Raw genomic sequence first — 245,311 nt, 5'->3', positions numbered from 1 at the left:
ATGCCTGCAATGTGGGGAATTTGCTGCAACATTTAAAATTAGTGGAAATTATGTGCTTTTATTACATTCCTGCCGCATCTGGTCCTGCATGTACTCAGAGGGGAAGTGGTTTGTTTTTCACTGACAGGCATATGACGATATTAGGAAAAACTATTTCCTGAGGAGGGTGGTGAAGTACTGAGTTGGGCTCCCTAGGGAGGGGGTGATTGGGATTGGTCCTGCTGTGGGCATGACTCGACCTCCTGAGGTTTCTGCCAGCCCTGGGATTCTATGATTCTAAGCTGGGTCATTATTAAAACGCAACTTGGTCAGACGTGTTATTAGTACAATACTGGTGGGTAGAAGTTATGATTGTTACATTAAAATGTTGGGGATAGAGTTAAGCCTTCACTAAAAGTTAAAGCCTATTTTTGAAATTCAGTGTCCGCTTTCCATGTGTGAAAGAGTTTGATGGGGAGAGGCTGCTATTTCAATGGTGCATCACCAAGTAGCAGACCCAGCCTTAGCATCTAGGGGGTGAAACAAATCAAAGGGCTGGAAATTAATGTTTCAAATAACTGATCTAATTTAATAGATGGTTTCACTTGTTAAATTGAAACTTATAAAAACCTTAGAGCTTGTCTTCAGATCATGCAGATGAGTGGAACTTCTACAAGCTCATAAACCAGTGTGTTTTAAGAAGCTATTTCCTAAATGTTTACTTTTATTACAAAAGCTTCATTGGGTAGCCAAGTTAGTCTGTAACAGGAAAAACTTAAACAACAAATAGACTAACAAAACATGTAGATAGTATCATGAGCTTTCGTGGGCACAACCCACTTTTACAGGCACTTATAAAATGAAACTGAGTTTTGATTTTAGTTGGAATGAATTAAAGCTCTTACCTGGGAGTTTTCCTTTCAGAAGGTGGCGCTGCCGGAATAAAGTGGCTTTTGAAGACCAGCTTACTGGTTATAGCCCATATATTTAATGTTGTGTTTTAGTTAAGCAAATTAATGAGTCAGATTGAAAATAGTCCTGTAGTCTGGTCACTGCCAGTGGTTATACTTGGGGTAAAAGCCTCCGAATAGACAATGAAAGGAGAGGTAGAGGGTCTCTCCTCCGTCAGAGCTGTTACCTCATGCCCTGAAGACGCTTGTCACGTACCTTACAAACCTAGCCAAGCTTGCTGTGAATGCAGATCTCTATCTAAGTACTGAAACCTTCCTTGAATCCTGCCGGGTGCTCTGTCCAATAATACCTGGTGGCAGCAAGCTCCACAGCTTAATTCCTGCGTAGTAAAGATTTCTCCAGCTGAACAGAAGGGTCACGCTCCTGCTTCAAATCCTATAAGCTTGGGAGATTAGACCCAGGGAATGAATGGAAAGATAGTGCCTGTGCTGGCACCACCGATGCTTCAGGGACAGGCCGGGATACCCACCTGAACCAACTGCAGCTGCAAGAGATGGTCTCAGAACAATTAACAGCTACACATGAATGTCTTGAAGTTGAGCGCCATGAGCCCTGCTTGTTTAGTGTATCGATCTGTTCTGCTAACTCCACCGTGCCAATTCTGATTGGTATGGCTGTGCTCACTGTACAACCGAACAAGGAGGCACTCAGGTATTCAGATATTCTCTTTCTGCCAAGCCATCATCACACTGTGGCAGCAGTGTTAGCAACACAGAATAACCCTGCTGGCTCTACATCTCCTAGGGGTCAGCAACAGCCAAGCAGTTTTCTCAAGGAGACAGACAGTACCTATGGCCCCCGGCTCCCAAGTGGCACTGCTGCTTTAAAGCATCCTCTCCTATTCCCCCTCCCCTTGCTGCCTCTTTGGCTATGTCCTGACTGCAGGCTTCTTTCGGAAGCAGCTTTTCTGGATGAGATCTTCTGAAAAACCTTTGGAAAGAGAGCGTCCACACTGCCTAAGTGTATGGAAAAAGCAATCTACTTTTTCAAAAGATAGCATCCAGTCAGTGTGTATGCTATCTCGCATGAAAGCTGTGATTACTGTGGATGGAGCGGCCACCGAGGCACCTGTGCTTTTTCCAAAGGAGCTCTCTTGGGAAAAGACTTCTTCCTTGTAGAAAGTGGTTTACCAATGTCGGAAAAACCCGTGTTCTTTCGATTTTTTTTTTCCCCCAAAAGAACGCAATTGCAGTGTGGATGTAAGTGAAGTTTTTCTGGAAAAATGGCCATTTTTCCAAAAAAGCTGCAGTGTAGATATAGCCTTTCTGATAGAGACACTGAATGTGTCTGTCATGCAGCTAATGTCTGTGATGGGAGAGCAGGGACAGTGTTCTTTAAACTTCAGCACAAGCAGACGTGTGAGCCTACTACTACCAGATACTTTTCTCCTTTGATGGGCTGAAGGGTACATACAGTATATATCTTTCTACAAACTCCTGGTCCCTAAATCTGCAGCCATTCTGTTAATCCCTAACTAGCCAATAACAGTTGTCCATCTGGCCACCCATCTCACAACCAAGCTATATCTAGTATCCCAGAACTATGGTCAACTCCTCTACCCAGCTTAGGGATGGTAAATTTTAATTACCAGTAGTCAATAGGGTGCCTCCACCTTTGAAGTGTAGCAACAGCCTAGGGCTGTTGCTACACTTCAAAGGCAAAAGTGCTGCAGGGAGCGCAGGGCCAGCAAGACAGTCCCCCACTGGCCCTGTGTTCCCTGTGGCATTTCAAAGCGGCAGCGCTACACAGAGCCCAGGGCTAGGGGGGGGGAGTCCCCAGCTCATCCCGGGCTCCATGCAGTGCTGCTGTTTTGAAATGCCACATGCAGCCTGGGGCATCCCCAGCTTGCCTGTGTTTCAAAGTGGCAGCACCAGGTGGAAGCTGGGGTCTGGCCCCTGCCTCCATGTAGTGCTGCTGCTTTCTTCTCCCCTTTCCGCCTCTTTCTGACAATGACAGCAAGTGGGGGGAGGATGACTAGTTGACTATCCGATAGGCATTTGCTTATCCGATAGTTGACTATTCATTCCCATCCCTCGCCCAGGCATGCAGTCAAACTGGTTTGATGTTGGCTGACTGACCCCTGCTAACAGACATATTCATAAAATTCTTGTCCAAAGCAGGAAATTCTTCTGCGAGGAAGATTAAATGAAGATGTATTTATTACAGGCATCTACACTGCCGATCCTTGACTGTATGTGGCTAGTGAAGCAGTATGGATTGGTATTTAACATGCTCATGGTCAACCTCACAGCAATATTTGTTAGCCACACACTGGTACAAGCACAAAGACCATTGCTCGTCTAATGGCATTGAAATGCTTTACCGTTTGCCCACAGGTGAGAGAGGTTAGGTCTCTCCATGGGAACAAGGTAGGGGGAAGGGCCTAACCAAGGTCATCCCTGAGGTGGTCTGACTTTCACCTGAACTGGTCTCAACTTGTTAGCCTCCCTGATGAGAGGCAGCAGACTCGGGATGTTGCCAGGGCTTGGCTATTACATCTTAATTTAACCCAGTCTTTCTTGCTGCTTTCTTTGTAGCCATTTCCAGTCATGCGATTGCTTTACAGAGCATCTCCAACTTGATCACACAGTACACTTCTAGCTGCTATTAGCTGACCAGTGATCCTGTCCACCAAACATCAAGCTGCTTGCTAGAAGGCCAGTTGTCTCTATCACCTCAGGTCAGTAAGGCTGCAGCTGGGTGTACCGCAATGAATTTCTGGTGAACATTATGCCCTTGACCTGGCTAAATGCCCATCTGGACAGGCACTTACTGCAACTGTTTGGCTAATAGGGCTAGCAGGCCATTCCCACCATTCAGGGAGGAATATTTGCCAGTCAACAGTAATGGGCGCCACACGGTGCCTCAGATGGCACATGACCAGGAGTCATCACCAAATTTGTTTGGCTAACTGGATCACTAGCTTTCCAGGCCTAGGCCAGGTGCTTATAGGGAGCATACCACAAAGGCTGAGCCATGCCCCATACCGCCTTTATAAGCATGAAGTAGCACTGAGCACAAAAACAGCCCTCTCCCCCCAACTCCTCCTACTATTCAGAAATGCCTCACATAGACGTGGGGGGTGCCACACTGTCCATACCATATCACAGACTTACTGTTATCCTAGGGTAAGTAATTCTTACCGCACCTACTAGCGCAATACAATGCTGCCTAATTAGCACCACATCAAAGCCTCTTGGTTGCCAAAACAAATGGCAGCAGTGGCCTAAGAGGACAAGATTGTGTGGCAATTTGAGAGGCAGCGGCTGCATCAGTGCTGGCATGAGCCATCTAGTTTAATGTACGGAATGTCAATGGCTGTGACTGCGGCAAATGGCAGCTGCTTGTGGAAACGAGCCAGTTACCAGCTGCAGGACATCTCAAGAGAATGCATAGATAAAGATTGGCTTCCAGCTGATGGGTGGAGATGGGCCATCACCTGTAGTCTGGCCATTTAATCAGGCCCCCCCAAACCACTAGCTTTACTTAGTGCCATGATTTTTAAGTGTGTTGGATTTTAAATTTGCCCTCTGGTTGTTGAGCCTTTAAGGGTCACATGCTCTATAGCTCCGGCAGGGCTTGGCACTTACCCTTTTATTTTAAATAAAAGCAACCCCTGAAGCCATATGAATACCTGGTTCTGCCCACATTGTAGAGAAAAGCATGAAACTATGAACCCGAAGCCTCAAAAACCAGAAGGCAAACAATCCAAACTTAACTTTCTTTTACATTTTGATTGAATTTGGGGTGTGTCTGTGTGAAGGAAGAGTAATGCTTAAGTAAGTGGGAACAGCACCACGGTCTATAGAAATAATATTTTATTGTACAGTGTAATGCTGCAGCCCTCATTTATGTTCAAGAACACCTCTGACCCTGAGCAACTCCTCTATGAGGTAGTGCAGTGTTAGCTGGCCTTGGACAGCCAATGGTGTACTAGTTTAGCACCAGCTACATTATATCAGTGGCCAGTGTTGCACTCTTAATACTGAGTCTCAACTTTCCTTCCAAACAGCTGCAAAGCTGATACTGTCAATAAAGATGGAATGATTGACAGCTACATCTACACAGCTTCCCTCTTCCCCAAAAGCCTATGCAAATGAAGTGCAGATTAGCATACTGCTGTGCTTCAGTTGCATAATTAATTAGGAGTTGTTTTTGCACAAAAAGGTGCTGTCTACACAGCACCTTTTAGTGCAAAACCCCCCTCTTGTGCAAGAGCCGTTCGTCCTCATTTTTTCAGGAAGAACGGCTCTTGCACCAGCGGAGGAGGGTTGCGCAAAAAAGTTGCTGTGTAGACAGCGCCTTTTTGTGCAAAAATGGCTCCTACTTAAGTATGCAAACAAAGCACAGCAATATGCTAATCTGTACTTCATTTGCATAGGTTGATAATGTGCAAGCCAGCTGCTATCCCAAGTCATACCATTTGAAGAAGAATTAAACTTGTGAATGAAGTTAAGTTCCAACCCTTCTCTGTGTATTTGGCTTGTGCAATTGGTCTGAAACAAAACAGCTACTTGGAGATCCATTAATGAATGTCCAAGCAGATAAAAGTGTTCCCCAGCAGGTTTTTGTGCGTTGCCTTTTCGGGTATCTCATTTGTGTCTTAGAAGGTAATCACAGCTGGAGCTGTTTAAGTGAGCATGTAACCAAGGTTTTAAGTTCTGTGACCTACTCAAACATTCTGTTTATGCTATGCAGCCCTTGTTTCAGAAAAGCAGTTTTACTAAGCTAACACGGACGTGATGTAGAAGTAAGGTTAAATGTTAGCTGGTGGGGTGGAGTCTGCTCACCCAATCCCTTCAGCTGTGGACAGTCTCCCACCGCACGTGTTGCTGTTGGGGAGGTTCAGAGTGAGCACTGACTAATGCAGGAAGTTCCATTTAGCAGCTCATAACCTGCAGTGCTAGACAAAGCTTTAGCATTTTGTGTGTGACAGGAGGTGCAAGGAGCCACTCTCTTTGTGATAACAAAATACAGGACTATGTAGCACTTTAAAAACTAACAAGATGGTTTATTAGATGATGAGCTTTCGTGGGCCAGACCCACTTCCTCAGATCAAATAATGGAAGAAAATAGTCACAACCATATATACCAAAGGATACAATTTAAAAAAAATGAACACACATGAAAAGGACAAATCACATTACAGAACAGAAGGGAGATGTGTGGGGGGGGGGGGGGAAGGAAGGTGAATGCCAGTGAGTTAATGATATTAGAGGTGGGGAAGGGGAAATGTCTGTGAGTTAATAGTATTAGAGGTGATAATTGGGGAAGCTATCTTTGTAATGGGTGAGATAATTGGAGTCTTTGTTAATTCCCCTGTGGAGAGTGTCGATTCTTTCTTCGCCAAAGAATCAATGCCCACAAAACAGACATTAGACAGGATCACAAAGAAAAAACAGTTGCTTGTCATTTCAACCAGAAAGGACACTGTCTGAATGACCTGCTAACCTGCATCCTACTTCAGAATAGTGATAGAAATGTAGCCGTGTTAGTCTGGGGTAGCTGAAGCAAAATGCAGGCCAATGTAGCACTTTAAAGACTAACAAGATGGTTTATTAAATGATGAGCTTTCGTGGGCCAGACCCACTTCCTCAGATCAAATAGTGGAAGAAAGTAGTCACAACCATATATACCAAAGGATACAATTAAAAAAAATGAACAAATATGAAAAGGACAAATCACATTGCAGAACAGGAGGGGATGCAGGGGGGGGAGGGAGGGAAGGAAGGAAGGTAAGTGTCTGTGAATTGATGATATTAGAGGTGGGGAGAGTGGGATGTTTGTGAGTTAATGGTATTAGAGGTGATAATTGGGGATAGTTTCCCCAATTATCACCTCTAATACCATTAACTCACAAACATCCCACTCTCCCCACCTCTAATATCATCAATTCACAGACACTTACCTTCCTTCCTCCCCCCCCCCCCCCGCATCCCCCTCCTGTTCTGCAATGTGATTTGTCCTTTTCATATTTGTTCATTTTTTTAATTGTATCCTTTGGTATATATGGTTGTGACTACTTTCTTCCACTATTTGATCTGAGGAAGTGGGTCTGGCCCACGAAAGCTCATCATCTAATAAACCATCTTGTTAGTCTTTAAAGTGCTACATTGGCCTGCATTTTGCTTCACCTACTTCAGAAGACATTCAAATCTGCACTTGAAAGGGAATCCTCTGAACTGGCATTCATGCTAAAATTCGACACTCTCTGCAGGGGAATTAACAAAGACTCCAATTATCTTACCCATTACAAAGATAGCTTCCCCAATTATCACCTCTAATACTATTAACTCAGACATCTCCCCTTCCCCACCTCTAATATCATTAACTCACTGGCATTCACCTTCCTCCCCCCCCCCCCCCTACATCCCCCTTCTGTTCTGTAATGTGATTTGTCCTTTTCATGTGTGTGCATTTTTTTTTTAAATTGTATCCTTTGGTATATATGGTTGTGACTATTTTCTTCCATTATTTGATCTGAGGAAGTGGGTCTGGCCCACGAAAGCTCATCATCTAATAAACCATCTTGTTAGTCTTTAAAGTGCTACATAGTCCTATATTTTGTTTCAGCTACACCAGACTAACACGGCTACATCTCTATCACTGTGATAACAAAGTGACAGTTGCAGTCCTGGTCAGCAGTTCTAAATGGCTGCCCATACTGAAATGGATTGAAAACCTAACAGAGGAAGACAACAGTGGCAGCCACAAGATACACAGGAGGCTGGAACCCTTTTATTGTTCACATTGCTGCTTTCTATAAAATCAAACATTTAAACAACTGTCTGTGCAACCGCAGCCCTATCTCATAAGATTATGAATCAGCTTCCTCCCATTAAATAGCACTCTAATAGTCCCTGAAAAAAAAGTTCACATCTCTCTAATAAAAACTTCCTGAAAAGTAAATAGCTTTACAATGGCCATCAGCAGCGAGACCTGGGTGCTGGTTCTAGCACTCACTGCAGAACTAGTAGCCTCTTCTATCCAGCCAAATGCTTCCAAAGTCCCATCACCCTGGCTTGCTGCAGTCAGTGTTATTCTTCATTTGGAAGGAATCCCTTTGCTCTGTCCAACTTATCCAGCACCTCACCATAAAGACCAATCATCTGGGGAATATAACCACCATCAGTCCTCTGAGTGGATAAAGAAAAACAAACCTCTCCCATTCGAATAGAGAGTTGTTCCTACACACTGCTTCACACATGGGCTACGTCTAGACTGGCATGATTTTCCAGAAATGCTTTTAATGGAAAAGTTTTCCGTTAAAAGCATTTTCAGAACAGAGCGTCTAGATTGGCACGGACACTTTTCTGCAAAAGCACTTTTTGTGGAAAAGCGTCCGTGCCAATCTAGACGCGCTTTTCCGCAAAAAAGCCCCAATCGCCATTTTCGCGATCGGGGCTTTTTTGCGGAAAACAAATCTCAGCTGTATACACTGGCCCTTTTGCGCAAAAGTTTTGCGCAAAAGGGACTTTTGCCCGAACGGGAGCAGCATCGTATTTCCGCAAAAAGCACTGATTTCTTACAGTAGGAAGTCAAAACAAAATACAGGACTAACAAGATGATTTATTAGATGATGAGCTTTCGTGGGCCAGACCCACTTCCTCAGTAGGAAGTCAGTGCTTTTGCGGAAATTCAAGTGGCCAGTGTAGACAGCTGGCAAGTTTTTCCGGAAAAGGGGTTGATTTTCCGGAAAAACTGGCCGGTCTAGACACAGCCATGGTTTTTAAAAACCAATTTAACTACACTTGTTTAAAAGTGCAGCCCACCTCCCGCAATGTGCTTGCATTCACACCAGTGGACAGGTGCTTGGAGCAGCATACTTTTCAGCTGCTGGCACACATCAATTTAACTATATCTCTTTCCAAAACTGATACAATTACATCAGTATAAAAACTCCTGACCCACTCAGAGTTAATCAGGAGACACTGGAGGCTTGGCTGTGTGTAAGACCAGTGCATGATGACTGCATACATCAGCCAGTCTATAAATTGCTGCAGTTGGGACAGGCAGCTCTAAGGGCATCTGGATGCAAACATAGCAGCAGCAGAAAGAGGCTTAGCTGGCTAAGGAAAGCTAAGGGCTAAGACAAGCTATACTGTTTTCTGTAGGTCTGACCCCCAATAGCTCGTCCTGCTTAAGCATCTAATGCAGCAGAACTCAAACTCCATTGCACCATGAACTTCTTCTGACAAAAATGACTCCAGAGCTCCAGGAGGGGAACCAATGACCATATCTGTCTGAAACCCACCACCTGAGGCTAGGGGTCCAAAACTGGCATCCAAGCGCTTCTGCCCTGGCTGGGGCATGTAACCTTAGCCATGGGCAGTGGGGCTGAGGCTTGAACTTGAGACTTGCTGGGCCCCAAGGTTGCAGCCCACCTTAGGGTCCTGACCCAGTTTAAGAACCCTGATCTGGTGACTTCTTCTGCCTTGTCCATTGTTCTTTGAAGTGGCTCTGTCGATGCTTCCCTGCCCCTCCCCCCCTGCCGTTTTCACCTGTCTGCCTTCTGCTCACACTCACCTGGCTTTCATAGCTGCTCTTCAGGGACCCGAGGTGATTCAGAAAGCGCATCCCCAGCCCACACCAGTGCTCAGCCTCCTTGTATTTACCAACAGTGTACTGAAATATTCCTGTATTCCAGGCTCTGGTCATCAGCCACAGGGTCTCCACCTCTGGGTAATCACCCTAAAGTAGCCAGCAAGGCAAAACAGCAATGCAAAAATTAGGCTTTTCACTCCTAAAGGTGCCTGGGCTACAGTGCATTGGAGTTTACTATTAAAACAGAGACCCAAAAGGGAGTTTTTCACCATGGCCATGCAAAGACCAGAATTCCTAATAGTCGTTCCATAGTTCACACTCATCTAGACCACTTCTGAACCGCTTACTGCCACCATGGGTGAGGACAAAATGGTTACTTAGCTCTCGTAACTGTTGGTCTTTGAGCTGTATTGCCCATGTCCGTTCCACGTAGGTGTGCACAGCTCATCGCAGATTTGTTTTCCCCAGTGGTACCGGTTGGGCCAGCAAGGGAGCCCTCTGGAATGGCACCCTTATATTGGCACATATATACCCCTACTCTACCCCCCAGTTCCTTCTTGCCAGAGTTCTCCGATGAAGGGGAGGTGGGTGGGATTTGGAATGGACTTGAGCCACACGACTCAAAGAACAGCAGCTATGCGAGGCAAGTAACCATTTTTTCTCCTTCCAGTGATTGCTCATGTTCATTCCATATAGGTGACGCCCAAGCAGAACCCTTTGAGGCGGGGTTGCCATATACATTGCCAAGGAGCCTCATACAGTTTCTGGCTGTGGTCATGAGGGAGGCTCATAGGCGCAGGATGGATTCCTTGATGGCTAGAAACCGGGTCCTGGCCAGAGAGGCCGTAGCTACTGTGGAGTCCAGCAGGGCACTCACAAACTCTATTGTCTGAATAGGGACCAGGGTGGACTTGGCCTTGTTCAGAAGGAGATCCAGATCGAAAAAGACTCCTGAATCAGGGATCTATGCTTCACCAACTGAGCAGGAGAGGGCCCCAGAACCAGCCAATTATCCAGGTATTGGTAGACCTGAACTCTACACTTCTGGAGGAAAGCAGCTACCAATGCCATGCATTTGGTGAAAATGCTGGGAGTCGTAGAAAGGCCAAAAGGGAGTGCAGTGAACTGATAGTGGTCCTGGGCCACCGTGAAATGGAGGAAATGTCTGTGATGGATATAAGGAAACAAGCATCTTTTAGCTCAAAGGCAGCATAGCAGTCTCTCAGATTGAGGGAAGGGATGATAAAGACCATTTTGAACCTTGTCTTGGAGCTGACAGCATTGAAATCCGAGGTCCAGAATGGGGTGAAAGCCACCCTTGGCTTTGGGAAACAAGAAATAACATGAGTAAAGCCCCTTACCCCTGAACGCCATAGAAACCACTTCCACTGCTCCTAGACTGAGAGGCTGCAGAGATGCTCATGAGAGGGGTCCCTAAAGAGGGGTGGAAAGGAGGCTGGGAGAGGAATGGGATAGAATATCCATTTTGTACCATGTCCAGGACCCAACAATCTGTTGTTACGGTCGACCAAGCACAGTGGAAAAACAGCTAAACAGTCCAGGAAGGGGAGGACCAAAATGATGACTCATACATTTAAAATATCTGATGTGGCCCCTGGGATTTGGCAAAGGGTCCCACCCCCTCGTCGGAGGAGGAACAAGAGCAATGTCTGCCATTCCTGATTCCCAAATTCCTACCCCTACGCCTAGTGAACTCAAGTCTGGGCTCTTGCTGGGGAGGGCATGACAGGCCCTTGGGGTTAAAAGAATGCCTCTGTGAGGCAGGGGTATGGATCCCAAGGAACTAGGCAGGGGCTCTTGAGTCCTTCAGACCATGCAGCTGGTTCATAGATTCATAGACTTTAAGGTCAGAAGGGACCATTATGATCATCTAGTCTGACCCCCTGCACAGTGCAGGCCACAGAATCTCAACCACCCCTCTTAGAATAATCCTCTCACCTATATCAAAGATATTGAAGCATTCAAATACTTTGAAGGCCCCAACATGCAGAGAGTCCTTCAGCTGTAATCTGTGCCCAATGCTACAGAGGAAGGCGAAAAACCTCCAGGGCCTCTGCCAATCTACCCTGGAGGAAAATTCCTTCCCGACCCCAAATATGGCGATCAGCTAAACCCTGAGCATGTGGGCGAGACTCACCAGCCAGACACCCAGAAAGTTCCCTATAGCAACTCCTATCATCCCTCCATTGACCTATTTCCAACTGATAATGAATGGTCAATTAGTTACCAAGATCATGTTATTTCCTCCAACCATCCCCTTATAGAATCATAGAACTGGAAGAGACCCCAGAAGGTCGTCAAGTCCAGCCCCCCGCTCTAGGCAGGACCAATCCCATCTAAATCAACCCGGCCAGGGCTTTGTCAAGCCGAGACTTAAATACCTCTTGGGATGGAGACTCCACTACTTCCCTAGGTAACCCATTCCAATGCTTCACTACCCTTCTAGTAAAATAGTTTTTCCTAATATCCAATCTGGACCTCTCCCACCACAACTTGAGACCATTGCTCCTTGTTCTGCCATCTGTCACTACTGAGAACAGCCTCTCTCCATCCTCTTTGGAACCTCCCTTCAGGAAGTTGAAGGCTGCTATCAAATCCCCCCTCACTCTTCGCTTCTGCAGACTAAACAGACCCAAGTCCCTCAGCCTCTCCTCGTAGGTCATATGCTCCAGCCCCCTAATCATTTTGGTTGCCCTCCGCTGGACCCTCTCCAATGCGTCCGCATCCTTTTTGTAGTGGGGGGCCCAGAACTGGACACAGTACTCCAGATGTGGCCTCACCAAAGCCGAATAAAGGGGAATAATGACATCTCTGGATCTGCTGGCAATGCTCCTCTTAATGCATCCTAATATGCCATTAGCCTTCTTGGCTACAAGGGCACACTGTTGACTCATATCCAGCTTCTCATCCACTGTAACCCCCAGGTCCTTTTCTGCAGAACTACAACTTAACTGGTTGGTCCCCAGCCTGTAACTATGCTTGGGATTCTTCCGTCCCAAGTGCAGGACTCTACACTTGTCTTTGTTGAATCTCATGAGATTTCTAGTGGCCCAATCCTCCAATTTGTCTAAGTCACTCTGGATCCTATCTCTGCCCTTAAGCGTATCTACCTCTCCCCCTAGCTTAGTGTCATCTGCAAACTTGCTGAGGGTCCAAGCTATCCCCTCATCCAGGTCATTAATAAAGATATTGAACAAAACCGGTCCTAGAACTGAACCTTGGGGCACTCTGAAAACAAGCCCACCCCTTCAAAGAGAAGGTCTTGGGTGGTAGTCAGGAGTTCAAGGGGAACACTGGCGATCTAGAGCCAGGAACAAAGGCGTAGGACCAGTCCTGTAGCCATAGTGCACACAACCAGCTCCGCTGAGTCGAGGGCTGCCTGCAGGACCGCGCACTCAAGACACAAACCTGCCCTCCTCTGACAGGGCCTTAAATGGCTGCCATAAATCTTGGGGCACAAGGTCTCTGAGTCTGTCCATGGCACCAGGCATAGGGGCTCAGGAGCACCTGCTGGTGGCAATCCTGAGCGGCAACCTGCCAGAGACACAAGCCAAAGGGTCCTTTTCCTTTGCCTCTCTGTTTTAGGTGTCAGGCCCAGCTGTCCTTGCCATTCCCTGTGATTTGCCACCTGAACAACAAGGGACCCTGGCAGGGGGTGGGAGAAGAGATGTCCATGGCCCACCTGAGGGACGTAATATCTCTGCTCCACCCACTGACCAGATGGTGGGATGGATGCCGGAATTTGCCAGTGTTTTGGTGATCTGGATCACCGTTTTGTTGAGGGCAAGCACCACTCTGGTCAGGACATCCACATTTAGGGTATCCACTGTAGGGTCCGAGTCCTTTGACACGTGCTCAGCCCGGACTCCTAAGCTCTGTGCAAGGAGCTTCGGGAGATCCCGGTGGGCCCTTGAGTCCATCGAGGGCATGGACAGAATGAAGCCCCCCAAGTGCCTCATCAGGGAAAGAGGACGAAGAATCCTTCAGCACCTGCTCCTCCTGCTGGTGGTGTTGATCCAGGTTTTAGAAGGCAACTGCGTACTACAGGCCCATGACCTGGGCTGGTTCCATTCCCCATCTCTGGAAGGTCTGGGAGATGGCTTACGGGGGGCTTGAGAATGGGCATATGAGGGGAGTGGGATAGTGGGGGGTCGCCGAGAGCAGTGCCCTAGGACCTGAGTAGGTGGAAGCCGGTTGGTAGGGACCTGGGCCCTGGGCCTGGTGGTAAACCCAGGGGGTCCAGAAAGGCCACTGCACTGCTGCCACTGAGGTGGCCATGATGGCTGAGGAGGTTGAGCTGGAACTCTGCGGTGCTGGGTACCGTGCCATGAATAGGAGTGGTGCATGATTGAGATGCACCATCCCTGGAGAAAACGGACTCGGCCTCAGAGTCAGTGGAATAATCCAAGGCCAACGTGGCTATTGACTCTGGCTTGCCCTGCTCTGGGGCAGAGGAGGCAGCATTGGGTGCTCCAAGGGCATGACCACTAACAGTGCTGGGGTTCTGTGCACTGGTGATGGCCCCGAAGTTGGCGGTGCCCTCTGGTGAGGCCTGAGTACCGGCAGGTCAGTGCGGGAATTCCCATGCAGTCTCAAATGTGTCTGGCGTGGGAGGCCAGTCCACCTCAACCAGGTTGTCATCATCTGAGCTTGGGTCCCAGTGTGGGCTCGAACACCCGAGGGAGGGTGTAGGAGCAACAGTGGATGCAGGAGCAGGGTGGAGGTAGGTGTCTGGCTAGAGGGGAGGATGCAGGAGCAAAGGAGGGTGAAGAGTGGCCAGGAGGGAGGATGTGGGTGAAAGCTGGGGGTGCAGGGTCTTGGCGGGGGTGGAGGAGAGGTGAGTGAGGGGGATTAGAGTGCAGGGGACCTGGGCACGAGGGGGGCACTTATCTGGCTTCACACCCCCATCGCTCCTAAGCACCACCTCCTACTGCTCCCATTGGCCGGCCAATGGGAGTAGTGGGGAAAGCCTCTGGACAGAACGTCCCTGCATTGCCATTCCCACAGTGGGGTGGGGAGGGAGAAGCTCAGCCCCCCTCCCGCACACAGCGGGGAGCCTGCACTGCCACTCCAGACTAGCGGTTCTGGTGTGCAGCCGCAACACTGGTGCACTAGCTCCGGCTTCCTACTTGGAGGGCACAAGGGGTGGAGTGGTGAAGAAAACACTGACCTTCCCTGCCAGACCTGGCTGGTGGAGAGAGGCAGAGCCAGCAGCTCCGTGTGCTGTCATTACACCAGAGGGGGGTAGAGGTGGCATGGTAGTGCAAGCTCCCCGCTGCGTGGGAGGAAAGGGGGGCAGGGCTGAGCTCGAGCCACAGACCACCTGTAGGACGGCCATGGACCACTAATGGTCTATGGCCCACATGCTGAGAACTACCGACCTAAGGATCCTTAATTTAATGACAAGCCTTTTGGTATCTTAATCCCTCGATCCTGCTTATAAATAAATTCCCTGTCCCAAAGGCAAAGCTGGAAGCAGCACAGAACCCAGCACATCTCACACTCCACCTATATGACACTTACGAGCTCGGTCTGGGAATAGGGCATGTGCGGTGACTGCAGACCTCAGCTATGAAACTCAGGCCAGGCCAGAGCTCTCTATGTCCCCTTCCCTCCCTGCATGTGAGAGCTTAAATATTTTACGTCTTGCTGATTGCTCACATTCTGGTGAGGACTTTGTGAGCTTGTGTAGGAGCATTTCCAGCCTTTTCTTTTTGTGCTCAACTTACTGTGGTTCCTACAATGCTCAGAGCATCTTCAAAGTAGCCCCACACCTCCTCCAGTACACAAGCATCTGTGTCTATCACTCCAGTGGGCAGAGAAAGGTGAATCAAGCTGTGCAGACATTTGCTGGGAATCAAAAAAGAGGAAAATTGTTCAGCATCGTATGGAATATGAATCTTTGGCAAAGCAACCAGGCATAGAACAATTGGCCGAGTTTTAACAGCAATTCACGAGGGCTTTGGCCTATCAAGATAGCAGGGAAAAATACTTCTTACAGCCAGAGTATGAAAATTGGCCTCCTCTCTCAGACAATGAGGTTTGGGGTAAAACACTGAATGACTTGACTGAGGTGAAAAGTCTGATGAGATCTTGGAGAGGAAACAAGGGTGGGAGCATAAAATCACCTTTTCCTAGTAGGATATCATGTCTGGGTGGGGCCAGTCATAAGCACCCTAGTTCCCCTACCCTTTTGGCTATGGTGATGGCTATAAGGAAGAAGACCTTGAAAGACAGGATTACCCCAAGACTTTACATAGGAGTCTTCCTAAGGCAATGAGAACCAAATCAAGGTCCCAGAGTAGAATGGGCTCTCTTAAAGGGGAAAAAGTTTAGAAACCCCTTAATGAATCTAACAGTGGTAGGGTGAGTGAAAACTGAACACTCTTTGACAGCTGAATAAAAAGCTATGAAGGGAGCAAGGAAAAAGAATCTCCAGAGAGCCCAGCAACAAGCCCAGGGTCTCTACATTGAGCAGATACTCAAATACATTCCAGGGGAGAAAGTCAGAAGGCGATTTGGACTGATGATCACACTAGTCTTGAAAATGCTTCCACTTCTGCATGGCAAGTTTTCCTCATAGAGAGTTTCCTGATATTTAGCAGCACTATCTGAACCTCAAGAGAACAATTCTGTTCTATGTCCAAAAGCCATCAAGTAGGCCTTGAGGCGCAAAAACAAAAGACAGAGGTGGGCTATGGTTACTGATTCCTGGGTCAGAAGGTTTGCTGTCAGAAGAAAATAAAGAGCAGAGAGATCCAAAGCAGATCTGAGAACCACATCTGCCTTGGTCATGGTTGTGCCATCAGAATGATCACTGCTATCATCTGCTTCAACTTGTTCAGAAACTTCAGGATTGATAATGTAGGTTGGATAAGCATACAAGGCTAATAGGTCTTGAGAAGGTGGGAAAACCTGTGGCCAGTCTAGACACGATTTTGCGCAAGAAAGCCCCGATCGCCATTTTAGCCATCGGGGCTTTTTTGTGCAAAACAATTCTTTCCTGTCTACACTGGCCCTTTTGCGCAAGTATTCTTGCACAAGAGGGCTTTTTCCCGAGCAGGAGCGTGAAAGTATTTGCGCAAGAAGCACTGATTTTGTACATTACAAAGTCAGTGCTCTTGCACAAATTCAAGCGGCCAGTGTAGACGCAAAATCTTGCCAGTCTAGACGCACCCCAAGAGTTTGATGCCTGCTTATCATCATAACCTTTGTGTTCAATACTTCTACCAAGTAACTAACAATCATAATAAAGAAATGTTCCAGCTCCACAGACAAAAAATAGCACAGGGAAAGGGATCTAACATGTGACCAACAATTGATTCTTTGTATGTCTTCTTTCCCCACCAGTCCCTCATTTCCCTGCCAGTTTGACACACTTCCTAGACAAACAATGGCCAGTTGATGAGATACATTATCACCTGGCTGTCTTTGCACATTCCTTCTAGCAGTAACTGGTGTGAATACTAACCTGATTCTCACAGCATCAATGGCTTCCTGTTTCCTATGAAGGATCAGAGCACTCTTGAGGGCCCTCTTGCACACAGAGGGATAATGAGCAGGAGACTCCATTGCTAATGCTTGAAAAACAAAGGAACATATTGAAGGAAAAAGAAGTGACCAAGGTCGGACCTCCTGCTCATTGGTCACTGACTGTTTCTGGATCTCCTGTGATCAATGACCCAGGATTTGTACAACAGGAATGTGATTTCATAAGCTGCCATTTTTTATCCTACAGTCGTTCAGTACTAGTGACCACAAGTGTAGAGCACAAACCGTCATGGTATGGGCGGTGCGGGAAGGCAAGCTCCACAACCTGTGGCCCTGCTTGAATTCCACCCCGGCTGTGTTTAGGACCTGCCCCTCTTCCATTGTCTCCCTCCGCTCTTTCGTTCCTCTCTGCTCACCCTTTACAACCAAACCCTGGAACCCAAATGTAGCAAATGCCATTTGAAAAACCCCCACACGCTTTTCAATTGTCTTTCTAAAGAATGTAAGAATGGCCAGACTGTGTCAGACCAAAGGTCCATCTAGTCCAGTATCCTGTCTGTCAACGGTGTCCAATGCCAGTGCTCCCAGAGAGAATGAACAGAGCACATAAACATCAAGGAGTCCATTCCCTGTCGCCCATTCCCAGCTTCTGATTAACAGCCTGGCTACACAGTCATTGATGAATCTTCTCCTCCATAAATTGATCTAGCTCTTTTTTGAACCCTGTTAAAATCCTGGCCTTCACAACGTTGTCTGACAACATGGAGCATGTTTTCCACTGCAGGAAAGATTGGGAAGACAGAACATGCAGAAAGTACCTAATTAACAACAATACATTTGGGAATAAAAGATGTCAGTCACAGGTTTTTTGTTAAATCTCAGACAAACTTCAGGGCATATCTGCAAAAAAATTGTATGAAGGGCAGGTCAGCTGTCCTGCTGAATACTGTATTAAATATTACAGGATACATGAGTCAGCTCTTCTCTATTTCACAATTTCTTCATAGGTATTTCTAAGCTGATTTCACATTTTAAATGTATGTACTCTTAATCCTTCATAAAGTAATCATTCAAAATTATTACATAATTAACTCACTAAGAAAAGACATTACTTTAAATTAATCAGTCAGAGCGGTTTAGTGTGTTCATAACAAAGTTAATTGCTTTTAGAAAAAGAGAACACTAATTTATTTTGTGTTATCTTCTTAGCAATGGACATGTTCATGAAATTTCATCATATGTTTATGTTAAAATATGTCTCCAAAGATTTTAGGCATAACAAAGGATTTCATATAGTAGTAAAGTACTGATTTTGGTGGAAGGTTCTCTTAAAACCAGTTAATCAAATAGGGTATGTCTACACTACAGCACTAATTCGAACTAACTTAGTTCGAATTACAGGCAGTCCCCGAGTTACGCGGATCCGACTTACGTCGGATCCGCAGTTACGAACGGGGCACTTCCTCTCCCTGGTCTCGAGCAGACCAGGGAGAGGAAGCAAAGCGGCGGGGGAACGCGCGGCCAGCTGACAGCCCAGACGCGTCTGGGCTGTCAGCTGGCCGCGCGCTCCCCTCTGCTCCCCTCTCCCCCCCCTCCCTCTGCAGACCAGGGGGAGGGGGAGCAGAGCGGAGCAGAGCAGAGCGGCGGAACGCGCAGCCAGCTGACAGCCCAGACGCGTCTGGGCTGTCAGCTGGCCGCGCGTTCCGCCGCTCTGCTGTGCTCCGCTCTGCTCCCCCTCCCCCTGATCTGCAGGGGGGGGGGGGAGCGGGGCGGAGCAGAGCGGAGCACGCGGCCAGCTGACAGCCCAGACGCGTCTGGGCTGTCAGCTGGCCGCGCGTTCCGCCGCTCTGCTCTACTCTGCTCCCCCTCCCCCTGGTCTGCAGACCTGGGGGACGGGGAGCAGAGCAGAGCAAAGCCGCGGAGCCCGAGGGCAGCAGGATAGCCACGGCGCGTCTGGGCTGTCCTGCTGCCCGCGTGTTCCGCCGCTTTGCTCCCCGTCCCCCTGGTCTGCAGACCAGGGGGACGGGGAGCAAAGCAGAGCAAAGCCACGGAGCCCGAGGGCAGCAGGATAGCCACGGCGCGTCTGGGCTGTCCCGCTGCCCCCGTGCTCCGCGGCTTTGCTCCGGACGCCTGTGGTACAGCAGCTGGGGCGCTGCCGGTTGGTCCTGTAGCGCCGCTCTGGGTGCCACTGGACCAACCCAGCAGCACCCCAGCTGCTCTGCCCCAGGTGTCCCCTAGTCAGCAGCTGCTGAAAATGACCAGTGGCTGACTACAGGAAGCCCCTGCCCCGGGCTTCCTGGAATCAGCCGCTGATCAGTTTCAGCAGCAGCTGACTTGGGGATGCCTGGGGTTCTTAAGTTGAATCTGTATGTAAGTCAGAACTGCCAGATTCAGCCACTGTTGAAACTGATCAGTTTCAGCAGCGACTGAATCTGGACGCCAGTTCCGACTTACATACAGATTCAACTTAAGAACAAACCTACAGTCCCTATCTTGTACGTAACCCGGGGACTGCCTGTAGTTAATTAGAACTAACGCATCCAGACTAAAAAACTAGTTTGAATTAACGTTTTGCTAATTCAAACTAGCATGTCCACACAAAGTGGACCCTGAACTGAGGTTAAGGATGGCCGGAAGCAGTGCCGGCAGGGCATCAGATGAGGACTTAGAGCATGGAGATGCTGTCTCAGGCTAGCCGAGGGCTGTGCTTAAAGGGACCCAACCCCCACCCCAGACAGACAGTTCTCAGGGGTGCCCCGCTTGCAAAGCAGTCCTGGCTTGGATTGCCCAGAGTACCCACACTGGGCACATCACAGCACTCGGCCATCAGACCGGCTGCACTTGCCGCAGGCTGCCATCTGGGGAGAGGGGGCAATTGGGGGGCTGCAGGAGGTCCCACCCCCAGAAACCCGCAGAGCCAGCCCAGTCCTCCCCATCGGGGGCTCGTACCCCATTCCTCCCTCACCTCCTTCCACTTACCCCTCCCTAGCCCCCCTTCCTGATGTACAAAATAAAGGACAATTGTGTTCAAAAATAGAATCTCTCTTTATTGAACAAAACTGGGGGAGACTGGGAAAAGGAGGTGGGAGAGGGGAAGAGAGAGGGTGGGAGAGGGGAGGGCAACTACAATGATGAGGGGTTTGGAACAGGTCCCATATGAAGAGAGGCTAAAGGGACTGGAACTTTTCAGCTTAGAAAAGAGGAGATGGAGGGGGGATATGATAGAGGTCTATAAAAGCATGAGTGGGGTGGAGAGGGTGCATACAGAAAAATTCTTCATTAGTTCCCATAGTAGAAGGACTAGAGGACACCAAAGAAAAGGAATGGGTAGCAGGCTTCAAACTAGTAACAAAAAGTTCTTCTTCACAAAGCAAATAGTCAACCTGTGGAACTCCTTGCTGCAGGAGGCTGTGAAGGCTAGAACTAGAACAGTTTAAAGAGAAGTGAGATCAATTCATGGAGGTTGGGTCCATGGAGTGCTATTAGCCAGGAGGTAGGAGTGGTGTCCCTGCCCGAAGTTTGTGGAAGGCTGGAGATGGATGGCACGAGACAAATGGCTTGGTCACTGTCTTTGGTCCATCCCCTCCAGGGTTCCTAGGGTTGGCCGCTGTCGGCAGACAGGCTACTGGGCTAGATGGACCTTTGGTCTGACCCAGTACGGCCATTCTAAGCTCAGGGCTCAGGGTCGTGGGTCTCAGTGGACCACCTTGATTTTCATACAAACCTGCTCCTGGGTGGCCAGGCTGGCATCTCTCCTGCTCTAGACGGCCGCTTTCCTGTGCCTAGTGCGGAGGTCGTGGACAAGGTCCACGATGTCTGCACTGGACCAGGCGGGTGCCCACCTCTTGCGGTCCTGGGCAAGCTCCCGGGAGCCGCCAGCCTGGTCCCGGGAAGAGGGGGAGGGCTGGGGGGCATCGGGTGGCTGGCTCAAGCCGTGCCAGGTGCAGGGTCCGTTAGTTCGAATTAACTTTGTAGTGTAGACATACCCTGAGGCTGTGTCTACACTACATGCCTCTGTCGGCAGAGGCATGTAGATTAGGGTTGTAGGCAAAGGTAAATGAAGCCGCGATTTAAATGATCGCTGCTTCATTTACATTTACATGGCTGCCGCGCTGAGCCGACAAACAGCTGATCAGCTGTTTGTCGGCTCGCAGCTAGTCTGGACGTTCCCCCTGTCGACATCAAAGTCCTTTCCGGCAGCCCCGTTATTCCTCGTGGAATGAGGTTTACCGGGGCTGCCGACAAAGGGCTTTGATGTCGACAGGGGGAACGTCCAGACTAGCGGTGAGCCGACAAACAGCTGATCAGCTGTTTGTCGGCTCAGCGCGGCAGCCATGTAAATGTAAATGAAGCCGCGATCATTTAAATTGCGGCTTCATTTACCTTTGCAGAACAAACAAATCTACATGCCACTGCCAACAGAGGCATGTAGTGTAGACGTACCCATAGTGAGAAATAAAGAATGAAAACTCGTTCGATCCAGGTATCTGGAAGAAAAGGAATGTTGTCCCTTAAGGGCTCCCTTCAACAAGGGAGTGAAAAGGAGAGTAGGGATGGACAGAAAGGACAGGACAATGTTGGAAGCAAGATTTTGTACTATAGTAATTAAAATTAAAATATGTATTTTAGATAAGAGTGGTCCTTTTGAAGAATTTATTTTAAAAACTGTCTGTCTGAAGATCCAAGCATTTAAGGCTAAGGCTGAATATGCAGATTGTGCACCTAAAAATCTATGCAAGGATTTTTAAGAAATGTGATTTTAAAATCTTCAGCAAAAAACTAATGAAATATTTAAACTAAGGTCCTGTAGACAAACTTTAAGCAAAATTTAAGCAAAAGCAAAATTTAAACTAAAGTCCTGTAGACAAACTAATGCACAACTGTTTTCAGCAGTGTTGGCTAAGGATATTAAATATTGTGTAATGTACTTGTCGAGTAGTCGATGGAATTTTCATCAGCTACTCAACTAGTTGATAGCACTTTCGCATACCTTCTGCTGGGGCTCTTGTACATTTCAAAGGAAGAATGTGGAACTCCTCATGCACCCCAGGGCCAGTGGGAAGTCCAGTGGGACTCTGGGTTGCATGTGGGCCAGCTTTGAAATATACAATAGTCCCCAGCAAGGGCTCTTGTGCATTTCAAAGTGGAAACACCCTCATGGAGCCTGGGGTCAGTGGAGGACTCAGCGTTCCCCACAGACCCCGGGCTCCATGCTGTGCTGCCACTTTGAAATGCCTCACGGAGCCTGGGTGAGCTGGGGAGTCCCCAGCTGACCCCAGGCTCCATGCGAACGCAGCAATGGCATTTCAAAGAGGCAGCGCTACACAGCTGATCCTGGGCTCAGCCATGTAGAGCTGCCTCTTTGAAACGCCGCCTCGGTGTTTCAAAGCAGTTCAGCACGGAGCTGATCCCTGGGCTCCATGCAGCACTGCCCCTTTAAAACACCATGGTTCATCTGTGTGGCGCTGCCCCTATGAAATATCCCCTCTTCCCCCCATCCCCCTTTGCTGCCTCTATCTGATAGAGGCAGCAAGGAGGTAGAGGGGGGAACAACTAGCTGACTAATCCTTAAGGGTATGTCTACACTAGCCCCCTAGTTCGAACTTGCAAATGTAGGCATTCGAACTTGCAAATGAATCCCGGGCTTTATATACATCTTCCCGTCCGGTCACCATTTTGAAATGCCACTAGTCCAGACTAACTGCCCGTGGCTACATGCGGCAGTTAAACAGTAATTGGAACTAAGTCCTTAGTTCGAATTACCTGTTACACCTCATTCCAGGAGGAGTAACAGGTAATTTGAACTAACGACTTAGTTCAAATTACCGTTAAACTGCCACGTATAGCCGCGGGCAGTTAGTCCGCATTTCAAAATGGCGACCGGACAGGAACATGCAAATAAAGCCTAGGTTATTTAAATCACGGGCTTCATTTGCAAGTTCGAATGCCTACATTAGCCTCCCTAGTTCGAACTAGGGGGCTAGTGTAGACATACCCTAACATCCTTAGTGTTGGCACATGCCTGTTAAAACTGTTTCATTACCACTTAATGGCTCTTTCACAGGTTCAATGTTATGATAATGGTTCTGGCAAGTTGGAAGGCTTTCACTTTTAAATTAATAGATCCATTTCAGGGGAGACTCGCCAGCCTGCAACAGCCTGCTGCAGAAGCCTTCAGGAACCATGAGAATAGTGATAAGAAGAGGGGAGAGGTTGAGCACTAAGACTCAAGGAAGGCATTGCCTCTCCTTGCCTCTTATACCAGACACCCATACAGCATAGCTTTATTTCTTTATTGTCATTAAATCCTAAATGACTGCTGCAGTGCTTAAGAAAATAGGTTTTGTAGTTAATGAGAGCCCCCTTTATCAGCTGGTTACATCTAATGAGGTAACACAAAAACAGAAGTGTCCTACAGGAACAATGGCTGTTTGGGTTTGTTTCACATTTCCTAGCAATGCCATGGCTGATTTAAAATAAAACAGAAATGCAGAATCAAGGTGTCATTCCCTGATGCTAATAGCTTCAAAATAAGTGAAATGTAAACAATCTATCATTTTGGCTCCAAGACTCCCTGTCACCTTCCTCCAAGTCCATTCTAAATTCTCAAGTTCCAGAAGACATGGCTAAAGCTTTGTGATGATACTACAGCAGTACAGAAAGTGCCAGCTACATGCTTCTCCACTATCTTTGGTTTTTAAAACAAGCCCGGATATTTTCTGAAGGATTTGCTCTAGCTCAACCAGAAGTTACTGGACTGGACGCAGGAACCACTAGCAAACCCTGTCTGCCCTGTGTCAGGCAGAAGGTCAGACTAGACTAGTGATACTCTGATCTCAGTCATTTGGGAGCCATATTAATGATCAATACCATGCGTAACAGCCACAATATTAAGAATTTACTGCTTAATTTAGTGCATGTCTGTGTGCCTAATCAAGTAAAAGCATCCTGATTGGTTCATGACTTAGATTAGTTTACAATTACATCACACACAGTGTTTTAATATCATGTGCTGCAAAATCCACAGGAAATACATTATGTGGCTCCCGAACCTCAGTGTGAGTACCACTGAACTAGACAATCATAATGGATCCTTCTGGCCTTAAACTCTATGAAAAGTTCTAGATTTTTTAGATGGAGGAAATCGGTAAGGCACTGGCTTACCTACAAACTATGGACATCTCTGGGTACTACCAGGATCACAAACATCTCTCCCAGTTGACAAAGCATGTTTGGGTTTTGCATAGATTTTCATTGCTGTAGAGCATAAGAGCATACTCCTATCCACTCCAAATGAAAGTGAAAGACTATCATAAGATGCAGTAATGGCCAACTTTCTTTACATAACCTTAAGAACTGGAAATGTAAATAGGGCCCTTACCAGCAATGGTTTCCAACGTCTTAGTATCTATTTGCGGAAGTTCCCACACCGACTCCAATAGGTTGTCCACTTCTGGATCACTGAGTTTGGCTCTCGCCTCAAATTCATAAAGCAACAGCAGTGTGTCAGTTGGGTCTCTGGAGAAATCTCCTGCAGAGGAGACAAATTAGTGCCTGTTATTAGTCAATCTGTTACGGTCAGTTTATGAAATGAAGCTGTAAGATGCAGTTTTACCCTTGGTTGCAGGAAAATCCTTAAACCAGGGCTGGGCAAAATATAGTCCGTGGGCTGCATCTGGTCTGCCAAGCTGCCAGATCCGGCCTGGCATTTGCTTATGGGATAGTCAACTAATTGCTTACATCTCTACCTTGGTGTAGATTACATTTGAAACTATAGCTGAGAATTGGGCCACTCGGAACATTCAGGGCATGTCTACACAGCAGGCCTAATGTCGAATTAAGCTACGCAACTTCAGCTATATCAATTGCTTAGCTGAAATCAAGTACCTTAACTTTTGGCATTGTCTACACTGCAGGCAGTCGAAAGGAGAATGCTCTTTCTTTGACTTCCCTTACTCTTCATGAAATAAGGGTTGCCATGAGTTGGAGTAAGAAGTCCTCCAGCTTGATATTATTTCGAAATAAAGGCCTGTAGTGTAGACACATTCTTTTGAATTTCAGAATAGCGTCAGTTATTCCGAAATAACACTGCTGTGTAGATGTACCCTAACAAAATAGTCAGCACAAACATAAGAGCAAATCTTACACCCCATTGCCATCAAGGGATGCAAAAAGAAATTCCCATATATAATTTCATCAAAGATCTCTGTGGGCTAAGAGGAATATTTGCCTATTTCATACCGTGTGAAAATTAGATGCTTTCACAAAAAAGACATTTTAAAAATAAAGAGAACATATGTTGAAAAATGTGTAATTTGTTCTTCTATGTCACCTTAGAAATTATTGCACAGTAATTTCTCCTCTTTGCTGATACTGCCACGTGCAACATAATTACAACTCACTACAGTCATCTGGATTTGTATTTTCACTTTTACTTGAAAAACAGGCAGTCAACATAATTGGACAAATGTATCGCCATAGTCGCTTTGCCAAATGTGGACCCACTATAACAGATTTACTGCTATTATCACCAGCATCTCAACAAAAGTTGCCCATGTCCAGTTTCACACACTCGGTATGGCAAATATGTAACTCTTGCTGACAACTATGACCAGGTCTTCTCTTGTTGTGCCAGAGATCGATCTTCTGTTGTTTGACTGAGAAGATATAAGACCCACTAAATCAACGCTGAGGATAGCTCCAACTGGCGCCAGCACTCCTGGCAGTTGTTAGGAGTAAGGGAAGCTGACGGGAGCATTTGCTCCCTTTGGCCTCCCTCTGTGAAGCAGTGCCAAGCTCAACTTAAGGTAAACTGACTCTAGCTATGTATTTTACGTAGCTGGAGTTGTGTATCTTAACCCAATCTTCCAGGTCTAGTGTAGACCTGGCCTATATATGTGCTATCCTGAGCTGTTAATTTCTCAAGTGTTGCACAAACTACAGGCTGAATCATTTCATGATACCCTATAAAGACAACTGGGTACTGTTTTGTCATGTGTGTTTCACCCTATCCTGCTGGTGCTAATGGGGTTAATTAACTGCACATTAATACAACCTGCACATTTTGCACTGCCTGTGCAAAGTGACTTATAAGAAAGGAAAATCTAGGAAGACTTGCCGCTATGTAGGTACAGACAGAAAATTGAGAGTGACTCAAATTACTCAGGTCAGGTCTACACTTGACCTGGAAGGTGGACTTACGATACATAACTCCAGCTATGTAGAATATGTAGCTGGAGTCGGCTTACCTTAAGCCGAGCTTGGCGCTGTCCCCACTGCAGGAAGCTGATGGGAGCAAACACTCCCATCAGCTTCCCTTACTCCTTGAGACGATAAGGAGTACAGATGCCAGCCGGAGCTGCCCTCAGCATTCGATTTACAGTTCTATACTAGACCTGCTAAATCAAACGCCAGAATGTTGATCTCTAGCACGGCGAGGGAAGACGTGCCCTCAGACTAACTGAAATCAGGCATATCACAACCTATGTTGTTACTGACTGGTAATAAAGAAGTACGGCTGTATCATATGAATCTACTCCTACCTACTTAGAGGAATCCAGGTGTAGGTCAGCTAAGAGCTGGGGAGAAGAGGGATTCCTTCTCAACCCTAAGAATGCTGTATACTGAGGTATACATCTGTTATAATCTTATTTGTCTCACTTTGCAACATAACTATTTTGAGCATCACCATAATGAGCCCTCAATGGCGAGAGAAACTTTACACTTACAGCTTATCCTTATTCTCAGGCCCCTACACAGGAATTTCTGGGGGGGGAGGGGGGGGGATACTTTTTTTTTTTAAACGTGGACTTCACCCCACCATGGTTCCCCAAGTAAGTGTGCTCTGGACAGCTGGGGAAAGACAGGGCTGATTTCCGCCCCTCTCTCTGCAAGAGTGAGGCCCAGCCCTGCCGCAGCTGGCTGGAGCATGGGGGAGGGAGACTCAGGCAGCGCGCCACCCCTGCCTTTCCCCAGCTGGCCAGAGCATGGTTACTTGGGGGGAACATGGGGGGTGCATTCGAACCCTTTGCACCCCTCCCTGCTTTACGGGCCTGATTCTATTATCTTCTGGTTGTCTAAAGGAAAACAACACAGCAACCCTTGAAAGTTCTTACTTCTGGAGCTCAAGAGAAGAAAAGGCATCAGTTCTGTTGCTTTTAGTATAGTACCGAATCCCTGCAGTTGAGTCCTAATGTGCTACTTTACTTAAACTGGGAAATCCAGGCATTTTTTCTCCTGTTAAACTGCAAGTGCAATGAAGCAGGTTTGGCCAAGTAAACTTTTTTTAAAGAACCTGGGTATTTTTGTACAGACTGGTCTACCACCGTTAGCAAGCCCATAAAATTAATCTGAAATCTTTAGTTCCAAACATGCTGAATCAGACAGCATCTAGACAATGAGAAAGCCAACAAGGGTACAGAAAAAGCATTGTGTTGCCAGCCTCTCCAATTCTTACATCAAATTATTTTGTAATACAGGTGTGTCAAGACTTTTGAATTGAAAAGAACAGTTCTCTGATTCCCAGATCATCATCTTCGAAGCAATGAGTCTTGGAAATACTTGTTCTAGGTATCGTGATTCTACATAATCAACAGCATTTGGTTATAGAATGTCTAGCTTGCCTGTTAGCTTCAGAGCATTCCAGATCTCCCTGCATGCCTGGATGTGTTGAAGAGCCTGAGACAGAAGCTCAATCTATTTTGTGAAAAAAATACATTATTTTTAAACTATGCTTTTAAAATGAAATATGAATATAACTCTCACAGGAAACCTCAGACGAGAAGCCTTCAGAATACCTGGCTACATAATAAATGAAAAACCAAGCATACTCTAATCAATCATCTGAACCTAATCATCTTTTTCTTCTTAAGAGCAGTCTCAGCACCCCATGCAAATCAGCAAGGATCCTTTACACTTGAGGTGCCACCGGACCAGGTATATAGCTCTAGGACAGCAATAAGGGACATGGCTTACATGAACCATCAGCCAGAAAGAGTTTATTCACCTGTGCAGTAACTGACATTCTTAGAGATGATTGTCCCAGTGGGTGCTTCATATCAGGTTGGTGCACCACTGCCGAGCCTGCAATCTGGAGTCTTCAGTGCTGTGACTCTGGGGCCATGTATATGCATGCCTGTAGCCACATGCTATTAGGATGCGTCTAGACTGGCAAGATTTTGTGAAAAAACAGTCGCTTTTGCACAAAAACTTGACAGCTGTCTACACTGGCCACTTGAATTTGCGCAAGAGCATTGACTTTGTAATGTACAAAATCAGTGCTTCATGCGCAAATACTTTCACACTCCCGCTCAGGAAAAAGCCCTCTTGTGCAAGAATACTTGCGCAAGAGGGCCAGTGTAGACAGGGAAGAACTGTTTTGTGCAAAAAAGCCCCAATGGCTAAAACGGCGATCGGGGCTTTCTTGCGCGAATCGCATCTAGACTGGCCACGGATGCTTTTGTGCAAAAGCACTTTTTGCACAAAAGCATCCGTGCCAATCTAGACGTGCTTTTGCGGAAATACTTTTAACGGAAAAACTTTTCCATTAAAAGTATTTCTGCAAAATCATGCCAGTCTAGACACAGCCCTAGTGTGCAGGCACTATGCATATGCGAGCCCTCACACCCCTCAGTTCCTTCTCTACCCTGGAATCATATAGCCTAAAGAAGGACAGAATTATAAAGTAGAGGGGAGGAGGGAGGGTAGTGGAGCACCCACAGGGCACTTATTTTGAAGAACATCAGTAACTGCATAGGTGAGTAACCTCCTCTTCGAGATAGAGATATCCCTGTGGGTGATCCACATCAGGTGACTTCAAAGCTGTATCTCTTTAAGGAGGTAGGGACTTTGGATCTGGCATGAATGCAGTAGATAGAACAGCCTTAGATAATTTGAGGCTAGAGAAAGGTCCTTGAATAAGTGCATAGTGCTTTGCAAATGTGTGTTCTGATGACCAGGTAGCAGCTGTACAAATGTCTGCTATAGGGACCTTTTGTAGAAATGCTACAGAGGTAGACATGGCTCTAGTTGAGTGTGCTCTTATTCAGTCAGGAGGATTAACACCTGATAAGGAGTAGCAAAGTCTTATACAGTCTGAAATCCAGTGGGAGAGTCGCTGAGCTGAGATGGCTTGACCTTTATTGTGATTTGCTATGGAGACAAACAATCTAGGGGTATGTCTACACTACCCTCCTAGTTCGAACTAGGAGGGTAATGTATGCATACCGCACTTGCTAATGAAGCCCGGGATTTGAATTTCCCGGGCTTCATTAGCATAAGCGGGGAGCCGCCATTTTTAAATCCCCGCTGTTTCGAACCCCATGCAGCGCGGCTACACGGGGCTTGAACTAGGTAGTTCGGACTAGGGTGCCTATTCCGAACTACCGGTACACCTCGTTTCACGAGGAGTAACGGTAGTTCGGAATAGGCGCCTAGTCCGAACTACCTAGTTCGAGCCCCGTGTAGCCGCGCTGCATGGGGTTCAAAGCAGCGGGGATTTAAAAATGGCGGCTCCCCGCTTATGCTAATGAAGCCCGGAAAATTCAAATCCCGGGCTTCATTAGCAAGTGCGGTATGCATACATTACCCCGCTAGTTCGAACTAGCGGGGTAGTGTAGACATACCCTAGGAGAGGACCTGAATGGTCTTGTGCATTGTAAATAGAAAGAACGTGCCCTGCGCATATCAAGTGTGTGCATATTTGATTTAAGCGAGTTACCGTAGGGTTTGGGGAAGAAGGTAGGGAGGTGTAGTCTGATTCAGGTGAAAGAATGATAGTACTTTGGGTAAAAACTTGGGGTGGGTCCGTAAAGTCACCTTGTCTTTGGAAAAAGAGATGTAAGGGGGATCTGCCATAAGTGCTGCCATTTCCCCTACTTGTCTGGCCCATGTAATGGCTACAAGAAAGCCTGTTTTGTTTTCATAGAAAGATGCAAAAGGGAGCAGGTGGCCACTGGCTCTGTGATGGATAGGAAGAGTACTAGCCAGCACCCGTTGACTAATGGGTTAAAATTAGGTAGCTAGCAAGGGTGTTGGCACGGATACGGTAATGAAATTTAAATTGGATATAGATACCCAGTCTGTTCTTCCTTTGTGGGGATTTCTAAGAAAAAGGCTGGAGAGAGCAGATGCAGGGATCAGAATTACCATGCCTATAAGAAATATTGGACATGGGAATGAACTGGACCTTGAAGTACAGATAAGCATGTATCATGAGTAGAAGGAAAAGAGTATCTAGTCACAATCGGGGTATTTTTCTTTATTTAGGTTGTTTAGTTTAAACTCCTCTTTGTGAATCCATGCCTCCCCCATTCACTATCTGAAAGATGTTCCCAGAGATTTTCTGTGTTTTAATTAGTTTTATTTAATTGCTCTGTACACCTATCAACCAAGTATGCTTTATCAAGTATATTTTTTGTTTGTTAATAAAAATCACTTTTTTTAAGGTGATGATTTGATTCTTGTGTCCTGGAAAGTAACAGGGAGTCTCTGTGTGTATTTGCTTGCGTAAGACTGGGCACTCAGCCACCAGAGACTGCAGCTTGTTTTTCTCTTTTCTTTTTTCAAACTCTTTTGGGGCAAAAGAGCTTTGGGTACCCCTAGAGAAGGAATTCAAGTTGTTCCCTCCTGTTTTTTAGGGTGAAATCACTTGATGGTGGCAGCTTTTTGGGTTTTCTTTTCTCAGAGCCACTGCATCTGTGACTCTGGGGAGTTTTTATTTGTAAGCAGAGCCTATAGAGGCAATATATTTAAGGTCTTTGCAGGCCTCCACCTTTGGTGCTCCGAGTGCCAGAGTGAAGAATAGCCCTGACAGGCTCAAATAGGGTTTTGGTGAGAGTATTTAAAACTAAGTAAAGGTCTCAAGCTTGCACTGGTGGAACCACATATGGATAAAGTGCCTGGAGGCCTTTGATGAACCTCTTACTAAGAGAATGTGCAAATATAGAGGTAACATCTATTTTAAGATGAAAAGTCATTATAGAGCAAGGTGTACCTTGATGGAACTCAGTGCAGGACCAGCTTGTTTAAGGTTCAACAAACAGTCCAAAATTAAAGGTAATGGAGATGTGGATGGGTTAGCCTGTCAATGTGAGCTCCATATTGAGAATGTTTTCCACTTCTGAAGGTATGCTTTATGAGTGCTCTGCACTTTACTGTGCAGCAGGACACGCTGGACCTGCTGCGAGCACCCTAGCTTCTGTGTGGAAAACTACTGAGGAGCCATGCATGTGGCGATTTGGAAGATAGGTCCGACTTCCGGGCTGAAAGAAGAGATCCAGGTAGCAGGGCAGGGGAATTGGTGATATGTGCACATTTTGAGCAGAAAGGGGAACCAGGGTTGCCATGGCAAAAAGGTGCTATCATAATTAAGTGTGCTTTGTCCCTTTGTGCCTCGATAACAACCCTGTTGCTGAGAGGTGGGGGGGGGGAAGGCATATAGATCAGGAAGGCATCTCCCAGGGAACCCTTCCCTATGCCACCTCTGGAACAAAAGCAAAGACTTTTTGTTGTTCTGGGTGGCAAAAAGGTCTATGGTGGGATGACCCCACTGTTGGAAGACCCACGAAAGGATATCTGGGCAGCGCCCTGCTTAGAGCATTGATCATGGTATTGAGGTTGCCCGGAAGGTGTACAGTAGTGATAGTTACACCATGTTTTAGGCACTGATTCCAAAGTGCAATTGCTTCTGTACATAGGGTGTGTGATCAAGCTCCACCCTGACGGTTTCCTTAAAACACTGCAGCAACTTTGTCTACATATAGCCTCTCATGATTGTTGTTGATTATAGGAAGGAGTATCTCACACACATATCTTACTGCTCGCAATTCTAGCACATTTATGTGGACATCGCTGCCTATTCTGGACCACAGCTCCTGAGCTGTGTGATGCTGCAGGGCTCCCATGAGGGAGCATCCATCATCATGGAAACAGACGGTTCTTCAGTAAGGAATGGAACACCGGAACACAGATTTTTTTGTATCAATCACGAGAAAAGAGTCCGCTTTATTGAAGATGGGATGATAAGGGACTTGGATAATGGGTGAATATTGGGCTTGTAAGATTGTCCTGAGCCTCCCCTGCAGGCACCTCATATGTATGCAAGCATTTTTTACCATAAAGTTGCAAGCTGCCATATGGCCCAGGAGCTGGAAACAGTCATGGGACATCATTTTGGGAGAGGACTGCAACTTCCTGACCAATGGCACTATCTTGTGAAAACGCTGTGTAGGAAGGGAAGCGAGTGCACATGGGGAATCAAGGTAAGTGCCTATGAACTGAATCTTTTGAGTAGGGATCAAATTTGATCTGTTTTCATTTATCTGCAGCCATAGATATTAGAAGACGTGTCTTGTGATCAAGAGGAAGCATCGAGCACCAGTTTTGGAGCGCGCTTTGAGGAGACAGTCGTCAAGGTAAGGAACTATGATAACAGTTTGTTTCTGCACGTACAGTGTAACAACTGAAATCACCTTTGAAAAAATTATTGGAGCTGTAGAAAGGCCAAATGGTAGGACCTTGTACTGATAATGTTGAGTACTTAAAACAAATCGAAGAAATCATCTATGAATAGGATGAATGGAAATATGCATCTTGCAAGTCGAGGGATGAAAACCAGCCACCTCTTTCCAACACTGGTATGATGGTGGCAAGTGTTACCATCTTAAGCTTTTGCTTTTTAACAAATTTGTTCAGTGCTCGTAAATCAAGAATGGGTCACCATTCTCCCAACTTATTCTCCATGAGGAAGTTATGGGATTAAAAACCTTTCCCACTATACTGAGCGGGGAGAAACTCAATTGCCCCTTATTGTAAAAGATGGTCAACCTCCTGTTGGAGAAGATCCTCATGAGAGTGGTCCCTGAAGAGGGACTGGATAAGGGAATGGGAAGGAGGTGCTGACAAGAAGGTAATCGTATATCCAACCTTGATTAACTCGCTTATCAGATGTTATCCTTCTCTAGTTGTTAAAAAATGGTAGAAGATGGTGCTAGAACAGTTTAGATGTCACAGATGGCATTGGAATGGGTGAAAGGTTTTCATGACCCTTGATATATGTCTCAAATTTGCTTAGTGGATTGTTGTGACTGTAGTGAATTATTAGAAGACTGATGTTGGCCCCTGCCTCTAGAATGGCTCTGTTGAAGTTGATCCAGCCTGTTGTATTGTTGAGTATAGTAAGAATATCTTGGTCTAGGGTATGGTTGACACCTGTATTGTTTTCTTCTTGTATTTGCAGGATTATGAATGCCAAGAGACCAGAGGGAGGCTTTTATGGAATGTTGCACTTCATTGGTGTTAGCTGTGGATAGCTTTTGCCTGTAGAATGGAAGGTCCTCTACAGTGGACTGGATTTCTCTGCAGAAGACTCCAGAGTTGAACCACAAGGCTTTTCTCATGACAACAGCTGTTGCCAGAGAACGAGCTGCTTTATCGGCTGTATCTAACACAGTGGCCTGAAGGGCCATTCTTGAGATTGCATGATCCTCTGTGACCCTAGCTTTAAATTGCTGCTTCTTGGCCTCAGGAATATCTGAAATAAAATCATTTAATTTTATGTAATTCCTGTAGTCATATTTGCTAAGTAGTGCTGCATAATTTGCAACTTGGAATTGTAGTGTGTAATTTTTTTGATTACCTGTTGTGTTCCCTCCCTCTGGGGCATCTCGTATTGGCTACTGTTGACAGACAGGATACAAGACTAAATGGATGTCTGATCTTAGCCAGTATGGCCGTTCTTATGTTTTGACAGAACAGATCAAGTCTTTTGCTGCCACATCAAATGGGGGTCGATCTAAAGTGATGCTGCTTACTCTTTTAGTGGGCTGCTTCCACTACCAGGGAGTTAGGTGCTGAGTAGGTAAAAAGAAACTCTGACCCTTTTGGGGGAAACATAATATTTTTTATCAGCCCATTTACATGTTGGGGTGGCTGCTGCTATGGTTTCCCAAATTGTCTGTGGGTTCCATGATGGCTGGGTTAATTGATAGACCAGTGGTCCCCAACCTTTTGGGGCTGCTGCTCGCCCAGGGGTGGGGCTGCTCACGCGCTGCGTGCCTGGGAGTAGGGGTCGCCCATGCTCCAGGTGCTTGGGGCTGGCACCATGCTTGTGCCACGCGCCCAGGGGCGGGACCGGCCCAGATTGTTTGGCGGGCACACACCAATGGTCTGGCGGGCGCCGTGGCGCCCGTGGGCACCGCACTGGGGACAACTGTGATAGACCTATCTTGGAAGTCGTGTGAGTTAATAAAATGTCTGTCAATTCATGTTAGTTTGTGGACACTTCCTGGATGGAAATATTGAATTTAGCCCATAGACGTTTTAAAAGGTCCTAAAAATGTGAGAAATCGTCTGCTGTAGTTGGTGGAGAAGGCAACACTGCTTCAATCGGGAAGGATGATTCATTGGTGTCAGGTGAGGTATCCGATGATGGGTCAGACTGGTCCCCTTGTACAGTACATTATCATTGAGGGGATGGAGATTGTGGTAGTAGAGATTGTTGTGGTACAGTATGACATTTACAGGATTAATAGTGTTTATGATGAGACTGCCATGGGCTCCAATACTACCACTGCAGTTAAGGCATGCGTGGTGGCATCCCTGGGTTACTGTACCAAGCTGCCATATTTCGGTGTCTGGAGTGTGCAGGATGAGTCCTAGCCAAATAGACAGAGTAATCAGTGGGTGGTGAGTTTTTGGGAGAAAACATGACATATATTTCCTGGTCAGAGTCACTAGAAAACCACTCTGGCAATATATCTGGTCTTGGTGCCAGAGTACCAGGAGAAATGCCAGTGCCAAGAAAAGACAAATTGAAATACTGGAATAAATTGCCCAGGGAGGTTGTGGAATCCCCATCTCTGGAGATATTTAAGAGTAGGTTAGATAAATGTCTATCAGGGATGGTCTAGACAGTATTTGGTGCTGCCATGGGGGCAGGGGACTGGACTCGATGACCTCTCGAGGTCCCTTCCAGTCCTAGTATTCTATGATTCTATGAAAGTTGAGGAGACCAGGAGGTCTCTGTGTTGTGTATACTGCTACGATGGCGTCGACAGTGCTGTAGATGGCTGCACCAATGCCACTTGTAGTGCCATATGATGTCTTGGCACCGAGTGGCCAGGCAATACAGTCGGTGCCATGGTGGTGCTGGAAGTTGTGCTTGGCACTGGAGTCCGCTGCAGTGCCAGTAAAGTAGTGTTGGTGCTGGTAGGTGCCAGCAAAGTAACATCAGTGCTGTGATGTTTGAAGCAAGCAATGTGAAGCCTGAGGCCTCAGAGTGGGATTTTGCAGGACCCGCTTTCATGGCAATGCTGACAGAGTTGTCGTAAGTACGTAGATGTGGCGCTGGAGTTGTTCTCTGCACCATATTTCTTGGATATCAGCATTCAGATGCTGGGGCCCTCTGAGGTAGCAAGGAGGTGCAGGGGTTTTTTGAGGATTTTTTCTCCTTTTGCACCCAAGGTGTATCTGGCTACATGTTATCTTACTGTACATTGCAATGTAAATTTCTTGGGGCAGGGACACTGATCCAGATCCTCTGGTGGTATAACTCCATTCAGCTACACTGAATTCCACAAAATCAATTTAAAGCAGCTGAGAATTTGATCCAATAGCTTGTATTGTTTGTAAAGCAACATGTACGTTTACTCTCTATTGTGAAAGACTTATATTTTCTAGCATGTATTCTAGGTGAAATAACTAGGCCTGTCAAGCGATTAAATAAATTAATTGCAATTAATCATGTGATTAAAAATTTAATCACGATTAATTGTGTGTGCTGTCCCTTTGAAATGCTGCAGTGGTATTTCAAAGGGGCAGCGCTGCGGAAGCCCAGGATCAGCTGGAGTCCTCAGCTGAACGCAGGCTCAGTGCAGCTGCCTCTCTGAAACGCAGCAGTGGTGTTTCAAAGGGACAGCACCACAGGAGCTTGGGATCAGCTGGAGTCCCCAGCTGACCCCGGAATTTCCAAGGACCAGTACCACAGGAGCCACAGCTGACCCTGGGCTCCATGTAGCACTGCCCCTTTGAAGAGCCAGAGCAGCACCTCAAAGGGGCAGCGGAACACAGAGCTGGGTATCACACAGAGTGCCCAGCTGATCCCCAGCTCTGCGTTGCACTGCCCTTTTGAAGTGCCACTCAGGCACATCAAAGGGGCTCCACGTTGCTGCCCCTTTGAAGTGCCGCTCCAGTGCCTCAAAGGGGCAGCACAACGTGGAGCCGGGGATCAGCTGGAGTGCCCAGCTGATCCCTGGCTCCGTGTTCCACTGCCCTTTTGAAATGCCGCTCCGGCACTTCAAAGGGGCAGTGCTGCATGGAGCCCGGGGTCAGCTGGGGACGCCAGCTGATCCCAGGCTCCTAATGTGCTGCCCCTTTGAAGCGCCGAAGCAGCACTTTAAAGAGGCAGCGCAGCATTAATGCCTGCAATTAACATGTTAATTTTTTTAACGCATTAATCCTGCCCTGCATTAATCACAGGGGTTAACACAGATAAATTTACAGCCCTAGAAATAACAGAATTATAAAAACACCCAAAGAAGCTGTATTTGGGGTACATTAAAAGCCAGATGCAGACCAAGGATTATGATGGATTCTCCATCACTGACAAATTTTTAATTTAGATTGGATATTTTTCTAAAAGATTTGCTTTAGGAATTACTTTGGGGAAGTTCTTTAGCCTGTGTTATACAGAAGGTCAAAATAGATGATTGCAATGGTCTCTTCTGGCCTTGGGAATCTTAGGGTGCATCTGTATTGCACCATTATTTCAAGATAACTAGTGTTATTTCAAAATAATGTCAGCATCTCCACAACCATTCCATTATTTCCAAATAATTTTGAAATAATGGATGTCTTATTCCATAATCTGTAAGCCTCATTCTAGAAGGAATAATGCCTATTCTGAAATAGCTGTTTCGAAATAAGGCATGTGTAAATGCTCCATTGCTGTTATTTCAAAATATCCCCTCATCAGGGCCATTCTAAGTTATTCCTCCCCAGTTTCTCCTGGGGCTCTAAATCGAGATAGCACATCTACATTAGGGAAGTCTGCCTTGGACTAATGTTGAGGTTTCCCTGCAGTGTAGATGTGCTATTTGGAATAACTATTCGGGAATAGCTTATTTCGAAATAAGCATGCAGTGTAGACATACCCTTAGTCTGTGTATGTATAGGGCCAGTTAACAAAATAGCACCATACCTGTTCGGTAAGTGTTAAACTGCATCGCCCCATTTCCAGATCAATTGCAGCAGCCAACAGCAAGCATGTCTTCTGGGCAATCAAAACAGCCTTATCAGAAGGACAAAACTGGGACAACTAAAACAGAAATGTGAATGAATAGCAAGAATACTGTCAGGTCAGCAAACAACAAAGAAAGGAACATTTTCTACTACAGTGAGGGAAAAGAGCAGTTCACTTATAGTTTTCATTTTTCCTTTATCTCCCACTCTTGTGACACTTTTCAGAGGCTCAAGTACCATTTCCTTCCTTCCTACTGATCTTTTTCCACCTAGAGGGCAAGGATTAGCACACTTTTGTTGAAGCTGACCTTTTTGAGACCATTTTGTCTTGGGTTTATACAACAGCAGCAGTAATGACAGCATAATTAGGTAACAAGTACTAAAAGGACACTAGGCAGCAGAGGATAGGTCTTATACTGGACCAACCTCTGCTGGTCGGAGAGACAAGATTTCATACTTTCCAGAAGTTCTTCAAGTTCATTAAGCTTAAAAGCTTGCTTCTCTTACCAATGGAAGTCAGTTAAAGATATTTCTTCATCCACCTTGTCTCTCTAGTATCCTGGAACCACCATGGCTACAGAACCACCACACACATTAATAAAGGGACACTCTCAATCATGCTTTTATATTTTTCCTGTATTGCTAGTGCTCAAAAAGCTCAAAATCACTTTCTGCTTTTCTTATGGGCAAATATTGTTTGTTCCAATGTTCTGTACGTAACTGAAATTAACAAAGACATTTCTTCTTTAGATGGGCATTGTACAACCTCCAAATATGCCTTCCCATTCCAAAAATGGCAACACTTACTTTAAATGGGTCTCTAGTATGCAAACAAGGACTCTATGTGCAGATCTGTCAAGTCTCACTATCTACAGGAGTAACTCCCTGATTTCAAATTTATTTTAAGGCAGATTTTAAAGTCTTTAGGATATATTCTAATTGTTGCAACAGTGAAACACTGGAATAACTCTACTGATTTCAATAAAATCACACCAGATTTACAAGTGTACATAAGATTAAACCAAACTCTCTCTCTCTTGTGTTGACGGATATTTATTCAATCTCTTTTTAAGACACTTAGTCCCCACAATACCTTAGACAGCATATATACTTCTGAGAAGATCGATGCTGCAGAGGTCAATCCTCTGGTATTTGATTTAATGGGTATTGTATAGACCCGTAAATTGAACACTGAGGGCAGCCCTGGTACTCCTCCTGTAATGAGTAACGGAAGCCAACCAGAGTGTTTGCTCTCATTGTCTCCCATTGTGTGGACATCGCCACTGCTTGGTTTAAGGTAAACCAATCCTAGATATGCATTTTGCATTCATCCCAGCAGGGGCTGGACATTACACCAACTATGGGAATTCATACCATTTCAAACCCGCACCAAATAGCAGCTCTTTATTATTTAAATTATTCAGTGAAGTCAAAAATCTGTGGAAATATCCATTCCCTCATCTATTCTGGGAATAGATGAGCCTAAATTACTAGTTTGTTTTCTTTTCATTGACAACTTTTCCTAGCTTTACAGGCAGAACAAAACAGATAATGCTGCACTTGCTCTGAAATCAGGATTGACAGATGGTTGTGCTGTTTTGAAGATTAAGCAGTATTCTAGAACCCTACTTTTAATTTCAGACTCGGGTGACTAGTATTCAGGTAGCTGTTTGGGATGAACTTGCCCAGTATAGAATCCAATTCTATAGAAACTAGCTGTGTACAGACAGACTTTATGTAATTATAATACAGCACATTTCTGGTATACTTTATACATAACGGCTGTATCTACATTGGCACCCTTTTCCAGAAAAGGGATGCTAATGAGGCCAGTCGGAATTGCAAAGTCCAGAATGAAGACAACACAGCATTTCCATCAGCAGCATACTATCTAGAAGATGAAATCCCTGCATAATGCTTGAAGAAGGTGTGAATGTAAGACCAATTAACATTAAAAATGTCCAGAATAAGGGACATTCGTGAGTAATATCATAGAAGTAGATAATAATCTTGTGGAATAGGCCAACACCCTCGGAGGAAGCTGTATATCTGTGTTATAAATCTTCAATATGATACAGTAAGAGATCCACCTACAGTCTCTGGGTGGAAATCACCAAACCTTTGATCTATCTGCAATAGCCAGTCTGGGGCACATCTAAACTACAAAGATTTTTCAAAAGAGAATATGCAAATTCCATGGAATTTGCATATCTTCTTCTGATTGCATTTTCAAAAGAGGATCTTTCGAAATGGAAGTAGTCTGGATGCATTTTTTTCGGGAAAAAACCCAGTTTTGAAAAAAAACACAAACCTTTTTTTAGGTAGAGTGGGGTTTTTTTGAAAAAGGGTTTTAAAAGAAAACAAAAATGCGTCCATGGGAATTTGCATATCCTCTTTCGAAAAATCTTTGTAGTTTAGACATAGCCTAGGTAATTTCCTAAATGATTTAGTGTTGTCTACATAAAAGACCATCACATTCCAATCTTCAAAGTATGCAAAATTGCCTCCTCTCTCAATTGGTGAGGCTTGGGAAAGAAACAGAAGGTGGATAAACCGGTTGATACAAAAATTATATGACACACTGAGTAAAAATTTAGGGTGTGAACATAATGAAACTTTATCCTTGGAAAATGCAATCAGTGGAGAATCTACCGTAGAAAACCTGTTTTATTCACCATAAAAGCTGAGGGAAAAACAAACAAAAATGTCGTCTTGTGAGTTAAACTAATGAAGAAAAAAGTAGCCATTGGCTCAAAGGAAGACTTTATATGACATTTAAGTGCTAAATTCAAATCCCAGATAGCTGTGGGTTCCTTACCTTGCTGATAAATGTTCCCTAATCATCTCAAAAACCTTACAGTTTTAAGATGGAAAAAGAATGAGAATCCTTCAGCAAATGAATGAAACCCTCTGTATAACTGCTACTATAGACACTGATTGAACGGTAGTGCCAGATGTATACAAAGAGACATGTAGCAATGTTCTAGCTAACAGACGCTTATCAATAATAACCTGAAATGGGTCATGCTCATCACCTGACAAATGCTCAATTGGTGATGAATTTGAAATAATCTGAATGATTTATTTAGGCATAAAACTTAATAGTTCACACATCTAAATCAAAGAGTCATGGATGAGTTAGTCTTTCTGCAAAACTGATAAAGAAATTTGTGGTCTTTATCATATAGTGTGGCCTTTAAAGTGTTATCTGGCACATTTGTTGACTGTTGCATAACGAGGGATGTAAGAGAGTAGTCAATTAGTCGACTACCTGATAAGCTTAAGTTTATCAGGTAGTTGAGCTGACTACTCACATTCTCCCCCTCTTGCTGCCTCTATATCAGAAGCAGCGGGGGGCTGGGGAGAAAGCAGGAGTCAGTTCCGGGGAGGGGGACTTAAAAGCCAGTTCCCCCGAGCCCTGTCTCTGCTCCCCCCCCCCAACTGGTGCCTCTGTCAAAGGCAGCAAGAGGAGGGAAGCAGGGGATGGTCTTTCCCACGCCATCCCACCCCAGCAGCCCAAGCCCCACCCACTCTGAGAGCCACCAGACAGCCAACACAGGATACAGGACCCACCAAAGGTAGGGCAGTGGGGTGGATTCTGGAGTGGCCTAGAGTATAGGGCATTCACCTGGAGAACACAGGGTGGTGGGTTCAAGTTCTGGGAGCAACTGGACAGCCAACACAGACTGCCCCAGGCACCTCCATTAGGAAAGCAGGATAAGGGACCCCCTGAAGGCACAGGGGGGCATGAGTGTCTGCACTCTCCTACCCCCCGCCATTGGTACCTCCATTAAAGGCAGCAAAAGGAAGGGAGCAGGGGACACACACCCCCACAGACAGCAACTGCTACTGTCTGGCAAGCAGCCCTGCTCAGTCCTGGTTTATGCTGGGACCAAACCCGGCTGTGGCTCTGCAATTTAAAACACGGTAGGAGGCAAGGGACAGACTGCCCAGCTCTTATTGCCTTTTAAATTGCAGAGCCGCAGCAGGGTTTGGTCTCAGCCCAAGACAGGACTATGCAGGGCTGCTTCCCCTACTCAATTACTACAATAATCCAAATTTAACATCCCTGTGCATAATCAGGGAATTCAATATTAGATGGGTGAAGAGAAATTCACAATCTTTTCTTGGGACATAATATTTCTTATTGGCCCATTTACATATCAGCAGAATTGTCACAGGGGTTCGCCAGAGAGATCAGAGAGGCTAGCAGCATGAGAATTACAGAGGATGTGTCATCCAAGGATCCCAAAATGGACACTGGAGAGGTTCAATAGGTATTGTTGATGGCATCAACTTATGCTTGAATTGGGTCAGGGGTACAAAGGCCTGTCTTTGGTGCAAGTACCGTGTCTTCTCAAAAGTGTCAGAATAGAAATCCCTTCTCTAAAGTGTCGGGGATCAAAATGTTTAAATTGGAGGAAAATTCCTTCTATTCAAGAATGTTCCAGCATACTCTGAAAGTGAGAATCAAGTGGGACTGGGCAAATGTCCCACACTGGTGACTGGGCTTGGATCAGTACAAATAATCTCTGTACCAACTGACAAGAGAAAATTCTAGTTCCTCCAAAACAAATAGATCTCACAAAAATCTAAACTCCTGAGGTACTATGTGGGTTTGGTGTGTGGGAACCTATTCTATTGTCAGTACCGAGGGTATGTGCTCCTCTGGCACGTCTAATCCTGTCAATATGGACAGTACTAATGAAAATGCCAAGACCATGAGTGGCATGGCATGTCATCTTACTAGCATCTCAGTAATCAACTTAAATGTAGACAGTACTGAAGGACTTGTGGTTACCATTCTCTTAGAGGTGAAATGCATTGATAAGTCAGTGTCCTGCTCGTTCAGCACCAAAACTACCAACGCATTTACTGCCCCTCTTCTCAGCTGAGTCTGGAAGGCACAAGTTCCATAGCAAGAGTGTCTGGAGCCATAGCCAGGATGGGACATGAGGTGTCCGCAGCAGTCTTGCTCTGCAGGGGCCAAGGCCTTTTTTGAGGTGTACTCCTTCTGTGGAGAATGACTCTGTTTTCTATCAGTCTTCTCTGTGAATTTATCTAGGGTAGACCCAGATGAACATGGCACTGTCTCCACTCAGCAGCTCACAGCAGGGTAAAGGAGGCTCCGTGTCTAGATTGGATGGTTGGTGAAGGGAATGATCCATCATTAAGAGTCTCACTTTTAGCTCTTGATTTTTTTTCTTGCTCCTGCTCTTAAAAACAGTGTAGATGGAATACTTTTGGAGGATATGAGACTCTCCCACACAGGAGATGCCACAGGAATGCTCATTGCTGACAAGAATGGCCTCATGGCAAGAAAGGCACCACTTGATACCTTGAGAGTTTGGCATATCCCAGAACAATAGTATGTAACATGGAAATGTCCCTCTCCCAGAAGGGGAAAGGAATCAAGAGAAAGTCACCTACACCCCTAAACAAAAAATAAATGAAATAACTAAAGATAAACAATAAGCTAAAGAAAGGTAGCTAGGCTAGGAAACTTCAAAAGTCAGTTGCAAAAGTTATTGCTCCATCTCAGGCAGAGATGACTGAGAAGAAATCAAGAGTGGTTCATCCAAGCAACTCTATATAAGCCTCAGAACAGGGCACAAGTAAGCACAGGGTGCATGTGTGCCCAAACAAGCACCATCACCAAAAATCTCATCCACAAAGACACTACTTGAAGTACTGATTATTAAAAGTTTATTTAGTGAGGTATAATGAGTATGCAATTGATAAGTACATGAACAGGCTACTGAATGGAGGATGGCTGAACCTTAACAATTAGATTATTAGTAATTAGTCAGGTGTAGATAATGTGTGTTAATTAAACTGAAGGATTATTTACAACCTCAGAGGTCTAACAACTTTGGGGTTTCCTCTCACTTAACATGGATATAGAACATAATGTTAATGGGAGATATGCATGCAAAGGAGATGGAGAAAAGTAGTCTATGTAATAGACATGCATCAGTGGCACAGAAGCCAAATTTCAGTAATCACCTAGCATTTGAAATGTCCTTTTAATTTAAATAATTTGAATTCCATTTTTAAATCACATAATGTAAAACATGACTATAATTCTGAAATCTGAGACAGATTTTCCTCTTCATGACCAAAGCATTTAACACCAACAGTGCCAAAGTAAAGCTCTCTAGAGAAACATTTGATAAATTTGTTTGGAGCTTGTAGCAAAACCAGCTTCACTACATCATCTGTCACATCACAGACAATTCTAGCTAGAGCACATACCTTGAATGATAGTACAAAGAAATCTCTCATTGTTCCAGGGCAGTTCTCAAACTGTACAGCCAAGTTCCAAGCTAATAAAATCAATAAGATAGGAGACCAGAATAAAAATTGTTTGCTGGTATAGTCTGTTCCTATAAAATCTTTGTAACAAGCATTTCAGGAGGAGTATTAAATTTTAAACAAGAAGCTCATTCAATAACAGCAGGAAATACTGTCAATAGTTGCAATTAATATAAATTATTCATTATTTTAAATCTATTTCAATAACTAATCATTCTGCCATTAAATCCATTCACACCAAGTTGAATGAGGATGATCCAAATTCTGAACCAAATGACTCCAGTATGGAATCAGAATAGTTCCTTTAACTTTAATTGATTTTCTCTAGATTTAGATGGAATCTGGCTGAAAGTATACAATGTCATCCCCAGAGCCACAAAAGGCAATAATTGCTGACTGCTTTGCATATAGTTTCTATCCTGACAAGTACATTCAGAAAAGAATTAGGCAAATCAGTAATCTATCCCTTAGATAGTTGTCATTCTCAAAGATGAACGGAAGCCTGTGTACCCAGCTTCACCCCCCCACAACCCAACCCCTTGCCCTGACTTCTGCACCCTCAGCATCCCCAAGGCCTGCCCTGAGCTCCCCACACCTACAGCCACCTGCCCTGACCAGAACCCTGCCACGCCAACCTACACTTAAATTTCTTACAGGTATTGTCCTATCATAACCCTATACCCTAAACTCCCCAGGGGGTGGTGGGAAGGAGTTTGCAATACCACAAGACCTATAAGAAATTAAAGTTACTTTCACCTTAGATTCCCATTACTGAATAATCCAGGTATGTAACTGGCCCTATCAGGTGCTCAGATCCTACAGCGATTTGCATATTACAACCTGCACATAACCCTCTTCCCTAGGCTATGCTTTCCCTAAACAAGAAGAGATAGTTACCTGTTCCATAGCTGATATTCTTCGAGATGTATTGCTCATGTCCATTCAGCATAGGGGTGTGCACCTGCCACATGCACCAGTGCCAGACGTTTTTTCCTAAGAAGTACCCGTAGGGGCTGGGGTCCACAGTGCCCCCTGGAGTGGTGTGCATATGCAATGCTATATAGGACACTCCCTGGCCCCTTCCGCCTCAGTTCCTACTTGCCATAACTCTGACAGAGGGGAGAAGGGTGGGAAATTGAATGGACATGAGCAATGACATCTTGAAGAACACCAATTACAGAAAAGGTAACTATCCTTTCTTCTTCGAGTGCTTGCTCATGTCCATTCAACATAGATGAATATCTGCAGAAGTGGATAAGAGTTAAGGACATATAGACTGCAGTATAGCTCTGCCAAATGCAGTGTCTTCCTTAGCTTGCTGCATGATGGCATAGTGGGACGTGAAAGTGTGCTCGACAGATATTCTAGATTGGAACATGTGTCAGCTAGGCATGCAACAAAGCTTGATCAGGATCAGCTCTACCAGAGCTCAACACTAGCGGCTGGGCCCTGCCAACTTGTAGCACATACAGCTACAGGAGGTGATCCACTTTGAGAGCCACTGGGAGGATATTGGGGAACCCTGCCCCTGCTCCGCATAGGCCACAAAGAATTGAGTGGACTTGCAGAAGGGCCTCGTCCTTTCTAAGTAGAATGCCAATGCTCTCAGAACATCCAGTGTCCTCTCCTCGCTAGTCGTGTGAAGCTTGGGATAAAAGACTGGCAGAAAAATTTCCTGGTCCAAGTGAAAGGCCGAGACCACTTTGGGAATGAAGGCTGGATGAGGCCACAGCTGGACCTTGTCCTTGAAGAACCAGGTGTACCAAGGTACTGATGTCACAGCTCAGAGCTCGGACATGCTTCTAGGTGACATAATCACAACTAAGATGACAACCTTGAAAGAAAAAAACAAAAAGGGGCATGTGGCGAAGGGTTCAAACAGCGGTCCCATGACCTGTACCAAGACCAGCCTCAAATCCCACTGTGGTAGAAGATCTCAAGTCAGAGTAGAGCCATTCCAGACCCTTCATGAACCACGATGTGATGTCGTGCAAGAAGACAACACACCCTAATAGGGGCAGATGAAATGCAGAAATGGGAGCTAGGTGAACTCTAACTGTGGCTAGGACCAGCCCCTGATGTTTCAGGTGGAACAGGTAGTCCAGGATCTCTGAAGGGAAGCTTTGGACAGGGCGACCTGCCACTGCTGCACCCACTTCGCTATGTAGGTAGACTGTCATGGGCTTTCTACTCTCAAGAAGAACCCTCTGAACCTTGCCAGAACATACCAGCTCCTGGGGGTTCAGCCATGGAGGAACCATGAAGTCAGACAGAGGAACCATGAAGTCAGTGAGCTGAGGTTTGAGTGCAGGAGACGTCCATGGTCCTGGGAAAGCAAGTCAAGTCCCAGGGGCAACCGCTTGGACACACGGGATACTAGGCTGATGAGCATCCCAAACCATTGCTGGCAGGATCAGGCAGGCACGATAAGAATCATTGTCACCGTGTCCCTCTTGACTTTCTGCAAACACTGAAAGAGGAATATATCCAGTGAGGAGCCCCGCTCGAGACTGAACCAAGAGTAGAATCTGCTGTATCTTGCATTCTCTTTTGTCGCAAAGAGGTCCACTCAGGGAGAACTCCCTCATGGAAGAAGGAGTCAGCCACCTTGGGGTGAAGAGCCCATTCATAGTGAGAGGAGAACTATCTGCTGAGACAGTCCTCAGCTGTGTTCTGCACTCCCAGAAGATGAAGCACCCCTAACACAATGTTGGGAAGCAGGCAGAACTTCCAAAGCCGTATGGCTTCCCTGCAGAGCTCCTTGCCTGTTTATGTAGCACATGCTGGCAGTATTGTCAGTGAGGGCACACACCACCCTGCCCTCTAGGTGAGGAAGAAACATCCCGTGTGCATTTTTGATCGCTCTGAACTCCTTTATGTTTACGTGGAGTGATCTCTGCCATGGACCACACTCATTTAGTACAAAGGGTCCCCATGTGGGCCCCCCAGCCACAGTCTGCAGCGTTGGGTACTAGCTACCTTGAATGCAGTTGTGAATGAAAGTGAATGCTGGACGTGACATGATCTGTCTTGGTTTACCACTCTAGGGCCCTCAGGATACAAGGTGCAAAAGCTGCCACTCATTCTAGGGAGTACTTGGCTGACACATATGTGGACATTAGCCATAGCTGGAAAAGTTTCATCCTGAGCCTGGCGAGGGGCATGACATATGCGCAGGTGGCCATGTGGCCCAGAACCAGCAGACACACCCCCATTGTAGTTATGGGTGTGCTGGTGAACTATTGCAGAAGGGTCAGCAAGGCCTTGAACCTCTCTTGAGGGAGTGATGCTTTGGCCTGGGTGGAATCCAGGATAGCACTGATGAACTCTAGAAACTGGGTCACCTCTAACAACTTCTTTTCGTTTGTTAGGAGGTGAAGGTGACAGCACATACCCAGAAGGAGCTCCACGGTACACTGGACCTTGAGCTTTGATGGATCTTTAATGAGCCAATCGTCCAAGTAAGGCTCTACTTGCACCCCTTTGCACCTCAGGTATGCTGCTACCATTGACATGCATTTGGTGAAGACCCTAGGGGGGGAGGTCATAGACAGGCCGAAGGGCAGGAGAGCAAATTGATAGTGATTCATTCTCACTGTTCCAAATTGACAGTGATACATTCCTCAGGAAGCATCTATGACCCTCAAAGATCACGATATAAAAGTATGAGTCCTTGATGTCAAGGGAGACATACCAGTCCCCGGGATCCAGATCAGAAATGATGGAGGCAAGAGAGACCATGTGGAACTTGAGGCGGACCAGGTACTTGTTGAGGCCACACAAATCCAATATAGGTCACAGACCCCCTTTGGCCTTCGGAACCAGGAAATAACGAGAGTAGAAGCCCTTGTTCTTGAAACCCAGCAAAACCCACTGCTCCCACCTGGAGCAACTGGGATAACTCCTGTTCAAGGAAGTGTTCATGAGAAGAGTCCCTGAAGAGGGACAGGGAATGTGGGTAGGAATGTGGTATGGAAGAGAGCTGGAGGGTGCAGCCATGCTGAATGGTGGCTAGGACCCAATGGTCCAATGTAATGTTCCTCCATGCCAGGAGGAAAGGGTGGAGTCTGGAGAAAAACAGGTGGGGAAGATCTTGAGAGTCTGGTATGTCATCCTTGGCACATCCTCAATAGGTGCACTTGGCCTGTGGCTTAGACTAGATTGTTGGCCATATTGAGGATGGTGGCCCAGCTTCCTCCTAGAGGACTTGTGGCGAATATGGGCTGTATCCTGTCAAGGATAGTGGCCCTTCAAATGAGAGATGTGAGGCTTAAACTTCTTCCTCTCCATCTCAGGGACATACAAGCCCAGGGTCTTTAATGTGGTATGGGAGTCCTAAGCCCATGTAGCATAGTGTGTGTCTGCTCTGCAAACAGGGCACCCATGTCAAAGCGCAGGTCCTGAATGGAGTTCTGTGCCTCTGAAGAAAGGCCCGAAAGGAGGAGCCATGCTGCCTGGAGATGGATGATGCCATGGATCGAGCCACTGAATCTGCCGCATTCGAAGCTGCTTGCAAGGCCACCAAAGCTACCAAAGACTCTTCCTCCACCAGGACCTTAAAATCCCCATGCAACCTGTCTGGAAGGAAGGACTCGAATTTAGCCAACACCCGCCACGTGTTGTCCTCATAGCAGGTGAACAGTGCTTGGTGGTTTGCCACCCTCAGCTGGAAATTGAACGAAGAATAAACAAGTCCAAACATTGGGAGTCTTTATTCATAGGGATAGGGACATGTTGACCTTGGTGCTCTCTGTGGCTAACAGATTCCACCATGAGGAAGTATGAAGGAGGTAGGGAGTACAGGAATTCATGGTCCTCAACAGGGACAAAATATTTCCTCTCCGCCCTCTTTACAACTGGTGAAATAGAGGAGGGGGTTTTGCCACAATGCCCTGGCAATCTTGGTGACCACTTTGTGTAGAGGTAAGGCCACTCTGATGGGGCCTACCTGCCCCAGGACTTCTAATAGTGAATCCGAGGTCTCCTGCACCTCTTCAGCCTGAAGGCCCAAACCATTAGCCACCCTCCTTAAGAGGTCCTGGTGGGCTCTATAGTCTGGGGGCACCACCAGGAGAGAAGCCACTATTGCCTCATCCAGCAAGGAGGAAGAGGAGGCTGGGGATGGTTGGCTTACCTCTTGGGGTTGGGGGGGGAGTCGGTTGCTCACCATCTCCTAGCTCTGAAGAAACCGGTGCCACAGCCTTGCCTGGTTGCCCACGAGGAGTTGGGGACACCGAGGGAGCTTGCGATGATCTGGCAACCAAGCAGATAAGCTGGGTTGTATTGAGAAACCCCAGGAAGTCTTGGAGCACGACTGAGCCTGCCACTACAGCTACATAATACTCTGTGACGGCATCAGTGGTCCCGAATGCAATAGTGCGGAGAGCTGCGTGAAAGTCTGCACTGGAGGGATGGAAGCCAAGTCTGAGGCAACACTGCAGGACAGAATGTTTCCCAAAACCCAGGACAAGGACCTTGTAGGGCGACTTTCCCGGTACCGGGACTTCACGACTGACAGACCTCTGTGAGTGGGAGAGCCTTGCCTTCCTTCATGGACTACAGTGCTCAGAAAATCTATCCCTAGTGCTCAGGAACCAGCATCAAAGAGGAGAGCCTTGGTGCCATGAAGGGGATTGGGACTGGCGGGACAAGGCACAATGGCTACAGTAGCTCAGTGCCAGTGAGTATCTTCGGCACAGCGAGTGATGCCTCAAGTATGGAGAAACGTCCCTAGATTGGTGCAGCAAGTAAGGGACTTGCTGTCCCTCCAGTGTTACTGGTGCTGGGGAGGTGCATGCCTCCACAGGTCTGCACACCAATTCCAACAACGTGAGAAACCTCGCATCATGCCCAGGTCTCTCTCTCACAGACCTTTGGGGACCTTGGGGAACTTTCCTCTCAGACTGAGAAGGAAAGCGGGACCTGACTGTGCTTGGTGACTGAGGGCCAAATAGTGGATTCCCTCTATGTTGAGGTGCAGGCAGTGCTGGGGGTGGCAGTACCAGCATGGCCCATATGTCCTGGGTAGCCTAGAAGGCTCTGGCATGGAGGTGAGATAGACCTCCAGCACCGGGGACAGAGACCAAGTAGGGGAGCTCAGTGCTGCCTGAGCCTTCTCTTGTTGCCTATCAGCTGTCTGGTCAACCTTCTTCCCCTTATCTTTACAACGGCACTTGTCTCTGTCTGACTTCTTGTGCTTTTCTGGGGCCGTAGGTGGCAAACAGTGCTGAGCCGCCAATGCCAGTGGTGTGCTGTGTACCAGTGCACCGGTGTTTGGTGCTGAGTCCGACTTCTGATCTTGCGGAGCAAGCATGAACTGCATTTGTAACGCCTGGAGTTGAATACCCCTTTCTTTAATCATTCAGGGATGGAAGGACCTGCAAACATGATACCTGTCCAAAATGTGTCCTTCCCCCAAGCAATGAAGACAGTCAGCATCCAGATTGCTGACTGGCATAGGCCTCTGGCATGCGGTGCAGGCTTTGAAGCCAGGGGAGCAAGGCATGCCCTATCCTCTAAGCAAGTCTCTAAGAAGAAGATAAAAGTCCATAAACCTATTAACAGATAGAAGATAACTATCTACAACACAATGGAAAAGCAGGAATGTTGGCTACCGCCTAAGGATGAAGCACACTATTCCAAGCACCGTCACTGGCATAAGAAGGGATGGAGGAGGGAGGGACTGGAGAGTGTCCTACATAGCATGGCATATGCGTGCCACTCCAGAGGGCGCTGTGACCCCAGTCCTATGGATATTGCTTAGGGAAAAACTTCTGGAACTGATGCAGTACAGGGGGCAGGCACACACCTATGATGAATGGACATGAGCAAGCACTTGAAGAAGAATTTAGACATCTATTTTATAAAACAAAACTTAGCTGCAGAATGAATCAAAGACCACCAAGTGTTAGCTCTTCACACACAAGTTTTTATTTCCAACTCTTTGCCCTTTCTTCCTTCTATATACACGCTGGCAATGCTACTCACCTATTTTTCTAAACCAGTGAGCCTCATTGGACCTCATATCCAGTGTCATGCTCCCTTCAGTGAAAGGCTCAGCAAGTCTCTGATGTGCTGCAGAAACATGTCATTTGACAGATAAGAAACCTTCCCTGAGCAAATGTGGAAGACTCAGTGTGCAGCGGCAGTCAAAAAAGCAAACAGAATGTTAGGAGTCATTAAAAAAGGGATAGAGAAAAAAGACAGAGAATATCTTACTGCCTCCATATAAAACCATGGTACACCCACATCTTGAATATTGTGTACAGATGTGGTCACCTTATCTCAAAAAAAGATATATTGGCATTGGAAAAGGTTCAGAAAAGGACAACAAAAATGATTAGGGATTTGGAATGGTGCCATATGAAGAGAGATTAAAAAGACTTGGGACTTTTCAGCTTAGAAAAAAGGAGACTTGGGGGATATGATAGAGGTCTATACAATCATGACTGGTATAGAGAAAGTGAATAAGGAAAAATAATGTACTTGTTCCCATAATATAAGAACTAGGGTCACCAAATGAAATTAATAGGTAGCAGGTTTAAAACAAACAAAAGGAAGTTTTTCGTCATGAGGCGCACAGTCAACCTGTAGAACTCCCTGCAAGAGGATGTTGTGAAGGCCAGGACTTTAACAGCGTTCAGAAAAGAACTAGATAAATTCATGGAGGATCAGTACATCACTGGGTATTAGCCAGGAGGGGCAGGGATGTGTCTCTAGCCTCTGTTTCTAAGAGGCTGGAAATGGATAACAGAAAAGGGATCACTTGATGATTACCTGTTCTACTCACTCCCTCTAGGACAGTGGTCTCCAACCTTTTTACACTGAAGATCACTTTTTAAATCTCAGAACAGGCGAAGATCTACTGCCCCACCCCTTCCTTGAAGCCTCTCTATTCTCCTCCTGTCCACCACATGCTATCCCCACTTTACTTACACACTCTCATAAACACTTTATTTTTAAATTATGCAATATATAAAATTAAAATCACGTGTTTATAGTTATGAAATAAATGGTCTGTTTTTTATTCATGCTATTTAAATCTAAAATGAAGCATTTATAATTATACATTTTGTGGGGACAGAGTACTGCGGCTGGGATCAGGGGAAAGGGAACAGGGTGCTGGGAGGGCAGAGGACAGGGTTCTGCAGCAGGGGACAGGGTGCCAGTGGGGACAGAGTTTGCGGAGTGGGGACGGAAATGGGGACAGAGTTCGGGGAGTGGGGACAGAGGAGTGGGGACAGGGGGCAGGGTGCCAATGGCAGCAGAGAGTCCCCTGCATCTGCCTCCTCCCAGGATTCCCCGCCCCCAGAGGGAAGCCAGCACATGCCTCCTCTGGGCCGACTCCCTCACCCCCCCCCCCCCCCGCGGGGCAGGGAAACCCTGTGCGTGCCTGCCCTGGGGACAACCCCTCCCCTCCCGCGGGAGCCTGCCCCAGGGACAACCCCCCGCTCCCGTGGCAGAGCCAAACCCCCACAGGCTCCTGCCCCAGGGCCAAACCCCCCTTCCACAGCCCGGCCCGGCCTATCCCCTCTCCTCCTGCAGTGCGGCCAACCCCCGCAGGCACCTGCCCCGGGGACAAACCCCCCCTCCTGCAGCGCAGCGCAGCTAACCCCTCCTGCATCATGGCCAACCCCCACTGGCGCCTCCCCCGGAGCCAAACCCCCTTTCCATGGCACAGCCTGGCCCGGCCCGGCCAACCTCCACCAGCCAACCCCCGCCCTCCCCTCCCGCAGCACGGCCAACCCCCGCGGGCACCTGTCCCAGGGCCAAACCCCAGGGCCAACCCCTGCGCTCAACTCACCCCTGCGGCGCTGGTGGCGCAGGAAAGCCGACGCACTCCTCCTCCAGGGCTGATGCCCCCTCTCCCAGCACTGAACAGAGCTGTGGGAGAGGAGCAGCCCGCGCACTTCCGGAACTCCCTGAAATGACGCGGGCTTCAGGAAGGACTTCCGTCCACTTCAAGGGAAGCCGGCACTACACTAGAGGTAGGTAGTGGGGCTTCTCGAGGGTGGGGGAAAAATGGGGGGGTGGGGTTGCCCGAATGCCTTGCGATCGACCAGTTGATCGCAATCAACGGGTTGGTGACCACGGCTCTAGGGCATCTGGCACTGGCCACTGCTGGAAGACAGGATCTGGGCTAGATCAGTGTTTCTCAAACTTTTTTTTATAAAGTACTCCTTTTTTTAAAACAAATTGTAAGTAGCCCCAGTACCTACAATTTTCAGACAAACAAAATTTTTTGTACCATTGCAAAACATTTGTTTAAACAACTTAATCATAACTGATTGGTTGGAAGAACTTGCCTATAGGCAATAAACTTGGCATCATACTTATGATCGTGCAAAAAGGATAATAAAATCAGTCCAATTTTTGTATTCATATATATTCATACACACATATGTATTTTAATGCAAATATCAACAGTGATCAATAAATTTACAAAAAAATGATAATTAATTTAATGTGAAATTTGAGTTTGTTTGGATGAAATTAAATTTTCAAACCTAGGTTTCAAACTGCTGAGTGCCACAATTAAATCATTTGCTGGACACATACGATATCTTAATTTAGTTTTTAATTCAGTCATAGCCAAAAACTTTTCTCACATAAATAGGTTGATGTGAATGGGAGGAGTTCTGTGTTACTCAGTTCATAGAATCAGAATACTAGGACTGGAAAGGACCTCAAGAGATCGAGTCCAGTCCCCTGCCCTCATGGCAGGACCAAATACTGTCTAGACCATCCCTGATAGACATTTATCTAACCTACTCTTAACTGTCTCCAGAGATGGAGATTCCACAACCTCCCTGGGCAATTTATTCCAGTGTTTGACTACCCTGACAGTTAGGAAATGTTTCCTAATGTCCAACCTAAACCTCCCTTGCTGAAGTTTAAGCCCATTGCTTCTTGTTCTATCCTCAGAGGCCTTCTGCATGTGTTGTTTACATTCACCTTTCATTTTCTGCCAGAACACAAGAATGTTGCCATTTTTAGTACACTATCAGTAGAAAGCTCAAAAAGTTGCTCCTTCATTTCTTCTGAAATCCCTGCTTTCTCAATAGCATTGTCATCAAACGGATTCAAAATCTAAAGCTTCTGCATGTGTTCAGCTTCATCAAAGCTTGGAAAATATTGTTCAAAATTTAATTCCAAATTTGTCAAATGTTCCTTTATTGATGTTTTGATATGTTCATCCAAAATAATTTCATTTTCCACACAAAATTCTGAAAGATATTGAAATGACCCAAAATTTCTAGATAAAGCATTATTTTTCCAGAAAGCTAAGTTTTTTGAATGCTTGTACTTTATCATGCAAGATTAAGATATTTGTATTAAACCCTTGTAACTGTAGGTTCAAGTTATTGATTTTATCAAATATGTCACAAAGGTCGGCTAATCTGCAAATCCATAATTCGTCTTGAAAATATTGTACTAATTCGGATTTAATGTCTGTACGAAAAACTTCAACTTCAGCCTTCAAATAGATGGTTGAACAATCTTCCACATGACAACCATCGAATATCGGAATAAAGTAATACAGTAATATGTTCAGATCCCATATCATGGCATAGCGATCGAGAAGGACGTGAAGTTAGAGCCCACAATTTTATAAGGTTAGCTGTCTTCACTGCAATCTCTAACACAGAGTTTAAATATTCATTTAGCTGTTTTGAAGCCAATGCTTCTCTATGAATGATACAATGAGTACACTTTATTGAAGTTTATAGTTTTTAATTGAGCACTAAGACCATTTTGTTAACCTACCGTTGCTGCTGCTCTGTCTGTACACACAGGTATGCACCACTCCCATGATGATCGATATTTCAAATCTGTTCATTTAACAAGTTAAAAATTTCTTCCCCCGTTGTTTTAATGTCAACTTCTTTACAGCAGAATATTTGCTCACTTCTTTTTCATCTTCATCATCAATGTATCTGACAAACACCATTAATTGTGTGCAATTGGAAATATCTGTTGATTCATTAGGTTGTAAAGTGAACTGTTTCTTCTGAATAATTTTTACAGTAATTTGTTTTCTTATGTCTTCCATCATCTCATCAATTCTTCTTATTGTATCATTTGAATGTGGGATATTTTTAATTTTGACTTCTTTTTCACTAAACATAATTACAGCGATTCTGATAGAAGCCGGAATAACAAGCTTTTCAGCAATGGTATGTGGTTTCTTTGTTTTTGCTATCATTTGTGCGATTTCATAAGACGTTTGTAAAGCTTGTTGAGAGCTTTTTGCATACACTTTCATAGCAGCACAGGATATATTGATACCTTCACCTTTTCTTGTAAAATATTCAATTGATTTATCTTTTAATGTAGGATGCTTTGTACAGTAATTCCTCATTTAACACTATAGATATGTTTCAGAAAATGATCTTGTTAAGTGAAAACGTGTTATGCGGGGTCAATTTTCCCACTGAAAATAATGGAAAAGGTGGGGGTTGCGTTTCAAGCGGTGGTGTCTGTTGGGACCCGGACATAACCTTGGGAGAGAAAGGGGACTGGGTTACAGCAGGGAAGGGAGGTGTTTGGCTTTGGGGAAGGGAAGGGGAGGAGAAGAGAGGGGAGGGGGATTGAGTTGGGAGTATGCCCCTGTGACGGGTCTTCCGGGACTCGCACTGCGTTCGGCAAGGGGGGGTTTCCGGGGAATGGCGCGGCGAGTGGCAAACCCTCCACCATTTTGCAGGGAGGCGGGAGAAGCCCCATGCAGCTGCTGGTGACGGGCTGGCTGGGGAAATCGTGTTATTCCGGGGATACCGCCGGCCTGCAGGCGGGGGTGGAGGAGCGGGGGCAAGGTGTCAAGCAACGGGGAGTCAGTGGGGAATGGCGTGGTGAGCGGTGAATCCTCTGCCGCTTTGCAGGGAAGCAGGGGAAGCCCTGCTGGGGAAATGGTGTTATTCTGGGGACGGTCATGGAATTCAAAAAACATTCCCCAAAAGAAGCATGCTATCGTGAAAACGTGTTAAGCGGGCACATGTTAAATGAGGAATTACTGTATTAAGGTGACAACAGAGAAGGTTTCATACAGTGGTTGGATAAAGTCTCACAGCAAATCACACGAAGTGGCAAAGGGGGTATACTTCCATTTGTAGTAAACCCAAATTTTAAGATATTTGGAATTGTAACTGTGTGTTTTGCTTATCTCAGAAGAATTTCCACTTCCACTACTGGTGCGTGGTTTTTTCACTACAGGTTTTCCCACCTCAAATGCTTCCGACATGGTTTCCTGTGTACTACCTTCTTCCAAATTTTCAGTTTTATTCTTTGTTTTCACAAGAAATTGGTCCATTTTAAACCCTTCAGTTGCAATTATAATAAACTAAACTTGTACTAATAGCAATTTTATCACTTACTTCAGATAGCAACAAGCGTGATATTCGACTGTTTACATCCATCCGCTATGAAAACTGGCAGTTTTAAGCTACCAAGTAGTGAGGCATGCCAAAGATGAACAAAGTTTGCCAATAACTTACCACTCATCACCACTCAGTAATATTTCCATATCTCCATCTAATGTAATACAGCCGAGCAATTGAAGGAGTTCACGGATTCGACTGAGGTTTGCCGATTGATAACTAACAAATAGCCAGACGGGCAATGAATTTTTTTGGGTGTAAAGTACAAAAATAATAAAGCGCTGTAAAACTTAAAACAAAAATTCAGTTTTCTCCAAATTTCAGTTGTGTTGACATACCCCCAGATTTCCCTAAGGGTATGCATACCACCGGTTGAGAAACACTGATCTACTACTAAAGGAATCATGGAGCACTGCTGGGTTCCAACCAAGCCTGAAGCAGTTGAGAAGGAACTGAGGGACGGTTAATGGTGTGTGCGCATTGGCATGTTCACTACAGCACAGCCAGCACAATGCATACACACTGGCTCCCACAGGTACTGCTGCTAAAAAGTTTCAATTATAAGCTCAGGGGCACTGAGACACCAACCGTGGTGTGCCCACAGGGACACTCTTTGAAGAAGAAGAATTTTTTTCATTAATTTTAAATCGACTGCCTATAAATTTCATTATACGAGCTTCTTGTGTTATATTAGTGAAGGAATAAATAATATTTTCTTATTAGTAGGGGGCGGTGCCCCCTGCTCGCTCCACTCACCAACCCCCCTCTTTGGGGATAGGCATCCCCAGTTCCCCCCTTCCCCCAGCTGCCGGGGAGGGCCAGGCCAAGGAGTGGCAGCCCTGGCCCTCTCCCACTGGCTGCAAGGCCTCCCTGAAGCCAGGCCAGCCCCAGCTCTCCCTCCCGGCCACCTTCCCACCCCTGCTCTTGCCACTTCAGTGCCTTTCACTCCCACTCATCCTGGCTCTTTCCTACCCCCAGCCTCCAGGGAGGGAGACTGAGGCAAGGTTGGCCCAGCTCTTCCCTTGACCTAGGAGTTGTGTGAGGGAGCTGAGGTGCAGGGAGGAGGCAAGGCTCCACCCCTCCCTCCCCCTCGGATCACCAGAGAGTGGGAGGCCTGCTGGAGCACCGGGGTGGGGGGAAGCAGAGAGGCCACATTGCTCATCTCCCAAGCACCAGGAAGATGGGGAGGGGAGGCCACGTGGCATGCAGCTTCTGTTCCTCCTGAGCACCAGGGAAGGAGGGAGGAGAAAGGCCACGCAGCTCACAGCTTCCACCCTCCCAAGCACCGAGGAGGGGGGAAAAGAGAAGGGCCACATGGCTCCCAGGGCCATACGGCTTGCAGATTTGCCTTACCACTGGAGATCCAGGAAGGGAGCAGAGAAAAGCCACACAGCTCCCAGCTTCAGCCCCTCTCCTTCCCCTGGAGCACCAGGAAGAAAGGGAGAGGAAAGGCCGCATGACTCTCACGGGCCGGATGAGAGGGCCTCGCGGGCCGCATCCGGCCCGCGGGCCGTAGTTTGGAGACCCCTGATCTAGAGTATGCAGGAGAGCATGATGACCTATGGTAGTGCTGAGAAGGAGAGTATGGTGGAGACCGCTTGTGGTAAGAGGTAGGGAGATTCCCACAGTGAGAAGGAACCGAAAATACTGAAGCTGGCAATGATGGTTGTAGAGAGAAGGCAACTGGTTCTGGGTTGGGAGAGAGGGTGATTACTCTCCTAGACTTATGCGTGGCCTTGCATGATGCAGAGGACGAACGCACATGGCTCCTAGATGATCAGTGCTCTGATGACAGAACTGTATGTGTTGAAGGCATTGAGTGCAACGGTGTTCCACTCATATTTGGTGCCACTTGAGTCAATGCCGATCAGTGCAATGCCGCCGTGACAGGCGATGTCGAAGAATTCAGTGCCGAAGGTACTGGTGCTGAGAGTGCCGGTGCCACACCAATCGATGCCAAGTCGGCTGGTGCCCAGTCAATCGGTCGATAGCTGGGTGGTGCTCTTGCGGCTGGTGATCTTGTAGCCAGTGCTGGAGGACTCAGTGCTGGGGGTGACAGTGCTGCAGGACTCTGTGGCGTTGGGCTGTGCGCCAAGACTAAAGAAAGAGATGAACTCAAGGGCAGTGCCTGAGTCTGGGGTCTTGGCACTGGTACTGGTGCCATCGGGCGCTCCCTCAGTGCCGATGTGCTCGGTGCCGACAGTCTTGTTTTCATCAGCGCAGGCGCTGAGTCAGCCCTTGGTAGTACTGCAGATGCCGGTGCGTAGGGACAGGCTCGGCTCTGAGGCACTACGGCTCGTCTTTTGCTTTCGAGCCTGGTTAGTAGAAGATGAGCCAGATGTACCTGGCTTATCACCTATGCTCACTCTCTGAGTCAATGATGGCTTACCCGAGGCTTTAGAGATGACAGATGACAGCCTCAGCAGGTTGCAGCACTTTGTTGAAGAGGAGCATTTTCAGGCGCATTTCGTGATCCCGTCTGGCGCGCACTGTGAGCTTAGAGCTGTGCTGGCATTTCTGAGGAATGTGGCTCTCTCCCAAGCACTTGATACAAGTATCATGGCCTTCCAAGGCTGGCATTGCCTCGCGGCATGAAGAACATTTCTTAAATCCAGGAGACCCGGGCATCGAAAGGCACATGATGCCCCCGCACATGTGCGGTCCAGCTAAACCACAGCTAACGAATCTCCGACCTGTGGCACCGGGATGAGCCCGTCATCTAGGGTACATCTAAACTACATGCCTCTGTCGCCAGAGGCATGTAGATTAGGCTACCAGACATAGGAAAATGAAGCGGCGATTTAAATAATCGCCGCTTCATTTAAATTTACATGGCTGCCGCGCTGTGCCGATCAGCTGTTTGTCGGCACAGCATGGTAGTCTGGACGCGCGGGGGTCGACATCAAAGGCATTTGTCAACCTCCCAGGTATGCCTGCTGGGATGAGGTTTACCTGGGTGGTCGACAAATGCCTTTGATGTCGACCCCCACGCGTCCAGACTACCGTGCTGTGCCGACAAACAGCTGATCGGCACAGCACGGCAGCCATGTAAATTTAAATGAAGCGGCGATTATTTAAATCGCCGCTTCATTTTCCTATGTCTGGTAGTCTAATCTACATGCCTCTGACGACAGAGGCATGTAGTCTAGACATACCCCTACAGTGAAGCACCCACGGGGACACTACCAAAGAAGAATATATTTTTCCATGTGCATTACTTTGCATTTGTCAACACTGAATTCCATGTGCCTTTGTGTTGCCCAATCACTCAGTTTGGTTATTCCTGCTCTTTCACCTATCATTTAAATGGAATACATGGCAATGTTTTCATAGTGATCTAATGATCCTTCAATATATGCACATGGACTGAGGTTGAGATGGACAAAGCAGACAGACTTGTTGAGAGTCTCTAGGTTACATTAAAAGGAGTAAAAAACAAGGGTGATGTCATGGTAGGGGTCTACTACAGACTGCCTACCCAGAAAGAAATGAGGGGTGCACGTTCCCGCTGCCAATTCTTCCTCCTCAACACTGGAAAGAGGAGGGACTGATGTTGCAGGTATATTAGTCAGATTCATTTCTGGTCTTGCTGGGTACTGTTGGGCGGGATGAGAGGTGTGCCTGGAGTGAGTGATGAAGAAGTCTGCCTGACTGACAAACTGCTGCAGCACAAGGAAGCTTAGTGCTGGCAGAGGAGGCACTCTTAGGCTGGAGAGCATTGTCTGTGCTTCCAGAGCAGTAGGCTTGCTGCAGTGTATCAGTGCAGCAGGTGGTGCCATTGTATTGCTTGGTGCCAAGGGGTTATTCCACTCTCTCAAGGCAGAGATAGTGGGCTTGTGAGCCTGCCTTAGAGCTAGGCTGCACCAGGGCTTTTGCTCTTTCAGTTGTCCCGGTGCCAGACAGATCCGGTGCCTCGCAGTCCAATGCTCTTGGTGCCAGTGGTACCAGTGCAAATTCTGTAATTGGAAATTACTTTTTAGGAGGCAATTCTCTGTGAGGGGAAGGAATTAAACTGCTTTTTTGAAGTTTTTGGAGTGAAAGGGTCCGTTGGAGCTGTCTTTGAGGAGGATTCCTCATCCAATGTGGCAGTGGGTGAATGATGGCGAGGAGGGGTCCTGTGCTCAGGGTCAGAAGCAAGACACAGGGATTTCCCCTTTATTCAGCTCTGGTAAGGCCATACCTGGAGTATTGTGTCCACTTCTGGGCCCCCCACTATAGAAAGGATGTGGACGCATTGGAGAAGGTCCAGTGGAGGGCAAACAAAATGCTTAGGGGGCTGGAGCACGTGACCTATGAGGAGAGGCTGAGGGATTTGGGTTTATTTAGTCTGCAGAAGAGAAGAGTGAGGGGGGATTTGAGAGCAGCCTTCAACTTCCTGAAGGGAGGTTCCAGAGAGGATGGAGAGAGGCTGTTCTCAGTAGTGACGAATGGCAGAACAAGGAGCAATGGTCTCAAGTTACAGTGAGGGAGGTCTAGGTTGGAAATTAAGAAAAACTATTTCACTAGGAAGGTGGGGAAGCACTGGAATGGGCTCCCTAGGGAGGGGTGGAATCTCCATCCCTAGAGGTTTTTAAGTCTTGGTTTGACACAGTCCTGGCTCATAGACTCATAGACTCATAGACTTTAAGGTCAGAAGGGACCATTATGATCATCTAGTCTGACCCCCTGCACAGTGCAGGCCACAGAATCTCACCCACCCCTCTTAGAATAATCCTCTCACCTATGTCTCAGATATTGAAGCCTTCCAATACTTTGAAGGCCCCAACATGCAGAGAGTCCTTCAGCTGTGATCTGTGCCCAATGCTACAGAGGAAGGCGAAAAACCTCCAGGGCCTCTGCCAATCTACCCTGGAGGAAAATTCCTTCCTGACCCCAAATATGGCGATCAGCTAAACCCTGAGCATGTGGGCAAGACTCACCAGCCAGACACCCAGAAAGTTCCCTATAGCAACTCCTATCATCCCTCCATTGACCTATTTCCAACTGGAAATGAATGGTCAATTAGTTACCAAGATCATGTTATTTCATCCAACCATCCCCTTATCATAGAATCAGAACTGGAAGAGACCTCAGAAGGTCGTCAAGTCCAGCCCTCCGCTCTAGGCAGGACCAATCCCATCTAAATCAACCCGGCCAGGGCTTTGTCAAGCCGAGACTTAAACACCTCTAGGGATGGAGACTCCACTACTTCCCTAGGTAACCCATTCCAATGCTTCACTACCCTCCTAGTAAAATAGTTTTTCCTAATATCCAATCTGGACCTCTCCCACCACAACTTGAGACCATTGCTCCTTATTCTGCCATCTGTCACTACTGAGAACAGCCTCTCTCCATCCTCTTTGGAACCTCCCTTCAGGAAGTTGAAGGCTGCTATCAAGTCCCCCCTCACTCTTCGCTTCTGCAGACTAAACAGACCCAAGTCCCTCAGCCTCTCCTCGTAGGTCATATGCTCCAGACCCCTAATCATTTTGGTTGCCCTCCGCTGGACCCTCTCCAATGCGTCCGCATCCTTTTTGTAGTGGGGGAACTACACCACAACTGGCTGAGTTGATTTAGTTGGGATTGGTCCTGCTTTGGGCAGGGGGCTGGACTCAATGATCTCCCGAGGTCTCTTCCAGACCTATGAGTCTATGATTCTACTCCACGAGATGAACTCTAGCTGTAGCAAGTTTTTGCCATCAATTTTTTGCAGTGGTAACACTTGTAACGTGTGTCTCTCCTAAACAGTGAACACACTCTACATGGCCGTCTGAAGCTGGCATGGACAGTTTACAAGTTAGACAGCATCTAATGCCTGGAGAGCTAGGCATGGCAGAGAAGCTGTTTGAAAAAAGGGGATGGGAATAATCCCTTGTAAATACATATAGACTGATAGGCAATGTCTGCTTCAGGTGGGGGAGGAAGGATTTTTTTTTTAAGTAAGGAAAATAAGGGGAAAAGCCTGAAGGGAGAAAATAATGAAGAAGATAAAATTAGGAGTAAATAATAGTAGAAAAGTTTCCTGAAGATGCTGCTGCTATGCTGACTGAAGCCAACAGTGGCAGAGCAGGAAATGGGGAATGGCTGGCTGTGAACATGGGACAGCTTCTCAGAGAGGTGTGAGATAGCTGCCATGCAAGCATGGTGAACCGGAGCACTGCTATTACAAATCTCTGGCTAAAAGCACAAGGGTGCACAGGTACCTACAGTGGAACTCCCACAGGGACACTCTTCAAAGAAGAAGTGTGTATGGTTAGCCCACACATGCTGGCTAGCCTCATGATGCAGCAAAAGGAGAGACGGCACATATGCAGGCCCAACAGACATTGCTACTGAAGTTCACTGATAAGCATGGCAGGGATGCAGACACACCTGCAGTGAAGCACCCATAGGGACACTAGTCAAAGTAGAGGAGGGGTTTTGGGAAGGTAGGCAAAGGGCAAATTGAACTAAGTGTTAATATTGTCATTAGCCCATCATTTCTCTGACCAACTTTCTATTATTTTCTGCCGTTTCTAGTTTCAGAGGAAGAATAGAAGTCACTTTAATATAAACAATCCTCTTTTTGTAAATAACAAGGACAATAAAGAGCCTAGCACTTGACCTTTAACTACCAACTTTATAAATTCACACTGGAAACTCATTATAACAGAACAACCCTTTTCATTTGTCATAGCTCCTGCCTGTCTAGTAAAGGTGCTGTTCTGAGCCCTATCCATGTAAACAGAACTGTCACTTCAGGCCATCCTAGACTGAAGCCTCTAGGACTGCTAGCCATGTCACCTGATTTTTAACTGCATTTGTGAGGAGTAGGGTTTCCTCTTCCCAAGGGGAAACTGTGTAGGAAGAGGGGGCCTTTTGTCTAAGGGAAGCAGCTAACACTGTTATAGGCCCTACCAGCAATGAAGCTCTTCTAAATGTAGTCTTCCATCTTTCCAGAGCAGAAAAACACAGCATTAACTGTGCAGATAGATAAACAACCACAAAAAATGGAAATTAAACTACATACCTGAGGTCAAGTAAGCCACAAGTGTGTCCATACCGTTATTCCTAGAATGGAGGGGGAAATCGAGTTTTACAGAACACTTATTTTATATGGTATGGCAGAATACAGTAACTCTAATTACAGATAAAATAACCCATCCTTTTGTCAAAAGCATAAAGACTCAAACCCCATATTGTTCTAGGACCTGGAGTAGCAGTGCTGCAGGCATGTAGTAACAGTCGTGTAGATATGGCGATCTTTAGGAACAGAGTTGGAGCATTGTAGCAGATTTTCTATGTTTCATTTACATAGCCTTGTTTCCTTGCAATATCAAAAGTATGGCACTAACTCCAACGTGGGTACAGAGCAAAATGATATAAACCAGTCCAAACAGACCCAAGATTTACTATCAACAGTATTCCTTTTCCTGGGCTTTGGGCACTCAAAATACAAATTGAAAAATACTTGGTTTCTGGCATGGGAGATCACTGTTCTCAGAGCTCTTGACAGGCACATTTTCCAACTGTCAACTGAAGATGTCTACTTCAGAGAAACAGTCTGATCCACACTCCCCACTGAGGACTGAGTTAGTATCATGCTGGCATTCAGTTCACAGGAGAGAGGGAGTAATACAGGTACTTGGAGAAAAATTATCCAAGATGAAGAGATGACCACACTTGATGCCACTGGGCCCATTAATTGAAGTTCTTATTCATTTATGTAAATTGTTGTTTGGCTTGATTAAGGGAATAATAAGAAAATAAAAACCACATATACCTTTCTAAGGCTATGTCTACACCACAGAGTTCTTCGGAAAAACATCTGTTTTTCCAAAAAAACTTCACTTTCGTCCACACTGCAATTGTGTTCTTTCAAAAAAAACTGAAAGAACAGAGGGGCTTTCGGACATTGGTAAACCTCTTTCTATGAAGAAGAGGGAGTTCTTTTGAAAAAAGAGGAAAGAGGAAAAAGCACAGTTGCCTTGGTGGCCACTCTGTCCATAGTAATCACAACTTAAATGCGAGAAAGCATCCATTCAGTGTGGACACTATTTTTCGAGAAAGCAGATCGCTTTTTCGATGTGCTTGGGCTGTGTGGACATTCTCTTTTGGAAGAAGTTTTTTCTGAAGATCTCTTCTGGAAAAGCTTCTTCCGAAAGAAACCTGCAGATGTAGCCCAAGTGGACAATCATAGTACAGAAATAACAAGTAGTCCTGTGGCACTTTAGAGGCTAACAAAAAACATATATAATATTGTGAGCTTTCATAGGCAAAACCCACTTCATCAGATGAACTGAAAAGTGATAACGGGAACGCAGAATTCATAACAGAAAAAGAAGCAGGGTAGTACCAATCAATTATAGGACCTGTGCTAATGAGGCTAATTAGGTGGGCCGGAAGTGTCCTAAACTTAACTTGTAATCTAAAAAATAGCTGTTAAATGCAGGAAAGGCTGGCTTTATAATGCCACATCTTTGTTCAAGCCCAGTAAAATAGTGTCAAATTCACAGACGAATGTCAATTCCGCATTCTCTCTCTGTGATTGGCTGGTGAAATTCCTTTGTAGAAGAATGGCTACTTTTAAATCAATTAATGAGTACCCAGGCAGGTTAAAATGTTCCCTTACAGGTTTACGTGTATTAACATTTTTGATGTCTGACTTGTGTCCAGTCATCCTTTGTTGCAGAGACTATCTCATTTGGCCAATATACATGGCAGAGAGGCATTGTTGGCACTTAATGGCATATATCACATTAGAGGATGTGCAGCTGTATGAGTCTCTGATGTTGTGGTTTATATGATTAGGTCCTGTGATGATGATGCTTGCAGAGAGGTGTGAACAGTGTTGGCAACAGGGTTTGGTGCAGGGGTAGGGTTCCTGGGTGAGTGTACTGAGGTGTGATGTGTGGCTGCTGGAAAGGATTTGCTTCAGGTTAAGGGGTTGTCTGTAGGGCAAGGACTGGCCTGTCTCCCAAGGCCTGTGAGAGTGAGGAATCTTTTTCCAGGATCGGTTGTAGATCGTCAATGATGCGCTGAAGGGGTTCCAACTGGGGGCTGTGAGTGATGACTAGTACAGAAATGTATTTAGAAAATGGCCTCACCTATTCTCTTTGGGTTCTGCCATGACTTTTGACAACACAAGGCGAATCACACATCTATATGTAAGAAAAAAACAGAAAATAAAACTGAGAAACTATATCACTATTAATATTTTTGTGTCTTTTCAGATCTGAATAGAGAGAACCTTTTCCCAGCTCTTCTCTATGCCGTCAAGTCAATATACAGATTTTTCCCATCTTCATCCTTTATTTTGTCCTCTACTTTGCTAAGTCAATATCTGGCTGGCTTGGGGTAAACAACAGAAGCAATGTGTTTGTCTTATAATTATTATTCTTAAAATAGGGTAGAAAACTTTAACATTGTATTTTTTAAAAAATTCTTTATTAGCTACAAACCCAAGTTCTAAGGCTAGATACCAAATATCAAATCAGTCCTTTCACCTCTGGGGATTATAGACAGGAAGTCAAAACACATTTGTTGCAATTTCATTCTAGTCACCACCAGCCATTTGTCCACATCACAGAAACATTAAATTCAGAGCAGCTAGCATTCACTACTCAAAGGAAGCCTATGACAGTCATGGCTACAAGTGTGGCAGTTCAGGTATGAGGTATATTTTACAGTGCCATGGGATGGTCTGGACTTCAACAGCAGAAAAGCTGCTGGCTAGCACAGTATACATCACCTGCTCAGTTCTTCACCTTAATGAAAACTAAAAAAAAATATTCAGATGTAATAAAATAAAACAAAGAAAAGCAGCACAAATTCATTTCCTTTATGGGTATCTCTAATACTTACTTTAAAGCTGTAAACACTTGTTGGCAATCTTGTGAGTGCTGATATAAATACTCCAAAGCTTTAATAGCTACAACCTGCTGTTCATTCTGAAAACAAGTAACACACACATTTTCTAAAAGCTGTGCTAATCTTCAAATAATTCCATCCTACCCACAACTGGAAAATGTTTGCTGGATTTCATAGGCCTTTTCATGGGGGTAAGGCAAGAGGATTCTGCATAACAAACATGCCCAGATGCAAGGCAAAAAGTCTTAACAATGTGATTCCTTGTACAATCAGTCCATAGACAGAAAAAGACCACTACATCTTGGGGAAACCATTAGAACCTGGGATACTATTAGTAAAACCCAAGAGGACAGATAAAAGGACTGTGCTATACATGCCAATATAATCATTAATTCAGTATACGCACAATTCAGTTACTGCTCACATACATGCAAGGAAGACAAGGTATTTTTCATAGTAATTTGAGATTTCCCAACTCCAGAATCTGAGCTTCTTACACACATATAAGCAGCTTCCCCTTCCGAGTTCAGCAATCAAGACAGAAGACAACAGAAACTCTGTACCTTATGACAGGAGACCTTAGGAAAGCATCTGATGCAATGTCCATGTACTAACATATGTACAGGCAGTCCCCGAGTTACGCGGATCCGACTTATGTCGGATCCGCACTTACGAACGGGGCTTTCTCGCCCCGGAGCTCGCAGGCAGCGGGACCGCCCAGAGCACAGCGGTCCCGCCACCTCGACCTCCAGGGCGAGAAAAGCTGCTCCGGGTGCCCCTGGTCTGCTGGGGACCGTCTCCAGCAGACCAGGGACACCTGGAGCAAAGCTGGGGAGGTGGAGGGGTCTCGCGCCTCTGAGGCTTTGCTCTGGCAAAGCCTCAGAGGCACGGCACCGCACCGCTGCTGCGGCTTTGCTCCTGGTGCCCCTGGTCTGCTGGGGACCATCTCTGCTGCGGCTTTGCTCCCGGTGTCCCTGGTCTGCTGGAGACGGTCCCCAGCAGACCAGGGGCACCGGGAGCAAAGCCGCAGCAGTGGCGGGGAGCTGCGCCTCTGAGGCTTTGCCAGAGCAAAGCCTCAGAGGCACGGCACCCCGCTGCCGCTTTGCTCCCCATGTCCCTGGTCTGCTGGGGGGGGGCACAGCTAGTGCGCCCCCCCCAGCAGACCAGGCTTTTGTTGTGGACCCTGGGGCAGAACAGCTGGGGCGCTGCCGGTTGGTCCCGCAGCGCCGCTCTGGGCACTACTGGACCAACCTGGCAGCACCCCAGCTGCTCTGTCCCAGGCGTCCTGATTCAGCCGCTGCTGGTCAGTTTCAGCAGCGGCTGAATCAGGATGCTTGGGGCAGAGCAGCTGGGGTGCTGCTGGGTTGGTCCAGTAGCGCCGAGGAGTGGCGCTACTGGAGCAACCCAGCAGCACCCCAGCTGCTCTGCCCCAGGCGTCCCCAAGTCAGCCGCTCCTGAAACTGACCAGCGCTGACTACAGGAAGCCCGAGGCAGAGTTACTCTGCCCCGGGTTTCCTGGAATCAGCCGCTGATCAGTTTCAGCAGCAGCTGACTTGGGGACACTTGGGGTTCTTAAGTTGAATCTGTATGTAAGTCAGAACTGGCGGTCAGTTTCAGCAGCGGCTGAATCTGGACGCCAGTTCCGACTTACATACAGATTCAACTTAAGAACAAACCTACAGTCCCTATCTTGTACGTAACCCGGGGACTGCCTGTACCTGAGGAATTTTCCTTAAGAATTCTTTTAAAACTTTATTTCTTTGTATTGGAATAAGCCTCTGTTTCACCTTATTCAACACACTTGAGTTTACATAGCAAGGTCTTCTCTAGTGTAGCACATAGCAAAGAAAGTCTACAAATTAGGACAGGCTACAGCTGCTACACTTACTTGAAGATTAAACAGAAGCCCAAGAAAATATTATCAGCTCTACCTACCTCTAAAGCAATCTGGGCAGCTAAACTCAGAAGATTGGTGGCTGCACTTCCATCTGCTAACAACTTATCTTCAAGTTGAGTATGATTTGCTGCTAACTTCCCAATTGCAACAACTGCCTCCACCGCTGAAATTAACGAAGAAAGGGAAGTTACTTACCCTGTGCAATAATGACAGCTCTTTGAAATGTGTCCTCCCATGGGTGCTCCACTGTTGCTCTCGGGCTTGTCCCAGCGCCATAGATTGGAGATTTTTCAAGCAGCATCTGGTCAGGCCACGCATGCTCGCACGTGGTGCATGCAGTTTGCGCCTTTGAAGTTCACGTGTGCAGCCCAAGTCTCCTCGGTTTTCATCGTAACTACCAGCTTGTGTACAACAGATCCGAAGAAGAGGGGAAGGAAGGGTGGGTTGTGGAGCACCCATGGGGGCAAACAAACTCAAAGAACTGTTGTTACTGTACAAGGTGAGTAACCCCTTTCTTCTTCGAGTGATGTCCCCGTGGGTGCTCCACTGTTGGTGATTCTGTAGCAATATCCACAGTGTGGTAGGTGGGCTTTAAATTATGAGTTATGCAGATCTGAGGGCCACCTGGGCTACAGTGGAACTCCTCTCTGTTCGAGGGTTGATTGCATAGTGTTTTATAAAGGTGTGGTTGGACGCCTATATAGCTTCTGCACAGATATCTATAAGGGAGACCCCTTTCAGGAAGGCAGTTGACGTATCTATGGCCTGTGTCGAATGAGCTCTCAGCATTGTAGGAAGAGGGCTGTTTTGCATGGAATAACATTGAGTAACACAGGATGTAATTATTTTGGAAATACGTTGCGCGGATAATGCCATCCTCTGCAATCATTCCATAAGGGATAGGAATAATGATTGCAATTTGTGGAAGGGTCGTGTACAGTCAATATAGAATGCTAACATCCTATGGGCATCTAGCCCATAATACTGCATCCTCATGAAAAGCATGAGGCTTCAGGTGAAATGTGGGAAGAACTATAGGCTTGTTGATGCGAAATTCTGAGCACACTTTCAGTAGAAAGGAAGGATGAGGTTGGAGGACCACTCTGTCTTTGTAAAATACTGTGTAAGTGGTGCCACCACGAGAACAGCATTTTTGCTCATTGATCTTACCGATGTGATTGCTATTAGAAAGACCATCTTTGCTGTTAGTACAGGGAGCGAACATGTGGCTAGAGGCTCAAATGGAGGTCCCATCAGTGTGTTCAGCACAAGGTCTAGATCCCATGAGGGGGTTAGCAGCCTGCATGGTGGATTAAGATTATGCAGCTCTCTAAGGAATCTCTTCGAGACTGGGTGCACAAATATCGAAAATCTGTCAATCGGCAGATAGAAAGCCATCAGCACCGCAAGATGCACTCTGAGGGAGAATGGTGATAGTCCTTGGTCCTTGATCTGCAAAATGTAATCCAGCATAATATGTAGTGGAGCGGCAATCAGCAGAGTATCATTATCGGTGCACCATGCTACAAAGCAGTTCCACTTCTGGAGGTAAGTCTTATGTGTAGTCTGTCTTCTACTGTTTATTAAAACTCTTTTCACCTGTTGAGAAGAGCTCTTTTCCATCTCTGGGTATGTCTACACTACAGCACTAATTTGAACTAACTTAATTCGAATTAGTTAATTCGAACTAAGCTAATTCGAACTAGTGCATCTAGACCTAAAAACTAGTTCGAATTAGCATTTTGCTAATTCAAACTAGCATGTCCACATTGAGTGGACCCTGAACCAAAGTTAAGGCTGGCCGGAAGCAGTGCCGGCAGGGTATCAGGTTAGGACTTAGAGCGTGGAGCTGCTGTCTCAGCCTAGCCAAGGGCTGTGCTTAAAGGGACCCGACCCTCACCCCGGACAGACAGTTCTCAGGGTTCCCCGCTTGCTTGTCTACCACGACGAGGGACAGCAAAGCAGTCCTGTCTTGGAGTGCCCTGAGTGCCTACACTCGGCACATCACAGCACTCGGCCATCAGCCCAGCTGCACTTGCCGCAGGCTGCCATCCGGGAGGTCAATCGGGGGGCTGCAGGAGAGCTTCCACCCTGAGGAGCCCGCAGAGCTACCCCAGTCCTCCCCATCGGGGGCTCATACCCCATTCCTCCCTCACTTCCTTCCACTTACCCCTTCCTAGCCCCCCTTCCTGATGTACAAAATAAAGGACACGTGTGTTCAAAAATAGAAACTCTTTATTTAACAAAACTGGGGGGGGGGATTAACCTCTGGGCAGACTGGGAAAAGGAGGTGGGAGAGGGGAAGAGAGAGGGTGGGAGAGGGGAGGGGGAAACCTGGGAGGAGGGAGGTGGAAGGGGGAAGCAAGGGGAAGAAGGAGGAGGGGAAGTATCAAACTATGGTACGCCATACCTTCAGTACTGTGTACAGATGTGATCTCCTCACCCCAGAAAAGATATTTTGGCCTTGGAAAGGGTTCCGAAAAGGGCAACTAAACTGATCAGGGGTTTGGAACAGGTCCCATATGAAGAGAGGCTAAAGAGACTGGGACTTTTCAGCTTAGAAAAGAGGAGACTAAGGGGGGATATGATAGAGGTCTATAAAAGCATGACTGGTGCGGAGAGGATGCATAAAGAAAAGTTCTTCATTAGTTCCCATAATATAAGGACTAGAGGACACCAAAGGAAAGGAATGGGTAGCAGGCTTCAAACTAATAACAGAAAGTTCTTCTTTACAAAGCAAATAGTCAACCTGTGAAACTCCTTGCCGCAGTAGGCTGTGAAGGCTAGAACTAGAACAGAGTTTAAAGAGAAGTTAGATAAAGTCATGGAGGATGGGTCCATGGAGTGCTATTAGCCAGGGGGTAGGAACGGTGTCCCTGGTCTCTGTTTGTGGAAGGTTGGAGATGGATGGCATGAGACAAATAGCTTGGTCTTTGTCTTCGGTCCATCCCCTCCGGGGTAGCTGGAGTTGGCCCCTGTCAGCAGACAGGCTACTGGGCTAGATGGACCTTTGGTCTGATCCAGTACGGCCGTTCTTATGTTCTAAGGTCAGGGTCGGGGGGGCTCACTGGACCACCTTGATTTTCATGCAAACCTGCTCCTGGGTTTTCATGTGGCCTTTGGTGGTCAGGCTGGAAGCTATCCTGCTCTAGACGGCCGCTTTCCTGTGCCTAGTGCGGAGGTCGTGGACGTTGGAGGCCTCCCCCTAAACCTGGATGTCCACGATCTCCGCACTAGACCAGACGGGCGCCCACCTCTTGCGGCCTCGGGCAGGCTCCTGGGAGCCGCCAGCCTGGTCCCGGAAAGAGGCAGAGGGCTGGGTGGCAGTGGGCGGCTGGCTCGTGCCGTGCCAGGTGCAGGGTCTGCTGGCTGAGTGCTGGCAAGCTTGCACCTGGCACGGGCACCATAGCCAGACCGTGCCCCTTTAAGGGCTCCGGGGCTGGGAGGGGGGCAGATGAATTTCCCTGGTTGTGCCCAGAGTGGCCACCAGGGCAAGCTGGGAAGGGCTAGCCTCTCACTAGTTCAAATTAAGTGGCTACACAGCCCTTAATTCGAACTAGGCGTTAGTCCTCGTAGAATGAGGTTTACCTAGTTCAAATTAAGTGCTCCGCTAGTTCGAATTAAGTTCGAACTAGCAGTTTACCTGTGTAGCGCCTATGAAAGTTAATTCGAACTAACGGCTGTTAGTTCGAATTAAATTTGTAGTGTAGACATACCCTCTGAGAGCTAGATAAAAACCATGTGGTCAGGTGTAATGTTTCTGGTTGGGGATGAAGAAGCTTGCCTGAATTCTGAAATAAGAGATCTCATCAATTCAGAAGGGGGTAAGGAGGTCGACAAGACATTTGATAAAGATAGGGAAACCAAATCTGTCTGGCCCAGGCAGAGACTATAAGAATGACCCAAGTACCCTCCTGCTCGATCTTCCTGAGTACTCTGGGTATGAGAGGAATAGGATGGAACGCTTAGGAGAGGCAAGCCTACCATGATATGTGGAAGATGTCCCCAAGGGATCCCGGGCCCAAGCAATATTTGGGTTCCTTGGAATTCTGGTATGTCGCAAAAAAAACTACAGTTAGGTATCCCCACAGGTGAAACAGCAAATGCAGGATATCTATGTGAAGTTCCCATTCATGGTCTGTAATGAAGTGACAACAATCCGCAGTTGCATTTTGATCCCTGGGAGGTACGATGCAATGAGGGTGATGTTGTTGCAAATGCACCAATTCCACAGGCAAACTGCCTCCGCACAAAGCGATGGGAAGCAAGCACCTCCTTGTCGGTTGATGTAAAACATGGTGGTGGTATTGTCCGTTAGAATGCGCATACTGCAGCTGCGGATGTCTTGGACGAAGCACTTGCAAGCACTGCCCACAGGGCGCAGCTCCAAGAGATTGATATGCCAGAGGGATTGGTGAGCTGACCCTCTGCCCTGAGCAAAGCACCCCTGCATGTGTGCACCCCACCTGAGGAGGGAAGAGTCTGTAGTGATGTACACAGAAAGCTATGGCTAGTGAAAACGAACCCCCAGCAGGAGGTTTCCTGGACTGGTCCACCACTTTAGGGACTTGTGAAAATTGGCAGGAACAGATACCTGCTTGTGCAGCTGGTGTTTGGCTGGGATATAGACTAAAGAGAGCCAATGCTGAAGGCAGCAAAAGTGCAGGCGTGCATACTGGACCACTAAAGTCGTGGCAGCCATTAGAGATATGAAGGACTAGTCGACTATCTGATAAGCAAATGCTTACAAGATAGTTGACAGGATAGTCGACTAGTCGCTTCCCTCCTCCCTTGGTGCTTCTATTAGATAGAAGCAGCAAGGGGGGGGAGAAGAAGAGAGGGTACTTCAAAGTGGCAGCGCTGCTTGAAGCCTGAGGCTTTTCAAAGCAGCAGCACCACGTGGAACCTAGAATCAGCCGGGCACTCCCCAGATGTCCCCAGGCTCCGTGTGGTGCTGCTGCTTTGAAAAGCCGTGGGGAGCCCGGTGTCAGGTTCCTCGTGGCATTTAAAAGTGGCAGTGCTGCGTGGAGCCCGGGATCAGCGAGGGAAAACCCAGGTGATGCTGGGCTCCGTGCAGCGCTGCCACTTCAAAACACTGCCACAGCATTTAAAAGCAGCAGCACCACATGAAGTCCAGGGTCAGTGGGACAGTCACCAGCTGACTCCAGTCTCCAAGCGGCACTTTCACCTTTGAAGTGTAGCCCTAGGACTGTTGCTATATTTCAAAGGCAGAGGTGCCCTCTCGACTAATTGAACAGTTAATGCAATATGCATTAGGGATGTAATGGTGTAGTTGATTAACCAATTACTCGACAAGCAAAAGCTTATAGGTGAATGCTATAGACTACACGCATTTCCCCTGCCCCCCGGCCAGTAAATTTTCTAGCAGACTGGCCCGGATCAGTACGGGGTCCGGGATCTACCCCTGCTGCAGCTCTGCATCTAAAGTGTATTAGGAGCCAGGCAGGTAGGCAGCTGGGTCTGGGAGCTCAATCCACCCCCCCAGACAGGGGCTACTGCCACCCCATGCTGCTTTCTCTGTAACAAAGGCAGCAGTGCAGGGAAACAGGAAGCCAGTCTGTGAGGGGAGCTGTTTTTTAAACCGGCTCCCCTTGCGGATCAGCTTCCACCTGGCACCCTACGCTGCTGCCTCTGAATCAGAGGCAGTAGCGCAGAGGGCAGGGGGCTCCTTCGGAGTGAGGCCAGAACACACAGGCTGCCAGCCCCGCCCCCACCTCCAGGTCTATAGAATAGTCGGCTAATAGTTAAGAATTCATGAGGTTAATTGACTATTCAATTAATTGACATTTAACATCCCTAATACGCATTGACTATTTGATTAGTCAGTTACCCGATACTTAACATCTTTAGTGGACACGTGGCCCTTAAGTCGAAGACAGGATAATACCGTGACAGTAGGGCTGGATGTTATGATTCATATAAGGCTTGTTAAGGCTTCGAAGTGATGCTTGGGAAGGTATGCTCTCACCGTGCTGGAATCCAGATGAGCTCCTATGAACTCTAGCGATTATGTGACACATTGAGTGGATATCTATTAGTTTATGATGAGGCTGAGGGATTTGAACTGCCTCTTGGTAAACTGGATCCCCTGCAGAGTCACTTGTTGGGACGGGCCCTGTATGAGACAGTTGTCGAGATAAGGAAAAATCATCTACCGTCATGTTGCAGATGCACTACTACCACAGCTAGGGTTTTTGAAAGTACCCTGGGGGCAGAAGAAAGTCCAAAGGCCAGGACTTGATACTGAAAATGGTCAAACCAATCGTAAAGTGGATAAAGCATCTGTGAGCTGTGTGTATAGTTCTATGAAAGTAGGCGTCTTGCAGGTCAAGGGCTGCAAACTAGTCTCCCTCCTCTAGTGCCAGAATGATGGATACGAGTGGGATCATCTTGAATCATTGTTTGCGGAGGTATTTGTTTAGGCAGAGTAGGTCTAGGACAGGTCTCCAAACCCCAGATCATTTTTCCGTAAGGAAATAGTTTGAGTAAAAACCCCTGCCCCGATATTGCTTGGGCACCTTCTCTATGGTGCCTGTGTAAGAGGTGATCCACCTCTTGCCGTAGAAATAATTTCTGAGAGGGGTCCTAGAAGAAGATGGGTGGTGGTGTTCGGGGACTCCCTCCTAAGAGGGATGGAGTCATCCATCTGCCATCCAGACCAGGAATCTCGAGAAGTGTGCTGCTTACCAGGAACTAGAATTCAGGATGTGACTGAGAGTCTTCCAAAACTGATCAAACCTTCGGATTGCCACCCCTTCCCGCTTCTCCATGTGGGAACTAACAATACGGCCAAGAATGACCTTGAGCAGACCACTGCAAATTATGTACTGCTGGGAAAAAGGATCAAGGAATTTGAAGCGCAAGTGGTGTTCTCGTCCATCCTCCCTGTTGAAGGAAAAGGTCCAGGTAGAGATCGTCAAATCGTAGAAGCAAATGCATGGTTGCACAGGTGGTGTCGGAGAGAGGGCTTTGGTTTTTTCAACCATGGGACTCTGTTCCGGGAACAAGGATTGCTAGGAAGAGATGGGATCCACCTAACCAAGAGAGGAAAGAGCATCTTCAGAGGCAAGCTTGCAAACTTAGTGAAGAGGACTTTAAACTAGGTTCGTTGGGGGATGGAGACCTAAGCCCTGAGGTAAGGGGGGGGAAGTGGGATACTAGGAAGAAAAAACAAGGAGAAAGGAGCAACAAAGGAGGATCCTTGATTCAAATGGAGAAGGTAGGGCCATCAACTGCTTATCTACGGTGTTTGTACACAAATGCAAGAAGCCTGGGAAACAAACAGGAAGAATTACAGATCACAGGCCCCGGCCCAGTCAAAGAACTATGATTTGATTGGAATAACAGAAACTTGGTGGGATGACTCACATGACGTAAGCACTGTCATGGAAGGGTATAAACTGTTCAGGAAGAACAGGCAGTGGAGAAAAGGAGGAGGAGTTGCACTGTATGTAAGAGAGCAGTATGACTGCACAGAGCTCCAGTATATAGAGGGAGAAAAGCCTGTTGAGAGTCTATATGTTAAGTTTAGAGGCCGAAGTAACAGGGGTGATGTTGTGGATGGTGTCTGCTATAGACCACCAGATCAGGTGGATGAGGCTTTCTTCAGACAACTAAGAGAAGCTTCAAGATCGCAGGCTCTGGTTCTCATGGGGGACTTCATTCACCCTGACATCTGTTGGGAGACCAATACAGCAGTACACAGACAATCCAGGAAGTTTTTGGAGAATGGAGCAAGTAATTAAGGAAATCATCTGCAAACACTTGGAAGATAGTAAGGTGATAGGTAAGAGCCAGCATAGATTTGTAAAGAACAAATTATGTCAAACCAATCTGATAATTTTCTTTGATAGGATAACAAGTCTTGTGGATAAGGGGGAAGTGGTAGATGTGGTATACCTAGACTTTAGTAAGGAATTTGATATAGTCTTGCATGATATTCTTATCAATAAATTAGGCAAATACAACTTAGATGGGGCTACTATAAAGTGGGTGCATAACTGGCTGGATAACCGTTCTCAGAGAGTAGTTATTAACAGTTCACAATCCTGCTAGAAAGGTATAACAAGTGCGGTTCCGCAGGGGCCGGTTTTGAGACCAGTTCTGTTCAATATCTTCATCAACGATTTAGATATTGGCATAGAGAGTACGCTTATTAAGTTTGCAGATGATACCAAGCTGGAGGGGTTGCAACTGCTTTGGAGGATAGGGTCATAATTCAAAATGATCTGGACAAATTGGAGAGGTAACAGGATGAAGTTTAATAAGGGCAAATGCAAAGTGCTCCACTTAGGAAGAAACAATCAGTTTCACACATACAGAACGGGAAGCGACTGTCTAGGAAGGAGTATGGCAGAAAGGGATCTAGGGGTTATAGTGGACCACAAGGTAAATATGAGTCAACAGTGTGACGCTGTTGCAAAAAAAGCAAACATGATTCTAGGATGTATTAATAGGTGTGTTGTGAGCAAGACACGAGAAGTCATTCTTCCGCTCTACTCTGTGCTGATTAGGCCTCAGTTGGAGTATTTTGTCCAGTTCTGGGCACCACATTTCAAGAAAGATGTGGAGAAATTGGAGAAGGTCCAGCGAAGAGCAACAAGAATGATTAAAGATCTAGAGAACATGACCTATGAAGGAAGACTGAAAGAATTGGGCTTGTTTAGTTTGGAAAAGAGAAGATTGAGAGGGGACATCAGAGCAGTTTTCAGGTATCTAAAAGGGTGTCACAAGGAGGAGGGAGAAAAATTTTTCTCCCTGACCTCTGAGCATAGACCAAGAAGCAATGGGCTTAAACTGCAGCAAGGGAAATTTAGGTTAGACATTAGAAAAAAGTTCCTGTCAGGGTGGTTAAACACTGGAATAAATTGCCTAGGGAGGTTGTGGAATCTACATCTCTGGAGATATTTAAGAGTAGGTTAGATAAATGTCTATCAGGGATGATTTAGACAGTAACTGGTCCTGCCATTAGGTCATGGGACTGGACTCGATGACCTCTCGAGGTCCCTTCCAGTCCTAGTATTCTATGAGTCTATGAATATTGGGGATAACTTCCTGGTACAAGTGCTGAAGGAACCGACCAGGGGCCATGCGCAGCTTGACCTGTTACTCACAAACGTGGAGAAACTAGTAGGGGAAGTAGATGTGGGTGGCAATCCGGGCAGTAGTGATCATGAGATGGTAGATTTCAGGATCCTGACAAAAGGAAGAAAGGAGAGTAGCAAAATACATACCCTGGACTTCAGAAAACCAGACTCCCTCCGAAAGCTGATGGGCAGGATCCCCTAGGATGTTAACATGAAGGGGAGTCCAGGAGAGCTGGCAGTATTCTGAAGAAGGGGTCCTCCATTGTTGCTCCTTCACCCAGTTGCCAGGTGTCTGGTGTCATCGGTGCTGGTATGGTCAGTGCTGGGGTTGAAAAGTTTTTTGTTTTGGTTCTGCTGCAGATACGGCACAGGGTCGTTCTGTGCCAAGGGTGCCCGGTTTGTCTCCCTTACTAATTCTGGGAGGTAGAGATCGGGCTGGAGACTTTCTCTTTTTTGCAGGTGGCAAAGATGAGAGTGAGTGTCACGTTAGTGGACTTTGAAGGGAGCCGCCAGATCACTGCTGTACCCATGGAGGGGTGCCCCAAAAATGGTATAAAAGGGGGCCATGTGAGGTGTTGAATAGGAGCTTACTGTCTGCTAATCCTATGTACGCTAGTCATGTGATTGTATAATGTCTGTGTGTATAGCTAGAAGTCTGTAATCTGTGTAGATAATGAATATTTCTCTGCATGTGGTAGAGCAGTGGGCAGAGCCCAGCCTATGGACATGCTAATCAGCGAGGCCCTGTGGGACAATGGCACTCAATGGGCCAAGGACACACGTAAAGAATGAGTGGTGACTCATACCTAAGGGCTACCAGCAGAGAACACAGGAATAAGCCGTGGGCCAGGCGACCTGCTGTAGCCAAGAAGAGACCAGGAAGGAGGGATAAATAGGCCATGTGGTGGACTCCATCTTGGTCTTCAGCTCAGCACTTCATCCCAGAGGCAGCAATGCAGGGATCGAAGAGCTGGAAAGACCTGTGGACCCATCCTGATCCTAGGATGCGCAACAAGGACTTTTAAACCAGCAGCTGTAACATCTCTTCGGCTGGTTTCTTGGAACCGGACAGAACTTGTTTGGGGTAGGTGGGATTGGGTGCTAGGACCCCCCACCTGTGTATGAGGCCCAGAGCCATCTGGGGCACAGATTGCTGGGGTGTTGGAGGGGTTTTGCTCGTGAGGCTTCAGGCAGGCAGCTGAAGCGCTCTGTGGGACTGGTTTGTGGCCTGTTTGGAGAGGTCACCAGTCTGGGGGCTGTAAGGAGCCCCGGATTTGAGCAATTCGCCCTGAGCGGACGCCCTCAGCTGTGTCCAGACACGGCTCGGTCCGTCACAGTGAGCCCATCCATTTCCTTTGTTTAGTGGGAGTCTCTTGCTGAGAAACCTCCTCCTTGGCAGCCTGTGGTTCTAACGCCTTGTTGAACAGTTACATGCGGAGTCTAAGCTCCCTGTCCTTCCAAGCCCTGGCCGTAAAGCTGCTGCAGTGAACACACTTCTGAGGGACGAGTGTCTCTCCCAAGCAGCAAATGCATGACCCATGGCCATCTGATACGGGCATAAGGTCACGACATTTGTCGCATTTTTTGAAACCAGAGAGAGCCGGGCATTTTGATTGACTTTTTTCGTAGTTCTTTCTTCCTCTTTTTCTTTTTTTTGGGGGGGAGGGGAGAGAGGGAAAGGGAGGGAAGCAGGAACCAGTATGAGTGGGTCTCTGACGCAGTAACCATTTACATAAGAAACAGGGTTTTGTTTTGTTTTTTTGAACAATTCAAAGAGAAACACGATAACTATAAATTTCTAACTAGGTAAACAGTAATTTCTTATCTACGGGATCCCGAGAGAAGGATAGGACTGGACTCTGTCTGTGACTGAGGGCAGTATGAGGAAAACTGAGGAGACTCAGGCCGCATGCACACACGTCAAAGGCGCGAACCACACACGCCACATAGGAGCATGCGCGCCCGACCAGAAACCACTTGAAAAATCTCTGATCTGCGGCGCCAGGACAAGCCCAACACCAACAATGGAGTGCCCACAGGGACATCACTTGAAGAAGAACCAGCTGTTAGCACAATTTTTCATAGAAGCATATGGAACTAGTTGTACGCTGGTATTTTAACACAAATACCATACTCATTTAAGGAAAGGCTGACATCTTCAACTGATTTTCACAAACTCCCCTGGAAAACCTGTCCCAACTTAGTAAGCATGTTAACACTTCTTTACAGTTAAGCAAAGTGCTTGCTAGAAAGATAATTATATGGTTTTTCTGGCTACAGAAGAGTGTTACTAAACAAGGCAAACTTTACCTCAGTCTTGTTCAAATGCCTGGTTGTTGCAAAAAGCCAAACACTACATCTACTATATAACCCATAAACTGGGTGGGTTCCCACTTTCCCATGTCTTGGCTCATGCCAGTGTGATGCCTTTATAGAGTCACAGAATACTAGAATATGAAATTTCGAAGGGACTTCAAGAGGACATCAAGTCCAGTCTCCTGCCTTCACAGCAGGACCAAGCACCATGTAGATCATCCCTGATAGATGTTTGTCTAACCTGTTCCTAAATATCTCCAATGATGAAGATTCCAAAACCTCCCTGGGCAATCCCTTGCCCCAGGTCACAACCCAAACCCCTGCACACCCTCCCACCCCGGTTCCCTGCCCCAAGTCACAACCCCCTCCTGCGCTAGGTCACAGTTCAAACCCTTCTAACTCCTCCTGGAACCCTAGTTCCCTTCCCCAGGGACCTCTTGCCTAAGGTCACAATCCGAACTCTTGCATCTTAGTCCCCTAACCCAGGTCACAACTGCCTCCTTCGACCAAACACTCTCCCAGACCCCATGTCCTCTCCTGCACCCCAATCCCTTACTGAAAGCTCCCTTCTGCACCCAACCTCCATCCCAGACCCCACACCTCCTCCATTAATATAGAAGAGTGCAGCCCTTGACCACTTTCCGATTTCTTCAAGTGCCCCCCACATCAAAAATTATTTTCCACCCTGAGTTAGCTGGTGCAACAATACTCTAAGCCTAGCTCAGTGTTTACCTCAGTTGCCATTAAATGGATGTAACATAACAAAGGAGGGGTAGGAGGATAGGGCAGTAGCAAGAAACAAAGCTATCAGTATGATGTTAAAGATGAAGGAGACTCTGAGCCATATTTTAATTTAAGCTTTTCATGCCCAGCACTCTCAAAGACAACTGCAGTCTTGTCTGAGTGGACATATATCCCACTTATTTTAAAAAGAGCTACACTCACTTACAATAGAGGGTGCTGGTCTGTGCAATTTCCTTGTGTACATTGCAGACACAAAAATGCTCCATATATTTGTTGGGCAGGTAACAATCACTATTTGACAGAGATAAACCCTTAATCAGTTGTATGGTAGTGTGGATACAACAGACACAGCCAGTGAATTGTGATAACTGCCACTTTTAGAGTAAGAGAGTCAGTAGTAGGTGCACACAGGAAATAAGACGGTGCAGGAAACCTCTCATCCCAGTATATTTCTTCATACAACATACTGTTAACCTGTGGAACCCTTTGCCAGAGGATGCTGTGAAGGGCTAAAATATTTCTCCACTCATTTTCCACTCTTCTTCCATGAAAATGCTAAGAGGGATTAAAGGTCCCCAGATTCTGCCTTTTCTATAGCTACAGATGTCTAGAATTATTATTATATTATTATGTCTGTACGGCCCCTTGTGCATGCGCCTAGTCGGGGCGGGGCAGCTTGCATGTACTTATGATTCCAGGAGCTATGCTGGCGGGAGCTTAGTGCTCTGGTAGGTTTGACCAAGCTGGTAAGGTCAAGGGGAGAGGAGCCAGACTAAGCATGCACACCGGTCCTCCAGAATTGGGGGTTTGGCTCAGGGCTAACAACCCTGATCTAGAAAAAGCTTTTGTTATGGAAACAGCAACAAAGAATTCCCTTGCAACTGTGTCCAGAGACAGACAGAAGTGGGGGACCTTTGTTGCTGCCCTATACGCCAGTGGGCGTGAAGGACGATGATTATGTCTATAAGTATCATTATTATTATTATCTGTATTTCAGTAGCAGCCAGAGACCCCATAAGGATAAATGCTACATTGTGCTGGCCACTGCATTAATCTATAAAACAACAGTAGGTGCCTCATAGAGCTTACACCTCTAGTTAAAACTACAGGCAACAAGCGAATGTAACAAACAATGCAGACAGTAAGAAGACGGGATCACATGGCTGAAAAGAAATTATATGCACAGTTTACAGAGGAGGGTGCTGTTCTATTAAGCTATAAACAAACAATAGACATTAACAATGTCTGTAATCCTTGCTGACCATTTACCTAATTGTCAATAGGAAGTGGTGAGAGCTTAACCACAGAATGTTAAATGAGCACTAAATTCTATGTACCTATGAAGAAAAGGAAGCATTGTTCAGATACACAAGACGTAAGCAAAAAACTAAAATTGAATTCGATGACCTACAAAAGCCCCTGCTTCAGGGGAAACAAAAAGTAGCACAGACCACAAAAATTAAAAACAAGTCCAAATATAGGCAAAGAAGTGATGTCAGCATTGCCAGGCAAGAAGAAAAAGGTGTATATAAGGTTGAGCAGACAGAAAGTGGAAGAGTTGTGAATCCGAAAAGCTAGGTCTGATCAACCAAGTAGCTCTCTCCCTGTCGCTGAATCCCGTTGCCGTATGTAAGCTCCGAAAGAGGAACACCGGAAAGAAAAAGAATATCTCTTGAATCTAAACAATGTTTCTATCCGTCTTAATGTAAGTATTATACAGGTATGACAGAAAATTCCACAAACTGTCAAAAGGTAAAGTGGAGGGTATAGCTGTAGGGGGAGTTATTATATTTGCTTTAATTGTTTTATTTTTTATATTTTTATCTGTATGTTATACTGTCTGAGAAGAATTAAAGACAGTGAGTTGATTTAAGTGAGAAATTAATTAAAAAGCAAATAGAAAATAAAAATCTTTGTTTAACCCTAAAAAGGAGTATTCCTCTGTTTGTGGTTTCAAATCCTATAAAGAACCAAACACCGGTTACTAAAACTAACCATTTTCAGGTTACAGAATCAATGACAAGGAGAATAATTCAGAGGGATAGCCGAGTTAGTCTGTAACTGGAAAAACTTTAAAAAAAACAAAGAATAGTCTAGCAGCACCTTAAGTCTAACAAAACATGCAGATGGTACCATGAGCTTTAGTGGGTACAATTCACTTCTTCAGATGAATAGAATATCAAAAGTCCAATTCCAAAATAAATAAGGAGAATGATGTTGGCATCAACTATGACAGAAAAAAAATGAGCGAGATCAGCACACAAAAGGCAATCTGAGAAGCAAAACTTTCACAAAGTTATGTTTAAGGTGATAGCAAAACATTCGGGTGGAAAAGTCTGACAGAGAGAGTAAAAGGTCAGATTGGCTGGATCATGACATATTAGAGGTAGAGAGGGAGGTGAATCAGAATAAAAATTCTGAACTGAATCAAGGTGAGCAGATGAGATCACCTAAAACGGTGATTTTCAACCTTCTTTCATCTGTGGACCCCTAAAAAAAATTCAGATAGAGATACAGACCCCTTGCAAAATCTTAGATATAGTTTATGGCCCTTCAGGAGTCCATGGACCACAGGCTGCAAACAAATGCTCTATGGTAACAACATTTCACGGACCCATTAGAGATAGTCTGTGGACATCCAGAAGTCCACAGATCATTAGTAGAGAACCACTGCCCTAGAATACAATATATGAAAGAAAAGGAGGGGGTTGCAGACCTATGAGACTTCATCAGAAAGTGGGAGAGAGGAGAACTACCCTCCAAAAAGTGTAAAAGGGGAAAAGAGATAAGAGGAGACTTAGGAAAGCACAGTACCATAGAGACACCAAGTAGATAAGAAGTCAAGAAGAGAATGATCAACATTATCAAAAGCAACAGAGACCACGGAAGTTAAGGATGCAACTGAGGCACTGACATTTGGCCAGGAGGAGGTGATTAGAGACTTTGGTGCAGGCAGTTTCAGTGGAAAGGGCAGAAGCCAGACTGGAAATGGTTTAGAACAGTGTTTCTCAACCAGTGGTATGAGTACCCGAAGGGGTACTCGAGAGAAGTCTGGGAGGTATATCAACACAACTGAAATTTGAAGAAAACTGAATATTTGTTTAAGTTTTACAGCACTTTATGAGTTTTGTACTTTTACACCCAAAAGTTTCATCACCCGCCCAGCTACGATTAAGTTGTTTAAACAAATGTGTTACAATGGTAGAAAAAAACCCGTGTGTCCGAAATCTGTAGGTACTGGGGGTACTTATAAATATTTTTTGAAAAGGGGGTACTTTATAAAAAAAAAGTTGAGAAGCACTGGTCTAGGATGCAGCTGAGGAAGACAAACTTGAACTGAGAGGGAGAAGAGAATTGGGGACATAGGTGGAGAAGAAGCTATGTCAAAGGCAGGATTTTTGTTGGGAAAAGATCAAATCAATAAAACTGAAAAATAATCATATCTTCTTAGCAATATCCCTTCTGATTGTTTCTACCTTTTTCAGTGTTGCCCTCTAAGACTGCAACCTTATACACACTGAACTGAGTGAAGATGCTGCTGGGATCGCACCTCTCTGCTTCCCTCACTGCCTCTTTTGCCTGTTAACAGAAAATATTAATGGAATTTTACTGCAGTCATGACAAGGAGTGAGTCACACATATTGTAGAAGGAGTTACAAGTTGACAAGAGACTATATTAATGATTATACACGTTATTTATACAATTGCACAGCAGTATAAAGCTTGGTGCTTTATAGATAAAAAGAAAAGTCCATGCCCAGAGGACTTAAACATCTGAAGTTATCCAGAGTTGAAAAAATAAGGGGGTTGCCACAATACTAAAATAAAAATTACAAAACCAACAATAAAAAACACAAAAATAAGCTTTTGAGCATACGCTGGGAAAATGAAAGACATAAAACTGCCACAAAACATTTTTATAGGACCATTTAACTATCCTAATAGGGTGACCAGAGGCCCCATTTTCAAAGGGACAGTTCCAGATTTCAGCCTTCCTCCAGGTGTCCCGACTTTTCTTTAAAAACAGGCAAATTGTCCCAGCTCTTCTGCTGCTGGCCTGATCACCAGTAGTGAGTGGGGGGTCCGGTGGCCGACAATGGTGGGGGGGGTGCAAAGCTGAGGGTGGGACAAAGCTGCAGCGGGCAGGGCAAGCCTCTCCCCCAGCTGGGGCTCCGGTGCAGTGTCTGCGCTGTGCCAGCTGTCAGCCAACAAAACCCTGCTCCCCTGTCCCATTTCTGGCTAGCTGTGACTGAACACTGAGAGCAGCAGAGGCTGCTGAGTGTGAGCAGGTGCCAGATGGCGGCTAGTTACTTGTTGCCTCCGCTGCCCACCATTGGCACTTCACACGCTCCCTCTCTTGCTGTCTTCTCTGCTATGCCCCTTAATACCCCCCAGCCCCAATGATCCTCCATTCCGGCCCCCTCCGTGGAGCGTGTCCCTTCCCAGAGACTCTGTGTGCCCCCCATGGGCTGCCTCATGAAGACGAAGTTCCAGGTACCAGGAAAGGTGGGTCTATCCTAGGCACCCAGTCAGGCCGAGAGGATAGAGAGTGCTGGCTAGGGAGGCTCAGGTCAGTCAGTCACTCTCCGTGGGAGAGGTGTACAGGAGTATGCGTGTGTCCCTCTGCCCGTGTGAACCCTAACGCCTCACAGAGAAAAAAGTAATTAGCAAGAATCCAGCTCCACAGTATTTATGTTTAACAGAGGCTCAGTCAACTTGATGTTAATTTGAATGTTTGTACTTCACTCTTCTGATTGATTGCCACTGAACTCACGTGAATTAAGAATAATTTTATCGGGTGTCCCGTATTCAACACAGGGCAAGATGGTCACCCTAATCTTAGGAATTTATTCCACCAAAAAAAAACCTACATTAAGAGAAGTTAATGTTGCAGTTAAACATTTGAAACTAAAGAAATGCTAAAATTACTGTTAAAAACACACTCTTAATTCTGACACTTTAACAACAGTCTTTAATTTCAGGGTAAGGTCACACACTATTTCTCAACTGATACAGTGTAACATCAGACAATCTTTTCCACAGCCTTGAAAGTTTCACATTGTAACCTAAGTAGTAAAACAGAAATGCAGCCTGTGCAAAAGGCCAACACAAAGCCTAGGCTCCATTAAAGTCTCACTGGTCTGAATGTCTGGATAGGAGTAAAATTCACCTTGAATGATGTAGACGATCTGCAGAGCAGACTCTCCTGGACTCTACTTGGCATGGACTGAAGTACAAGGAAATAGAAATTGCCACATGTATCTAAAGTTAAACAGTATCATGCTTTGTCCCTGTCTAGTGGTGATTACGACACAAAGGTTGATGACGATGATGATGCATCCCTGTCTTTCAGATGTGGATCATTCAGATGTGGCAGTTCAGGCTCTTGCATACAGATGTAGAAGTCCCAAATTCAATCTCTGTTGTCAGGGCTGCATGGGGGACAAGCTTCCTCACCTAGGTGGAACATGTAACCTATACCCACTTAGAGTGATTCCCTTTCTAACTGTGGCTGGGAAATGTATAAAGATTGATGAGATGGGTAACCGATTGGGACCTTTTAATGCAGGCAGTCAAGGCTTCTGCTTTATGATCCAGAGATAAAGAATTCTGTGCTACTGTTGAGGACCCACATGGGGACACAAAATAACAAGAGCAGAAGGCTAGTAGCACATCAGTAATTAATGCTGACTGGTGCTTCCAAACACTGTTGAGTAAACGTTTTATATAGTCTCCCACGGTATTCTTGCCAGCAAGTTAAAGTAGAATGTATTGAATAAATGGACTGTAAGGTGGATAGAAAGTTGGCAAGATCATCAGGCTCAACAAGTAGTGATCAAGTTTATGGCCGGTATCAAACAGAATGCCCCAGTGGCATTTCCAATTTTTATCTTAGGGGATATTTTTGGTTTGATGCTGCTTCCCCATTTTATTAACTGTAGGACCACCAATGAGTTTGCAGAAAGGCGAATAAACAAAAACTCAGCTCCTTTAGCTGGCACATAATACTTCTTGTCTGATTGCTTACAAGAAGTTAGGACCATGGCTGGAATCTGCCATACGTTTTTGCTGGGTCCATGATGGCAGCATTAATGGATAGTGCTATCTTTGCTGATGGAGAAGCTTGTAATGTTTCTGTCAGCTTGTGTTGAGTCTGTGGTAACTCAGCCAGTGGGATGTCTTATGGCTCTGCTACTCATTTAAACAAATCCTGAAAGGATTTAAAGTCATCTCCCATGGGAGGGGAGGGGACAGCATTATTGTATTATCCGGAGATGAGTAAGTAGGTAGGAGGGTGTCACCTTCCAACCTGTCTGCAAGTTCATCAACTTCCTCCTCCAGAAATTCTAGGGAAGCCAGAGCAGATGGCAGAGGCAGTTGCTGAGTCCTGGATCTTCATGTATTGGATGGCTGGGTATTCTGGGTTCTGTATAATGCAGCGGAAAGCCATGGGAAGGAGCACCCATTGTGGGGGTTGCCAACCCACATCCTGCGGCTGAGTGGGTCCAAGCATAGGAGAAAAATAGTAAGATGAACCCACTCTTGTCTCCCTTTCCTCACTGGAGCGAGGAGGGGACAAACTACCACAATGGCCTGGTGCCGTCAATGCCAAAGTGTGGAGTTCTCAAGGCGGAAGCAATGAGGAAGTCTGCATGACTGACAAAGTGCTGCAGCATCAGTACACTCAACAATGGCACAGGCAAGTGCAAGTGGCATGATAGTGCTACTCTGTGTCTGTGGCTAACATTTCTGTTTCCTTAGTGCCAAGCTATGAGACTTCGGTTAGGTTTGCTGCTGCTGCTATGAGAGCGAGACCACAGAGGATCCTTTGCTATTCCAGACATCTTGGTTCCAGATGATTTGGCACTTCTCAATCCAGCGCTCCAGGAGCCATTAGTGCTGGGGCAGTTTTGGCAATTTGGGAGGCGAATCCCAATGTGGCAAGAAGTGAGACTGCTTTTTTGTGGTTTTGCTAGGAGCAGGGTCCTTAGCAGCCATGGTGGAGGAGGATCTCATATCTGAGACAGCTGTAGATAAGGACTGACAGGAGGGTGTCATGGGCTCAGGTTTGGAGGTGGGATGGAGGAATCGCTCCAGCAGTAAAAGTTTTAGTTGGAGGTCCCTGGCTTTTTTTGTCCATGCTGTGAGATTCTAGAAGTGGGAACACTTCTGTGTAATATGTATCTTCCCCAGGCAACAAACACAGCGCTAGTGGCCTTCTGTCATGGGTAGTGAGAGCCTGCAACTCAGACGGCGTTTGAAGCCTGGCAAGCCAAGCGTGTCGGAGATGATGTATTGAATAAGAATGTGAATAGTCCTGGTCTAATGCCTCTTCAGCAACTGCCTGCCAGAGGCAGGGACAGAAAGGCCAGGAAAAGACTCTCTGTTTGTTTTACTTAAGGGGGAAAAATGAGAGAAAAATGAAAAGAGATTAACAAGACAGGAATTTAAACTGAGAAAAGGGCAGAGGGCAAGGAAAAGAGAAAGTAGATAATGGTGCTGCTGTCATTCTGACTAAAACCAAGGGTGGTAGAGAAAGAACTGAGTGATGGCTGGCTGCACGACCAGAATAGCTTCTTGGAGTGCCATGAGACAGCTGCTGCTTTTGAGCGGCCAGTCCTCACCCACAGACAACCCGCCAGCCTGAAGCAAATTCTCACCAGCAACTATACACCACACCACAGTAACTCTAACTCAAGAACCAATCCCTGCAACAAACCTCAGGGCCAACTCTGCCCTCATCTCTACACCAGTGACACCATCACAGGACCTAACCAGATCAGCCACACCATCACTGGTTCATTCACCTGCACATCTACCAATATAATATATGCCATCATGTGCCAGCAATGCCCCTCTGCTATATACATCGGCTAAACTGGACAGTCCCTACATAAAAGAATAAATGGACACAAATCAGATATTAGGAATGGCAATATACAAAAACCTGTAGGAGAACACTTCAGTCTCCCTGGACACACAATAGCAGATTTAAAGGTAGCCACCCTGCAGCAAAAAACCTTCAAGACCAGACTTCAAAGAGAAACTGCTGAGCTACAGTTCATCTGCAAATTTGACACCATCCGTTTAGGATTAAACAAAGACTGTGAATGGCTAGCCAAGTACAAAAGCAGTTTCTCCTCTCTTGGTGTTCACACCTCCACATCAGCTGCTAGAAGTGGGTCTCACCCTCCTTGACTGAATTAACCTCATTATCTCTAGCCTTATTCTGGCCTACATATTTATACCTGCCTCAGGAAATTTCCACTACATGCATCTGACGAAGTAGGTCTTTACCCACAAAAGCTTATGCTCCAATACATCTGTTAGTCTATAAGGGTACGTCTAGACTACAGGGTTTTGTCGACAGAAGTTTTGTCGACAGATAGTTGACAAAGCTTCTGTCGACAAAGAGCGTCTAGACTACATTCAGTTCTGTCGACAAAGCAAGCTGCTTTGTCGACATAACAGTGTGGACGCAAAGGACAGTTTAGATGCAATAATGCTTTCTGTCGACAGAACTCTGTCGACAAAAGGCGTTATTCCTCGTAAAATGAGGTTTACCAGCGTCGACAAAACTGCTGAGTTCTGTCAACGTTATGTCGACAGAACTCAGCGGTAGTGTAGACACAGGTTTAGTTTTGTCGACAAAAGTCCACTTTTGTCGACAAAACCCTGTAGTCTAGACACACCCTAAGGTGCCACAGGTCTCCTTGTCAATTTTTTGACTGTGAACATTTCAGATTCTGGAGCTTTACTATATGTCTTTGTATATTAAATCAGTACAGTCTAGTTTCTGATCCAATTAAAAAAGTCCTTCAAATGTGATTTTCAAATTCTTTTGATTTAGCCATCTAACATGGAACATAAAATCATAAAATTATAGAATGGAAGGAACCTTACGAGGTCAAAGCTAATCCCCTGCACTCATGGCACGATCAAATACTAATCAAACCATCCCTGACAACTGCTTGTCTAACCTGCTCTTAAAGATCTCCAATAATGGAGATTCCACAACCTCCCTAGGCAATTTATTCTAGTGTTTAACCACCCTGAGAGGAAGTTTTTCCTAATGTCCAACCTAAACCCCCCTCTCTGCAATTTAAACCCATTGCTTCTTGTGGTATTCTGAGGTTAAGAACAATTCTTCTCCCTCCTCCTGGTAATAACCTTTTAGATATTTGAAAGCAGTTATCATGTCTTCTTCTATGGGTAGGTCTACAGTACAAAATTAGGACAAATATATTAAGGCTGACTTTTTAGCATCCAGTTTTACAAAGTTGATGGTGCATGTCCTCATTGGATGCATGAGCATCTTGGAGTGCATACCCAGTAACATGGCTATCTTCAACTTTAACAGTTATGCACTATGTGTCACCATCCCACAGTTCCTGCCACCTCTTGCATTCTGGGTTAAGCTCCTAGTTCCTAATGGAACAAAAACATTGCAGCAGGTGGTTCTGGGTACATTTCATTAGCATCCCATAATGCACTTATCTCCTCCTTCCCTCTCTGCTTGAAAGCAACAACAAACCATTTTTTCACGCAATTTTTTCCCTGGTTATCCTAGCACATGCCATAGCATTGCAAGAATGGACCTTGCTGAGTACAAATTGCTATGGCAAGTATTGCAAACACCTCGTGTGTTATGCTGCACTTTGTCCAGAGCCTAGTTACATGCCGCTACAGTAAGGAAGAAGGGGAGGAGGACATGAACACAAATATGGAGGAACTTACTGAGTGGAGCAATTGGCCTACAATGGCAGCAGTTACTCCTGTTGACACTATGGGATGCTGATTCTGGTCCCATGAGACAAGCACAGACTGGTGGACCGCACAGATATGCAGCAATGGGACGATGATCAATGGCTGCAAAACTTTTGCATGCATAAAGCCACTTCCATGGAACTTTGTTATTGCTTTCCTTCATTCTTAAGCACAGCAATACCAGAATGAGATCTGCTCAGACAGCTGAGAAGCAAGTGGCAATAACTCCGTGGAAACTTGCAACGCTAGATTGCTACAAATCAGTCGGAAATCAATTTGGAGTAGGTAAATCTACAGTGGGGTCTGCTGTGATACAAACAGACAGGGCAATCAATACCCTTCTGCTAGGAAGGAGAGCAACTCTGGGAAATGTGCTGGACACAGTGGATAGCTTTGCCGCGATGGAGTTACTACATAGTCCCCCCCACCCAACTTTTCCACCTTTATCTCTTTGTACATTGCTCCCCATCTGTCTGTTGCACTAGTGATGCAATTATGATGCTCCATCTCTCTTGAGCTGAGGCACAACACTATTGTGCACTTTGAAGAAAAAACTTCTACAATGATACCCTTAATGAATTACCTAGCTAATAATGTCCATGTCAAGTAGCAACTGAGGATAGTTTTATATTTCCGTTTTAAAACATATTAATATCAAAACATTTTATTATGAAAATGTGACAAATCTCCACATTAGGCAGTTTTTTTATCTGCTGAACCCCTTCTATTTACTCCATTATTTTTTTAGATTGTAAGCTGTTTATGGCAAAAATCAGGCTATGATGTCTGAAGTGCACCCAGAAGTGGCAGTGAGGATCTAATGAAAACAAATACATTAATAATAATTAAGTATGCACATTTTAACCCAAGTGTAATCATGCAACAACACAGAAAAACAACAGAACAACCCTCCATTACCCTTTACCCTTTCACAATTGAAATCAAATCCCATTAACATTGCAACACAACAAAAAAATACTTTTTCAAGTTGCATCAGATGAAAGTAGCAGGAAGCCATGTTCCTCTGCAACTTAGCCAAGTTCTGATCTATCTGCCAAGGTGAATAGAAGCTGAGAGAATAGTTGTACCACTGAAGGGCTTCAGAGTAGCTTTTTGCCTAGAAAATTTAAAAAAATATATAATTAAAAAATAAAAAAAAATCACTGAAGTTTAAATTTACTATATTTTCCTAAGCTAACTAAATCAGACTTCATAAAACTCAAATAGTCACATTCATAGATTCCACGGCCAGAAGGGACCACTGTGATCATCTAGGCCTCCCATATAGCACAGACCATAGAACATCCCCAAAATAGTTCCTAAAACAGATCTTTTAGAAGAACATCCAGTCTTCATTTAAAAACTGCCAGTGATAGAGAATCCAACATGACACCTTGATAAACTGTTCCAGTGATTAATTAGCTTGTTAAAATTTACACCTTATTTCTAATCTGGATTTGTCTAGCTTCAACATCTGAACATTGGATCATGCTACAGACTTTCACTTTATTATATGACAGGGTCTAACCAGCATGGTTTCTGCAAAGGAAAATCATGTCTGTAAGACTTCTTTGAACATGTCAAAGTAATAGATAAAGGAGAACCAGTTAATTTATTTAGGGCTTCAAAAAGCCTTTGGCTAGGATCCTTAAATAAACTTAGTTGTCATAGGGTGAGAGGCAAAGTATTGATATGGATTAATAATGACTTAGAAGATGAGAGATTAAACTCTGAATAAATGGTTAATATTCATCATGAATTGGGTTAACAGCAATGTGTTTAAGATATTACCAATCTAGAAAGGGATGTAAATGACCTAAAACTTTGCCAAACTTTAATTCTTTAAGCTTAAAATCTCCAAGACATATGTCTGCTTCAGAATGCTTTTGTTTTGTTTTGTTTTTTTAATTTAAGGGAAAACAACTCAGACATTTCTAAAAATAAGGCTAGGGAAACATTTGTTGTTTTGCTCACATTAAAAAATTCTGGTGACTTGTTCTTTGATCAGCATTTGGAACAGACTCAAAATTTGTCAGAGATGGCCTTTGTGTAACCACTGTGAAAATCCATCCAAATCAGGCCAAGTGTTAAGTCTTTAAAAATTACAGTTTGCATATGCTCAGTAGAGATTTAAGAGATTTTAGCTGCTAAAATCTCCGAAGATTCCATTCTTCATGAGTATACTCGAGCTGCTCACAGCTCCAAGTGCTGGACAGACTGTGCATGCACCATCCTTACACAGAAACTGAATATGCTCCACCTAATATATGTAACTAATATATGTGACCAGACTGCACATACACCATCTCCACTGAGCAAATGAGCAATCTTCCTCCAGCCCAGGACTAGGGATAAAGCTGTTAATGGCTGCCCTGACTGCTCCAGGGCCCCTGTGGGACAAGGCACTGCAACAAGGAACCGGTCTCTCCTGTGCTCTCAATGATATCCCTGCAGACTCCGGACATCATGGAGGAGAAAGCCATCTCAGATTAGAATGAAAAGGGGACAAAAGTCAGACCAGGGGGAGGGAAAGAAGTAGATTGGGATGAAGAGCCTAGTAAAACTGAAACAGACTGGCTGTGCAAAACAGTATCGAAATGAGTGTTACAAGGAGGGAGAAAAATTGTTCTCGACCTCTGATGATAGGACAAGAAATAGTGGGCTTATATTGCAGCAAGGAAGGTTTAAGTTGGACGTTAGGAAAAACTTCCTAACTGTCAGGGTGGTTAAACACTGGAATAAATTGACTAAGGAGGTTGTAGACTCTCCAGCACTGGAGATATTTAAGAGCAGGTTAAACACACACACCTGTCAGGGATGATATAGATGGTGCTTGGTCCTGCTGTCAGGGCAGGGAAGTGGACTCAATGACCTCTCAAGGTCCATTCCAGCTCTAGTATTTTATGATTCTGTGATTCTATGACAACAGGGATTGGGAGCTGAGGGTAAAGGAGGCTAAGGCCTAGTGAGAGAAAAAAGGTGGGAACTGGGAGCTAGTTATTGCTGGCTGTAGGAAGGAGCACTAAAATTACACAGAAGCTAAAGATGTGAGCAGAGTGGGATGGGCAGGACACTAACAAACCCCTAAGGGCTGAGACAAGAAGTCAGGGAGGGGGAGTCTTTGGCAACAAGTCAAGGAGTGATACTGAGGGTGCTTCTACGTTGCAGGGCTTAATTCGAAATAAGCTACATAAATTGAGCTACATCAATTGCATAACTTAATTCAAAAAAGCTTATTTTTAAATAGGGAGTGTCTACACAGCACTTAATTTCGAAATAGAGCACTCTTCCTCCAACTTTCCTTATTCCTCATACAATGAGGATTACAGGAGTCAGAGTAGGAAGTCCTCCACGTTGACAGTATTTTGACACTGTTTCAAAATAACTGCCTGCTGTGTAGACGCGGACTAAGTTATTTCAGAACAGCGCTAGTCATTTCAAAATAGTGCTGCAGTGTAAACGTACCCTGAGATTGGATGAGGAGCCCAGGAAGGAAGACTGATTGGGAGTTAATGGGGAAACAAGAAAAAGACCAACTCGATGAAGAACCAGGAGGAAGGTGGAACTGGACTTGCTGGTCAGAGAGAATGGGCCTGAAATGAGAAGCCCGAGGAGCAGAGAATCTGACTGGGGGGGCACAGACTGAATTGCACCTTGGCCAAAAAGCATCTTCATTTGGCCAAAGAGCAGGTTATAGTAGAATCCTTTCTACTTTGGTTTAAGGATCTCCTAAACAGGGACCAAGCAAGAACATTTTATTTCCATCCAATCTGAGTCTATGAGATTGAGTGAGCCCATATAGGGATTCTTGATTTTCCTACCCCAGGTTAGGAGATCCAGAAATGGATATATCCTGACTGGTGTAGGCAGACATCATTAGAACTTCTGTGAACCAGAACTGTCTGGATCAGTAAGGGCTTAAGAAAATGTTAGCTCTGTCATGTCACCTCTTCACTGTAAGTAGTGGTAATAAGGAAATGGGAAGGAAAAGTATATCTGAGGTCTTTTGTCCAAAATAGCAAAACAGCATCACCATGAGAGTTATAACCAATGGCTTCTCTGGAACAATACAGGGAGATATGACATAATGACAGGCAACAACAGCTGAGCAAGAATTCTGGTCACTGCAGCTCCAATTAAAGACTGCAGAACAGATCTGTATCCATTTGGTGAGTGAAGAAGAGCTGGAAGGCAAAGTGACCTATTAAGCAAAGGATACAAAAAGGCACATGTTCTCTCTCAGTATCCACTTAAAATCCCACCCCCAGGCATAAACTATTCAAATGCCCATATAATAATCCACAGAACCTTCATGAAAAAACTGTTTTCTCAATTCACAAAATAAACATGAAAATGTACAGAGATGTTTCAAGAGAGCTTGTGGAAGCTCCTTCTCTGAAGGTTTTCAAAAGGAGACTAGATATCCATCTTTCTTTGATGGGGTAAACAAAAAATCCTGCATCTTGGCAGAGAGTAAGACTAGATGTGGTCCCTTCTAATCCTATGATTCTAAGCTCCTCACCAATGAGTCCACCAGTACTTGATTCCCAGTTCCCTTCTGCCCTTGTTACCAGGCCACCCACTCTCCAGACCATCCACCCGAGAGTGACTAGTCTCAGGACTCTTCTGCCCACAACACAGTTCAGTGACATAGCCTTTTTCATCCTTCTGACATTGGCTCTTTAGCTCAGAAAGATAAGCAAACTAGCTGTTCCACTGCCTCCCAGCTCTCAGTCCTTTTTAGCCTCCCACTACTGGCTCTCTACCTCAGAATAATCAGGAATCTATCCCCTCTTCCAGCCCTCTATTATGACGCTCTGTAACTGAAAGCACCCTGGAATCCCCATATTCACTACTGTCACATAATTATGTTTTGTACAAAGTGTGCCTAATGAGTTATCATTTTAAAAGTCTTGGTCCTTGAACATAAATATCCCATTGAATTGTATGTGCTATCAGAGTATGTGAAGTTATGAAGTTTTCCTTTGTGTGTATTACTGAAATATACTGTGAAATTGGGAACACCCACAACCAGCCTTTCAGGTACAACAATGGAATAGCCAGACATGCTGATGGCACATGAAAGGAAGTCCACTTTCCCAATTGCTAGTCCAGAAGACTTCTCAGAGAGAGTATGTGTACAAGGGAGAATGCTTGACCAATGACCAATCACAAGCACTGATCTTTTCAGCAAGCTGGAAGAAACTATAAAGAGAAGCAGTATCATCACTAGGCCTCACTCCCCCCATAACTCAACACCTGGAAACATATCTGGAGGACAAAGACTATGTGTGACAGTGAGTCAGGGTTCCCCCTGATCCTGCAGCCCCGTAGTAGCAAGAACAGACTCCACCAGCCAGTAGAATAGAGAGGATTTATTGCTTCTCCAGGATACATCACAGCATAGACGTGATATGGTTTCAGGAGTCAGGGCCAGGATGCCTCAGATCCCTCGGGTTAGGGGGTCCATTGCCCCCCCTAGACCCTCAGCCCTCCGCTTAGGCTGTTTCCTTCATGTTTCCCAGCCAGCAACTGACCCTTCTCCCGAAACCTGGTGTTCGTCTCTGCCTCCCACCCTTTGTCTCTCCCCCTGGGAAGCGCCTTGTTATCTGGTTAGGCTGGTAGTTAGGTGTCTGGGCTAATACACATGTGGGTGAGTCAGTGGGAATCACACAGCACAGCGCAGGGGGTCACCGGGTTACAGAGCAGACAGTACCCCCACTACGTCACACTATGAACTGAGGAGGGTGGTCCCAGGCTGGAGGAGAGTTCCAGCCTGTGTATTGAAGTTCTATAACCTGTTTATACAATCTATTAAAAAGAGATACAGCTTGATTCAAATTCTATGCAGGTTATAGAACTCATTTTGTGAATTTACTTTTATTTCTTGAGTAGCCAAATTTGATCTTTAGCTTACTACTCAATCAATTAAAATCTATCTTTCAGTAGTTAATACATCTGTTTTATATTTTTACCTAAAGCAGTGTTTTTGTTGAAGTGTTTGAAAGAAAAGACAGTTACCAGTTTCTGTAATTGGATTTTTTCAAGATGTGTTGCACATAACCATTCACCACAGGTGTGTATGCTCACCACATGCATCGCTACTGGAAGATTTTCCCTTAGCATTTCCCAAAAGGAAGCCGGCTCAGGTGCCCCCAGCTCAGGTGTGCCTCCAGCTCCCTCCACCCTCAGTTCCTTCTTCCTAGAAAAACTCAGACCGTCGGGAAGGAAGGTGGGATGTTGAATGGACATGAGCAATGAATCTCAAAGAATGCCAGTTAAAGAAAGAGGTAACCATCTTTTCTTTTTTGCATGCTTGCTCATCTTGCCCATATCCAAGCAGTATCTTTGGAGGTGGGAGGTGTTCACTGACATGCTGACTGCAACACAGCTCTTGCATGCTGCAGGCATAGTGCATAGCAAAGGTGTGCACTGAGGACCAGGTCACGGCCTTGAAAATCTCCTGGATAGGAACACTGGTGAGGAATACTGCAGAGGAGACTTGCGCTGTGGCTGAGTGGCCCTGGTGAGTGGGGGCAGCTGAGCACTCATTAGCTGATAACATGTCTGAATGCATGAAATTATCCAACTGGAGAACCTTTGTGTGGACAAGAGGAGCCTTTTCTTTCTCTCAGCACATCCCGCAGGGCTGGAGCACACAAAATCTACTAGCCTGGGCCCCACTAGGCTCTGGTGTGTGGGAAGGGTCTTTCTCCTCAGTAGGGGCCACGTCAGTGAGGATTTGGGGGAGGGTTGTCTGGGAGGTTTTGTTTTTTTGCTTCTCACTTGTGTGAGGCTCTCAACTGATTTTTTTTGTGGGTCAGTGGCCCCCGACCCAAAAAAGTTTCACCACCCCGGCATAGAGAGTACGCTTTTAAAGTTTATGGATGATATCAAGCTGGGAGAGGTTGCAAGTGCTTTACAGGATAGGATTATAATTCAAAATTATCTGTACAAACTGAAGAAATGGTCTGAGGTAAATAGGATGAAGTTTAATAAAGGATAAATGTAAATTAGTTCATGTAGGGAATAAAAATCAGTTTCACACATACAAAATGGGAAATGACTGTCCAGGAAGGCATTAGTACGGAAAGGGATCTAGGGGACATAGTGGACCACAAAATATGAATCATCAGTGTAATACTGTTGCAAAAAAAAAAACAAATATCACTCTGGGATGCATTAACAGGAGTGTTGTAAGCAAGACATGAGAAGTAATTCTTCCTCTCTTCTCTGCCCTGATTAGGCCTCAATTGGAGTACAGTAATTTCTCATTTAACATAACAGATGTGTTTCTGAAAATGTTAGTGCTAAGCGAAAACGTGCTATGCGGGGTCAATTTTCCCATTAAATGGAAAATCAGAATGGACCTCCAACCTCCTGATTTTTTGGGGGTGAGGAAGTATCTTGAGTAGAAATCCTTTCCCCTGTGATGAGTATGTATGACAGGGGTCCCTGAAAAGGGATGGGGAAGGAGTTTGTGTTGGAGGGAATTTGATGAATGGTATCACCAGGCCTTTCTGTATGACTTCTAAGGCCCACTTGCCTGTAGTGATCTTGGCTCATGAATGGCAGAAGGGCTGCAGACTGTCTTGGTAACGCTCATTGGAAAACTATGTTGAACTTTTGACCACGTTTTCAAAAGGCTTGTCGGCCATTGGTAGACTGAGACATGGCTGGCTGTTCCTGAGTTTGTGTGAGTTTCTGTTGTCTTTGTCTTCTTCTCAAATCATAACGTCTTTGGGATGAGCATGATGACAATGCTCTGACCCGTGCTGTGTATTGTCTATTCAGCTTCTTCATGGATTGGGAGACATACCTGCCCAGGGTCTTTAATGTCACTCATGCGTCTTTAAGCAAGTATAATGAGACATCCGTGGTGTAGAAAAAAGTTTTCCACCTTCAAACAGAAGATCTTCAACAGTATTTTGTACATTTCTAGGAAAACCTGAGAGATGGAGCCAGGATACCTATTTCATGTCTATGGAAGTGGCTAAGGACCATGCTGCAGTGTCTGCTACAGAAGGACATTTGTAGTGCCGTCTTAATTATACAGAATCCTTCATTTATGTTGGACTGGAAGGAAGCCTTCCTGGAGACGTTCAATAAAGTTCTTCATGTTCTCAAAGTGATTATACATGTACTTTGCTAACATCATCACGTAGTTAGCTATTCTGATTTGGATGGAGGCCGATGAGTATGACTTTCTGCCCAGGATGTCAAGTCTCTTCTGCTTCTTGTCATATGGAGTGGATGTATATTGTGTCTGCCTGCCTCTGTTGCTGGCCATATCAACTACCAGTAAGTTTGGTGCTGGATGCCTAAATAAAAATTCAGCCCTCTTTGCTGAGACATAGTATTTTCTATCTGCTTTCTTTGATGTCGGGGAAACAGAAACTGGTGTCTGTCATAGTATTTTTGCAGGGTCTAATATGGCCTCATCGACTGGTAGTTCAATTTTGCGGACAGTGAGGCCTGCAAAATGTTGGTAAATTTTTGTTGTGTCTCGGGGACCTCAACCAACGAGATGTCTAGTGTGTTAACCACTCTCTTGTATAGATCCTGGAAGGACTAGAAGACATCCCCCACGGTTGGCGGAGGAGGCATTACTGTTTCATCAGGGGAAGAGGATGAGACGTGCAAGGTAGGTAACGTATCCTCTCTCTGAAAGTCGCCCAGTGTGACTTCCAATGTCGTTGGACTTGGGGGGGGTCTGCGTTCCACTGCAGGAGGCTTGGACGGAGGCATTAATTGAGCTGTCTCAACCTGAGTTTTCAATGCACCCTGCCAAGGCTGGGGAGTGGAAAGGGAGGGAGCCATGGGAAAGGTTGCCACATCTGAGGTTGGGGCATTTGTTGCTGCAGCTGTGTTTGCACTGCTGGCTTCAGTGATGAGTGTCTGGAGGAGAATGTAATCTCCTCATCATCATCGCTGTCACTGGAGAAGAGGGGTGCCGAGCTGGTGGGAGTGGCTATCCTGCTTCTTCCCCACAGTATTGGTGAAGCATTGGTACTGAATAATGATGTGCCTGGTACCGACATTACTTTCAGTTCTTGCTGGGTAGTCACTGGTCTTGGCATGGCAAATGTTCGCACCATCAGTGCCACATGCTGTGCCTGAGCTAGCGAGTACGCCAGTACCCAGGACAGACAATACCAGGGAGACTTCTGTACCCTTCGTCGGTACAAACTTGGGTGGTATGCGTATCAACAGTTTGGAGCACTTCTTATCCTCCGCACCATGAAGTTGTTTCAGCGCCAGTTTCGTTGATACCAACACCTATGGTACTGACAGTGCACAGTATTTTTTCTCAGCTTGGGTGCTGGTACCGCAGGGTGTGAATCTTTGGTAGATATTGCAGCTCAGGAATTGACCATACCTGACTTCGCCGGTGCCTGCAGATCCCCTGTAGCTTTCCCCTTTGGCGATGGAGGCTTTCTTTGTGGGGATAGCCGTCTCTTTGGTGCCCTCTCTGCCAAGGATGAAGAATGCTTTTTGACATTTTTTTGGCCAAGGACCCTTGATCTGAAGCTGCCATGGGCAAGGTCCGTACCAGGGAGGCTAGAGGTGCCAGTTCCAAGACTGGCCTATCCACTATCTCCATGGTGAGGAGCTATAGCTGGAGTTCCCACGCCTTTAAAGATCTGGAAGAGAGCTTTTTACAATGGTGGCAGCTCTTCGAGAAATGCTCCTAGCCCAAGCAACAGATACAGTCAGCATGTCCATCAGAGAAGGGTATCGACATTCTGCATGTCAGGCAGCATTTAAATCCTGGTAACCCTGGCATGCTTAACTTAACCTAAGTAAGGACTATGAACCTTTTTCTTTAAACTAACTAAAGTAACTCAGGGAAAACCGAGATGAGAACACAACTAACAAAAATTATCTAATAATAGCTACTTCACTAAATCTCTATGGTAACACATGGAATGCTACTGTGTTCCTTCCAAACCAGGAGCAGTTAAGAAGGAACTGACGGGTGGTTGACGGTGCACGCACGATGGCACGTTCGCTACAGCATGTGCGGTACAACACGTGTGCCACCACCCAGGAGGCGGAGTACTGCTACTGAAAAATTCTGGTTCCAAGCACAGGGGTGCCAAAACATCTACAGTGGAGCACCCACAGGGACACTCCTTGAAGAAGACTATGATATTTCTTAGTAACTGGTGGGTGCAACGGTGGGAAACATCTGACTAAGCGCATATGACCTCAATATTGGTGCAAAGACAAAACTCACTCTGCTCATGGATGGAAAAACTTAAAGGGAACACTGGTGGAATGGGTAATGAACTTACTCTAGTCAGGCTTCTGACCAGTGGAAGAAGATACGGTCTTGGGATGCAAAGCTGGGGAGAACTAGCTGGAGCTTTTCTATTGCTAGTTCATGAGTAGCTGGGAGAAGAAACTGTGTAACTAAGTTGGCATGTGTGCCTGTGGATATCTGTGTAAGTGTAGTATGTGCCAACAGCATCACAATGTGAGGGATACCCCAGGCTGGTGGGACAGAGGGCTCAATAGTCCCACAGTCCAAATTGCACCCTGGGAACCCCATCACACTTACCGTTTCTCCTCCTTCTCACACAGTGCCCGCTCGCAGTGTCTCTGATGACTCTCACTCATAGGCACCTGCCCCCTTTCCTGTGCTCTCAGGTTCGCCTTGACTCACTGGGTATCTTCCATTTACAGGTATCCTCATGTAAAACCCAGTTGGTGTGAGCTGATGCATCACAGATGCACTAGATCTGCTCTCAAATGACCAGTGTTACCCTATAACAGTGACCCTTCATTGATTTTTTTAAAGCAAAGAACAAAGATTCTGCTCTTCTCAAACCTCATAGCTCTTGGCAGCTCTGTCCCACAGAATGATGTGCAGCTGGTTCAGTGTTTCAGGTGACAGCTGTTTTCCTGTATAGTGACCTGAGAAGTGATTGAAGTTAAGCAATTACAAGGTCTTAAATAAAAAATAAACTATTATCTACCATACAGAAACTGCGGTTCCTCAAGATGTGTTCCACTATTTGTACACATGAGCCCAGTGCACTCCAAACAGATTACTGGACTTCAATGCCCACTCTGAGTGTCCTTACCCATTCAACTGAAGGCATAAAAGTGGGCCACTGTATCTGCAATAAATTCCACAGTGACAGAGATGCATGTGGAGAGTGGGTGGATGGCAGGTCTTGTTGGGGAGAAGGAAGGTGTATACATGTATATATTATGGCAAAGCTCCAACCTTGTCTTGGTGGGTCCCCCAAGTCCTGGCAGACTGCACATGCCTTAGAGGCTTACTACTACCCTCAATGGAGCCCCTCTGTCTCTGAGGCAAGGGTAACAGCTTACTGAGCCACTTTCATCATAGGCTAGGCAAAGGGTTGGTGGGAGAACTCCCATGGTATCTGTTGCCTTTCTTGTCCCGATATATACTTCCACTTCCAACAAGGATTACTGCTTAGGAGTAAACAACAGTAGAATATATTAAAAGAGAACTAGATAAATGCATGGAGGTTAAGCTCATAAATGGCTATTAGCCAGTGAGGGTAAGGTATGGTGTCCCTGGCCTCTGTTTGTCAGAGGGTGGAGATGGATGGCAGGAGAAAGATTGCTTGACTGTTCGATTCACTCCCTCTGGGACACCTGGCATTGGCCACTGTCGGCGAGCAGGATACTGGGCTGGATGGACCTTTGGTCTGACCCGGTATGGCCATTCTGATGTTCTTATGTATATTATATATTTTGTATGTATATTTTCTGTATGTTTTATAATTTAAACAGACTCCTGGTAGATAGGTAGATAGGTGAGTGCCTCAAGTTAGTATCCTTAATCCATATATAGGCATCTAAATAGCAAGTGGCCTAATTTTCAGCAATGCTGAGAAACCACTGAAGTCAATGGGAGCTACAGATGCTAAAAATATTTGAAAAATCGGGCCACTTTTTTAAGTCACTAGAAAAGAATTAGCACCCAATGCATTTTAACAGTGAGAGGTGGAAGTACACAGGGCTAGATTGTGTCACTTCCATTCCAGCATAGCCATGCCACAGCCAATCACAGGCTAGTCCAAAGGGCAGGGCCTGAAGGCTAACCAGCCCTAAGGCTAGATGATTATATCAATCTTTAAAGAATTCAAGAGTTAGAGTGTACAGGTCGTCCCCGCTATAAGTCGCCCTGGTTCACATCCATTCTGCCCTAAAGTAATTGACGCTTGTAGGAACTGATGTGTTATGAGTCCTCCTATTCCCCACTCTTAAGTTGTGCATAAAAAAAAAATCGTGCAAATGGAAGTCAGCTGCAGGAAAAAAATTCCCTGCTTTAAGTTGTTTTGCTATAAGTCAAAGTTTTTTCAAACGTATCTTGAACATATAGTGAGGATGGCCTGCAATGGGATATTAAACTGCTTCCAGCTCATCTGAAGAAGTGGATTTTGCCCATGAAAGCTCATGATGCTATATATATTTTTATTAGTCTCAAAGGTACCACAGGACTATTTCGTTATTATACAGTTCTACCACTAGGTGATGCTGTAACATAACTTATTTACGCTAACCCTAGCAACACCTGGCAGAACATTACAGAATCTTGCAGTTAACATATCTCTGCTTGCTTGCTTTCTCTCTTTTTCTGCGCAGGAAGCACTGTAGTCATTCTATATCTGGTACACAACCCTGACCTGCTAACAGCAACCTTAAAACCTACCATGTACCAGAAATACATGACAAGTTCAAAAGTAACTGCAACTAAGATCCTTTCTAGACTTCAGAGAAGATTGACACTGCGGTGGTCAACATTCTGGTGTTTGATTTAGATTAAGAAGGTCTAGTAAAGACCCACTAAATCAAACACTGAGAGCACGCCCCTGTCAATGCCAGAACTCCTACTCATTATGAGGAGTAAGGGAAGTCGAAAGGAGCATTTCTCCCGTCAACCTCCCACTGTGAGGACGGTGCCAGAGCTCAACTTAAGGTATGTCAACTCCATCTACGTTTCAGGTGTAGTGTAGTCCTGGCTTTAGGTTACTGACAACTGTACTAATGCCATGAAAGACTGCAGGATCTCATCAACTTGCTACTTTTCAATGCTCCAGACAACTTCAGCTCTGATGAACCATCACAATGGACAGACTGGAAACACTATTTTGCAAGACTTTTAATTTTTTTTTTTTTTTGATCTGAGGAAGTGGGTCTGGCCCACGAAAGCTCATCATCTAATAAACCATCTTGTTAGTCTTTAAAGTGCTACATTGTCCTGCATTTTGCTTTAATTACTACAGAATTCCATATAGAAATTTTAAATCCATTGACTTTACTGAAGACAGTAACTATGGGAAGGTTTTGGGTAGGCTTGATGTATACCTCGTATCTTAGAGAAATGTGGATTATGAAAGAGTATTCAAACTACCAAGCTTTCTGATCTGGAAAGACAGAATTTTGCTCCACCTTGAAGTGTGCCAGCGCTGCTGCACCTCTAATCGGAGATTTATGACAGCGGTGTTCTTGGTCAGTTGTGCACGAACTGGTTGGCAACCTTTGGAATCACTATCCCGCGTGCACAGCCAACTGCCTCTTTGGTTCTCTCGCTGACCCAGATGTAGCCAGATCCAAAGCAGAGGGGAGGAGGGTGGGAGGTGGAGCACCCACGGGGACAATCATCTTGCACTCCAGTTACTGCACTAGGTAGGTAACCTTCCCTTTCTGTTTAAGAAGTGTTCCCATGGGTGCTCCACCTTGAAGTGACTATGAAGCAGTATTCGTGCTTGGTGGTGGGCACTTGGGTGAATTTTACTTGGTAACTACCAATATCGCTCAGCCAAAATGCATATTAGTGTCCGCAGACAACTGGATGTCATAATGCTATGTGAAGGATGGGTGCTGAATCCCACAGGGCATTTTTGCAAATTTCTTCTGTTAGTACGCTCCTGAGGAATTCTGTTGATGCTGGCATTGCTCTTGTGGAGTGAGCACATATGGTCTCTGGGGGCTCCTTTTGGAATATGTCGAAAGCTAGATGTATGTAGCCCGATATCCATTTGGACAGTCTTTGTTTGGATATGGGTAACCCTTTTGATCTCTCTGTAAATGACAGAGTCATGGAGATTTGCGAAAGGGTTCTGTATGTTGTAAGTAGAAGGCAACTACCATGCGGACATTGAGGGTGTGTAGCGCTCTTCCTCTGTGGTCCTTGTGAGGTTTAGGGAAGACGATGGGTAAGTATATGGGTTCATTACAGTGGAATGAGGTAAGTACTTTTGGAAGAAAATTGGGGTGAGTATGGAGGGCCACTCTGTCCTTATGAAATACTGTGTACACAGGATCTGCCATTAGTGTGCCTAGCTCACCCCCTCTTCTTGCAGAGATAATTGCAACTAAAAAGGTGACCTTCAATGATAGGTATAGAAGGGAACAGGTGGCTAATGGTTCAAAGGGCTTGTCTATGAGTGCTCTGGGGATGAGGTCAAGGTCCTATGCTGGAAGTGGGTCTCTTCATTGGTGAAAACATACTGTGTAAGCCCCGGAGGAATCTCTTGATGGACAGGTGAGTGAAGACAGAATAACCTTGTATTGGTGGATGTAGTGCTGCTATGGCAGCAAGATGTACTTTAAATGAACTTAGTGACAGACCTGTTTTGTGTAGTTCTAACAGGCAGGTAAATATCTGTGAAACTCCCATCTCTATAGGAGTACACTTCTGTTTGGAATACCAGACCGTGAAGCAACGTCATTTTTGTTTAAATGTTTTTCTAGTTGCAGGTGTGCAGCAGTTCACAAAGATTTGCTGCACTTCCTCGGGATACTCCACTTCTGCAGGAATCAACCAGTTACCATCCAGGCATTAAGATAGAGTGTGTGGACATCTGTATGGTACATCTGCCCATTCTGCTATATGAGCAGAGATCGGACTGGAGGGAGGCAGGATGGTGGACGTACACTCCTCTGCAGCAGGTAAAGATATCAGGTTTGTCTGGTCCAACTCTGGGCTATGAGTATTACTTGGCATTGGATCAGAGGGAAAGGTGGGAATGCATACAGGAGGGCTGCTGCCCATTTTATGCTGAACGTGTCCCCCAAGGATTGGGAACCTATGCTCGCTCTCGAACAGTAATACAGGCACTTCTTGTTCTTGTGGGTGGCAAGGAGGTCTATCAGCAGAAATCCCCATTTTTTAAATAGATGGTTCAGAACTGTGGGGTTGAGCTCCCACTCGAGTTTGTGTGGGAAGTTTCTGCTGAGACTATCTTCCAGGATGTTGTCCTTGCCTGGGAGGTAGGTTGCTATAAGTGTTACGTTTCTCGGGATGCACCACTCCCACAGTTTAACCACTTCCCAATATAACTGGTAATATTGAGCTCCCCCTTGCCGATTGATAGAATACACTGTTGTGACATTGTCCATTAGTATCTGGACTGTTTTGTTCCAAATCAGGGGCAGAAAATGAACACAAGCATTACACACTACCCTGAGTTTGAGTAGATTTATGTGGATGTTTGTCACCTGCTTGTCCCATTGGTCTTGGACAATGTGTTTGCCCAATGGGCTCCCCAGCCCATTAGCGAGGCATCTGTCATAACTTCTAGTGTTGCAGATGGTTGCTGGAAGGGGACCCCTCTGCACACATTCTGGTGTAGTGTCTACCACATGAGTGTGGACTTTATTCTGCTTGGCATGGTAAGACATTTGTTGATATGGTGTGTGTGTGTGTGTGTGTGTGTGTGTGTGTGTGTGTGTGTGTGTGTGTGTGTGTGTGTGTGTGTGTGTGTGTGTGTGTGTGTGTGGTCTATACACTGTGCTTAGCCAGGCCTGCAATGGTCTCATGTGCAGCCGGGTGTATAGTACCATAAACGTGGCTGCTGCCATGTGTCCCAGTAGTTGTAGGCAGACACATGCCGTTATAGATGCACTGGCTTGTTCCAGGGATACCAGATCCTTGATAGCTGAGAGCCTGTGCTCTGATAGTGAAGCTATCGCTTACCTGCAGTCCAAGTGCACTCTTATGTATTCTATAGTCCGAGTGGAAGTAAGCACACACTCTGCCAGATTTATTTGTAGGTTCAGAATGTCGAACAATGTTCTAGTGGCTGCTGCTACCTGCTGTGTGTCGTGCACTGTGGGGCCTTTTAGCAGGCAATTATCAAGGGAATATGGGAATATGGTGATGCCCCCTTTTCTTAGGTGGACTGCCACCACCGCCAGTACCTTCAAGAATACCCTTGGGGCTGCTGAGAGCCCAAAAGACAACACTGTGTATTGGACACGAGGTCCCTTATAAAACGTAAGAACCATCTGTAGACTGGATGTATTGAGATATGAAAATATGCATCCTGAAGGTCAAGGGTGGACAGTCAAGCTCCCTTTTCCAAGGCAGGAATGATGGTGGCTAGGGTTACCATCTTGAACCATTGATAATGAACAAAGCCATTAAGTTTTCGGAGATCTAAAATCGGTCTCCAACCCCCTGACTTCTTGGTGATGAGGAAGTAGTGGAAGTAGAATCCCTTCTCCTCATGTTCTGGTGGAACCTCTTCTATAGCCCCTAATTTTAAGAGCTGCTGTGCTTCTTATATGAGCACGTGCTCATGAAAGGGTTCCTGAAATGGGATGGGGAGGGGAATTGAGGGTGGGGGATGGTAGTGAATGGGATGCAGTAACCCATTTTGATGATATCCAACACACACTTGTCTGTGGTGATGGTCCGCCATACTGGATAAAATGCAGCTACGTCTACTGCCAAATGCTGTACAAGGTTTGGATTACTGCCTTGGAAATTTCGGTGCTGTCTAACCCTTGACCAGACCTTCAAAACGCCTTACGAGATGTTGAGGGTTGTTGCACAGTTGCCTGACTGGAGACCTGTCTGCTCCTGTTCTGTCTTGGTCGGCACCTGTTGTCGCAGTTGTTGGGATATGTAAAATTAATAGGTGTTTGGGATGACTATACATCAGTAGCTAATGGGTCTAGCCAGAAGAGGCATTGCCATTGCCCTTTAAACATGTTTTTCCTTTTTGTCCTAGCAGCCTTGGAAGATGGTAGCACTGATCAGTGTCTTGTTTTGTCTTTGCACTTGTCTGTAAAAACATTTTCAAGGTTGAAGTGCTTTCCCCCTCCCTATAAACTGCTGATTAAGACAGTAGGTAATGCTGATTCAACTAAAAACCAGTAAACAACAAACAGGAGCGGGTAGAATTGTATTCATCACCTACTTATTAATAGTCATTGTGTAGGAGTTAAAACTACTAAATAAGGTTTTAGGAAAAGTAGTGATAGACGTGTGAATTAACATACTAAAACAGATAAAAGGGTTGATTGGTACCAGGTTGTTGCCACTCGGACATTATGTTGAATGTCTAAGGTAAATGTGAGTGGGCAATAAAGCAGTTCTGTTTACCCCATCTGCTCCTGGGTCGCCTGTTTCTTCTCTAACAGTAGTGTCTTGGCTGTTGGTGAAACGGGATTGGTTTATATCTGTGTGAAAGATCTTGCCTAGGGTCTTCAATGTGGCTCATGAGTCCTTCATTGTATGTAGTGGGGCGCTGGTGGATCTGGCAAAAAGTTTCGTGCCCTCGAATGGTAGATCTTCAACCATGGACTAGGACCTCCCTTGGGAAGCCGGAAAGCTGGAGCCACGAAGCACACCTCATGACAATTGCTGATGCTAAGGACCTTGAGGCAGCATCTGTTGAATCTAAGGGAGCCTGTAAGACTATTCTGGAGATCAATGCTCCTTCACCGATGTTCGCTTTGAATTGCTCTTTTTTATTATCAGGAAGATTTTTAATAAAATTTTTAAGTTGATCGAATATGTGGTGTATGCACTTTGTGAGGAGGGCCACGTGTTTGCAATTCGGAGCTGAAGGCTGGCTGATGAGGAAGCCTTCTCGCACATTAGGTTCAGGCATTTCCAGTCCTTGGCATAGGAGACTGTGCACATGACTTGCTGCTTGCCTCTCTGGTTGACAGCGTTGACCACTAGAGAGTTCAGCGTGGGGCACGAGAATAAGGCCACACCTTTCAGGGCCACATAATACTTGCAGTCAGATCTTTTGCAAGTTGGTGGGGTTGTTGCTGGTGTCTGCCATATGGCTTTGGCAGGGTCTATGAGTACTTCATGCATGGGAATTGTCAGCTTGGAATGTAGTGAAGCATGCGGGATATTCATCAGTTTGTGCTGGGTCTCAGGCATAGCTAACAGTGATATTTCCAGCATGTCTGCTACCCATTTAAACAATTCCTGGAAGGATTTAAAATTATCCCCCGCATTGGGTGGCGGGGGAATGATTGTGTCATCGGGTGACGAGGATTAAAGATGTGTAGGTGGGGGTGAGTCTATTGTTCATTCTGCCCGTGATGTCAACTTGCTCTTCATCCTCTGAAAAGCAGGAACAGTCGGGCGTATTGGGGGGGGGGCGGTTAAGGCTTGGGCATCTGTGGTAACTGCAGCTGCTGAGGTTGCCCAACTCTGTATGCCATCCACTGGTCCCAATATGGACAGACGGTTAGTATGACTGGCAGAAGCCACTGTGTTTGTTGCCACAGCTGCACTTGCTGCATTGGCTTGGACGACAAACTTCTGGGAGTATGCATCTGTTTAGGTGCTTCATCCTCATCATCACTAATTAAAGGCGGTGCCGACACTGGTTCTGAAAAAAAACTGAACCTGGAGGTATTTGGGGTGCCATCTGTCCCAAAGAGCAGTGTCCCCGGTAAGGACACTGTCAACTTTATTGTGGTGATAAACTGAGGCAATGGAGGTAGGGGGGAGAAGAATGGGCACCGGAGGCACTAGTAGTGTCAGACCCAGCATTAAGGCTGGAACCAGTGCTGGCTGCTTGTTAAGAGCGTCTGTGTGTTTCATTGGTGCCGACACTGCAGGAGCTTGTAATGGAGCACTCGGAGCCAGCACTAATTGCGGTCTTGCCGCTGCCACTTTTTGCGCTGCCAGTGCTTTCACCAGGTCCAGAGTGGAGCTGTTGTGTTTCGGCTCTGCGCTCAGCTTAAAGGATGAAGGACGGACCTTCTCCCTGGGGTTGCAGCTTTTCTCAGTGCAGGCCCTATCTGTTGACTGTTTCTCCAGTGCCGTAGGTGGAATCACCATGGAGACAGACTTTATATTCTGAGAGCATTTCCTCACTGGGGATACAGACTCCAAGGAAGACTAGGATCTCTTTTTTGGCATTTGAGCCCTTTCCTGGTCCCCGGGGGTTCGACCTGGTGGGAGCCAGTCTCTCAGATGCCACCCCAGGAGATGCATGCCTGAGTGGTGTGGCCTGCTGAGGCAGACCATGAGGTTTTCTCCATGCTAAGCATTTTTAGCTGGAGTTTCCTTGCTTTTCTTGTTCTAATTGTTAACTTCATACAGAGAGGGCAATGTTTCATGTAGTGCTCCTCACCCAAACACTGAACACGCTCCAAGTGTCTGTCCAATATAGAAATGGACAGCCTGCAGCTCTTACACATTTTAAATCCTGGTGAGCCAGGTATGTCCCAGTAAAACAGTCTCTTGTGAGCAATGGGACCGTGACTGACTATATGTGGTATAATGAACTCAACTATGCTAATAACTATCAACTTTATCTAAGAACTAATAACAAGGTAAAAGGAGGGCAATTGCTCTGCTGTGACCAAAGCCAGCAGCGGTCAGAGAGGAACTGAGGCGGTGGTTTGCCGTGCGCATAGGATAGCCGTTTCAAAGGTCTCGTGCCAGTGTTCTGCATGCACAGCCAACCGGGTCACAGCTGTGATAATCTCTGATTAGAGGAACAGTGGCGCTGGCGCTCCTCAAGGTGGAGAACCCATGGGGACACGCCTCGAAAAAGAACTGCTTGGTCTGGAAGATGGTGACCACATTAATGTCAAACTGGACAAAGAAAAAGGATAGACAATTCTAGCAGTTGCAAAGAAAAAAAATTCAACTTCAAGGCTGTGTCTAGACTGGCCAGTTTTTCCAGAAAATCAGCTGCTTTTCCGAAAAAACTTGCCAGCTGTCTACACTGGCCGCTTGAATTTCCACAAAAGTACTGACGATCTCATGTAAGATTGTCAGTGTTCTTGCGGAAATACTATGCTGCTCCCATTCGGGCAAAAGTCCTTTTGTGCAAAACTTTTGCGCAAAAGGGCCAGTGTAGACAGCTGAGATTTGTTTTGCGTAAAAAAGCCCCGATCGCGAAAATGGCGATCGGGGCTTTTTTGCAGAAAAGCGCGTCTAGATTGGCATGGACGCTTTTCCGCAAAAAGTGCTTTTGCGGAAAAGCGTCCATGCCAATCTAGACGCTCTGTTCTGAAAATGCTTTTAACGGAAAACTTTTCCGTTAAAAGCATTTCCGGAAAATCATGCCAGTCTAGACGTAGCCCAAGACTATAGTGATCAACAAAAATCACTGACAGCTATAGTTTGTTCCTCAAAAAGAAAAACCAACAAAGCAATCTCTACAGATGACAGATGAAGAACAAGATGATTTGAGGATTCCAAACCAATCACAGCCAGTCATTGCCCCTAATTGACAGCCAAATGACTATGCTTAACATCAAAAATATCATCATAGTGAATTTTGTAAATGGTAGGAATGTAGATATGTAATGAAATGCTAACCTATATTACACTTTTCAGAGAAGCGGCTGTGTTATGTGTTAGTCTGTTACAGCAAAAACAACAAGAAACAATGGCACCTCAAAAACTAACACATTTATTAGGGCTTAAGCTTTCATGAGATAAAATTCACTTTCTTGGATGCTTGAAGTGAAAGAAAGGCAAGAATACAGAGAAGGGAATGTAATATCAGTTACAATTAAAACAGGGTGGATGTAGCTCACCTCTAGCAGTGATGTGAAGGTGAAAGTACCTGAATGGAAAATCACTTATTGTAATGAGACAGCCATTCCCTGACTCTATTCAGACCCATTCTGACTGTACCAAATTTGCACTTGATTTTCAGCAGTTTTACATTGCAGTCTGGTTTTAAAGATTTTTTGCCTCAGAATGGCAACTTGCAAGTCAGATTAAGAAGAAAAAAAAGAGTCACGTTAAGGAAAGAAAAGAGGTAAATCAATTGCTTAAGTCAATTAAGCCTTGTCATCAACAAACAGCAACAGAAGCGGGACACTGACCTGCAATTATGCCTTCTATTTTTTGCTTTGCAAGAGGCTCCTTCAGCCTCTGTAACAGAAACTTGATGTGGAGCAGGACGATTTTTCCAAGGTCAGGTGAGGACTCAAACCGCTCTGAGATGAACTTCAGAAAATCAAAACCAACCAATTCCCTATTCACAGAGATGCATTTTTAAGGGAGTTGTATAGAAGGGGCTGTTGACTTCCCATTCTGGGATCCAATATATCCATCCCATAAAATCTGTTTTGCATTTAGATTGCTTGTCACACACACACAAAAATAATCTAGTGGTTTAAGCCATCTTTTTCATTCTGAGGAACCAGTTCATAGCAGAAAGATGCTCCATCTCTTCTATGAGCTGTAGCTATACTCCTAATTCTTGACTTTCAACGGCTCTGTGGATCCCTTGCGGTCCACAGATTAGTCTGAGAACTAGTTCCCTAACCAATAATTGCTCATTTGACTCTAGGACAGCCCTGTAACCTGTAAGTCCATAAATATCTACAATTAAAAACATTTAAAGTCTGATTAGTATTATCAAAGGGAAATAAATACACCTTTAAGGCTAAAATTCCATCCTCGATAGCCTGTATGATTCCCAGATCTAGATCCAACAAAAACACAGAGGGAGAAACAGCGGATGGCAGTGGGGAAATGGAACTTCCTTGCTCACACCCATATTGTTTATAAACTAACTTTTTAATGTTTGTTTCCAGAACTGCAGACACTAAGAATAGTATTTCAAGAGCTTAAGTCCCTGATTAACAGTCACGGAAATGTACTATCATCTAGGGGATAAGAATTTGGCAATATACTCAGTCCTCTGTTGGCAGGTCATAGAAGGACTAAGGGGTAACATGTTTAAACCCCACAGAAGAAAACCCTTTGCAACACCCTCAAGAGACCTGTATCTGTGGTCACTGTGCCCATGGAGTACGTAGGAAAATCCTTAAAGAGACTCCCTCAAAATATCTTTTGTTGGTCCATCTTAGCTTTCCTGCTAGCTGCCAGAAATCTCCCCGTGGTCCTTTTCTGTCATTCTCTAATCTAACTATTGAAAGATGGGCAAAATAAATGTCAACACAACTTCATAACTGGGACCCAAGAAAGTATAATCTCCTTCCTCAGAACCTTTACCATATCACATCAGTGCCTGAACTCACATGCCAGAGAAACAGTTGGTACAAGTTACTCTGAATCCATGTCTAGATCCCTGCAAATCTGTAGCTATCCACTTTCTATCCACAGGTATCTGCATCTGCAAACATGGATCATTTTTGTGGACATGGATGCAGATGCAGATACAAATTTTGTAACTGGAACCCTGAAAATTTGAGGATATCCTCTTTATATCGACATTTGCGGATATCAATGTGGATATCTGCAGCTCATTCCTGCTGATACAAATTTTGCATCCATGCAGAGCTCTACCCAGGTCTCTCACTTCAGTGCATGGTAGTGCTGCCAAAATATCTGAACTCAGCTGACCCAACAACAGGAATTTGTAATGGAAACTTGAAATAGACCTTGAACTGCAGCATCCAGTGGTGAAAGTAACTTGAAATTTCTTACAGGTACTGTCCTTTGGCAATCCAGGTCCCTGCCAGTTCTTTAAATAGATCTCTGTTGTCTTTTGCCACAGCTCAGCCAGCTCTTGCCAGAGCTGTGCACTAGGGCAAAATACCTGCTTACTTTCACCTCTAACCAGATAGAAGGTTATAGCTATAAATACAACAGCCCTGATTTAACTTTCTTCCTGAGTTATGCTTGGACAAAGTGGAGGAAACAGCTCCCCAATTCAGGTCTGCTAAGTCAAGACACAAATTAGGGCTACACAGGAACAATCTATATATGCCAATGTAGGATAAGGTGTAGCAATTCTCTCTTCCATCATAACTCACATTATATTATTCCCATGACACACTATTTCTACAACTTAACTCTCCTTTGTAAGAATACTGGGAAGACCAAACAATGTAAGTTTTCCCTCAAGTAGGGGGTGCTGAAGTTCTGTACCTCTCATATTCCAGAAGCAGCTTAGCAGTGTTCAAACAGAAATCTAGTGACACCTCATGATGCAGAAGTTCAGCAATAGCTAGAGAGAAGGAAACAATACAGATTACTGAGTCACTGAGGAAAATTATCTGCTTGCTGTAAAAGTGTGGCAGGTCTCTATGTGGTCCCTTTCAGCCTGGTGTGGTGGTGTGGGTGAGTTCCATTTTAATTTCCCCCTATTGGGGCAGCATTGGGTTTGTTTTAATATCCCAGGGCAAGGAGAAGCCAACACACATGAATAAAATAGCATGTCCCCTTTCCATAAGGTTTCAGGAGATGAGCAATTCCAATAAACAATTCATAAAGTCCTCACCTAGGGACTCTCAACACAAAGTTTCTGAGTCTATCTTGACCAGTCTCCTGGAGCCTCAGAGGAAAAAAACAGCCACAGAAGCCTGCCTAACTCCTATTCCCTTTTTCCCTGATGAACTTCCTATTCCTGTTTAAACAGCCCAGCCTTAGTCCTGGGTAGGACCTCTCTGATTACACTTCAGGCTTTCCCAGACTGTCCCATAAAGCACATTCTTTCACAATCACACTCTCAAATCCTTTGTCTACTTACGAAAAAAAAACATAATTCTAAAACTAGGAACCAGTTCTTCATATTTTCATTTTCTTTTCATGTTTTCAAAGTGAACTGGAGGGTAGGAAAATGACAAGCTGACAGCTTTGGAGGATCGAGTCCTCTGTCTCTCGTAAGAACACATACAGAAAGGAGAACAATGCAAGCTTCCTCCTCATGCTCTCCCCCTCACAATGTGACTCCACCCTACTCTGGAGGGACCACTTCAATCATGATGGGGAGTTTAGTCTCTATGAACTCTCAGTTAAATTTGCAACAAAAGAGCAAGTTAGCATGATGGTGGGTTTGGGTCGCCTGTCACTGGAGACTGGACTGAAATTCTTCAATAGCCAGAGGCAGTGGTAGCAGTCAATTTCTCCTGTCTCTAACATGTACATTTTCACATCAAAATCTATGAATGGAATACGCCCAGCCCACTTCATGACCCCCCTTACCAACCCCTCTCTCCCTGGCCAGCATTTGGGATGGTAGTCTTTCCCCCTTTGCCAGGGATTGAGCTTTCAGCTGGTTTCTGGGGTAGGGAGCCCAGCCACTCCTTCTGGGACTCCCTCCACTGCCTTCTCTAGCTCTGTATGTGTGTATCGAGAGAGAGAGAGAGAGAGAGAGAGAGTGTGAGTGTGTGTGTGTGTCTGTGTGTACATACTCACTCTCTCACACACCTTCTATCCAAGGAAACTTTTAAAGATCTCCAGCTGTGTCTGTCTGTCTGTCTCACACACCTTCTAACCAGGGAGGCTTTTAAAGACTCCAGCAGGTCAGAAGTGGAGTCAGCTGTCACTAATCTGCCTGGGCCAGCTCCCTGCCAACTGCTCCTAATTGTAGTATACCGTTTTCTGTTATTTCCACTCCAATTCATCTGATAAAGTGGATTTTAATCACAAAAGCTCATGATTCTCTATATTTTTGTTAGCCTCTAAGGTGCCACAGGACTACTCATTGTTTTTAAAGTTACAGATTATCATGGCTACTCCTCTGAGATTTTTTTAACATAAATTCTTCCTGAGCTATGAAATTATTTGAATTCAAATCCCTTCTGAAGATCCCTTCTGCTATGATATCAACAAAGAAACCAGTTGTCTTATACTGTACTGACAAGTCTGAGGAGCAAATAAAAATAAAGTATAAAGCCTACATAAAACACAGATCTGTGTTTACAAAGAAATTACTCACCCTATGTGGTAACAATAGTTCTTCAATGTGTGTGTCCTTATTGGTGCTCCACTGCAGACACTGTCTCTCCTTGTTCAACACCGGTGGTCACCAACCAATAGATCGGGATCTACCGGTAGATCTTGGAGCCTCTGACAGGTGATCCTAACTGGTTTGGCCAAGAGGCTGTCAAGTGCCAACACTTCAGCTGCCCCTCCCCCTACAGCTGCACATCTCCTGTCCTTTGCCTTGGAGCTGTCCCCTTAGGAGACTCCTGCTTGCTGTGCAGGGGAGGGAGAGGAGAGTGCTCATGTCAAGATGCATCCTCTCCCAATTTGTATCCTATCTCCACAAAGCAGAGGAGGGCACAACAGGACTTGGGAGGGAGTTTGCTGGCTGCTTTTGGGAGTGGACCAGGGCCAGGACAGGGGTAAGCCTGCCTTAGCCCCGCTACACCACCATCCAGGAGCCACCTGAGGTAAGCAGTGGCCGTGGTTATTTGTGTGGCAAGGTTATTTGGCTTTGAAGTAGATCTTGGATTTCACTTAAATTCAAAAAGTGATCTCATGCTTAAAAAGATTGGAGACCATTGTGCTACACTATAAGGTTAGTCAGTGGGTGTGGGTTAACCATCCTCATTTCTTTCTCTACTGCAGTCATATCGAGAACTCCAAAGTTGATGGGGGGGAGGTCAGATAATGAAGCACATAGGGAGATACATCTTGAAGAACCATCATTACTGAACAGGGTGAATAACTTCTTCGAGTAGTGTCCCTATGGGTGCTCCACTGTGACACCTGAGCAATATCACCTGTAGGACTTTGGGCTGGACTGGTCACATATTCAAGTATTGAGGAGCCAAAAACAGTATCACAGGCAAAATCCTCACTGATCTCATAACATTGTGTGAAGGTATGGACTGAAGCCCAAATCACCACACTGCAGAACTTCAAGATGTGGACACTCTTTAAGAAAGCAACAGATGAAGAAACCAATTGCATGGATCAAGTCCAGAAGAGTAATGTTATAAACCTGGTATCACTGTCTAACACAATTCAAGACCCACTTAAGTCCTTTGACCTTTCCAACATAAAGAGAAACAATCTAGGGGATTACCTGACAGCTTTTGTCCTTTCAAGGTAGAATGCAAGGACTCTTCTAATGTCCAAGGTGTGCAGTATGGCACTCCTATTTTCCCGGTAAGGCTTAAGGTAGAAGGAGGGTAGGTGAATGTACTAGTTCATGTGGAATGAGGAGGTCACTTTAGGGAAGAACCTTGGATGTGGCCTAAGCATGACCTTGCAGGGAAGATTACTGGGTACGGCAGATGTGCCATTAAAGCTGCCATCTCTCTAGCCATAGTAATTGTCACTAGAAAGATGTTTTCATCATCAGATCAGTTAGCAAACAGTTTACCTTGGGTTCAAAAGAGTCAGTCTTTTTAATACTAGATTTAGGTCCCAAGATGGGGAGGGAAGTCCAGTTTGAAGGAAGAGGTTTGTTATTCCTTTCTGGAACTTTATTATGGTTGGATGTGAAATTACTGAGTACCCTTCAATAGTTTGGTGTCCTCAGTCAACACATCTAAACATTTGTCTAGAAATGGATGACTGAGATGTAGATGATGTTGCATAAAGCCTCCACCCGAGCTATTACTTAATTTTACACATGGATTTTCTGGATATACACGAAACTGTAAGGTCCTGCCAACACATGACTTAGAGACTGACAAAAACCTCCTGCTGACTGCGTTGCTGTGGGGAGGGGGGCAGTTGTCTTCTAAATCACTTCATTAATTATTATTTGTAAATGATTATCTGAAGCTTTGTAATTGTTTCAGCTGCATTGCTTTTTAAACTCTGCAACTAGTTATAATCTTTGTTAAACCTTGCAACTTGGTAACTTTCATCCACTCTGCTTGTAACTTGCTCTAAACTGCATTCTCCCCTGAGATATGACAGTGTGTGTGTATGTGTGTGTGTGTGTGTGTGTAGACTATTGCGTATTTGGGATTAGAAACTACAAGTCTGAGCACATGGAGCCAGGTGATGAGTAATCAGACCAATCAAGGAGACACTGCTGCTCTGCTGGATCAAGGGAAGTCTGAGCATGCTCCCTGGTAACGAATGTAGATGAGTCACAGAAGATGTACAGAGGCAATAAAAGGAGAGAGCACATGGCAGAAGCTCTCTTTCTGAGAAGCTCCTCTTTCTGCAGCCAGAAGCTCTCTTTCTTTTCTGACCAGCTCCCCAGCCATGATCACCAGAATCCACATGCCTTGGCTCCTTCTGCAACCCATATGCCTGAGGGCAGGAATGAATGTGTGTGAATGAGTGAATGAATGAAGGAGTGTGTGTGTTTGTGTGTGAGAGTTTAACCATATAGTTCATATAGTGGAGTGTTCATTCCTCAATCAACACTAGTGTAACCCTGAGTGGTTTCCAGTGGGAATTTTTGGGTAACAGATGACTGGTTCTGCATCGGATGGCATCTATTCTGGCACTGGTTGCAGCACTGATCATAATCTCATTGAGGCTGAGTGTATGGGGCAGGACACAATCATTGGCTGAAGAACCTAATCTGTTTCTTTTTGTTTGCAAATAATAAGCATCTTTAACATCACAAGAGAGGATTTCGGAGTGTGTAATATGTCCATGCTCTCTGCAAACAATTTCTCTCCCTCTAAAAGTAAGTTCTCTACTGTTGCCTAGACCTTCCTAGGAAAGCCAGAAAGTTGGATCGCTAAAGTTCTCTGCTTGACTACAGTTGTGGCAATGAAGTAAGCCACTGTGTCAGCAAAATCCAGAGAACCATGCTGGGCAGTTCTGGGGGTGAGGAAGCCTACTGCTACATCAGTGTTATATTGTTCTCTGTCAGCTGGGACATATTCAATAAAACATTGCATCTGAGAAAAAATGTGTGTGCGCTTGGTCAGTAATGCAGAGTACCGGTTGTACCTCCCTAAACTGGGACTCTCTGATCTGGCAACATCTGTGGTCTAGTAGAGAGCCCCAGGGTAGGGCTGCTTGCAGTGCGACTGGGAGCTGGGTGACATGGCAGGGAGCACTGTGGCAGGGGGATTGGGCAGCATGGCAGAGAGCCCCATGGAAGGGGGGTCTGTTCGCATGGTGGAGAGTCCTGTAGCAAGGTGGATCAGCAGCATGGTGGAGAGCCCCACAACAGGAAGGTCCAGCGGTGCAGCGAACAGCCCTGTGGGAAATGGGTCCAGTGGTGTGACTGGGAGCCCCATGAGGCAGGATGCCAATGTCCAGCAACCCAGGCCAGGGCCAGCAAACCAACTGAGCCAGAGGCAGGGGAGCCAGCTTGTGCCAAAAGTGAAGCCAGCCATGGGAAGGGGCAGGGGACTTGGGGCAGGAAGCATTGGACCTTACCTGGTCCAGTAAATTCCCTCATTCGGGACCGGTCAGGTCCCAAGGGTGCCAGACCAGGGAAATCCATCCTTTAGTTTGCTATGCAAAACTGAAGGGTCATCGATGAATAGACTTGCTTGCAAAAGTAGACTAGGCATTTCCACTCTTTATCATAGGGGTGGTTTAAGTTTGATGTTGCTTCTCCCTTTGATTAACTGCCTTGACCACCAATGACTATGGAGGAATGAAGCAGGACTGGGGGAAAATCCTTCTTGAGGCATTCTAGTTTGGTGCCATGATCTCAGTACCGAGTTCAGAACTTCCACGATACCCAGGTTTCCAGTCTGCTGGAATTCTGTTAGCACCTAGTATCCCAGTGCTGGTGACAATGCCAGAGCGGATGCACCGTCACCATACCAACCCTCATCATACCAATTTGTCTGGTGTCAACTTTGATGATGCTGCTGATGGTATTGATAGCACTTCAAATCCTGGGAATGTTTTAGGGTGTATACCCTTATCCCTCTGTACTGGACATTCTAGGCCTATGCCCAAAGGATCTGTGGGCCTGTCAGCACCACTGGGTGCCAACAATCACCATGAGGTATGGGTGTGCCAGACGACCTTTCTGCCTGCAGTGCTAAGGATACCAAGCAAGATGGTGATCACTTTCACTCATCTCTGGGTTTGCTGAGGAGACTTCCCACTCTCTTCTTTAGCTTTTGAGAGGAGTTCCCAGTTCTTTCACAAAGTCAAAAGCCAGGGGCATAGGCACCAGCTTCCTCTGGGCCCAAAGGCTGCTCTTCCCCAGGCTCCACCTCCACTCGACACCTTCCCCCAAGTTCTCACTCTCAATAAACATCCTCCCATCCCGACCCTGCTGTGACGTAGTGTGGGTACTTTGTTGGTTGCTAGGCTTGGGTTGTGAGTGACCTCCACTGGCTACTGTCTGCAGCACGGCCCAGCAGGGCAGGGGATGAGTCATTATGCAAGGGGGCTTCGAACATGTCTGACCAGTTATCTCCCAGGGAGCGGAACAATGGGAAGAAGGGGAGTGGAGCCCTGGCTGGGGGCAGGGCTGGAAGTGAGGGAGTTAGGTTTCTGGCTAGGATCATGGAGGAAGCAGCCTAGGCAACGGGCTGGGATTTACGGGCCCAGGCTCCCCCATCTCAAGGGGGGCTGAGGCATCCTAGGCCTGCCCTGTAACCATATTACATCTGTGCTGTGTTGTATCCTGGAGAAGCAATAAACTCCCTCTATTCTACTGGCTGGTGGAGTCTGTGCGTGCCACTACGGGGGTGCAGGAGACGGGAAAACCCCAACGCGCCATTACACCTGCCTCCTCTCTCCCTCAAGCACACCCCATTCTATCTTCTCGCCCTTTCTCCCAGAGCTTCCCGCACAGCAGATTGTGGTGGGCAGAAGGCACAGGGAGGGTGGGAGAGAAATTAATCAGTGGGGCCACCGGCGGATGGGACACATTTGGTGGGGGGGGGGGGCTTGCAGCCAGTGAATATTAAGAACCAATTAATTTTTTTCCATAGGTGTTCCAATCCCAGAGCACCAATGGAGTCAGCACCTATGGCTGGGGGGAAGATTCACATTTGACTGGTGGATGTGGATGGAGATCTGCCTCCATAAAGATGATCTTCTGGTGAAGCTCTCAGTCTTTTCAAGCTCTTAGTCAAAGTTGTTGGTTGAGGGAATATTTTTGTTGAATGTGGCTCCCTCCAAAACAGCAAATATACTGAGAATGCTTGTCCATGACACGGATAGCCTTGCTGCGCGCATGACACTTTTGAAGCCCAGAGAGCCAAGCATACCCTTGTCTGGGGTGATCCCTTGGCTAAGGGGGGTTGTGGAATCTCCATCTCTGGAGATATTTAAGAGCAGGTTAGACAGACATCGATCAGGGATGGTGTAGAGGGTGCTGGGTCCTGCAGTGAGGGCCGGGGATTGGACTCGATGACCTCTCGAGGTCCCTTCCAGTTCTAGTGTTCTGTGATTCTCTCCGCCTCCTCCCCCAGGTACAATTAAAAAATAAAGCCCTTTTTTATGGCACATGGATCTGTTAATGTACAGCTCATGGCTCTGTCTCTAGCTGAAACCATAGAGTAAGAACTGAGGACCGTTAGCCCACATGCACTGATTAGCCTCGTGGCACAACATGAGGAGAGATAGCACATGTATGAGCCAACAAATACTGTTACTGAAATTCACCAATCAGCAGCACAAAGGCACAGAGATAGCTATAGTGGAGCAGCCATAGGGAAACTACTCAAAGAAAAGCTTTATATTATCAATGAATGGCCAATCATTATACTGACCACTCTTAAACTCAGCCAGACTGCACCATTACTCCTTTGAAGTAGCTTCCTTGCTTTCTGCACAGGAATTAAGTGAATACAGGCCAGTCTAAAACTATTAACTTTTTTACAAAGCTGCCTTTTAACTACCTTAGTACTAACAAGTCCTAACCCAGCAAATGCATATAACTGTCACTCAGCAGCAAAATATTATCCCCCTTTTATTCAAAGTCACACCAGGCACTCAATAGCAGCTATATTCTCAAAGATTGTTACAATAATTTTGATAGATTTCCATACTACATATATCCCAAAACCAGGCTGTGACATTTAGCAAGTAAATCCCCTTCTTCCACAGTAGATGAAAGACTGATTTCAATTCTCTCCCAAACCATTCAGTCTTACTTTATGCACCTGGAATGTAATCACATTATTCTGAGCCACATACAGAAGTGTGATACCTGTCTTGATGTCTTCATCTGAAGCTTCACTTTTCAGAAGGATTTTAATTTTCAAGTAAAAACCAGCTGGATGCATATTCTCCTGCATATTGAAAAGCAATGACAATACATAAACAGCCAAATTGGTTTTTGAAACTCAGAGAACAATTTTAGCTGAATCCTGTCAAGAGTCCAACACATTCACACACATGAAGGAATGTCAGGAAATCGTAGCAAGAACAGGCTTTCCCACGCATACATACACAATATAAATATTCTCCACAGTGTTCTCCAATCTAGTTTTAAATGTCCCAAGCTCTATAATAATGGGGGGTTTCCACAAGGGGAGACGCAATTCTCGGTTTAGTCCTGAGTGGAGCGCAGGATCAGGTCCAGGAGGTAACCGTTACAGGACCGCTTGGGAATAGTGACCATAATATAATAACATTTAACATTCCTGTGGTGGGAAGAACACCTCAGCAATCAAGAACTCTGGCATTTAATTTCAAAAAGGGAAATTACCCAAAAATGAGGAGGTTAGTTAAACAGAAATTAAAAGGCACAGTGACGAGAGCCAAATCCCTGAAAGCTGCATGGAAACTTTTTAAAGACACCATAATAGAGGCCCAACTCAAATGTATACCCCAAATTAAAAAACATAGCAAGAGACCTAAAAAAGAGTCACTGTGGCTTAACCACCATGTAAAAGAAGCAGTGAGGGACAAAAAGGCATCTTTTAAGAAGTGGAAGTCCAATCCCAGTGAAATAAATAGAAAGGAACATAAACACTGTCAAATTAAGTGTAAAACTGTAATAAGAAAAGCAAAAAAAGATTTTGAAGAACAGCTAGCCAAAAACTCAAAAAACAATAGCAAAATGTTTTTTAAGTACATTAGAAGCAGAAAGCCTGCTAATAAACCAGTTGGTCCCCTAGACAATTGAGATACAAAAGGAGCAATCAAGGACGATAAAGCCATTGAGGAGAAGCTAAATGATTTCTTTGCATCAGTCTTCACGGCTGAGGATGTTGGAGAGATTCCCAAACCTGCACCGTCCTTTGTGGGTGATGAATCTGAGGAGCTGTCCCAGATTGAAGTGTCATTAGAGGAGGTTTTGGAACAAATAGAAAAACTTAACGTGAACAAATCACCGGGACTGGATGGCATTGACCCAAGGGTTCTAAAAGAACTCAAATGGGAAATTGCAGAACTGTTAACTGTGGTTTGTAATCTATCCCCTAAATCAGCTTTTGTACCTACTGACTGGAAGATAGCTAACGTGACACCAATATTTAAAAAGGGCTCTAGAGGTGATCCTGGCAATTACAGATCGGTAAATCTAACATCAGTACCAGGCAAATTAGTCGAAACAACAGTTAAGAATAAAATTGTTAGGCACGTAGAAGAACATAATTTGTTGAGCAATTTGTTGGGACATAATTTGTTTCTGTAAAGGGAAAGAGGAAGTTACTCACTTCGTGCAGTAACGATGGTTCTTCGAGGTGTGTCCCCGTGGGTGCTCCACATCTGCTGTCGGGCTGGTCCCGGCGCTGCAAATCGGAGCTTGCCAGAGCTGTGTGTGTGTGTGGCTGGACTGCGTGCGTGCGAGCCCATTTCGCGCCTTTCATCTGCCGCGCGCTGTCCAGCGCCCGCCAGTTCGTCTCACTGCCTATCTGAAAGACGGAAAGACAAGATTCCGAAGCAGGAAGGAGGGCGGGGCGGGGCGTGGAGCACCCACGGGGACACACCTCAAAGAACCATCGTTACTGCACAAAGTGAGTAACTTCCTCTTCTTCTTCGGGTAGTCCCCGTGGGTGCTCCACGTCTGGTGACTCCGAAGCAGTAATCTCAGTTAGACGTGGGCTTCGGAATCGGGATTCTGAATGCCAGGCAGCACTGCCAAGACTACCGCTGAGTCAGAGGAGAAGTGCTGAACAATTGCATAATTCCTTGCAAAGGTGGAAGTAGAATACCAAGTCGCCACCCGGCAGATGTCCTGCAGAGGGACTCCTTTCACGAAAGCTGCAGATGCAGCAATTGCCCTTGTTGAGTGGGCACTAGGCTGCGACGTGAGTGGCTTCTTACAGATAGCATAGCAAGTCGTAATACAAGAGACAACCAGTTTGGAAATACGCTGGGCCGATAAGGGCTCGCTCCTAGCAGGCCCTGATGTCGAAATGAAGAGGCGATCCGTCTTATGGAGAGAGAGGGTTCTATCTATACAGAATGCCAAGGCTCTACGAACATCGAGCGTGTGCAGGAGAGCGTCACGCTGAGAGGTATGAGGTTTTGGATAGAAACATGGCAAAACGATTGGTTCATTTATATGAAAATCTGTGCAGACTTTAGGTAGAAAGGCTGGATGAGACCTCAGTATCACTGATTCAGCATTAAAGAGTGTATAGGGAGGTGTTGACATCAGTGCGGCTAATTTGCTCACTCTACATGAGTCTCCTAAGGGGACAGCTCCAAGGCAAAGGACAGGAGATGTGCAGCTGTAGGGGGAGGGGCAGCTGAAGTGTTGGCACTTGACAGCCTCTTGGCCAAACCAGTTAGGATCACCTGTCAGAGGCTCCAAGATCTACCGGTAGATCCTGATCTATTGGTTGGTGACCACCGGTGTTGAACAAGGAGAGACAGTGTCTGCAGTGGAGCACCAATAAGGACACACAAGGGATGGCACCAGTTGGAAAGCAGACTCCATAAGTAGTAGTTTTAAGTGGGAATCTCTCTCCAGCTTAGTGCGAGGCTTAAAACTCCTACAGGAATCAGTGACATGAGACTCTCCCAGATAGGGGCAGCCCATGAGCCTAGGCAGACTAGGTAGTTGCCTGAGGCACCGCCAGTCCAGGTGCCCGATGATGATGTCACGGGGTGCCGGGGCACCCCAAGATTATGTCATGGCCATTGATGGCTGAGCAGGTGGGGGCACCGATCGCGCCTTCCGCCTAGCACGGCAGCTCCCGCAGCCGCCCTCAGGCCGCTCCTGCTCCCAGACACTTTAGGCAAGAGTCATGGGGGTCTCCTCTCAGCATCGGCTTAACGCAGGATGCACAGGGTTTAAAGCCGTAAGGGCCTGGCATCCTCCTCCCCCAGAGGGGAGAGATAATAAACTGCAAAAAACTAGCTAACTAATTGACAAACTAAAACTGGAAGAACAAAGAAAACTGCCAACAGGTAAACAATTAACTCTCACTGGGATCTGTCACAAGAACAGAGAAGCTCCAACAACTATGACGGGCAGTAAGAAGGAACTGAGGAGGGGAAGCACCGGCAGGGGTACTTATGCTCCGCTATAGCAGTGCCACTCCAGGGGGGCCGACTTGCCGGCCCGATGGGTACCGCTGGGGGAAAAAATTCTCTGGAAACCATGCATGCGGCGCACGCACACTTCATTGGAATGCACATGAGCAATCACTCAAAGAAGAACAAGAAGTCCATGTCCCTGGCCGAGACAAAGAACTTCCTGTCAGCCCTCTTGTTGATTGGGGGAGTGCAGGCAAGGGTCTGCCAAACCTCTTCCAAAGCCTCCATTATGGCCTCTGTGACCGACCAGGCCATGTCTGGGCACAGCTGAAGGCGTCCGCTCAGGGCGAATTGCTCAAATCTGGGGCTCCTTACAGCCCCCAGACTGGTGACCTCTCCAAACAGGCCACAAACCAGTCCCACAGAGCGCTTCAGCTGCCTGCCTGAAGCCTCACGAGCAAAATCCCTCCGACACCCCAGCAATATCCGTCCCCAGATGGCCCCGGGCCTCATCCACCGGTGGGGGGGTCTTAGAACCCAATCCCACCTACCCCGAACAAGTTCTGTCCGGTTCCAAGAAACCAGCCACAGATCCTGGTCAATTTGTCCTCTGGACCTTACCCACAAATCACGCTGGGCCAATCCTTTAGCATCTAACAACTAAAGGTTTATTACCACAAGGAAGAAAAGCATGAGAGTAAGGTTGTTAAAGGAATAGTACATTACATGCATCGAATCTCCCAGTTCTCGATGCAGGCTCTAGCAGAGATATTACAGCTGCTGGCTTAAGAGTCCTTGTTGCACATCCTAGAATCAGGATGGGTCCACAGTTCTTCCTGGCTCTTCGATCCCTGCACTGCTGCCTCTGGGATGAAGTGCTGAGCTGAAGAGCAAGATGGAGTCCACCACATGGCCTATTTATCCCTCCTTCCTGGTCTCTTCTTGGCTACAGCAGGTCACCTGGCTTATTCCTGTGTTCCCTGCTGGTAGCCCTTAGGTATGAGTCACCACTCATTCTTTAGGTGTGTCCTTGGCCCATCGAGTCCCATTGTCCCACAGGGCCTCACTGATTAGCATGTCCATAGGCCGGGCTCTGCCCACTGCTCAACCACATGCAGAGAAATATTCAGTATCTACACAGATTACAGATTCCTAACTACACACACAGACATTATACAATCACATTACTAGCGTACATAGAATTAGCAGACTGTAAGCTTCTAGTCAACACCCCACATGGCCCCCTTTTATACCATTTTTGGGCCAATACCCCCACCTATGGGTGCATCAGTGATCTGGCTGCTCCCCTCAAAATCCAGTAACGTGACAGCCTCATTGATAAGTAGCATGATCTTTGCATGCAATGGAGGCTGGAGGATTTTCAGGAGTCTGAGTTGCTTCTCCTGTACTTTCTGGAGAGGAACCTCCTGGCTAGCAGCCACTCTTTTGAAGAGATCCTGAAATTTCTTTAAATCATCCACTGGAAATGGATCTCTTCCAGTGAAAAAGATGAGTTATCAACTGGAGAGGTGTCTAGACTCTGTGGATCAGGATCCTCCTCCTGGATTTGCCCCTCCTCTTCCTCTGAGTCCTCGGTGGGAGGAAGTGAGGTTGGAGGGGGTCTCTTTACCGGAGTAAGTGGGGCAGTGGAGCGTTGTCTTTAAAACATCCATGGATCCCATGGTGGCCAATGTACAGTATAGTGTGGTGGAGGATAATGCCAGTGCACATACCACAGTGGGTGATGGGCTAGTCAGGATCTGTCCCTGCGAGAGGTGGAAAGTGACTGTGTAGGAGAGGGGTATTGTGATAAGAAGACACTTTTCTGGTCATCATCTTCAAATGCGCTATACATGGGAGAGCACCAGAGATCTAGGAAAAACTGGGGAACCTCAGGATGAAGACAGTGCCAATGAGGGTTCCCTACCATGGTGCGGGGATAATGGGATTTTTCCTGCCCAGTTGGCGCCAAAGCACCGTGACCCGAATTGCTCGGTGCCAAGCATTCCAGAACCATGGTTCTGTCCGCTGGTGTCATAGGGAGAGGTGCCAGTGATGGCGGCATAGACACCGGCACCAGAGATGTCGGTTCCAGTGCCAGTGCATTGGTTGGAGTCAACCTCCCAGCTGGTGCTAGCGTCTTAGCTGATGCTTTGGTCATTGCTAGCTTTTTCTCCAGTTCCTGCACTTTGACCTGAGCCAAAGATTTTGCTGGTTCCTACGGCTCTCTGGGTGCCAACACTGCACAAACCAATGCCACAGACTGCAAGTGGCAGGACTTAGTGTAGGCATCATGGAGGCACGCAACACTGTGATACCAGAGGTGACAGGTTTGCCTCCCCTGCTGACTTGGGGAGATGGAATCACTGCTAGGGATCTCACTGGAGAAACATTTTTTCCTTGGCTGATCCTTTTGTCAATGGGAAGCCAGCCCACATCCTGGGCACCTTGGAAGACTTAGAGTGGGCTCGAGGCAGCTGTTGGGGCTCTGAGGGATGGACTACCTTACTGAAGAGGAGCATTCTGAGCTGTAACTCCATCCCTCCTTGCTCTGGCTTTGAAGCTGGAACAGTGGTCACACTTCTACGGGACATGAGTGTCCCCCCAGCATCAGATGCAGGAGGAGTGCCCACTTGAAAGCAGCATGGGATCATGATGTGTAGCATTTCTTAAACCCCAGAGATCCCAGCATGGTGCTCAAGCAAACATTTTCTAATCAGTCTTCTGCTTCTTTTTTTTTTTTTCTCTCCTTTACTTTCTTCTTTTTTTAAACAGAGAAAATAAACTTGGAGGAAGGGGTAGAAGTCCTGAGATGAGGAAGCCCACATCTTACGTCTCTGTTTTCTCCCCCTTCCCTCCACCTTTTTTTTTTTTTTTTTTTTTTTTGCAGAAACAACTGGGGAGAAGAAAAAAACCTGACTAGAAAACTAACTGGAAAATATAAACAACTATTTCTGTCCAGACTAGAACAAACACTGAGGTAAGAAGTAAGTTCCATCGGTCACCGAGATGGTAAAGGAGGAACTGAGGAGGGGTGGGACTGTGCACATGAGGTGCGAAGGCACAAATGCCATGAGGCGCCTATTGCGCATGTGTGGCCCAACCAACAGCTGCTATTTAAAACTCCGATTTGTGGCACCAGGACAATCTGTCACTAATAGTGGAGCACCCATGGGGACATCACTCAAAGAAGAACCAACCTTTTCTTAGAAAAATAATTTTAAAACACAAATGCAAAATTATTAGCATCTATTATTTAGATCATGGTTTCCTGCTTGCTGATTTAAATCATGATTAAAATTAGTGACTTAAATCAATCCACTCTGCTTAGACATCACAGTAAGTTAGAACCTCATTAGCCAGGGTTAGAGCCCTGAGAGCTTTGTCTTGGTACTGTTTGCAATCCCACTCCAGATAGACAGTGGCTAATAACCGCAGCACTTTAGCCTAGAATGAAAAGACAAAATTAATAATTAAACTCAAATGAAACGTAAGCAGGGTCTGAATGAGTTCTCCCCAATAACTAGCTATAGGAGCAAAAGGGAAGTTACTCACCTTGTACAGTACCGACGATTCTTCGGGATGTGTCCCCCCATGGGTGCTCCACTGTTGCTGTCAGGCTCGTCCCAGCACTGCAGATCGGAGTCTTTTTCTAGCAGTATCTAGTTGGGCCACATATGCGTAGAAGAGGCACCTACCTTTCGGGCCTTTGGAGTTCACGTGCGTGGCCCAATTCCCCTCAGTTTCTACATGTATGCCCTCTTGAATGAGTGTCAAACCAAAGAAGAGGTAAGGAGGGTGGGTCATGGTGCACCCATGGGAACACACATCTCAAAGAACCATTGTCACTGCACAAGGTGAGTAACTTCCCATTCTTCTTCATGTAATGTCCCCGTGGTAGATGGGTTCAGCTAGGTCTTACACGCAGATGAAAAAAAGAAGTTACTCACTTCCGTGCAGTAACGATGGTTCTTCGAGGTGTGTCCCCGTGGGTGCTCCACGTCTGGTGTCGGGCTGGTCCCGGCGCCACGAATCGGAGCTTGCCAGAGCTGTGTTCGGCCGGACCGCACATGCTCGAGCCGGTTTTGCGCCTTTCATGTGCCGCGCGCGGTCCGGCGCCCGCCAGTTTCCTCTCACCGCCCCTCTGCAAGACAGAAAGAGAGGAGATTCCGTAGCGGGGAGGAGGGCGGGTCGTGGAGCACCCACGGGAACACACCTCGAAGAACCATCGTTACTGCACGGAAGTGAGTAACTTCTTTTTCTTCTTCGGGTAGTCCCCGTGGGTGCTCCACGTCTGGTGACTCCGGAGCAGTAATCTGAGTTAGACGTGGGCTGCGGAATAACAATTTTGGTGGCTAGGGAGTACTGCTAGAGCCACCGCTGAATCGTAAGCTAGCCGCTGCGTGATTGCATAGTGCCTTGAAAATGTGGTATTGGAGGACCAAGTGGCTGCCCTGCAGATGTTGCGTAAGGGGACTCCCCTAACGAATGCTGCTGACGTTGCCACTGCTCGCGTCGAGTGGGCCCTTGGCTGCGATGGGAGCGGCTTGTCGCGAATTGTGTAACAGGTGGTAATGCAGGAGACGATGAGTTTCGAAATACGCTGGGCCGAGAGGGGTTGGCCCTTAAAGCGGCCTGACGTTGAAATAATAAGGCGATCTGTTTTCCGGATGTTGCGGGTTCTATCAATATAGAATGCCAATGCCCGACGGACGTCCAGGGTATGCAGGAGTGCGTCCTGCTGAGAGATGTGAGGCTTTGGATGGAAGCATGGCAAAACGATCGGCTCATTAATATGAAATTCTGTGCAGACCTTAGGTAGGAAAGCCGGATGAGATCTCAATGTTACAGATTCCTTACTAAATACTGTATAGGGAGGCGATGCCATTAATGCTGCCAGCTCGCTGACCCTACGCGCTGATGTTATGGCCAAGAGGAAGAGTACATTCATTGCCAGTATAGGCCAGGGTACCGTCGCCAACGGTTCAAAGGGAGGACGCGTCAGGGTGTCCAACACAAGGTCTAGGCTCCATGCGGGTGGTGGGGGCCTGCGAGGTGGATTAAGGTTAGTGAGGCCTTTGAGAAATCTTGTGACCATGGGGTGAGAAAAGACCGACCTGCCCTCCACCGGGCTGTGAAAGGCCGCAATTGCTGCTACATGGACTCTGAGTGATGATATGGAGAGCCCGGCAACCTGTAACTGAAGGATATAGTCCAAGAGGACATGCAGTAGTGAGAGAAAAGGGTTTAAGCCCTTTGGAGCACACCAACGTGTGAACCTAGACCATTTGGACAGGTAGGTCTTCCTGGTAGAGTCTTTCCTGCTATGCAGCAATACCCTTTTCACCTGGTCCGAGCAAAGACTCTCGGACGCGCTGAACCATCTATCATCCATGCAGTTAGATGCAGAGTGTTCAACTTCGGATGCAGAAGGGCACCGTTCTGCTGCGTCAGGAGGTCCGGTCGATGTGGGAAGCGGTATGGTGGTCGCGTGGACAGCTGCAGGAGAGTTGAGTACCATGGCTGTCTGGGCCAGGCCGGAGCTATGAGTAAGACTCTCGCCTTGTCCATGAGGATCTTCTCGAGCACACTCGGAATGATCACAACAGGGGGGAATGCATATAACAGTGATGTTCCCCAGTGTCGGAGAAAGGCATCTCCCAAGGAACTGGTGCCTGCTCCTGCTCTGGAACAGTATGCTGCACGTTTCCTGTTGGCCCGAGTGGCGAAGAGATCTATCATCGGACGGCCCCAGCGACGGAAGAGAGGTAGGAGGACATCCGTACTGATTTCCCACTCGTGATCGTGATGGAAGTACCTGCTCAATGCATCCGCACCGGGTAAGTATGATGCGACTATAGTGATGTCGTTTCGAATGCACCACGTCCATAAGCGGACTGCCTCCATGCAGAGGGACCGGGACCGGGCGCCTCCTTGTCTGTTCACGTAATACATCGTGACGATGTTGTCGGTGAGAATTCTGGTTGTCGTGCCTCTTATATGCGTCCTGAACTGTCTGCAGGCATGGAACACTGCCCGCAACTCGAGAAGGTTGATATGTAACATCCGCTCCGATGCGGACCAGCGGCCCTGAGCTGTTTCCGTGCCGATGTGAGCACCCCATCCCACGAGAGAAGCGTCTGTTGTTATCTCTTTTGACGGCTGTGTCACATGGAAGGGGACTCCTGACAACATGTTGTTGGGGTTGACCCACCAACGGAGGGACTTCTTTACATGTACGGGTGGAGCCACGAGTTTTCAGGTGTTGTGTCTGACGGGGTTGTACACCATGCTTAACCAATGTTGCAGGCACCGCAAATGCAACCTTGCATGCCGCACGATGATCGTAGTGGCTGCCATATGGCCTAGGAGCTGCAAATATACCCGTACTGGGAGTGTTGGAGCTTGTAAGACTGTGCCTATTAAGTCCTTTATGACTTGGAAGCGCTCGACCGGAAGATGAGCTCGCTCTGAGAGAGAGTCGAGTCGGGCTCCTATGAAGGTTAGAGTTTGTGTCGGTTGCAGACGCGATTTTTGCATGTTTACAATGAGGCCGAGGGAGTCGAATAGATCCCGCGTCGCGGCTACCATGTAATGTGTCTCCGACTGCGTGACCCTTGATGAGGCAGTCGTCGAGATACGGGAAAATTGAGACCCCTGTTTTGCGTAGATGGGTGGCCACCACCGCTACTGTCTTTGAGAACACTCTCGGGGCCGATACCAGGCCGAAAGGGAGCACCCTGTATTGGAAGTGCTTGTCTCCCACTACAAACCGAAGAAAACGTCTGTGCGCTATGTGCATTGTGATATGAAAGTATGCGTCCTGTAAATCTAGGACTGCGAACCAGTCTCCCTTGTTTAGCGCCGGTATGATCTTGGCCAGCGTGGTCATCTTGAAGCGCTGCTTTCGAATGTAGCGATTGAGGCCTCTCAAGTCGAGGATAGGCCTCCACCCTCCGGACTTCTTGGGGACTAGGAAATACTTGGAGTAGAAGCCTTTCCCCCGGAACTCCACGGGTACTCGTTCTATGGCCCCAATCTGTAGAAGGTGGTAGACCTCGTGCTGAAGAGCGACCCCGTGAGATGGGTCCCTGGAAAGGGACGGGGTGGGTGAGGTCCTCGGGGGAACTGAGGTAAAGGGAATCGTGAGTCCTGATGATATCACTTCCAGGACCCATCGGTCCGAGGTAATGCTGGCCCATTGATGACGGTATGGCCTCAGCCGATGATGGAAGAGGTTGTTTGCAGGCTTCTGTGTGATGACAACGAGAGACTTGTTCGAGTCCTTGACATGGGAGTCAAACGTGCTGCTTAGAAGCCGGTCGAGCAGATGCTCGATTCTGTTGCTGGCGCTTGCGCTGTGGGCGCTGTCTAAATCTGGACTGGTCAGGTCCGCGTTGTTGCTTTTTGAAGGATGAATAGTCGTACCTCCTTTGAAAGGGGTAGTATCGTTTACGCTTGAACGGAGGGGTGTACATGCCCAAGGTTCGGAGGGTGGTACGAGAGTCCTTTCCCGAATGTAGAATCTCATCGGTCGTGGAGGCAAACAGCTTCTGTCGATCAAACGGCAGATCTTCAACCTTGGACTGCAATTCTCGAGAGGCTCCCGCTGACAGGAGCCAGGAGGTTCTCCGCATGGCGATGCCCATTGCCATGGCTCGTGCAGCCGTATCCGCTACTTCTGTGGCGATTTGAAGTGATGTTCTACACGCGGTATACCCCTCCTGGACAACAGCCTTTAAAAGAGGTCTCTTGCTGTCGGGAAGGTGTTGCATCAGCTCCGGAAGCTTTGAATAGTTATCAAAGTTGTGGTTTGATAGGAGGGCCGCGTAGTTGGTGATTCGGAGAAGTAATGTTGTGGAAGAATATATCTTACGGCCGAATAAGTCCAATTTTTTAGAGTCCTTATCCGGGAGGGAGGTCTTAAAATGGGGCGTCTTAGCGTTGTGGCAGACAGCGTCCACTATTAAAGAATTAGGCTGTGGGTGATTGAAAAGAAAGTCTAGGCCTTTGGAGGGGACGAAATATTTTTTGTCCACCCTTTTATTCGTAGGTGGTATAGATGTTGGCGTCTGCCAAATCTCCTCAGCTACCTCCATGATAGCCTCGTCTATAGGGAGGGTGATCTTCCATTGATGTTTAGGATGTAAGTTCTTAAACAGCTTATGCTGTTTCACCTCAGCCTCCATGAGTTGTACCTCCTGAGATTGCGCCACTCGTTTAAAGAGGTCTTGGAACTCTTTAAGATCATCTGGGAGTGATGTCTCGGTCAAGGTTACCCCTTCTCCCAGCGCGAGCGTGGAAGAGCGAACACTAGGAGACATATCCGGTTCCGTTTCGGAGAGCTGGCCCTCTTCCATGTCTGATTGTGGATGAGGGGGGGAGAGTGGTGGTAACGTAGGTCGGGGTGGAGATTGATTCCGAGGTTCAGAATGCATCGAGCGCGGGCTGATTGATCGACAGGAGCAAGGTGATCTGCGGCGAGATCGGGAGCGACTGTGATGGGGTGACCCATAATAATAGGATCTATAGTAATGCATGGAATGACGATCAGAGGCTGCTGGTGATGAACATCTAGAGGATCCCACGGTGCCATGCCTGACATAGTAAGTGCCGTGTGGCGTGCGATTTGGGGAGTGGAATCGCCTTGACGGGGATCGAGATCTGGAATATCTATAATGTGAGCAGCTACGCTCCCTATAGTGATGGTGGCGAGAGGATAAGCTTTGCCTATGATGCTCCTTACGCCCCGCTGCATGGTGTGCAGACATGGAGGGGTGAGGCGATGGCTCCGGAGGGGGCACCGGGGAGGGGGAGAGGGAAATTTCACGGATGTCCATCCTTGGTGCTGCACTAGTAGAAGCTGCTTCTAGCTATGCTATCATGTGCCGAAAGTGTCCGTCTGCTATGTACATTGGACAAACATCTCAGACACTTCGCCAAAGGATTAATGCCCACAAAACAGATATCAGACAAGATCACAAAGAGAAAACAGTTTCTTGCCATTTTAACCAGAAAGGACACTCTCTCAATGACTTAACCACCTGCATTCTGCTACAAAGACCTTTTACATCTGCACTTGAAAGGGAATCCTCTGAACTGTCATTCATGTTAAAATTCGACACTTTCCAACAAGGACTTAACAAACATTTGAACTATCTCACCCATTACCAAGACAGTTTCCCCAATTATCACCTCTAATACCATTAACTCACAAACATCCCACTCTCCCTACCTCTAACATCATCAATTCACAGACACTTACCTTCCTTCCTTCCCCCCCTCCCCCCCCCGCATCCCCCTCCTGTTCTGCAATGATTTGTCCTTTTCATATTTGTTCTTTTTTTTTAATTGTATCCTTTGGTATATATGGTTGTGACTACTTTCTTCCACTATTTGATCTGAGGAAGTGGGTCTGGCCCACGAAAGCTCATCATCTAATAAACCATCTTGTTAGTCTTTAAAGTGCTACATTGTCCTGCATTTTGCTTCAACTACCCCAGACTAACACGGCTACATTTCTATCACTATTCTAGCTGCTCAGGGATTGCAGGCTGCAAGCTTGGAGGGCCAGGTGGCTGTGCTGACGGAGTCATTTGTTCAGTGCTGGGTACCGTGGGTGCCGAGGCTGCTGAAGACAGCTCCCTGTGAGGGGAGGTGTGCACTGCATTCAAAGAGGCAGGCACCGTCGGTGCGGGGCAGGCTGTCTCTTTAAGGGGCCCCCCTGCCGTCTGCGGTGCCGGGGGCAGTCCGAGCCGGGAAGTGCTGGCTGACTTCTTTGAAGTGGCTGCACGGGCTGTCTTTGAAGTTGAAGTGCCCGGCTTATCACCTGCGCTCACCCGCTGCTGCGGGGCAATCTGCAGGGAACGAGCAGGAGAGGCTTTCTTCCTCTTAGGGGAAGACATAGCCGGGGAGGGAGCCCTCCGCTTTCTTGCGGTCGGGTCCGAAGCCGAGGAGCCTGGAGCGCTGGAAGGTAGGAGAGCCTTATCAAAGAGGATCTCCTTTAGCCGTCTTTCCCGCTCCTTGCGGGCTCTCGTCGTGAGCTTGGCACAGTGACTACATTTTTGGGGGATATGTGCCTCCCCAAGGCAGCGGACACAAGCCGAATGTCCGTCAGAGACAGGCATTGAGTCCCTGCACATAGTGCACTTTTTGAAGCCGGGGGAGCCCGGAATACCGGCTGTCTGAAGGGGGTCGACTGCCCCTTCCTCTCTCCTTTAGGAATTGTAACTATGTTTGCATAAAGGGTCCGAGAACTACTGAACTTAGCTCAAGCAGAGCTAGCCGGGTAACAATGTAACTCTTCTTACTTGTATACTTTTTTTTTTTTAACTAGAAGTTGAAACAGGAAAACATCTGTAGAAGGCAACAATATAACTATATACAAATGGTAACTGTTTCTTTTGCTATCATTATGCTGCCTCTTCTCTCTTTTTTTTTTTTTTTTAAACCAGAGCCGCGGCTCTGAGAGCTGCGCAGCGGAGACAGCTGAAACCTTCAAATATAAGTATAAACAGCTGATAACTCTATAAAGGTATTAACTAAAATCAGGAACACACTAATGAACTGAAAATGTAGTGAAAACGAACAGAAGTTTAAATCATTTTGAACTTTCCCTCAGGAAACCTGAGGAGAGGAAGGAGAGCTCCGTCCGTGACCAGGGGCGGATTAGAGGAAACTGGCGGGCGCCGGACCGCGCGCGGCACATGAAAGGCGCGAAACCGGCTCGAGCATGCGCGGTCCGGCCGAACACAGCTCTGGCAAGCTCCAATTCGTGGCGCCGGGACCAGCCCGACACCAGACGTGGAGCACCCATGGGGACTACCCGAAGAAGAAGACTGCGTTGGCCACTGCTATTTATCATGCGTTTGCTCTTGCTTCTTTATGTTATAATATATAACATATAATATATAATTTTTTTTTTAAATGAAGCACAAGCCCAAGGGCCCACCGCCTGCGAAGCTGGTGGTATACTGTCCCTCTGGAGCTGTGCAGTAGCTATTTACAACAATAAAACCAGAAAAAAAAATTTAAACTATTACGAACTAAAGTGATGAAAGTTATTTTTTAAAACTAATTATAACCTAAACCCTATCTACAGAGAACTGAAGAGGAGGAGAGGTATTGAGCTCCATCTGCGACTGAGGGCAGTAACGAAGGAACTAAGAGGAGTCAGGCCGCATGCACGAACTCCAAAGGTACGAACAGCATGCGCCCCTCCCGCACATGCACAGCCCAACTAGATACAGCTAGAAAAAGACTCCAATTTCCAGCACCGAGACAAGCCCGACACCAACAGTGGAGCACCCACAGGGACATCATTCAACTGTATTTACAGGAACATATCCACTCTGCCAAGATATATTGCTGACAGAGCAGTGCTGCTCAAAGTGATTAACTCTGGCTGGTGTTGGACTAAAAATCACTTTAGTACATTTACTTTCAAAGGGGTCTGGCATTCGAGCTTGTAGGTTAACAAAATCCTTTTAGCTGAAGGGGACAACTTCATTTGGGACAGGTTAAGCACAATTCTGCTCCCCTTTATTCATGCAATTAAGACAACAACATTGATAACATTTCACTGCCCTTGCAGTCAGTAGCCCAACACCAGCCAACATAGGCGGTGAGTTATCTGGGCTTGTGGTGCCCATGCTCCAGGAATATTCAGAGCCGGGGGCCCTGCTCCACCAATATTTGGAGCTGGGTCTCTTTGGAGCTGGGTCTCTCCCATGGCCCTGCCTGGAGCGGGCCCCAGCCCCTGCCTGCTGGGCCCCCTCCCCCCCCCGCCCCAGAGCGTCCCCCCCGGCCCCGGAGCATCCCTGCCGGAATGAAAGCTGTGCATACGTGGCGAACTGAAATGCTGTGCAACAGCTGAGAAGAGAGACGCCCAGGCATGGCGTGACGTCACGGCCCGGGACTTTAAAACCGCCCAGCCCAGCTTCTGGCCCGGCAAGTGGTCTGGAGCCACGGAAGCAGCTGGGGCCCAATCACAGACTCCAGCGCTGCAAACTGGAAGGAAGAAGGTGGGGAAGGAAGAGGTGAAGTGGGGAGAGGGAAAAATAGGGGGAAGGAGTGGGAGAGGAAGGGGCTTGTGCTGAGGGGAGGGGGGCAGGTCAGGAGAAGAGGAAGGTACCAAGGGACAGGGTGGAGGAGAGACCAATGCCAGGCGGCCAAGTGGAGACTGAGGAAAAGGGCAGGAGGGGAGGTGTCAGTGGGAGGGAGGACAGGGTGGTGCTGAGAGAGGAGAGGGTAAGGGCATTGGGGGCTAGAGAGGGGAGGGGGAGGTGCTGGGAGAAGGCTTGAAAGAAGGGGTGGGCATGAAGAAGGCCAGAATGGAGCAAGTCATGTGTGAGGGCACAGGCGCAAGAGGGGAACAGGGGGCAGAGGGTGGTGAGGGGGTGGGCATTGGGGGGGGGGGAAAGGGCAAAGGGGGCAGAGGCAGTGAGGGAAGGGGGGCACCAGGAGGGTGCAGGGGTAAGGTAAGGTGCAGGTGCCAGAGGATTCTGGGGGTGAAGCAGAAGGACAGACACCTGCAGGGGAGGGACCAGCACCAGAGGAGAGAGGCAGGGCAGGTGTGCAGAGGGAGGTTTTAGGAGAGGGGATGAGGAGGAGTAGCTCACATGATCAGAGTGGGGCTACTGGAGGAGTGGGCACAGGGGGGAGAGAAGGGCTGGTGGAGGGGGGCAGGTCTCAGGAAGTCTGAGGGCAGTGAGAAGGGCAGGAGTCCGAGTCAGGACAGCAGAGGAGGATGAGGGGTTAGGGGGCAGCAGGCACCAGGGGAGCTGATGGAGCAAGGGGGAGAGACATGGCAGCAGAGGGAAAGGGTAGAGGTTTATAAGATATTTATTAATAACTTGGGTGCCACAGTGGCACATCCAAACAAGCCACATGAACTCAGTACTGGTGCACAACACAAAATTCATTCTGCTCATGGGAGGAAACTCTGAGAGGGAACACTTCCCCCAGCCTCTCCTCCCCCCCCCCCCCCCCCCGAGGTAATGTCACACACATTGGGTTAATGCAATTACAGGATAGTTGCATGAGGGGGGTTTGGTGGGGGCCAAAATAATCCCTATTGGTAGGAGGATGGTGGGAAAAGTGCTTAGAGAGGGGACTTTACTTCTGGTCATGTGTCCATCAGAGAAAACATGAAGAACATTCCCACTTTGTCACAACAGGTACAACAAAATATAATATATTTGATGCACAATGGAATCTACAATGGGTTCGTTCCATATTCAAAAGAGTATTAATAACATTGATATTCTTAGTTAAATAATTTTTTCTTACGATAGTGCTATTGTGCAATAAAGGGAAACTGTTAAATGCTTACGGTTTCCAGTCCATTTTTACATTATTTAATAAAAATATATCGTCTTACAGGGCGGGTGGGCAGGCGGAGGGCTGGGGGAACTAGACCCATTCTGGGCACCACCAAAAATTATATAAACCTGCCACCCCTGCCAGCTAAAGTTAATTATTTTGAGCAACACCGCTCTCTCTGTTGAATATCTTGGCAGAGTAGGTGTGTTCATGTAAACAGAGTTTGCTCCTGAAGTCTGACCCCATGCAACTATCTGTCAGGGGAGACTTCATTCAGATTCTGCTTACAGAAATAATCAAAAACAACACTTAAATATTGCACAAAGGAATGGAAATAAAGGAGATGGAAATATAAGCTGTGGATAATATTCACTATAAGCACACTGGGACTTGTCTTTTCTGTTACTAGAAGTATAGTAGCAAGCACAATGTGTTGTTCCTTGACTGGGACTGCAAGGCACTATCATCATAACAATTGTATTCTCATCCCATCTGAAGATTTGTCTTGACATAGTAAATCGGTTTAGTTTATGTCAGGCTTAGTAAACTTGCTAGCTAAGCCTGACAAGAGCCAGCATGATAATTTGCAGGGGCTAGTTCGAATAGGACACTGTGGTACAGGCCAACGGCAGCCACACATCAGGCCTGGGGCTCCAGCTATGCCCACATGGGGCTGTGGCAGCTGCTCCTTCAGCGGAGTGAAGAGATCCTGGGCTGGCAGCGTGGTTGGGGGCGGCAGGCCTCCCTCACCACTAGCACCCACGGCAGCCTCCTTCTCTTCTCCCATGGGCTGGGGAGCCTGTCAGGCAGGAGAGGCCACGACCTACATGTGCAGCCTGCAGCTTCAGGATGCCTCTCAGGTAGAACATGCTGTCCAGACAGTCAGTGTGATTAATAAAGTGTAGGGTCTTGGGCAAGGAAACAGACTGTACTTGCCTAACACCAGTCTTAAACAGACCTAAACTTAACATTTTTCCTTCTGTAGATGCAGGGTGACCTTTAGCACACTTTAGGTGATCAAATTTAAAATACATTTACTAAGATAAAGATCAAGTTTAGGTCAGACTTAAGAAACACATTTAGTAAAACCAACCTAACTTGACCACTTTTTTGAGTCAAGACAGAGTCTATGGGTTATAATGTAATTCTTTTGCAAATACACTAGTTTGAACAGAGCAATCATGGACTAGCTTTTTATCTCATGAAAATCTCAGTTAAAATATAACTGGAGGAGGGAATAGCTCAGTGGTTTGAGCATTGGGCTGCTAAACCCCAGGTTGTAAGTTCAATCCTTGCAGATGCCATTAAGGGATTTGGGGTAAAAATTTGTCAGGGATGGTACTTGGTCCTGCTGTGAAGGCAGGGGGCTGGACTCAATGATCTTTCAAGGTCCTTTCCAGTTCTAGGAGATAGGCAATCTCCATTAATTTAAGGACACACATAGCAATGACCTCATTCTCAGACTCTGTCTAGTATGTAGTGCAGAATTATTTGCCCTATGCTACTATCCTGCAGGACTAAAATAGCAGAAAGTGCTAAAAATCAGGATGGATAACCACTGGCACAGCTGTGAGAAGTGAAGTCCAACAGTGCCAGAGTGGCAATGGGGACCGCAGTGCAGAACTGGCACTAACAAAATCCTGCTATTAGTCTGTGAGTAATTCAAAGTTTCTGTATGCTTATTTCTTACCTGCATTTCTTGCCCAGTAGAATACTTTTTATCCATCTTCCCAATCTCATAGCTCTGGCTAAAATTTAAAAGGAAAAAATCAGAATTATATGAGCTAAAAGGCCTGAGAAAAACTCAGTCTTCTGGGCTATGCAGTAACTTCAGACTTAAATTTCCCATTTGATCAGAGTGACTGATCACATTTTTGGGCCCCGGAGATGTTCCAGTTGCAAGCAGAAATAGATGCAGTCTGATATTTTATTTGCTATAATCTTGTTTATTTACAAAGACTGTACAAAAGTCCTGCTTCTCCTAACACAGGAAAAGCCAACAACAAAAGGATAAATTTCTCAGCTTGTGCTCCAAAGTCTTTTTAGCCAATGATCCAAAAAGCTCTCTCTGGTTTTTCTCAGGTCATGCTGTACTCACAGGCTACAGCTTGGTTTTCTTGCTTTATACCTCTGCCTCTCTATGCTGTGTGTTCACAGTTTGTGTTTGCTGTGCCTTCCCTCACACACACCTTGCTGAGAAAAACCCCTCCGCCCACTTAGTCCAAGCTCCTAGATGGGTTCCCAACTCCATTATGTCTTAGATGAGGGTCTTCTAATTAACACATTCTGATACTTCTGTTAACAAGATGCACTTACACCTCAGGCACAAACGAACACCTCTCAGAATAACAGTATTATTATCCCTGCTTTACAGATAAGGGAAGTTAGGCCCGGTCTTTACTAACATGTTAGGTCAACCCAGATACATCATTCAGGAGTGTGAAAAATCAGTAACTCCGAGCAGTTAAGCTGACCTAACAACTAGGCTACGTCTAGACTGGCATGATTTTCCGCAAATGCTTTTAACGGAAAAGTTTTCCATTAAAAGCATTTGCGGAAAAGAGCGGCTAGATTGGCACAGACGCTTTTCCGCAAAAGCACTTTTTGCTGAAAAGCATCCGTGCCAATCTAGACACGCTTTTGCGCAAAAAAGCCCCGATCCCCATTTTCACGATCGGGGCTTTTTTGCACAAAACAAATCTGAGCTGTCTACACTGGCCCTTTTGCGCAAAAGCTTTTGAGCAAAAGGACTTTTGCCCGAACGGGAGCATCATAGTATTTCCACAAGAAGCACTGATTTCTTACATGAGATCGTCAGTGTTCTTGCGGAAATTCAAGCGGCCAGTGTAGACAGCTGGCAAGTTTTTCCGCAAGAGCAATTTTGCGGAAAAACTTGCCAGTCTAGACACAGCCCTAGTGTAGATATTACTAGGCTAAAGAAAGAACTGCAGCTGTGCCACTATAATGTATCATGTTTAGACAAGCCCTTAATAATACAGAAGATAAGAGACTGGCATTCAAGGCCATATCAAATCAGTAGCAGAGCCAGAAACAGGACATAGGAGTCTTGATTTACCAGTTCTAAAAATTAGACCAGAGTATAAAAGGCCTCTGAGGTAAATGCTTGTGGGTAATTCCATAAAACTGAAGCTAAAAAGCAAATGACAGGTGAGTAAAAATACAGCTTTAGGGATGTAAAAATAAATTACTTCTGTGGGCTGTGATAGATTAGCCACTTGGCCCACAGGGCCCACACCAAGGAGCACCACACAACTGGGGGAGGCCCCAGAAAAATGGGCACCTCTCACCAGCAAGTGTCAAGGGGAGGCGGGGTGAGCCTCCACCCAACCTCACTCCCCAGCAGCACCATGTGCATAGGGCAGGAGAAGCCTCCATGCCCCAACTCCGCTTCACTCTCTGGCAAAAGCATTGGGTGGGTGAGGGGAGCCCCTGCATCCTGACTCCACTCCATATTCAACAGCAGCAGAAGATGGGCAGGCTGGCGGGGTGGGCAAGGGAAGCCCCAGCACCGTAACTCCATTCCTTGGCAGAAGTCTCAGGCAGCATGGTAGCAGATATTTTAGGCTTGGGGCTACCTAAGACTACCAGGCCACACCCACACTCCACCTCCAGGCTCCTTCTTGACTGCCTTTCCCATGCCAGAGACCAGGGCAAGCGGGCTAGGGAGAATAATTTTTGAGGCATGAATAGGCTGGAAATCACATGAATAGGCTTAGCGGAAAGGCAGAGATGCTTTCTCGTGCCAGTACTATGCAGGGTTTTTGCATATATAGGGATTGTTTCCTCTTGGCCAGCACCCTGGCCTGGCCAGTCTTGGGTTTTCCTGGGGAGCTGGTCCAGTCAGAGGCAGTGGGGGAAGAGGAGGTTACTGACGTTCCTCGAGATGAATGTCCACATGGTTGCTCCATATCAGGTCAGTGTGCCACTGCTGCACTGAGAATCGAAGTCTTCAGAGCAGTGTCCCTGGGGCCGCACATACACATACCTGTAGCTGCATGCCCCTACTATGTAGGAGTCACACATGCGCAAGTCCCTCCCTCCCCTTGGTTCCTTCTCTACCTCAGAGAAAGACCCCCTGGAGAGGTCAAAGCTCCGAAGTATAGGGGAGGAAGGAAGGGTAGTGGAACACCCATGGGGACACACATCTCAAAGCAACCTCCGAGAGAGAAAGGAGGAGGGAGGGAGGGGTCTCCGTGAGTGCTCCACATCAAGAAACTACAAAGTTATATGCCACTTTGAGGTATAGCATGTGGGAAGAGGAGATCCGGGATGTGAGGCAATGGTATTGGAGTTGAGCAGAACATCCTTGTGAGGAATGGCTACCAAGGTTAGCATGGCCATAGAGCCCTTCCCCATGCCCAATATGGGACAAAAGGGTTGGTACTTTTTGTTGAATTAAGTGGTGATATGGTGGGGTGACCCCACAGGTGAAAAATCCATGATAGAAAGTCTGGATTGATGTGCCACTCGTGATCAGTGGGGACAGCCTTGCTGAGTGTGTCAGCCGTAATACTGAGTGCCTGGATGACGGAAAGCAGTAATTTTTATACCATTCCTTAGGCACCAATTCCAAAGCATCATGGACTCCATACATAGGGCATGTGGTGGGGCCCCACCCTGACGATTTATATAAAATATCGCCGCGTCATTGTCGGAATACAGCCTGACATGACTGTTGACAATAAAAGAAAGGAATCAATCACATGCATATCTTACTGCATTCTCACGGGGCAACACTGCCTCGCACTGCAGCTAAAGGCGTTCACCTGGCCCCGGGGGCGGGGCGGAGCGGACCCCGCCCCCACAGCCCTGCTGGGCATGCTCCAGAGTGAGGCCTGAGATAAAAGCCAAGGAAGGCAGGCAGTTAGGGGGCAGGAGCGCAGGGAAGAGGTCCTGGGCTGTCCCAGCTATCCCTGAAGGCAGGCCTGCCAGCACGGCCGCCTCAGAAGCTAGGCCTGCTGATACAACCACCTAGGAGCCGCAACACTAACTACCAGCCCCGGGACGTAGCCTGTCGGGGAAGAGGTAGGAAGTAGCCCAGGGCAGAGGAAGGACCTCCGAGAGGTTGGCGTGTTCTGGCAGACATCCCCGCCCACCAGGCAGTGGATACTTTCACTGTCAATAGGGCCCTGGGCTGGGACCCAGTGGAGTGGAAGGGCCCAGGTCCCCCTACCTCCCCAAAAAACCCTGTAATCCAGCCTCGCGGACTGGGAAAAAGGCTTGACTTTAGAGACCAGGCCGGATGGCTGTTTTTCCTGAGTGCTCAAAGTTCCAGAACATTCGTGTGACAATTTCTTTCTGTAGTGGACCCTGAGCCATGTGGTGTTGGTGACGTCTTCAAGCATGAGGGATGCAGCTGTTGTCATGGAAATGCACAGTTCTGGTGGGGGAAATGGGACTCACAAGCATAGGTTCTATGGAATTGTCCATCAGTGGAGAGATTGTTTTACTATCAGAGGGAGCAAAAGGGATTTTGATGGGGGTGAACGTTGGATTTGTACACATATCTGAGCCAACCTTATAGATACCTGATGTACAGGTGTGCATTGTTCACAACAGAACTGCACGTGGCCACGTGGCCCAGGAGCTGCAGGCAGTCATGAGCTGTTACTTTGCAGGCAGACTTCAAGTTTTGAATAAGCTGCTCTATCTTCTGAAAGCACTTTGTGGGGAGCAAGACAATGGCTTGCGTACAATCTAGGTAGGCTCTTACAAACTGAATTTTCTGTGTGGAGAGCAACGTTGATTTTGGTTCATTTGTAGACAAAGGGATTGGAAGACATGCCTGAGGACGAATGTTCGAGTTCAGCGTGCACTTTGAGAAGGCTGTTGGCCAGGTAAGGGAATATGATGACATTTTGTTTCCTTAGGTATGCAGTAACTATGGCTAGCACTTTCAAAAACAATCTTGGAGCAGTGGAAAGGCTAAATGGTAGGACCTTGTATTGGTAGTATTGGGAACCTAAAATGAATCAAAGAAAACCTCTATGAGCCGAGTGGACAGAAATGTGAAAATATGCATCTTGCAAGTGGAGGGACCAAAACCAGTCACCCTGTTCCAACGCTGGGATGACAGCAAGTGTCACCATCTTAAACTTCTGTTTTCTTATGAATTTGTTCAGTGCTCTTAAATCTAGAATGGGCCACTATCAGCCTGACTTCTCCCTCAGGAAGTAATGGGAATAAAAACTCTTACCCATAAAGTCCTGAGGAACTGTCTCGATTGCTCCTAAATATAGATGTTCCACTTCCTGTTGGAGAAGTGGCTTTTGAGAGTGGTCTCCGAAGAATGAGAAGGTAGTGGAATGGGAAAGGGATATAGACATGAAGAGAAAAGTTATCCATACTTATTTATTTGGAGAACCCATCTAGCCAATGTTATTTTTTGCCAATTTTTCTAGAATGGAAGATGGTGGGGCTGGAAAAACTTGTGAGATGACGGCGACGTTGGAATAGGGGAGAACTTTTCTCAGCCATCAACCTGTTCAAATTGCTTGCTGGGCTGCTATGCTTGTTTGGTGTTACTAGAAGGTGGGTGTTGTTGTTGGGACCTATTTCTATTACAACAGGGCTGGCTCGAGCCATTCCTGCGCCCCGGGCAGCAGGAATGCAATGCATGCATGGCTCCGCCCCCGGGCTCACGGCGCATGTGCAGCCCTGCCCCCGGCGCGCTGCGCACCTTACAGCTGCAATCGGGTGCGCAGTGCCCGATTGCAGCTCTAAAGGGCACCGCACGGCCCCCAGCCCCGGGGGCACAGTGCCTGATAGCAGCTCTAAGAGGCGCCGTGTGCCCAGGCGCACGGCACCCCTTGTAGCTGCTATCAGGCAACCCCCCCATAGGCTGGCACCTTGGGAAGCTGCCCGGCTAGCCCCCCCACCCTGAATCTGGCCCTGTATTACAATGTTGTTGCTGTTTTTCCTGTCTAGGGTAACTATGGGTATACTGAGGGTGTCTGGGATAAGAATGATACCTGAACTGTTGTCTTCTAAGTGCTGGATTGTGTATACAAAGTGATCTAAGGGTTGCTCTGGAATCTTTCATTCCATGCAGCGTATCATTATATATTGGCTCTAAAGAGGTTCATAGAATCATAGAACACTACAACTGGAAGGGACCTCATCATCTAATCTAGTCCCCTGCCTCACAGCAGGGCCAAGTACTGTCTAGAGCAGGGCTACTCAATTTTGGAAGCCCAAGGGGCCATAATGATACTCACAGCACATGCCGAGGGCTGCAACTTAAGTGTGGTTGCATATGCATGCAAATATATATGCAAAGATATGCAAATATTTTATTTCACATTGACAGGCATGAATACAAGGATTAGCTTTAAGCCAAGGCACCAGACCCAAACATGGCCAGTGTGAGCCAGTCAGCACCTCTCAGGTTCTGCCCAAAAGGCTAAGCAGCCAGCACTTCCAAAATGCCCCAGCACTCCTGTCACCTGTCACCTCCTTCCCGGAGGCTAGAAATGCCGACACCCTGTACTTGTCTGTTCCAGCCAGCCCATTCGCTTGTGTCTTTCAATGCTCACGTGGCGCTTGGCTGAGTGCTGTTCTGCTCAGCTGGACCGCCACGGGGGAGCAAGCGGCCATTTGGGTTCCCCACGGCGGCCCGACTAAGCACGCAGCTCTCAGCCGGCGCCATGGCGGGAGGGGAAGGGGGCGGGGCGGTGACGTACATGGCCCCTCCCCCCTTCGCTTCCCGCCGTGGCACTCAGCTGCGTTCTGCACCGCTTAGCCGGGCCGCCGCGGGGGAGCGCAAACGGCTGCTTGTTCCGCTTACTCCCCCGCGGCGGCTCAGCTAAGCGGTGCAGAACTCAGCCGAGAACCATGGCAGGAGGGGAAGAGGGTGGGGTGGTGATGTACATGGCCAGGGGGAGGGGCCCAGCTGAATGAGAGACAGGATGGGGAGGAGAAGAGAAAGGGAGAGTGAAAGGCAGAAGGGGGAGAAGAGAAACAGAAACAGAGAGAGAGGCAGGAGGTGGAGGAGAGCTGAGAGAGAGAGGGGGGAGGCAGGAGGAGGAGGGGAGGAGCAGAGAGAGAGACGGACATGGAGGAGAGTCCCGAAAAATCCCGTTGTATGACAGGTTATTGGCTAGTTTTTCAATAAAAGCTAAAAACTTTCGCTTTTTTCTAGTCGTTCAGCCGTATTTGTTTGCTATTTTCTCAGAAAAAAATACTTTCTATTTTGTTTTCCCTTTAACATTACCTGAGCCAGAAGGAGCTCTGTTCATACCTCTTCTGTTCATATGTTTCCACTCCAAAGTTATAGCAGAGGATTGATAGATAACAGGTCTGCAATTTTTTAAAAAAGTGCTTTTACTGTTAGGTTCTCGTAGCAACTTTTTGCAATCTAAAGCAGCTCAGTCTCAGACATGCTTACAATACTTTTTATATCAAAGCTACACCCATCACTATCAGAACTACTTTTATAGGAGGGGTAAATAATCTGATTAAATTTGCTGAGCTGTTTTTCTATGGGAAACTAAAGCAGCATTAATAAGAAAATCCTTCAACATCACACATAACAATAGATCTGTTCAAGAATATGTTGCAGCCCAATTCCATCAATAAATACGACAGAGTACTTAAGAGGAAGAACTAAAAATGGGGAAATTAGAATAGAGGAGGAAACACTTGGGAGCTAAACACTGAGGAGTGAATAAAAACATCACAAAGCAGGAACTATTGCACTGTACAGTTTGGAGGAAAAGGTTCTTCCAGTGTTTGATATTTCAGAATACTGCTGCTTCATCAGCTCCTCTGTATAAAAGTGTCAAAAACATGATACACCTCAGCTGAGCCTGAGGCTAGCTAGATTCGCCAACAGGCTGCAGCACTATGACCTGCCTGGCTAGTCCACCCAACTGGCTTCAAGATCTCCACAGCTCTGCATTAAAGCTCAACAGCAGCAACAAGTTGCTGGTGTGTCAACACTTGTGCCTGCAGCTGTGATCCTATACCTTTTTCCTAGACTTGCTTCACCTCTGTTCAATTCCCTACTCTGGTTCTGACTCCTGTTTCCTAGTTCCAGCTGTGAGCTGCAGTGCTGCTCCTGGCCTCTGACACTGACTCCAAGCACAAGACCTAATCATCATTAGTCAGATCACTAGGCATAACTGCCCACACACACTCTGATCTGTGACAGTTTGAACAGCCCAAAAAAGACAAGACATAGTTCAGCTACAGGAATGAACCACACAAAAGCTGATGCCTCCTTGGCAGAGTTAGTGAGGACCCTGAAGAATCTATAAATCCAAGTCAGTGCCCTTCTGACACAGAACATAATACTGCAGGTGAAAACCAGGCCTCCAGTGACACTGGCCCAGTGAGCACCAATGACCCCAATTGTCTGACAAGTGAGATGGCATCTGTGGAAAATATTGTGGGTTTTTAAACCAGTGCCACCTACTGTCAGTCCCTGCTTCTTCCACACTGATTTCTTGCCAACCAAGCCACAGTGGGATTTATTAGTGCTGCTGACTGAGAAAGCATTGGCTTCTCCACTGTTTAAGAAATTCAGTCCCTTCCTATTGAAACACATCAGGAAATTGGTCCAAGCCACTTCAATAATCTTCAGCAACCCAAATAGTAATGTACAACAGAAGACACTCATCAGGTACCGAGACACGATGCCACCCGATTGCTCACTACACAGTAGATATTCAGCACCTGGTAACAGACACAAACATGAACAAAGTCGCTCAGTGCCATCACTTCCAGTTGGGTTTAAATGATGGAATCAAGGAGAAGCTGGCAGAGATAGAACCCTGTATTGGGCTAGATACGTTTATCCAGCTATGCATGAAGATTGCCAGTAGCTTATCATAATGCCAGAAAGAACAGAGCATAGCTTCTTGACTCTCACTGGTCTTAACAGCACCAGTCAGCCAGCAACCAGTACCCACTTTACAGCATGAACTTCTGCAGTTAGACATGGCCCGGTCTCATCTCTGACATGGAGAAGGCCCGATGCTGGGTTTCAGGCCTCTGTTTCCATTGTGAGGAAAACAGACATTTCACCTTAACTAGTCCTGCAATGGCCTGTTCCACATCTCAGTTGGGAAAAGCCAGACCTTACACCTGTGTCCACCAGTAACCTGGCAGCATTCAATCAGCACCAAATGCACCTTAAGTTTCTGCTTCATTTACACCAGGGGTTCTCAAACTTTGTGATACCGTGAGTCCCCTCTAAGTTGCTCACAACCCCCCAGGGGGTTGGGACTCACAGTTTGAGAAACACAGGTATACACTATTCCACCATGTCAGAAATCATCTTGAAGGCACTGATTGACTCTGGACCTCCGGCAGCTTAATGAACATTGGGCTTCATGCAAGCGCATAGGATCCCAACACAGTAGAAAGGTCTTACACAATCTAACAGTATCCATGGACATACTACTATTCTCATGAGGTTCCATCATTAACAAATCTATACTCTGAGAAGTCACAACCGTTCAGGCCCCTAGTGAAACCCTTCTATTTCAGTTTGGTTTGTTCCCCAGCTTCCTACTCATTCTTGGAGTTATCAACTTATTACTCATGTTTAAAGCTACAATTTTGTCATGCATATTTTAATACAAGTTATGGTAAGATCATGGGCAAAAAATCATGGAAGCCATGACACAATCCTGACTTTTACTGAAAACATCCTTGAAAATGGAGAGGGAGGAGGGTCTAGCACCATCTTCCATAACAGAGCAGCTAGGAGCTGCTGGAACTGTTGCCTAGTGGGTATGAGGAGCCCCTCTACCACCCTGCAGGGCTGGAAATGTGGGGAAGGAAAGGTTCCCCATTGTCCCTAGAGGCAGAGGAGCAGCAGGGGTTGGGGTTGCAAGTAACAGAGGATGAGGAGCTGCGGAAGTGAACGGATCTGGGGTCCCTAGCCTCTGTTTGTCAGGAGCTGGATATGGATGATGATTACACCTGTTCTTTTCACTCTGGTGCATCTGGCATTGGCCAATGTCAGAAGACAGGATACTGGGCTACATGGACCTTTGGTCTGATTCAGTATGGCCGTTCATATGTTCTTAAGTTCATTCTGCCACCACCAGTAGTGGCTGGGAGCTGAGGGGGCAGTTGCTCACAGCAACTGAACATCTGCAGGGTGGTCCCAGCGAGTGCCAGCAGCTAGGGAGCTGGCTCCCCATCTGTAATTGCTGACCAACTTGGGGGACCCTCTGCTACCTCCAGTGGTAGCTGGGAGTTGTAGGGTACAGAGGCAGTTGCTTGCAGGAACTGAGCAACTGCAAGGGAGCCCTTGCCAGAGGTAGCAACTAGGAAGCTGACCCTCCACCAGCATCCGCTCCAGGGGTCCCTCAGCCGCCAACAACTGGGAGCTGCAAGGGGCACTGGCTGCTTGTGGCAGTTGAGCCGTTGCAGGGGAAAACCCTGCCAGCAGTGGCTAGGCAGCTTACGGCGCAACAGCAGCAGCAACAGCCAGTTAGCTTCAAGAGCATCCCCCACTACCCACAGAGGCTGAGATGCAGGGTCAAACATTGCCAGCAGCAGCTGGTCAGCTGCAACAGGGTCCTCCACCATCCATGGAAGCTGGGCTGTGAGGTCCCCCAATCCCAGCAGTGACTGGTCTGCTGTAGGACCCCTAATATCAAACAAGTCTCTAGAAGTCATGGATTCCATGACCTCAGCAACCCCCTGACATAATCTTGACCTCACTTGTGAGCCAAATATACTGTGGAGATCAGGCATTATTGGTTTCTGCCCATCCTATTGCCAACCAAGTGAAGGTTTCATTGAGGAAGAAGGGTTGGAGCTTGCAGGAAGAGCCTCTCAAGACCTTTCAAATATCTGGCCATCATATCCTGGGAAAAGAGTCAGTGACCTTGGACTGGCAGATGGAAGACAGATTTCAGCCAGCTGTACCCAGATAGAAGCCAGTGCAAGACCTTCATGTTTCAGATGCAGAAGGTACTCAAGGATTGTTTACAGTGGAGCCTCAATATGGCTGACCCTCTCAGAGTGGCCCAGACTGAGAATCAGGTCCATTGCCAAGGAGATGGACCTGGTGGACGGCTTTCTTCTTTCCAAAAGAACCTGCCTCACTTTTTGTGAGCAGGATTGCTCCTCCAAGTTCAACCATGGAGCAATAAGACCACGAGGTGGAGTGGCAGAAGGTATGGATGCAGGAGGTCACCATGATCCTGTGACAATAGATCTCACAGATCAGCAGAGGTCAAAGTTACAGCACCAAGAGACTCATGAGAGTACTGTACCAATGCTGGTGCAGCCATGGTGAGCATTACTCACACCACGTCCTTTCTGATCATCTGCAGGACCTTCCTGATCAGAGGAAAGAGCAGGAACACATACTTGAGACCTTTTCTCCAAGAAAGGAACCTTCTTCCAGGCCAAGTCTGGAGCAGAACCTAGGGCACTTCATGTTCTGCCTGGTCATGAATAAATCTACTTATGGAGAGCCCCACTTTCAGAAGATAGCAGAGGCAATTCCCAAAGTGAAGAGTCCACTAGCACTGAGCGAGAACGGTCTACTCAGGCGGTCTGCAATGGCATTCTTGCTTCCCAGGAGGCATCGAGCTTCCAAGGAGATATCACAAAAGTCCCAGAGCTGAATACTCTCTTGGCAGAGGGCTGCAGAACAGGCCCCTACATACCTGTTGATGCAGAATATAGTGGCCCTATTGTCTGTGAGAACTTGGACCACTCTGCCCAACAGGTGAAGTGGGAACATCTCGCACACCCTCTGAACGACCCTGAGCTCCTTTATAATTATATGGAGGCTTGTTTCTGTCCAGAAACTACTATCCCCTGCATTTGGAGTATGCCAAGATGGACGGGGGCACCCCCAATCTGAGGCATGAGATGCCGGTTCCATAGAATGTTGGTTGACCCAACCAGAAGGGTACACCCAACACAACGTTCTCAGGCACAGTCCACCACATCAGGAATTGTAGGATCTGTGACAGACTGGTAACCACCTGGTCCAGGTGCATGGTGGGTGAGTACACCAAGGCTAACCACAGCTGTAGGGGGCACATCCTAAGCTTCCCCTTTACCAATACTAACATTAACTTTTTGTTGTTTGCCAAGAGTCCCTGATGCCAGAGCCGGCCCAAGCTACGGGCTGACTGGGTGATAGCCTGGGGTGCCTGATTGTAAGGGGCACCACGCGGTGCTGCCAGGCCGGGCGCGCCCGGGGCACAAGAATGGCTCAGGCCAGCTCTGCCTGATGCTGGCTCATGCCTACCAGGAGAGCAATGTCCTCCCGAACCTTGACTTCAGAGCTGCCCATGATGAGCCAATTGTTGACACAGATATAGACCTAGATCCCTGGGCGCCTCAGTTAAGATGCCACCACTGACATGCACTTTGAGAACACCCTCAAGCCCAAGGGGAAGCACCATAAATTGGTAATGGTTCAGACCTACCATAAACTGAAAAAATCACCTGTACCCCTCAAAGATCATGATATGGAAATATGCATCGTTGCGGTCGAGGGTAGCATACCAATCCCCCAGATCCAGGTCAGGGATAATTGAAACAAGGGAGACCATGCAAAACTTGAATTTTACAAGGTAGTGGTTCAGATCTCACAGGTCCAGGATGAGACAAAGCCTCTCCCCACTGCCTCCCCCCACCCCGCCTTTGCTTTTGAGATTAAAAAATAACAGGAATAGAAACCCCGGTTTCTTGTAATGATCTGGGGTAACTCCTCCACCACTCCCATACAGAGTGATTCCTCTACCTCCTGTTCGAGAAGTTTCTCATGAGAGGGATCCCTGAAGAGATATGGGGAAGGTGGGTGGGAAGAGGTACTAGGGTACAGGATAGCTGGAGGTCATAGCCATGCTACGCCATGGTCAGGACCCAACTGTTCATTGTAATAGTTTTCCAGACTGGAGGAAGAAGTGAAGGTGGGCCAAAAACAAAACAGGGAGGATACAGTTTGAAAGGTATGTCACCATACTGCTGCGCTGGCTCATCGTCACCAAGTTTGCTGCCATACGCTTCCCCAAGTGCAGAGGGGGCTACTGACGGCACCTACATGCCCATCTGGGCCCCCGACCATCAGTCATCACATTACATCAATCGCAAGGGCTAGTTCTCCATGGTCCAGCCAGCCATCATAGACCACCGAAGCCAGTTCACTGATGTCTACATTGGCTGGTTGGGAAAAGCACCTGGTGCCCACACACTTAGGAACTCCAGCCTCTTCCACAAGCTGCATATCAACGCTGCCTAGATTTCGAATGTGCTGTGCTTTCTCAGCATGGTGCCGGAGGTGCCGGCCTTGTCAGCAGTGCTCGCACTGGAGGAGCTCGATGCCAAGGGCAGGGATTTGGCCAGAGAATACCTGGCCTTTTTTCTTTGTCCTGTCTGAGGACAAGGAGGGATGGTTCTTGTCCGACCTTGGGACGTTCTCCCTCTCTTTAGTCCGCGATGAAGCTGAGGAGTCTTCTCAAACCAGTTAAATGGACTTTTCACACAAGAAAGTCTTGAGTCAATTGGTTCGATCCCATCTTGCTCACGCAGTGAGATTGGAGCAATGAGGGCTCTTTTGGGAGAGGTGGCCTTTTCCCAGGCATATAATGCAATATGAGTGCCCATCAGAAGCAGGCATGGCATCTCTGCATGAGTCACACCTCTTTAATCCTGGTGAATCAGGTGTCTTGAAACCAGGGAGAGTGCAGGAAAAATGAACTAGGGACAAAGGTTCAAAAACTTGGAAAATGATGAAAACGGAGGAACTTTGTACTTGTTTTGATGTTTTACATCAGGGAAGGGTGACTGTAAAGGAGCTCTGTCTGCTGCTGTAATGGACTGGAGGAGTGCTGACCAGCACCCAGTGACCAAGGGGTTAAGCTCAGGCAGCTAGCAAAGGTGATGGCCAGGGGGCCTCTGAGAACCAATCGAGATAGAGGGTTGAAATTTGAATTGGATATAGGTTCCCTGGCTGCTTTCTTTGTGTGGGAGAGATAAACCAGGAATTGAGAGACACACAATGATTTAAACCCAAGCAGGACTGCCATGTCTCCAAGGCGTTCAGAGCATTAGAGCACTAAACAAAGGCTATGTCTAGACTGCAAGCCTCTTTTGAAATAGGCTTTTTCGAAAGATACTTTCGAAAAAGCCTCTTTCGAAAAAGAGCGTCTAGACTGCAAGCGGAAATTTCGAAAAAGCAAGCCACTTTTTCGAAAGAAAGCAGCGAGTGAGTCTGGATGCTCTCTTTCTAAAAAGTCCTGTTGGCATTCAAGAATGCCTTTTTTCGAAAGAGCACTTTCGAAAAAAGGCGTTTTTCCTCGTGAAATGAGGTTTACCGCCATCGAAAGAAAAGCCGCGTTCTTTCGATTTAATTTCGAAAGAATGTGGCTGTAGTCTAGACGCAGGTGAAGTTTTTTCGAAAAAAGGCTACTTTTTTCGAAAAAACCCCTGAGTCTGGACACAGCCAAAGAGAAATCAGAAATAAGTAAAAGGGAAAAGTGAATCCAGTCGTGTTCAGGGTAATTGTCTTTATTTTGTGGTTTGGATTGAACTGCTCTGTGTGAATCTATGCCTCCCCTCCTTATTTACTGCCTTGTATTGTGCCGAGATTTTTCTCTGTGTTTTAATTTGTTTTCCTTAATTGCTCTATAACATCTAGCAACCAAGTATGCACTCTCAAGTTTATCTTTTGTTTTGTAATAAAAATAACTTTTTTTTAGGGTGATGATTTGATTGTGTCCGGGAAGGTCGGTCTGTGTGTATATCTGCATGCCTCTGACTGAAGGGTCAGCTACTAGAGACTGCAGCTTGTTTTCCTCTTTTCAAGCTAATTTGGGGCAAAAGAGCATGGGGTATCCCTGGGGGTGATTTCACCCATGGTTTTTAGGGGAAAAGCACTTGATGGCGGCAGCGATTCCCCAAAATCTGTGTATTATGATTCTGGGGGGAAGTTTTTTATAACCAGTGCCTATAGAGGCAAGATTATGAAGCTCTCTTGCGGACCCTCACCTTCTGCACTCAGAGTGCCATAGTGGGAAACAGCCTTGATAGCTTCTAAGGACAATAGAGAAGAAACTGAGGCTCCACACCACATGCACAACTAATGGATAATAATGACATGAAGACACACCACTGAACATGCAGGCTACATTTACACTGGCATCCTTTTCCGGAAATGCTTAAAACGGAACAGTTTTTCCGTTATAAGTATTTCCGGAAAAGCGTGTCTACATTGGCAGGATGCTTTTCCGGAAAAGCACTTTTTCCGGAAAAGCGTCCGTGCCAAAGTAGACGCTCTTTTCCGCAAAAAAGCCCCGATCATCATTTTCGCGATTGGGGCTTTTTTGTGGAAAAAACTACTGTGCTGTCTACACTGGCCCTTTTCTGGAACAGTTTTTCCGGAAAAGGACTTTTGCCCGAACAGGAGCAGCATAGTTTTTCCAGAAAAACAATGACGATTTTACATTAGATCGTCATTGCTTTTCCGGAAAAGCAAGCGGCCAGTGTAGACAGCTGGCAAGTTATTCCGGAAAAGCGGCTGCTTTTCCGGAATAAGTGGCCAGTGTGTAGACAGCCGCAGAGTGTGGCAGGACACTCCTAGAAAATATCTCCAATTTCCAGCACAAGGACACATAGGCACATAGAGTAGAGCACTCACAAGGACATCACTCATAGAAGACTGCACTTTTATGTAGAAAAATTATGATTAAAAAGACAGTTACCTGTTCTGTAAGAGAGAGTTACTCACCTTGTGCAGTAATGGGAGTTCTTTGAGATGTGTACCCATCAGTGCTCAACTCTAGGTACTAGTGTGTCTTTGCGCCGGCAATCAGAGATCTTTTCTAGCAGTCTCCTGACATGCCGCATATGCCCAGTAGTATCTCCTCATGCCATTAGTGTTTGTTAGTTGCATGTGCTGTGTGGTGCCTCCATTCCTTCTCTGCCTTGGATATGTCCCAAAGAGGCTCCAAAGTAGGAGAGGAGGGAGGGCAGTAGAACACCCACAAGGACACACATCTTGAAGAACTCTCATTACTGCACAAGGTCAGTAACTCTCTTTTCTTCGAGTGATATCCCCGTGGGTGCTACATCCTAGGTGTTTAAAGAGCAGTGTCCGTCTCGTGGAGGCAGATTTTGAAGAATGTCCCAGAGACCGTAGAGAGAATAGAGTGGCCCGCTGATACTGTTCGGATTAGGCCAGATGCCAGAGTGTATTCCCTGGTGAATGTATGCTCGGAGGACCAGGTTGCCACTTTGCAGATGTCCTCAAATGGGATTTTGTTGAGGAAGGCTGTGGTGGAAGCCACTGCTTTGGTGGAGTAAGCTGTGATGACAGGTGGCGGTATGGATGGTGTAACAAGTATGGATGCAAAAGCAGATTCATTTAGATATTTGTGAGTAGATGACTTATCCTTTCGAGCATTCAGCAAAGAAGATTAAAAAGTCATGTTGGACTTTGAGGATGTGTAATGCTGCTTGGATCGTGTCATCATGCGGCTTTGGACAGAATGCAGATAAGTGAATTGGTTCACTAATATGGAAGGGTGGGGAGTACTTGTCCTTGCTGAAAATTGTGTAAGAGAGATGTGCCATAAAAGCTGCTATTTCACCTACATGTCTGCTGGAAGTGATGGCTACAAGAAAGGCTACTTTCATTGACAGATGTAGCCATGAACATGTGGCAAGTGGTTCAAAGGGCGGCGTGTTCAGACTCTTAAGGATGTGGTTAAAGTCCCACAAGGGAACAGGTGGTCTGACTACAAGGAACGTGTTTTGTAGGACCATTAAAAAATGTTTAGTCCTGGGATGAGAAAACAGCAAGACGCAATATCCATTGGAATATTAAACACTGCAATTGCTGCTGTGTGGACTTCTACTGAACTAAAAGAGACACCTGACTGCCGCTGTTCAAAGACATAGTCCATTATGATTGGTAGGGAAGGAGTGAGGGGTGAAATGTTATGTTTTTCCCGTATCCAAGCAGAGAATCTCTTCCATTTATAAGTGTAGGTTTTCCTGGTAGAAGAATCTCATCAACTACTGATTAGTATTTATTTTACCCAGTCAGAGCAGCAAGTTTTGGCATCATGTAGAACATAAGAACAGCCATACTGGGTCAGACCAAGGTCCATCTAGCCCAGTATCCTGTCTGCCAACAGTGGCCAATACCAGATGCCTCAGAGGGAGGGATCACAACAGGTAATCCCCATGTGATCCTCCCCTATCACTCACTCACTCCCAGAGAAACAGAGGCTAGGGATACCATTCCAACCCAACCTGGCTAATAGCCATTGATGGACCAAACCTCCATGACTCTATCGAGCTTTTTTTTGAACACTGTTAAAGTTCTAGCCTTCACTACATCCTCTGGTAAGGAGTTCTACAGGTTGACTGTGCATTGAGTGAAGAAAAACTTCCTTTTGTTTAAACTTGCTGCCTATTAATTTCATTTGGTGGCCCCTAATTCTTATATTGTGGAAATAAGTACAGCCGCTCCCCGACTTACGACCACCTCCACTTACAACCATCCGCACTTACGATCAAAGCGGTCGTAAATGCGGATCCAAGTTACGAATGGCAATCCGCACTTACGAACAGCAGCAGTCACCATGTAACTCTATGGGATCCGAGTTACGAACACTTCGAGTTACAGCCAAGTCTTTGGTCCGTAACTCATTCAAAACTCAGGAAGCGGCTGTAAATAACTTTTCCTTATATTCACTTTTTCCGACACCAGTCATGATTTTAGAGACCTCTATCATATCCCCCTTTAATCTCTCCTTTTCGAAGATGAAAAGTCCAACTCTTTTTAATCTCTCTTCATATGGGACCCGTTCCAAACCCCTAATCGTTTTTGTTGCTCTTTTCTCAACCTTTTCCAATTCCAATACATCCTTTTTCAGATGAGGTGACAACATCTGTACACAATATTCAAGATGTGGGCATACCGTGGTTTTATGTAGAGGCAATAAGATATTTTCTGTCTTATTCTCTATCCCTTTTTTAATTACTCCTAACATTCTATTTGCTTTTTTGACTGCTGCTGCACACTGAGTGGATGTTTTCAAAGAACTATTCACAATGACAGCAAGAGCTCTCTCTTGATTAGTTGTAGCCAAATTAGTCCCCATCATATTGTATGTATAGTTGGGACTATGTTTTCCAATGTGCATTACTTTATATTTAACAACATTAAATTTCATTTGCCATTTTATTGCCCAATCACTTAGTTTGATGAGATCTTTTTGAAGCGCTTCACAGTCTGCTTTGGTCTTAACTATCTTGAGCAGTTTGGTATCATCTGCAAATTTTGCCACCTCACTGTTAACCTCGTTCTCTACATCATTTATAAATAAGTTGAATAGGATGGGACCCAGGACAAACCCTTGGGGGGACCCCACTAGTTACCTCTCTTCACTTGTAAAACTTACCATTTATTCCTACCTTTTGTTTCCTATCTTTAAACCAGTTATCAATGCACAAAAGGACCTTCCCTCTTCTCCCATGACAACTTACTTTACTTATGAGCCTTTGGTGAGGGACTTTGTCAAAGGCTTTCTGAAAATCTAAGTATACTATATCCACTGGATTCCCCTTGTCCGAATGTTTGTTGACACCCTCCAAAGAACTTTAGCAGATTAGTACAGCATGATTTCTCTTTACAGAAACCACGTTGACTTTCTCCCAACAAATTATATTCATCTGTGTGTCTGACAATTGTATTCTTTACTATAGTTTCAACTAATTTGCCCGATACTGATGTTTGACTTATCGGTCTATAATTGCAAGGATCGCTTCTAGAGATATTCTGGCCTGCATATTTATACCTGCCTCTGGAAATTTCCACTACATGCATCTGACGAAGTGGGTCTTTGCCCACAAAAGCTTATGCTCCAACACTTCAGTTAGTCTATAAGGTGCCACAGGACTCCTCGTCTCTTTTGCAGATTCAGACTAACACGGCTACCCCTCTAATACCTGTTACGTAGGTTGCTGTAGGGGTACTCTGGCATCATATGCACCAGTTCCAAAGTTTCATTGCCTTGGTGCAAAGGGAATTAGACCATGCTTCTCACTGTCGATTGATGTTTAACCCTGGGAGTCATGTTTAACTCTTGGTTGTTGTACTTAACCATCTGCGAGTTGTGGTAGGCCTGGGGAAGCTGGTGGCTGCTGCCTGGGCAGGTGGGGACTAGAACCCATGACCCTAGGTTGTTAGGATAGGATGTTGTCAGTTAGGATCTGGATGGTCTTGTTTTCGATGTGTGGAAGTAAATGAAGGCATGCATACCATACTGCTCTTAACTCCAGGAGGTTAATATGGAGGGACCGCTTGTGATAGGACCATTTGCCCTGTGCTGTATGGGAATCCAGGTGTGCTTCCCAGACCACATAAGGGAAGCTTCTGTCATTATGGTAATTGTCGGGGATGGCTGTTGAAACGGAACACCCTCTATCATGTTGTGTGGTGATGTCCACCAGTGTAGTGACATTAGGACGTGGTGTGGTATGTTGACTGACTTGTGTAGAGAGTCCCTGGAAGGGATGTAAACAATGGCCAGCCATGCTTGAAGGACCCTCACATGGAGTTTGGCTAGTCTCTCACCACATACATTGTGACCACCCACGTGATCAAATATTTGGGGAAACAGCTGCATAGTGTTGTAACTGGAAAAGCCTGCACTATGTTTATGAGGGTAAAGAGGGACTTGAACCTGTGTTTGGGTAGTGTCACTCTGGTTGTGATGGAGTATAACTGAGCCCCTAAGAACTCGACAGCCTGTGTAAGCTGCAATGTGGATTTCTGATAGTCGATATGGAATCCAAGGCTGAGTGATAAGAGCTATAGTCTTGTTGACCATGTCCTTGGCATCTTGATATGACGTGCCTTTGATAAAGCAGTCATCCAAACAGGGAAAGATTATCACCCCTATATGGCAGAGATTTACTACTACTACAGCCAGTGTTTTTTAGAAGACTCTCGGTGCCATTGATAAGCCAAATGGAAGGACTCAATATTGGTAATGGTTGGTTCCTACTGTAAAACGTAGGAAACATCTGTATCCTGAGTGAACAGTTATATGCAAATAGGCATCTTGGAGGTTGAGGGCTAAGAACTAATCTCCACTGTCTAACGCTGGTATGATGGTTGCTAATGTGACCCATCTTGAACCTTTGATATGTTATGTACTTGTTGAGTTTTCTGATATCTAGTATGGTGTAGGGGAGCCTAGACTACCCTGCCTTGACAATAAATGGTGATGTCTGCCTTGTCCAAAGTGCAGATCGCTAAAAAACAAAACCCAGGCCAGTCTCAAGTCTGGTGCACATAGCACACAGGCATGGCTTGGGAGGGAGAAGCTGTGAGAGGAAGGAATGTTTTGAATACCAATGCAGATTAAGCATGGTACGCGAGACCACGTCAAGAACACACAACAAGCACCTTCTACTGGTACTTCTGTTTCTGATAAGCAAAAGTTACAGATGCAGCCATACAACTGTCAACTATGCACGTAGCAGCAACATCCTGGGTGACAGGATGTGCTCCAAATAGCACACTGGACATTTTACATATCCTACACAATACGTAATCAGTTGGTAAATATTATAAAATGGGATTAGTAAGAACAATCAATGGGAGGGAATGGGCAGGACTGACCCACAGGTCCTGCTTGATGTAACTAGAAGTAAGTAGGCCATTCACACCAGTGACCTAGTGCATGACATTCCACTGTGTGGGAAGAAAAGGAACCAGGACCTCCTGCCTGGTATTGTAGGTAGCATACAAGTAAAGTGCAAGTGAACTAGGCTTTATTATTGTATTATAGTAGTTCTTCTATTAATTGCTTTTGCATTGGTTTGCGCTGTATTAATTGCTTTAGAATTTATAGTATTTAAAGTTTAAATTGTATAGCAATTGTTTCTAAGGCTTGTAAAACTTAAACAACTGTATTAACTGCTTAAAGCTTGCAATAAATAAGAAAGTGGTTAAGTATTCCTGGAGTGTTCTGGTTTCCCTTGGATCTAAAATAAATTGAATCACACAACAATTTCAGATATGAAGTAAAGAAAAAGTAACTTTAAACTAGGCAAGTAAAAATGAACAATTCACAATAAAGTCTGGGCAACAAAGTGTTGTCAGCCTTCCAGTATTTTACCTCTGAAAACCAGGAATTAAATCTAACTCAAGTAAAGAGTGAGGTTGGGAGAAATATTCTAGTTGTCCTTTTTATGACAATACAACCCCCAAAGACACAATTTAGTGCAACTGGAAGTCTTCAAAGTAGGAATAAGATCCTCCGGAAAAGGGCGCTTTTTCCAGAGGATCGGGGCCAGTGTAGACACTCTTTTCCGGCTTTTCTAAAAGCCAGAAAAAAGCGGCGGACATTTTTATTTAAATGCCGCGGGGGATATTTAAATCCCCCGCGCATTTCCCTATTACGATCGCTGAAATTAACATGCCCCTTCCGGAAAAGGGGCCAGTGTAGACGTAGCCAGACTGTAGTAGGATGAGGTGAGGACAGAATTGAAGTGCATTGGCAGAATTGACTGTAAGAAGCTTAAATGCACAGCTTCTCTATGCTTTATGCCTGAATCAAGCCTGTACCTCACATTCACAAAAAAATTAAATTCACTATATTCAATCAAAATGTAAAAGAGCTGCTGATTGCTCATGGAAAGCACTGACATACTGTGCATTCAATTTAAAAACCTTTCTGCCTATGCTTGATTTGTCTTCCCTCATTCTTTAAGAAGAATATTATCAGGAAAGCAGAATTGTTCATCAGGTCCCACTGCTTATTCCTCACATAAATCATAATTCTTTTGGATATCACAATGGTTGCCATAAAGATAACTGTGATATCAAACAACAAGAGGCAAGAACACTAATATAGGGGTATGTCTTCACTAGCAAGTTTTATTACAAAAAACTGCCTTTTCGCAACAAAAAAGTGCGAACAGTCACACCACAATGCAACTTTTGTTAGGAAAAACACAGTTTCAGCAACAGAAAACTTCCACCTCTATGAAAGACTTTTTTCTTTTCCCCTCCCTTTATTGTTGACAAACAGCCTGTGTAGACTCTGCTGTTTGTTTTGTAGACAGAACTGGCTGATGCTAGTGTCCCACAATACCTGCCCTGATGGCTCTGCTCAGTGTTTTGATCTGTGCTGCCCTGCAAGCATGCACCCTTCTCTTTTCAAAGCTCTGGGATGTATCTGACAGCTGAGTGAGCTGTTCTGTTTGGGGAAGGAACAAAGAACAAATGATTGGACTGCTTCTGTTCTGCCGTGCACTAGAAACAGTGGCACGCACACTGCCACTGCACCGGGAAAAGGACAGACACTGTGCTGCTTTGACATTCCTTAGCACAGAGAGCTCACAGAGCTACTCATGATGCCACTCCCAGCTGTTGAGAAGGCTGAGAGAGAACTTGGCAGGAATCCTAAGAAACGCAGGGATCAGCTCTTCCTTGCCACAACACTGATCTGTGGGACACATACCCACAGTGCATTACTCACATTGTCGATGATAGGGCCCCCAGAAGAAGCAAGTGTGAACACACACTGGCAATTTTTGTTTAGTCAACTTTTGAGTGTTGACATAACCTTATTCAACAAAACTTGGTATTATAGACATACTCTAGATTTCTTCTCTTGCATACTCAGAATTGTAACTTGACAGGGGAGTTGTCATGATTATCTGTAGACTGTCTATTTTAATAAAACATTAATAGCAAGAGCAGGTGAACTCTGAAGAAACAAATGTGCTTAGTACAAAAGAACAAGCAAAATTAAGACACAGAAGAGAGAGAATTGTCTTCATGAACATTTTTTGGAATTCTCTGAGACATCAGTAGCTCCTTGAAAAGATGCTTTCTTTCTTATTAATATTAAACTTTTGGAAAGACACAAAAGGTCTGATTTCACTGACCTGTTTTGGCAGTCTTGTCAACATATCTTTGCAGCGTTGCAGACATGTCACTGCTTTCTGAAAATACCCTTGAATAACTGCCTATGAAAGCAACAGAATGTGCCAATGAATTATTAGGATAAAAGCAATTTGTCTTTAAATACCCTGCCAGCTCACAAGACAGTGTAACTCACTACACTGTAAAGGGATATATAACAAAAACATTAAGACACACCTAAAACTCTGAGGTTATAATGCCTGAACATGCAAAAACGTGATCATTTCCTTCAAATGCTAAAATTGCCATGAGGATACATGGACTATAGAGTAACTCAGTTTCCTAAAGAGTAGGTCATGTGAAGGTTATAAACAGGTCATGAGCACAATGTGGAGGAAAAGAGTATTGGAGAATGAGCCTATCCCATCAGACAGCAGGGCTGTGCCTACCTCCCCCACTTTGTCACAACTTGGTGCACATAGTTGCTATGCCACTCAGGTTTGTCACCAATACTCCTCCACTGGCCGGGTCAAACCTGACTGGCACTATGACCTCATGCACCATCTGGAGTGGGAAGCCAAGCACAGTTCCACTGAAGCCACCACTATAAAGTGAATGCAGCAGGCGTTCACTGTCCAGCAGTGTTCCCTGTAACTTGTGCCCTTGTGGGGCTGTTCAGAAGAGATTCAAATGCCATCCAGCTGATTAACAGAACGCCCACAGCTAAGGGTCTTTTTTTTTTTTTACAGGTACTGCACATTTGCACGCCTCGGTGTAAATAAAAAAAAATTATTTCACCCATGGATGGAAAAAATCTGAAATCTGCACATGGATGGAAAACAGAGGAAATATTGCTCTCCAACCCCTTTTTCTGGAGCCTCCTCCCAACATCAGGCCAGGATTAAGATTGCAGAACAAGGCAAAGGACTGCTTATGGTCGATGCCCCTCAGTGGAGCGAGAAGGAGGAGGTTGTTGACCAATGATTTTTGGGCCTCCCCTATGAATAAAGATCCTGACAGGGTCACTAAAAAAAATAAAATGCAGTTAGAGGGGCACCACTAGGGATGTGAAAATGTAATGGTTTACAATTAACCAATGAGACTGTATCAGAAACAGGCAGGAGAACTCAACTGCAAGCACTAGCTCCCACAGAGCCATCTGCCCCCCTCCTCCCACACTGCTGCTTCTGTATTAGAGGCAGCAGCGTGGGGAGGGCACAAGCGAGCCACCTTCCCCCTGACATTGCTGCCTCTGATACACAAGCAGCAGTGCAGGACAGGACAGATAGATGGGAGCCGGTGCACACAGGGGGCCAGCTCCCCACATGCACCAGGCCCCCCACATGTAACTGTGTAACCACTGAAATTTTCAGTGGCTCCCTGTGCAAGTTAGGGATTGAGGCCTTCTCCTATAAGTACCCCAATGTCTGTACCACTTTTTAGTGTTGCCAACCCCAACTATTCAAAAATCATGGGTGCCTTACAAATCATGATACATTTTAAAAAATTATAATTGTGGGGTTTTATTTTCTTTTTGATGTTTTAGCAGAGTACACTGGTGTCATTTCAAACATTTCTTCTAAAAGGTTATAAATGTTCTTTTCATTAAAATTTTTTAAATGAAGTTGAGATTCTCACCTATTTGCATGATTTGCAGGGGGAGCTTTAAGAAAAATCACCAAATTTCATGAGGCTCATCATACAAACATGAGTTGGTAACGATGACCTCCCCATTTGCATATAAAAAACACTTGTACGTAAAAAGTAGTGTGCGAGAGCGTATGTTAGTAAACCTAAAGATTATCATCTGGTGGCACATTCAATAAGAGGACGTTACTCCTTGAGGTGTTGGGCTCATCCCAGAGCCACAGGTTGGAGAGTCGTCAGCTGTGGTCCAGCCGGACCGCGCATGCGTGGGGCGCATGCTGTTTGCACTGGTTGCTAGCTTACGCACAGTCCGGCTTCCCACCAGTTCCTCCTAACCGGATCACTCCTGAAAAACATAAGGAAGAAACTCCAAAGAGGGGAGGAGGGCGGGTCATGGAGCACCCACAGGGACACACACCTCAAAGAAAGATCGTTACTGCACAGGGTAAGTAACTTTCTCTTCTTCTTCGGTGATGTCCCCGTGGGTGCTCCACTTAAGGTGAGTACAGAGCTGTAGCCTCATCTACGGAGACGGGATCGGAGCCAAGATCAGTCTGCTGTGGGCAGCACCGCAGAGGTCAGTGCTGATGGCATAATCTTTAGCAAAAGTTATGTCCAAAGACCATGTCGCCGTGCGGCGATGTCTTGGATTGAGACTCCTTTGAGAAAAGCTAGGGAAGTGGATGTTGCTCTAGTAGAATGAGCTGTAATAGGCATAGATATGGACTTATTTTGTAAAGTATAGCATGTGGTAATACATTTCATGATTATTTTAGATATACGCTGTGAAGACAATGCTTTGCCTTTGGATCTTCTGTAAGAGCATAGGAAAAGCCGCTGAGATCGTCGAAATGGGCGAGTCCATTCCAGATAAAAGGCAAACGCCCTGCGAACATCTAAGGTATGTAGATGGGCTTAGTAAGTAGTTGCATGCAGTTTGGGGTAAAATGTTGAGAGTACTATCGGTTCATTGATATGGAATTCCAAATTCACCTTCGGCAGAAATTTTGAGTGAGATCGAAGTATTACCCCTTGGTTGGTGAACAATGTATATGGAGCAGCAGCTGAAAGAGCTGCCAATTCCCCAATGTCACATGTGGCTAGAGACTCGAAGGGTGGGTATGTGAGAGTGTCCAGAACGAACTCAAGATCCCACAGAGCAGGTGGTTTCCTGTGTGGAGGGTGTCAGTGCATTAAACCCTTCAGGAAGCGCTTAGTCATCAGGTGAGACATAATTGAAAAACCCTCAATTGACTGTCTAAATGCAGAAATCGCCGAGAGATGGACCTTAATAGATGAAAGGCCTAACTTAGAACGGAGTAAGTGGAGGACATAGTCCAGAATGCAATGAATTGGAGTGGACATTGCATCAAAATCATTGGCTATGCACCACAAATGGAACCGGTACCACTTATAAAGGTAAGTCTTTCATGTGGAATCACGTCTGCTGTGAAGTAATATTTGTTTCACCTCTTGCAAACAAAGTGCTTCTGTGCTATGGAACCAGCTAGGAGCCATGCCGTGAGGTGCACTCGGTTGATTTGTGATTGTGGCATGAACATCCCCGGCTGCATGAGCAAATCTGGTCGTTTGGGTAACTGATATGGTGGTCAGCGAGACATTTGTAGTAGAAGAGGGAACCACGTCTGCCTGGGCCAGAACGGAGTTATCAGTATCACGGTGGCCCTGTCATCCATTATCTTCTCCAGCACTCTTGGAAGAAGTGGGATATGAGGAAAAGCGTAGAGAAGATGATGAGTCCAGCTTATCAGAAACGCATCCCCCAGAGACTCCGGGCCCAGAATGGCTCTGCAACAGTATTTGGGACAATTTGCATTGAGAAGTGGCAAACAAGTCTATAGTGGGGTGTCCCCAGCATTGGAATATCACTAGAGCCACTCCCAGATTGAGTTCCCACTCATGTTGAGGAAACAGGTGTCTGCTCAAGGCATCTGCAATGGAATTGTCCTTGCCAGGTAGGTATGTTGCCATAACAGTAATTCTGTGACCGATACACCAATTCCATAGCTTCATGGCTTCTGCACAAAGGGATCTGGATTGGGCTCCGCCTTGTCGGTTGATGTAGTACACCGTGGTGGTGTTGTCGGAGAAGACTTGAACCGTCTGACCACAGATCCTTGGAAGGAATGTCTTGCATGCACTGAATACCACCCTGAGTTCCAGAATAATTATTGAACCTATGGTTAGAGAGACGAACAATATAGTTCGCCATTCTTAGTATGAGTGTGGCGGAAGAATAAACCTTTCGTCTGAAAAGGTCTAACTGTTTGGATTCTTTATCAGCAGCAGCATTCCTATATTGTGGCGTCTTGGATTTTTGCTAATCTGAATCCACCACCAATGAATTCGGTTGAGGGTGCATAAACAGAAATTTCATCCCCTTCAGGGAAACGAAATATTTCTTGTCTGCCCTCTTGTGAGTGGGCTGAGAGGATGCAGGTGTTTGACATATAGCATCAGCAATTTCTAGGATTGCGTCAAAGGGTAATGCCATTTTGGATTTCTGAGATTTCTGGAGGTTCTTCAAAAGCTTATGTTGCTTTTGTTGAACCTCCACCACATGCAGGTCCTGGTATTCTGCTACTCTTAAAAAGCTCCTGGAATTGTCGAGCATTGTCTACTGGAGAAGAGTAACCAGGGAACACTGCATCATCCGGAGAGGAAGAAGCAACAGAGTGGTCCACTGGGGACTGCTCCTGTGGTTGTGCCTGTTCCGGTGCCACTACTTGTACTGGTTCTGACTGTGCTTGAGAGAGAAGCACATTTGCAGACGGTGTGGAAGATCGAGTGGAAGCGCATGGTGGGGTGGCAAGCCTGGAGCTATTGCGAGAGTGATACCGGTAACGTCGTGGAGACCAGAAGGAAGAGTGCCCAGAAGAGTATCGTCACTCCTTATGATAATCACTACGGTGGTGATGATGATCACGATAGTAACGAGACTATGAATATGCAGGTGAGTATCATCATCTGTAATCATGACAATATAGAGATAAAGATGAGCATGTAGGCGATCTAAGTGAGCGAGATCTGCATGTGGTGTACGATAGTGATCGGGAACATCTGCAGTAACGACAAGGTGACGGTGAATATTGTTGAGAATGTCTTCGCAAGAGAGTGGTAGCATGAACCTCGTGTGTGCGGCTCAGAGAAGGCAGAAGGTGATCGAGGCTGTGGAGAGAAAACGAATTGTTCAGGGCCTGGTGATGAGAGTAACCTTGTGCCCAATGTATGATTAACCCCTGCCTGCAGCACTGACTGGTTCAACTCGGAAGGGGGGGGAGAGCCCTGATGCTGCGGTTCTGTGAGCCGACGCGTGCAGAGGCTGATTCACTAGCACTTCGGCGCTTGCTATTTTCCAGCTGTGGAGTCAGTGCCGACGAAGAGGGTGATGAAGAGCTCGGCGCTGATGACGGAGAGAAGGGGTTTGAACCCCGCACCGAGGCAGCCGGTGCTGAAGGGATCTGTGCTGTAGTAGCCGGCACCGAAGCAACCGGTGCCACAAAAGCCGGCACCAAAGCGGCCGGTGCCACAGTATCCGGTGCCGAAGCAGCCGGAGCCGACATTTGCAGGGTCGATGCCGCTGGTGCCGATGTCGGCGCCTTCAGCGCTAGGGAACACACAGTCGCGGGTGTCTGAGCTTGCCTTTGTACTGGAGCTGGTGTAGATTCTGGTCTTGATGGCACAGCCATGGTCTGATCCGCCCCCCTGCTAGAGGTGGGGCTCGTCTCGGAAACACTGCGGTTCTTCCCTTGCCGCTCACCCTGCTGTGATAGCCTGGTTGGCTTATGACTCCCGCCCTTAGATGACACAGAGGGGAGAGTCGGGGTTTTTGCTGATGCCGAAGTCTTTTGAACAGACTGCCCCGGCAGCTGAGTATCTTCCAGCTGAAGTGCCTTGCTATATAGCAGCAGTTTCAGCCGCATCTTGAGGTCCCATCTAGCTCAATCGGTCAATTTCAAGCAGTGTGGGCATTTATGGGGTACATGCCCCTCGCCCAAACACTTCACACAGAGAGTGCCCATCTGATGCTGGCATCGCGTCATGGCACTGCGAGCACTTTTTGAAGCCGGAGGAACCCGGCATTATGAACTGAGGAAAAAAACAGTTTGTGTTTGTTTAGGTTTTTTTTAAACTAGAAACTGTTGAACAAACATTAACACACTAACTAACTTACTAACTATTAACTATTGGCTGACTAACTAACTATTTACACAATTCTTTCTTTAAACAGTTGAGGAGAAGCGAGTTGCTCCACCTGTTACCGTTGAACGGTAAGGAGGAACTGGCGGGAAGCCGGACTGCGCGCAAGCTAGCAACCAGCACAAACAGCACGCACCCCACACATGCATGGTCCGGCTGGACCACGTCTGACGACTCTCCGACCTGCGGCGCCGGGACGAGCCCAACACCTCAAGCGGAGCACCCATGGGGACACCACTGAAGAAAGTTGTTGTTATACACTGCACACAGCATCCTGTGTCCGGCTTTTAACACTTCTTAGATCATGGGTACTTGAGATCTAGACAGTGTTCAGTATTATTTAATCAGGTCAGTGACAGAATATCAGCACAGAGATGCGTAGTTTTGAATTTAAAAATCTCACAAAATCTCTTTCTGTTGATGTATAGACCCTGGATCCAAAGTAATATAAGAGGTGACTGAGGCCTCAAAAAGATAGTTGTTCACTTTATAAACACTCCCGGTTAGCTACATCACAGAAGGTGGCTGAACTATGTCAGCTGACTCAGGCTAGTGGGACTTGCAAGATGGAGCCTGAGTTCTGGGACACTCTCTACTCACAGGATATTAGAGGCTGGAAGTCTACACAGCACTAGCCCGCAGCCCCAGCTGCTGGCACAGACCAGATGTAAGTGTCTCATTGCTGTGTAGATATTCTCATCAAGAAACAGTCTAAACAACATTGTTGGATTATGATAACTAAGTTGAGATAAATGTCTAAAAAATAGATATTAAGAATGCTTACACAACTGCAACACTGAGAAGTCAAATCTAAGACCTTATAGTAGATCTATGAAAACATATCTTTCCAGTTTATTGACAGGAACTCTCACTTCTACAACTGGTTCAAAGTTACAGTGTGATCATTCATACATTTAATATGCCCCAATGACCTATAAAGAAAAACTGGCCAGGAGACATACTGATTCAGCCTGATAAGACAGCACTTTGAACAGGTCCTTCTCTACATCGGCTTTGTGCACCTGAATATCTGCCTCATCGCTGCTTCTCTTCATTAATTGAGCATATAGTTTTTCTAGACTCTGAAAAAGAAAACATAAGCACCCAGAGAGCTGTTACTCAACTGTAGCACTTGCTAGTAATAGTGTCTGTAGGAGACTGCACCTAACCAAAAACTTACATTTATGGCAATCACAAGAAATCCGTCAGCAAGGGCAGCTCTTCCAGCATCCACCCACCCTTTTCCAGTCTTCATAGTCATCTGAAGCAGAAAAAAAAACATGTGTTTTGTGACTATTCAACCATTTTCAAACTATTCAATGATGGATCTCATGTTGATGCATGTATCTTAGACAATAGAGAAAATTTCAAACCTTAAAATTTGTATGACAAGTGGCTCAACTATTTGAGTGCGTTCTGATGTAGTATAAGATCTGTAAGTCCTGTTGTGTTAATTTAAATGGAATATATGAGTGCAAACCATCAAATTGTTAACATAATGCTGTCACTGTCCAACAATGAGCAGTTTTAAACTAAGTTTGGAATTATGACACAGAGACCCCACTGACAAAGGTATGAGTCTGTACCAATGGTGGGCAACCTGCAGCCTGAGGGCTACATGCAGCCCATCAAGGTTCTCTATGTCACTCCCAAGACATTTCTGTTTACCATTGCCCATGCGCAGGGTTGCCAGATTCTGCTGTTTTCTGTCTATATAGTTTTTTTCCTACCAGTATTACTGAAGTGACATGCACATAAAGCAGGGCTACTCAACCTTGGAAGTCCTGGGGGCCACAATGATACTCACAGCACATGCCGAGAGCCACAACTTAAATGTGGCTGCAAATATATATGCAAATTTATGCAAATAGCTTCTTTCACACTGACAGGCATGAATACAAAGATTAAGGCAAGACTACACCACACACAGGCCCCATTTAAGTCAGTTCTGCTGATATTAATACAATGCAAGATTACCCGATTTCCACCCATATGATAGCACTGTTAATGAGCAATGACAGTCCAGGAATTTAACTACTAAAACACATATCAACAGAAGCCCATTATATTGACTACTTTTTTGTTTTGGGTTCCACCCGCAGGTTGTGTTGAGCCCCGCCTAAACCCAAACCACACCATGGGCTGCAAACAAATGGGTCGCGGGACGCATGTTGAGTAGCCCTGACATAAAGCAAGTGCACATGACGTGAGATGCATTCTAAGTGCACACAGCATTGACTATGAGAGCTCTGTACTCCCTCTGTATCAAATCAAAGCAACACTAGAATTCAATGAGCAAACCCCACAAAATCTAGGTGCGCAAGTGCAGTTAGCGAAACTATCCTGCCAAAGCCCCAGGTTGCTCAGAGCAGTTGGCTGCGAGGGTCATGTGCCTCTCTGTGCCATGTGCCCCTTGCAGGAGGAGCAGGGGAAGGCCAATGGAAGCTGTAATGATTATGGTAGGGGCAAGGGCAGCACGCAAAATCTTCCCGCCATCCCTCCTCCCCCGCAAGAGGCATGCAGCACAGAGAGGCTCATGGCCACAGCAGCTGACTGCTTTGAGTGGTTTGTGGCTACCGGCAGGCTGGGAGCCTGCCTGAGCGCTCTGGTGGCTTCCAGCCAGGAATTACCTAGGTAAACCCCTCCTCGCCAGAGGCCGTATAACCCACATATCTTCTGGATAGGGATGCAAAAGGTTAACCGGTTCCCTGGTAAACAGGTGACTTATTGGCCTGCTTACAAGGTAACCTGTTAATCGGCCCTGCTGCCTGAACCCTGCCTTCAGCCGCAGCAGACCCAGCTGGAGCAGCCCCTGTCCGCAATCGCAGCACAATCAGGACTGCTAGGGCTCTTGTGCCTCTCAAAGGGTAAGCACCCTAGAGCCAGGAGTCAGTTGGACTTCCCGCTGGCCCCAGGGCTGCATGCGGAATTCTGCATTCCTCCTTTAAAATGTACCAGAGCCCCAGCAGCCCGCAGTCACTGCCCCTGACCCAGTGGCCCCAGCAGGGGCTCTGGTACATAGCAAAGGAGGAATGCAGAAGTGCCTATAGACTAGTCAAGTAGTCAATGGAAATTCCATCAACTACTTGACTAGTAAATTAGTCGTTAGTTAACATCCTTACCTGTACTGATAGTGCTAGCCACTTAAGTTCCCTCTAAGCTGTGCAGTCATGAAGTTGCTATTAAGCCCCACCTAGGAGCTCAGGGTTGCAGGGGAAGGGATAGCTCAGTGGTTTGAGCATTGGCCTTCTAAACCCAGGGTTGTGAGGCCATTTAGGGATTTGGGGCAAAAATTTGTCAGGTATGGTACTTGGTCCTGCTATGAAGACAGGGGACTGAACTCGATGAGCTTTCAAGGTCCCTTCCAGTACTAGGAAATCTCCATTAATACATGTATTTTTTTAATCTCCAAGCCCCGAAAGCTGCTGCAGTCAGCAGGTACGCACCCATCCCACTGGCCCCAGCAGGAAGCAGCTGGAGGTAACAGGAAGGCACCCCTACCCAACTTAAAGCTGCTGCACTCATGGCTGTTCTGTGCTGGGGCCAGCGAGGGAGCGGACAGCACAGTAGGTTCAGCGCCTAGGTGGGGGACCGTGGCGAACCATTCTCTACCTTCACCATGCAGGCAAGAGCAGCACACACTTAGGGATGTTAAAGAGTGGGGGGGTTTGGAAACATGTAACCACTGAAATTTTCAGCAGTTAAACATTCACACGCAGGGGGAAAGGCAGCTCTCATGGAGATGTCTACCCCTCCCCTCGTGCTGCTCCTCAGAGGCAGCAGCACAGGAGCCACAGCTCCCTGTGAGCACCGGCTCCCCACGGAGCCATCTGCCCCTTAACCTACATGCTGCTCCCTGCACCAGCTCCCACATGCTCCCGACCCTGCTGTGCTGCTGCCTGTTATACAAAGGCAGCAAAGGGGGGCAGGCCCTTGCATGTAACAATGAAGGCTAATCAGTGAGCCCAGGCTCATCAGTTATCCATTTAACCACGTACACTATCACATCCTCAGTGCTCACAGTGTACAGCCTCATACTCCATCCCACCCCCAGGAGCTGTACCTGCTGGGTGCTTCTGGGGCACAGCACTGCTGACCAAAAGCCACCCAGGGTAAGCCAGAGCCTCAACCCTCCTCCCCACACACATCACCTTTAGCCCTCCCAACACAAAGCCACCTCTTGAACTCCAAAGCCCAGGCCATACCCCAAATATCACAGCCCCAGTCCAGAGCCTGTACCCCCTCCTGCTTTGAACTTGCAGCTCAGAATCTGTGCATCCAAACCCCAGGCCTGGGATCCTCCCCAAACCCGGAGCTACCTCTTGCATCCCAAACCCTTCATCCCTGCACACCCCAGAGTCCTCACCCTCACCCACACCCACACCCCCACCCCAACCCCTGCCTCAACTTACAGCCCCCGTCCGCATGCTGTATTCCTAGTGATCGCTGTAGTCATGGTCTGGACCGCAGAGTCCAAAGCAGCCTGTAGAGATGGTCTTGACACTGTCTTGCCTCCTCAAGGAATACTGAGAACTCTGGACTGGAGTCCAAGGAATCAATTCCTGGAATTTTGCTAACGCACTGCAGGAATTGAAGGTGCCAGCAGCTGACGACTGCAACTACAAGTGACCAACCAACAGGAAGTCCTCCTGGCACAGATTTTACATTCAAAGGGTATGTCTACACATCAAAGTTAAATTCGAAATAACAGCTGTTATTTCGAATTAACTTTAATAATGTCTACATGGGCACTTAATTTGAATTTGGTAAACCTCATTCTACAAGAAGTAACACCAAACTCGAATTAGCTAATTCGAAATAAGTGCTGTGTAGACACTTATTTCGAAATAGGGGGCCTCCAGCCTTTCCAGGGTGCCCTAGTGGCCACTCCAGCCTCAAGCAAGAACATTCCTCTCCCTCCCCCACCCTCCCCGGAACCCTTAAAGGGGTAGACTCTGGCCACAGTGCCTGTGTCAGCTCCAAGCCTGCCGGCCCAGAGCCCGCAGTCACTGCCCCTGACCCAGTGGCCCCAAAACATGAGCCAGCAAGCCACTGGCAGCCAGCCCTCCACTGCTCCCCAGGAGTAGTCTGCCAGCTCCCTGGAGCCTGCCAGGGCCCAGAGAAGGTGGGAACCTTCCTGGTCCAGGGCGGAGATCAGGGTGGATCTTACTCAGGTTTGGGGAGGGGATCCCCCAATGTCCATGATCTCCATACTAGACGGAGGAACGTGGCCATCTATGGCAGGATAGCTGCCAACCTGGCCACCAAAGGCCACATGAGATCCCAGGAGCAGGTTCACATGAAAATCAAGGTGGTCTGGCGAGACACCCAACCCTGAGCTTCCACCTCCCCCTTCTTCCCCTTGCTTCCCCCTTCCAGCTCCCTCCTCCCAGGTTTCCCCCTCCCCTCTCCCATCCTCTTTCTTCCCCTCTCCTGCCTACTTTCTCCAGTCTCACCAGAGTTTCATCCCCTCCCCCGCCACTTTAGTTAAATAAAGAGAGGTTGTGTTCATGACAATATGTGTATTTTATTTGACATCAGGAAGCGGGGCTGGGAGGAGGGGTAAGTGGAAGGACATGAGGGAGGAATGAGGCACAAGCCTCCAGTGGAGCATACCAGGGAGGCTCTGAGTGCTCCTCAGGGTGGAAGCTCTGTCGCAGGGCCTCCTGGATACTGACAGCCCCCGATGGACCTCCCGGATGGCAGCCTGCAGAAAGTGCATCCAGGCTCACAACAACATGTTCATGAGAAGCACCAGAGTGCCCAGAGGCAGCTCTGGCTCCATGTTGCAGAGTGTTATGATGCTCCGAGTGAGGGCAACCAGAGCACTCAGACACAAATGCTTTGCTGTTCTCAGCGACGCAGGCAAGCAAGTAGAGACACCTGGGAACCGGCTGCCCAGGGGAGGAAGGGGGGAGGTTGGGTGTCCCCCCCCTTTAAGCACAAGCCTCAGATAGTCTCAGGCAACAGTCACACAAAGACACTCCTGACCTGATGCCCTACCCCTGACCTGGTTCCGGCCAGCCTTAAATCTGATTCAGTGTCCACTCAGTGTGGAAGCAGTATTTAAAGTTAGCAAAACACTAATTCGAACTGCACTGTGTGTGTAGACACATTAATTAGAATTAGCTTAATTCGGATAAACTATTTCAAATTAAGATAACTCGAATTAACGCTGTAGTGTAGACATACCCAAACAGATCCCATTTCTTTGCATCTTTGGACTTGGGAGTGGGCCTGGGCTGACCTTTGCTGCTCCTTGTAATTCGCCACACTGTCTACTAGCATCCCTGATTGAAGCTGCATGAAAAGGTGTTCCTTTTTAAGAAACAAAATACTTCCTTTCTACCCCGAGCCATCCGAAATATGAAGGCTGGTGTCTATCAGAGCATCTTTGTGTTGGCCTGTATCATTTTTATGAGTGGCAGAGCCAGCCTTGAAGGACCCTCTGGGGCTGGAATTGTGTCAGTCTTCCACCACTTCATCTGCTTAAAGGTGGAAATTTTGGGCCACCCATTAAAGAACCTGGTAGGCCTTATTGTCCATAGTAGGGAATGTAGTGGTGGAGATGCCTGCCACTGCCTCATCTGGTGATGACAATGACAAAGCTCTTAGTACAAGGTCCTCCTGTCCTTCAGGCTCTCTGGACAGTAGCTCAGGCATGACCGCACTGTGAGAAGTGGATTGTGGCAAAGGTATATTCTGGGATAGTGGCTCAATAGGTGCAGTCCCTGAAGCAGACCCGGTGTCCACGACCTGTGAAGGACTATGGTAGTAATCGGGGGTCTGACATGGTACCAAGGTGGCCAAAGTGCACACAGTGCACACACCACCAATGCTGCTCTGAAGCCCTACCCTTCAGCCTGATAAGCCCAAGGGATCCAAAAGGTCAGTTGAACTAGACCCTGCTACTGTGGGGGCCAGGAAACCATTGACACTGGCATATCCTGTGACCTATGGTGCCAGGACCAAGATCTGTAACAACTGTGGAATGAGACTAAAGATTCAGCCCTGGAGACCAAAGAATACTCCATGCTAGACCACAGGGGTGTGGATCCCAACGAATGATACCACAGCAATGGAGAGCCTCATCATAGCATCATCAATTTGCCTTTGTGCTTTATCAGCGGTGGTGCCGTCTCTGATGCTGTGACGGTAAAAGGGGGCAGTGCTGGTACTGTCAGTGATGCCATCATAATTGGTGGTGCCGTCACTGGTGCCAGTGCTTGCACTGCCGCTTTGACCAGCTCCTCTCATTAGGCCAGAGACTGTGCCGTCATGGCTATAAGGACCCATGCTACCTCAAATATGTCAGTTGTCAATAGGAGGTCACCATCCTCCTCCAGCAGCTCCCTAGTATGAGAGTCTCAGAGCACTGGTTGCACCCCACTATTGTCTCTCTGTGGTGTCTTGGTAGAAGACTGACCTCCTATCTGCCTTCTTTTTCTCACATGGCACCAGAGTCTGGGAGCGGTGCCACACACTCAACCCCACCTTGTGTGTTAGGGAGAGGTGCTGGTAGAAGGAGCATCTTTGATGCCGAAGAATCCCACACTAAAACCAGAGCACTGCACACCGCTATTACCATAGCCAATTCCGATGCTAGCTATGGCCAAAGAGCAACTTCCATAAAAAGTAGGTTGAGGTGACAGTCTGGCTCCTTGGACATTAGGAAAAAATTCCTAACTGTCAGGGTGGTCAAATATTGGAATAAATTGCCAAGGGAGGTGGTGGAATCTCCCTCTCTGGAGATATTTAAGAACAGGTTAGATAGACATCTGTCAGGGATGGTGTAGACGGAGCTTGGTCCTGCCTTGAGGGCGGGGGGCTGGACTCGATGACCTCTCGAGGTCCCTTCCAGTCCTATGATTCTATGATTCCTTCTTTGTTCAAGGTCTAAAGCTCCTGCAAATGGGGCACTTGTTGGTTTGATGGCCCTCTCCCAAGCACTTATGGCACACCACAAGCAGATCACCTTTAGCCAGACATTTCCACAGCTCTCATAGGATTTAAAGCCCTGAGAGTAAGACATACCACAGTTAGGGGGAATAAGATAGGGAGGACTCCCTAAAATGAAACTTAACTACAAGCTGGACTTCCCTGATCTGGCACCCTCGGGACCTGACTAGTCCCGGATGAGAGATTTTGCCGGACCAATGGAGGTTACATCTAGTCCTCCATGTTACCAGCCCCCCCAGACCTGGACAGACCACCAGCCTTCTGGCCACCATCCCCACCCCCCGATTCCCCTGCCAGCCCCGCTGCTCTGCCAGTCCTCCCCCCACCTTCCCTGCTAAGCCAGGCAGCCCAGCTCCCTGTGCACTGGACTCCTGGATGTGCCAAGCAGCCCTACTGTGGCAGGCCAGGCCACCCCGCTGAATTGTGCCGACTCCTGGACGCGCAAGGCTCCTGGCCCCTCCGAGCAGCATCACTGCAGTATGCTGGGCTCCTGGCCCAGCCAGGTAGTCCCATTGGGTTGTACCTAGCACACCTGGCAGCCCAGCTGCAGGAAGCCCAGCCTTCAGCCTTCCACTGGAACTCTCTGGTCCTGGAATATCCCTGGTCCTGCTGGACCACAGATGTTGCTGGACCAGAGAGTCCCGGTTTACAGAGGTTCAACCTGTAAAAACTATAATTATTCATGATACTAGAGTAACGAAGAGACACTTGCAAAGCAAGAGAACAGAGTTGTTCTAATGACCATCATGAGTGATAAGAAGGAACCAAATAAGCAGCAGGTCAGCAGTGGTCTATATAGACTGCCACTGAGGCACTACTTGAAGGCGGTCCACAGCTAACTGAACAGATATCAGTAGGATAAAAACATTACAATGACTGCACACATGCAGGAGTGGCCCGAGGCCGGCTGCAGCAGCTGGCGCCCTAGGCGGGGCGGTGGAGTCGCCACCCTTGCCTGCATGGCCATCAATGGCCATGACATCATCACAGGGCGCCCCTGGCGCCCAATGACATCATCATCGGGCACCCGGGGCAGCAGCGCCCTAGGCAACTGCCTAGCTCGCCTAGGCTCACGGGCCGCCCCTGCGCACATGGCACACACACACAGCTGTTGGAAGGCACATGAACTGTAATGCGAAGAACAATAGTTCTTGTTTTGTCCATCAATTAGGCTTAGTGTCTGAAACCCCAATTTTGGTTTACTGATTTCCAGTTCCACGTTTTTCCTGTTTACCAAGCATGATCTTAACATAGTCCTTGAGTTATATCAGTAGGTCTTTTTGCTTGGACTAATTCAGTCTGTCTCATTTTTGCACTTTTCCCATCAACATTTGCTGTTACAAGTTACTGCGGCATTTTATGAACTTACTTTATTAGCTCAACTATAAAAATGAGTACAATATCCACTTATCACAACAGGATATACTCTTGTCCATTAAGTACTGAAGCTGTAATTTACTTCTTACACGATATTTTTATTGGTTGGGTAAGGCAGAGCTATTGCAGTTAATTTCTATGTGGGAAACCTCAGGAACTCATATTCTCAGCATGGACTAAGCTTTCTTTATGCAGGTTTGCTATGGAAGTCAAGGTTTATAATGCTTTTGCTGAGAAACTCCTAACTATAATAGCTTAACCAGCTGCAATTTTATTAACACAGGACCAACTTTAACGGATATATCCCTCAAATACAATTCACTCACTTTCCTGAATTACACTATCATTTGAAAGTACCTTTCCATCATTTCCCTTGGAAACCACCATACTGCATCTGCATTCTCACCATTTAGCTAGACTTACCAAAATCTGCCTTCGCACTATCTCCTCTGGAGGATCACTGCTTTCACACAGGCATGCTAGCCTGCAGGAAACATGTCGCACTGCAAGAAAACAATGCACACATACATAAGGATGGGCCACTTCCCCTATTCTTTTCAGACCTTAACTCCAACTCCAAAGTCAGATTATGAAAACAACAGAGAAGCTACTTCACTAACTGATGCAATGAGAAAAAAATCATTTCTTAGGTAAGAAGAAGTTACTCACCCTGTGCAGTAACGATGGTTCTTCGAGATGCGTATCCCATGGGTGCTTCACTGCAGGCGTCGGGCTTGTCCTGGTGCTGCAGATCGGAGAACTTTTCTAGCTGTAGTCTGCCGGACCGCGCATGCGCAAAGCACGGCTCATGCCTTTTCACGCCGTTTGTGTGCGTGCGGTCCGGCTCCTGCCAGTTCCTCCTGATCCTCTTGGTCCGAAAGACATAAATAAGAAACTCCAAAGAGGGGAGGAGGGCGGGTCGTAGAGCACCCACGGGACACGCATCTCGAAGAACCATCGTTACTGCACAGGGTGAGTAACTACTTCTTCTTCAAGCAGTGTCCCGTGAGTGCTCCACTGTATGTGAATTCGCAGCAGTAGCCCCTGTGACAGAGGAGGGTTTGGAGCTATCTTGCCGCAACCGTGGACAGCATCGCTGTCACCAGTGCCTCATCTGGTATGTGAAGGTTGAGGATGGCATAATGTCTGGTAAAAGCGAAGCGTGAGGACCATGTAGCAGCCCTGCAGATGTCTTTTAGCAGCACGCCTTTCAGAAATGCAGTTGATACGGCCATTGCAGATGTTGAATGGGCTCTCGGTTTTTGTAATAGCGGTCTATTTTGTAAGATATAGCATTTCTTTATGCAGTTCACTAGGACTGACAAAAATGCACTGTGCTGACAATGGGTGGCCCATAGAACATTCAGCCATAGACACTAAAAGCGTATTTGCCTTCTGAAAGGGTCTAGTCCTTTCTATGTAAAAGGCCAACGCACATCTGACGTCAAGAGTGTGTAGACGTGTTTGTTCTGCCGAGGTATGGGGCTTGGGATAAAAGGTGGGAAGTACTATCGGTTTGTTAATGTGGAACCACGAGTTCACTTTTGGGAGGAAAGTGGGCTGAGGGCCTAAAATGACTTCCTGATCGGTGAACACTGTGTATGGAGGAGTAGCTGATAAGGCGGCCAATTCACCAACTCTTCTCGCAAGGTTATAGCAAGTAGGAAGGTAACTTTAATCGTAAGGAAACGTAAATCACACGTGGCTAGTGACTCAAAGGGCTTACATGTCAGAGCATTAAGAACTAGCTCTGGATCCCACAGTTGTGCTGGTTGTGTGCAATGTGGAAAAAGGTTAGTCATGCCCTTCATGAATCGCTTTGTCATTGGGAGAGAAAAAACAGACTATCCATCCACAGAGTGGCGGAAAGCGGTGATTGCGGCAATTTGCACCCTAACGGAAGCACAGATGAGAGAAGAGTCTCTGAGATGCACAAAGTAATCCAGAATCCGGTGGATGGGAGCAGAGTATGGGTCTAAACATGTCAGTGAACACCACGCAGAGAACCGTGCCCATTTATGAAGGTAAGAGGATCTTGTGGATAATTTTCTACTGTGCAGTAGGATGTGTTTGACCTCTTGTGAGCAAATCATCTCTGTTTGTGGGAACCAACCAGGTACCAGGCCATCAACACCAGAAGGTGGATTTGAGGATGGAACAAGAGCTGGTTGTTCTGGGAGAGTAGGTCGTGTCTCCTGAGCAGAGGATACGGAGAACGATCCGACATTCAATAAAGGTAAGGAAGTCACGTTTGTCTTGGCCAGAAGGGAGCTATCAAGATTACAGTGGCTCTGTCCATGAGTATCTTTCCTAGAACTTTGGGAATGAGAGGTGTGGGAGGGAACACATATAGTAGATGATGGCTCCAGTAGCATAGGAAAGCGTCTCCTTTAGAACCCTGTCCGATCCCTGCTCTCAAGCACTATTGGGGACATTTGGCGCTCGTACGTGTGGCAAACAGGTCTACCGTTGGAAAGCCCCAAGAATGGAATATGGTTGAGTGCATGTCCGGGTGCAGCTCCCACTCGTGTTTCATGGAAAAAGTCTGCTCAGTGCATAGGCCATGGTGTTCTGTTGACCGGGTAAGTATTCGGCAATGAGGGAGATTTTGTGCTGGATATACCAGTTCCACAAACGTATCGCCTCAGCGCAAAGCGACTGGGATCGGGCTCTGCCCTGCCTGTTTATATAATGTACCATTGTCATATTGTCAGTAAGAATTCGAATGACTTGACCGTGAATCTTCGGAAGGAAGCCTCGACAGGTGTTGCGCACCGCCTGCACTTCTAGGAGATTGATGTGCATCAGCAACTCCGCGGAAGACCAAAGCCCCTGCGCTTGATCGTGTTTCAGGTGTGCGCCCCACCCTAGCAGCGATCCATCGGTGGTTAGTTGTATTGTCGGTTGTTGATGATGAAAGGGGATGCCCGACAACAGATTTTTGGGAACAGTCCACCAAGCTAGTGGGTCTCTGATGTAAGGAGGAATTGTCACCCTTCTGTGGACATCTCTAGCATTTGGAGTGCATACTGCTGCTATCCAGTGCTGGAGACAACGGAAGTGTAGTCTCAATTGTTCGACGACGTACGTTGTGGCCGCCATGTGTCCCATAAGCTGAAGAAATTGAAGTATAGATGGTTTGGGACTGGTGGTAATAGTTTGTATAAGATCTTGTATTGTTTGAAACCTGGTTGTCAGTAAGAGGGCACGTGTCCTGGTCGAGTCGAGATGAGCACCTGTGAACTGTACTGACTGGTGGGGCGTCATGGCCGATTTCAGAATGTTGAGGATCAAGCCCAAGGCCTCAAAAACCATTTTTGTGACATTTGTCACGTGAAGGGTCTCTGCTGCTGAAGGAGCTCTGATTAAACAATCGTCTAGGTAAGGGAATATCATTATGCCCAGACAACGCAGGTAAGCTGTAACTACTGCCAGAGTCTTGGAGAAAACCCTGGGAGCCAATGAGAGACCGAAGGGCAGGACCCTGTATTGGAAATGGTCTGCGCCTAATTGGAATCGTAGAAATCGTCTCTGGGCCGGGTATATTGCCACATGAAAATACGCATCCTGTAGATCGAGGGACGTGAACCAGTCGAGAACCAGCCACCACCCCCCACCCCCACCTCCAATTTTTTCTCCGTGAGTAAAAACCCCTGCCTCTGAACTCTTTTGGGACTGTCTCTATTGCTCCAATGGCCAGAAGGCGAATTACCTCTTGTTGTAGTAGAGGCTCATGAGATGGGTCCCTGAAAAGGGACGGGGTGGGGGTGGGGGTGGGAGGAGGTAGAGAGACGAATGGGATGGTATGTCCCAGCACCCATCTGTCGGTGGTGATGAGAGACCATCGGTGTTGGAAGGGTCTCAGACGATGATGGAACAGCGCATTTGTAGTATTGGGATGGTTGCTGAGCGGAATGGTCCATAGTCCTGTGACAGGAGTGTCAAACTTGCTGTCTGGTATTTAGACGGCCAGATGGTTTTGGCTGAGGTCTTCATCTCTGTTGGCGCTGCCGGTTACGTTGTTGGTCCTGCTGCCTGCATTAGGATGGTTGAAAGGTGAACGGTCTTTGCCTCTGATAGGAAGTATACCTCTCACGATGGAAAGGAGGTATATACAACCCTAGAGTCTTGAGTGTAGTTCTCGAGTCTTTACCCGAGTAAAGAACCTGATCAGTTTTGTCCGAGAAAAGATTCTGCCTATCGAAGGGCAGATCCTGAACTTTGGATAGGAGGTCCTTTGGAACGGCCACCTGCTACAGCCATGATGCCCTGCACATAACCACGGATGTGGCTGTGGTACGCACTGCAGTGTCCACTGTGTCCAAGGCTATATGAAAAGCTGTTCTGGAAGCTGCATAGCCTTCTTGGACTACTGCTTTAAGGACCTCACGCTTACTATCAGGTTGTCACGTTGCTGAATTGGAGGGAAGCAGCCAGATCGCTGCTGCACCCCTAGGTGGGGGTGTTGGCCCCAGAAATTGGTATGGGGGGAGCCATGTGGGGTATTGAATGGGAGCTTATTGTTTGTTAATCTTATGTACACTATTTATGTGAGTATATAATGTCTATGTGTGTAGGTAGGAATCTGTAATCTGTGTGGAAGCTGAATATTTCTGTGAATGTGGTTAAGCATGGCTATGGACAGGCTGAGTAGCAAAGCCCTGTGGAACAATGACTCTCAATAGGCTATGGACACACCCAAAGAATGGGATTTGTCACCTGAGGGCAGCCAGCAGGAAACATAGAGATTGGCCTCTGACCAGGTGACTTGCTGCATACAAGAAGAGGCCAGGAAGGGAATAAAAGAGGCCATGTGGTCGATGCCATTTTGTTCTCAGCTCAGCACTTCATCCCAGAGGCAGCACTGCAGGGATTGAAGAGCCCGGAAGACCTGTGAACCCATCCTGATCGTAGGATGTGCAATAAGAACTTTTAAACCAGCAGCTGCAACATCTCTGCTAGAGCCTGCATCGAGAACTGGGAGATTCGGTGCACGTAACGTACTGTACTTTAATAACCTTACTCTCATGCTTTTCTTTCCTGTAATAATAAACCTTTAGATATAGATTCTAAAGGATTGGCCCAGCGTGATTTGTGGGTAAGGTCCAGAGGGTAAATTGACCAGGGATCTGTGGCTGGTTTCTTGGAACCGGACAGAACTTGTTCGGGGTAGGTGGGATTGGGTGCTAGGACCCCCCACCTGTGTATAGGCCCGGGGCCATCTGGGGCACGGATATTGCTGGGGTGTCGAAGGGGTTTTGCTCGGGAGGCTTCAGGCAGGCTGCTGAAGCGCTCTGTGAGACTGGTTTGTGGCCTGTTTGGAGAGGTCGCCAGTCAGGGGGACTGTAAAGAGCCCCGGATTTGAGCAATTCGCCCTGAGCGGACGCCCTAAGCTGTGCCCAGACACGGCCCGGCCCGTCACACAGGTAGATGCTCCAACAGAGGTACTAGCTTTGAGTAGTTACCAAAGCTAAGATTACTTAATAATGCAGAATAGTTGGCCATACAGAGTAGGAGACAAGTAAATCTTTCGTCCAAAGAGGTCTAATTGCTTCATGTCTTTGTCCGGCACATTAGGTCTTTGTTGTGAGCCCTTGGTTCTTTGTTAGGCTGCATCAACAACCAGGGAATTCGGTTGGGGATGGGTGTCCGTGTTTTTGTTAGTGACTGGTGTCAAGGCTGGCAGTTGCCATATATCGTCCGCAATCTCCAGGATGGCCTCATCTAGTGGGAGAGCCACCTTGGCCTGATGTGATGGCTGTAAATTTCTGAGCAGATGGTGGGATTTCTGCTGGACTTCCGCAATCTGTACCTTTTGTGTGTCTGCCACTCTTCTGGAAAGGTCTTGGAACTGTCGAAGATCGTCGGATGGTGACCTGTCTCCTTGGAATACTGCATCATCGGGCGATGAAGAGGATTGGTCAGTGGGGGACTGGTCCTGAGGCTCATCCTGTGCCGGATGCTGCTGTTGTTCGACTTGTGATTCAGATGGCTGAGAAGGTGGGATACCGGTCGGAGTGGGTGGTCTGGTTGTTGGTGGTAAAGACTGATATTCCCTGGTGGACAATATTTGAGACCAATGTGGAGAATCCGATATTGACGTATGTCAGGTAGATGAACGGAAGTAGTATCTATAGTAACGGTGATGCTGAGGCGTCCTGTCATAGTAACGCGAGCTACGCAGCGATCTACTATGATAATGACGTCTATACAAATCATAGTACCCAGAATGACCCGAACACGATGGAGATCTGGGGGATCAGGATCATCCCCTGGATCATAGAGGAGGTGGAGGTGACCAGTGATAGAGACGTTGTGGCGAGATGTGCGAAGAGTGATAAACTCTTTGTGATTGCCTCATGGAATGTGCGGAATGCGCCTAAGAAGGAGAATGCGGTTCCGGCGAGAATGACTACAATCCAGGGTAGGAGAGGGCGTAGGGATTCTCCGGGGTCTTCAACATGTGGCAGCAGTGATTCGCTCTGGTGAAGATGTAATTGGGGTAGAGGGTCGTGCAGACGTTTTGTACTCTACCCTTGGTGCCAAGCGTAGTGCTGTAGGGTTGTGTGGAACTGATGAATGACGTGGAGGTACATCATCTGGTGCCGGTGTGTGTTCCGGCACCGTAATTTCACTCAGTGCCAGCGAGTCGCTTGGTGCCGGTGAAAGAGACAGTGCCAGGGAGTCTGCTGGTGCTGGCGATTGGGTCAGTGCCGAGACAGCAGTCGGTGCAGCGAGGGCTGTCGGTGTCGAAACTGACTCTGGTGCCACACTCAGAGATGGTGCAGGGACCAATCTTGATGCCCTTTTCAGCATCGGTACCGGGGTTGGCTTTGGCGCCGATGGTGTTTTAGGCGTCAGATGAGGCAAAGTCGAGGGATGCAGAGCTGAAGTGCTGTGACTTTGCTTAGCCTTGAACAGGCCACACATAGCAAACGTGCCAGAGGTGCCTGGTTTGTCCCCCACAGCCAGGCCGCCTCTGTACAAAGGGATAGAGAGCGTGCTCCACCCTGGCGATTGACATAATACATGGTGGCGATGTTGTCGGTAAGTATACCTATAGTCTTGCCCTGGATATGCCTCTGGAAATGCCTGTAGGCATTGAAAACCACTCTGAGCTCTAGCAAATTTATGTGGAGGGATAACTCCACTCCCGAACACTTGCCTTGTACCTGCATAGTCCCCATATGGGCTCCCCAGATGATCAGAGACGCATCTGTTGTGATATGCGTGGCAGGAAAAGAATGGTGAAACGGGATCCCGGCTAAAAGGTTGTGCGGATTGGTCCACCACAGTAGGGAGGCACATACCTTGGTAGATGGAGAAATCAGCCTGGTGACTTGATGTTTTGTGGGAACTAAAGCCAGCCAGTGTTGAAGGCAGCAGAGATGTAACCTGGTATGATGGATTAAATAGGCCGTAGATGCCATATGTCCCATTAGCTGGTGGCAGGTGAGTACTGTGACTGTGCGACTGGTATCTAGTATGGTAATGAGGTCCTGGATTGCCTGGAACCTCTGAACTGGGAAATAGGCATGTGCTGTCACTGAAACGATGCGCGTGCCTGCCAAGTCCGGGATTTGTGATGGGATAACTGTGGACTTCTGTTCATTTATCATTAAGCCTACTGTGGTGAAAATTCGCCTTGCCGTCATTGTGCTTCCACAAGGGAATGGCCTTTTATAAGGCAGTCATCCAGGTATGGGAAAATGAAGACTCCCTCCCTTCGTAAGAGTGCCGCTACCACTGCAAGAGTTTTTGAAAATACTCTGAGTGCTGCTGATAGTCCGAAAGGAAGCACCCGATATTGAAAATGCTCCTTCCCTATTGTAAAGCAGAGAAAATGCCTGATTGCCGGGTGGATAGTAATATAGAAATAGGCGTCTTGGAGGTCGAGAGCTGCAAACCAATCTCCATTATCCAGAGCAGGAATTATGGAAGGGTCACCATTTTGAAACACTGCTTCCTTAGGTACCGATTTAACTTCCGCAGGTTAAGAATGGGTTGTCATCCTCCCGTTTTCTTCACCATAAGAAAATAGCAGGAATAAAACCCTCTTCCCCAGAACTCATCCAGTACCCTCTCTACTGCTCCAATGTCTAGAAGACGCTGAACCTTTTGTTTGAGCTGAGTCTCATGACAGGAGTCCTTGAAGAGGGACGGGGTGGGTGCGGTTGTGGGGGGTATGGATGTGAATGGGATGGCGAATCTGGAGAAGACAATTTCTAAGACCAGTGGTCAGAAGTAATGGCGGCCCACTGGCGATAGAATGGCCTGAGATGATAATGAAATACGGCTGGCCCTTGATGTTTCCTGATGACCATGGAGCATGGTTCGGGGCTCTTGACAACAAAGTCAACCCTGTTGCTTGTTTGTAGGTGTGACGGGGGCATGGCTGTTTTGGGTGCGCCTCCTTTGTGGGCCCTGTTTGGCTCACAATTGATCTAATGTTCGCTGTTGGTGCTGCTGCCTATAGTGAACATCATAGCATCTCTGGAATGGCTGATACTGCCTCCTGCGGTATGGAGGGGTATACATACCCAGAGTAGTTTGCATGTCTTTCCCTGAATGAAGAACACCATCCATCTTCTCTGCACTTTTAATTTGTCAAATGGTAGGTCCTCCACTTTGGTATGTAATTCTTTGGGGATTTCCACAGAGTACAGCAATGACGATCTTCTCATAGCTATGGCGGTAGCCACCGCTCAGGCAGAGGTATCCGCCATATCTAAGGCAATTTGCAGTCCTGTTATGGCCGACGCGTAACCCTCTTGAACTATTGCTTTCAATACCAGTTTATTTGTCTCTGGAAGGTGGTCCATTAGCACAGTTTCAAATAGTTGTCGAAATCGTGATTAGATAACAATGCCATGTAATTTGCAATCCTTAACAAGAGGATGGCTGAGGAAAGCGAAGTTACTCACCTCCGGTGCAGTAAATGTCGTTCTTCGAGGTGGTGTCCCCGCGGGTGCTCCACTATGGGTGCTGGGCTTGCCCCGGCGCCACAGACGGAGACTTGTCGTTAGCAGTGTCTGGCCGGACCACGCATATGCCGCAGGCTCGCGGCTTTCGCGCTCTGTCGCGCGGTCCGGCCCCGCCGCCAGTTCCTCGAAACCGCCTCGAAGTCTGTAAGAGACAAGCAGAGAGAGAGAGAGGACTCCGAAGCGGGGAGGATGGCGGGTAGTGAAGCACCCGCGGGGACACCACCTCGAAGAACGACAGTTACTGCACCGGAGGTGAGTAACTTCGCTTTCTTCTTCAGGGATGTCCCCGCGGGTGCTCCACTATGGGTGACTGCGTAGTGGTAGTTGCCAAAAGCGGAAGGAGGGCAAGGAGACCCTATTTATCTGCCGTGGAGAGCACCGCAGTCGCCACTGCCCCATCTGAATGCGAGAGAGAGATAGAATAATGCTTAGCGAAGGTCCCATGAGAGGACCAGGTCACCATTCTGCAAATGTCCTTCAGAGATACGCCTCTGTGGAACACTGTAGATGTGGCCATGGCTCTAGTGGAATGAGCGTGTGGTTGGGACGCAACCCTCTTGTTGCGTACGATTGCACTATGCATGCGGTTACGAGATTGGAGATTCTCTGGGAAGATAGACGTTGACCCTTTGACCTGTGTGCCAGGGAGACGAATAAATGGTCCGTAAGCCTGAACGGTTTAGTACGATCTATGTAGAATGCTAAGGCCCTGCGGATGTCCAAGGAATGTAGGGCCACGTCCCGTGGCGAGGCATGGGGCTTCGGGAAAAAGGTTGGCAAGATGACTGGTTCATTAACGTGGAAATTGGAGACAATCTTGGGTAGGAACCTCGGATGTAATCGCAGGACTACCCCATCGCTACGGAAAATCGTATATGGTGGAATGGCCATCATGGCGGAAAGCTCGCTAACCCTGCGTGCAGAGGTTATTGCGAGCAGGAAAACCGTTTTCAGAGTGAGGAATTGTAAGGATACGGTCGCCAGAGGCTCGAACGGTGGCCTCATTAGGGCGTCGAGTACCACGTCCAGGCTCCACACAGGAGGGACTGGGTTGCGTGGTGGGTCCATATTGATAAGGCCCTTGAGAAATCTTTTAGTCGTAGGATGGGCAAAGATAGAAACACCATCTATAGGTGATGTGAATGCCGATATTGCTGCGAGGTGCACCCTGATGGAGGCTAACGCAAGACCCTTGTTTTTTAGGTGCAATGCATAGTCCATTACGGAGGAAATGGACGGACGTGTCGGATCGTGGTGGTTCGAGGTACACCAGGAGGAGTATCTGTGCCACTTGTGAAGGTAAGTTTTCCTCATGGTTTGTCGCCTACTTTGTACTAGGACGTTTTGGACTGCGGCAGAGCAGAGAGATTCACATGGGTTCAGCCAGTTAGGAACCATGCTGTTAGGTTCAGCATTTGTATCTGGGGATGTTTCAGGCGTCCTCGGGCTTGTGTGAGGAGGTCGTGGAGAGGCGGAAGGCGGATCGGTGTCCGCAAAGAGAGGCGATGCAGGAATGGAAACCAGTGCTGGCGAGGCCAATCTGGGGCTATGAGGATTATCGTAGCCCTGTCCGCCTTCAGCTTCTGAAGGACCTTCGGAATGAGAGGTATGGGGGGAAATGCATAAAGGAGGGGTCCGCGCCAAGTCACGAGGAAGGCACCCCTAGAGATGCGCGGCCCAGGCCCGCTCTGGTGCAGAACTTGTGGCATTTTGTGTTGGCGGGAGTTGCGAAGAGGTCAACTCGGGGACTCCCCCAACGTTGGAAGATGTCGCGTAATATGCCGTCGTGCATTTCCCATTCCTGTTTCGAGTGGAAGTGTCTGCTCAGGAAGTCTGCCATCACGTTTGTGGTGCCAGGTAAGTAGGATGCCAAAGGAGTCACCCGTGGCGAATGCACCAGTTCCAAAAGCGGATAGCTTCCGTGCATAGGGAACGGGAGCGAGCGCCGCCCTGGCGATTTACGTAGTACATGGCTACAATGTTGTCTGTAAGTATCGTCCGTGGTCTCTGCAAAGAGCTTATCCTTGTCGAAGGGTAAGTCCTCGACCTTCGTCTGTAGTTCCTTTGGAACTCCTGCCGCTTGAAGAAAAGAAGCTCTACGCATAACAATAGCCGTAGCGGCAGAGCAAGCAGCAGTATCAGCCACGTCCATGGCCATCTGGAGGGACGTTCTCACTGATGTGTAGCCCTCTTGGATGACTGATCTCAGGATCAATCTTTTTGAATCAGGGAGATGATCCATGAGAGGAGTGAGGCGTGAAATTGTGTCGAAGGAATGATTGGAAAGATGCGCCAAGTAATTGGCGATTCTGAGGAGTAAAGTCGCTGAGGTGTATACCTTTCTGCCCAGGACGTCAAGCCTCCTTACGTCTTTATCAGAGCCCTGGTGTTTGAGATAAGGGGCTCTAGATCTCTGCTGAGCTGCGCCAACTACTAAAGAGTTAGGCTGTGGATGGGCGAAGAGGAATTCCATGCCCTTTGGTGGCACAAAATATTTCTTGTCGGCTCTTTTGTTGGTGGGAAGGGCCAACGCTGGAGCATGCCACACTTCGTCAGCCAGTTCCAGGATGCCTTTGTCGAGAGGGATGGCAAGGCGTGAACTGTGTCGCGGTTGGAGATTCCTAAAAAGCTTGTGTTGCTTATCTTTGAGCTCTTGTAGGGAAATCTCCTGGGTAATCGATACCAGCTTAAATAATTCTTGGAATTGACGGAGGTCGTCTGGAGGAGAGCTGTCGTCAGGGTTCACTGCATCCTCCGGAGGAGATGAGACTGGAATGGAAGACCCCGAGGCATGGTGCACGAAGGGAGTATGTTCCAGCTCTGAAGAGTGCTGAGATGGTGATGGCGCATGATGTGGAGGAGTAAGGGGAGCCGGGGTTGGAGAGCGCCTGCGTGCAGCGTAGTCGGAGACGGATCGTGGTCAATAAGAATACCGGCTATGGGAATGTCGAGAGTCGTGGTCATCGCGATGGTAGGCACCACGCGGCGAACAGTCATAATTTAAACTGGAGCGGCTGCCGTACCGATAATGGTACGGGGAGCAGAGCGAGCAGGAGTGGAGGTGTGATGCCCTGGAGGAGGCAGGAGAGGCAGAGAGATGCCTGTACTGGTGCCTGCGATGGGGAGATGCAGCAGCCAGAAACGGGGAGGGCAGTCTCGACGAGGTGCGAGGAGAGCAGCACCGATGAAAGGACCAGCGTGGGGATCGCAGCGCCGGCAGAGGAGAGGACGGTGCTGGGGAGAAGAAGCGGGAGCAGCTGCGGAGGCGTGGAGAATAGAAAGCAGCAGCAGCAGGGCTCCGGGGTGATTGACGTGCGGCAGGCGCTGAAGCGCTAGCCGCTGAATTATTTAGCTCCTGGTGTGGCGGAGCAGGAGCGATCGGCACCGTGCCGGCCCCAGAACGGGTCGGCGCCGTGTGGTCCGGCACCGTGCGGTTACTGGAAGGCGGTGCCGGGGCAGGTGTTGCGGCCGGTGCCATGATCGGGTCCGGGGCTGCTCTCAGCGCTGGCTCAACGCTCGGCGCCGGAGGAGGAGGCAGCGGCTGAACTGAAGCCGGCTGGGGAGCTGACGTCTTTGCAGGCTCCCGTGGCCGCTTAGACTTTGAAGCCCCTGAGGTCCCCGGTGTCTGTGCCTGGCTGTCCCTGCCATTCAAGGCAGCTGGCAGGGATCTTGCTGGGGACAATGCCATTTTCTTCTGCAGTCCCACAGTAGGGGAGGAAGCCCGGCACTTAAGAGGGTGCTGATTCAAGTCAGCTTGCTGTGGCTGCAGGGCTGTATCAAAGAGCAGCATACAGAGGCGCCTCTCCCTGTCTTTCCTGGCTCTGGAGGTGAGCCTTAGGCAATGGTGACACTATTGGGGGATGTGAGACTCCCCCAGGCAACAAATACAGTCTGCATGGCCGTCAGAGGCTGGCATTGCCTCCGGGCAGGAGCCGCATTTTTTAAAGCCGGTAGCTGACATTTGTTGGGAGCTCGCTGCTTCTTATCTGTTGTTGGTTTTGAAAAGTAGGTGGTTGTTAAAGCTGATAGCTATCTTTTGTTCTTGATATCTTAACAGTCTTTTTTTTTTTTTTTTTTTTTTTTTTAAGGTGAACGGAGCTCTATACAGAGGAGCTGACAGGAGAACAGCTGAGAGGCGGGAGGTAAGAGCGGTCTCCGCTTTCACTCCCGATAGTTCTTGTTTGTCCTTCCCCTCCTGAAAGAAAAGTGGGTTTTTTTGTTGTTTTTTTTTACTTTATGGAGAGAGAGGGGAGAGGGCGGAAAAGGATATTTTATATGTAGAAAGGGAGAACTAGAAGCTATCTAGCTCTGAGGAGAGAGGAGCGCGGTTACAGGCGTCTGCAGCCTGAGGCGGTGAAGAGGAACTGGCGGAGGGGCCAGACCGCGCGACAGAAAGAGCGCGAAAGCCGCGAGCCTGCGGCACATGCGTGGTCCAGCCAGACACTGCTAACGACAAGTCTCCATCTGCGGAGAAGAATAGACTTTCCTGTCAAAGAGGTCAAGTCTCTTATTGTCCTCATCCGATGCTGTTGCTCTATACTGGGGAGCCTTCGCCCTTTGGTGTACCACATCTACTACCAATGAGTTTAGCTGAGGATGACTGAAGAGGAAGTCCAAGCCCTTGGATAGGACAAAGTACTTTTTGTCCGCCCTTTTGTTTGTTGGAGATATGGATGTGAGAGTTTGCCATATCTCCTCTGCTGCTTCCATGATAGCCTCATCAATTGGAAGCACCACTTTAGACTTCTGTGTGGGCTGCAAATTTTTCAGGAGACGATATCTCTTCTTCTGCACCTCAACCAACTGAATCTCCTGAGATGATGCCACACTTTTAAAGAGCTCCTGGAACTACTTGACGTCATCCGGTGGGGAAATTTCCTCTGGTATTACTGCTTCGTCGTGAGAGGAAGATGACCATTGCTCCAGCAAATTATTGGGGTGTTATTCTTCCACATGTGACAACTGACCCTCTTCGGGCTCTGGTTGCTGTTGCGCCTGGGGAAGGGAAGTTGAAGGTGGAGGAGACTCCATTTGTTGATCGGTGACAGATCGCGGAACTGAAGCCCAACTAGCCCATCTGCAATAACAGGGGGAGGCTCTTCTAGAGTGGCGGTAATGAGCCGTGTGATCCCTATGGTAGTAATAATATCTGCCAGGAGGGGATCGCCTGCAAGAGGCACTGTAATACCTGCCATGCTCAGGTGAACAAAAATATACTGAGCTCCTCGAGGAGGGGGGAGGTGAAATGGACATGCATCTGGAGTGATGACGATACTCCATGTACGGTAACGATCATGAGGCAATGGCGACCTGGCTCGCCTGTCATATATATATAGTGCTTGTGGTGCTGATGGCAGTGCTGCAGCTTTGGTGATCTCAGCACTGGTGGAGAGGGCAACGGTGCCAAGGAGAATGTCAGAGATGGTGACATAGGAGTAAAACTTCTCGGCCGGTGTGATTTTGCCAACACCTTCCTTGGTTCAGTGGAGTCTCTGGGTGCTACCGGTGCCGGTTCAGGCTGCAGCACCAATAGTCTGGGCTCCAGTACCAGCTGTGCCGATGTAGACATAGGCACCGGTGCAGATGGCTTTAGTGCCGGGAGGAACTGGTGCGGACGGCTTCAGTGTCTGGGGCGCTGGTGTGGACAGCTTCGGTGCCAGGGGCGGCCTCGGCATTTCACTCGGTGCTGACGGTGCTGCATCCACCGGTATCTTGTGCCTCAAAGATGGCCTATGGGAGGCAATACCGGAGGTGCCGGGTCTGCTCCCTGTGTTCACCCTGCTACCCAGGGCTGGAGGTAACAAATGTGCCGGTGACACCCTTTTCTTTCTTGCGGGGGCTGCCCCCAGGAGAGAACACCCTCTGCTTTTGAGTAGGTACAGCGTCCAAGGTGGTGGTGACTCAGCTTCTACACACTGAAGAGCCTTATCGAATAATATCATTCTGAGGTGCATTTCCGTAGCGCCACACTCTGGCCGTGAGCTTAGTGCAATGGGCACACTTTTGAGGCACGTGACCCTCACCGAGACACCTAATGCTGGAAGAATGGCCATCACAGGCCGGCATCACATCGCAACAGAGATTGCATTTCTTGAATCTGGGGGAACCTGGCATATTGAAAGCTTCTCTGCTTTTTGGCTTTTTTTTTCGGTTTAACTATAAACAGTGAGAGAAAAAAACTACTACTTTTTTTTTTTTAACTAGAACAACGACTATGACTACAACTAACAGTTAAATTAACTAACAACTAATACTACTATCTAATAACTATTTAATAACTATTTTAGGTTCTGATGAGAAGAACGCAGAGATGAGGGAAACTCCGTTTGTGACTTGAGGCAGTTGAGAGGAACTGGCAGGAGCCGGATCACGCACAAAACAAGAGGCATGAATGGTGCGAGACTGCCCTGCGCATGCACAATCCAGCTGACTTCAGCTACTCAAAATCTCCAGACTACAGTGCTGGGACGGGCCTGACACCTACAGTGGAGCACCCCCGGGGACACTACTCGAAGAAGAATATATGTTTCAATCATGGTGGACTTAACCATGTTCCCACTGAAGTCAACAGGAGTTTTCGAATTAACTTAATTAGAATAGACTCAGGCTTTCCACATCTGGGAGCAGATTCACCTACTGCTTATCTTGGTATAAACCAAGGAGGACTAAGACAGCAAACAATTCTGCAAGAGACAAGGCTATAGTGGTGCAAAGCAGTCAAAATCTTAGCTATGCCCAGGAGATCATTAAAATACAGTGCAGCCCACAAAGCAGAGTGGAACTAGCTGAGAAGGGAAAATGGCCAGGGAATGGTCTGATTCAGAACCTTCTCTCTGCAGCTTCTACAAAGTTCCAGAAGGAGTTAAAGCTTATCCTAAGCAGCAACCCCAAGGAAAGGTAGCTGCAAAAACAGTCCGCCCTCCATCAGAATGAATCTCTCTCCAGTGCATGGAGCTTAGCTGGCACAAGAAGTCTAATTTAGGTCCATGGGTAAACATTTTGTAGTGAATGGATATACAAACAAACAACAACACTGGAAATCAGGGTAAATACCCAAATACAATTTGTTTATTATTGCCTGTTAAGAATCAATAGTGTGTTGCTCTGTGATGTACAAGAGACAAATGAAAACAGTTTCTGCTGCAAGGAACTTCTAATTTAGCAACCACAATCATAGAAAACTTCAATATTTTCATCTTACCTAAAAGATGGCAACAACAACAACAAATTGCTAGTGAAAAGCTGGGACTTTGGTTCAGTACTGATTGACGCAGGAGGTACCACTTACTAGGTCACAAACATTTCCTACAGCACTTGGGTTCTCTTTCTGTCTAAATCAGGAGTGGGCAACCAGTAGCTCCAAACCAAATATGGCTCAGCACAGAACCAAATATGGTTCTTTTGTCATTCTCAAAATACATGCAACTTTTTAAATTAAAATGAAAAATTCAAAATTTAAAAAAAGACGTAATTACTCATGTCTTGTGTGTGTGTGCCTGTCTGTTTCATCTTTAACCTGAGGTGAAAGAAGGCAGTGCACCCACAAGCGCTGGCTAGGCCATTCTGTTCATTTAAAGGGCTGGCTGAGGGCGTGCTATAGGGGACGCATGCACACTCCCAGCCAGGATAACAAGAGGGGATGGCAGCAGCAGATGCCTCCATCTGGCCACGGCAGCCCAGCTCCAGACCTCATTTGACTGCCACTGTCTGTCCCCAGGCACCATGCTCCTGGGCCCAGCAGCAGTGGCACAGCCAACAAGGCCACAATTGGGGCCTGGCCCCTATCTGGCAGCAGTGTCCTGTTCCTGGCCCCAATCCTGGGACAGGTGCCACGGTCTGGCCCGTCTGGCCACAGGAAGGACTGTCAGCTGCCTCACTCCTACTTCAGCACAGGTAGGAGGGTAAGCTACGATCCAACTGCAGCGATGCTGGCCCAGCCCTTCGTCTAGCCACTGCTGCAGAGGTGCAACAACCCAGCCCCAGCTAAGGTAATCCAGCCACAGCGCCCTCCACATACTCTACTTCCCACCCCCAGTGCCCTGCCCTGCCTCCTGCACCTCCCACACACCCCAACCCCTGTCCCAAGCCACTCACACTCCAACCCTGACTCCTACACCACTACATCCACAAACTGCTCCCCCCAGCAGCAGAAGTTCCATTAAATAAAGTCTGTGAGTATGTTTCATTTATGTTTTTCTTAATCATCATGTCAATTATCAATAATATTAAGTTGTATTTTTTCAGTCATGCAAATGGGGATTCTTATACTGATTCTTTGTTGACTTGTTCTGAATTTTGATGTAGTTTGGCTCTTTGGTTTGAAAAGGTTGCAAACCCCTGGTCTAGATAGAAAGGTATTTTCCTGATAGGCCTCCCATCAAAGTACTAAGCAGACCTGACCACGCATAAGAGTGACTTAAAAAATATAATTGGGCCAATACCCTTCATTTCTTTATGATATATAAAGAAATTCTGAAAGGCTTTCTGCTTTTTTTTGTAATGGTAGAAATTCAGATCTATGCTAGAAACCTTGAGGGTGACATGAGAATAGGTAATATAACACCTCAACAGCCAAGAGATTAAAAGTGCAGCAAATGAGAGAAAATGAATTATAGCCATTGTACAAAACTACATTTTTGCTTGCTTTTGTTAATACCTATTTATCAAAGCTGTCTAGTGGACATTTGGGAGAAAGTCTTAAATAAACATGTGATACCCTAAAATTTCTATTTTACTAAGAGATCTCTTATGTCCTGAGAATAAAAATCCTGGCCTCCTTCAGTTCCTTTTAACCTTAACTCCAATGCAGAGACATAAAAGGACAGATCTCAAAGAATAATTAATATGGAAAAGGTAAGTAACCATTTTTTTTTCTTCAATGGATTTCAGCAATGCTGAGGTGCTTGAAGCCTGCATTCAGTAACTTTATTGTGAGCAAGTCAATGCCAGTGCTTTCATTAAGAAGGCTGAAAGGAATGTCACAATTTTGACAAGAGGCTGAGCCTAGACTCCTAAAAACTCCCATACAATCGGTTATGAAGCATATGAATAAAAAAAACAAAACAAAAAACTGCTTCAACTTATGAGAAGAGGGTAAACCCGATGACTCTCAAAATCCTTTAAATGCGGAGCTGCAGCGGGGGTAGCGTGAGCTGGGAGTGAGCCAGTGTGCCTGCCCTCCAGCTCTCAAAATCCTTTAAATGCAGAGCTGTAGCAGGGTAGCTGCTGGACCTGGCGTGAGATGGGATTCAGACAGCATGCCTGCCTGCCTGCCAGCTCCCAAGCTCCTTTAAATGCAAAGCCAGGGGGCAGGGAAGGCATGTAGCCGGTAATGTTAACCAATAACTAAGCCCTAGTCTACACTAGGGAGTTATTTCAAAATAACTCCCCTTATTTCAAAACAGCAAGCAGAGCATCCACAATACCAAGCCCGTTATTTCGAAATAACAGGCTGATTATTTTGAAATAATAACTCCTGCTTTTCATGAAGAATAACGCTTATTTCAAAATAGTTATTTTGAAATAGCGGTAGTGTGGATGCTCTACTGCTGCTATTTTGAAATAACTACTGCCCAGACTCATTCAAAGTAATTACTTCCCAGTGCTTTCTGGGGCTCTCAGTCGAGGAAGCCTACCTCGGACTAATTTCAAGACTTCCCTTCAGTGTGAACATGCTATTCTGAAATAGCTATTTTGTGAGTTATTATTTTGAAATAAATTATTTCAAAATAATTTCCTAATGTAGACATGCCCTTAGACTGTAAGCACCTTTCAATAAAAACTATGGACCAGATACTGGGGTCCTACAGACTTGCACAGAGAGCAGGTCAAGATGCAGAGACAAAAGTGTCTTTAAAGATCACTTCTGCACTCCGAAAATCATGATGCTTCAATTGTGCAAGACAGCGAGTTTTGCACAAGGTTAGATCAATATTTGTGTCAATACGGTTTATTTCCAAAAATTTCTGACCAAACATTAGTAAAGCACAGAAGAGTCCAGACACAGACCCTTTCCTTTGGTCATATCCCTTTTCATTGCTACCAGGCAACAGGAAAGGGGAGTAATATAACAGCTCCCACGTTGACTGTGTCACCAGAGGATCATTCTTGCACTGGAATGATCCTTCTTTAGTTGGTTATACAAAATAGCAATGTGTTACTCTCTGCTTCATTTTATCTGCAAAGATATTTTCACTGCTGGTGGTGCGCCAGAGTGCGCAACTCCAGTAAGAGCCAGTTGGGGCACTCCGCTGCAGGAAGAGGTGCAGCATACTCCCAGGGCTCTCCTGCAACAGGCTGACACACTGAGCATCAGGCAGGTAAAAAAGGCTGGCTGGGGGCTCACCCCACATCGGTCTGGGACTTCATCAGCCCTCTACCCCTCACCCAGCACCCTTTAGAGAGGGCAGCAGGAAGGCCTCCCTCTTGCCCCATTCCTACCAAGACTGCTTGTGTCTTGCTACTTCTTTTCCATCACTATCAGGGAGCAAGGGGGAAACACTCAGCATCCCTGCATTCCTCTCCCTCCTGGCTGGTCCCGCTCCCTCCGGGGAAGGCAGGGGGCAGAAGAGTGAGTGACCCATGCTGTATGCCTTCCTCCCACTCCCTGAGCATGACAAAGGGAAACAGCAAATAGCATCAGTAGGAAATGGGGGGCTTCAGCCCCCCCAACCCTCCTTAAAGAGTGCCCTTGCCTCCATGCACTCTGTAAGAAATTTAAATTACTTTCACTCCTGCACACAGCCCTATGGGACTATATAAAAACGTTAAATAAAATAATATTATCTTAAGAGGTTTTCTTTTACAGTATAAAATAATTTAATCTATGACACAAAACACATACATACATTTAGCTCTTTGCTCATCATTGATCACTGAACCTACTCGGTTAGTCACTGCCCAATTCCATAGATTTACTGCACTTTCTTCAATCTAGGAAGGCAGAAAAAAATCCATTAGACTTCACCATTTTGTCTTGATCTGCATCATACTGAACTTCTTGATGTAACAGAACCATACAGAGATAAATACGTATATGCCTGTGTAAATCAAAAAATGACAGGACCTAAAGTTGAAAACATTTAACAGGATTGATGGCACCTGTGTTGGCCAACGTTGTCTTCAGACAGAATTTGAAATTATACACAGTAGGGAACTCTGTGAAAAGCAAGATTTCAGAAACATTTGTTTTGTGTCATTAAAGCATCTTCCTGAACAGATTCACTTCACTCGATTGTCCTTACACTCATTTACAAGTCCATTCTTGAACTTATAAACATTTGATCAGGTTTACTCCATCCATCTGGAATGAAATGATCTCTCACACACAAACCTTGTGCAATAGTATATTCATTTCCATTAAGATAGAACTGACATACTGATGTCTTTCAAAGTCTAATAAGGATATTCAGAAAAAAAATTCTTTAAGAATGGCTTCAATTCTAAAAAAATCTTCTCACAGAGACAGACATAAGTAGTTCAATCTACTTAGAAAGTTAAGAGGTCACTTGATTATGGTATGTAAGTTCTGACAGAGAGAGAGAAGACTTCTGACAATAGAGGATGCTTTATTCTACCAAAAGACCCGACAGCTGCAAGTTGCATTTATACAAATTCAGACTTGAAATTGGGTACATAAAGTGAGAGTAATCAGCCATTGGAACAACAAACTAAGCGATGTGGTATATATTCTATAACTTGATGCCATTAAAAGGGCTGGTTTTGTTCAACATCTTTATTAATGACCTGGATGAGGGGATAGATTGCACCCTCAGCAAGCTAGAAGGAAAGGTAGATATGTTGGAGGGCAAGGCTAGGGTCCAGAGTGACCTAGACAGATTAGAGGATTGGGACAAAAGAAATCTGATGAGGTTCAACAAGGACAAGCACAGAGTCCTACACTTGGAACGGAAGAATCCAAGGCATTGTTACAGCCTGGGGACCATGGTAGTTTGGCAGAAAAGGACCTGGGGATTACAAAGGATGAGAAGCTGGATATGAGTCAACAGTGTGCCCTTGTAGCCAAGAAGGCTAATGGCATATTAGGATGCATTAGGAGGAGCATTGCCAGCAGATCTAGAGAAGTGATTAATCCCCTTTATTCGGCACTGGAGAGGCCACATCTGAAGTACTGCATCCAGTTCTGGGCCCCCCACTACAGAAAGGATGTGGAGAGGGTCCAGCGGAGGGCAACCAAAATGATTAAGGGGCTGGAGCACATAACCTACAAGGAGAGGCTGAGGGATTTGGGCTTATTTAGTCTGCAGAAGAGAAGAGTGAGGGGGGATTTGAGAGCAGCATTCAGTTTCCTGAAGGGAGGTTCCAAAGAGGATGGAGAGAGGCTGTTCTCAGTAGTGACGGATGGCAGAACAAGGAGCAATGGTCTCAAGTTACAGTGAGGGAGGTCTAGGTTGGATATTAGGAAAAATTATTTCACTAGGAGGGTGGTGAAGCACTGGAATGGGTTACCTAGGGAGATGGTGGAATCTCCATCCCTAGAGGTTTTTAAGTCTCGGCTTGACAAAGCCCTGGCTGGGTTGATTTAGTTGGGATTGGTCCTGCTTTGGGAAGGGGGCTGGAGATAGATAGATACATATATTATTATTATTGACCTGAAGGGCTGAATTAGGGATGTAAAAGAGACTAGTCAATTACCCAATAAGCATATACTTATCAGGCAGTCGAGTGGCGACTTGACTAGTTGCTTCCCTCCTTCTCCCCCCAGCCTTGCTGCCTCTAAAAGAGGCAGCAAGGGGGGGAGCAGGAGCCGGTGCTGTGGGGAGCTGGTTTAAAAGCCAGTTCCCCCCAGCACCATCTCAGGGGGGCAGGGGATGCAGATATGTAGCAAGGAACCAGCACGAGCTGGGAATCAGCAGCTTCCCAGCTCTCGCTCAGTCCCAGATGCTGTGCCTCTGCTTTTTACACGGATTAAAAGCCTGACAGCACAGCTGGAGGACAGAGAGCGAGCTGATTCCCGGCTCGCAACCAGTCCCTCCCAATACGCTTCTAGCTTTTAAATGTATTAAGAGCCTGTCAGCTCTTAATACATTTAAAAGGCAGAGCCACAGTGGGTTAGCTCCCAGGGCTGTTTCCCCCTTTCTTGACTAATCAAGTAATCAATGGGAATTCCATTGACTTCTTGATTAGCTGATTACACGCAATTTAAGATTCCAATGCTTAATCTCCACCAGACTTATATTATCACAGTCACCAGTTGTCAGGTACATAGGATTTTCAAAAACGTTATCCTCTTGGGTAAAATTCTGAATTTAATTTTTGTCCAAAAGAGTATGTTGGGGCAAAAGTTTGAAAAAAAATCTTTCAGTTGTTTTTGTGTTTAGTAAAGAGTTTTCCCCCATTTTAATCAACTTTTTCAAAATGGCAGAAGTTTTTAACTTAATATGTAAGTAGTTCTTAACAAGGATTGACGAAAAATACCTAAGTTATAAACATTTAAACAGTCTTTCATTCATTTTAATGAGGTATGAACTACAAGAAATAAAATATGAATGTTATTTATTTACTTTCTGAACTTTCACACTGTTGCACTCGAAAGTAAAAAGTCATAATAGCTCATTCATATAAAACAATGTTCCTTGTTTTTATCCATGGAGCACCTGCCAGAAAACCACCCAAAAACAAGTCTAAATAACAGGGGAAATCTATAAATATCAGAAAATATAAGCAAGCGAGTTGTGGGTTGTGTCATTATACTTGGCAGGGTTTGCATCATGATACCATGATGCTGGGCAGGACTTGTGTCAGAAACATTTCTCCAAGAGAAGGGAGGGATAGTTTGGATGTGGTTTTTTTTAAGCTGTCAGAAGACAAGCAGAAAAACCTATGGGCTGCGACTGCATGAAAACATCAACGCAACTGCCCCAAAAGAAGAAAAAAGTTATTTGTTTTAAGTGGACTCACTACCATTTGTGTTCCCTGCTATTAAATGGGGCTAAAAAATACAGATGGGGGCAAACTGGAATAAGAGGTAGGCCAAACGCACATATTCACATGATATCCAAGTCAATTCTATGTATTTTAAAGGCATTTAAAACACATTTACACAATTCATACTTTAAACTCTCTTGAAATACTCATTTACACAATATTCTAATCTCCTTAGAAAGTAATTACAATCCACTGTGTCTACTCTCACACAGTTCTGCAACAGATTTGTTTCTTTTATAGACACAAAAAAGCATAAGCTTGCCCAAGAATAAAAGTGTAATGTTCAATGCAGTTTGCAATCCACTCAATACAAAGAACATTTAGAAGGAATGTTACATGTCAGTAATGTTATCATGTCACATGTCTGTAATGCTAAATATATGGCATCCTCTTTCAAAATGAAAGAAAATTAATCTGGTCTGAAGAGTTGCTGGAATCCTATCATACCATATAATAAACTTTTGCCAGTTGCTAATTTGGCCCTTGGACTTTTTGTTAGTGAACATTTAAGAAGTTATACTTTAATATGACTCATGTTTTATATTGATACATCAGAAAAACCTGCATTTTCTTCAAATGTGCTAAATGACATATAAACAAGAAATGTTATACTATACCATACTTTTATAAAAATGTGAACAGAACATATTATATTCTAAGACAGTGTCTACACTTCCACTTTCTGTGCTAAAATTTTAGTCATTTAGGGGTGTGAAAAAACACACTCCTGAGACACAGACATTTTAGCACTGAAAAATATAAGAATAGACAACGAGTAGTCTTGTAGCACCTTAGAGACTAACAAAGTATAGACACTTCAAGGGGTAGCCGAGTTAGTCTGTACAAGATAAACTTAAAAAACAACAAAAGGTCTGGTAGCACTTTATAGACTAACAAAACATGTAGATGGGATCATGAGCTTTTGTGGGCACAACCCACTTCTTCACAGCACTTCATGGCTGGGAGCTGCAACTCCAAGCAATAAAGCTACCACCCCTTGTTCAGGATGGGGTTTTTTTTTTATACCACTGAGAGAGTCAGTTCTTTTGGTTATAAAGCATGACTACACTGCCCACATCACAGCTCTGTGGCAGATGTGCTGTCAAGTTGGCAGTGGAGACATATTCCAAACAAGTGTCACAACCAGGTCTTGCTCTTTACTTGCACTGGCCATTAGGTGTTGAAGTTGTCAGAAGGTCAACACAGAGCTGTTCACCATTACCTCGGCCACAAGATTGGATTGTTTTTAAATATGTGTTTTCAGCCAGTGTTTCCAGACTTCTACCTGAACCTCCTGAATCTCATTCCCAGTCTCATTATCCACATTTTCTATTTCACTGAACAGTTTGTCAATGATCTCAGGTACATTTGATGAGGTGTCTTTCTTCACCAGTTCTTGAATTAGCACTGAAAGAAAGACAAACAAGGGGCAGCAACTCTCCACACAAAAATTAAGAGTAACACATCATTTCTGAACATCTGAACAAGATAAACCAATCAGTTTACATTTTCTTCATATCCTTCTATCTACTACAGCAGTTCTCAAACTTCAGAAACTCAACAATCCCCATTTTGATTTAAAAGTTTTCAGATTCCCAAAGCCTCCTGAGATTTATTTTCATTTAAAGGTAAAAAAAAAAAACCACATTCATGAAAAGATTATTTATTTATATTGTACCACTAAAACTATTTATTTATTGAAGTATCCATTATTAGACAGATATATATAAGTATGTGTGGCTAATGAACTACCCTTTATTTTTATTGTCATTAAATCTAAACAGCTAGAAAACTTCTCTCCTTCACCCAAGGCCTTACCCCATCCACCTCTTGCCACCCCACTCCTGCCCATCTCTCTTCCCCACCTCTTTCCACCCCCTCCTTGCACCTCATATACACCACTGAACCGCAGCATACAAGAGGCACTGGAAGGAAGGGGGAGTAGTTGATCAGAAGGGCCGGCACCCTAAAATACACTCGCAGATCCAGCCTACCGACCAAGATTGTGTTTATTTAGTAGCCTAGTGTTTCTCAAAGTGAAGAAGGAACCTGATCAATTAAATAAAACAATTCAAGAAATAATTCTGAATCCTAGAAATTTTTTACTTAGGCAACAAGGTGAAATTCTTGTGACCTACACCAATTAAATCTGTTGACTTTCATGAAGTTGAATCCAGGCAATGAGACCAAATTTTGGACCAACATTTAATTTGTTAATAAAATATCTCTTTCCTGAGAGTGTCTTTTGTTTCTATTCTAAACAACTTTTACTCTTTGGCACTCTCAAATAATATAATGCTGCATGAAGCCTGCATCAATAACTTTACTGTGAGCAAGTCAATGCCAGTGCTTTCATTAAGGCTGAAAGGAATGTCACAATTCTGAGGAGAGGCTGAACCTATAACCTTAAAAACTCCCATACCATCTGTTATGAAGCGTATGAATAAAAAAACCAAAACCCTGCTATCCTGGGTCTTCTAAATTCCTGCCTCAGGTTTAAAAGGAAAACTGACAAACTCAATTAACTGCCGTATAATTAACCAGTCACTGAATTTAGAGACAATTAAGTAACTTTACTGGGTCCTCCTTCCCTCTTCAATAGGTTTTGATCATCATAACGTAGAAACTTCTCCACACATAGGTTTGAGATGCAAAAAACACTCAAAGTCTCTCTTTGTCGCTAGTTTTGTAATTATTCAAGCATTATATTAATCCATTAACCAGTTGCTTTTCAAGCGCTAGTTAGTTAAGCCCTGCCTGTTTCCAACTTTCTTTGACTGTGAAGTTCTTCTAGCACATCAAGCCCAATCAAAGTGTCTTTGTTAAGTTATTTAATATTATTTGTTTTCCTTGAGCTGAAGACAGTCATCAGCTATTTTGAACCACAAACTAGACAACATGCTTGGTATTTCCTTCTCTATTTCTCCTCTATACTTGTGTGCTCAATTTACTGGGCATGGGGCAATACAAAACCTTTATACCCCATACTAAAGTAATCTGCAAGCATTTATTCAGGGCCAGCAATATTTTTATTCTCCCTAGCTCTTAAGAACACCATCCTTCCCCAGAGCCTCTAGTCCATACTTCTCAAGTCCTCCCTGACATTCAGGTTCCAAGACAAAGCTTAATATTATCAGGAAGAGTCAGATTTTCCTGACTATAATTAGAAAAACCTGGAAATGAGGCTTTTATTCCCTGTGGCTTCATCATAACACACAAAATATACATGTGCAGCACTGAATTATTTACACAATTACGGATTAAACATTTAGTTTTTCAAAGATTACTGATTTGTACCTTTAATGTCCGGTAAGTGAGACTTCCCCTTCATTTCTAAAGCGTTGAATCAAATCCTTTAACACACACACACAGACAAAAATTCAAAAGTTTTATATGTAACTTTTCTACTACACCTTTCAACTATTCCTTACTATAGGCTTGATTCCACTCTTACGGTGTGTCTAGGATTTTTTTTTTTTAAATGGCCTTTTTTCGAAAAAACTTGCCCTGCGTCTAGACTGCTGCCATGTTCTTTGGAAAGTAAATCAAAAGAACACGGCAGATTTTTCAGCCGCAGAAAAACTCTGCACTGCCTTCCCTTATCGACTAATCGATTAGCTGATTAATAGAAAGTTAACATCCCTAGCATGGTGTCCAACCCGCTAGCTACTACATGTGGTTATTTGGCCAGGCAAGTGTGGCTAGTTGGCTTGAACAATGTAGCTATTTGGCTAGTTGAGCGTGGTTAGTTCACTATAGCAGTAGCCACTATAATGGTTACTGCTTCAGAAATGGTTGGATACAACAGCTACAGATCCTTTTTTACTACTTTCCAACCACCTACTTATTGTTTCCTCACTCCCATTACCTCAGTTGATTTACTGCAAAAATTCTAATTCAGAAACTTAAAGAAAAATTGTTTATGTTAAATGTAGGCATGTGAACGGTTAACTGGTTAACCAATAAGCATCATGCTTAATGGGTGATGCTTACTGGTTCCAGTTAGCGAGTAGGAGCGGGAACAGCTCCCCACCCGCTGTTTGCAGGAAGCTGTTCCAGCCCCAAGGAGCCACCGCAGACAGGGGCTGCTCCAGGCATCCAAAGCAGCCCCTGTCTGCACCCAGGGGAAGAAAGGACACAGATAGGGGCTTCTCCAGCTGTGCTGTCCATGCCTGTGGAGAGGGGCCTCTCCAGCCTGGCCCCCTTAATTGGTTAACTGGTTAATTTTCATATGTAACCAGTTAACCAATTAAACATAATTTTACATCTCTATTTAAATGCCCTGCCACATTTCTGACTGGCTATTTTTAACTCTCCCATTTTTAGCTCATCTCATATCTCACTCCTGGGGGAATTCTGCACCACTGCATGCATATAATTAATGAGCAATAAATATATTTAATTTTGAGTGCAGAAAAAAGCTTCTGCCAGAAAGTTGCTGCAGTACTGCCTTTTGCCCACCAAAGGGTGCTATGGCACTAGAACAGAGTAGCAGCTCTCCTTGAGGGAGGGAAGAAAAAGAGCCCACCCACCTTCACAGCATCTAGCAAGCCAGATCAGGAGACAGTGAACATGAACAGACATCAGCATGGGGCTGCTCTGAGTCACGGAAGGGTGGGAGCACATAGGGACAGGGAGCTGGCTGAGTAGGACACATAGACCCATGGGAATGAGTTACGTAGGTGCTTGAGTAGGGCTGGAAGGACATGTGTGGACAGTAGGGGCAAGGACATATGCAGGTTTAGGGTCACATGTGACAGATGTGCCTGATAGAATGGGAGAGATTAGGCATCAGCCAGGATCTGCATGGGGAAAGCTCCCAAAGACTGCTTCTAGCTCCCTCAAAAAATCTGTTCCATACTTTTCCCACTTATACCCAAGAACCCTCCATGTTCACACCATGTTCATTCCCAACAATTACTTCCCTGTCACTCCGTTCCTCTTTTAGCTTTGAATTCCTTAAGCCTTTGCACTAGTTCTCAGGCATGCCGGAAATACGATTCGTTATTGTAGTTTAAATTAATTATTACTCAGATTTCTGAATTAATATGCCTATTAATCTGTTTGTTACCTGTATTGTTACAGACATAGTTGCTGGCATGTAATTTGATGTAAATGACCAAAAATAATTGAAACTGATGTGATTATGTTGAATAATCTTGACAAATACAATATGCAGAGTTTGGAAATACCGTGCACAAAAATTATAATATTTGGAACAGAATTCCCCAGGAGTGATATCAGAAACTGATCAGGTTGGCCAGTACACAGACAGACAGACCATACATAAAATATTACAAAAGTAATCGACGCTCTTTGTGGATTTCTTGATTCTTGTGTTTAGAGCTGTGATGGGCAACCTACAGGACACATATAGTCCATTGGTGTTCCACCTGTAGCTCCCTTTCCCCTTTTTTCCCCAAACCTCTTGTGCACCAGGACACTGGAGCGCGGCACCTACCCACTCCTCCTCCTCCCTTCCAGCACTTTCAGAGCACTCTGAATTGGCTGACTTGAAGCTGTTCAAGATCTGGAAGGGAGTTGGAAAAGTGGGAATGGGGCATGAATCAGGTGATTCATTGTGCTCCAAAAGCACTGAGAGGGAGGGGGAGTAGGTAAGTGTGGGGCTCCAGTGTGGGAGAACATGGCGGAAGGGGACAGAGAGCCACAGGATGCAGCTGGAACCCCAATAAGCTGCACGTTGCCCACCACTAGATGTCAATCTTACAACCCACTGAAATGGAGGGCCACTCATGCAGACCACTCACTAGTATTGGTTGCCCATCAGAGCAGTGGTTCCTAACCATTGGTACACAGACTAGTGCCAGGCCACACCCATGCCTTGATGATTGGCTCAGCAGGAATGTCCTGGATTAGCCAATGACTGTGCTATTAGCTCTTTAAATTGGACATGGGTAACTGTGTCTAGTCACTTCCACCAAATACAATGGCTAAAAGACGGAAGTGAAGGAAGTAAAATATTTTGGGAAGCAATGTCTTATGTATGATTTTTAACAGTGGTGGAAATAAAATACTTTGGGTAGCTAACGATGTGTTATTTTTTTATTTTTTAAGGTACAAAGAATACTTTGGGGGCAAGAGAATAATAATAAAAAATCTGTTACGATGACATGTAGTTACAACAAAATTTAGTGGGGATATGCTACTTCAATTTTGTAAAATCAGGAGTAGGGATGTTAAATATCAGTTAATTGAATAGTTAAGTAACCCTTAATGAATTCTTATTGGTTAGTCGACTATTCTACAGGCCGCAGGAGGTGGAGCTGGCAGCCAGTGCACTCTGGCCTCACTCCCGAAGAGCCACCTGCCACTCCGCATTGTTGCCTCTGATACAGAGTCAGCAGCACAGGTGGTGCCAGGGAGGAGCTGGTCCATGAGGGGAGCCAGTTTAAAAAACAACTTCACACACAGATCAGCTGCCTGCCATCCTGTGCTGCTGCCTCTAACAAACAGGCAGGAGTGCCAGGTGGCTGTTGGGAAGGAGGGGGGAGAGAAGGGGTCAGACGGGCTTACTGGCAATCAAAACAGGCCCAGGAAATGGGTTGAGAATGGGCCTTCCCCTTTTGACATCACTCCTGCGTGCCCCTCCCCCTTTCTCTGTGTGCAGGGCCAGCTCTAGGTTTTTTGCCCCCCCTTTTTTTGTCTGGGGAGGGTGTGCGCACAAATGCAGCTTGTGCAGCTTCCTCGGGTTTGGGGTGCTCGCTCCAGGGGGAGCCCAAACACCAGGGCATTTTCATCTCCTAGCACAAGCTCCTTCCTCTCCCACCTCTTTCCCCTATTTTTCCCCTTTCCCCTCCCCTATCTGGCTTCTGCTTTCCAGTTTGCGGAGCTGGAGTCTAAGATCGGGCCCCAGCTGCTTCCGGGGCTCCAGACCAGACCACATGCCGGACCTGGAGCTGGGCAGCGCGGTGCAACGCTGGGCCGGGCGGTTTTAAAGTCCTGGGCCGTGACATCACATCACGCCCGGGCGTCCCCCCTCTCACCTGTTGCGCAGCGTTTGAGCACACCATGCATGCGCTCCTTCAGCCTCACAGTGCCATGTACATGGCTGGCGCGCAGTGTTGGGGAATTTAAAGTGTAGGGCTGCGGCTCCCCGTCACAAATCCCCCTCCTCCTTCAGCAGCCACCATCCGGCCCTTAGGAGGACTACCCACCAGGAAATTCCTGGTATCCTAGCCAGTCCGCCCCTGGGGTCAGAGCTCCCGGACCTGGCACAAGCCATAACTGAGCCAGGCTGCCTGCCTGCCCAGCTCCTAATACAATTTAAACGCAGAGCTACAGCAGGGGTAAGCGCAAGCCAGGACTGAGCCAAGCTACTGGCCAGCCTGCTAAAAAATTTACTGCCAAAGGGTGGGGAGAGGAAAATGAGTGTAGTCTATAGCATTCGCCTATACGTTTTTGCCATGGCGTATGTGTGCACCCGTTGCAAGGAGCTCCTGACCCTCAGAGACCAAGTTCATGCTTTAGAGGCCAGGGTGGCTGAACTGGAGGAGCTAAGGGCGGTAGCGAGCTATGTTGATGAGACTTTCCGGGACACTGTAATACTGTCCCACCTCCAGTCTGAGAGCCCCAGTGCTCTTAAAGAGGATGAAAGTCTCAAGGGAACAGAGCATTCAATGGGAACTGAGGGAAACCATCCCGTAGTTGGGACCCTCCTTCCAGAGGATGTTGCGGTATCCTCTCACACTGAGGATACCTCTGAGGGTGAGGGAACGCCGGTTGTTAGGAAGAGGCAGGTGTTAGTAGTGGGTGATTCGATCGTTAGAAACATAGATAGTTGAGTTTGTGATGACCGGGAGAACCGTATGGTCACTTGCCTGCCTGGTGCGAAGGTAGCAGATCTCTCGAGGCATCTAGATAGACTTATGTTAGTTCTGCGGAGCCGCCAGTGGTCGTGGTACATGTAGGTACCAATGACATAGGAAAAGGTAGGAGAGAAGTCCTGGAGGCCAAATTTAGGTTGCTAGGAAAGAAACTGAAATCCAGGACCTCTATGGTAGCATTCTCGGAAATGCTTCCAGTTCCACGCGCAGGGCCAGGTAGGCAGGCAGAGCTTCAGTCTCTCAAGGTGTGGATGAGACGATAGTGTAGGGAAGAGGGGGTTGGATTTATTAGGAACTGGGGACACTTTTGGGAGAGGGGGAGCCTATACAGGAAGGATGGGTTCCACCTAAACCAGGGTGGAACCAGACTGCTGGCACTAAACATTAAAAAGGCCGTAGAGCAGTTTTTAAACTAAGAGATGGGGGAAAGCCAATTGGTGTGGAGATGCACGTAAATCAGATGGAGACTTCCCTTAGAGGAGAATCCATTGATAGAGATTCTCTAAGCTGTAGTCAGAAAGAAAGGAGGAGAGAGGACAAATCATGAGCCAGAGCAGACAAACAACCTCATATAAAGGAATCCAATGCATCAGGGAAGGGCAGACAAATGTGTAAAGTGCTTCTACACAAATGCTAGGAGTCTGACTAATAAGATAGTGAACTAGAGTACCTCGTATTAAAGGAGGAGATTGATATAATAGGCATCACTGAAACCTGGTGGAATGAGAAAAATCTGTGGGACACAATCATACCAGGATATAAAATATATCAGAAGCATAGAGCAGGCCAGGTGGGTGGCGGAGTGGCACTGTATGTGAAAGAGAATGTAGAATCAAATGAAATAAAAATATTAAGTGAATCAACATGTTCAATAGAATCGCTATGGATAGTAACTCCATGCTCCAATAATAAGAAATTAGCAGTAGGGTTATATTATCGACCACCTGACCAGGACAGCGATACTGACTTGAAATGCTGAGTGAGATTAGAGAGACTACCAAAATAGAGAACTCTATAATAATGGGGGATTTTAATTATCCCCATTTTGACTGGATACATGTCACCTCAGGAAGAGAAGCAGAGATAAAATTTCCCAATGGCTTAAATGACTGCTTCTTGGAGCAGCTGGTACAGGAACCCACAGGAGGAGACGCAATTCTCGATTTAGTCCTGAGTGGAGCGCAGGATCAGGTCCAGGAGATAACAGTCACAGGACCGCTTGGGAATAGTGACCATTTAACATTCCTGTGATGGGAAGAACACCTCAGCAGTCAAGCACTCTGGCATTTAATTTCAAAAAAGGGAATTACACAAAAATGAGGAGGTGAGTTAAACAGAAATTAAAAGGCACAATGACTAGAGCCAAATCCCTGCAAGCTGCATGGAAACTTTTTAAAGACACCATAATAGAGGCCCAACTTAAATGTATACCCCAAATTAAAAAACATAGCAAGAGACCTAAAAAAGAGTCACCGTGGCTTAACGACCATGTAAAAGAATCAGTGAGGGACAAAAAGGCATCTTTTAAGAAGTGGAAGTCCAATCCTAGTGAGATAAATAGAAAGGAACATAAATACTGTCAAATCAAGTTTAAAAATGTACTAAGAAAAGCAAAAAGAGATTTTGAGGAACAGCTAGTCAAAAACTCAAAAATAAACACCAAAATGTTTTTTAAGTACATTAGAAGCAGGAAGCCTGCTAAAAAACCAGTGGGTCCCTTAGATGATCAAGATATAAAAAAAGCAATCAAGGACGATAAAGCCATTGCGGATAAACTAAATGATTTCTCTGCTTCAGTCTTCACGGTTGAGGACGTTAGGGAGATTCCCAAATCTGCACCGTCCTTTGTGGGTAATGAATCTGAGGAACTGTCCCGGATTGAAGTGTCATTAGAGGAGGTTTTGGAACAAATCGAAAAACTTAACGTGAACAAATCACCGGGACTGGATGGCATTGACCCAAGGGTTCTAAAAGAACTCAAATGGGAAATTGATGAACTATTATCTGTGGTTTGTAACCTATCCTTTAAATCAGCTTCTATACCTTATGACTGGAAGGTAGCTAACGTGACACCAATATTTAAAAAGGGCTCTAGAGGCAATCCTGGCAATTACAGACTGGTAGGTCTAACTTCAGTACCGGGCAAATTAGTCGAAATAATAGTAAAGAATAAAATTGTGAGGCATGTAGAAGAACATAATTAGTTGGACAAAAGTCAACATGGTTTCTGTAAAGGGAAATCCTGTCTTACTAATCTATTATGCTGTGTCTACATGGGCGCGATCTTGCACCAAAGCGGCTGCTTTTGCGCAAAAACATGCTGCCTGTCTACACTGGCGGGGAGTTCTTACGTAAGAACACTGACATTCTTATGTGTGCAATCAGTGCTTCTTGCACAAGAACTATGATGCTCCTGCTCAGGAATAAGCCCTCTTGCATAACTGTTCTTGCGCAAGAGGCCAGTGTAGACAGGCAACATGAATTTCTTGCGCAAGAAAGCCTGATGGTTAAAATGGCCATCGGAGCTTTCTTGTGCAAGAGAGCGTCTACACTGGCATGGACGCTCTTGCACAAAAGCACATCTCTTGCGCACAGGCACCTGCCAGTGTAGACGCTCTCTTGCGCAAATACTGTAACGCAAAAACTCTTGCGTTAAAGAGTATTTGCGCAAGATCATGCCAATGTACACATAGCCCGAGTTCTTTAAACAGTTAACAAACATGCAGACAAGGGGGATCCAGTAGATATAGTATACTTAGATTTTCAGAGAGCCTTTGACAAGGTCCCTCACCAAAGGCTCTTGTGTAAATTACATGGCCATGGGATAAGAGGAAAGGTCCTTTCTTGGATTGAGAACTGGTTAAAAGACAGGAAACAAAGGGTAGGAATGGTAAATTTTCAGAATGGAGAGGGGTAACTAGTGGTGTCCCCCAAGGGTCAGTCCTGGGACCAATCCTGTTCAACTTATTCATAAAAGATCTGGAGAAAAAGGGGTAAGCAGTGAGGTGGTAAAGTTTGGGGATGATACCAAACTGTTTAGGATAATCAAGACAGAATCAGACTGTGAGGGTCTCCAAAAAGATCTCACCAAACTGAGTGATTGGGCAACAAATGGCAAGTGAAATTTAATGTGGATAAGTGTAAAGTAATTCACAGCAGGGAAAATAACCCCAACTATACGTACAGTATGATGGGGGGATAATTTGGCTATGACAAATCAGGAAAGAGACCTTAGAGTTATCGTGGATAGTTCTCTGAAAACTTCCACAGTATGCAGTTGCGGTCAAAAAGGCAAATAGGATGCTAGGATTTATTAAGAAAGGGATAGAAAATAAGACACAGAATATCTTACTGCCCCTGTATAAAACTATGGTATGCCCACATCTTGAATACTGTGTACAGATGTGGTCTCCTCACCTCAAAAAAGATATTTTGGCCTTGGAAAGGATTCAGAAAAGGGCAACTAAAATGATTAGGGGTTTGGAACGGGTCCCATATGAAGAGAGGTTAAAACGACTGGGACTTTCAGTTTAGAAAAGAGGAGTCTGAGGGGGGAATATGATAGAGGTATATAAAATCATGAGTGGTGTGGAGAAGGCAAACTAATAAATAACTTTATTCCCATAATAGAAGAACTAGAGGACACCAAATGAAATTAAGGGGTAGTAGGTTTAAAACTAATAAAAGAAAGTTCTTCTTCACACAGCGTGTAGGTAACCTGTGGAACTCCTTGCCAAAGGAGGCTGTGAAGGCTAGGACTATAACAGAGTTTAAAGAGAAGCTAGATAATTTCATGGAGGTTAGGTCCATAAAAGGCTATTAGCCAGGGGATAGAAATGGTCTCGTTGGCCTCTTTGTCAGAGGCTGGAAAAGGATGGCAGGAGACAAATCGCTTGATCATTGTCTTCGGTCCACCCGGTTCTGGCCACTGTTGGCAGACAGACTACTGGGCTAGATGGACTTTTGGTCTGACCCAGTACAGCCGTTCTGATGTTCTTATGCTTGTCAGTTAATCAACTACACTATTATATCCCTAACCAGGAGTTAAGTCAAATTTAGTTATTTCAAAATAATTTCCTAGTGTAGACATGTTCCGTCAGAGGCAGCAACACGGGAGTGGGAGGAGCAGGCAGTTCCATGGGATCCAGTGCTCATGGAAAGCTATCTTAAAAACCAGCTCCCACCCCCCTCCCTCTGATACAGAGGCAGCAAGAGGTGGAGTCAACAGGATTACCAATAAACCCAAGTTTATCAGTTAATCATATAGTCAACTACACGTTGACATCCTTAACAAGGATCACATTCGCTCACTTGCTAGAGTACAGTGCTTGTCAAAAGAACAGCCATGCTGGGGGTCAGACCAAAGGGCCATGTACACCAGCATCCTGTCCTCTAACAATAGCCAAAGCCAGGTGCCCTAGAGGGAATGACCAGGACAGGTAATCACCACATGATCTCTCCCGTTGCCCATTCCCACATTCTGACAGACACTAGGAACACCATTCTATGCCAACTCCCGGCACATACCAACTCCTAGGGAGTAGCCTGCTGCTCTGCACTGTTGCCTCTGAGGGTACGACTAGACTGCAGAGTTTTTCCGGGATGAAAAACTCTGCCACATCCAAGGAACACGTCTGCTTTTCCAAATATTTTCAGAAGAACAGATTTTTTTTGGCATCCCTGTAAACCTTGTTTTACAAGGAAGGAGAAATGTTCCAAAAAAAGGGCTTTCCCCCAACATTTGACCCAGGTTAGATGGGCCAAATGTCAGAAAAGCCTCTGCCAGAAAAAGATACGCAAACTGTGATTTGCAATTTGCGTAGCTTTTTCCGGAAGAACTGTGTAGTCTAGACACAGCCTGACACAGAAGAAGAAACACAGGCCAGCAGGTGGGAGCTGGTATGTGCAGGGAGCTGGCTTAAAAGTTGCCTCCCAGAGAGCCACCTGCCATCCCATGTGTAACTGCTGGAAATTCCAGCAGTTATACATACATTTTAACGTCCCTACTCCAAACCTCTAATCATTTTTATTGTCCCTTTCTGAATATGTTACAACCTTGGAGAAAATGGCTGTGCTGGCGCACAGCTAAATTGATTCAGACCAGCTGTGTGCTGCTGGTTGTAGGTAGCCAGGTTTCCTGCATGGGCACATCTGACATCCAAACTCAAAGGAAAGAACAGAGCACCCTGGGAACACAACAAGGTGCATCTCCTGGCCTCTCCCCCATCCGCACTCTGTCCCCTGCCACCCAACCCAAGGGCACAGCACTTCTTCCAGTATCCCCCTCAACCCCACCCCCGCATCCAGCTTAGGTGCAAAGTGCTGCTCCAAGCCACCACTCCTCCAAGCATCCAGCCCAGGTGCCCAGTGTTTTCACCCCCAGCTCTGCCCAACCCACCCCAATTGTGGAGTGTTTCTCCTAACCACCCCACTCATCCTGGGCACCCTGCCCAGGGCCACTGCTACTCCTGACACCCCCACCCCCCCCACTCCACACCCCTCAGCACCCTGCCCAGGGCCACTGCTACTCCTGACACCCCCCCCACTCCACACCCCTCAGCGCCCTGCCCAGGGCCACTGCTACTCCTGACACCCCCCCCACTCCACACCCCTCAGCGCCCTGCCCAGGGCCACTGCTACTCCTGACACCCCCCCCACTCCACACCCCTCAGCACCCTGCCCAGGGCCACTGCTACTCCTGACACCCCCCCACTCCACACCCCTCAGCGCCCTGCCCAGGGCCACTGCTACTCCTGACACCCCCCCCCCACTCCACACCCCTCAGCACCCTGCCCAGGGCCACTGCTACTCCTGACACCCCCCCCCACTCCACACCCCTCAGCACCCTGCCCAGGGCCACTGCTACTCCTGACACCCCCCCCACTCCACACCCCTAAGCGCCCTGCCCAGGGCCACTGCTACTCCTGACATCCCCCCCCCCCACTCCACACCCCTCAGCACCCTGCCCAGGGCCACTGCTACTCCTGACACCCCCCCCCACTCCACACCCCTCAGCACCCTGCCCAGGGCCACTGCTACTCCTGACACCCCCCCCACTCCACACCCCTAAGCGCCCTGCCCAGGGCCACTGCTACTCCTGACATCCCCCCCCCCCACTCCACACCCCTCAGCACCCTGCCCAGGGCCACTGCTACTCCTGACACACACCCCCACTCCACACCCCTCAGCGCCCTGCCCAGGGCCACTGCTACTCCTGACCCCCCCCCCACTCCACACCCCTCAGCACCCTGCCCAGGGCCACTGCTACTCCTGACACCCCCCCCACTCCACACCCCTCAGCACCCTGCCCAGGGCCACTGCTACTCCTGACCCCCCCACGCCACACCCCTCAGCACCCTGCCCAGGGCCACTGCTACTCCTGACCCCCCCCACGCCACACCCCTCAGCACCCTGCCCAGGGCCACTGCTACTCCTGACCCCCCCCCCACTCCACACCCCTCAGCACCCTGCCCAGGGCCACTGCTACTCCTGACACCCCCCCCCACTCCACACCCCTCAGCGCCCTGCCCAGGGCCACTGCTACTCCTGACACCCCCCCCCCACTCCACACCCCTCAGCGCCCTGCCCAGGGCCACTGCTACTCCTGACACCCCCCCACTCCACACCCCTCAGCACCCTGCCCAGGGCCACTGCTACTCCTGACACCCTCCCCACTCCACACCCCTCAGCACCCTGCCCAGGGCCACTGCTACTCCTGACACCCCCCCACTCCACACCCCTCAGCACCCTGCCCAGGGCCACTGCTACTCCTGACACCCCCCCAACTCCACACCCCTCAGCACCCTGCCCAGGGCCACTGCTACTCCTGACACCCCCCCACTCCACACCCCTCAGCACCCTGCCCAGGGCCACTGCTACTCCTGACACCCCCCCACTCCATACCCCTCAGCACCCTGCCCAGGGCCACTGCTACTCCTGACACCCCCCCACTCCACACCCCTCAGCACCCTGCCCAGGGCCACTGCTACTCCTGACACCCCCCCCCACTCCACACCCCTCAGCACCCTGCCCAGGGCCACTGCTACTCCTGACATCCCCCCCCCCACTCCACACCCCTCAGCACCCTGCCCAGGGCCACTGCTACTCCTGACACCCCCCCCCCCACGCCACACCCCTCAGCACCCTGCCCAGGGCCACTGCTACTCCTGACCCCCCCCACGCCACACCCCTCAGCGCCCTGCCCAGGGCCACTGCTACTCCTGACCCCCCTCCACGCCACACCCCTCAGCACCCTGCCCAGGGCCACTGCTACTCCTGACCCCCCCCCACTCCACACCCCGCAGCGCCCTGCCCAGGGCCACTGCTACTCCTGACACCCCCCCCCACGCCACACCCCTCAGCACCCTGCCCAGGGGCACTGCTACTCCTGACACCCCCCCCCCCACTCCACACCCCTCAGCGCCCTGCCCAGGGCCACTGCTACTCCTGACCCCCCCCACTCCACACCCCTCAGCACCCTGCCCAGGGCCACTACTACTCCTGACACCTCCCCCCCCCACTCCACACCCCTCAGCACCCTGCCCAGGGCCACTGCTACTCCTGACACCCCCCCCACTCCACACCCCTCAGCACCCTGCCCAGGGCCACTGCTACTCCTGACATCGCCCCCCCCCCCCACTCCACACCCCTCAGCACCCTGCCCAGGGCCACTGCTACTCCTGACAGCCCCCCCCCCGCCACACCCCTCAGCACCCTGCCCAGGGCCACTGCTACTCCTGACCCCCCCCCACTCCACACCCCTCAGCGCCCTGCCCAGGGCCACTGCTACTCCTGACCCCCCCCACTCCACACCCCTCAGCACTCTGCCCAGGGCCACTGCTACTCCTGACACCCCCCACTCCACACCCCTCAGCACCCTGCCCAGGGCCACTGCTACTCCTGACACCCCCCCCCACTCCACACCCCTCAGCACCCTGCCCAGGGCCACTGCTACTCCTGACACCCCCCCCCCCACGCCACACCCCTCAGCACCCTGCCCAGGGCCACTGCTACTCCTGACATCCCCCGCCCCACTCCACACCCCTCAGCACCCTGCCCAGGGCCACTGCTACTCCTGACACCCCCCCCCCCACTCCACACCCCTCAGCACCCTGCCCAGGGCCACTGCTACTCCTGACACCCCCCCCACTCCACACCCCTCAGCACCCTGCCCAGGGCCACTGCTACTCCTGACACCCCCCCCACTCCACACCCCTAAGCGCCCTGCCCAGGGCCACTGCTACTCCTGACACCCCCCCCCCACTCCACACCCCTCAGCACCCTGCCCAGGGCCACTGCTACTCCTGACACCCCCCCCCCACTCCACACCCCTCAGCACCCTGCCCAGGGCCACTGCTACTCCTGACACCCCCCCCCCCACTCCACACCCCTCAGCGCCCTGCCCAGGGCCACTGCTACTCCTGACACCCCCCCCACTCCACACCCCTCAGCACCCTGCCCAGGGCCACTGCTACTCCTGACACCCCCCCACTCCACACCCCTAAGCGCCCTGCCCAGGGCCACTGCTACTCCTGACACCCCCCCCCACTCCACACCCCTCAGCGCTCTGCCCAGGGCCACTGCTACTCCTGACACCCCCCCCCCCACTCCACACCCCTCAGCACCCTGCCCAGGGCCACTGCTACTCCTGACACCCCCCCACTCCACACCCCTCAGCACCCTGCCCAGGGCCACTGCTACTCCTGACACACCCCCCCACTCCACACCCCTCAGCGCCCTGCCCAGGGCCACTGCTACTCCTGACACCCCCCCCCCACGCCACACCCCTCAGCACCCTGCCCAGGGCCACTGCTACTCCTGACACCCCCCCACTCCACACCCCTCAGCACCCTGCCCAGGGGCACTGCTACTCCTGACACCCCCCCCCACTCCACACCCCTCAGCGCCCTGCCCAGGGCCACTGCTACTCCTGACCCCCCCCCACTCCACACCCCTCAGCACCCTGCCCAGGGCCACTACTACTCCTGACACCTCCCCCCCCCACTCCACACCCCTCAGCACCCTGCCCAGGGCCACTGCTACTCCTGACACCCCCCCCACTCCACACCCCTCAGCACCCTGCCCAGGGCCACTGCTACTCCTGACATCGCCCCCCCCCCCCACTCCACACCCCTCAGCACCCTGCCCAGGGCCACTGCTACTCCTGACAGCCCCCCCCCCCGCCACACCCCTCAGCACCCTGCCCAGGGCCACTGCTACTCCTGACCCCCCCCCACTCCACACCCCTCAGCGCCCTGCCCAGGGCCACTGCTACTCCTGACCCCCCCCACTCCACACCCCTCAGCACTCTGCCCAGGGCCACTGCTACTCCTGACACCCCCCACTCCACACCCCTCAGCACCCTGCCCAGGGCCACTGCTACTCCTGACACCCCCCCCCCACTCCACACCCCTCAGCACCCTGCCCAGGGCCACTGCTACTCCTGACACCCCCCCCCCACGCCACACCCCTCAGCACCCTGCCCAGGGCCACTGCTACTCCTGACATCCCCCGCCCCACTCCACACCCCTCAGCACCCTGCCCAGGGCCACTGCTACTCCTGACACCCCCCCCCCCACTCCACACCCCTCAGCACCCTGCCCAGGGCCACTGCTACTCCTGACACCCCCCCCACTCCACACCCCTCAGCACCCTGCCCAGGGCCACTGCTACTCCTGACACCCCCCCCACTCCACACCCCTAAGCGCCCTGCCCAGGGCCACTGCTACTCCTGACACCCCCCCCCCACTCCACACCCCTCAGCACCCTGCCCAGGGCCACTGCTACTCCTGACACCCCCCCCCCACTCCACACCCCTCAGCACCCTGCCCAGGGCCACTGCTACTCCTGACACCCCCCCCCCCACTCCACACCCCTCAGCGCCCTGCCCAGGGCCACTGCTACTCCTGACACCCCCCCCACTCCACACCCCTCAGCACCCTGCCCAGGGCCACTGCTACTCCTGACACCCCCCCACTCCACACCCCTAAGCGCCCTGCCCAGGGCCACTGCTACTCCTGACACCCCCCCCCACTCCACACCCCTCAGCGCTCTGCCCAGGGCCACTGCTACTCCTGACACCCCCCCCCCCACTCCACACCCCTCAGCACCCTGCCCAGGGCCACTGCTACTCCTGACACCCCCCCACTCCACACCCCTCAGCACCCTGCCCAGGGCCACTGCTACTCCTGACACACCCCCCCACTCCACACCCCTCAGCGCCCTGCCCAGGGCCACTGCTACTCCTGACACCCCCCCCCCACGCCACACCCCTCAGCACCCTGCCCAGGGCCACTGCTACTCCTGACACCCCCCCACTCCACACCCCTAAGCGCCCTGCCCAGGGCCACTGCTACTCCTGACACCCCCCCCCCACTCCACACCCCTCAGCGCTCTGCCCAGGGCCACTGCTACTCCTGACACCCCCCCCCCACTCCACACCCCTCAGCACCCTGCCCAGGGCCACTGCTACTCCTGACATCGCCCCCCCCCCCACTCCACACCCCTCAGCACCCTGCCCAGGGCCACTGCTACTCCTGACACCCCCCCACTCCACACCCCTCAGCACCCTGCCCAGGGCCACTGCTACTCCTGACCCCCCCCACTCCACACCCCTCAGCACCCTGCCCAGGGCCACTGCTACTCCTGACACACACCCCCACTCCACACCCCTCAGCGCCCTGCCCAGGGCCACTGCTACTCCTGACCCCCCCCCCACTCCACACCCCTCAGCACCCTGCCCAGGGCCACTGCTACTCCTGACACCCCCCCCCCACTCCACACCCCTCAGCACCCTGCCCAGGGCCACTGCTACTCCTGACACCCCCCCACTCCACACCCCTCAGCACCCTGCCCAGGGCCACTGCTACTCCTGACACCCCCCCACTCCACACCCCTCAGCACCCTGCCCAGGGCCACTGCTACTCCTGACACACCCCCCCACTCCACACCCCTCAGCGCCCTGCCCAGGGCCACTGCTACTCCTGACACCCCCCCCCACGCCACACCCCTCAGCACCCTGCCCAGGGCCACTGCTACTCCTGACACCCCCCCACTCCACACCCCTAAGCGCCCTGCCCAGGGCCACTGCTACTCCTGACACCCCCCCCCCCCCACTCCACACCCCTCAGCGCTCTGCCCAGGGCCACTGCTACTCCTGACACCCCCCCCCCACTCCACACCCCTCAGCACCCTGCCCAGGGCCACTGCTACTCCTGACACCCCCCCACTCCACACCCCTCAGCACCCTGCCCAGGGCCACTGCTACTCCTGACACCCCCCACTCCACACCCCTCAGCGCCCTGCCCAGGGCCACTGCTACTCCTGACCCCCCCACTCCACACCCCTCAGCACCCTGCCCAGGGCCACTGCTACTCCTGACCCCCCCCACTCCACACCCCTCAGCGCCCTGCCCAGGGCCACTGCTACTCCTGACACCCCCCCCCACTCCACACCCCTCAGCACCCTGCCCAGGGCCACTGCTACTCCTGACACCCCCCCCCCCACTCCACACCCCTCAGCACCCTGCCCAGGGCCACTGCTACTCCTGACACCCCCCCCACTCCACACCCCTCAGCACCCTGCCCAGGGCCACTGCTACTCCTGACACCCCCCCACTCCACACCCCTCAGCACCCTGCCCAGGGCCACTGCTACTCCTGACACCCCCCCCACTCCACACCCCTCAGCGCTCTGCCCAGGGCCACTGCTACTCCTGACACCCCCCCCCCCACTCCACACCCCTCAGCGCCCTGCCCAGGGCCACTGCTACTCCTGACACCCCCCCCCCACTCCACACCCCTCAGCGCCCTGCCCAGGGCCACTGCTACTCCTGACACCCCCCCCCCCACTCCACACCCCTCAGCGCCCTGCCCAGGGCCACTGCTACTCCTGACACCCCCCCCCCACTCCACACCCCTCAGCGCCCTGCCCAGGGCCACTGCTACTCCTGACATGCCCCCCCACTCCACACCCCTCAGCACCGTGCCCAGGGCCACTGCTACTCCTGACACCCCCCCCCCACTCCACACCCCTCAGCACCCTGCCCAGGGCCACTGCTACTCCTGACACCCCCCCCCCACTCCACACCCCTCAGCGCCCTGCCCAGGGCCACTGCTACTCCTGACACCCCCCCCCCCACTCCACACCCCTCAGCACCCTGCCCAGGGCCACTGCTACTCCTGACACCCCCCCCCCACTCCACACCCCTCAGCGCCCTGCCCAGGGCCACTGCTACTCCTGACACCCCCCCCCCACTCCACACCCCTCAGCGCCCTGCCCAGGGCCACTGCTACTCCTGACACCCCCCCCCCCACTCCACACCCCTCAGCGCCCTGCCCAGGGCCACTGCTACTCCTGACACACCCCCCCACTCCACACCCCTCAGCACCCTGCCCAGGGGCACTGCTACTCCTGACACCCCCCCCCCACTCCACACCCCTCAGCGCCCTGCCCAGGGCCACTGCTACTCCTGACACCCCCCCCCCCACTCCACACCCCTCAGCGCCCTGCCCAGGGCCACTGCTACTCCTGACACCCCCCCCCCACTCCACACCCCTCAGCACCCTGCCCAGGGCCACTGCTACTCCTGACACCCCCCCCCACTCCACACCCCTCAGCGCCCTGCCCAGGGCCACTGCTACTCCTGACACCCCCCCCCACTCCACACCCCTCAGCGCCCTGCCCAGGGCCACTGCTACTCCTGACACCCCCCCCCCCACTCCACACCCCTCAGCACCCTGCCCAGGGCCACTGCTACTCCTGACACCCCCCCCCCCCACTCCACACCCCTCAGCGCCCTGCCCAGGGCCACTGCTACTCCTGACACACACCCCCACTCCACACCCCTCAGCGCCCTGCCCAGGGCCACTGCTACTCCTGACACACACCCCCACTCCACACCCCTCAGCACCCTGCCCAGGGCCACTGCTACTCCTGACACCCCCCCCCACTCCACACCCCTCAGCGCCCTGCCCAGGGCCACTGCTACTCCTGACACCCCCCCCCCCACTCCACACCCCTCAGCACCCTGCCCAGGGCCACTGCTACTCCTGACACCCCCCCCCCCACTCCACACCCCTCAGCACCCTGCCCAGGGCCACTGCTACTCCTGACACCCCCCCCCCCCACGCCACACCCCTCAGCACCCTGCCCAGGGCCACTGCTACTCCTGACACCCCCCCCCCCCACTCCACACCCCTCAGCGCCCTGCCCAGGGCCACTGCTACTCCTGACACACACCCCCACTCCACACCCCTCAGCGCCCTGCCCAGGGCCACTGCTACTCCTGACACCCCCCCCCCCACTCCACACCCCTCAGCGCCCTGCCCAGGGCCACTGCTACTCCTCACACCCCCCCCCCCGCCACACCCCTCAGCACCCTGCCCAGGGCCACTGCTACTCCTGACACCCCCCCCCCCACTCCACACCCCTCAGCACCCTGCCCAGGGCCACTGCTACTCCTGACACCCCCCCCCCCACTCCACACCCCTCAGCACCCTGCCCAGGGCCACTGCTACTCCTGACACCCCCCCCCCACTCCACACCCCTCAGCACCCTGTCCCTCCCAGCAGCGGGCACAGCTTCCCCTGGCCTCCCCCGAGGGCGGGTCACCCCAGAAGCGCTCCCAGGCGACGAGCGCCGAGCCCCTCACGGCCGCAGCCCGCGCTCCCGGGGGAGGCCGGCGAGGAAGGCGACCTCCGCGCATACAATGGCGGGCTACGAGCCCCGCCGGGGACGCACGGTCACCTGCCGCCGACGGGCAGGGTTCCTGTCACGGGCAGCGACACTCGCCTCGCGCCACCTCAGCCAGGCACCGTTTCCCGCCCAAGCAGGCGGCGTCTCGCGCCGCGGAGTATGCTGGGATAAATCGTGCTGCGCGCGCACCCTCCCGCGAGCCAGACAACTACAGCTCCCAGAGACCCAGCGCGAGAGGTGGGCGGTGCCTCGCCACCATTTTATTGCTAGCGGCGGCCGAGCCTAGCGCGCTGATTGGCTTGCCGTGACGTGACGCACGCATACCGCGGCCCCTCACCAATGGGGTTGTAGGCCCGGCCCCCTCGCGGTGAGTAGCAGGCGCTTAGCCAATGGGCTGCTCGGCGCTTCCCTTCCCGGCTAGGCGGCCCCGTGCTGCTTCTGGAAGGTTCCGGGTCCCGGGCCGGGATGTCGGGGGCGCTGAGCGCCACGCTGGGCGGCCTCAGCAGCGACTCCTACTGCGAGATCAGCCAGTACCGCGACCAGCACTTCCGGGTGCGCGCAGGCCGGGCCCGAGCCTGAGGGGTGGGGGCAGGTGCACTGCGCCAGGGGGCGGGGCCTGAGGGGTGGGGGCAGGGTGCACAGCGCCAGGGGGCGGGGCCTGAGGGGTGGGGGCAGGGTGCACAGCGCCAGGGGGCGGGGCCTGAGGGGTGGGGGCAGGGTGCACAGCGCCAGGGGGAGGGGCCTGAGGGGTGGGGGCAGGTACACTGCGCCAGGGGGCGGGGCCTGAGGGGTGGGGGCAGGTGCACTGCGCCAGGGGGCGGGGCCTGAGGGGTGGGGCAGGGTGCACTGCGCCAGGGGGCGGGGCCTGAGGGGTGGGGGCAGGTGCACAGCGCCAGGGGGCGGGGCCTGAGGGGTGGGGGCAGGTGCACTGCGCCAGGGGGCGGGGCCTGAGGGGTGGGGGCAGGTGCACTGCGCCAGGGGGCGGGGCCTGAGGGGTGGGGGCAGGTGCATTGCGCCAGGGGGTGGGGCCTGAGGGGTGGGGCAGGGTGCACTGCGCCAGGGGGCGGGGCCTGAGGGGTGGGGGCAGGTGCACTGCGCCCGGGGGCGGGGCCTGAGGGGTGGGGGCAGGTGCACTGCGCCGGGGGGGGGGGGGCCTGAGGGGTGGGGGCAGGGTGCACTGCGCCAGGGGGCGGGGCCTGAGGGGTGGGGGCAGGTGCACTGCGCCAGGGGGCGGGGCCTGAGGGGTGGGGGCAGGTGCACAGCGCCAGGGGGCGGGGCCTGAGGGGTGGGGGCAGGGTGCACAGCGCCAGGGGGCGGGGCCTGAGGGGTGGGGGCAGGGTGCACAGCGCCAGGGGGCGGGGCCTGAGGGGTGGGGGCAGGGTGCACAGCGCCAGGGGGCGGGGCCTGAGGGGTGGGGGCAGGGTGCACAGCGCCAGGGGGCGGGGCCTGAGGGGTGGGGGCAGGGTGCACAGCGCCAGGGGGCGGGGCCTGAGGGGTGGGGGCAGGGTGCACAGCGCCAGGGGGCGGGGCCTGAGGGGTGGGGGCAGGGTGCACAGTGCCAAGGGCTGGGGGCAGGGGTGCGTAGCGGCAGCCTGAGGGGATGAGCACAGGACCGGGGGGTGGGCACATGGGTGTACAGCACCGGCGGGGGACAGGATGCACAGCGCCAGGGGGCAGGTCCTGAGGTGCTGATGGCAGCCCAGGAGATGGCAGGGTGCAGTACCCAAACCTGAGGGAGGCAGAAGTGCCCATGCCCTTTGCCATGATTGCCATCTTGCACTTCATTGCTGGAGTAGGAGGGGGAGGTTCTCAAACAGGCAGAAGTAGCAGTTTCACAACCAGTGGGTCAGGCATTCCCTGAACAGTAGGTTGCTGTTTCCATTTACTGTTTGTTGTGCTCTCAGGGTAGCCGATACCTACAGGATAAGGCCCTGAAGCTCTCTTCCACACTGTATGTGGGCAACCTGTCCTTTTACACCACTGAGGAGCAGATCCAGGAGCTCTTCTCCAAATGCGGAGATGTTAAGAGGATTGTCATGGGGTTAGACAAGGTCAAGAAAACCCCTTGTGGCTTCTGCTTCGTGGAGTATCCTTTTCCGTTTTCTGTTGCCATAATTTTTCTGCCACTGCTTTTTGATTAATCGCATCCTGGGTGGATTATATCCCCTCAGTTCTGTTGAACATCAGCATGTTACAGAGCATATCTGGCCTCTCTGGAGGAGCTGGGAATGCTCCTGTGATATGTGAGCAAACATGAAAATTGTGAGCTTTCATTCACAGTACCAAACAGTTTCCCTCCTTCACAGGGTCTGCTATTTCTCTACCATCCTGCCTCAGTCACTGACATTGCTGTGGATATAGTCATTTCTCTCATTCCCTGTATGCAGCTGGCATTGACAAGCTGAACAACACTTTGAGTCTTCCTTATAACAAATTCCAGGTATTATACAAGAGCAGATGCTGAGCATGCAATGAGGTATATCAATGGCACCCGACTGGATGATCGGATCATCAGGACTGACTGGGATGCAGGGTTTAAGGAGGGACGACAATATGGGAGAGGAAAGTCTGGAGGACAGGTAAAGAAAATACTAGCTTCAGCACTGAGCCAGCCTTCCTTGGGACTGGGTGATGGGTGGAGCTACCTTTGGCCGATCCAGTGCAAAGTAGGGATGTTAGCTGTCGGTTAATTGAATTCTTAGCGGTTAGTTGACTATTTTATAGTCCGTGGGGGGAAGGGCCGGCAGCCATGCAATCTGGCCCCACTCTGAGGGAGCCCCCTGCCACTCTGCGCTTCTGCCTCTGTATCAGAGGCAGCAGTGCAGGGTGCCAGGAGGGAGCCAGTCTGCGAGGAGAAACTGTTTAAAAACCAGCTCCCCTTGTGGGCTGGCTGCTTGCCACCCTGCACTGCTCCCTCTGATACAGAAGCAGCAGTGCAGGATTGCAACAGTCCTGTCTGCAAGGGTCCAAGCTCCCTGTGGACAGAGGCTACTGGGAGAGTAGGAGGCAGTGGAGGCTGCCCCAGAGCAATCTCTGTCTGCAGCAACCCAGGCTGGCCAGCGACAGAGGCTGCTCCAGCAGCAGCCCCTGTCCACGGGGGGCTGGGACAGAGGCAGCAGTGTGGGGTATGGGGGGCCGAAGCAGGTGGCACCAGCTCCTGCTTCTCCCTCCCCTTGCTGCTTCAGATACAGAGGCAACGGGGACAGAATGCGAGTAGCCAACTAGATTAACCGACTATTCATTCACATCCTTAGTACAAAGGCAGTCATCCATGGCAGACCCAGTAATGAACTGAAGCCAGTCTAAAATTATTTTAAGATCACTAGAGTAGGAGCATGGTACTTAATGCCTTTTGAAACTACATTCCAAGCTCCCTATGGCCCAAAACAAACCGCTTTGCTCACTTCTCAAGATAGTGTTCTCAAAAGGGTGTAGCAATCAAGGTGGGGAGTGAGAAACAGGATCATAATGGGGATGGTGTGGTTCTAAAGCTAGTTTAATCATCAAATGATGCCTATGAGAAGATTAAAATTTCTTCCCAGATTTCCAGAGGAACAAAGCTTTAGGTTCAGGCTTTGGCGATTCATAAAGATGAACTGCAAAGCAAAACCAAACAGAATTTGGCCCTTCTCTGCTGCTTCATTATGTCTAATGATGGCCCCGCCATTAGAAAAGTCAGGTCTTCCCATCAGTCTCCTTGGTAATGGTTCCTTTGCAAGGTATTTTAAGGGCTTGCAAAGGCTTGTAATCTGAGCTTCAGCCCACCACCAATGTATGCGAAGAGGGTGCCTAGCATGTCTCTGTCTAGCCAGGTGCAGATGCTGATTTGTGTTACTGCTTTGCCCCAGGTGCGAGACGAATACCGGACAGACTATGATGTGGGAAGAGGTGGCTTTGGCAAAATCATTCAGATGCAGAAAACCAATCACCAGACCGTAATCTACTAAATGACTAATCTATCCCAGTACCTAGAGGGATGGTGAGCCTCTGCAGCTAGCTCTGGCCTCACTCTTTGGATGGGGGTGTGATTGGAGCCAGGTTCCAGCAAAAGGCAATACGAGACTGGCTGTTCAACATTTGTTCATTTCTCATCTCTCCTGGGCTGGAATGGCTGATCTATTGTGATACAGGGCAGCAAGAAAATAGAGTGGCCAGCGCTGCAGAATTTCTCACTAAGAATAAGTGAGACATGTCCCGCTCAGACTTCTGCCTCCAAGTTGTCATTGCAGCTGTGGTTGCTCTCGAGCACAGATTTCTGAGAAATACAACAGCCATCAAAGCCCGCCTTTCTGCTTGTGCAGCTCTGGGACAGAGGGAGGAGTTTAAAATATGTAATTTACAATCTTGTTTGCCTCTGTAAAGCATCATTCCTGATATAAATTAGGGAAGCAAAGCAAGATCTTACTGGCCACTTGCAAGTGCTTGTCTGAACTCTGGACCCTTTGCTCAGTAAGCCCTGCAGAGCCTTAGTCTTTGCTGTATCTGTGATGCTGCCTGCTGTTGCAGAGCGTCACTATTACAATGTGGTTTTGTTTGTGTCTGGGTTTTTTAAATAAACATTAAGTCCTGTACCTGCTGCAGTTTGCGCTTCATTGCCATTGGGCATGTGGCAGGGCTTTTGGGGGACACAACCTGTTGGCATGTCGGCTGCTCTCTGACCACAGTGGGGCAGTCGTCCTGTTTGCTGTGATCTGGGTCTTCCTTTTGGTGCTGGCCTCATTTGTCTTCCCATTGCACTCTGTGCTAGTAGCGGGTTTGTCACCTCGTGAAATCACCAGTAAAGTTACACTTTGCTGTGTGTACTAAGATGCGAAATTAGTCCTCAGTTCCCTGCATCAGTGAATGCCAGGAAGTTTCCCCATTTTCTGCCATCGTAGTGCCAAGTCCTGTAGCATAGAGCACATGAAGCATCATGGGGCCAGACCAAGAAGCAGGAGCTGCAGGGCATACTGCTCTTTCTTGAGTCCTCCAGCTGGAGAAAGGGAAATTACCCTAGCATACAGTTCCTGTAACGCATTCCTGCATAATGAGGTGCTGTAACAGTTTCTTCTTTTGCATTAAATCACATACTTTAGCAGCTCAAGGCCTCTGAACTTCAGAGGGAAAAATGTCTGCCTCTGTCCTATTCAGTGGCAGGACACAACCAGGCCTCCAAGCACACTCTGAGTTACCCAACAGCCCTGATAACTAAGGAGTAATTGCCAGAGAAGTGCTTACACAGGCACAAACAAGGAGTCCAGTGGCTCCTTGAAAGTCTAACCATTTTATCAAGTTATAAAGTTTTTGCTTGTTGCAACTCACTTCATCAGATGCATGAAGGGAAAGAATCAGATGGTAGAGAAACAGAGATGGGAGTATTACATCAGCACTAATTCGATCAGGGTGGATGTGGCCCACTTCCAACTGTGGTAAAGTGAGAATACCCAAAGGGGAAAATTATTTTTTGTAATGAGCTGTTCTGGTGGTGTCAATTTGTATATGAATTCCAGTTCAGTGGTTTCACGTTGCAGTCTGTTTTTGAAGGGGTTTGATTTGTTTGTTTGCTGAAGAATGGCAATTTTCAAATCTCTATCTGTGTCCAGGCAAATTAAAATGCTCTCCAACTGGTTTTGTATGTTATTATTTAGGGATGCAAAGGAGTAGTTGACTAGTCAACTAACTGATAAGCATATGCTTATCAGGTAGTCGAGTAGACTGCTCACTTTCACCCCCCCCCCCTTTCTGCTTCTGTGTCAGAGGCAGCGGGCTGGGAGAGCAGGAGCTGGTGCTGGGGGAGTTGACTTAAAAGCCGGTTTCCCACAGCACTGTCTCCTTAGTGCGGGGGGGAGGGGCAGACCTGGAACAAACTGGGACTTCTTAGTCCTGGCTCACACCGCACCCAGGCGATAACCCCGCAGCAGTTTAAATGTAGTAGGGCTACAGCTTCTAATACATTTAAATTGCAGAGCCGCAGTGGAGGTAGTGAACACCCCCCTTATTGAGTAATCAATGGAAATTCCATCAACTACTTGATTAGCTGATTAACTGCAATTTAACATCCGTATTACCATTCTAGATACCTGATTTGTGTTCATTTATTTTTTCATATAGACTCAGTCCGGTTTGGCCAATGTCCATGGCAGAGGGGCATTGCTGCACATGATGGCATATATCACATTGGTAGATACGCAGAGGAACAAGCCTTTGATGGTATGGCTGATGTGGTTAGGTGTCATGTTACTGGATTTTAAGGGGAGCAACCAGATCACTGCTGTACCCATGGGGGATGTTTGCCCCAAAAGTTGGTACAAAGGGGGCCATGTGAGGTGTCAAATGAAAGCTTACAGTCAACTGATTCTGTATATGCTCTTCATATACCTGTATAATGTTGGTGTGGAAGTTATAGACATGTACTCTGTATGGACACTGGACGTTTCTCTATATGTGGTTGAGCAATGGGCGAGAAAAGCTTACCCTATGGACATGCTAATTAGCAAGCCACCAGGAACAATAAGTCTCTTAAGTACCAGATACCCACCTAGGAAGGAATGTAGGTGCCTGGCCACTGACCATGTGACTGTTTCCAGCTTGGAAGAGACCAGGAAGGGATATAAATATGCCATGTGAATGACGCCATCTTGGTGCTCAGCTCAGCTCTTCATCCCAGAGGCAGCCTTGCAAGGATCAACAAGCCGGAAAGAACTGTGGACCCATCCTGACATAGGATGTACACCAAGGACTTTTAAGCCAGCACTTATAAGATCCCTGCTGCAAGCCTGCCTCAAGAACTGGGAGATTCGATGCATGTAATGTATGGTACTTTAACAACCTCATTCTCATGCTTTTCTTTCTTTCAGTAATAAACTTTTAGCTGTTAGATTCTAAAGGATTGGTTCATCGTGATTTGTGGGTAAGATCCAGAGTGTAAATTGACCTGGGATCTGTGGCTAGTTTCTTGGAACTGGAAGAACCCATTTGAGGTAGGTGAGATTGGGTTCTAAAACCCTTCACCTGTGTGTTAGGCCCAGGACTGTTTGGTGCACGGAGAGCGCTGGAGTGTCAGAGGGGTTTTGCCTGTGAGGCTTCTGGCTGGCCAGGCAGGCAGCAGAAGTGCTCTGTGCGACTGGTTTGTGGCCTATTTGGGAAGGACCGCCAGCCAGGGGCTACAAAGAGCCCCGAGTTTGAGCAATTCACCCTCAGCGGTGCCCAGACCCGGCCTTATTTTTTCATGTAGACTCAGTCCAGTTTGGCCAGTGTCCATGGCAGAGGGGCATTGCTGCACATGATGGCATATATCACATTGGTAGATACGCAGAGGAACAAGCCTTTGATGGTATGGCTGATGTGGTTAGGTTCCATGATGGTGTGGTCAGAGCTGGCAATGGGGTTTGTTACAGGGATTGGTTCCTGGGTTAGTGTTTCTCTTGTGGAGTTTGTAGTTGGTGGTATTTGGGGGGGGCTGTCTTTTAGCAAGGACTCTGTCTTCCAGGTCTGTGAGAGCAAGGGATCATAATGAAGGATAGGTTGTAGATCCTTGATTATGTGCTGGAGAGGTTTTAGCTGGGGGCTGTAGGCGATGGCCAGTGGTGTTCTGTTGCTTTATTTTTTGTCTGTCCTGTAATAGGTGACTTCAAGGTGTAACAATATGGCTTTTCTGTAGCTGTGTTGAAAGGCCTGTGGTAGGCCTGAACCAAAGCCTTCTTCTGCAGCCAGACTGAAGAGCAGCAGCCATTAGCTGTAAGGTCTAGAGTCACATACTCACATTCCATCTAAATTGTATTAAAATAGTGTCACACCAAGCTGTGAGAAGAGGATTTTGTCCTGATACCCCCCCACTTTCCCCAGATAAAGGAACAGATCTCAAGATGGGTAAAGAAAACTTAAGTCACACCATTCTGTATGGCCAGAAACTGCTTCTCCATTGAGAATGTTGTGGAGTCCGCACTCTGTAGTTAAGTATCCTTACTTTCCTATTGTTTGTCTGTGTGATCTGTGTCTGGTTTGTAACGGTTTCTGACTGCTGTGTAATTAATTTTGCTAGGTGTAAATCAATTAAGGTGGTGGAGTATGATTGGTTACATAATTTTGTTATGATTGGTTAATAAAATTATACTAAAACAATTGGTTAAGGTATAGCTAAGCAGGACTCAGCTTTCATTATAGAAAGTGGGGTCCAAGAAGGGGACCAAGAAGAATATTGGAAGTAACAGAAGCAGAAGGAAAGAAGCAAAAGGCTGGAAGACCAAAGGGAGACAAGGAACACCAAGGAGAAGGGGAAAGACCTGGAAGAACTCGCCTCCGAGACACAGCCTAAGACTAGAATCTGGATCTTAGCTGCTGCATGTCACAGAGAATGACCTTGCCTAGCCAACAGGGGAAGTCGCCTGTACCGGGAATGGTGAGCATGACACTGGGTGCTTGGCATGTGTACTCTGCTTATTTGGGAATTGTCAGTAAATGGAGGATAAGGATATTACTGTGTGAGGCTCTTTCAGTGGCTAAAGATCCTCCAAAACCTGCAGGAAGTTGTGATCTGAGCCCTAGGAATTGGGTACGGGTGGGTGTGTAAATTAACAGGGTTGCATCTTGAGCCCTAGGAACTGGGTAAAGGTGTGTCCCCCTACAGTGTGGAAGGGATAGAGAAATTTGTGCAGGTAGCAAGGGTACCCGCCTGGCTCTATCAAGCTGTTTCTTCACTTCCCCAGGTGGATAGTGTAGTTTTAAGAATGGTTGATAGAGATCCTGTGTGGGTGTCTGGCTCGCTCTGTGGGATTGGAGCAAATGTGGTTGTATCTTAGGGCTTGGCTGTAGACATTGGAATGTGTGATGTGTTCTGGAAGGTAGCAGGAGGCGTGTAGGTAAGCCGCTTAAAGGAAAACAGAAGAGTGTCAGAGAATTTCACTGGAAGAGCTGTTTGGCTGCAGGAGTGTCTCCCAGGGCGAAGAGTGGAGCTGCCCAAGATCAAAGGTACAAGAGGGAATAACCCTTTGTTATCCCCACCTCACCCATGAAGGAACTGGCTGTGACTCATGAAGTGTCTCTCCTACCCCTTATCTGTGTGATGGGAAAGAGCACCTCAGGAAATCTACACCAGTCTGCACCAGTGTTGAAATTACTTAGTATAATTTTATTAACCAATGAAAAACAAACACAATTGGTTAAGGTACAGCTAAGCAGGACTCAGCTTTCATTATAGAAAGTGGGGTCCAAGAAGGGGACCAAGAAGAATATTGGAAGTAACAGAAGCAGAAGGAAAGAAGCAAAAGGCTGGAAGACCAAAGGGAATAATTAGTGTTCCACAATTATAAGCTACTGAGAGAGGAATTGTCTTTATTTTCCTCTCTAAAATGCCACAAGCATTTACAGTACTACACCCAAGCCCCTTCATTGCTGTTGTCGGGAATGGTATGTCTCAGGGCTCCAGCTGTATCTATGTCTATACTGCAGGGCTACGTCTACACTGGCCCCTTTTCCGGAAGGGGCATGTAAATTTCACTAGTCGTCGTAGGGAAATGCGCGGGGGATTTAAATATCCCCCGCGGCATTTAAATAAAAATGTCCGCCGCTTTTTTCCGGCTTTTAAAAAAGCCGGAAAAGAGCGTCTAGACTGGCCCCGATCCTCCGGAAAAAGTGCCCTTTTCCGGAGGCTCTTATTCTTACTTCGAAGTAAGAATAAGAGCCTCCGGAAAAGGGCACTTTTTCCGGAGGATCGGGGCCAGTCTAGACGCTCTTTTCCGGCTTTTTTAAAAGCCGGAAAAAAGCGGCGGACATTTTTATTTAAATGCCGCGGGGGATATTTAAATCCCCCGCGCATTTCCCTACGACGACTAGTGAAATTTACATGCCCCTTCCGGAAAAGGGGCCAGTGTAGACGTAGCCCCAGAGGTTTTCCGGGATACCAGAGGTATCCCGGAGAATCTATGCCACATCCAAGGAATGTGTCCACTTTTTCAGAACAACTTCCAAAAAAGCAGACACATTTTCACCATCCCTGTAAGCCTCGTTCTATGAGGAAGAAGGGATGTGCCAAAAGAGGCAGTTTTTCTGAAATTTGGCGCTGTGTAGACAGACCAAATTTCAGAAAAGCCTCTTTCAAAAGAAAAGCAGAAAAAGATATGCAAATTGCTATTTGCAATTGCGTATCTTTTTCCAACTTTTCTTTGCAGTGTAGACCTAGCCTCAGCAGCTTTGCATCTTAATTAGCGGAGTCTCTGAAGATCCAGGACAAATACTTCTGGTGGCGTGATCTCAGGAAGCTGAGGCAGCATCATAGCTGTCTTGTGTCTGTGCAGTAATGCTTCTGACTCAGTTCCATCTCTGTAGGAACATCACCTCCTTTGGCAGGTTCCTAGTCCAGACATATGAGTTCCCTTTCCATGTCATGTGTGACAAGTGTGAACACAGGTTTCTCCTTTATCTACTATATATTTGAGAGCGTATGCGTCTGTCCATCTGAGTTTGTTTTTTCAAGAACTCCGAAATGGTAAGATCCAGGATCACCAAATTGGGTATGCAGCTTCCTCGTATTGCAATTTAAAGCAAGGTCAGGATTTGATTGGGCCAGGACAATGGGATGTGCCTGGAATGTGATTGTTTCTCATAAAATGGAAAGGGAGGGGTCTGATAGCTGTCCCTGCTATACCCCTGAATGACCACAGGGAGCACCCACCCCCCAACCCCCTACCCTGATTCCTGCATTCCCACCCTCTGCCCTCAGGCCCTCCTCATCCCCCAGCTCCCTGCCCTGAAGGACCTAAGCAATGCCAAGTAAATCTTCTAGTTCAGATACCTATTAGCCTAGAGCAGCATTTGTCATACTGAGGGCTATGAACAAAGGGGTCCATGAGGGTACTTCTGGGGGTCCACCAGTCCCACTGATCAACTTCTCCCCCTCCCTCCATGCCTGCTACACACCACAAAACAGTGCAGTGTAGGAGGTGCTGGAAGGGAGGGGGAGGAGTAGGGATGGGGCACGCTCAGGGTAGTGGTGGAAAAAGGGGGTACGGTGAGTGTGGAGCAGGGCCTGGGACTAAGCAGGGTAGCTTGAGGTCCACAATTTTAAAATGGGGATCCTCAGGCTGCAAAAGTTTGAGAACTGCTAGCCTCTCTCTGGGCACACACCTAGTAAAGGCTGTTCCCCACTCTGGCATTCCAAGTGCAGAAGATGGAGACCTGCAAGACTTTAAAATACCCTGCCACTAAAGGCTTCTGTTTAAAAACTCCTCAGGTCACAGATTCCCTGGCCGTAGCTTGGCATCATGACACACAAATGCAAAAAGGCCCTTTGAAAACCCAGGAGGACACATTGGGGAATTCTTCCTGTGGGTTACCCGCAAGCTCTAACCCTCTCTTTGGAGATAGCGTGAAAGAACAATCTGCAATTTCTTGTTAGCTGACTTTGCAGTTTTAGACTGTGCACATACATCCTCCAGCTTTCTAGTTATCAAATCATGGTCTTAAAAAGGTGATTTTTATTAAGACAAAACATACTAGGTTGCTACAAAGCAAGTGTAAAAATACTAAGAACACAGAATTCCTTCCCCAGGATTCAATGTAAAAGCTATAGTTTAAGGGGGAGGGGAAACGTGTTAAGCACAGAAGTCCAACAAAGACAAAAATAAAGAAAATAACCTTTTCATGTCTGATGAACCATTCCCTGTTCTACTCACATCTCTGTTGTTCCAAAGGTTTAGTCCTTCCTTAGGCATAGATGTCACTGGAGAGTCCATGCCTGTTTTCCTGGCTTAATTCATCTCTCCTGGGTTCTGTTCTGGTCACACAAAAGACTGACACAGGAAGATCACTGCTTCCTATTCAAAATCCCACATCCTGTTTTCATAGGCTCTCCTGGCTTCCTGCCGCTACTTCCTACTTCCCTAGCATTCCTGGAGACGCTCTAGGATCCACTGTCTGTGGTTTAACCCTTAAAGGCAATTTAGTGAACTGAATGGCTGAATTGCGCAGAAAAGGGTAGTACCCCTCTCATTCATCACGTGCCTCAGTGCAGAGCATTGGCAGCCACAAGAGTGCCAATTTAGTATGGTATTGTAAATACGGTATAAGCAGGGCTTGACAAACGGCGGCGAAAGCCACTCGCCAGCCCCGCACTCCACATGTGCAAGAGCCCTATAGTTTGTCGAGCCTGGTTATAAGAATTTTCATTTTACCAATCACTGTTTTCACTCAATTTTTTCATTAACCTCTCTTACGCACACTCATTGCAGGACTATTTTGAACTCCTTTATATTTAAAAAGCTCATAAGAATGGCCCTCTTGGGTCAGACCAAAGGTCCACCCAGCTGACAGTGGCCAGCACCAGGTCAGGTGCCCTAGAGAGGGTGGATTGAAGACAATGATCAAGTGATTTGTCTCCTGCCATCCTTCTCCAGCCTCTGACAAACAGAGGCCAGGGACACCATTTCTATCCCCTGGCTAATAGCCTTCTATCGACCTAACCTCCATGAAATTATCTAGCTTCTCTCTAAACTCTGTTATTGTCCTAGCCTTCACAGCCTCCTCTGGCAAGGAGTTCCACAGGTTGACTACACGCTGTGTGAAGAAGAACTTTCTTTTATTAGTTTTAAACCTACAACCCCTTAATTTCATTTGGTGTCCTCTAGTTCTTCTATTATGGGAACTAATAAATAACTTTTCTTTATCCACCCTCTCCACACCACTCATGATTTTATATACCTCTATCATATCCCCCCTCAGACTCCTCTTTTCTAAACTGAAAGTCCCAGTCGTTTTAACCTTTCTTCATATGGGACCCGTTCCAAACCCCTAATCATTTTAGTTGCCCTTTTCTGAACTCTTTCCAAGGCCAAAATATATTTTTTGAGGTGAGGAGACCACATCTGTACACAGTATTCAAGATGTGGGCGTACCATAGTTTTATACAGGGGCAGTAAGATATTCTGTGTCTTATTTTCTATCCCTTTCTTAATAAATCCTAGCATCTGATTTGCCTTTTTGATCGCCGATGCACACTGTGTGGAAGTTTTCGGAGAACTATCCACGATAACTCTAATATCTCTTTCCTGATTTGTCGTAGCCAAATTAGCCCCCATCATACTGTATGTATAGTTGGGGTTATTTTTCCCGATGTGCATTACTTTACACTTAGCCACATTAAATTTCATTTGCCATTTTGTTGCCCAATCACTCAGTTTGGTGAGATCTTTTTGGAGTCCTTCACAGTCTGCTTCTGTCTTGACTATCCTAAACAGGTATCATCCGCAAACTTTATCACCTCACTGCTTACCCCTTTCTCCAGATCACTTATGAATAAATTGAAAAGGATTGGTCCCAGGACTGACCCTTGGGGGACACCACTAGTTACCCCTCTCCATTCTGAAAATTTACCATTTATTCCTACCCTTTGTTTCCTCTCTTTTAACCAGTTCTCAGTCCCAGAAAGGACGTTCCTTCTTATCCCATGGCCATGTAATTGACACAAGAGCCTTTGGTGAGGGACCTTGCCAAAGGCTCTGAAAATCTAAGTATACTGTATCTACTGGATCCCCCTTGTCTGCATGTTTGTTAACCCCTTCAAAGAACTCTAATAGATTAGTAAGACAGGATTTCCCTTTACAGAAACCATGTTGACTTTTGTCCAACAAATTATGTTCTTCTACATTCCTGACAATTTTATTCTTTACTACTGTTTAGACTAATATGCCCGGTACTGAAGTTAGACTTACTGGTCTGTAATTGCCAGGATCGCCTCTAGAGCCCTTTTTAAATATTGGTGTCACGTTAGCTACCTTCCAGTCATTAGGTACGGAAGCTGACTTAAAGGATAGGTAACAAACCACAGGTAATAGCTCAGCAATTTCCCATTTGAGTTTTTAGAATCCTTGGATGAATGCCATCCGGTCCTGAAGATTTGTTAACATTAAGTTTTTCTATTTGTTCCAAAACCTCCTCTGACACTTTAATCCGGGACAGTTCCTCAGATTCATCATCCACAAAGGACAGTGCAAATTTGGGAATCTCCCTAACGTCCTCAGTCGTGAAGACTGAAGCAGAGAAATCATTTAGTTTATCCGCAATGGCTTTATCGTCCTTGATTTCTCCTTTTATACCTTGATCATCTAAGGGACCCACTGGTTTTTTAGCAGGCTTCCTGCTTCTAATGTACTTAAACATTTTGGTGTTTCTTTTTGAGTTTTTGACTAGCTGTTCCTCAAAATCTCTTTTTGCTTATTACATTTTTAAACTTGATTTGACAGTGTTTATGTTCCTTTCTATTTATCTCACTAGGATTGGACTTCCACTTCTTAAAAGATGCCTTTTTGTCCCTCACTGCTTCTTTTACATGGTCGTTAAGCCACGGTGACTCTTTTTTAGGTCTCTTGCTATGTTTTTTAATTTGGGGTATACATTTAAGTTGGGCCTCTATTATGGTGTCTTTAAAAAGTTTCCATGCAGCTTGCAGGGATTTGGCTCTAGTCACTGTGCCTTTTAATTTCTGTTTAACTCACCTCCTCATTTTTGTGTAATTCCCCTTTTTGAAATTAAATGCCAGAGTGCTTGACTGCTGAGGTGTTCTTCCCACCACAGGAATGTTAAATGTTATTGTATTATGGTCACTATTCCCAAGCGGTCCTGTAACGGTTACCTCCTGGACCTGATCCTGCGCTCCACTCAGGACTAAACCGAGAATTGCGTCTCCTCCTGTGGGTTCCTGTACCAGCTGCTCCAAGAAGCAGTCATTTAAGCCATGGTCCACATTTACAAAAAAAGCCTCCGCTCCTTGCCCACACACACATTCCTGGTACGGGCCTGCACCAGCTCCAGAAGCAGATTCCCTGTCAGCACTTTCTCTGAAAGCAGTTGCAGCCACTTGGGGCAGAACAGGAAGAGGCGTGGGGGCAATGGGGCCTCTGAGTGGTACTTGCTGGACACACTGCCATCCCATGCCAGGCTCCCTGCTCTCCTGGACTGGGGCATGGCCATAGACACTCCTCTACAAGGGCTCTGTTCAAACTCACACTGCCCACTGGCCTAGGGGCCTTAATGCTGCGTTTGCCACTTTCCTCTTATCAGGTTCCTTCTACCACCAAGCACCATCTTACGCAAGAGGGAACAGCACCCTGCTCCACTAATAGGATAACCAGGCTTCCCCCTCCCCAGCAAGGGGTAACACTTCCAGGCCTTTTCCTCCCCTATCAACCAGAGAGCTCCTGCTAACATACATATGCATGCACAGGTCCTCAGGCAGCCTGGCAAAACATGGGTTCAAAGGAATAGGAGAGACACGCCCAGGAAACAAAAGCAGCTCTCTTGCCTGCAGCATGCTTGGGCTCAGACAAGCAACAGAACAAAAGGGGAAGGCACCTTAGTAATACTGGCTCCATTATCCATTTTCCCTTTTGATATTCTGAGCTGCACAGTGAAGTCAGGGCATGTCCATGCCACCTGCTGGATCAGTGGGCAGCGATCGATGCAGTGGGGGCCAACAGGTGCGATACCTGGCCACCGAGCACGCTCCCAGCGACTCCAGGACAAGAAGTGGAGGCGGAGTTCATGGGAGAGCAGCGCCATCGGCTCGCCGCCGTGAAGATCCCATGGTAAGTAGATCTAAGTCCATTGACTTTAGCCACATCCCTTACATAGCTGGAGCAGCGTAACTTAGACCCACGGCCTGCAGCAGTGTAGACCAGGCCTTCCTGTGGCCCATGCAAAGAACAGACACTGCTCTAGGGCCTGCTGAGCAGCGGCAGGTGTCGTTCCTGCCAGCTCTGCAGGCAAAAGGGGACATGACAGAGCAGAGTTGAGGCTGCCTTTCACACCTGTCCCAGAGGGCAGCAAACAGCAGAGCAATAGGGCTTCTTAGGGTTCAAACAGGAGAAAGCAGTCCAGATAAAACCCACCAGGTGTTGCTGCTAAGAGAGCATGAAGGGAAATCTTGCCTAGTGGCTAAAGCACAGAACTGAGAATCGGTTGTGGGGTCAATTCCCACCCTAACACAGGCTCACTGGGTGATCTAAGACATGACATTTCTGCCCTGCATGGCTCCACTTCCCATCTGAATTATGACTCCTGCCTACCAAGGGGTGGGGATGGGTTGTGAAGGGCTCCCTGAGATAAAAAGCCCTCGCCGGAGGCAAACTGCTACAAAACTGACAATGCAAATCAACATCAACTATTCAGAAGCCCATTTTATCTAGAAAGAGAAAAAAGAGACGACTGTACATTTCATGTGTCGCACGGCAGCAGTTGCCTGCTGTCATGGATGCTGCTTCTCAGCCTGGCACAAGCAAAACACAGACTGCAAATTACAATCAGCTTTTTCCAAGAGCTACAAAAGGTTGCACTGGGTAAATTCCTGCCCCATTATGCAAACCGACGAGCCGCATCTGGCATGCTAGATCCGGCACTTGGGAAGCAAAACCCCAAGTCAGTCAAGTGTCCAGGCATGAACTGAAAGCTGGCAGGAAAACAAGAGAGGCTGACTCATAACGGCGATTCTCCCAGCACCTGCGAGGTAAAGGCTGGGGGGTGGCCAGGGGGCTGAGTATTTCACAGCACGACCTCCTCAGGCCAGGAGCCACGTGTGTCTGGATTGCCTCTTGTGCCCGCGTGCTGCTAGCTGGGTTGTACCTGCCTGGCAGGAGGTGGCAGAGACACAAGCAGGCTCTGGTGGGGCTCTCAGCAAAGCCTGTTCCTGAAGCAACAGCCATTCCCAGCCCATCGGCAGAGCCGGAGTCAGAACTCCAGAGTCGTTCCTGGCTCCCAGCCCCACACCGGCCTTCCTAGGCCACAGCACCCACTTCCTCCCAAACACTTCCTGGGTAGCACCCCATATCTGTCAGCCTTCATGGGGGGCTGTTCTTATGAGAAGCCCGTCGGTGTCAGCGGAGTGGAAGCAGCAGCCAAGGAGGCTGACAACCAGACTGAGGTCATATCTGCGAGCATTCCCTGTACCCAGATCCAGCCTCCATGCCAGGAGGTCCCCAGCGCCCTCCCCAGATGCTTGATACCTTCAGTGAGCGACATAACAGGCACCATCTGATCAGCTGACCCGAACCAGAGCCTGCCTCCAGCTGTTTGCACAGCTCCCAGCACAGCGATCTGCTCTTGGACTGTGGCAGCTGCCAGCCAAGCTGTAACTCGAGGTCTCCCTCCCCGGCCGACATCAAAGTGGCCACGCAGTGCTGGACCCAGGGACCATCTAGCCCAGCCCCCTGTTTCAGTATCAAAAGTCTCTCCCCTACAGCAGGGCTGGAAGTGCCAGCTGCCCACCGCTTCCCTCTGGGGGCCTCCCTGGCCTGGAGGCTGGATCTAATTGGTAACGTTCCCAGAAGTGACCTCAGTCTGGCCAGGCATTGCAGCGGGAATGACCAGAACGGGGCAGTTAGGGGTGGCCCAGGCCTATCCTGGGAGAGGGAAGCTACAGCAAGCTAGCCATGGTGGTGCTGGTAACGGGCCCGCTGGAGAGCAGCTCTCTGCCCAGGTGCAGACGGGAAGCCAATGAGCAGCCTGGACACCAGCACTGTCGGAAGGAGCAGGGCTGCAAGCCTGAGCACAGAGCGCCTGGCCAGAGGCAGGGCGGGTTCGGCCCCCAGCTGCGCTCAGGACACCCAGCAGCCGCTCAACCTCTGTGCTGGGGTGCAGATGGCCAGGACCCTGCTGCTGCCAGAGCCAGCCCACTGGGGAGGTGCCACAAGGTCCTGAGGGGCTCAGAGAGGCAGGCACGCAGGGGGACCCCTGGGGAGGAGGGGTTGGGAGAGCACAGGGAACCCTGTGGGGTACAGTGAGCATGCCAGGGGAGCCGCCTGCCTCTAATACAAAGGGCCAGAAGTGGGGGAGAGGATGCCAGGCGGAGAGAAGAGGAGCGAGGCGAGGCAGGCGGACGATGGGGGGTTGGGAGCAAGGGAGAGCAGAGGCAGGCGTGGAGGGAAGTGAAGGGAGCAGCCAGGAGTGGAGAGGAATAGGAGCAGAGAGAGAAAGAGGAGCAGGGTGATGAGACACATGGGCAGAAGGAGGCTAGGAGAAGTGGAGAACAAGGCAGGGAACCAGCAGCAGCCAGGGCAGGGAGCTAGAAGCAGAAGGTGATGGGGGCAGGGTCTGGGGCAGTAGGGACTTGTCTGTGGACTGGAACTCAGGATCTCCAAGTCTCACCATTGCTGTTTTCCAGGAAACAGCTGCCAAATTCCCTGGCAGTGTCTCTGTGGAGTCCAGTCCACACAGGCCAGCTGCATTAGTGCCCAGCGCAGAGGGCTGGGCGGTGGAGCTAGAAATCTCACCTCAGCTGTGATCCCTGCACCTCAGAGCACTTGGAGTTTTCAGTGTTGATGTTGGGGGAGGGAGATTGCAGTAATGTGGCCACGTGAAGATTCCCATTACGTTACACCAATCACGCCAAAGAACGAAGACAGTGCTGTCGTGGCCCTGTCCGTCCAGGCTATTAGGGTATGGCTACACTACATGGCTCCGTCGACAGAGACATGTAGATTTGTTGACACGACAAAGGGAAATGAAGCGGCGATTTAAATAATCGCCGCTTCATTTAAATGGCTGCCGCGCTGAGCTGATCAGCTGTCTGGACGCTCCACTGTTGACATCAAAGGCATTTGTCGACCTCCCTGGTAAACCTCATCCCACGAGGCATACCAGGGCGGTCGACAAATGCCTTTGATGTTGACCACAAAGTGTCCAGACTAGCGTGCTGAGCCGACAAACAGCTGATCGGCTCAGTGCGGCAGCCATTTAAATTTAAATGAAGCGGCCATTATTTAAATTGCCACTTCATTTTCCTATGCCGGGTAGCCTAATCTACATGCCTCTGTCACCAGAGGCATGTAGTCTAGATACACCCTTAGGCTGCGTCTAGACTGGCATGATTTTGCACAAAATCTTGCCACCTGTCTACACCGGCTGCGAGTATTTGCGCAAGAACACTGACTTTTTAATGTACAAAATCAGTGGTTCTTGTGCAAATACTCCGACGCTCCCACTCAGGGATAAGCCCTCTTGTGCAAGAGGGCCAGTGTAGACAGCCACGTTAATTTCTTGCGCAAGAAAGCCCGATGGCTAAAATGGCCATTGGACCTTTCTTGTGCAAGAGAGCATCTACACTGGCATGGATGCTTTTGCGCAAAAGATTTGCTTTTGCGCAAAAGCAAATCTTTTGCATAAAGGCACATGCAAGTATAGACGCTCTCTTGCGCAAATACTTTTAACGGAAAAACTTTTCCGTTAAAAGTATTTGCACAAAATCATGCCAGTCTAGACGTAGGCTCTGAGAGAAAGCAGGTGGGGGAATAACTTTTCCTGGACCAATTTTTGTTGGTGAGAGAACACCTTTTGAGTCACATGGAGCTCTTATATCTAGTGGATGGAGTATATTTAGGTTTCCAGAAAGCCTCTGACAAGGTCCCTCACCAAAGTAAGTTGTCATGGGATAAGAGGGAAGGTCCTTTCATGGATTGAGAACTGGTTAAAAAGACAGGAAACAAAGGGTAGGAATAAATGGTCAGTTTTCCGAGTGAAGAGAGGTAGCTAGTGGGGTCCCCCAACAGTCTGTCCTGGGCCCAATCCTATTCAACTTATTTATAAATGATCTGGAGAAAGGGGTAAACAGCAGAGTGGCAAAATTTGCAGCTGATACTAAACTGTTTGTGATAGTTAAGACCAAAGCAAATTGAAGAGCTTCAAAAAGATCTCACCAAACGAAGTGATTGGGCAACAAAATGGCAAATGAAATTTAATATTGATAAATGTAAAGTAATGCACATTGGAAAAAATAATCCCAACCATACGTACAATATGATGGGGGCTAATTTGGCTATACCCATTTAAGAGAGAGATCTTGGAGTCATTGTGGATAGTTCTCGGACAACATCAACTCAGTGGGCAGCGGCAATGTAAAAAGCAAATAGGATGTTAGGAGTCATTAAAAAAGGGTAGCGAATAAGAGAGGAAATATTTTAATGCCTCTACATAAAACCATGGTACGCCCACATCTTCAGTACTGCTACAGTTGTGGTCACGTCATCTCAAAAAAGATATATTGGCATTGGAAAAGGTTCAGAAAAGAGCAACAAAATAAGATCTCCTGGTTAAGCCAAAGCGGTCTCTTACCATACTTTCTGTCTTTGCTACGCAGTGGAATAATTTGCTTTTGGGCCCTTAATAATATCCCTATGAAAAACTGCCAACTCTCTTCAGTTGTTTTTCCTCTTAGTCTTACTTCTCAGGGGACCTTACCCACCAGCTCTGAGTTCACTAAAATCTGCCTTCCTGAAATCCATTGTCTCTATTTTGCTGTTCTCTCCTCTACCATTCCTTAGTATCATGAACTCTACGATTTCATGATCACTTTAACCCAGGTTGCCTTCCATTTGCAAATTCTCAAACAGCTCCTCCCTATTTGTTAAAATCAAATCTAGAACAGCTTCCCCCAGTAGCTCTCTCAACCTTGTGAAATAAACAATTGTCTCCAGTGCAGTCCAAGAACTTATTGGATAGTCTGGCCCCTGATGTGTTAGTTTCCCCAACATCTCTCTGGATAGTAGAAGTCCCCCGTCACCACCAAATCCTGCGCTTTGGATGATTTTGTTTAAGAAACGCCTCATCCACTTCTTCTGCCAGGCTAGGTTGTCTGTAGTATGATATCACACTTGTTTTTTACCGTGTAGGTGGGTTGCACTCGGGCCAGGGCAGTTCCCCCTCGTGGTCAGTGGGCCTCCACTCTGACCCACTGGCTGCATCTAGACTGGCAAGTTATTCTGCAAAGCAGCTGCTTTTGCGGAATAACTTGCCAGCTGTCTACACTGTCCACCTGAATTTCTGCAAGAGCACTGACTTCCTACTGTCTGAAATCAGTGCTTCTTGTGGAAATGCTATGCTGCTCCAGTTCGGGCAAAAGCCCTCTTGCGCAAATGCTTTTGCACAAGAGGGACAGTGTAGACAACACGGTATTGTTTTGCGCAAAAGAGCCCCGATGGCGAAAATGGCAGTCGGGGTTTTCTTGCGCAAAACCGCATCTAGATTGGCACGGACACTTTTCCACAAAAAGTGCTTTTGCGCAAGAGCGTCCGTGCCAATCTAGATGCTCTTTTCCGCAAATGCTTTTAACGGAAAACTTTTCCGTTAGGCATGATTTTCTGCAAATGCTTTAGTCTAGATGTATTGCACCGTCAGTTGGAGGAATTAGCTGGGGCGGGGGGGGAGGAGGGAAGGTGTGTGTAGGTCCTCACCGGGCAAGCTGCAACCCCGCGGCCAGAGCCTGGCCTCAGTTCGGGGCAGGTAAATAAACAGTTCAGTGCCTGACCTCAGCCTGCCTGGCAGCAAATAAGCAGTACAAAGGCTCCCCCTGGGTTCCAGGCAGGCAGCACAATAAACAGTCCAAGCCCAAGCCCTTGCTCAGGGCATGGTACCCAGCAAACTAACAGCAGTTTGAAACCGAGCCCTTTCTTGGGCGTGGCAGCAGGCAAACAACCAGTCTAAAGCCAGGCCCCTATTCAGGGCGTGGCAGCAGTGGGTGTCAGCTAGGGTTCCCAGATAATTTTGACAAAAATACCAGACACACTTGATCTCAGATGGGAGGTGGGGGGGGACCGGCCATGGGGGGAGCAGGGCAGGTCGGGAGAGGGTTGGGGGGGTGGGGCTGGCGGTGGGGGAAAGCCAGCCGGCAGGGAGTGGGGCTGGCCGGGGACGGGTGTGCGGGGATGAACCGGCCACCGGGAAGCGGGGCTGGTCCAGGCGCACACAGATCCCGGGGTGCTGCCCGTCCCGCTCACGGTCCCAGCAGGGTGCACAGGCGTGTCCGGCCCCAGGGATTTCATCCCGCTCCAGCCCTGCCCCGTCCCACTGTGTAGTTGCATGCTGGCTGGCTGGCAGACACGCTCATGCAGCGTGAGTGCATCTGCCAGCAGGCAGCACGCAAGTAGGTACTGATACTCATGAGGGTAATAAAACGGACTTTGTTAGAAAACACCCGACGTGTCTATGTCCAGTCTTTTCTCAATTTGTTTCCCGGACAGAAAGCTCAAATACCGGACTGTCCGGTTCAAAACCGCAGCCCTAGCGACATCTGTAATTCAGGCACAGCCAAGGGGGGAGTCTGCTACCCAAGAGTGCAGTTGCAGAGCGGATGCAGGCCCACCCACTCCACTGTGTCCCCACCCAGGGCCCTGGGTGCAGCAGAGAGCCGCTCCGCAATGCTGCCCAAGCTCACAAAGCGTCAGCTTTCCCCGGGCTGCTTCCAAACTCCCCTGAGGCTGCACCTGGGTTCCGGGCAGGTCCTCGGGGCGCCAGTGCGTCGGCAGCTCGGGCCAGGCAGGGAGCCCGCCTGGGAGCAGTGGGCGGTGCTCAGCCTCTGCAGCGTCTGGCTCCTCCAGGGAGCACAGACTGGAGGCTTCTGGCTCCTTCTGCCGCTGGTGCTTTTCTAGCCCTCTTGGCAGGTCTTTTATCTCCCTGGCCCCGCCTTCTGATTGATGGTCAGGTGCTTCGTTAGGGCCAGCTGTTGTCCACCGAGGCTGGGGAGGGGCGCCCCCTCATGGCCAGTGGGTGGCACTAAAGGCTCTCTCCACAAGTCTGTCCCCTACGTCCATCCCCCCAGTCCACGTGCACACGTTCTTAATAAACAAGGCAACACCCCCCCGGCCTGCCCTTCCCCTTCTGTCCCAATATTCCACTCACGTGCACTCTCACCAGGCCTCTGTGCTGCCAACAATGGCGGTTACCTTCATTTATTGGCACTTCCAGTTCATTCCCCATGCTCCTTGCATTTGTATTCAGGCTTCTAAGATGCTGATTTGATTTTGCCCCCCAGTTCTGCCTTGTCCCGCCTTTCTCTCTGCTGTTATAGCCCACGCTCCCTCCCATTTCCAACCCAACTCCCAGGTCTCCATGTTCTTCACTTACCTGTGGGCTTTGGTCACTTGCCCCCATTGAACCCAGTTTAAAGCCTCCTCACTAGGTTAGCCAGTCTGCATCCAAAACACTCTTCCCCTTCTGGCTTAGCAGTCCTCCTTGGAACAGCACCCTGTGGTCAAGGAAACCCAATCCCTCCTGCTGACACCATCTTCGCAGCCAGGCATTCACCTCCACCTGTCTCTGCCTGGGCCCCGACCTGCGACAGGAAGGACAGCAGAGAATGACGCCTGCGCTGTCCTGTTACCTGCACAACATTCTCTGCCACCCTCACTCCAGGGCCGTGGTCGCCAACCAGCAGGTCGGGACCTACCCGTAGATCTTGGACCTTTGACACGTGATCCTGACAGGTTTGGCCGAGAGGCTGTCAAGTTCCGGTACAACATTTGCCCCGCTCAGCACCGCCATGCTGCGCTTGCCCTCTGCCTGGCAGCTGCACCCACCCTTGGAAGTCTCTAGTTGCTGTGCAGGGCACAGGAAGAAGGGAAGGGAGTGGTGATCTCAGAGCGCCCCTCCTCCCACTCTGTACCCCATCTCCATAGTGCAGAGGGAGCAGGCATGGAGGGAGTTTGCTGGCTGTTTTGGGGGTGGTGCAGGGCCAGGGTAAGGGTGAGCTGGCCTTAGCCCACTGCACCGCCACCCAAAAGCCACCTGTGGTAAGCGGTGCCCAGCTAGAGCCAGCTCCGAACCCCGGCCCCAGTCGTGAACCCCTCCTGCACCCCAAGCCTCTGCTCTAGCCCTGAGTTTCTCTGCACCCAAACTCCCTCCCAGAGCCTGCACCCTGAACCCCCTCCTGCTCCTCAACTCCCTGCCCCAGGCTCAGCTCAGAAACCGCCCCCACACTCCAAATCCTTTGGCTCAAGACCAGTATCTGCACCCTCCCCTCCCACACCCCAACCCTCTGCCCGATAAAAGTGAGTGAGGGTGGGGGAGGGAGGATGGAGTGAGCAGGGGCGGGGCCTCAGAGGAAGGGTGGGAAAGAGGTGGGATGAGGGTGTTTGGATCTGAGGCACATCCTGTATTCCACTTACATTCAAAAAGTGATCTCATGCTTAAAAAGTTTGGCGACCACGGGACTAGGGCATCCACCTTTACCCTTCCGTGGGCTGCGGGCATTAATGTAGGCACTAGCCCCCTGTTAATTTAGGCACTAATGCTGTCTCAGGCCCTAGCCTCAGAGTATAAGACACCCAGCTTTACTCTCTTCCCCACACATTCTCGGCCACCCCGCCTCCAGCTAGTTCTTAGGGCTCAAGGTCTAGCCTGGTTGATTTAAACCCCCCTCTTCCAGGACTCCGGGCCACCCAAACCCATTTCTGAGAGCTCAGGGCATAATCTTTTGCGGGTTTACAGGGTCTTTCTCCAGGGAAGGAGCCTTACACAGTGATGCCCTCCGCCTGCTGATAAGCCCCCCCAGCACAGAGCGCCCCCAGGGCTCCCCACTCCCCCCTCGGCGGCTCCACGTGCCTTGCTGGCCGGGCAGGACTCCCACTGCAGCGCGGTGCCACTGGCACGGGGCCAGCTGCTCCGATCTTGGAGCTGGGGCCTGGCGCTGGTTCCCAAAGAACTTCCTTTGGGCCCCAGTTTACGGTGAAAGCCGAGGCCGGCTCAGCTCTGCCAGCGCCCGTTATTTCACTACAGTATTACTGAACAGTTTTCTAATATGGGAGGGGGGGCTTTTTGGCCTGAGAGCCACATTGAGTATGGAAATTG

The 245,311-nt window shown here is 47.8% G+C and overlaps 2 protein-coding genes and 1 long non-coding RNA gene across 5 annotated transcripts; 2 read left to right on the top strand and 1 right to left on the bottom strand.

Annotated features, from left to right (window-relative positions):
• Positions 1-7,667: 7,667 nt before the first annotated feature.
• Positions 7,668-220,953, bottom strand: TEX11 (testis expressed 11). 3 transcript variants are annotated; one of them, XM_075917648.2, is made up of 30 exons: positions 220,784-220,953; positions 202,492-202,547; positions 200,480-200,601; positions 196,095-196,179; positions 176,687-176,766; positions 168,108-168,188; positions 167,950-168,009; positions 161,083-161,163; positions 145,397-145,482; positions 138,854-138,911; positions 127,192-127,287; positions 120,617-120,698; positions 112,708-112,786; positions 110,691-110,842; positions 100,429-100,514; positions 90,574-90,711; positions 83,303-83,405; positions 67,698-67,822; positions 65,757-65,842; positions 65,000-65,053; positions 62,923-62,963; positions 50,548-50,634; positions 43,501-43,571; positions 37,205-37,321; positions 27,630-27,702; positions 24,389-24,538; positions 16,988-17,096; positions 15,246-15,366; positions 9,478-9,642; positions 7,668-8,060 (listed from the first exon to the last, which is right to left on the bottom strand). In XM_075917648.2, the coding sequence occupies exons 2-30, from the start codon at positions 202,523-202,525 to the stop codon at positions 7,989-7,991; spliced, it is 2,694 nt and encodes an 897-aa protein (XP_075773763.1). In that variant the 5' UTR covers positions 202,526-202,547; positions 220,784-220,953; the 3' UTR covers positions 7,668-7,988. The 3 variants fall into 3 exon arrangements, with proteins under 3 accessions (XP_075773763.1, XP_075773761.1, XP_075773764.1); XM_075917646.2 differs by having other exon boundaries at positions 167,890-168,009; positions 220,784-220,951; XM_075917649.2 differs by lacking the exon at positions 127,192-127,287 and having other exon boundaries at positions 167,890-168,009; positions 220,784-220,951.
• On the top strand, positions 163,462-167,901 carry LOC149523630 (uncharacterized). The gene is made up of 3 exons (XR_016350601.1): positions 163,462-163,607; positions 163,975-164,125; positions 166,959-167,901. It is a non-coding gene; the product is annotated as an uncharacterized LOC149523630 (long non-coding RNA).
• A 172-nt stretch (positions 220,954-221,125) lies between the features above and the next one.
• On the top strand, positions 221,126-225,303 carry LOC102455774 (nuclear cap-binding protein subunit 2). The gene is made up of 4 exons (XM_075917645.1): positions 221,126-221,284; positions 222,637-222,818; positions 223,173-223,311; positions 224,581-225,303. The coding sequence occupies exons 1-4, from the start codon at positions 221,198-221,200 to the stop codon at positions 224,677-224,679; spliced, it is 507 nt and encodes a 168-aa protein (XP_075773760.1). The 5' UTR covers positions 221,126-221,197; the 3' UTR covers positions 224,680-225,303.
• Positions 225,304-245,311: the final 20,008 nt, after the last annotated feature.

This window comes from Pelodiscus sinensis, chromosome 13 (genome assembly GCF_052426305.1).
Source record: "Pelodiscus sinensis isolate ZL-2025 chromosome 13, ASM5242630v1, whole genome shotgun sequence".
Classification (NCBI taxonomy): Eukaryota; Metazoa; Chordata; order Testudines; family Trionychidae; genus Pelodiscus; species Pelodiscus sinensis.
Note: the sequence above shows the minus strand (reverse complement) of the source record. Positions and strands in the feature narration are given on the sequence as shown.

What these genes read in the sequence shown, in the direction of transcription:
- TEX11 (XM_075917646.2), bottom strand. Translation starts at nt 202,525, where the DNA reads ATGAAGGGGAAGTCTCACTTACCGGACATTAAAG. An exon ending in TGTCTTATCAGGCTGAATCA is followed by an intron (nt 161,164 to 167,889) that starts GTATGTCTCCTG and finishes TTGCTTTCATAG; the next exon opens with GCAGTTATTCAAGGGTATTT. An exon ending in AGAGGGCAACACTGAAAAAG is followed by an intron (nt 67,823 to 83,302) that starts GTAGAAACAATC and finishes CGTTAATTTCAG; the next exon opens with CGGTGGAGGCAGTTGTTGCA.
- LOC102455774 (XM_075917645.1), top strand. Translation starts at nt 221,198, where the DNA reads ATGTCGGGGGCGCTGAGCGCCACGCTGGGCGGCCTCAGCAGCGACTCC. An exon ending in ACCGCGACCAGCACTTCCGG is followed by an intron (nt 221,285 to 222,636) that starts GTGCGCGCAGGC and finishes TTGTGCTCTCAG; the next exon opens with GGTAGCCGATACCTACAGGA. An exon ending in GAGGAAAGTCTGGAGGACAG is followed by an intron (nt 223,312 to 224,580) that starts GTAAAGAAAATA and finishes GCTTTGCCCCAG; the next exon opens with GTGCGAGACGAATACCGGAC.